Source organism: Eublepharis macularius, chromosome 5 (assembly GCF_028583425.1).
Source record: "Eublepharis macularius isolate TG4126 chromosome 5, MPM_Emac_v1.0, whole genome shotgun sequence".
NCBI lineage: Eukaryota > Metazoa > Chordata > Lepidosauria > Squamata > Eublepharidae > Eublepharis > Eublepharis macularius.
In genome coordinates, this window is record NC_072794.1 from 129,223,118 (window position 1) to 129,490,392 (window position 267,275).

The following is a 267,275-nucleotide window of genomic DNA, read 5'->3' on the forward strand; positions in this document are numbered from 1 at the left end:
AAATCAATACAACATCCTTCAAATAATGAAAACCAAGTTAAAACACACATACAACAAAATACGCATACATAACAACAAGAAAAACAGGGCAGGAAGAATGATAGATCTTTAGTCAGCCTTAAGTTTCAAGGAATGGTTCTGGCCAAGCATCCATCAGGGCTTGGAAAAGAAGACCTTCTTTCCTGGCTTAAGGGGTTAGCAGATGAGTGTCTATATGAAAAGAAAGCACAGTTTAGATGCTGGAAGAGACGGGGAAAGGAGAGAGCCGCTCCTGTGAATGGGCTGAAGCATCTTAAAGAATGCAGGCTCTCTGGGGATCTGACATGGGGTCACAGATCTGTTCCCATGTAGGAGTGCCTCTTTACTTCCACTTTGCTCTACCTGTATATTTAAAACTTATACACATGCAACAAAAACACCATGTTTCCAGTGCTCACTGCTCCACAGTGAACCACTCCAGGTAAACTGTGTGTGGGCCCATCACACACTATCTGTCTAACCTGCCTGACAGGTAGGAGGAGCAGAGAATGATGTAAGCTGCTTTGGGGGCCCTGTTTGGGAAGAGAAAAGAACGGTATAAATGAACTGCCCCCCTTCCTGTCTCGCCCTGGCCTGGCCACGGTAATCTATGCAACAGTCACCTCTAGATTGGATTACTGTCACTCACTCTATGAAGGCCTACCCTTGAAACTGATCCTGAAACTCTAACTGGTCCAGAATGCGGTGGCACAAGTCCTGACTGGAACATCATGGAAGCCCACGTTCAACCTGTGCTACGTCAGCTACACTGGTTTCTGGTGGAGTGCCAAGTCAGGTTCAAGGTTCTGGTATTGACCTCTAAGATCTTGAATGATCAGGGACCTGCATATCTTTGGGACCAGCTTCAACCTGCTGGAACTGTCTACTGAATAACATCCATGTCCTGTGAGATCTAATTCAGTTCCACAGGGCTTGCAAGACAGAGATGTTCTGCCAGGCTTTTGGTTGAGGACAGTGACAGATGTTTACATTTACAAGCAAAGGAATGTTTTGATTGCCTTCACACTAATTGCATTCTGTCTTCTTGTGATATATGTCCTGTTCTTTCCCCTCCCCTCCTCTTCTGTATTTGACCAGTTCGGATCAGGCATCTGATGAAGAGAACTTGATTCTCGAAAGCTTATGCTACAATAAAATAAAATTGGTTAGTCTTAAAGGTGCTACTGGACTCTTTTTGATTTTGCATCCTACTGGCACTCCCTCCTTCTCCCTCTGCCTCCTCTTCCTTCCTACCTCCTTTTGTTTGTGGTGGGGCAGTGATAAATTTTGGAATCTGAAGTACTATCGCTACTCTGAGAATGTTTTAACTATGGATCATTTAAATTGTTTATTATTTATGAATGTTTTTATCAGTTTGGATTATCAGTTTGAGAGCCAGTTTGGCATAGTGGTTAAGAGTGCAGGACTCTAATCTGGAGAGCAGGGTTTGATTCCCCACTCCTCCACTTGAAGTCAGCTGGGTGACCTTGGGCTAGTCACGGCTCTCTGGAGCTCTCTCAGCCCCACCCACCTCACAGGGTGTTTTGTTGTGGGGATAAGAATGACATACTTTGTAAACCGCTCTGAGTGGGCGTTAAGTTGTCCTGAAGGGTGGTATATAAATCGAATGCCGTTGTTGTTGTCATCATTGTCGTCGTTGTCATCGTCGTCGTCGTCATCATCATCATGTTGTTCAGCACCTTAAACAGTGTGCATTCAGGAGTAGGGCAATGTATAAATTGAAATTATAAACAAATAAACAAACAAATAAAGTGGTAATGCATCACTCAAGCTACGCCTGTCTATCTAAAGACATAGGGGGTCCCACCCCCAGGTGACAATAACCATTGGTAGAAAGAGCCTGCAGATACGATGGGCTGAACTAAACAGAAGTTATTGCCAAATTTTACAAGGCACGAAGGCAGGGCAGGCAGGGCAAGAGTGATGAGAAAGGGTTAAATTTCAACACAGTCCTCCCCTGTTTAAAGGGTCAAAATTTATCAGTGCAAGCACGAATTGCCAAAGCAATGCCAACACCTCAAAATCCCTCAAAAGAGTTTATGAAACTAAAAAAAAAATCTGTTCTTCCAAGGATCGCCAACTAGAGTTACCAACAGGATAGTTTTAGGTGGGTAGCCGTTTTAGTCTGCAATAGAACAGCAGGATTTGAGTCCAGTGGCACCTTAGAGACAAGTTACCAACAGACATGGAGAAAAAAAATATCCCATCCCTTTAACAGAGGGGATGTTATTTACCAAGCAATGCTATTTACCTCCATGCCATTGAAAAGTTTCAGCTGTCCATTTCCACATGTTACACCTCTGTCAAAGAAACAGAACATTTTTCTCTCTAGGCAATTGGCAATCATACCTAGTTTATATCCCACCACCCTAGGCACTGCCTTTCCCCTGTGCCACAGTGTTAATTTTTCTCGGTCTGGGAGCTGCCCTGAAGTAGCCATCTCACACAGTACGGCCACTCCTTCCCCTCTTAAATATGAAGGACAGTGATATAGTGATACTGGCACCAAATGGATAAGAATGAGTGCGATATTCATGGTTGCAAAAACAAGCACTTTTATGAGTAATTTGGCAAGGACCTTATAAAAAGAAATATGGCTATGAGGCCACACAATGTTTTGGACAAATTCTGTTAGGGTAAATGAGATCCAGATGTATTTAAAAATCTGATTACTGTCATTTATTTAACTAATTATGGTTTGAACAGATCTCTTTAGGCCAGATCCTCATGGATCATCTATCCTGATGACAGAATAGATCATTTTCAGCGCCTGGGCTGGTATAAACCAGGGCTCCAAGTGATCAGATCATTTGTAGAGCTTCGTTTGCTGCTTGGAGTGAGTCAGAGCAAGTAGAGCAGAGTTTCCAGTCCCAACCTGTATACACAGCAACCAGATACCCACTTGAGCTCACTGCTCTCACCCACCAGCACAGAGATAAGGATTGTAGACAAAACATTATTGTAGAGATTTTAGTGCCTCATATACAGGATGAGCTCTTGACATGAGAGACGCAACGCTGGAATAAGTTCATGTTTACATTGCTGAGCACTTTTAGCAGCCATTATTACTGTGATTGTACCTACCAACAATGGTAGGAAATAGTGCTATACAAAAAAACAGTAAATCATTCATTCCAACACTAAATAAATTTACTTAGATTAAATAAATCTAACTCAATGCAAGTTATTCCAAAGAGTCACAGAGGGTTGCGGACAATATACCCATAGCCAATATATCTGGTCCTGTTCACAACTTTGCAATGAACACATGTATATCTTGCACGTACAACCACATATCTGTTTATAATAAGCAGTCGACATAAATTCATATTACCAATCAAACCTGGCACCAGTACCTGGGGAAATGTGGGGTGTCAATCACACAGTCAGCTATATATGTGTTGAATGTAAAATGAGAATTACTCAATGCATAAATAAAGAAATATCAACTGTACATACATTGTACATGCATTCAGTATAACTTGTGAACAAGGCTTCTATGAACAGGTAATGGATACAGAAGGGGAAGCAGGAAGGTTGCATCTGCTAGGCCTCTCCCTGCCTAGGCACATGCAGCCATATATCGGCACAAAGGGTAATTTCTATCCATGCCTTTCCAGAATCTTGAAAAGCAGCATTTCTGATTGCATGGACAAAGTCTACACCCTCATAGTTTGTATGTGTGCAGGTTTTATAATGATATGAGGCTTTTTGCACCCAGGTAGGGGTGGGCCTGTAGGTGCAGTCCCACTCCCTCCCTCCACATGTTGCCTATATACAGATGTTTTACTATTCTACCATTGTTGGTTTTAGACATTTTTGAGGAGGAAGTATTTTGGTTATCATTTGTTACTATACTAGTGGCTAGTAAAATCCACTTGTGGGACATCAAGAATACTTCTATAACTCCTCTGTCTTTAATTCTTCAAAAGTGTACATGCAACCAGTGAAGGAGAAAATGTACCACAGGACCTATCCCATCAGCAGCAGCAGCGGCGTTTGGAAGAGGAGTTATTTGAGGGGATAAACATGCCATTTTCTTGGCGAAGCAAAACATGAAGAAACTGGAAGTGAGATTAGCACCCTGATTTCCATAGCCTATTGTCATGTATCTTTGAATGTGGAATATAAAGTATTTATAAAACATCTGGCTAAACAATGTCTCATGTGGAAGAACAACTAGCTGAGTAATGGCTGGTGGAGTCTGGGAAGGGGAGTTTGGTTCGGGGGATTATAGACTCAATGCACACTATAGATATAAAGTTTTGTTAATCCTGGAATTGTCGTTTGCTGAGGGGAGGATCTGTGGTTCAGTGGTAGAGTGGCAATTTCTGGATTCACCTGTTCAAAGGGATTAGGTAGTAGGTGGCATGAAAAAAAACTATCTGACACTCTGGAAAGCCACTACCAGTTTGAGGGGCCGGTGCTGACCTGGATGGTCTGACTTGGTATGCAGCATCTTCACATGTTCAGGGTGTTTAGAAACCAGCATCAGCCACTCCCTCATATTCCTTGGGAAGAGCTGGTCTGCCGTGCAGGTATAGTGCAGTTCTTCTGGGCCCGATTCAAGGTGCTGGTATTGACCTGTAAAGCCCTATATGGTTTGGGTGCAGCCTTCCGCAAGGACGGCCTTCTCCCATATAAAACTACCCATCCACTCCGGTCATCTTCAGAGGCTTTGTTTCCAATGTCCCCTACTATCTGAGGCTAGATGGAATTTTGTATGATGGTGCCGAAACTTTGGAACTCCCTCCCCTGGGAGATTCACCTGTCTCCCTCTGTCATTATCTTCCTTCAGCAGGAGAGGACATTTTTGTTTCCTTTGGCATCACCCCAGTAAGCTCTTATGGACCTCTTCCCTGGTTTGTGTGTGTGTTTATATGTATGTTTTTTTTATTGTATTTATATATACATTTGAAATAATATTTTAATGTTTCAAATGTTTTGAGATTTGTTGTTCACTACCTTGGGGACCCTATTTTGAGTGGAAAGGTGGCTTGTGTTTTAAATAAAATAAATAATAAATATACCCTATGAGAGCAATGGCCATGGCCTACTAACACCAGTAGGAATTAGCCACTGGTCATCTACCTAGGCAATTTCTTGTGTGACTGACTTGAAATGGATCTTTATGGGCAACTGTGTGGGCTGTCCGTTTCACAATTTCATGTTAATTGACAGCAATGGAGCTTGTTGCAACAGCTTCCTATTTTCCACTTGCCTCAGAGCCAAGCTAGAAGTGACGATTTACACTTGAACAGCAAGTGAACAGACTCACATGTATTCCTCCCTGTCCACTTGCACTCCACTCCATGTAGTGATTGAGTGGAGTGCAAGTGAACAGGGAGGAATACATGTGAGGGCCAAGCTACACATGACGAATGACACTTGAACGGCAAGTGTATTTCTCCCTGTTCACTTGCCCTCCACTCAATCCACTTGCCGTTCAAGTGTCATTCGTCATGTGTAGCTTGGCCCTGAGTCTCTTCACTTGCCGTTCTAGTGTAATTCATCACTTCTAGCTTGGCCCTCAGACAACTAAAATTACCACTGTAAGAGCTGTTCTCTTCCTTCCTCCTTTTTGAGTCACTGCTATGCTGGAACATGGAAAGAAGGTCATCCCCTGGATTTGACAACGTCTGCCCTGTCACATGAGTCTTCACCCTTGGGGAAAGATACAGGGTGCTATGTCTGAGTTCTGATATCACTGAGGCATGATTTCTTTTTCCTAAACAGTTTGTAGACATAAAGCAAGGCGCCCACCACTTACTGCTGGCAGGAGCGGCATAAGAGTTTCTGGGGCCCGCGTGCGCGCCCCCCGGACTGCATAATGATGTCACTGTGTGTGACATCATCATGCAGCAAGCTGGCCCCATTGGCCGGCAGGCGGCTGGGACAGCGCACAGAGGCTGCTCGCGCTGGGGAGGTTCTGCACGTTACCCCAGACGCCTGCTGTGCCTGGCCCGCGGCTGCTGCACCTGGCTGGGGGTGCAGCGGCAGTGACACGGGATGTGAGGGCTGGCAGGCTGCAGCAGCTGTGGGTGCAGCCTGCCAGCTCACAGAGTGCACCCCTGCCCCCGGCCCTCCCACCAGCGCCTCCTCCAGCGCCTCAGCGCTCGAGGTAGTGGCTGGATCTGCCTCAATGGGCGCACTGGCCCTGACTGCTGGATGCAATCAATTCAGGACCTGCAACTACTATTCTCAGCTAGTTTATTAAGTTATTATTAGCTCTGGGCATTCTGCATGCACCTCCAGAGCATCTTCAGAGTCCTTGCTCTACCTGGCTGTAGGTAGACTGAATGCCGTTTCTCCCTGCATGATGTCTTCAGTTCCCACTTTCTTCTTTGGGCACTTGTTGTGAATGCAGTTGCTCACATTCTTGTGGCTTGGCTAGAAGCTCTGCATTTTCTATGTTCCAAGTGCACAAGGCAGAAGCTCTGGCGTCTGCCTTCAGGTTCTTCAGAAAGCAGAGCAAAGCTTGTTGATAAGCAACGTGGGTGGAGATGAAGGGAAGCCAGATGCCTGGGGCTTTGTGGATTGCTTGCGTTCTGTGTGGCTTTGAGAATGACACAGGGGAGCCATTTGCTGTACCAAAAAGAGATGGAAAGAGTCCCTGAGTCACTGCTCCCAGCAGGGCCATCCAGGGTTTAAATGCCACAGGCAGGCCTGCCAGCAACTCCTGGGGCCATTGAAAGATGTAAACACAAGCCAAAAGCAGTGCAAACACACAACTGGCCCTTACAGGGCTCAGAAGGTCATTGGGCCAGTGGCCTAAACCACACACATTCCAGGTTCCGTTTTTTAAAGAGTACCAAGTTGCAACAGCAGCATCCTTCTTTGAGTCCAAACTAACAGCTAATATTAAGTAGGATAAGTTCTTTTCCTTATCTCTTAGGATGACCAGATTAGATGACCATCTTGCCTTAGTGTCAATATTTTGCAGGGGAATTGGCAGTGGGTGAGGTGGGGGGCTGGATGATAATACAGTCACTTGGCAGGTGCAGTTATTAAAAAAAAAATTAAAAAGCACAAGAAATGCTGTCCCTCACTGGGCCTCCAGCAGTAGGCAGCTATACTAATTATGTTTGCAGGGTCATTCTAAGCCATCATTTGCAAACCAGGATCAAACTGTGATTGGGACAGGAAGCGCAAACCAGAGTTTGCAATTTGGATTTAATGACAAACTATGGTTTGCTTTGATGAGGAAGTCATTAACTGAGTGAGATGAAGGAAGCTTATATCCTGGAAATCTTGTTGATCTTTAAGATTCTACTTGACTTGAATCTTGCTCCTTTAATTGAGTCTGTACATGGGGAGAGGGGAAGATGAAATACATCAATGAGCATAAGGTTTATTTACATGGTGCTGTTTGGTGTTATGTGTGAACCATATCTCTGACCCTTTCCCTGGACTAGGAATGCCTAACTAAACTTTGTGTTGGTCCAAAGGACTTTCCCAAAACAAAAGCCATGTGATATGCTTTATCAAGACCAACCAAAATGACACAAAACAATGTGCAAGCTTTCAGGTTCTCCAGAATTCCTCATATGACAATGTTTTAAAAGGGGGAGAGAGAGCTATTTTAGCTGTTTCAGGCCATGATCTTGAGGCCATTAGTCTGCTCCCATTGGTCAGTTGTGCAGACTTAGGAAGTACTAGAGTGGAGTTGGAATCAGACGTCCTTGGCTTGTGGGAAGAAACTGTGAGATCAATGACAGTCTCCAGTGTGAATTTTAAAAAGTGTTTTTTATATTCAGGCTGTGATGTATTTGAAGGATCAAAATAAAACTATATACTTTCACAGAGAACAACCAAAAACCTTGTGGCATCCACAGATATATGGAATATCCAACTGTAGATCAGAGGCCACTTTGTTAGAAGCATACAGTGTTTTTCTCGTTTGGCAGATATATAATATCCCCACACTAAACACACATACACACATAACATGGATATAGCACAAAAAATGTACAAAGTGGCATCTAAAGGCTAATGAATGGGATAGTAAAGTGGATCTGTGAGTCTTCCAAGTTTTTCCCTGAAACGTCCTCCATTCCTCTTTTCTTGTGCCAGTATCTTTTTTTTAAAAAAAATGTTCCTAAGCTATTAACAGGTCTTTTATTTTTTTCTCTCTCTCTCCTTTTGAATGAAATTCCTGCCAGCTCTGAAGGAGGGAGAGGGAGTGAGAAGAAAGTTTCTTCTAACTCCTCCCATATGAATCTCTCTCTGCCCTGCCCAGCCCAGCCTGTGTGAAACCCAATAACCAAGAGCATTCAACAATGCCTTCCCTTCACTGGCTGCATCCCTTCTGCACCAAGGAAGAACACCGGAGAGTGAGGGAGAGCTGTCTTTAAGGAGCCGGCTCACTTCCCCCCAAAGGCCAGAGGGAGACAGAGTTGGGGAAGAAGAGGACTCTCCAACACGGCATGCTTGCTGCTGCAGCTGGACCGAGGATGGCTAAGCCGTCCCCCTGGTGGCTTTTCCTGTCTTTTTCTGCCACTCTCAAGATTGTGTCTATGGAGCAAGGTGCCGTGCCCACCTGCCCACCCCAGTGCCACTGCGAGGAAGATGGCATCATGCTGTCAGTAGACTGCTCAGAGCTGGCTCTCACTTCTGTCCCAGATAGCCTGAGCTCCTTCACAGCCTATCTGTAAGTATCCTTTGCTTCGCTTTCCATAGAGAGGCAGAGTGAGAGGGAAGCGCTGATTTGCCTGGCAGTCTGGCATTTTGGTGCCACTTTTTGCTTTAAAAAAAAGTTTTCCACTTGCACATTAGTACCAAGAATAACTTTTAAGAGGAGCCCGCTATTATGACAGGACCTAGGGAGCCAACTCGTTTTTTCTTTCCCACCCTCCCACCCCCACGCACTCCCCTTGTGGTCCTCTGGAAAGCCTGTTTATATTGTGATGTTCTGCATGCTTTAGTTCTTGATTGCTATGGATCAGAGGAGACAGAGCTTGTTTGCTGGACTGATTCTGATTGTTTGGGAGCATAATGGAGTATTTATACTGAGTAATTACTGCAAACTGCTATGGGATCCCCTCTTTCAAACATTTCAAGAGGCAGCGATAACTTAGGGCTTTGCAGGCTCCGGGAATGTCAGGATCCAGCTTGTTCCCAGTGACTTGGAAAGTTAAGTGATCTTTGGGAAACATTTTCCAGCTCTGCCAGCTACAACCTAAAACATTAAAGGGAAAGAAGGTTTGACGTACGGCTTTCAAGTTGCACCAAGACATTGTGTTGGTCTCAGTGAGGCTCTCTCTAGGAGCTTATCTATCTGGGATTAGGGGACAACTCAAAAAGCCTGGGGAGCCTGTCAGGAGTGGTGCTTTTTGTTTGAATGAGAGATAAGTCACTCGATATATTTGTTCACTAAAGATTTAGAAAACACAGAACTTTACTGGACCGATTTTGATGCATGAAGATAACGCTGAAAGTCTTGGGAGGAGGGCTGCCCACGAGGCTCTGATTATTAAAAGCTTGCTTATTCCCAGAACAGCACTATAACAGGCAGTATTTCCTAGTGCTTACAGCAGATAACTTGGTGAAAGAGCTGGCTTTGAGTCTTGACTCTTCAGGAGAAGGTTGCTCACCAATGAAAGCGGGATGCATACGTGAGAAGAGGGTACTCATATCCTTAGAGGGAGGATTCATTTTTTTCTCCACAGCCTGCTCACCCCAGAGGTTGTACCAGTTTCTTCTCCCCTGTCTCAATGCCTTTACCCTCCTCAGTGCTGTCTGTCTGAGTAGTAATGCCATGTTGACCCCCCCTGGAAAGAGTCAGGGAGGAAAGATACAATTTCAGAAGGATGCTTTCATAGCTGATGGGGAAGCATGACACACAAGGATTCTGCTAGAATAAGCCATACACACCCATGGTACCCTGAGGATATTGGCCCCACAGAGCGCGTCTTAGAAGTAGGAACATTACATCCAAAGACGTGCCACAAACTCGTTTGACTGAATCATAACTCAGGCTCAGGAATATGCGAAGCTTTCCAAGGCAGGCCACTCCGAGTTGCGTGCCATCAGCTATAGAGAGAGGCTGCTGCTGATTAAAAAGTACTGTCAAGGGCCCCCGGCTCCCTCACCACCTCTCCTTTCCATGCAGCCTTTTCCTTAGTCATGACCAAGCACATCGCAAGACACAGAAGTCCTCTGTTAAAAGTCCAGATTGCACCACTCACCTTTCCATCCTCTTATTTCTCAGCTGAGAAAACTGTTGTAGCATAGCGGTTAAGTGGTCGGACTACAAATCAGCACTGCTAGTTTGACTCCTGTTACTGCCATGAGCTCAACAGGTGGCCACTCACCTCAGCCCCAGCTGTATTGTGGGGATAATAACAACACTGACTTTCTTTGAGCGGGGCATAAATCTGTCCAGAAGGGTGGTATGTTGTTGTTGTTGTTGTTGTTGTTGTTGTTGTTGTTGTTGATGATGATGATGATGATGATGATGATGATGATGATGATGATGATGATGATGTTACTCATTTCATAGCTTCTTTGGATTGCTTCATGTCTAGCCTTGATGGCAGCAAGATGCTTGGCAGACAGCTAAGAACCATTGTCCTATTTGTCCAGCGCTTGAGCTGGGGCTGCTGGGTTTAGGACATGGAACCATAGGGCTGAAAGTGACCAGAAGGTCACCAAAGCCAACCCCCTCAGGGAATATCTAAATGAGTGGTCCCCACAGGTGAACCCACAAAGACCAGACCACAGAGAACAGGAATGTAGAAGGTGCACCAAGTAAGTATCTGGGCACAGTTGGCCTGCTAGTGTGCATGATCTCAGAGTTAAGTATGTTGCACCATGCAGAAAGAAAAGCACAAACATGGATTCCTGTGGGTCAAGATCTTCTTGGGGTGATTTAGAGTGGGGGAAACAGCAGGAGAGAAATGGTTAAGTATCACTTTTGTCCACTCTTACTCTTCTCCCCCTGAAGCAGCTTTGTATTTTTAAAAAATGCTGTTAGGGCACTCTTATGTATAGCATGTAAGGTGTAGCTTACCTTTAAGGAACCACAAGTTTTTGTAACAGTTCTACCAGACTACCAAATACCACACACTATATTCCTGACTGCATGAGCCAAAGAAGAAGAGAGTTTGATTTGTTTTTCTATTTGTTGGAGAATGCAACAGAAATCCCTGTGTCTCACTTTGACAGTCAGATACACTGGAGGACAGGCAGGACTTTTAAGTAGAAGATACAATGCAACAGAAAAGATTTCTCTAGCTGACCAGACAGTGGCTCACAAATCATTATGATGGTTACAATATGGGGGATACTTGTAAAATACAATTTGGGCTTCATGTTCCTTTTCAACCCAATTTTTCTCTGACCTGGACTGATCAAAATTGCTTTGTACCCTTCTCTCATTCTGAACAAATCCATTCCAAGGAGTCAGAGGATGGTTTGGGCAAAGTAAGTTTAGTTTTGTTTTTCTAGGAAGCTTCCCTCCTGCAAAAAGTAACCTGGTTTGGACATGTGGTGGCGCCATTGCCAGATGTTTGTGGAAGCCATTCCTGTGCTGCAAATATTTTGTAAGGAAGGCATCCTAGTCCACTCAGGCGCAAATCTGACAAGTGGTTCATGTTCCTATGTGATGCTGGTCCCTGGTTATTTCTGGGGTACTGGACTACCATTTTGGAGCCAGTATTTGCAAATGCTCTGCTTCCCAAATGCAATGAATGTGTTGAAATGGGGCTGAAAGTTTGATCTACATTTATAGCAAGACTCCATATGGCTTACAAAATGAGAAGGTAGATTCTTGGGGCTAAGTGGAACACAATGCAACTGCACAATATAACGGCTTGGATCCATTGGAAGATTTCTGCAGGTGCTAGGATCCTCGCGGAAGCTGAGCAAAGTCAAATTTAGTATAACCCAAACTAGTTCCCCATTTGCTCAAGATGCTGTACAAGCAATTTATGAATGTTATAAAATATAGGGAGGAAAGTGCTCTATTTGTTGGAGAATGCAACAGTGTCTCACTTTGTCAGTGTCTCACTTTGACAGTCAGATACACTGGAGGACAGGCAGGACTTTTAAGGGCTATGTCCATTCACATTTCTGTTCATACATTGCTGAATCCAAGCCAGAAGTATGAAGGGTGGCCAGCTATGTACTCCGTACCCTGGTGACAGGAAGGGACATGAAGACCTGCAAATGCTCATCCACACCTTATGTTTAGGTCTGAAAACAGGAGTTCAAACTCCTGTTGGACGAAGGTCTCTGTGGCCCAACTCTGTGATTCTGAAACTCAACTGATCTGAAACTGCACCCAATGCTGTTTTCTTGGCAGGGGCGGGGGGGGGGGGGAAACGGGGGGGGGGAACCCCACACATATGGGATGGGTTTTTCCACTCATGTGCAACTGCAAAAGGAATTCAGTTCAGCAGTAGCTCTTAAATAATTTTGCAAATGGCTTCAAGATTCTGCACAGGTTTCTGGAATTTCACAGCCTGGCTGCAGATCTAAAACCCATGTGCCACTATTGGTTGCAGTCATGCTTCTTCTGTCCTGTCTTTCTGGCCTGTCTGAGGAGGTCAGGAGAGCCCCCACTCTCCAGGCTTTCCGCAAATGATGCAAAACTGAATTATTGAAAAAAGCTTTTTACTCAGATAGGAGGAAAGTATTGTAGAGAGGGGGTCTCAAATGCTTCACTAATGAGTTAAGGATGCTAAAGATGCTATTTAACATCTATATGTGCCCCCTCGCCCAGTTAGCCCACAGCTTTGGGCTGGGCTGTCACCAGTATGCGGATGACACTCAGCTCTATCTGCTGATGGACGGCCAGTCTGATCTCACTCTGGATTCCTTGGCCAAGGGTCTTGAGGCTGTGACGGTATGGTTACATCAGAGTTGCCTGAAATTGAATCCCCTGAAGACGGAGGTTCTATGTCTGGGTTGTGGGGCAATTGAGCTGGGGACCTGGCTCCCAGCCCTCAACGGGGTACAATTGAAACCTTCACCAATGGTGAGGAGCCTGGGTGTGACCTTGGATGCCACACTTTCAAGGGAGGCCCAGGTCACGACCGTTGCCAGTAGAGCTGCCAGACCCCCGGTGGGGGCGGGGGATCCCCCGCCCCCACCCTGCCACCCCCACCCCTCCCTACCTGGCCAGTGGGAGGGGCGCACCTTCCATGCGCGCCCCATGTGGTGCTGCGCGCCCCCACGCACAGCAACCGCCAGGATCAGGCCTGTTTTGGCCTGGATCAGGGCCCCTGTGGAGCGCGGGAGCATTCCTGCGCTCTGCAGGGGCCCACAACGGGCCCAATCCATGCCAAAATGGGCCCGATCCGTGCCAAAATGGGCACGGATTGGGCCCGTTTTGGTGCGGATTGGGCCCGTTGTGGGCCCCTGCGGAGCGCAGGAACGCTCTCGCGGTCCACAGGGGCCTAAAACAGGCCCAATCCATGCCGAAACAGATCCTATCCGTGCCAAAATGGGCACGGATCAGGTCCGTTGGGGTGCGGATCGGGCCCGTTGTGGGCCCCTGCGGAGTGCAGGAACGCTCCTGTGCTCCACAGGGGCCCACAATGGGCCCAATCCACGCCCCAACAGACTGCGTGGTGACGTCACTTCCCAGCAGCGTGCGCCCCTCCCCCCCCAGGTAAGAGCCAGGTCTCAATCTCCCGCTGGGAGATCGAGGGGGCCTGGCAACCCTAGTTTCCAGGTCTGCCTTTTTTCATCTTCGACAGGCCAGGCAACTGGCACCCTTTCACCCCAGGACCTGGCCACAGTAATTCATGCAACAGTCACCTCCAGGCTAGACTACTGCAACTCACTCTACACTGGGCAGCCCTTGGGCCTGACCTGGAAGTTACAGCTGGTCCAGAATGCAGCGGCAAACGTCCTTACTGGAACGCCAATTCGAGCGCACATTCATCCTGTGCTGTGCCAGCTGCACTGGCTCCCAGTAGAGTTCTGGATCCGGTTCAAGGTGTTAATCTTGGTGTTTAAAGCCCTTCACAGACTGGGATCTGCATACCTGTGGGACTGCCTCTTCCATTACGTCCCCTGCAGGGTGTTGCGCTCTGCAGACAAGCAACTCCTGGTGGTCCCTGGCCTGAAGGACATCTGTCTGGCCTCAACCAGGGCCTGGGCTTTTTCTGCCCTGGCCCCAGCCTGGTTGAACGCTCTCCCGCTGGAGATCCGGGCCCTGCGGGGCCTGTTACAGTTCCGCAGGGCCTGTAAAACGGAGATGTTCCACGAGGCCTTTGGCTGAGTGCCAGCAGGTGTCCTCCTTCTTCCATCTAAGACCACCACTTCTTCTGGGGCTGCCCTTGGCCATCTGCTATGCCCAGATACGGACTCCCAATATTTGTTTAAATAGCCTGCTCCTGGACTATTTTAATGATTTTTAAAAATATTATTGATTTTATGTTTTTTTGATTATAATGTATTTTTTAATGTTGTTAGCCGCCCTGAGCCCATCTGTGGGGAGGGCGGGGTATAAATAAAATAAAATAATAATAAATAATAAATAAAATAAAGGACCATATAGTTCACCACTGTGTTGCCTTGCATATTATCTGTTGCTCGAATATATACTCCTTCACCAGTGTTGCCTTGCATATTATCTATTGCTCGAATATGTGCTTCATGTTATCTAATGTCAGTCCTAGAATTGATTATGTTATGTTTCAGCAATTCTTCAACTCTGTATCGGATCCTTGCTAATGCTGCGTCTTTGTAAAATCCTATGACATAGTTGTGGAAATGTCCTTGATACTCTATGGAAATGTTCTCGATACTGATTGTACTAATCTCATGCTATGTAATCCCCCTTGAGTCTCAGTGAGAAAGGCAGACTACAAACAAACAAACAAACAAACAAACAAACAAACAAACAAACAAACAAACAAACAAACAAACAAACAAACAAACAAACAAACAAACAGGGACCAAGATTTTAGCAAAATGTATGCTTTCAGTTTTTGCATGAAGGCTGCAATTCTGTGCATGTTTACTAATGAATTCCATGAGTGGGACATGTTCATGTAAACATGTATATAGAATTATGCTGTTTATACACAGACCTAAGTACATTTAAAGGAACTCAGTTCCATTCAACTCTGTCCAACTTATATCTGAGTAAACATGGATAGGTTTTTAGATTTCATTCAAATGACAGCATCACCAATGACAGATTTTTAACACTGTAGTACTAAACCCAAAGATGAGATGGTCATGGAGCTCTGGAATATGTTGTAACTCTACCTCCTTCCTCCCCCTCCCCCCGCCCCAAATCTCATATTTTCCAGCCCACTGTTTCTCTTGGAGAAGTCCTATCTGCTTTCGTTTGAGTTAGAGAGAGAAAATAAATGAAATGCTACTGAACCAGCTTATGTAGATACAGCAATGTGTAGACATTTGAGTTTCATAGGATTCTTTATCAGGCAGAAATGAAATATAGTGCAATAAAGCCTCAGATGCACAAAGAGCAAATTAAGACGTGAAGGAATAAATGCTTATGTTATGATCTTCACTTTCTTTGGGGTAGATTTTTCTTTTAATCTTCCCCTTACACCCTCTGGGTAGTTTGCTGCCACCAGAAATGTATTATTCCAAAATATTTTATTCAAATTTCCCCTTTGGTAACGTGTTTAAGCATCAGGCTCCTTCTCAGTTCTATGTGGCCCTGAGGATATGAATGGGATATAGCAATGACAGCTACACTGGGATATAATAAAACAAAATAAATGTTTATTTTTCAAGAAGCGTATTGGTTTCATAAAAGTAGTTCTTAGTTCTTAAAGTTACTTCATTTACTCTCATTCACACAGCTGGCCTCTCTTTCCCTGACTGAGTGTCCTTTCACAAACATGCTCAGTTCAGGTTCCACACAGGTTATATTTCTCTCATAAACACTCCAACATATTCAGGCAGCACACAGCTAGCCTGCTTTCTTCTGACTCCTCCTTTCTCCCTGCACTCTCAGTCTAAACTGCATTCACTCCGCCCACAATCTCAGTCAACCAATCATATAGCTCACTCATTCCTCTCACCCCCACTCTTCACCTAGCTCAAACCAAGCATTTAAAGACACATGCACACATTTACTTGGAATCATTACAGCTTATATCATGGATCTTGAGATATTTCCAAAACTGAAACCCCTTCCCTCCAAGACTGTTGCTCAGTTCATGTTATAAAACAATAGAGGAAGAGGGTTTAAAAAGTGTCTGACGTGACAACATTGAAGCTCCTGTTTTGCAGGAAGACTGTCAAAAACATACTTAGTCATAGACTGCATCAAATGTACCCAACTATAAGTTATTGTTGAGAATAAGAAACTAAGCAGGGAAAATGGATTATCCCTTTGAGCAGATGTAAACTATCAGCAGAGCCTTGCAAATCAATTACTGATAATGTACTGTTTCAGGGCATTTTGTGCTTTCACATCATCATGATTATATGGGACGTGACCTTTGTAATGCTCTAAGAGGTCAGTGAATTCACCTCCTTCAGGGCTTTTTTTAGACAGCTCATACACAACTATTTCCTTGATCAAAGGGGTACACAGTAGTGGTGGGGGGGAAATGTTGGAAGAGTCTGGACATGTTTGCCATGAAGCCATGCTCTCTACTTACTGGGTTGCCCAAATTTCAGCAAGATTGAGAAACCATCCCTTGTATAAAAGGTCATCACTTCATTTCTATGAAAGTGGCATTGGAACAGTGTGACATCACCCTTTCTTTATAGTATGCACATTCCTATGTGCTTTGTTATGAGAGCTCCCAACCAAAGTGTTGTGAAATTCCCTTCAACAACCATGCCCTGCAGGATGAAGTTCTAGTAGAGCCATTCCATTGCTAAAGTTAATGTGTAGTATTTGTATAGGCAATTTTATGTGAATGAATTCACCAGGCTTTGCAATTAGCAGTTAGAAAGATCCAGGGCTGTTACAGCCATACAAGCCATCATGTGCAGAAACAAAAATCACATGTTACATTAGAATTGGCCTAATTATGCTAAAGCTTGCAGTGAGATTTCTTTCTGAACAGCTGGTGGAATGGGATACAATGTTGGTGACACCATCCCAGATGTGTCACCTTGCATTTTGTCACAGGGCAGCTGTGTTTGTTTACAGCATGTGAATGTATTTATTTATCTATTTATCTAGCATCATCTTTGGGCATTGCATTTTACATAGAACAAGAAGACAAGTCCCTGACCGGAGGAGTTTGCAGTCTAAAATTCCTGTCAAGGGAGACAGCAAATGAAAGAGAGGGAGGCCAGAATAAACTGAAGAAGCATATTAATTAAGGCTTAGCTCCAGTAGAGTACTGGGACAAGGGCTTTTGCCAAAAGCTTTATAGGAAAGGTGGGTTTTGAGGAGGGAACTGAAGTAGGAGATTGGCATCACACAGGTGGCCTTGGAGGCAGTTCAGACACAAGAGGGAAAGGGTGAGGCTATTTGAGGGAGCTGTTGAGATCACTGAAGGCAATGTAGCGGGAGAAGCAAAGGTTAAGAGTTCTTAAAGCAGACGACATTAAAACACTGCTATGACGCAAGCTTCTCTTAGTCCAGCTGCAAATGGAGCAAACCTCCCCCAAGTGCCATTAAGGGCTTCTCTGGACAGTCAATCAAATCATTCCCACACTGCATTTTTATTTTTGCCCTGTGCAATACTCCCTCAAGCCCTTTCTCACAGACAAGAGTGCAATATTGGGTTCTGCTCTGCCATTAAACCCCTTAAAAATATGCGGTCACATGAGTACAAGAGCATGAGACAAGATGAGCATGCCTTCTCCAAATATTCGTTTTAAATTGGCCAAAGGGTCTCCAAGCCTTTGCTGAGATGCAGAGGTACTGCTTTTTCTTCCCTCTTGCCACTGCCGTAGCCTTTTAAGCAACAGATGTTCAACTTGGCTCTATACGTTTTTCTACTCGGAAATAAGCCCCACAGACTTCAGTGAATTTACACATAAGTAAGTGTGCATAGATTGCAGTCTTCATGAGCTCAGGTGCATGCCCTTAAATTTGTCCAGGCTTGTAGCCAGAAATTTTATGGCAAGATACACTGAGGGGGTATCGTAAGTCAGCTCAAAACAGTAAAAACAAAATGTGTCCAATATGCTTAAACATTCTTACTTACAACACAGTTTTAAACAGAAGGACACCCTTCAAAGCCAATGGATTTGACTTCAACGGATTTAGAAGGGTATAACTCTGCTTAGGATAGCATTGTTAATTGAAATGGAATTGGGTTTTAAGTGCCAAGTGCCCAACCAAATTTTAGGATACCTCTAAGGATGGTCTGATACAGCCATGTTAGTTTCTTTTTTATTTTGTATGTTGCCCTTATCATTGGTTTTGGTTTGCCTCATGTATATGGCTGTTAATAATTTTTAATACACAAAAATATACAATTGACACAAAGATAATGTTGAAAAATGTGTTAAATTTACCCATACAAGTTTGCTGTAAGGAAAGAGAAACTGGTGTGATAACAAAGACTTAGGGTCATTTCCTTTAAGGGATAAAGAAAATTCAATAGGAAGTATTTAAATCCAATTATTAGAAATTTGATCTTATTCTTATCACTAACTGTTATTCCATCCGAAACTGAAAGACTGTATCATCTAATGTTGCATTATCTGAATGAATAATTTCTAAATTCACAAATATAAAGTCACAAAATCATAAGCGGTAATAATATTTCATCAAGTGATGTAGTAGATAAAAGGGAGGCCTAAAGAGCTGCAGGAGTGACAATAACGTAAGAGTGGAAAATGTGGTTCTGAATTCCCTAATTAATGGAGTGTCTAAGAAAAATTCAGGTTTTCATTTAATCAGGAGGAAAGGGGCAGGACCAGAGATTAACCTGGTACTGGCTCATATCATTCAGTCTGTACAATGCTGTTCCCTGGGAACTTATCTCATATTTTTCTAGTGATTTTTTTCTTAATTGTTTAAAAGGTTAGCTTTTGTACAGGAGTGAAGTGCTATGAAGCCACAAAGTTTACAAATGTATAACACCAAATATATAAAAATATGTTTTTGTGAAGTTAACAGACTTTTTAAAAAAAATTGTAACATGGTAACTATCCTTGAAAAAGTTGTATCCTTATTGTACTGAGTCCTTTTTTGATATAACTGGTATACCTATATTCTTCCCTCAAGAAATGCTGAAGGGCATAAAAGCCTGAAGGGCTGTGTGGATTAAGGTTCAAAACTGTGTTGAGAATGGTGGGATGAAGCAGATAGCTATTAATTGTGGAACCCACTGCCAGTGTAGGTAGTAATGGTCACTAGGACAGAGGGCTTAGCAAGGGCATGAAATAGCCTCATGAAGAAGTCCATCCATGGTTACTAGCCTTTATAACTAAAGAGAACTTGCACGTCCAGAAGCAATAAACCTGAGAATATCAGTGCTGAGATGAAAAATCAGAGGGAGGCCTTGCTCTCTATGCCCTGCTTGTTGGCCGCTCAGGGCCGTTGGTTGACCACTGTGTGAGACAGGATGCTGGACTTGGTGGACCTCTGATCCAGTACAGTACTTTTTATTTTTCTTACATAATCACTGTCACAAGTACAAAAACAATTAAGGTTCCAGAGTTTCACCAGCTTGTTAAGTCACTCCCTCCAACCTAAAACTCATTCCATAATGCCAGGTATATGAGTTCAGCAAGAGAAAAATATTCTGCTCATAAGAAGAGCCCTGACTATGCCAGTAGTCCATTTGGTCAAGCATCCCATCTTACACAGAGTACTCATTTCACCTGTTTGTAGTCTTGGCACTGAGCTAAGGGATTATTCTTGCCTCGAATTTATTTTAGTTCTTTTTTGAGTAGTGGGAAGTGATGTGGTTTAAGACAGCAGGAATATTATGTCCTCTCAGCCCTTTGGCTCTTTACAAAGTAGTCATTTTTCAGTAAAGAGAAATTCAGAGATATCAGTATGATATCCTTTTATCCCTTTGGCCTAATTCCAGGTTTGGAGGGAGAGGAATGCAGGAGTTTGACACAGGCTATTCCCGGGGTTGTCTACCCCAAACAGCAGCACACCAGATCATCTGCTCCGTCCACAAGGCTGGTTTTGTTGCCAAGCAACTGAGGCAAACTGTCCAGAGGCATGGGAGAAAGAAATGGATATAACTTGTGCCTATCAGCAGGTCCCAGAGTTCTGCATAAGGTTGCCAACTGCCAGGTGAGACCTGGAGACCTCCCAGAATTACTACAGATCTCCAGACTACAGAGATCAGTTCCCCTAGAGCAAGTGGGTGCTTTGGGGGAGGTGTGTGGTCTCTATGGCATTATACCATCCCCAAACTCCACCCTGCCACCAACAATTTCCCAACCTAGAGGTGGCAGCCTAACTAAAGGAATGACTGGGTCTCAGTTCTCTCCCAGTGTGAGTGGTCAAGCCAGTCACCGCCCTCCAAGTCATCCCCCTTTCACTTGCCAGCACATCAGCATCTTCACAGGTAGACACTGTATTACTTTTAGCACTTGGGCCCAAAACTTTGCTTGCCTCTGGGCTATTTGTTGGTAAGGACAAGGCATTCTGCATAAACTCAGAGGCACACATTCAATCACACAGGTAAGTTGCAGTGAAGTGGTCTGCAATGAATGATCAAAAATAGGTATCAGGCTGAGTCAAATTGGGTGCTTGTTTCTGTCTTCCTGACCCCCTTCCAAGGTCCAACCTCATATAGGTAAATTGTATTTATTACATATGTATATGTATATGTGTATGTGTATGTGTATGTGTATGTGTATATATATGTATGTATATATATGTATATGTATATATGTGTATGTGTGTGTGTGTGTATATGTATATGTATGTGTGTGTGTGTATGTGTGTGTATATATATATATGTATATATATGTATAAACACACATATATAATACTTATTAATCATATTAAGTGGTTATTGTTAAAATATCATATAACTAACTATACAACTAACTATACTAGCCTCACAGGGTTGTTGTAAAAATTACAATAATTATATGGAGTGATGTATTGTCGAAGGCTTTCACGGCCGGAGAACGATGGTTGTTGTGGGTTTTCCGGGCTGTATTGCCGTGGTCTTGGCATTGTAGTTCCTGATGTTTCGCCAGCAGCTGTGGCTGGCATCTTCAGAGGTGTAGCACCAAAAGACAGAGATCTCTCAGTGTCACAGTGTGGAAAAGATGTAGGTCATTTGTATCTACTCAGGAGGGGTGGAGTTGAGCTGAGTCATCCTGTAAGAGTTTCCCAGGGTGTGGAATGCTAATGGCGGGAGGCTTCACTGTATCCTGAGGAGGTTCTTTTGCATATGGATTGGTACTTGATGTGCTAATCTTCTCTGCAGGGCTATTGTCGGGGATAGAATGTTTGGTTAGCCTGGTGTTTTTCAGAACTGGAAACCATGCTCTGTTCATTCTTAAGGTTTCTTCTTTCCTGTTGAAGTTTTGCTTATGCTTGTGAATTTCAATGGCTTCCCTGTGCAGTCTGACAAAGTAGTTGGAAGTGTTGTCCAGTATTTTGGTGTCCTGGAATAAGATACTGTGCCCTGTTTGCGTTAGGGCTGTATTGTTCAGCCACTGCTGATTTTTCAGGTTGTCCAAGTCTGCAGTGTCTTTCATGTTCTTTTATTCTTGTCTGGATGCTACGCTTTGTGGTCCCGATGTAAACTTGTCCACAGCTGCAGGGTATACGGTATACTCCTGCAGAGGTGAGGGGGTCTCTACTGTCTTTTGCTGATCGTAGCATCTGTTGTATTTTTCGGGTGGGTCTGAATACTGCTTGAAGGTTATGCTTTTTCATAAGCTTTCCCATCTGATCAGTAATTCCTTTGATATATGGCAAAAACACTTTTCCTGTAGGAAACTTTTTCCTTGGTTGTTTGATTCATCCTGGGTTTGATTGCTCTTCGGATTTCATTTCTGGAGTAGCCATTTGCCTGAAGTGCGTGGTTTAGATGATTAATTTCCTCATTGAGAAAGTGCGGCTCACATATCCGTCTTGCACGATCCACTAATGTTTTCATTATGCCTCTTTTCTGTCGGGGGTGGTGATTGGAGTTTTTGTGTAAGTACCGATCAGTGTGAGTTGGTTTCCTGTAGACCTTGTGACCTAACTGAAAGTTTGCTTTGCGGATGACCAAGGTATCCAGGAATGGGAGTTTTCCCTCGATTTCTTTCTCCATTGTGAATTGTATGTTCAGGTGGATGTTGTTGAGATGATTCAAAAACCCCATCAATTCTTCCTCCCCATGGCTCCAAATGATAAATGTATCATCCACAAACCGGAACCATACACTAGGTTTGTGGGGTGCTGATTCTAGAGCTGTTTTTTCAAAATGTTCCATGTAGAAGTTTGCTATAACTGGGCTGAGTGGGCTCCCCATGGCCACCCCATCCATCTGTTCATAGAATTCGTTGTCCCATTGGAAGTAACTGGTTGTCAGACAATGGTGGAATAAGGCTGTTACATCCTCTGGGAAAATCTGATTAATAAGTGCAATAGTGTCTTTTACTGGAACCTTGGTAAACAGGGATACAACATCAAAACTGACAAGTATGTCTTGTGGATTGAGTTTCAGAGAACTGATTTTGTTAATGAAATCTGCTGAATCTTTGATGTAAGACGAGGTTTTCCCGATGTGGTCCTGCAGGAGATCTGCCAGATGTCTAGCTAATTCATATGTCAGTGAACCAATGGCACTCACAATGGGTCGGATTGGGACTGAATCCTTATGTATTTTGGGGAGTCCATATAGTCTAGGTGGCTGTGCTTCAGTCTTGCATAGTTTTCTGTGCATGTCAGGATGTAGTGAGGAATTCTTGATCAGCGCATTTGTTAGCCTGGTGATTTTGCAAGTGGGATCTCGTTTTAGTTTTTTGTAGGTGGAGGGGTCCAGGAGTTCCTTAATCTTCTTTTTGTATTCCTCTGTTTTCATGATCACTGTAGCATTGCCTTTATCAGCTGGTAGAATGATGATGTCTGGATCTGCATTGAGGGTCTTGAAGGCATTTCTCTCCTTGCGTGTTATATTGCTGGTGGGAAGCTTTGCCTTTCATAGAATCCTGGCTGTCTCTCCTCTTATTTCCTCAGCTTCCTCTTCAGGTAGATGACGAATGGCAGCTTCTACATTTGCAATAATGTCTTCCACAGGAATTCTGGTGGGGGTGACTGCAAAGTTTCCTCCCTTTGCCAAGATGGAGGTTTCTTCTGGTGAGAGTTGACGGTCTGTCAGATTGATGACAATGCGTGCATTGTCGAGCATTGGGCTTGTCTGTCTTTTTTCCTGTAGTTTGTTAAACTTCTGCTTCTGTCTGGATGTGTGGTTGGTAAAAACTTGTTCCATCTTCCTGTAGGTGAGATTATCGACCTTGTCCCAATCCTGACTTCTCATTTTATGGCTGGCGTTGATATGCAAGCAAAATAGCTCCTTGTCTGTGGCAGCAAGTTCTCTGCGGGTAGTGGAGTGCTTTTTCTGCGGGTATATGGAGTGCTTTCAATAATAAAGGGGAAAAAACAGCTAAAACCATAGTAGGTAAAAGTTTCCCCCAAGGAATTTCTTATCCATCCATGATGTCACCAACATGGGGTCATCATTTAAAATTCTTGCTCAGTAGGGAAAAAAATCTAGTCTCTTGGAAAGAAACACTGAATTAGTATATGTACACAAATGCCAAGTCTTGACAGAAGCAGCAAAAGTAATGAAGAGTCTCTGCTGCAGCTTGGCACCCAAACAGGAGCAGGTTTTTGTTGAAGCAGCTACAAGATGTCATCCCCTAATCATCCACTATCCAGCTTTCCCCCTGCTTTGCTTCAGGTTTTCTCCTGATGTGCAGACAAAGTGCATTGGCATGGCATGTGGACAAGTATAACATACTATAGTGACACAGCAATTACCTATTTTTTGAAAGGCCCACAGGAGCCCTCTGATGGCCTGGGGTGGGGGGCAGCCATGGTGGGGTCGGGGTGGGCAAAGCCAAGGAAATTGTGTGGAAGACCACCATGGGATAGTCTGTTGCTGTTGCAAATGCCTCTTCATTTGCAGCGGCGACAACAGCTGCCAGGAGGATCAGTGCCATGTGGAAGCAACCTGGGAAGACCAGGGAGGCCAGTGCCTATCCTACAACTGGGAACATCTTTCTGACACATTCTTTGTTCAGCTCATGCAGAAACCATGTCTGGCGGCTCCCCAGTCCCTTTCCCTTTCAGAAAGCAAACGTATACATACGTCCAGGGCACTGCAAGGACTGAGCTCATGCCCTTAGATCTGCCTGGGAGGAGCTCTAACTAGCGATTAGTGGAATTTAAGACTTGCTTTGCAATGTTCTTTATTCTGGCAGATCTCAGGATGCTGAAGGGTGAACGGGGAAAGGCATAAAGCAGCTTATAAGGCCCTATCATGCACTTAGCTCTCCCTGATGCACCTGCTGAGGTTCAGGGAGCAGCTAAAAAAAAAGAGCGTCATGTTTCCAAACTGGTTTCAGTTTGGGAAATTAAGTCTTTCCTGTCCCTTCTGTCCACCAGATCCTATTTCAAATGACTGAGGTTAAGCAAGCAATTAGCTTCCTCGGCCAAACATGAATATCAGTTTAAGAGTGGGTTGGAGACAGTATGAAACTCATGGCAGTTTCTAAGCTTGTTGCTTTTGGCTGACCTGGAAACAACCTTTGAGAGATGCTCCAGAAGGAAACAGTGGTATGGCTCTTAAGTGGGTCTCTAGCACGTTTATTCCCAAGCCTCATTCCCAAGATAACACAGTTTCAGGGTCAGCCTCTCTGGTCTGATGGCAGCGTGATCTGTGCGTTAGAATGCAGGTTCTGCCAAAGAGACATCAAGTGTGTGTGTTGGTGGGGTGGGTGGGGGGAATGGAAGTTGAGAAGCAATAAGAGACAGACTGCCCAATCTTTCCCCGCCCCCATCATTCAGCAGGAACTGCATCCCCAGCTACTTTTCTTCCAAAGGGATTTCCTTCCAATCTTGATGTTTTGCCTGGAGAAAATCATCTGGATGGGAAGAGGGGGTTCAGATGGAAAAAACATAGGCGGGTTCAGCATTCCACTCCCACTACATCAGGATATTCAGAAATTTTGCATTTTTTTTAAAGTATAGAGCAGTTTCTGAGGTTCCGGATAGGGGCCACAGGGCTTAACTCCTTCCCTATTTTCCTGACCTCAGCCAGCACCCCAGAATTATTAGATGCCTGACAGGGGAAAATACATAGGCCTTGTTCACAGATCTCCTCCTGACATGATATCTGGTACAACCCTATTTAGATCATTTAACTGATATTCACAGGGATTGAACCCAGAACATTTCACAGGGTGAAGTGATCTATCTACCTACCTATTTAATGTTGATAATGATCTCCTTAATGCCAGACACTAAACGTGCTTATTTAATAACACAAAGTCTCATACAGGCAACTTCAGATCAGACTGGTTGAATTGGGGGACAGGATTTTTCTCACATTACAGATGCTAGTTTTCGACACTTTGCACCCCTACTAGCAAGCTGATTACAACATGTATTATAGCTAGCTTCCTGACATTCTAATTTAAATACCCCTCCCCCTCCACCTGGATTATAAAGACTCCTGCCTTTTTCCACTTCTATCTGATGAAGGGAGCTTTGACTCTCAAAAGCTCATACCTTGGAAATTTAGTTGGTCCTTAAGGTTCTATTGAACCTAGATCTCTTTTACCTAGATTGCTAATCTTATGGACTTCCAATAAATCCATAAGATTCCAACTTCTCCTCCTCCCTACCCAGTCTGTAGTCTAATGTACTCTTTGTTCTGTCTCAACTTTCTTATCACACTATGGGGTTTTTTAACATAAATAATAGCCTTTCCTTTCTTAAAGTAACAATCCTTATGTGCAATTTATTTTAAGGCAGCCTCCACTAAGCACGTACATAGCCAACTTTTATTTAGAGTTTTAGAGGAGGTAATTGTCAATAAACATACAGCTCTAAAGAACAACCACAGGCTCTGAACTACAGTGGCGCGGATAATATATATATATATATTAGCAGGGGTCATTTCGTAGAAAAAGAGCTGGAGGAATTCATTAGCATAACTCATTAGCATATGCCATGCCTCTTGCCATCACTGGAAGTGTGTCATTAGTATAGCTGATTTGCATATGCCACCCACCCCCCACATCACCTATTCTGGTTGTTTTGGACCCAATCCTGGCCATTCAGGGCCAAAATTGGGCCCAAAATGGCAAAAAGGGGCTAATGGCTGAAAAGTGGCTCAAAATGGTCAGGATCGGGCCGCTGATGAGCAGGAGAGTGATCCATCACCCATCAAGGGCCCGATCCGGGCCACTTCGGCCCCAATCCAGGCCAAAATGGGCCCAAAATGGCCAAGAGTCAGGTGGGCGGGGCCACCTGACATGTGACCTCTTTGGGGAACAGCCGGAACTGCGTTCCTGTGCATTCCCCCTTGAAATGAGCCCTGTATATTAGACACACACACACACACACACTTCCAACCGTCCTTCCAAGAAGCTCAGGATACACAGTCTCCTCCCCTTAGATTTTTTCCTCACAATCCCATGAGGTAAGTGAAGTAGAGGGATTGTGAAAATCACAAAGATCAAACCCTGATCAACCTATGCAAGAGAACTAGTAGGGAATGAGGTGATAGAATGAGCTGCACCACTTCAGACTCTATGTAAGAAATGAAATGAAATAGAGAAAGAGTTGAATGGAATGGAGATACACATCTATTATGAATTGCACTATTCATCTTGACATGAAGTCCCATTGTTTGCTTTTACGTGCCATTTGGGTTGGTTAGTGTAAGTAGGGCCTCTGAGGGAATCTTTGTTCAGAGGTCCCTGCTGACACAGGCAAGGTATGAATGTGATGGTCATCCTTTCTTGTTTATCCTGAGTATCTTCTATACTGCCAGCCCCTCTCAGAGGTCCAGAGAGGGCTAGACCAGTTGAAGCTTTTGAGGCACCGAAAAAGAAAGAGAAGTTGCAAAAATTTATCAAAAAGGGAGACTAAAATTGAGGCCACCTTTGAGCTTGAGGTAAAGGCCAAACTGCTGCCCTGTTTTTCCCACTGGCCCTGTGTAAAGGGCTGCCAACCTCCAAGTGAGGCCTGAAGATTTCTCAGAATTACAACTGATCCCCAGACTAGAGAGATTTGTTCCCGTTGGGAAAATGGCTGCTTTGGAGGGGGACTGTATGGCATTATACCCAGTTTTACCAAGCCCCTGCTAGGGGCAGAGGATCCCCCACCATCGGGGATGCTTCCTGTTGCTGATCAGCTGGCCAGCAAGGGGGGAAATGGCAGGAAGCTTGGGGGACACTGGCAGCATCCTGACACACTGCCATCACTCCTTGTGTGCCTGGAAGTGACATCAGTGTGTTGCAGGGCAATGCCACTACATCACCTGTGAAGCTCCCCCTAGCACAGTAAGTCTCCCACCAGTTGCCAGGGGGACTTGGCAACCCTAATTATACACAACAGCGGTCCTTCCTTTCCTCAAACCCCACCCTCCCCAGGCTCCGCCTCCAAAATTTCCAAGAATTTCCCAGCCTGGAGTTGGTAACCATACCTGTATACTGCCTCCATACATGGAAATTCCAGTTAGCTATCATAGTAAGTGTCCTCTCAGGGCCAAGCTACAAGTGACGAATGACAGCAAGTGTATTTCTCCCTGTTCACTTGCGCTCCACTCAATCCACTTGCCCTTCAAGTGTCATTTGTCACTTGTAGCTTGGCCCTCAGTAAATGTGCCAAATCTTTTTCAACAGCCAGCTTTGAATGGGAACCACATCTTGAGAGAGTGAATTCCATTATGTATTTTTGAAGAGGCATTTTTGTTGGTTCGTCTTGAATTTGCTGCCAATCATTTTCATTGGATATTATGACAAAGGAAAGTCCCCTCACACACACACACACACACACACACACACACACACACACACACACACACACACACACACACACACACGCTGTTCATTACTTTACAAGCCACTACCTTATCACACACACACCCTTCTTTTTTTTTTAGAAAAATGGAAAATGCTCCAAATGCTTTAGCTTTTCTTTGTAGGGAAACTGATAATTTTGGTCACTCTTTTGAGTTCTATATAACAAAACTACACACAGTATTCTAACAGTGCAATCCCCAAAATCCTTTCCTGAGAGTAAGTCCTATTAAATAATAGTAGAATTCTGAGCAGACAGATGGAAGATCACACTTTCTCTCATGAGTTAGAATAACTTGCTATCTATGGACAACTAGAAGATGAAGCAAAAAGAGGTAGAACCCATCTCCCTGTTGTGCTAGTTTTCTATTTGCAGGAAGACTTTTTTTTAATATAAAGGACCATTCTATGGTTGCCATCCTCCAGGTGGGACTTGTAGATCTCCCAGAATTACAACTGATCTCCAGATAACACAGATCAGTTCTCCTGGAGAAAATAGCTGTGTTGGAAGGTGGACTGTACAGCATTATACAATGCTGAGGTCTGTCCCCTCCCTAAATCCTGCCATCTCCAAGCTTCACCTCCAAATCTCCACAAATTTCCCCACCTGGACCTGGCAAAACTAGAGCATTCATAGCTGGAATTCACCATGTGCAGTCAGAAGTGATGCAGTCCACTAAATCTGCCTTTAAAAACCCGACTATACTACTTTGGAACAGGGGTCAAAGTGACCCCATATTACTGCAAAAATAATGAAAACCTAATAGCTCTCTCAATCATGGCATTAGCTACTAAGAAAAAAATCAGACTTCAAGGATAACTTTCTTCAGCCATGCAGGACAAAGAAAAGTAAAATTCAAAATACCCCTCATTGAAAGCATCAAAACTCCACAGAAAATGTAAAGAGGTTCAGAGGATACCTGAAAACATGACCAGGCTTATCTTGCAGGGGGATAGAATAACCCCATTTTCCAAAATTGCATTACAGTTCAATTTGTGCTTTTCCATATGGCTATGGGACGTAAGGGAAGCTTTAATAGAGCACCTGCTCCTGCAATATACACAACAATTCATGTTACAAACACTAGTTTTCACTGGGATAATTTCAACCCCCAATTCCAAAAGTGGTAGAAAGTCCATCTGAAAGTGTGATATTTTTGCACAACAACCTATAGATATAAATTATGGAGAGAAATTTTAGTTTTCACTATTTGCCCCACCTTCCTATAAAATGGAAATAATATTTATACATGGAAACAGTGCTAAATTCATTTTTCAGCATTTGTTGGGATCTCTGGAAACCCCGAATATGATTGTGCATAGTATTTTCAGTTTCAAGCCAAGTCTATTGGGGGTCAGAATGACTCCCTTTACTAGGGATGCCAGGCCCTCCTACTCTCCCAGTGGCAGGGTAGGGGGACCCGGCGCTTACCTTTTTGGCATTCCCATGTGCTTCTTGCATGTGTGCACTCCCGCATCGACACAATGATGCCACTTCTGGGAAGTGATGTTATTGTGCAAATGGAGGTGAGCACATGCGTGCTTCTCAGTAGGCTGATTTGGCCTGTTTGGAACCAAATTCAGCCCATTGAGAAGCCCAGAAGCACTCTCAGGGAAGGTATCATGACGTCACTCCCAGAGGTGACATTGTCATGCTGTCCCAGGGGTCATTCTGACCCCCACCTTTCCTCCCCCGCTGGTCAGGTGCATAGATGCGGGAGGTAGCGAGTGAGAGTGGGGATCCCCTGCCCCCAGTGGGGGACTGGCATCCCTACCCTTTACCATTTTGATGAAACTCAAACTTTTTTAAAAAGGCAGTGAGGAGGGAAGAGAGGGACTTCAGGGCACTGCAGTTCATTGGAGAGAAAGCATAACGGGAGTTTGGTGTCTGTAGAATGTTTTAAATGGGTAAACCATTTCCTCCTCATGACTTCCATGGTCAAAACAGACCTAAATTAGTTGGGGGGAGTGAAGTCTCAGTGAGAAAGGTGGGCTATATGTGAATGTGAAGTTAAAAAATCAACATCCTATCACCTCATTCTCTGCATGTGACAACCAGGCATGATATGCCACATATTGTAACAACCAGATTGTATGAGAGACAGCAGTAGGTGGTGGTGAAAGTTTGAGTGTGGGAAGGGTTCAAATCTTCTGGTGTGAAGCCTTGGCCAAGACACTCTTTCTCAGGCTAATTTACCTCACTGGGCTGCTTTGAGGACATGACACCTCTTCAAAAGGTGGCTGAAACATGACAGAAAGGTGAGGTACAAATATAGAATCAGAGAGCCCAGATTTTTTCTCTTCGTTGTAATAGCGCAGAGGGGCCTTAAACAGAGCATTACACAGTAAAGCCTTGTCTTCTGAGGAAATTATACCACCCCCTTCTCCCACCTTCCTCCCAGATCCTTTCTGTAGCTGCCTAAACTCTGCTTGAAGGGAGAGCATTTTTCAAATGAAAGGAGCCCCTGTGGGGGGAGTGAGTCAGACACACCTGTATGTGTGGGAGCCGTTCCTGGAACCTCCTGGCTCCCGGCAGGAGGAGCCGCAGGTCCCACTACAAAGGGACCCCAGGGAGACGGAATAGTTTCCAGCCGAGAACATCCCCTCAGGGCAGGCAATTAATAACATTCCCCCATGTTCAAAGGAAAGGTGAGGCCCAGGCATGGCAGCATCTTGTCAGGGCCCAGCCTGCTGCAAAAGAGAACTGCATGGGAGGGAAACCAGAAAAGAAATACCTCCTGTTGACTAAGATAGGTGTGTGTTCGAGGAGAGAGAAAGTGAAAAGCAGAGAGAGAGGAATGGGAGGAGGTGGATGAAGTCTGGTTCAGGGCAGGTTCTGCCACACAGCTCTAGCATGCTGGTAGGATTGTCATAGCTCAATAGTATCTGTGGATTGTTCCTAATTTGGTAGCTTTGCTCATAACTAGCAAAGTTTATTATGCAGGAATGTTCTCCATTTTTTCTAAATTCAACAAAAAGTATTACGCTGGTCCACAATTAGTAATTCTGCGTAGAGATAGTAAAACAATACTTTGGTTAGGTGTATTCAAAAATAACAAAGGGTAAGCTGTTTTGAGAGTTTGCCAGCGCTTTTATTCAGGCAGACTGAGTATTAAACCAGAGAGAGAGAAAGATGTGACTGGCCATGAGCTCCAGTGAGCAGTTTGTAGCAGTGTTTAGATGTAATGAAGAAGGCATTTTGCAGGGTTTTCCATAAAATGTACACTAATGACCACCAAACTGAATAGAATATTATTTATAAGGTGATGTTATTTTCCTGCTTGTCTTGAAAAGTCCCATTTCCACGCTTAAGCTTTAAGCAAATGTTAAAAGGGCAGGAAATTTTTCTACAGACCAGTTTTAAGCCCTACCAGTTAAAATGATCAGGTGGTAGATACATTGTGTGAAAAACTACTACCTAACATCCAGGACAGCCATAGCCATCCAGAGCAGATAATACTGACTGTGAAGTCTGTGACAGACCCAGGATTTTGACCCAGTATAAGGCAGCTTCATGTGTTCATGTGTGTATCCCGGATATTTTTCTTCTCTGCTAACCTGTTTCTATCATTACTCAGATTTAGTAGCTCCCTCAATGCAAAATTACATCGGCTTTCTTTCTTTCTTTCTTTCTTTCTTTCTTTCTTTCTTTCTTTCTTTCTTTCTTTCTTTCTTTCTTTCTTTCTTTCTTTCTTTCATATCCTATGGCAGATATTCCCAAAAAATCGTTGTCCATTTTGTATTAATGAATGAAACAGGCTGCTAGACTCACTTTTCAAACCACAGCATTTTTAAAAAATGCCTGTGTTGTATGAGACATTTGGCACTTCAGTTTTGATACCAGAGAGCAAAATACAGTATAAATTGGCTAATCCTAAGAAAATTTATCTTAGTGAAAAAGGAGATCTCAGTAATTTGTGCCTTTTGGTATCTCTTTTTCTTCTTATGCTGGGTATGGCCAGCAATGGCGAGATCCAGGTAATTGGCTAACATCTAGAGATAACAACAAGTAATATGAAGGATGGTGGGAGGACCTTGGTATGTTTAACTTAGACAAAAGAAAGACTGGGGGGGGGGGGGTTGGGTATCTTATCGGTATGCTAATACTCAAATGTTGTCAAAAAGAAGAATTGTCTACTGCCTCTACTGGGGACAGGGCAAGAAGCCATAGCTTTAAATTAAAGGAGAAGCTATTTGGGTTCATGTATTAGGGTGCTTTTTTCTATCACCAAAATAGTTCAGGTCTGAAATTAAGCCTGAAGAGCCAAAAACTAATGCAACTCTTGCTTTTTAAAAATAGTAACTGAATGTGCAAAAAGAAAGATAATATATGGCTAATAAAAAACAAACAAACAAGGCCCTAGCAGACCACCCACCCAGCCATAATAGCTTGATATGAGAAATCATAGACCAAAATGCACAGGTTATATGCAAAGGATGGTTGAATGATGGATAGGAAAAAAGGCTAAAGGTTTGGCCAGAGAGTCAACGGTTTTATTATCCCTCAGTGGCACCTTGCAAGACTGCTTTAGGACTCAAGGATGATGAGAGTCCCCAGAATTTTATACCCATAATCCTCTCCTTTCTCAGCAAGCCTGCCTTTCTTTAGGTGATTAAGCTCAATTTATTTTAAAAAATTGGCATATTAGGGACTAGTAATGATAAAGGATGTCATAGATCAGGTGCAATATAGAAGTCTGCTTTTGCTTTGGTCTTGAAGGAAATGTAGTCAACGAATCTCTAGCAGAGTTGGCTGTAGTCTCCCAGTTCCTATTTGCCAGTTCTCATTTTCCAACTTTGGATGGATCCAGGATATTGCAGCTGACACCTCAATTTGTGTCACTGATCATATCCTTCTCTCAGTCCAGAAGCCAGGCATCCTTAGAACTAAGAAGATGGTAATTAACTTTGGCTTTCTCTCCTGATAATCAATGGGGCATGTGGCACTACAAAGACTTTGCCACTCGATCTAAATGCATTTCCCTTCATCGTGTTCATCATTCAGAACCTATTAGTTCTGGAAAACTTAAGTTAAAACAGGCACTGGGCATGGCTCTGACCCAGTTATGACAGCATCAGTGTTGATTGAGTCAGACTCCACAGTCATTGCAAAGCCTTGGAGGGACCAAGCTCAGGTTTCACCCCAGCACCCAGATTGGACTGCCCTTCCCAGAATGGCTTGGATTTCGTCTTTGCTTTGATTTTCTTTAGCATGGTGTGTGAAACTTTGATGGCATTTAGGACGTATGTTTATAACCAGCCCTGGGAACAAGGCAAAATCAACATGAGTCTCCATAGGACTTCCTTGGGTTTTGAGTTAGGTTGCAGTGCTTGCCGACTGGGAGCACTGCATAGATGCTTTGGCAAATTTGTTCACCTTAGCCAATAGGACTTAAAGCTTTGCCCCTTTAACTCTTAAGTAATGTTGCTATGCATTGTTGGAGGCTGCTACACCTCCTCACAGATGGGGCAATCTTTCAGCATTAAACAAACAAATGTATCATATAATCTAGAATCTTTTATGAAGGATGGACCTGTGAAAAAAGCAAAGCTGAATAGCATGAAAAAAAAATATGTTCCTCTCCACTTTTTACTGTCCCTACATGGCTCTTGGGATTGGGTTTAGGTCTGAGAATCCAGAGGCAGACTTAAATCCTAGCAGTCTTGACTCAAGATGGGTTCCAAAAGGATTTGAAGGATTCCATACCAAAGTTTGTAAGTGAGAAATCTTCTCAACATTGCATTGAAAGGAATCTGCATTGAAAGGATGTGAGAGACTCAAGAAAGCAATATTTCTTTTTGTGAATCTATTAAAATATCTTGGAATGGACCACACCACAAATGCTAATAGGCAACGGGACTACTGTTTTTTGTGCTTCTCAGTAGACTGACACAAGAAAAGGGAGACACGGACAAGGAAAGGAACCTTAACAAAGAAAACATAGCTCTGTGATCGAAGTGGGGTATGGACAATCTCCATGCCCACTTTGTCATTGTGCTATTGATAAGATACATAATTGGTCTACTAGGGGTGTGTATGTTAAAATGGTGACAAATCACCATGACTGTAGACTTCCAATGCAAGTCTATAGCTGCATAGGAGCTCTTAGGAGCACCTTTTAGGAGCAATCTCTGTGTTGCATGCAACAGAGATCTGATTTGTTTTTTTTTTAAAATCAGGGCAGACTTGGGAGAATGAGATAGTGAGCAGAATGACAGATGGATGGGCTTTTAACCCTTTCTTCTTCAACCATTTTTTGTTCCACTTTCTGTAGTTCCAGGGGCAACTCTCTCCTGAGGCCAGTTATTTGTGTGGATATGTAGTTTGGACCCTTTGGTTGGATTAATATGTATATTTGCTGTGTCTAAGTAGGGTTGTTAGGTCCCTATACCCTCCAGGTGGGAAGAGGGGACCTGGCACTTGCCTTGTTATGGAAGCGTAGTTTGTCCTTGTGCTCACACAAAGAGCACACATGGTTCATCATTCCCAGAAGTGATGTTGTTGCGCCAGCCATGGGAGCGCTCCGCTGTTCCATGTGAGGCTGATTCAGATGGTTGGGAACTAAAATCAGCCCCAAACAAAGCTCAGGAGCACTCCTGCAGCCAGCACGACAACGTCACTTCCAGGAGTGACGTTGTTGTGCCTCCTGGGAATATGCAGCCTGTGCATGTTTCTGGAGTGCCAGTTGGTGGTGGACAATCTCTGGGGGGGCTTGTCACCTCCCACCAATCACTGGCTGATTGGCAGGCAAGGGTGCAAATCCCCGGGAATTTGCCCACCACCAGCAGGCACCTGGGAACCCTATGTCTAAGCCAAATTTATATTTGTTAACTATACACAGGAGGGCAATTTTCATTTGTAATACACATCGATGTGTATTTCAATATGTTTCAATGTGGTCTTAGTGCCAGGTTAATAAGCACCCAACAGCACATATTGGACATTCACATTTGTGTAAAGTGACAGTTACCATCTTTCTGTTCATGCCAAAAACACAATTCAGTGGACATAAATGCATGCAGAAATCTACCTCTGAGTAAAGACTGTGGTATACATATATTCGCAGAATCAATTTGCAGATTTGTCTGCGTGTTTCAAGTCCTTTTGTTTCCAGGCCAAGAGTCACTTCAGACATTGTTCTCCCTAACTTTCAAGATAGTTTGCTGCAAATGTTTAACAAACACATTCAAGCTTCCTGGTTTTGTGATTCTATGTAACGTTGTAATGGAGAGAGGTGTGTAAGCTGCAGACACTGTGTATGATATTGATCCACTTTGGATATTACACAGTAATTCATACTCACTTGTTCTTCTTGTTTCCCTCACTTGGTAAGCATGCTTGGCTACTGTAATGTTTTGCATTTAAATAGTTTGGATTTTATTTCTGCTTTGTTAATGTGGGTTTTTAAAATATTTTATTACTATGGGTTTAAATGCAGGCTTCTGAGGAAAGAAGGAGAGGGGCTGGATGGGTGAATCGAGTCTGTCCTGACTGGCCAATAGCTGTACCCTAAGGGGCAGAGTAAACAGCAGTTTCTAGTCAGAGATCTAAGGGAAGAGGTTTTCAGTCACTCTTTGAGTGTCTCTGAGAAAGGATTCTGGCTAAATTAAGCAAACTATGTGGAAGCCTGAAAGTCTAATTCTGTCTAAATCAGGCAAACTGTATTTGTGCCTGAGTCAGCCTTTGTATGCCTGGATAGCCCAAGTGAGCCTGATCTCATCAGATCTCAGTTGCTAAGCAGGGTCAGCCTTGGTTAGTAATTGGGAGACCTCCAACAAAAACCAAAGTTGCAAAGGCAGGCAATGGAGAACCACCTTTATTAGTCTCTTGCCGTGAAAACCCCTGCAGGCATCACTGTAAGTCAGTTATGCCTTGAGGGTGCTGTCCACCACCACCAGCCTTTGTATATCTCAGAGAGAGAGATTATTCTGGCTAATTCAGGCAAACTGTGTGTGCCCCTGAGTCAGTCTATGTAAATCTGAGAGATTCTATCTACATTAGGCAAGCTGTACAGAAAGGCCTGAGTAAATCTATTTCTGTGTGGATGAGATGCAAGTTTATTCTGTTAGCGAAGATCTGTGTGGAAACAGTCTATGTGGCTGACGGCCAGGCTACAAATGACGAATGACACAGGTTGGACACTTGTCAGCTTCCCTCAAGTTTTGATGGGAAATGTAGGCAGCTTGGTGGAATGTTGGACAAGTGACAGTTGAAAAGTTCATTGGACAGCAGTCAGAGAGCCAAGCTGTAAAACCAGGACACCTACATTTCCCATCAAAACTTGAGGGAAGCTGACAAGTGTCCAACCTGTGTCATTTGTCACTTGTAGCCTGGCCCTGAGTCCATGAATATACCTTTAAGAAGATATCATTCTTTTTAAAACAAACAAATTTAACAACTGTTCTGAAACCAATACACTTAAATAAACTCTACTTTTGCTTAAGGAAAAAAGATCTCCTTTTTACCTCACAACTGCTGACCATTCTGTCAAACTACCATCTATAACAAGCCTTCCTATATTACCAGTTAAATTGGGGAGTTCTAAGGTGAAAGCCATTGGTGGCAGTGAAAACCTTTTGAGGGAGTCTGGGAGGCAGCAATATAATGGTTACAAAAACACAAAAGGGAAGGTGTTCTTGAGGTAAAAGCCCAGGTAAAGTAGAGGAAAACTGAACCTCTGTGTGAATATAAATAAAAAGAGTGTTGACTGTGACTGGAGCCCTCCTGAGGTATATGTTTAAGGTAACATAAGGAGGAGCTGAACTGAACATCCAAAGGCAAAGGTTATTTCTTTATAAAAGCAAATCATTACAGTTAATCTCAGTATATTCAGATACAGGAAAGTGTGTGCCCATGTTGCAGAATGGCACATGACTGTCGGCTTCTTGTACTATGCTCATATTTCACTTCCAGATCTCAACAGGACAATAACAAGAAAATAAGTAAATAAGTATAATTGGGGTGGCTACCTGGGTGTAACTTGTATAAAGGTGAAAGCATTATATGAGAAATGGCCCAATTGGTTAGGATACATTCCTGTCTGCCAAATTTTAATCTGGATGTTCTGTACTGCTATGACACATTGCCTTGGTCCTTTTCTTATTGTTGACTAGCATATGAAAACAAATATTCAAATTGGTCTCATAAAAGTAAAGTTACAAATGAATCCCCTTGCAAATATTTGCCTATCAACTACACATTCCTTTGATGCTTCTCCCCCTGCCGCTACAACTGCCAAACGTTCATGCAAATAGACCTTCTGGGTATTTTCTTGTTCTTATTCCCTTTGGGTGGGTGGGGGACATTATATGATGTATGTGAAGGGTTTAAAGTTGAGCAAATACACTTGCTTAACCTTCCTGAAACTCAGAGAATCTATAGGGTTGCCAAATATGATCTCCACAAAAATAAGACTGCTCAGAGTACTCAGGGTACTCAGAGTGCAAAAGATCGAAAATGCAAAAGTGCAAAAGATATGAAAATGAGGACTTGTTTGTCATATTTTACAAAAATAAGTTGTGCCCTGAGATTCACTAAACAAAATAAGACCTCAGATAGTAGACAGATTGATATGTTTATTAAACATATTTTAGCAAGGCCAGGGCACAAGGTCCTTCTTGGTCTTGAGCAGAGTTTATGAGATCTTGCTGAAATGCTTGTTTTTATTAAAGAAAAGAATAACGTCTGCCACCCTTGCGGGTCTATGCCACATAGTTTCTTGATACAGCAGGACAACAGATGAAAACGTGTGCTATGGTTTCCCTACCAGCTCATTTGCTGGACAGAAAAAAGGATATGTAGCTATACAATGACATCCTCTTGTCTGCTAGAGTTAACTGAACTTGACTATGACTTTTAGCAAATGGGACTATGGTCAGTGCAGTAGCATGCAAACAAACTCTTTCGTATCTCTTAGCTGCAACTTAAATTGATTTTATTCTGTGAGCATATCAATCTCTATATTTATTATTATTATTATATATACAATTTATATAAATATAAATCGAATGTTATTATATTTATTATGCCATTCTGGGAAACAGATGTACAATGTTCCTTCACGTATCCTATAGGGATCCAACAGACTGTGGCAAGCTCCACCCTTTGTGACCCAGCTCATTTTTATCCTTCCTTTCCCCCCACCACCTTAGACAAACGTAACCACAAGGCAACTCTTATATCTTGCTGTAATAGATATATATGCAAGAAGAAGACAGGACTTCATGTCTGCTTTTAATCTATAGCCACTTGAAGTGCTATGCCCCTCCTTTTATGAGGGCAAAAAGCAAAGGAATCAGGCCTTTTTAAGCAACCCTAAACAGAGTTAACAGCCTTCTAAATCCACTGAAATGGATTGAGCTGTATATGGTCCCTATCTGTGTATCTTCCCTTCATCTATAGACATTGGAAGGGAACTCTTTACAGCACAGGGTGAAAAAGTTGATACAGAGGCATGGATCCTACCATTCTACCAAAATTTTAAGCCTAAGGAGTCTTCCACCAATGAAAGGGCCCCTTCAGTTGGAGGAAGCTTCCTTAGTATAGAGGAACTTCCTTCAGCATGAGGTTGAGTCCATGCCAGTAAGATTGCTTTTTATTTATCACAATTGTATCCTTCCCTCCCTCTCAGAGCAGAACCACAAGTGACAAAAGGCACAGATTGGACACTTGTCAGCTTCCCTCAAGTTTTGATGGGAAATGTAGGCAGCTTGGCGGAATGTTGGACAAATGACAGTTGAAAAGTCCACTGGACAGCAGTCAGAGAGCTAAGCTGCGAGACCAGGATGCCTACATTTCCCATCAAAACTTGAGGGAAGCAGACAAGTGTCCAATCTGTGCCTTTTGTCACTTGTGGTTCTGCTCTCAGAATCTTAGCATAACTTCCACAGGAGTTATCCCATTGGGTCCTCACAGCAACTCTATAAGGCATTCTAGGCTGAGAGTCTGAAAGATGAAGTGATTGGCCAAGGTTACTCATTAGATTCATGGCTGAACAGGTATTTGAATCCTAGTGTCTCCAGTTTATGTCAGGCATTCTGTCCATCTTGGCACATTAGCTCTCTTATCATTGGCTAGATCTCTAATCTTTAGCTAGAGGAAAGTAGAATGGGTAAGGATCTTCAGCATGAACAATTTGAGCTTCTGACCCTTGACGGATATCACCTTGCCCCAAATAATAATTTCAGCAAGGGCCGATATTTGTAACTTGAGAAGAAAATGTCAAATTAAACTGAGCAGAAGGATTGTATATACCAACTTTTGCATCTGCATAGGAAATGAGATTCATAGCGAACACCAAATACTGTACAACAGAGGTGGTAAACAGCCTGGTAAAAAAATGTTGCCTTTGCCCAGAGATTTAGTCACATCCTGCCCACTGTGATGAATTTGCCACCTACTTTGTAGATGGGAACCTCATATATTTGGCTCACTTTAGGAACTACCAATTTGATAACAATTTGGATCGTTTCCATTGACATTGGCTGGAGATGTTGAGGGAGTTCTTGGAAGGATGCAAGCTACCATTTGCGAATTAGACTCATGTACATTTTGGTTTGAATAAGTCAGTTAGGAAAAGCTGAGCTCTTTGAAAGCTATCAGACTTTTCCTTCGAAACAAAAGGATATGAGACGTTTTCCAATCTGATTTTGTTCAATGCACATGAAACATTCACTATCAGTGTGGCCATTTCCATCTCCAATCCCCCTTTCTTTTAAGGACATTAATGGCTATGAAATTACTCTTTGGCTTTCAGAGCCAAAGAGATGTTATTGGGGTTTTAGATCATTTCCAGGTCAGTATTTAACCTGATACAGTACTGATGCTGCCCTTGTTCCCTTGGTCATTATCTGGATACTTAGATAATCATACTCAGAGAGATTATCGCAATCAGTGGCCTTTGATATTTTTAGGTCCTGAGATGCCTAGGAGAAAGGTGGTATATAAATATTTTAAATAAATATTTTTAATAAACTCTTGACAATAAAGTAGTAGTGGCAGAAACACATGAACAGGTGGGTATTTGTGAAACTAGAATAACTGTACTTGTCCTTGCCAGAAGGTACCAAAGACTGAAGATGGGCGATGTTTTGTTATTGTCCCATAACCACAGACTACAGTACAGTACACAACAAAGTGTTACTGGCTCATTGGCAACCCTGTATTTTGTACCTTGTTTAATCTGTTCACAGCAATGTTCTTGGCAACCATATGGTCAGCAGTTATAAGAGAGAAGCAGAGTGAGATGTGCACTTCCTGGTTTGGATAAACTAGATGGGTATTTTTCGTTCTCCTGAGATCAACATCTACTAGAGGGCTGGAGATGACACTGAAAAGCTGGCAGATTGGGCCTATCTTTGCAAAGGATGTTAGAACCAGGCAATAAATGACTCACCCCAAGAGAGGTAGCAAGCTTGGCTATAGTTCCACATTCTAGAGATAGGGAAGATGCTCAGAATGTAGGCTGCATACACAAGGAATGAAGGCAAACAAGGCATCTGCCGAACCTCAGCAGATAAACTGCACTGCAGCAGTGCAGGGCCAAGCCAATCCATGCTCTTCTTGGACTTAATGCTGACTTTCCAACCAGGCAGGAAAGCCTTTGACAGATGAGGTAGCTCTTGGCAAGCTTACCTGAAGTGTGAGAAATTAGAGTTCTTACACAGGCAAAAGAAACAGCACAGAATAATTCTTGTTCAACTGAAGAAGTCAGGTTGGGTAAGCCATGAAACTTCATACTGAAAGCAGTTTTGAATTCAGCATTTTATCAGGACTCTCCTATGAGAGGCATAACTATAAGAACAAGTGCCAAATGACTCTTGAGTGAAGCATTTTGGACTTGGCCCAATACACTGTAATTAGAGATAGGATATTTGGCTGGGTGGCCCAATGGTGTGACCCAGTAAGGATTTTGTTGTGTTCTGATAATTAGGGACAGAACAGGCTGAAGGGATTTATATAAACTCTTCCTGCATCTTCCCAATTTGGAAGGCCTTTCTGGAGCCTCAAAAAAAAATCACATAATCAGATTTGCACATGGCCAAAATAAACCCCCCATCTTAAATGTAATTAACACAACTTTCCCATTAACAGTAACAATGGAACAATTCATTATTACTGATACTTGCATGCCCAGCATTATATGATTTTTCTGACAACTGAAACAGGAATGCTGAATCCTTGTATTTAGGGAAAACTTGCCCTCCATTTTGCTAATTTTCAAACTATCTGCAAGATAGCATGTCTCTTCTGCTTGTTTTAGAAAACTGCAACAAAATGATCAAGAAGTTGGAGTAGCTTATTTAGGAACAACACCAAAGCATGGGGTGGGGGAGATGGATTTAGTTTAGAAAAAACTAAAAGAGTGACACAATAGAGGTTCATAAAATTATATATGATATTGAAAGAATGGCTAGATATTTTCTCCCTCTAATAGTAATAGCCCTTTTCAGAAGGCTATGCATGGAATGTGAATGTACCGTGTAGGGGGATCAGGACTGTGATGGCAAACTGCCACCCTATGTGGATTCTCTACAGTAATGTGTATGCATAGCTCCTGCATGCATACAATTTGTACATGCATGGAATCTGTACACACAACAAGGAAGACTATAAAAACAGAGAGCTAAACTACAAGAAACGAATTACATGAGGGTGCTCATGTGAAGGGAGGCGCAATGTTAGCCGGGAAGCTGAGTTCTAAAAGATAGCTCGGAAGGCTCCCCTCTCTACAGAGCTGCAAAGATACCTTCTCAGAGGTTTGTTTATTTCCTCTTCACCTCCTAGAAGGGCTGGGTGGGGGTGGGGGTGAAATTGACAGAGCCTTCTAGAGGCAAAAAGGAAATTAACAAGCCTCTGAGGAGTGATCTTTGCTGGCTCTGTAGAGAGGTAAAACTGACCGTCTCGATCTGTCTTTTAAAATTTGATTTCCCAGCTAACATTGTGACTCCCTTCATGTGAGCATTCTTGTGTAATTTGTCTCTTGTAGTTTAGCTCAGAGTTACCAGTTATAAGCTTGTGTGTATGGTTTGTACGTAGTGTCAGCTATGCACCAGTGAAAGAGAAAGGTTGCTTTTAGAGCAAAATCCACGAGAACTGTTGCTTTAAGAGATAAATGGATGTTCTTTATTGTTACAGAAATCCATATTGTGTTAGAAAGGCATTATAGGCATTCTAGCTAGCTATCTTACTATAGGGTGGAGAGAGAATCTGAGATCAGATTCTGAGATCAGATTCTGAGATTCTGAGATCATGTGGTTCAGCCGCATAGGGGAAAGAGACGGTTTCACAAATTAAAAATGACCTGTTCTGATGCTGCTATATCTCCTACCCATCCTGAAGGGAGAAAGGGAGCTAATAACAGTATGAGAGGCAGTTTTGATTAGTGTATCTGTGCACTGTGAAAGGGATCCCTTCTACCCCATCACCGCGTGGCCCTGGTTTGAATCGAGGCCCCCATGCAGTGGTAAAGGCCCATCTCTCCCCATTTGGCTCATGCACCAGCTTGCTGCCTAACTGAAGGTGGCCCACCTACTTTTGCAGTGGTTGCTCTCACATTGCGGAATGGGTTCCCCAAGAAGGTGAGGGGGACAACATCCTTGTAGACCTTTAGAAGGCACTGTAAGGCAGGAACGACTTCTACCACAGTGTTTAACAGATTTTTGCACAACATTCATGGTAGTGCTGTGTAGTGGCTGGCTATAGTACTGTACATAGCTTGAGGAGACCCAGCGTCAAATCCCCCTTCACCATGAAATATATTGGGCAATATTTTTGAAGTGTTTTCCAAAACTTTCAGTTTTTGGATTCAATAAATTTATACATTTTTGTCATGCAACATAAGAACCTACTGCTTAATGCAGTATAGCCTTTCATTCTCAGCAGAAACTAGGTGTGGTCCTCTTACGTTTGTTCACTTGGAGTCACTTTTATATTTTATTTGTAAATAACTTTAAACACTGTTTAATGTCACTCCCATATATAAAAAAGTGACATGGGAAGTTGTTATGCAGAAATAGACAGTAGTAAACAATCCCCAGAAAGGTACAAATGTTGCTGAGCTCCTCCAGGGTTCCCAGAACATATCTGCAGTGCACCACAAACTTGTGTGTGTGTGTGTGTGTGTGTGTGTGTGTGTGTGTGTGTGTGTGTGTGGTGTGTGTGTGTGTGTGTGAAGTACCAAAATAGAAACAAAAAAGAAGAAGAAGACAATACATAAATATACAATAATCCCAAAACTAGCCAAATAGAATGGGCTGGTAGACAAAACAATAGTAACAAATCATATAAACAGAACAGAAAATATACATATAAAGAAGGGGAAAATAAGAAACCATGTAAACTAAAAGGCTTCCAATTTTCCCTGTGACAATTAGTATTTTCAAATTTCCTCTTACTCTGTGTTAAAGATAAAAGCCTTCTTTTTTCTCATGTCCAAATTCCTTAGTCTTCATGGTGCTTTCAAGGCAAGGGGCAAACAGAGGTGGTTTACAATTCCCTGCCTCTATGTAGCACCCCTGGACTTCCTTGGTGGACTCCCATCCAAGTACTAACCAGGGCAGGCTACCAAGATTGGGCTAACCTGGGCCATCCCGGTCAGAGCACCGCAAACTTAAACTGGTATAATGATTGTTGGTTGTTGTGGGTTTTTCGGGCTGTATTGCCGTGGTCTTGGCATTGTAGTTCCTGACGTTTCGCCAGCAGCTGTGGCTGGCATCTTCAGAGGTGTAGCACCAAAAGACAGAGATCTCTCAGTGTCACACTGAGAGAAAGCGTTTGGCAGGCCCAGAGGGTATAGAGTCATTGTGGCTTAGTCTTTTAACATTTCCCTGCCAAGGTACATCTCAGATCTGTTGCTTCAGGATAAAAGCCCATTTCAGTCAAAACCTTTGCATTCATTAGCCTGGACCAGAGCCAGAAACCCACTGTCCAGAGATCCCCAACATAGAAGACGCACTGCACAGAGACATGGAAAGTTTGAGTTGGACTTTCAGGTCCATGTGCACCATCATGCCCGTTTGCAGGTGTTGAAGCACAAGACAAAAAGAGGATCATTAACCCCACTTTGTCGAATAGGAAGGACCTAAGAGAGCATGGAGGCAAGTGCAAACACACAGCTCTGTCTTATATATTGCCAGTAAAGCTAGTATGTTTTCACTCAGTTAGCATGTTGGGTACTCCTTGGGTGATAACCTCTTCTTGAAATACTGGTGTGGATCCATCCCTCCTGTCTAAGGAACCTTCCTCCAACTTCCTTTTCCTTCCGTAGGAGGAAGAGCCATCTAAGTTGGAAGAAGGCTCCTTAGGTTAGGCTTCAGACTTTGCTCAGTGGAGTGGTAGGATAGGAGTAACATCCCCCCCCCCACACACACACACTTATTTTGAGCCTTGACCACATCAGAATTTATCACTTGGCTATTATGCACACCAACACACTGTGCTTCTTCTTTTCCATTATTATTCTATGGTTTGTGAGATGCCATTTTTTTATGATGGGGGGAGATGAAAAGAAGAGTGGAAAGGTTTATATTGCAGGGATCCCTTGGGTTGTACAGAGTCTCTGAATGTTCTGTACAGAAAGACCAGTGGATACCTTCTCTGTGAGATCTTGGCCGTCGTCACACAGCCATAAATTTAGCGCCAAACTAGCGCCATCTCCCACTGAATTCTCACCTTATTCCAGCTCTCTTGCAATTTCGCCATTCTGCCCAATTCACGCTTTATGACTCTTTATGTCATCTTCATCCACTTCCATGTGAATGCCCTGGATCGACTATGAACACTTTGCAACACCAAAACGCTCACTCTCCCTGATCATCTGTCTCACCTAACACTGATTCTCCTGCCCTACACTCCCACAAGCCCCAGTGCGACCCGCAATTAAGCCTCAAAGTAATTTTTTTTAAAAAATGTCAGCCTTATAGCGCTATATAGCGCTATAGCGCTATTCTGCCATGGGTGGGAAACCTCTGCTACCTATTACGGTTGGCACAACATTATAATAGAAGAGTGATATAACGCAAATATGCGGAAATTGTTTTTTTTTTAAAGGTTGCGGGATTTTTAGGGCCCCGTTTCCGGAGGCACTTTGACTGACCGTTGAATTGCGCTTTTCCCTTTTAATGTGACTGACTGGAAGCGCAAGCAGTCGTCAAAAGATGGGAGAATCCGTTTTAATAACGATAACAGAAGAAACGATTTCTAGTGCAAAAGTGACGAAATAAGGGCCCGTATGACGATGGCCCTTGACACTGGAGGCTGAGAGCTTGGTGTCAGGAGCGGAATGGGGTCAGGTAGGCTGCAGAGGGCATAATGGTGTCTCCAAGAGCAGGGCTGAATCCACATTACCTCCGCGCGTCCCGGTATTGCACTAGATGTTCGCTAAACACCCGGAAGTATAGCGTCTTTCTAGCGCGATTCAGAAATGGCACTCGAAAGACACTATACTTTTGGGTGTTTAGCGAACATTTAGTGCAACACTAGGACGCGCGGAGGTAATGTGGATTCAGCCCAGGAATAAATCATGGCTGCCATTGAGTCATGTGGGATGGCAAAGGGAGATGCAAAAGGAGGGGGACCATTCAAACTATCTGGGGATAAAGTGATGAGGCAAGAAGCATGTATGCCTCCCTGATCCCCTTTGAGGAAGGGTGAGATAAAAATGTAATTGACAGAATATATACTTTTTTGACTTGTATTGTTTCTACAAGTTAGGATAATCAGAGCCCCTTTTGAATACTACTGCTGGCATAATTTTTAGCCAATGTGTCCATTGGTTCATTGATGAAGGATGAATTGCCTATCACCCACCCCACTATATTATCATAGAATCATAGGGTTGGAAGGGTCATCTAGTTCAACCCTCTGCACAATGCAGGACATTCATAACTCCCCCCCCACCCCGACTGCCCCAGTGACTCCTCTGCTCCATGCCCAGAAGATGACCACCTCCCTAGGAAGCCTGTTTCAATGAGGGACTGCTCTGTCAGGAAATTCTTCCTAATATTTAGCCGAAAACTCTTGATTTAATTTCAAACTGTTGGTTCTGGTCCGACCTTCTGGGGCTGTGGAAAACAACTCTGCACCATCCTCTATATGACAGCCCTTCAAGTACGTGAAGATGGTTATCATATCACCTCTCAGTCATCTCTTCTCCAGGCTAAACATTCTGAGCTCCTTCAACCTTTCTCCATAGAACTTGGTCTCCAGACCCCTCACCGTCTTTGTTGCCCTCCTCTGGACATATTCCAGCTTGTCTATATCATTCTTAAATTGTGGTGCCCAAAACTGAACACAATGCTCTAGGTGAGGTCTAACCAGAGCAGAGTAGAGCAATACCATCTCTTCTCGTGATCTGGACACTATGCTTCTGTTGATACAGCCCTAAACCACATTTGCCTTTTTACCTGCCATATCACACTGCTGATTTATGTTCAGTGTATGGTCTACTAAGATCCCTAGATCCTTTTCGCACATACTACTGCCAAGACAAGTCTCCCCCATCCTATAATTATGCATTTGATTTTTCCTTCCTTTGCATTTATCTCTGTTGAAATTCATTTTATTTGTTTCCTTCCTTTGCATTTATCTCTGTTGAAATTCATTTTATTTGTTTTAGCCCAGTTTTCCAGCCTGCCATGACCATCCTGTATCCTTACTCTGTCTTTGACTGTATTTGCTACCCCTCCCAATTTAATATCATCTGCAAATTTAATAAGCCTACATAATATTATACCATAAGTTTTCAGGAACCACAAGTTGTGCAGAGGCTAGTGTGTGAAATGGTTTGGCATCTCAGTGTTTTCTGCTTCTGAATATAGATATAGACAAACAATGCCCAGTTACTGTTGCTCAAAGAATGTAATCACTGAAGTGGGTAGGAGTATTCCAATAGGAATTTCTGGTTTAACCACAGAATGGAAGCTGTGGCATCTCAGCAGCATGGTGAGGCTTTTAACAGTAAGGGGAGTTGTTCTTCTCTTGTGCTCTGCCAAAATAGGCAGGTCTGCACAAGGGGAGTCTGACAGTGTATGCTCCCAACCATCATGCCTGTTACAAGTCTGTATACACAATGGCACTCAAGCAGCACAAGATTACAGCTGCATTTCCAGTGCAGCCCTTCTGCAGCATATCCAGTACACTTAGCTCTCTTGATACTGTCCATGTGAAGCATGAGGACTTATCTGTGTGTCAGTCTTCCTTCTGCACAGGATGCAACTTTTCCTGTATTTCTAATTTGGTCACCATTTCCCTCATACTGCCATGGAACTAACACCACAGTTGTTAAGTCGGTCATCCAGGACACCGACTTTGTAATGAGTTGACAGTGAAACAGGTCAAAGTATCTAACAGGAAATCATTCCAAGTATCTTGAAAAAACAAAATGTGAGAGGTCCCAGGCCTCAGTTTGAACCAGAGCTGTATAAGTAGGAGAGAGGATTAATCTGCATGGTGTTACTTTTTAAAACTGTCCCCTACTTAGGTTCTATTAGGCTTGGGCAGGGAGAGGCATTCATCCATCCTCTTGCTTTCCAAGGTTTATAACAGTTCATGGTGGTATGCAAAATTGGTGGTCTTTCTTCCAGTAGAATGTGACTTGTTATCGAAACTTACTGATCAAATCTATTCCCTGATCCAGATTTTATCTTTTAATTAGTCCCCTTGTACCACATGTTATACAGTATTCACAGCTGTCTGTGTGGCAACCCATCTACAACCCTCCTCTATCATGGTCCAGCACTTGAGAAATGCTACCATACAACATTATTGTACCATCACTTATTGGTGGAGAGTGCCTTCAAGTCAGAGTTGATTTATGGCAATCCCTGGTGGGGTTTTCATGGCAAGAGACTAACGGAGGTGGTTTGCCATTGCCTGCCTCTTCAACCCTTGTCTTCCTTGGAGGTCTCCCATCCAATTACTAATCAAGGCAGACCCTGCTTAGCTTCAGAGATCTGACAAGATTGGGCTTGCCTGGGCCAAGTCAGGGCACCATCATTTATTACTCACTATATAAGCAACTTTGGGAGTGTACAGGGGAACATAATTCAAGTCCATTATGGAAGTCTGTTAGACATACAATCCTTCTCTTTTGTCTCAAGTGAAACCAATTGTGTGTGTGTGTGTGTGTGTGTGTGTGTGTAGCAGAAGCAACTGTGCATAGCACTGATTGGCATAGCACTGAGAAAATGGTACCATCACTAACTCATTTCCCTCTCTGTCTCCCAGCAAGTTCTCACTGTGCTTGTGTACCCCACCCCCACCCCTTACAGGACCAATGCACATTTAACATGGTACACTTTAAAAATAAGCAGTGGTGGGGTGTAATATGTTACTGAATCAGCATACTTTTAGCTGCCAGTAGCCGGTATTCTGTCCAATACTTTGCAAAAGTGGGGAAAGAAAGCTCAGATTTTCATGAGTGTTTGGGCACACACTTTTACAGAGAGAGAGAGAGAGAGAGAGAGAGAGAGAGAAGGGGATGGGCAGACACAAACAGGACCCAGCTAACCTGTCTGCTACCTGTGCTGAGTAAACAAGGATTGAATGAGGGCGGATGTTGAAGCAATGCCACAAAGGAACTGATTCTCTTGGCCCTCCTCCCCACCCTCTTTGATTCTCTCTGTTTTTCAGTCCATCAGATGCCACCCAAAACCAGTGTTTGTTTTCCCATTTGTGCTGGGGCAGGAAGCTGCGCTGCCAGACAATGGGCAGACTCACTGATGACTGGAGAAGAAAGGGGAAAGATTTACTGCTGTGGGTGGGTTGGCCAAGGGGCATGCATTCAGTGCTTTAGAAGACGCCGTTATTGTCCCGACTTTTCAACAGTCCTGGAAACAAGTACAGGCAAAGAAAAAAGTCCCAGTTTATTATGGATGGGAAATGGGGGGGGGGGGTATTGAACACAGAAAAAAACCCCAAAGGGGTCAGACCCTCTGTCTGTGTAATTAAACATTTTCTCTTGTCATGCATCTAAAATTTCCTTAGATCTTAGGCTGATAGATATGATATTCTAACCTTGGCAAAAAGGGTATCTCATTGGGTGCTGCTGAAACCCCATAATTGTTTTGACATAATGGATATATCTTTGGGAGGTACTGAGGGCTTTTCCTGCATGATCAAAGAGAGCAAGTCTGAACTGCATTTTAGGCTTAAAGCAATATTCCTGCACGTCTCTTTAAAGAGATGGTTGCACTGTATGTAGTCCCTCACTTAATGGAAGTGGACTGCACAGCTGGAATATATACAAGCTTTTCAGAGGAAATGTTAATCACTTGTCACAGGAGGATGGTGTGTAGCCTGTTTGTCCATATGTATGGTCACAGGATCAGGAATGTAATGTCTGAAAAGGCCTCCTGTGTACAAGTGATGCTGCAGAGCAGCAGCGGTCAGCCTTAGACATTTTTTGGTTGGGAAAGATGCAGGCATGGGGTATGCAGTGGGTAGAACATGTTATTAAGCACAGATTTCATCACGGGTACTATCTAGGAGTTGTCCATGATATCAGGACATGCACATTCTACAAAATGGAGGTACAGTTTTGTTTCTATCTGAGGAAAATACTGCATTTCCCCCAAGTACAAAATATTCTGCAGTGAATGCTGGGAACATGTGGTGGTATTCCTATCTAAAAAAAGTTTGAAATGGTGAATAGATTCCCTGCAACAAACAAAGTAACCACTTAAAGTTTATTTTGCAAAAAATGAAATGATGTTTGGAATGGTTCTTTGACAGTTCACTCTTGAAATGGATTATTAGAATGCAATGCTGTTGTTTCTTGGGAGCCATTTCAGCTAATAATTGGCAGTCCATACAACAGTCCACACTCTCAGTGGGTGCATATTTACATGGACACACATGACAAGTTAACTGGACGGACCTTCAGATGCCCAGCAGAAATTTTCATGCACGCAAAGTCTGCATTCTGGCATAGCATTTTCTTCTAGTTGTCACTTAGTCCCACTAGATTGTAAATTATAGAGAATCCACCCCATCACTCTATTCCAGCTCTTCATACAACCCCACTTCATAATGTGAACCTTATTTCCAACTGGATTTTGTCCAATTCACTGCCTTCTATTGTGAGGATAAAGAGTCCTTCAGTCCTCTATGTGTTCTTCCTGAGAAAGCAGTTGGGGATTATTTTATTCCTTTGAAGCAAGAGCGTTTTAAAACTACTTTGGGATATGCTAAATATGCTTTATAAAGCAGAAACACAAATCCCACTTCATGTTGTGCAGAGATACCTGCCAAGCTTTTTTCTCAATATAAATCATTCTGGAGTGTTAAGATCCATGCAAACTAGTTCACACCTCTGAGTGAATTATTGCTTTCTATTTCTACTTAAATACAGTGTGTATGTTTTCAGTACTGGAGCTAGGAGAGTGCTCCTTCTCTTACTTATTTTGGCAGACGGTGCAGTGTCTGGAAGAAGAGTGATTTTAAAAGCCAGACTCAGGCACCGTCTCACTTTTTAAGCAGGTGTCAGATTATGACATGGTTTTCCCTTCTCAGGGCAACTGTTCTGCAGATGTCTCATTATTCCTAAAGAGACTGAATGGATTGGAAAGCACTTGCCCAGGTGCATTTGATTGCCTTGTTCTTTAGAGTAAGTGCGTCTCCTCTGCTCCTGGTTTCTTGTAGAGTTAGCAGCACTTCTGGATATCATATATAGTGATAACCAAGTGACCCTGATCTGTGGATACGTAAATCCAGAGACTGAATCTATGAGCAGATAAGATAGATCTTCATACACGCATGAAAATGCTCCAGGTTGAAGAAAAACCAAAAACCTAAAAAACAAAATACATTGGGGGTTTTAAAAACTCCAAAAGGATAAAAGGGGTGCCTGTAGCTGTAGCCAGATGCACTCAGTGGCTGTTGCCAGGTGATCATAATAGCTTAGCTAGTATTCCAGGTTTGGTTTCTGTAAGGAAAAGGCAGGGGAAGGGAGCAGGGCTCTTTCCAAGCCTGTTTTTGCCAAGCCCAGAAGCAACTACCAGGCGACTTGACAGCACAAGACTGTTCAACAGCTCATCCCCCCGCCCCCCAAAAGCCAGTGTAGTATAATGGTTAGAATTTCAGAATAGGCTTGAACCCCCACTCCATTGGGTGACTTTGATCCAGTCACACGCTCTCAGCCTAACATACCTCCCAGGGTTGTTGTGAGGATAATATGGAGGCAGGGAGAATGATGTAAGCCGCTTTGGGTCCCCATTGAGGAGAAAGGCAGTATATAAATGAAATAAATTAAGAAATATAGGTGAAGATGGGGAAACAGATAAAAGGCAAGTTGTTTACTGGGTTTGAAGGAGAGAAGGACTTGGGAAAAGATGAATATATGGAGGCTGCCAGGAGTAGGGAAAAGGAAATAGGGTGGGAAAGGGGATATAAGCAGGGGCGGCGCAAGGTTTTTTGGCGCTCGCAGCTGGCTGGCTGGGTGCTCCCCCTGCACGCGCAAGTGCGCACGCTCCGCCCTGCGTGATGACATCACACGTGATGTCATCACGGGAGCGCGCACCACCGCCAGCCCGATCGCTGCGGTGGGCAGCTCTGACGGCCCGCGGGTAGCACAGCCGGTGCAGCCTGTCTAACTCCTCCTGCGGGCGAAGCAAAGGGCAAGGGCAGCCGACGGCCTCCCAGCCCCCCCAACACACACACATCCCCCCTTTACCTGCCCCACGGTGTCGCAGAGCTGCAGCCTCAGCGGGGCTCCGTCTACCTCCACCACGGCTGGAAAAAAGAGAGACGGAGTTGGAAGGGGATGGCGCAGGGCGGGAAGGATAGGAGAGCTCTGTGGCGCGCGCTCCCACCCCCCCCCCCCACACCTCCTCCGGCGCTCCCTCCGGCACCCCGCGCCTGAGGCCACCACCTACCTGGCAACAATGGGCGCGCCGGCCCTGGATATAAGGGAAGTGAACTACCACCTGCAAACTCTTGCAGGTCCCCTGCTAGCTTAGCAAGCACCACACTAGGGTTGCCAGACGGCCTTCCCCCACAAAACAGATGGGGGGCCCGACGCTCACTGATTTGTTTTTCTTGGCATGTGTGCAAAGCGCACATGTGCTCCTGACTCCAGAGTAATGATGTCACTTCCACAAAGTGATGTCATCACTTACCGGGAGCCAAGCATGTCTGCCGGTTGCTTCCCTGTCACAGAGGAGGAGGCTGAGCCAGCTGGGTGCGCCTCGGGTGCTTGGGCGGGCAAGCAGACTGAGCATAGTGGCAGGAGCAGTGGTTTCTGAAGAGGACCTGCAGTGGGCAGAGGGTTGGACTAGAAGGTCTGTATGGCCCCTACCAACTCAGTGAAAAAGGACTTTCACCAACATTCCTTAATCTATATCAGTATTTTGATATGAATATATACTCAATATTTTATATTTTCATAATTGATAAATGTATTAATGTAAATTTCATTGCTGTGTACATGCTCCACTGCTCAATATTTGGATTGCAATTCTCTTTTGAATACATACCTGAATATATATGAATGTGTGTGTGTGTGTGAATATATATACACATCTTTTTAATATGTTATATTTTTTCATTTTCTGTTTAAGAACGCCCCCCCCCCCCCGGCATTCAGAATAGAATGTGACAAACTGATGGAACAGGAGCTGGTTTTTATTTGTATGGGTCATACATTTAGACTTCCAGTCTGCCTCATGCTTAATACTCAGGAGGGTTACAAATGCACATATAAAATTCAATACAGTCAGACAAAATATAGCATACGTAAAACCTAGCCTCCCATTAAAAGCTTAATAGTAACTTTAATTTTAGAAGTTGTGTAGATGAGTATAAAGTTTCCGTGTTTGTTTTTCCCACCATTGTGCTGAAATGTTAAGAAAAACCACTTCTGGTGAAATTTTCCCACGTTACTAAAAGAACAGTTGTTCCCCATGTTGGAGATGCTATTGGAGTGACTTTGGCCTGGATCAAACAGAACAGGTTGTGTCTCTTTATTCTTATTACTACCTGTTTCCTTAAAAACAGAGGGCAGCATTGTGAAGTGAAAGAAATGGAAATAAATGAAGTCAAGAACTGGGCAGAGAAACCCAGCTTCTAAACTGATTGGTCTCTTGGCTATATAGGGCAGGCCACCAAGGAGTCTAGACAAAGTATACAGAGAGGTAAGCCTTCATTCCAGATGTGGAGAAATGGAATGGCTTTTCAAGGCTTTGTCAGGCAAAAGGTTGTTCCTCCTTGTTTAAGCAACATGCCCTAGATTCACACCTTTCAGATGCATACTTTAGCCCATGTTAAATTTGGAAGGGACCTTGGTAATATACATTGAAAAAAGTCTGATTAAAGAGCATATTTTAAAACAATGAATCAAAACAGTGTAATCTTATCTAATACATTTTTTCTCTTTTCCCGACTATCAATTCATCTCTCCTGAAAACACCCAGAATGCTGTTATATTTAAAAAATTAGAAGCTGATTGATTGGAGTTTGTCTAGATGAACCTAAGATCCTCATCGTGTGCAGAGCAAAATGTAGTTTTATCAGACATGGTATTGTTGCCTTTTTATGGTCTCTGCTTTTGTACAGCAGCCTGAAACAAAGAAATTCAGCAAGTGACATTTTCCTGACACGGAGATGTGATGGGAAAAGTTTCATCTGTTGAATTTCTATGTGCCAGCCCTGTAGTTCCTCTTAAAAGCAGAGGAGCTCTACTCATTAAAAGGCGGCAATCCTAAACCATTGTGGAACTGCAATATGAACTGCAGGGCTGTTTGTTTTGCTGATATAAATTTGAAGGATTAAGAAAGCAATGTAACACATGCACACAAGACAACAGGAAAATCCTACAGTAGGTCCTGCAGATGTCGAAAAGATGTATTCTATATGTTTACTCATACTGGTGTACAGATTTTTATAAAAAATATCCTATGAAATTAAACAGAACAATTTATCCAGGAGGAGCTTTGACATTGTTCTGGATACCTAGTGGTAGCATTTAGTTCCAGTAAGTAGTCCTTCCCTTGGTGCAACTGTGATTGAAATGTTTGGAAGGAGGTTAATTGGGGAATAGGCAGAAACATTCTGGGGCTGTTTTCATCAGTTTAAGTCTGGTTAATGAACTATTTTGACTGTGATGCTTGGCTTCATCTCGGCATTTTGATCAACCAGGATAAATTGGAATCAAACTAAGGCTGATCCTGTATAAAGGACGTTGAGAGCAATCATAGAGAAATTTTGCCCAGGATGAGAGGGAAGGAAGTAGAAATAAATGCAACTACATGATGATTTTTGTTGAATTTTTTAAAACAGAGATCCATGCTCTTGCTGGAAGCTGGAGCAGAAGGGGAATATGTCTAGGGCATGCCTTTCAGCAGTGGGTTTCAGATGTTATACCTTCAGACAACCTGTTCCACGTCAACTTAATTGCTGTAGAACTACTGCACATTTTCTGCACAGTACCCCAGCACCTTGCAGAAAATCTTGGGGACATATTTTAGGAAGTTCTTTGGCTCACAGAGATCATCAGTGAGGTCTGTTGAACCTCATCATAACATGACATTTTAAAGCACAGCCATGCAGCCACATCACTCCCTTCCCCTCCATACTTTATATTATACTAAAGATCTTGCATAGAGATGGCAGTGAAATTCAAGAGAAATAGCAGCTGTTTGTGTAATATTCAGTGTATGTTGTGACTATTGCTGTTCACATCAGACCACTCCTTGCCAATCTACCTGGAAGCAGTTGGCAAGAGAACAGAGGTAAAGCCCTGTCAGAGCTTTGTGGAATGCGCAATTTGCTTTTTGTGCACTTACATATGTGGTAACACTTCAGCAAGGCATGTGGGGGTGGGGAACGTATTCTTGCTAGCTTCTAGAAATAGAAAACATTGAGAAAAGTTGCTTGGTTTTCTGCCCCCATCATGATTAAAAAACAACAACAACTACCATTGCCTTCCTCTCTCTTGCGTTGAGGACTCTTGGAGAGAAGTAATTGGCATTCAAAGTGTGGAAACACACTCAGGGCCTCTTCGTGACTGTGGTTTTCATTCAGCCATGATGATTATAGGTTATGCCTTCTGTGTGCACACTGATGGCACATGCCATAATCATCCTAGAGTGGTTTTTAGCATGCCATTATGAGCACTCAAGGCTTCTTTACAGTGGCTTGCTGAAAGTCTGCTGCAAGTGCTTTCTGCCATATATGAGTAGTGTTGCCAGTCTGTTGTGTGACAAGAAGAAATTCAACAGTCACAGCTTTGTCCTTATTGCATTTCCATGCTTAAAAGAAAATCTGCAGTAATTGAGTTTCTGCCTGGTATGTACCATCAGCTCTACAGCGGTTCTAGCATACAGCTAGCTCAGTTGGAATGAACAAAACTGGGCCAGAAGTGATTGCTAGCACAGGTGCATGAATATCATGGTTGTACACCTAAGTAATCACTCCCAGAGAGGTAAGGAGGTAACTAAAAAATGCAGGGTCGATGGATTGCCGGTATTTCAACCCCTACTGAGGAGCTGTGGACTGTTGATCCACTCAAAGGGACTGGGGGTGTGGTGGGGAACACCAGATGACCCCAGCAAGGGACTGTAGTGTAGGCAAAACTCTCCCAAAAGACACTCGTGTGCAAACATGGATTCCTTGATAGGCCACACTACTCAAAAGGACTGACTACAGAGCAGAGCAGAAGGGGAACTAATGTACCAAAGGTGATGTCAGTTCCCTTCTCTACCAGCTAGAGGCATGGTGAGGTCCAAGTGTCTAATGACTACAGTTAGAGTGGCTCTGCCCTCAGACTCAGAGCCAAGCTACGAGTGACGCCTGACACAGGTTGGACACTTGTCAGCTTCCCTCAAGTTTTGATGAGAAATGTAGGCGTCTTGGTCTTGCAGCTTGGGTCTCCATTTAATTGAAGTTTACAAAGTGGCAGTCTATGGGAGGGAGAACATGCAGTCAGGAGGGGAGTGCAGGCGTCATGCTCTCGCCAGGCGCCCCCCTTCCCCTCTGCTGGGTGTATGTGTGTGTGGTGGGGGAGAGCCAAGCTGTAAGACCAGGATGCCTACATTTCCCTTCAAAACTTGAGGGAAGCTGACAAGTGTCCAACCTGTGTCAGGCGTCACTTGTAGCTTGGCTCTCAGGCAGCCCTTGGTCAGCCTTCACAACAACAGTTAGACGTAGGACTAGCCCTGACCAGGGGCAAAAGGAAGTAGCAATCCTGTATATGCATGACTACATGGTACAATTTTGCAAGGTAGCCTAAATCATTCCTGAGGTGGGGTTCAAAATTATGACTAGCCTATCATATAACTGATTTTCCAGAAGCACATTTTGAACCCAGACTGGAAACAACAGAGATCGAAGTGGGTTATTTACAAACAAAGGGCTATATGATTGGCTCTGGATGTCTTTGAAAGGAGCAGGGGGGAAACATTGAATTCCAGACATGACATGCCTGCAGCTGCTAGAGATGCCTTTTGATATCACTGTGCTGATACAGCTTTAAAAGGCTTCAGAGAGACATAATTTTGACACATTTGCTTGGTATTTAGTAGGGAACTGAGAGTTATGTAAAGGGATGGGAGGAAGCCAATAAAAGTGAACAGGACTGGTTACATGTTACTCTTATCTCTCTTCGTTTTTATGTTATCTTCCTGGATCTTCCTGCAATGGGCATCGTTTATTACTAAACACATGATGCAAAAGTGGGGAGCTACAAAATGAAGAGCTGAATAAAAAGAAACATTGAGCATTTTTGATTATCTAAATGGATAAAAATACTCCCCAATGCAGCTGAACTCTGTAAGAAATATGAGCAAACCATCAGCTCTACATGTTGTCCAGTGTAATTACAGAGCAAGAAGATCCACAGATGATAGTGAGATTACACAGGAATTTGTGACTGGTCTCAGATTGTAGAGTCAACCTTACAACTATGGAAAGCTGATAAAGTCTGTGATAACAAGAATATCAGAGACACCTTGCTCAACAATATATTTGTGAAAGGTCTGAGCACACTTCTGAAAAAGCTCTCTTAGATTCTGCCAAGATTGAAACTTGAACTACTTCATCACAGACTGCAAAACTAGAGGAAACTAGTGGGACCCAGTAGAAGTGGACAGGACTACAATATTAACAGGAAATAAAGTGATGCAGATCACAGAAGACAGTATAAGAAACTGGAGTGAAGGAGACCATAAACCTATGCAGTGTCCAGCACCACAATAACTGTAAAAGATAACCATTTTGTAAGAGCTTGATTGCTGAAATGTAGCAAGTGCAACATAATAAAATGACAATGCATGATTTATACAAAGATTAAGAGGGCTACAGCAGTGAGAAACAGGAAGAATTCTTCCTTGAAATGATGGAAGGATGAAAACCACTATTTCTATGGACTATTTCTCTAGGAGTCAGAGTTATACTTTGATTAAAAAAAAATCTAAGGAGATATCATGTCCAACTACTGTATCTGAAATGGAATTTCAGTAATACAGTAATAGTTTGATTAATAATTCAGTTTAATTCAGAGTGTGGATCCTGTTGAACAGTTAAGTCAGCAGCACAGAGAAATAGCATCCTGATGTATTTTCAAAGCACAGAGAAGTTTATCAACTGAATATAATAAGAATGACTGAACCTTAACACTCCCACCATTAATGGTTGCACTTTCAACTGCCTGGGTAAATTGATTAGTCATTCACGGAGGGGAGAAAAAAAAAAGATGGGTCCATAAAAGCTGTGTCTAGAACCTAAGCAGTTTTATAAGTATACTAAAAGGAAACAATTCCCTGTTAAGATTAGAAATCTTTGGAGATACTTGTTTAAAATAGTTCTGCCCTGCCATTTCACACTGCAGTCTTCAAGGCAGCTAACAAAAAAACAACTCCACAATAAAATCTAAAAAAAAATAAAATCATAGATAAACTAACGCACACAAACAGAGACAAAATAGTACCAAATCCTAATAGAAAGTTCAGCAAACAGGAAAAGAATCCCCAAAAACCTCCAACCAAAAAGCTTGCATAAATAAAAGTGTGTCATAATGCTTTTTAATTAGCCAATAGATGACATTGGTCTTCAGACATCTCTCCCTTTCTCTCGCACATGAGTACATCTAGAAATAGCAAATATTCTTCTGCATTTCTGGGAAATGTTTGAATCACATCGTTTACTATATATAATCCTACCATTGGACAGGAAGAACTTGTTAGCTGCTATAGCTTAGTTTTATTTCAAATCATACTGAGATGAAGCTCTAAAAATATAGAGAAACTCAAAATAAAATATGATGGGAAAAACCTGTGGCATTTAAACTTTGCTTCAGAGACTGCTCAGTCCTGAACCCCAGATACTAGCGCATTGTTGGCACTGGATAAGCATATGTAGCTAGTATCCTTTTGTGTCTCAGCAAAGAAAAGAAGCGGCAAACAAGATCCCATTCCAAGCAGCTAAGAACATAGCAACTGTGCTAGAGTTCCTAGCAATACTGTCCACAACAAACAATCACAAAGTAGTGTATTGCTGACATCCCTGTGCCAATTGTATATGGGGCTTGCCATCCAAGGCACAGCAATGCCAGTACACCTCCCTGACATCACTCTTTCCTTACCCAACCCCAAAACACAACTAGCAAAGGAACAGACAAAATGCAGCTGCCTTGCTGTAAGGAGAACTGCAGTGTGTGTAGCAGGGATCAAATCCTCACATGAAAACACAGCCCCTTATGACAGGCAGACAAAAAGAGAAGGAAATATGGCCCCTCCAACCATATCACCCAGATACTACTTCAGCTGTCTTGGGAGAGAAAATCCCCATGGAAAGGCCACAGAATCTCTCAGGCAATGATTCAGATCCATGGCAAAGGGAAGAACATCACAAGGAGCAGCATTTTGTAAGGCAACGGGGACTAAGACAGTAATGACTGAGAACACAAAACAGAACATTCACAAAAGATATTCCTATCATTCTCTCCCCACAATAATTTACTGAGGAAATGCACCCAGGGAGCAAAACAGGGAGCAAATCCCACCATGGGGGAAGTTACAAACAAGGTAAAGCTTACCTTTTGGCCAGAAACAAGTAGCAAAATAGAGGGAGGAGAGAGGACCATAACCCTCCCTTTGCACACAGTAGACTGCGCAGATTCTTATCTACCAAACATCATTAAAATAGAGATTAAAATACGGGATGTGTGAAACAACCCACACATTTATTGAACAGTATCAGGATGGAATGGCATTCTGAAAGAAGGTCAGATGATTGGAGTTGTCAGCTCTCATGTTCTAGGAAGAGCTCTGTGCCTTTGAAAGCTGCATTATATGATAAACCACAGAATCTCAGGTAAAGTATATATGCATGCCTATGATAGGTTGGCCAAACAGCTGTCTGTTATACATCTGGCAATAGTCCAGGAGCAGACTAAAATGAGAGAGCTGGCAACTCTTTAGCAGAGCAGCTATATGCACACCAGTCACTGCAGTTGTTGGTCATGCTGTTGGCACATCAGATAGTTGGCACTGCACTGTGAATGGGAGCCCATCCTAGCCTGTACCCCTGCTGGAAGGTGTTACAGGCTCCCATAAATCAACTTAGGAGATCTACACAGCCGCTTAAGATTTGGGGGGATCAAGCTCTTTTAAAACAAAACTTTCCCCTCAGTTATAAGGTATAGGGTAGTGGAGATAAAGGTAGTAGAGTTATAGGGTAGTGGAGATAAAGCTTTGCTTTTGCTGCCATGAGGTAAGTTTTGTGGTGAGCAGGAAGAACACAGAGATCACTGAGGCAATAGCAAAGATATATTTATTTATAGGTTAATTTTAAAGAACAGTTCACCAGAACAGGTCTTCAGACAGTCACGGGAAAAGGCAAGCGGTGGCACTAAAAATAGTTATAGCCTCACGTTGTGATTTAAATTACCTTTAATGCTTGCAGTTACAAAAAGTATCCAAAACAATATATATCAGAATATAACTGTTTTTTCTATTGTGCCTATTAGGCTATACATACAAGTGAATAAAGTGCAAAATGCTTAAAGCCAGTATGAATATTTGGATACTTTTCTTCAGCCAGCAGTTACCAGCACCCCCGTTTACATCAAAGATACAGGTTAGTTTATTAAAATTGTAGAAGATGTGCCATTAGATCCCGATCATGTTTTCATAACACTGGATGTTACATTCTTATATACCTCCTGTAAGGATGGTAATTGAGAGGGTACTGTGGGATCAAGAGAGTGAGACACCCCCGACCCCTTTTTTGCTCCAGTTACTAGATTTAATATTGGGAAAGAATTGTTTTAGGTTTAGACACCAATTTTACTATCAAACCAAAGGTGTTGCCATGGGCTGCTCCACAACTCCAAGTGTTGCAAACCTGTACATGGCGCAGTTAGAGGATTCAGACATTCTGAACAGGGATAAAAATCCTTTTTAAATAAGATTTACTTATACCGGAGATTCATTGATGATTTATTTGTAATTTACAAGGGTCAAGATTCCTTCCAGAGCTTCTGTGAATGGATGAATGCTGTTGATTCTAACATTCGTTACACCTGGCAAGTTGACAGTCAGCAGATCAGTTTCCTTGACATTATGATGTATTGGAATACTCATAGTAAGATCAGTGTAAGACCATATCAGAAAACAACAGACAGGAACTCCTACCTAGGATATAGCTCCTATCATCCCAGGCACTCCCACAATAATATACCATACGGCCAGTTTCTTAGAATTAAGAGAAACTCTTCAGCCAGAGAGGATTTTATACGGGAGAGCAGGGCCATGTATAGGGCATTCAGAGAAAGAGGGTACTCAGAATTCTTTTGTCAGCACAGGAAAGGGTGGACGCTACAGCAAAGAGTGAACTATTTGACATCAAAGGAAAAACATGGGAGACTAGAATTAGCTGGGCAATAGAACATATTCCCCTTGCATAGCAAATTAGAAATATTAACAAACACTGGCATTTGGTGAAAGGTATACAGGGTTGTGAGATTCTACTTGTCATTGGCTTTAAACACACCCAGAGTAGACATGGGCAAGAACCAAAAAAAATTAATGAATCCGCGGTTCGTGGTTCGGTGCTGCCACCGATCCCGAGGTTGTGAACCACAACTAACATTTTCTGTTGCCGAACCAGTTTGCGGTTCGCGGTTCATGGTGCTCAGAACGGCCCCCGTTGCACTTAGAGTGCCCATATTCCCGGGAAGTGTTTTGCAGGCTCTCCTACAGCCATCACCCAAGTTTGGACGAGATTGCAAAAGGGATCTTGGAGTTATACCCTCTCCAATCCAAGGCCCCCAGGAAACTCCCACTCGATACAATTAGAGCCACTGGTTGACGTTGGTCCAGTGTACAGAAGGTGGGCGCTGACAGCGGCCGCTGGGCCTGGTGGGCACGGGGAGGCGGCGATGAGCCACCTCCACTTTAGGGGACTGGGGGTCTGGCCGCTCACCGGCGGAACCCCCCATGTGCCTGCCCGCCAGGCCAAAGAGGAGCACACTGGTATTCCCAGCGCAGGCTGGAAGGTGGGTACTGCTGGCAGCTGCTGGGCCTGGCGGGCATGGAGAGGTGGCGATGAGCCACCTCCCCTTTAGGGGGTGGGGGGTCTGGCTGCTCGCCGGCAGCACCCCCATGTGCCCGCTCACCAGGCCAAAGAGGAGCACGCAGGTATTCCTGGCGCAGGCCAGAAGGTGGGTTTTGATGGCGGCTACCAGGCCTGGCAGGCACGGGGAGGCGGCAATGAGCCACCTCCCCTTTAGGGAGCGGGGGGTCTGGCCACTCACCGGCGGCTCCCGCCATGTGCCCGCCTACCAGGCCAAAGAGGAGTTCACTGGTATTCCCTGCGTGGGAGGGAGAGGACATGTCATTTGGACAGGGGCCTGATCCCCAGCAACCGCGAGTCTTCACCCGAGGGTCCCACTGAGGAACAGTGTGGCAGGAGCCGACAGTACCCACCTTCCTGCCTTGCCGAAAAGGATGGGAGGGAGAGGACCTGTCATCATGAGGAGGGGGAGGGGGAAGATCCCCCAGCAACCACGGGTCCTCACCTGAGGGTCCCACTGAGGAACAGTGTGGCAGCAGCCAACAGCACCCACCGTCCTGCCTTGCCGGAAAGGATGGGAGTGAGAGAACATGTCATGTGGGGGGTAAGTGGGAAGATCCCCCTGCAACCGCCTGGCATCACAGGAGTGTGCGTTTATTCCCGGTGAGGGCCGGAGGGCGGGTGATGTCCCCTCTCTTTCTATTTCTCTCTCTATCATTTTCTACATACAATTCTCCCAATATATACCATTCTCTCACTGTTAACAGACATTCTCTAAGGTGTGTACATACATTCGAGGGTATTCTTCATTCTACTTATACATTCTGTAATGTTTGTATGTTTCTCTGTTTTTGATTTTCAGTCCCTTTATCCATGGATGGGTCATGTTCGCATGTCATTTGGAGGGGAAGTGGCAAGATCTCCCAGAAACCGCAGGGCCTCACCCGAGGGTCCCCCTGAGGATTTCTCTGGCAGCAGCCAGCACCACCCACCTTCCTGCCTTGATGGAAAGGATGGGAGTTGCGGGACACATTCCCACCCAGCTGAAAGGGGTCCCGCCAGTCCCGTTGACAGGGGAGCTGCCACGCTGTGCAACCAACTGTATCTGTATATGATACAATCGGCTGCGTGATCACAGCTGCACTGTGCCTCGTGACCAAGAAGGGAGCAGCAGCAGGATAGTCCCTCATGAAGCGGGGACTGACATGATCCGCCGTCCTGCCTTTGAGGAAAGTAGGGGATGGGCAGGAGACATTGCTTGGATGGGTCAGAGTTGTTCCTGAGAGGGGGAGACAGAAACGGGACAGCAGCAGCAGCTGACATCGGCCACCTTCCTGCCTTTGTGGGAAGGACAGAAGTCAAGGGATCCTTTCCCCCCCTGTTCAGAGGGCTCAGCGTTTGCGATGGATAGGGGCACAGTGCAGCTCAATTATATGTGCAACAGCTCCTGAGCTGTTGCACAAGTGCCCAAAGGAGGCTGCCTCCTTCGCAGAAAGGAGGTGTCATGATCTGGCTGTGCCAGGAAGGCCTATCAAGGTCTCAGAAGCCTGTTAGCAGTGGGACTGGACCTGGCTAAACCTGATCCAAATGTGCCAGGCCTCATTCAAGATACCCACAGGACTCGACGGGCAAGGGTGCGTGGCAATGGCACGGAGAACCAAGGGGCGAAATGTTTTAGTAGCCTGCAGAAGCCCATGCACTCCACGCTGGATAGGGGCAAGTCATGTAGGGCAATCGTCTCTGCCAAGACGCGAAGGCCCGCCTCCTGAGCCATCAGCCTTGAGGTTCTAAGCGGCGCTGTCCCAGACCCCGAGGGGACAACCTCCACGGGTGCGGCCTGCCGGAGCACTCTGCTCCCACCATTGTCACCCTCAGGACAAAGTGACCTTCCCACTGACCCCCGCTCAGAAGAGCTGTTTGCCCCCTTTCTCCCCTCAACGGATGTTTCACTGGGTGAGGAGGGAGACAGGCTCGGGTGGTGCTTCTTCAGGTGCCGAGTCAGGGCTGTTGAAGGCAGGTGCTTTGGGTTTTTGCCCGTGCGCACCAGGACATCACAGGCACAGCACTGCACCACACGGGGGTCATTAGGAGGGGCCCGAAAGTGCCTCCATACGGAGGTGTTGAAATGTGGACCGCTAACTGTCCCAGGGGAAGGAGGACGAACGGTTACAGTCTGCGCTGCGGAGCTGGCCACGGATGACGGGGTGAGGGGTGGACTGCAGGCGGGGACACCACCAAGAATTTGGGATGGGGGTGGGAGGGATATTTCATAACACACAAACCATTCCTCCAGGGATCCATCGCCCACCCCCTCCTCAAAATGTTGAGATTCTCTCCCCCCTGCGGAAAGACCTCTTTGGCCTCCTCCACAGCCCCCACAGATGAATTGGGGGGAGCGGTAGGACTCTCAGCTGCCCCCGAGCCACACCCAATACTGCTTTCCACAAGTAAACCAGGAGGACTGCCATCACACTTCACCCCACAACCACCCTTGGTGGCCAACACAACAGGAAGACTCATTGTGCCACCAAACTAGAATTGAGGACAGGAAAGGAGATGACTCTGTGTGCCCTCTGCCATGGTGCCCACTGAGCTTGTCCCCAGGGCCTGGCAGCAGCCCTGGAACCAGAAGCTGAGGCTAGAGCCCTAGTCCAGCACACCAAGATGCCTGACCACCAGATCAGGCACTGGTAATAATACTGTGAGCCCTCAGCTGAGGTGCCCACTGAACTTGGCCCCAGAGCCAGGCAGCAGCCCTGGCACCAGAGGGAGGGACTAGAACCCTAGCCCACCACTCCCACAGACCTGACCAGATCAGGCACTAATAATACTGTGTGAGCCCTCAGCTGAGGTGCCCACTGAGCTTGGCCCCAGGGCCTGGCAGCAGCACTGGAACCAGAGGCTGGGGCTACAGCCATAGCCCAGCACACCAAGATGTCTGGACAGAACAGGCACAGAGACTAAGAATAATAATAGTAAGAATAAGAATTAAAATGATAATGATTGTGATAATAAGAATCATTTGTTGAGCCCTCAGCCCAGGTGCCCACTGAGCTTGGCCCTAGGGCCTAGCAGCAGCCCTGGCACCAGAGGGAGGGAGAGACTAGAGCCGTAGCCCACCACTCCCAGAGGCCTGACCAGATCAGGCACTAGTAATAATACTGTGAGCCCTCAGCCAAGGTGCCCACTGAGCTTGGCCCCAGGGCCTGGCAGCAGCCCTGGCACCAGAGGGAGGGACTAGGGCCCTAGCCCACCACTCCCAGAGGCCTGACCAGATCAGGCACCAGTACTACTGTGAGCCCTCAGCCGAGGTGCCTACTGAGCTTGGCCCCAGAGCCAGGCAGCAGCCCTGGAACCAGAGGAGATAGATGCCTATCCCAAAAATCTCAGCTCAATTATACTCTCAGGCATTCCCCTGGTTCCGTTTTCAGGGGAATTGATTGATGGTGCCTGACTGTCTGGCTTCCCGAACCACGGCCAAACGCACCGAACCAGGCTTCTTCCGAATGCTGGTTCATTGGCCGTGGACAATCACAAACTGCCGGATCGCGATCACGCGATCGCCAATTTCGTCGGTTTTTGAAGTTCGTAATGCAGTTCGTGCCCATGTCTAACCCAGAGTCACAGGGATCTCATCATACATTCTGACTTCAAAGAAAGGGATGAGAGATCCGCTTTACCAACTGGATATTTTCTCTGTGGGCATTGTTGGGTTTGTCCACTTTCAGTGTTAGGAAACATTGTTGCAAGCAGTTACACACAGCCACCAATTCGTTTATGCCATTTCTCTACATGCCAGACATCAGGCGTAGTGTATTTCATAGTATGTGGATGCAATAAGTTCTATGTTGGCAATAGCACCTGCCTTATTAGAGTGCATATTCTGGAGCATCAGTCCCATACTAGGAACAGGGTGACGGATTTTACAGAGCACCAACATAGAGAGTGAGTTCAAGTTTACAGTTTTACACCTAGCTATAGGGGATTCAAAATGGGGTCATCAGAGGGAACTATTGCGTAAAGAAGCATACTGGATACACACTCTTGATAGTCTTATACCAAACAGGTTAAATGGTGATTTGAATCTGCCCTGTTTTTTGTAAACAAGTATTTGTAAATAAGTATTGTATATAAGCAAATAAGTTTGTATATAAGTATTCACTGTTCTTCATGTTAGTATGTACTGTACCTTTAATCGTGTGCTGTCAGTGAGAAATTTGGTTTATATACTGATCAATTAGGTGGGGTGGAACATTTGACCATTTGAATGTGTGAGTTAACTTGACAAGCTGGATAGAGCTGAAGTCTACAATTTGGTAAACTAAGCTAATTGTGATATTCATATCAATAATGCAAGACTAGAGCATGAAGGTTTATTTTATTCTTTATTATTTCAGAGATAAGAAAAAGATTGGACCATAATACTGAAGCCCTTGAAAAAAATTTTTTATGAAAAGTGTGGGTTAAATAATCGGTCCCCCATTGGGCAGGGGGGTACACAGACAGTGTCTGTGCCCTCCATAGTTGGGGTCCTACCTGCAAAGAGAAGAGAAACAGCAGTTAATATAGATTTACTTGTTGGAACTAAGTTTTTACTCACTTGGACTTGCAGGATGGATACCTTCGGGGTCCTCCATGACACATTGAAAGGACAAGAGAAAAAGGAAGAGAACTCTTAGTGGTTGGATGAACTTTGGTCGTTTCCAGACGGCTTACCTGCCTCCGGAACGTTGCGCCATCTTGCGGGGAAAACGCAAAATATCGCGTTTTCTCACGCGAGTTTTGCGCGACGTCGCGCAAAACTCGCGTGAGAAAACGCTATATTTCACGTTTTCCCCGCAAGATGGCGCAACGTTCCGGAGGCAGGTAAGCCGTCTGGAAACGGCCTTTCTTCTATTTATGGATGGCCAAGACTTTTGAAATAGACTTTTTGATATTGATTATCTGATGAGTTGGAGTAGTATTTATGGAATGAACTAACTTTTGAATCTACTGTATATGTGTGAGATATTTATACTAGCTTTAAGCACTTTGCACTTTATCCACTTGTATTTATAGCATAATATGTACAATAGAAAAACAGTTATATTCTGATATATATATATTGTTTTGGATATTTTTTCTTCTGAGTCTCCGGTATGACTTTTCCACTCTTTGGTTTGTATTAAATCAACCATGACATCTCTTCATACACCCCGCCCCCCAAAACCTGTGTTTCATACTGTTTGGCCTCCCAACATTTTTATTTACTTAAAACATTTATTTTATTTAAAGCATTTTGATGCTGCCTTTCCACCCAAATAGGCTCCCCAAGGTGGCATTGTGGGTGTTAAAAATGTAGAAATACATTGGTACACACACAGGCAAACCTGGAGGCATATTTCTGAAATGTCTGGTTAATGAATCCTATTACATTGTTTAGTTTTAAGGACAGATACCCTTATTGTATATTTGGGTGGTTTCTTTAGAGTGACTTTTGCATGTCAAAATGTACACAAATTGTTTAAATAACTGAGTTCCAGCCTATGCTTAGGCAGCCATTGAGCATGGGCCACTGTAATTCCATTGCCATGACAGTGGAAGCGCTGGCATACAGAGAGAGGAGAGGAGAGTAAAGTATGAATATTGTGTAGGAGAAAGAGGAAGGAAGCACTATAGATTCATCCAGGGAGGACTGTGCCTGTGATCTCTGGCTGTTCCTAACAAATCATGGGGCAGGCTCATAGGATTAAAGGATTAGCAAACATGAAGCAAACTGTTGTATAATCCACACCTGCTCAGGTACATCCTTTCCTTTCCCATTCTAAGAACTCCCCTCCTTTATTTACAAAGTTAGACAGCATCCCTTTTCCTTTTCCCCCATGACTTCTTAAAAATTCTACTCAAATCTGTTTAGACCTGAGTGTTTGTCTAAAGTCAGCCTGAGTGAATTAGACATCTTTTACCTTTACCTCTGGAGGACAATGGAGTTGGACAGAGACCACTGAAGTCAAGGAAGCAACAGTTGGACTGAGGCTGCTGTGTAATGGGCTTATGAAGAAAGGATACACGTTCTATAATGAATGGATGTCATCTTGCAAGCAACTTAACTAGATGGGAGTTTGTAAAAGTTGGTTGTAGGGGATACATTTAAAGATGAAATTTGGCAGCCCCTTTTGCTGATTTACATCTGTCAGACATTGGTTCTTAATAACTGCTGTCTCTGTGGAAATGTATTTACACCAGCCCACTGATGACTTAGGGTTGCCAGTCCCCCACTGGGGGTATGGGATCCCCTCCTACCACCCTTCACCCCTTGAGCCCACTTATCTGGCTGGGGGGGGGAAGGCGGGGGAACGCGCCTCCTGGGTGCACTCCTGGGCGCGGCAGCCGGCTCCTGCGCACCACAGCTACCTGGATCAGGCCCAAATCGGGCTGTTGCAGAGCTCAGCAGCGCTCCCATGCTCTACAGCAGCCCAAATTGGCCCAAGATCATGCCCAAATTGGGCCTGAATCAGTCCCCTATGGAGTGTGGGAGTGTTCCCGGGGCGGCATGTGGCCTGAGCGATGATGTCACTTCTTGGAAGTGATGTTATTGCGCAGTAGGGCTGCCAGCCTCCAGAATTACAACTGATCTCCAGGCCACAGAGATCAGTTTACCTGGAGAATATGGCTGCTTTCAGGGGGTGGACTCTATGGAATTATACCATGCTGAGGTCCTTTCCCTCCCCAAACCCTGCTTTCTGAAGGCTTCACCCCCAAGATTGCCAGGGAGTTGGCAACCCTATCGCGCAGGCTGGGAATGCATGCATGTAGCATGCGCACACAAAGAATAAAAGACAAGGTAGGTGCCAGGCATCAAGTCTCCTGTCCAGGGCGGGGGGTGGGGGAGGCTGGCAACACTATAATGACTGAAATTATAAGGAAGCCCGAGTAAATAGTGCTCCCAAAACTGCTTTCTATCACAGGTGGAGCAAACAAGTACTAAATGAGTACATATATATTTACCTTGTTTGGGAGCTATCATCTCTGAATCTGAAGAGGCAATCTACATCAAGGAAGTGGTGCAGGATAGGAAGAGTAAACCCTTTCTCATTCACACCTGACCCCAATCCAAATCCCCCCCTCCCCAGCAGCACTTAACACTTAAAAATCCATGGAATATTTGACCATGAATCATGCAGTTATATCAGTTTTACCCCACACATTGCACAAGTGAGGTTCAAAGGTGCTTTTAAAATGTCACTTGTCAAAACGGTCTCATGTTGCTAGAATTAATCAGAAAAAATGGCAGGAAGCACCCAGAGATGCAGCCGCTGATGCGGCAAGCATACATTAGAAGTTACCTTGAGGCTCTTGGTATCCTAATACTGAATAAATATACAGTTGAGGCAGAAAACTCTCAGAGGTATTTGTATAGAAATGAGGAATATCATAACATAGCATCATTTTGCCTTTTAGGCAAAAATATAATTTAACTAAAAAGCAAATGTAAAAAGAACCTATTTATGAGAGGTGAAGGACATCAAAGCACTTGAATTAAGGAACCCCTTGAGGGACAGGTGAGTTATGAAGCCTGAATCATAAGTTTCCAGGAATGTTGTCTTCGTTTTTCCAGTGTATACAGGTTTGGAATTCTTATGGCATACAGAAATACCATAAGGCCTAATGGCTCTGGGGAAGCCTGCACGAAAGTGACTGCAGGGCCTACATTTCCCAGGTTCCCTTTGGACCTTGTGGTGGGGTAAGAGGGGATTTGAAGGGGAAAACTGCACCAATAGAAAAGTAGGGGGGGATGGTACCTGAGAGAAGGAATAAAAGGCTTCACCACAGAGGGAGAGTGTTTACCACAGGGGGCGGGGGAGAGGGTCACACCTAGGAAGCAGAGCGGAGGAAAGGCTGCAGCAGATGGAGGGATCCCTTATCCAGAAGTGGTGAGACAGTTTGAAGCCAGTCACCAGGAGACAGTTAAGAACAATCTAGTTAAGACACATAAGGGTGTTTTACTATCCCTGTAGTTTACAAATCTTTGAACACCTTTTAAAATAAAGTTCTTTATTATTCTGCCTGAGTCCTCATGCCTCATTTGGTCACATAATAAATAAAACCTACTGGGAAGGAGTAAACTAAAGGGGTTGGTTGGATGCTCTGGGTCCTTCTCAGGAAACTTGTACCAGAGTGGTGGCAGCCTACAGAGAGCTTGCCTGGGCCCCAGCCTGCTGTGACAGGAAGGGATACAATTGGCTGCAGAGTTTATGGGCATCCTAAGCTGGGCCAGTGCTTAGGGGTGGGGAGGACTTCCTGTATTTTTTTAAAATCATTTTTGAAGGCCAGACTCAAACTACTGGTTGAAATCCACGGATCTGTTACAATAATGGTAGTGCTTTCCTCCAGTTCAAGGAACCATCAGCATTGGGACTAACCTGTTAAACTGTAATCTAATATGGTTCATCCTCTTTACACAATCTAGATATTTCATTAGAGTAGGACCCACATCGCAAGTGATACAGTTTCTGTTCTCTTTGTCTCTTAGGGATTTGAGCATGAATAACATCAGCGAGCTGATTCCTGGTGATTTCCATCACTTGCGCTTTCTAGAAGAATTGTAAGTATAACTGAGTATGTAGTGTCTTTTGGGTTCAATTACGCCCCCTAAATTCTGGGACAAGATGTGTGCAGAGTTAGACAAATTTAAGCATTCTTCTTAAACTGCTTCCAAATGTTTAGAGTTTTTCCTTTAGCCACTGTGTGTTAGCTGATAAAAAACTGTAGGGCTACATTCCATCAAAGAGACTCCGCTGGCACTAGAGGCAGGAGAGAAAATTTCTCTTGCTTTCTCCTTTCCTCCCCACTGCAACTGCACATCTTTTTGTCCACTCATTTTGGAGCAGCTGCCTCCATGAGAGGAAGATACTTGGCTTGGAACCTTGGACTGAGCCCCCACAACAGCCAAATTGTTGTGGTGCCCTCAGGTTTGGCAAGGTTGGGAACATCTGATGCTAATGGTGTAAGGCCTTGGGCAGAGAGTGAAGTTTTCCCCAGCCCTCAAATCTTTTTATGAGAAAATACTAGGAACTGAATCCAAGGTCTATCACTGTGTTACACCCCCCTCCCATAATACTTCTTTGGAAGAAAAGAAGGAGGTTCTGTGATTTGTAACTATGTTGGACTCATAAGATGGAGGATCAGATAGCTGACCAATATTAGATGATGTCAAATGACTTTATTGCACCAAATTCTCAGTTTTAAAGTTGCATAATTTTGATTGTGTATGCTTCTATAGGTGAACATGATCAAACAAAAAATTAAATGGAACTTGTTAAGTCCAGGCTTACAGTTACCTGAATGACCCCTTTGGCCTTCAAAAAAAAAGTTCACATACAATTATGTTAAAATAGACTTGCAAGAGAAATGCCTAGCTCCTAGTTCCTTAAACACTTTGCTGTTTAGGAAAGCATGTGATATTTTAAAACCATTTGGTCCAAGAAAGAATCCTTTCACCTACCTACTTTGTGAACCTTTATGTTTTTGGCATAGAGACTAATATTAGCACCAGTGCCTATTAGAAGTGTTTGCCAGGCCCTGTCATACATATCTTCTCAATCTATGATGGCACAGTCAAAATAAGATGCTAAAGTTTTCAGACAGAAGCATTCCTCTTTGTTTCACCAAAAGGGCTATTTTATGTTCATGCATGATCCTTGCTTGGTTTCTCATCACTTGATGACTGATAGATGAAAGCAGAACTGATTCCATTGAAACTTACTGTTTGTGAGGAAGCTATTCCATTGATATGGATACTCTGTCAGATTCTGTGATGTTTGTTCTGTTATGGATGTTTCATACCTGCCAGCCATCAACTTGGTGCTGCATGTGTAAGCTGACTGTGCCTTTCGAAAGAGTCCAAGGAAATCCTAAGGTTCTGCTTGGTTAAATATATTGTGAAATCAACCTTGATCAGATTTCTGGCAGGAGGATTAATTGGAGTTGGAGGAAAAGTGCTTCCTTTCCTTGTATGCTTCCATCCCCCCTTCAGGCTTTCCTTCTTCCCAGGAAGTGAGAGGAAGGAGGTATTATGTTTGGCTCCACCTCTTGCAGCGGCCGTTTTCAGGGGGCACTCACCACCCTCTATCAAAATTCCAAAGGTGCCCACAGGCTCAAAAAGTTTGGGAACTGCTGCTTTTATATTATAATGCTATAGTGATATAACAGTTACTTTTTTTTAGCAGAATGTAGCAAGAAAAGGACAGGAAAAACAACTCCATTTTGCAGGGCCAGCGGAACTGTAATAAGTCCCATAGGGCCTGGACCTCAGTGGGGAGAGCATTCCATTAGGCTGGAGCCAGAGCTAAGAAGGCTCTGACCCTGGTTGAGGCCAAGTGAACATCCTTGGGGCCAGGGACTACCAGCAAATGTTGGTCTGCAGAACATAATGCCCTCCGGGGAACATACAAGGAGAGATGGTCCCATAGATAGGCAGGTCCCAATCCACTAAGGGCCTTGAAGGTTAACACCAGCACCTTGAACTTGGCATGGGCTGGAAAGAGGAGGGTGCCAAATTTACGTCACTAATCGTGCTACCTTAAGTTATCTTCCCCCAACCCATCAATGCAATTTCCTCTTTTTGCCATCCTCTGGCTGTAAGGACCAGGTTACCTCTATCATGACAAGGTATAAACATGTTTACATGAAATATTTTACTCTGCCCCCTTCAGAATTTACATTTACGAGATAGCTTACGTTTGAAACTTTGTTTACAACTCTGAAAGGTGCTTCCCAAGCCACTTCCAGCTTGTACTTTCTCCAAGACTTCAACATAAGGACTTGGTCTCCTGGTTTGAAGACTCTGGCATAGGCGTCATATGAGGTTTTCTCTTTTTGATGGGTTCTTTGCACGTTGTCACTGCAGCTGCTATCAGTTCTTTTAGGTTCTCATGTAGTTCCTTATGATAGGTGACTACATCTCTGCTTTCAATGTTCTCTCATCCCGTCCATGCTTGTTTAAGGATGTCCATAGGCCCTCTTGCCTGACGTCTGAACAGCAATTCAAAGGGACTAAAGCTAGAACTTTGTTGTTGCACTTCATGATAGCCAAACAACAGATGTTGAAGTCATTGATCCCAGTCATTTGGATGCTAGGTGGCTACAACTGGTGTCCATAGCAACCATCTGAATCTCAGGCCTAGTTTGCTACACTGAAGGGCCTACTCCTGGTCACTACTTTTACCATCTTAGCTTGTGAGGCCAGTTCATTCCCTATCACAATGGAAACGTTCAGTTCTCTCCACATTCCCATGATCCATTTTCCTTGGAATCCTTTATATCTAATAGGGAGTTCTACCAAGTTCACCTCAAATTCTGGGCCACTGATTCTCTTAATCCTGTATGTTTTTCCTGGTAAATATTGTTCTTTACTAAATTAGGCTTTATTAAGATGACTTCTGCCCCTGTATCTCCTCCAGCCTATTACTTCTCCATTATTTATGTCTACAAACTCCAAGTATTCCCTGTTTAAATCCTCCTGCACTTTTCAGACTTGTAAGTCTCTAGCTGGTTGCTCAGTTTGGACTTTTGGAACAGAGTCTGGGGAAGGGATCCCATTCCCTTGGGGGAAAGCAGGGGTAACCCCGCTTTCACCATCTGTCCCCTGTCTCCACTCACCTGGCCAGTGGAGGAGGAAGGCACAGGAATGGGCTTCCCAGGTGTGTTCCCGGGGCGGCATGACGATGTCTCTGATGTCTTCACACTGCAGCAGGAGCATTCCCATGCTTCGCTGCTGGCTGATTTAGGCCCCAAACTGGCTGGATTGAGCCTGTTGGAGGCCCAAAGCAGCCTGCTGTGAAGCGGATGTGCCCCCTGCACCTGTGCGGTGATGTCACTGCGCACCTGCACACCTGCGGGACCACATGCGCACAACGCACACAAGTAAATGATACTAAAGGGAAGGAAGTAAAAGCCAGGAAGGTAAGAGGACCTGGCAACTGTAGTCTGGGAGGAGTTCTGTGACTGTTTCTGTCTTTTTAACTAGTTTGACAATCTTGGCTGAGGTCTGCAGTTTTTCTTTGTCTAACTTTGAACAACCTTTTATGTGTCCCTCTTCCTGGCAGTTAAAGCACATTAACCCTCCCTTCCTATTTGACTCAGGAGTGTTCGGCCTCGCAGAGTTGGTTTTAAATGGCTCAGTTCTCTCTGAGGTGCCCCAAACTTTATTTTTCTTGGTGGGGGGTGGGGGGTGGGGAAAGAGATCCTCCCAAATCCCCTTCTATCTCATCTAGTAAAGTGGTGGCCTCATCAGCTGTCTTTAACCATTTAAGTTGTGTGGGAACTTGTCAGTAAAACTGTTCTAGGCCTGTTAATTGCTTCAGATATCTGTACTTTACTTCCCTCAACCCATCTGTTTAAGGCTTTGTTCAAATGACTTAGCTGAGCCTACATTTTGCCCTGCTTTCTTTTAATTTCCTTGAAAGCTTTCCTACTTTGCTCAGTGGACAGCCCAAATCTAAGTCTGACCCTCTCCTTAAAAAGCGAATAATTTGAGATTTCGTCATCCCTCATCTCTAAATAAACTTCACCCAGTCTTCCACAAATCTGTGGGCGCAAATAGATCATTCTGTTCTCTGGGACCCCAAAATCTTGACAAGTTCATTCAAAACTGAAGAGAAATGTCTCCACATCATCCCCTTTTTGATAATACAGAAATTTCTTTTGTTCTACTGAGGTACTTTCTCCACCTCTCAGTGGAGAGGTGCCATTTTTGCTAATTCTTTATCCCTCTCTGCCAGAATTTTCGTTAACTGTATTTGTTTTTGTTTTTTTCAGTTTTGTTTTCTGCTTCAATTCTGGCTTTTTTGCTTCAATTCTGGCTTTTGCTTTATTTCTATCTGCCTCTGTTTTTGCCAGTTCAATTTTAATTCTCATATTTTTTTTATCTCCTGATTCTCTTCAGTGGTTGTTTCCTTTCCCTCATCTCCATGTGCCTCTCTGGGTCTACATGGTGGTACAATTTCTGACAGGAATTCTGTGGTAATTTCTCCCAAATTTATAAAATATTTCTTATTTTAGATTGTATCTGTGGTGGGACAAACTAGTTGTGGGTTTTATTTTCATATCATGGTGCTGCCACGAATTATGACATTCTCTCCTCCTCTTTCCCTCTTCTTTGTCCTTAAACAGCAGAAATCGCACCAGCAGTGTTTTTAAAATTCAAAAATAACTATTTTGTTTATTTTAGAGAGAAAAGGTCCGGTGAAATTAGGGGTTGGAAATTTCTAAAGTAATTCAACGTAGATATCTCTGAGGTCCAATCAGTACATTACACCTCCACCGACTTTAGTTCTTAGGCTCTTCACAGATACTTACATTCTTACCTTTAGTAGCTTTTGTTCCCATTTTTTCCTCAAACACTCTAGTACACTTTCTTTTAGTTTTCTTGTTCTCTTTTGGATTTAAGAGTGCTGGGACCCAATTTCTAGTACCCCAAACCCCTTCTCTTGAAACACCAGTATGCATTTTCAGTTTTTGACTGAATCTTAAGTAGACATGGGCACAAACAGGAAAAAAAACGAACATGGTGTTTGTTGTTCGTTGCCATCCACAAACAATGAACATTGACGAACATGATCCTGTTCACAAACATGTTCTTTGTTTGTTGTTTGTGGGGGCCAGCAGGCTCTCCTCCAGCCATCAAGATCCCTACTGCACCACTCCCAGAAACCCTACCTGAGCAGGCAGCAGGAAAGGTACCAATAACAAATAATAGCTTGGCCCCAGAGCCTGGCAGCAGTCCTGGAACCTGAAGGGGTAGATCCCTATCCCACCACACACAAAGAAAATTCAAGCTCCAATGCACTCACCCTGTCTCTCTAATAGCAGCTGGCTCTCCCTGAAAGCCAGACCTGGGAGCCCCGCTCCCCCCTGGTCATTTGTAACAAATTTGGAGCTCCAGTCCACACTTGGAAGGAAGATCTGCCTATCAAGCTAAATTGGGCTTAGATTGGGGTTTCCAGGGCAACAGCAGGAGTTCAGGCAGAGTTCAGACAATCCCTGCCTAAGTTGCCAAGGGAATTGATTGCAGGTGCCAGACTGTCTGGCTTGATGAACAGCAATGAACAGCAATGAACAAGGCTTGCAACGACCACCTGTTTGTTTAGAATGGGGCCTTATGAACAGCTTGTTCATGAACAGCAGATTGGGCTGTTTGTGGGGTTTTTTAGTTCGTATTGCTGTCTGTGCCCATCTCTAATCTTAAGGTCTCCAAAAGGCAGTTTCCAACCACACTGACCAGGGATCTCTTCACTCTTCAGAGCTACCTCCCTGTTTAACTGGGCAGGGAAAGTCTCCTCTCCTTAGAAGATCTATCCCCTTTCTTTGGCCCAAATGGCACCTCCCTCTCAAATTTCCTTGTCACCTTTTCCCCAGTTCTCCTGTCAGTGTTAAACTGTTTTTAGTTAGGACTCTGTCTCCCAATCCTTCACACTGGATTCCTCTCAGCTAGGGCTGAAAAAAGACCCTCCTCTTTCCAGCTCATGCTACCCAATCAGATTCCTTGGAGTAGCCTGTCACCCAAAGCTCTCTGTGTCTGCGAGGGATTAATCATTAACAGTCCTTCTGCTGTTTGTACAGCACTTCCAGGATTTAAAAAAGTGCAGTCTATCACAACAGCCTTCAATGTGGCCAGTATGAATAGGGAAGAAAAGTATAGACAGATTCATGATGACTCTAACAGACCAATCCTCTAAGCCCATGGAAATCAATGCACTTAGACTGGAGTAATTGCATAGGATTGCATTGCATTTATACCCCACTTTTCTTCCGTGCTTAGAAATCTTAACAGCTTACATACAAAAACACAATATAAACAGAATCAAAAAGAGTCCAGTAGCACCTTTAAGACTAACCAATTTTATTATAGCATAAGCTTTCGAGAATCAAGTTCTCTTCATCAGATGCCTTCATCAGATGCCTGATCAAAACAGATGCCTGTTTTGATCAGGCATCTGATGAAGAGAACTTGATTCTCGAAAGCTTATGCTATAATAAAATTGGTTAGTCTTAAAGGTGCTACTGGACTCTTTTTGATTTTGCTACTACAGACTAACATGGCTAACTCCTCTGGAATATAAACAGAGATATACATGTCTTTACTCCTGAGCTGATCCCTCCTTCTCCTCCCAAAGCTATGTCTGGGCCAAGATGCTTCACTTCAGGTCATCATTATATTTCTTTAGAGATTTTCATGTATAACATATTTTTTAAAATGTAGTGGAATATATCACATCTTTTACCTCTTCTGTTTATAACAGGCGCCTGTCTGGAAATCAGCTGTCTAAAATCCCAGGAGAAGTATTTTCTGGCCTCTACAATTTAAAGATTCTGTAAGTCACAATTTCTTCAGCATGCTGGCATTATGCTGTTACTACTGCTGCTGCTACTACTACTACACTGGTTTTGACCACCTGCAATTATTTTCATAGCAAGTGCATTGCCAAATGGTTTATTTTAAAAACTTATTTTTGTTTATGTTTTTGCACCAGATGCCCCACAGGAACTTCAGCAAACTGGTTCTGGCAGGCATTCTGGTCCAGCATGGCATCTATTTAGGTGCTCACTTCTTCATCATCTCTCTTTCTAAGGAGATACTTTACAACCCCTTTTCTCCTGCAATAAACATTTCAGTCCCGAGGGCATGTTTGGAACCAACCACAATGTGAAATTGCCATAGCCGGCAAAGTTTATATGAAGCAAACAGGTAGTAACCTGCTCCTGGGATTAGAGAGTGCAGCACTGTTTACTAGGCCTTCTAAAGAATCCTGCCCTAAATCCCTGGGTTTAGAGATGAGTCGCTGCTTTATCTATAGTCTGCATTAGGCACTAAATCAAAGAAACCAAGAAAACCACAGCAAACCCACCCTATTTCAACAAGGGCAACTCTATGCTTTGGGAACTCACGGTCTTTGAAAACCTCTTTTTATCGGTTTACATTGGAGCATTTCCCAATGAAAGAACTAAAAATGTGGGAAGTATACAAACTTTCACACAGAAACAAACAGTACCTCCTGCAGGTAATGACATTAGTAGCAAAAAGATTACGGGCACTCACGTGAATGCTCACAGTCTTCTCTTGATGCTAAAATCCTATAGCACAAGTGATCTGTGATGACTGCAGGGAGATTTATACAGGACCACATTCAGTGCATCTTACCTTCAGATGTAAAGAGAAGAAAGAGGAGGGATCATATCTCTACGAATAAAACAGTAAACAATTAACTGCAAAGCGAGCCACAAGATGTCAAACTGTTCCTATAGTTCCTTGCCAGATTTGCACATACTAGGACCTTTAGACAGTTTTGCATGTGAAGAAAAAAAAATTCCTCATTCTGGATTTCAACAGGAACATGTTCTCAAAAAGAGATAGGGGATGGAAAATAGCACCCTCGTTTGAATTTGCTGCCTGAAGCAAACTGCGTCACATTGCTTCATGGTAATGCTGATCCTATTTGCAGGGGTGTGTTAGGCTTGCAATTACACTTAAAAACTTCTTTTAGCATCTCCTGCTAAAAATCAGGTGAAAAGCTTTTCTGAAATGATCCAGTGGGTGCTCCGTGAGTCAGCTTATTGAAAGGTAGGTAGGTACAGCTGCAATTCTCCTGGAGTCTTACATTTTACTTTGTTTCTGTGGGAACACTTGCTACCACCTTTCGCTTGTTTCACCATTCATTGGAACTGCAGCAGTGAGGTGGGGTGGAGGAGGGAAGGCTCATGCTGAGGAGGCCATAGGGCTCTGAGGCTAATCTTTCTGGGGACTTGTTGGAACGTGGCTTGAAAAAGCACCAAACAGGGGCTGCAGGGAGACTCCTGCTTTTATCAAACCCAAGATGCTCCAGGCAAGGAATGCAAATTAAACATCAGTCTCAGATGCAGAGAAGGAGAAAACAGTCTTCCCAAACTGTGTCTCCTGATCTATTCCAGCTCCAACAGGTGGCAACTTCTAACTCAGCTCTCCTTAGGTTATCTTGAGCTTTGGAATGCTGTTCTCCCACCTGTTGCTCTAGCATTAAGCTATGTAGGGCTTCATTTGAGCCAGGAGAGATCATAAGGCACAGACATAGAACCTGTTTTGAATACCAGAGTTCAGTCTTGAAATATGTGCTTTCTTTTAGCAGAGAGATGCCAGGGCTTCAACCTACTTAGAATCCATGGCAGCTATAGGTAATGAAATAGACTCTCACCCATTACATCTTCTGCTTCAATAAATCTGCTAGTCTTTAAATTGCTACAGCAGGTTCATACTACTACCCCACTGGAATCTAAAGCCATCTTCTCAAAATGTACAGCTTCTTAATCTTGCTCCAGAACAAACTTCAGTTAGTTGGTGCCTAGGCAAAGGCACTCTTATGTATTTAGATGCACTTTTCTATATTATTTCTTCAAATTATTCCAATACGAATTCCAAAACAGATTAAAAGGCTGCATCTTAATACAAATTAAACTCTGTAAGTAATAGCTAGGGTTGCCAACTTCTGAATGTAAAATTCCTGGAGATTTGGGGGTGAGGCTTGGGGAGGGCAGATTTTGGGAAAGAGAAGGAGCTCAGCAGAGATGTGATGTCATAGAGTCCACCTTCCAAAGCAGTCATTTTCTCTAGGGGAACTGATCTCTGTTGTCTGGAGATTAGTTGGAATTCTGGATGATTTCCAGGCCCCTGCTGGAGGTTGGCAATCCTAATAATAGCAATAAAAGCATAATAATAGCAATATTTAAGCATATGCAGAATATATTTTCTTGACATTTAGAAACCACAGCCCATTGCTACCACACGATCTTCAGGGACTGGCCTTTTGTGTCATAGAAATTGACATCTGGATAAGGTTTGTGGATTCTAAGCAACTGGAAACCCAGCATTTTTTTAAAAAAATATTTTTACTTCATTTACACCCTTACTTTCCAGTGAAGACCCAAAGTGGCTTACATCGTTAGGCTAAAGCAGCATGATTGGCTGAAAGCCAGTGAATTTCACAACAGAGTGGGGATCTGAATGTGGATCTCCTAGATCCTCATCTAATACTCTAACTACTACATAATACTGTCTCTCTATAGTTTTCAAAAGTATCAGAACTGATTTTCATTAGGGAGACTATTAACAATATAATACAGTTGTTTATTGATAATGGTAGCTAAGTAGCATTGATTATGGTTGTGAAATTTGATAAGTCTGTAACCAGTAGATAGTATAAGTTAAGTTAAATTTACCTCTTTTTGTACAAACCTAGTTATTTCAGAAATGCACTGAGCCAGAGCGCAAGGGGATCTTTCTATTCCAGGACAAGGTAGTTGCCCGGAATGTTGGCTGGCCCATGTAGCAATCATGAAGTCACTTAACTCTTGCTCAAAGCAATATTTCAGATTTTTAAAAAAACAGAGTGGCTTTTAAAAGGGTATAAAATGTTTAAATAAATGAACATGCCAAGCACCTCAGGAAAAAAGTGAACAGCAAAAAGGCTTTCTGAAAAATGAGAAACTGGTGAAAATCAGTGCTGGACTACAGAACTAGATATATGTGTCAACAGAGAAGACGGGCAGCAAGTGTCAGAGCTCCTCGCTCCCCCCGCCTCCCTGCACAAGCAGTATGTCAGTTCTCGCCTTATGTTCTATAACCCTCCAGAAGGTTAATTAGAAATTGGTCACTGTCTGTGAAATTTTGAAATATTCTATAACAATTGCCATGTTTTGTGAAATCAGAGAATTTCCGGGATCTAAATCTTTTTTTTTTTTATAAATTTTTTTATTTTTCATAACTACAAAACACTACACCAGACTATCACAAGGAAAGGGGAGAGGGAAAGGACAAAGGGGGGTGGAAAAAGAAAAAGGGGGGGAATGAACTACAAACACTAAACACTACACTTCAATGTTTCCCTTCATACTGTCATAATACAAAAATAGCTCCATAGAATAATGATGGAGTGGTTAATCATACAGAAAATAAACATTTCAAATTCTGATTAAACTTTCCTCCCCCTTCTAGGTCCCAGACGCAATTCTCTCTGTGCAACTGCTGTTGCGATGCTCTCCTCCTCCCCCCCCCCTCCGGCTCCTCCTTTTCTTCGTTCTTGGTGCAGCAGAGTTCTGGGTTTTTATTCTCAAAATCCTTTAGTTGATCTTCTGATAATATCTTATAGGCCTGATCTTTATATCTGAACCATATTCCTTCCGGGAATAACCATTTGTACTTTATTCCATGGTCCCTCAGAAGAGCTGCAAACTTTTTATATTTAAAACGCCGTTTCCGGACTAGAAATGGAACGTCCTTCAAAATCTTGACTTTCAAACCCATAAAGTCCAAATCCGCATTGTATGAGTTATATAGGATGGTGTCCCGAATCTTTTTAGTTGAAAAGTCAATAATGATCTCACGAGGCAACTGTCGCTTTGTTGCATATTTTGAAGAAGCCCGACGGACCTCCAAAATGGCGCTTTTAACCTCTTCTTTAGTCGTCCTCGCGGGTATCGCCAGTAGTTCCGAGACCAAATCCCACAGATCCTCATTTTCCTCCTCTTTCACGTTTTGGAGACGCAAAATTGTCTGCGTTCGTTCCACCTGTAGCCCGATCAGTTGGTTCTCCACCAACTTCAGCTCCTTTTTTGTAGCCTTCACAAGTGACGCACTTTCCAGAGCAGACTTTTCTGCCCCCCCCGCTGCTGCCTTAATGGTTTTCACCTCGCTTTCAATTAAGCCCACCCTTTGATCAGTTTCGTTCAGCTTGTCAACAAAGGGTTTTATGGCTTCCACCACCGCCCTGCGCACCAACTCTTCGAGCGACTCCCCTTTCTGCAAGGTGGCCGAAATTGACTTACCGAGAGCGGGACTTTGCTTCTTTGCTGCCATTTGGGGGGGGGGGCGCCAACAAAATTCTGGAACTCCACGAAGGGGAAGAGCGAGTCTTCTTCAGATCAACCTCTCCTTCTCAAACGCTTGTAGAACAGAAGGGATTCGCTTGTTTACAGGCTTCCGCCTGATTCTTTTACTTGCCGTTTCTCGTTGCCCGGCGGCACTCGAGGCGCCGCGCACATCTGCCGGCCTCCATAGGGACAAACGGGCAATTCCCCCCCCGCATTGATTTCGGGGAGTTCTTCCCGCCACGTCCCGGACCCTGGCTCCCTCCCTGGGAGTCCTGGGGGCTAATCCTTACGGATCAGCCGCCCGGTCAGGGTGCCCGGTCGTTTCCTCCCGGACCAGCCGAGAGGAGCGTCCGGCATGGCTGAGAAAACGAAACCGAATCTCCCGGGATCTAAATCTTGAGTGTCCTAATGACTTGGATATGATTTCTTCATACCCCGCTGTCTCTTTTCATTAGTGCACATGCCCAGCCAAACTGATATAAGAGTATTGAGGTGACTGTATACAGTGCTTTAAGTGGTTGACTTGTCACATTCTCATAATTCATTCACAATCCCTGCAATCCTATGCAGATTACACTCTCCTAAAACAATGGCCTTAAATAGATTTAGAAGGGTATATCTCTCTTTAGGATTTCACTCATAGCAGATCTATTTATCCACACATTTTCAACATGCCAGTTTGATCATGTGAAGAAGCCTATGTCCCCTGTGCAACCGTTTCTGTATTCATTTAAGTTTTCCTATGAAACCATCCCAAACTGAAGTGTGGAAGTGGAAATAAGCATTTAAAAATTAGCACATCAAGAGCCCACTAGCTGATCATTCTTTAAATGCAAATAGCTTTACAAAAAATAGAATTCCAGAGGCATTTGTGACTGTCACCAAGAAAGAGCAGAGGACCTAGTTCAGGCTCTGGGCATAGGATGAGAATGTTTTTATTAGACTGAGCATGCAAGGAGTCATGGAGGTAGGATTCATGGAGTGTCAGTCAATTAGGTGGGAGAGGCTGCTTAGATGTGGAGGCTGTGTGGGAAAGCATTCCTCTGATTAAATGAATAGCTTTCCCCAGAAGGCACAGGAAGGCATTTGAACTGATGCTGTCTCTTTAAATCCCTCCCTGGAGTGGCGGGCAAGCAGCCCTTGATCTATATACTTTGCTCCCTTTCATCTTGTTCAGTCATTAAAACCAAAGCAAGTGAATGAATACACTGAAGCATTCTCAGGGCAAAGCAGATCAGCTACAGAGTCTTGCCCCACCTCTGTTACACACAGACGAGAATACATGCTATAAAGTATAGCTCAGGAGAATATCTCCTACTAGATGCTGTACTTGTTAGGACAGACATTAAGGACAATATGAAGAGGTGAACTCAGTGTCTGGTAAGGGGGAAGAGATACTCTGTGACAGTGTTTCCCAACCTTTTTTCCCATGGAAGACCCAAATTAATTTTTCAGATCCTGAGGAACTCCTACTTATGAAAATGTTTACAGATCAGAAAAAGTTTTTGACAATAATTTAATGTTAAATTACTAGCTACAATATTTCGAGGGAATTTTTCATGGAATTTTCATCGACTTTTTCACGGTATTTCAAAATTTTTATTTATTTATTCCATGATTTCTTGTGGAACCCTTGATGATGTCCTGAGGAACCCCAGGGTTCCACGGAACCTTTGTTGGGAAACGCTGCTCTGTGGATAGCCAGAGGAGAAAGAAGTGGAGCTCCGGGATTTGAAATGCCAGATATTTAAAAATGCTGAGCTCTTCATGTAATCACAAGAATGCTTTCCCACGCAGCCTCCAAATCTGAAGTAGCCTTTTCTGTCTAATTAACTCCTGCCCCTTACCCGGGGACCTGCCAGACTGGGAAGTAGAGCTGTTTCAAAAAACTGTCCAAAGAACGAGAAGCTGTTTTCCTCTCTAGCAAAAGGATACCTTTGAAGAAACTTTGGAGGAAAAGTTCATAGCTGTCTGCATTTTCCTCCTTTATGGAAACCTTCATGTTGCAGCAATGCTGACATTTATGGGGTGCAGCCAAGAACCTACAGGGCTTTGCTTTCATTCTTGATTATAGCAGACTCTCCAAGCTGGGTACCTTGCCATGGAAAAAGTTCTATGGGGGAACTCCTAATGTAGCCAGTGTCAACAGGTAGACATAGATTTTGTTTCAGTTTGAGCCTCAATGAGAGCGCTCCTTGGCTTACATCTCTGCCTGCAGCAGGATGGCTGAGAGTCAAAGGAAAGAGGTGTTTAAAACCTCATCAAAACAAAATATAGTGTCTAATAATAGCCCTGCTGGTCTGGTGAGAGAAGGGAAAATGCCTGTTCATCGTTGTTCTTCTGTGCAGTCCCACACGGGACTGTGCATGTGTGCATGCCAGCTACTTGGAAGAATCTTTATAGCTTCTAAAAAGCTCCTTTAGGGGCCGCTTCTCCCAACTCACATAAAAACCCATTTTCCCACCAAAATGGGCACATGATAAAGGAGGAGCGACCCCTCTCCCCTCCAATTCTCTCTGAGCCGCCACGAGGACTCTCTTCATAAATGTGTCAAATGTGGCACCAAGATGACACGTTCTGATCTTCACAACCTCTGCCTTCTCTGCTTCGGTGAAGGACATAATGTTGGAGCATGCTCCATTTGCCGCCAATTTACACCGAAAGCATGCAATGAACGATTGGTTCATCTCAAGGCTGCATTATGGCAGAAAGTTTTTGCTGCTAAAAGACCGCTCCTGTCTGAGCAGCCATCTGAAACTCTGGGTCAGAGTGATGGACCATCCTCAACCCCTGATCATCATTCAAGGGCAGGGTCTATCATCTCCGTTGCTTCTGTGGCAAGATCGGAGCTGGCGATAGCAAAACCCGCAGAGAGGTCCATGACGGAAGAGCTGAGCAGACCACTGGATCCGCCTGTGAAAAAGCCGAGAAAGACTAAGCACGTTTCCAGATTGGATCTGAAGTCAAGGTCAAAGGATCGTTCTCGATCAGAATCGAAGTCTCACTCAGAGTCGAGCAAGTTGAGGTCGAAGGAATGGTCCAAGTCTGGCAAAGCTGTGACACTGTTGGAACCAAGACTGACCTTGGAGTCAAGAGGACCTCAGCTCTCTGGCGATCTGAAGGAGGTTATCCTCATACATCTGAAGAAGCCCTCTCCACACCTCCAGTCTCCAGAGAGATCACTGTTGGAGGGTGAATGCCAGGAACCACAGCCCATGACTACCCTTTGTTAGGAATCAAACAGGGAACCGACGCCCCGGCCCGGGTTCAGACATTCTGGTTCTGAGTCACCAATTCCATCTGGTTGGAGTCGACATGGTTCACCTGGCCGGAGTCGACATGGTTCCAACAATAGACACCCTGTGGAATCAAGTATGTCAACGGCTGAAAGACACCGACCTGCCTGCTGCATCCCTCGCCCCTAAAGGAGCATTTAGAAGCTATATTCTTCTGAGTGGCTGGCCTGCATGCATGCACAGTCCCATGTGTGCCTGCACAGAAGAACTTGATGATCAGGTAGTACAACCCTGTTTTCTTCCAGATTGCCTATACTGGAATAAACAGTGGAAAGGCTTCCCCCTCCTCCCACTTTTTCAACGTCATCACATACCCATCAGAAACAGCATCTTTAGCCACCTGTTTTTTTATCAATCGGCTCCAAAAACAGTCTGTAATACTTGTCTACCAGGTGTCATTTGAAAATCTATGGTGATTTGGGAATATTTAATTAGTTTAATATAGCAAAAGTTCTTCAAGGACTTCAGAATTCAATGTTAAGTTCTCCAAAGACTCAGTAAGCTGTCTGATCTAACATCATGCTGTGAGCTTTAGCACTGTCAGTAAGATTTGTTTGATTTGGTTTTCCCTTTCATTTTGCTTTATATTGGATATTTTATTTCATTTCTCATTATTTATTTGTAAAATTTATACCCTACTTTTCTGCCCTCATCAGAACCACCAAGGCAGCTAACACATTAAAAACATATATAATAAAACACAACTTAATGTGGTCAATAGTTATTGAAATCTCCTGGATGCAGGGTAGACTTCTTTAGTAGTGAATGCACCACACCTTGTTTAAGGTCTGGGCAACCAACGCCTCTCTCAAGCCTCTTAGACCCCTTAAGTAGCCAGGAAGGCAAGGGTCATATAAACAGATAAGTAGGCCTCAAACCTCCAAGGATCCAGATTTTAATGTTGATTGTTCTTGTTAGTTATATAGCTGATGTTTTAAAGTTTCTTGAATCTTTTTCTGCAGTTTATATAATAGTTGGTATTTTATTGTCATACTTTTAACTTTTTCTAATATGCTATATATTATATAGCTACCCCAGGAACCAGTTGGGATATAATACTTAAACAAATATTCTGCATCGAGTTGCCAAGTTCCCTTAGTCTCCTGGCAGGAAGGGTAACCAGGTACTTAGCTTCTCCTTTTCTCCTTGTTCCTTATGTGTGTGTGCTCCCCCACACCTTCTGGGAAGTGATGTCATTGTGCAAGGCACGGGAGCACATGTGCACTTTGCAATGAGCCAATTTGGGCCCCAAACGGGCCCAATTCAGCCCATTTGGGGCCCAAATTGGCCTGCAGCGAAGTGCATGTGTGCTCTTGGGGTGGCATGATGACATCACCCCCAAGAGTGACATAGTTGTGCTGCCCCCAGGAGCACACCTTAGGAGGCTTATTATCCACCTTTCCCAATCACCGTCTGGGTAAGTGGGGGTGGGGGTGGCGAAAAGTGGGAGTGGCTGCCCCTGTTGTAGGAATGGGATCCCTAATTCTGCATTATCCTATAATATATTACACATTTTTTTGGACTTAATAGATCAATTATGCTAATTATTTCCATCAGAGCGGTTTCGGAATTACTATTCTTACTACTATTTTTAAAGGGAGTTATCTTTTAGCCATCTATTGTTTTTGTGCTAAAGAAAACCACAGAAAAAAACTAGGGACTAGGTCTGTCCACGTTGTCCTTTTAGTGTTTACTTGGGTAAATGGAAATGACTGTCATTTGCCGAAAATGTTTACTGAAAGCAATGGGGCTGGCAGACTACACCCAGTGTAAACAGCACCATGTCCACTAAACCCTGTGATTAGAGCCATTGTTCCATAGAGAGCAATGAACTGCTTGGCCCCACACAGGATAGCTTATTTCTTCTTTTCCCTTTGCCTGTGATGTACTGAATTCACCCTGACTGCTCATACAATGCCCAGCCAGTGTGCGCTCAGACTGTGTAGTAAAAAAAGAAGTATTATCTTTGCTATTCAGGTGTCTGTGTGTGTGTGTGATTGAGAGAGAGAGAGAGAGAGAGAGAGAGAGAGAATGTCATTCAAGTTCTGTGAGCTTGCAAAAAGACTTTACTTCAGTGATATCAGGTCCTTTTATTGTATTCAAGGCTTCTGCCCTTTATAGAATCTCCCACTTCTTTGTCTCATACTCTCACATGCCCCACCTGTCAAGGGGATTGAGATAGATAATCCTATGTTGCTGCGCATCATACTAGAGAGATTCCAAGCAATAAAAATATTATTGATAACTTTTCAAGTGAGCAATGTTTTTGCTTGAGGTAAGCAATGTTTTCCCCCCACTGTGAACGAGCTACATATAATTCCAAATATAAAGCTGTTTTTTATAACTCTATTATGAATTTATCCCTGTGTTGCTGTGCTGAGAATTTATGAGCTAGTTGCATATAAGTAACAGGAACTAAATGAATAGCTGTAGTGCAGAGCCTTGATTTTACTATCAGGAAGATAAATGTGAAAACTTCTGTGTGAAAGTCTCCATGAAACCTGTTTCTTCTTATAAAAACCTATTCAAGTAAAAGTGGAATTATTTTATTTTGTCCTAAATCTATAAAAATTGGGTTTGATCATAAATCCAGAATACATTACAACAGTCTGTAAAAAGCAAACACGTAAAGATGAATAAATCACACTAATATACTCAGGCCTTCTCTGTCCTGCTCTAGGAAGGTTCTACTCATATTATCATATGTCAGAATGTCCCTGTCTCCAGATTATGTTCAAGTTAGGATGTGATAAAAGTTAGGATGTGATAACATCTTTTCTTTTAGCAGCAAATTCCAGAAAAATAGCTACTAGCCTGATGCATGAAAATCGACAGAGTATCTAAAGATTAACTTATTTATAGTAAGAAACTAAGGCCCTTTCTGTGTTAAAGCAGATTCTTATGCCTTCATCTACCTGCACATTCTAAAGGAAAATATTCCATCAACAAGACAGAATAAACAGAATAGTTCCTGCAAACTAGGAACATTATAAAGATAATATATTACATATATGATAGCCTGTGAAGCTATAGGATTTCTGGGCAACTACAGTGTATAGATTCTTGGGCAATCCCAGTCTTTTTTTTTTTTTGAAAAATTTTTATTGGGTTAGAATCCATTATTTCCACATTTACATTCAATTTTCCCCAATTTTTTCATCTCTAACCCCCTCCCTTTCCCCCCCCTTTTTGTTGACTTCCAACAGCTTTCCAACCCTTTGTCCCCTTTCCCTTACTTTTATTAGCTTCCTCTATCTAAAACAAATATATATTCTCCATTATTCTAAGCAGTACATCCTTAACTATTTTTAACATTATATGCCCAAACTGTAAGCCTTTGTTTCCATCTTAGATAAACAATTTATCCCAATTTTTCAATTTCAGGTATTTCTATATATCATAAACCATATAGATCATACATTCGTTTATATCAAACAATTTGACTTATTCTCTATATATATTACTCATTCTATCTTTTTATAATAGTTCTATATATCTCTCCTCACGTAGTCAATCAATTTGACCCATCTATATCTTCAGACATTCAGTTTGGTACAAAACTTGTCAGAAAAAAAAAAGAAAATATTGTTAGTTAATCGCTCCTTATATTTAGTCCTTATAATTAATTATTTTCTCTATGTTCTGTTTGTTAACCTATATATATCTATATATATGTCAATCTATTAATCTGACTGCTTATTAATTCACATTTATCTCTTCTCCCCCCGGTAAAGTCTCCCCCCTCTACTTCAATACTTCAGTAGTTCTCAAACTGCCACAGTTTTCCTCCCACCTCCCATTTCTTCTCCAGGTATTGTTTCAGCTTCTCCCAGTCTGTGTTGAACTGCCCTGAGTCCAGATCTCTCAATTTTCTTGTCATCTTGTCCATTTCAGCCATATACAGCAATTTATAAGTCCAATCTTCAATAGTTGGCACTTCTTGTACTTTCCATTTTTGCGCATACAAAAGTCTAGCTGCTGCTGTCATATAAAATATCAACGTCCTGTGTTGGGCTGGAATTCCCTCCATTCCCAAGTTCAGTAGCAGGAGTTCTGGGTTCTTATTAATTTGAAATTGTAAAATTTCACTCATTTCTCTTATTATTTCCCCCCAGTACTGCCTGGCTACCTCACACGACCACCACATATGATAGAGGGAGCCCTCATGCTTCTTACATTTCCAGCATTTATTAGAAGTATTCGAATTCCCTAGCGCAATCTTCTTTGGTGTCATGTACCAACGATAGATCATTTTATAAATGTTCTCTTTGATATTAATACATGTCGTTGTCTTCATTGTAGTTTTCCACAAGTATTCCCATGCCTCCATTGTTATTTCTTTATTAAAGTTTATAGCCCATTTCACCATTTGTGTTTTAACTATCTCATCCTCGGTATACCACTTCAACAGTACTTGGTATACCTTGGATATTCTTTTCTTATCTTCTTTAAGAAGGGTCTGCTCTATTTCCGAATTCTCTATTCGTATACCTCCCTTTACAGAGTCCGAATTATATAAGTCTCTGATCTGTCTATACTGGAACCAATCGTAGTTAGGTGATAGTTCCTCTTGTGTCTTTATTCTAAGTTTGGATGCTTCAGTTTTAGTTATTTCTTTATACGTTAAACATTGTTGTTCATTATCAACAGCTCTCGGGTCTATCACCTCATATGGAACCACCCACAAAGGGGTTCCTTCTTGTAGATAAATTCTGTACTTCTTCCAGATTATGTATAGACTTCTCCGAACAAAGTGATGCAGGAACATCGAGTTGACCTTTACTTTGTCATGCCATAAATATGCGTGCCATCCAAATATTTTTTTATATCCCTCTAGGGCTAATAGTTTCTTGTTCTTTAATGTCATCCATTCTTTCAACCAAACTAGGCAGATTGCATCATGATAAAGTCTCAGATTGGGCAGTTGCATTCCGCCTCTTTCCTTTGCATCTTGTAAAACTTTCACTTTCACTCGAGGCTTCTTGCCTGCCCAAACAAAATCTGATATTTTCCTCTGCCATTTTTCAAATTGTTTGGAGTCTCTGATGATTGGTATTGTCTGTAGCAAAAACATTACTCTTGGTAACACATTCATCTTAACTGCTGCAATCCGGCCCAACCATGACAAATTCAATCTATTCCATTTAATCAAGTCTCTCTCTATCTGAGTCCATAGTTTTTCATAATTGTTTTTGAATAGATCTATGTTCTTTGCAGTTAATTCGACTCCCAAATATTTCACTTTACTTGTTACTTCACAATCCGTTGTTTCCATTAACAATTGTTGTTTCTGCTTAGTCATATTTTTGCATAATATCTTTGACTTCTTTTTGTTAATGAAGAAACCTGCCAAGTCTCCAAACTCCTTGATCTTATCTATCACTCTTGGCATGTTCTCCAATGGGTCCTCTACAATTAACATTATGTCATCCGCAAATGCTCTGACCTTGTATGAATAGTCCTTTATTTTTATTCCACGAATTTCATCATCTTGACGTATTTGTATCATCAGAATCTCCAATACTAAAATGAACAACAATGGAGATAACGGGCAACCTTGTCTTGTTCCTTTACTTATCGTCAATTTCTTGGTCAATTCATCATTCACCACAATTGCTGCAGTCTGGTCTCTATAAATTTCCTTAATTGCTCTGATGAATCTTTCTCCCAATTGTAGCTTTTCCATAGTGGCAAACATAAAGTCCCAGTTTAAATTGTCAAACGCTTTTTCAGCGTCAACAAAGAAGAAACCAACCTCTTTGTCACAACGCTTGTCATAATATTCAATAGCATTGATCACTGTCCTTAAGTTGTCTCTTATTTGTCTGTCTGGCAAAAAGCCTGCTTGTTCCTCCTCTATGACTTCCGAGAGCCACCCCTTCAATCTCTCCGCCAATATCTTCGCAAAAATTTTGTAGTCATTGTTGAGTAGCGATATAGGTCTATAATTTTTCACATTAGTCAGGTCTTGGCCCTCTTTTGGGATCAATGATATATTCGCTTCACTCCAAGTTTCTGGAATCCTTTGATCCCTTAAAACCCCATTCATCACCTCTTTTAGGAATGGTGCCAGTTCATTAGCCATTGTCTTATAGAATTTAGCCGTAAGTCCATCTGGCCCTGGCGCCTTTCCTAGATTTGCAGATTGTATTGCCTTACTTATTTCCTCGTCAGTTACTTCACTATTCAACTTATTTCTCCAAGCTTCCGAGATTTCTGGAAGTTTGGTTTTCTCCAAATATGACGCTATTGATTCTTTGTTTACTTCTTTTTTATTATACAGCTTAGCGTAAAATTTATAAAAGGCTCTACTAATGGTAGCCTGCTCCAAATACGTTTTGTTATCTTCGCAAATTTTATTTATTATCTTCTTTTCCCTTTTCTTCTTCAATTGCCATGCCAGGTACTTCCCAGGTTTATTAGCACCCTCAAACGCTTTTTGATTCAGTCTTTTGAGATTCCACTCCAATTCTTTATTGCTCATTGCTGTTAGCTGTTCTTGAAGTATTTTAATTTCCTGGTATACCTTCTTTTTCCCTGGTCTCTTTTTTAGCTGTATTTCTTTGGCTTTTATTTTCTCCTCAATCTCTTGTCTTTTCTCCTCTTTCTTCTTTCTTGCTCTACCATTTAAGTCCATTAGTATGCCCCTTACAACCGCCTTGTAAGCATCCCAAACTTTATTGGTTGGTACTTCTTTATTCACGTTGTATTGTATAAAAAACTTTGTCTCTCTTCTCAGTATTTCCATATTCTCTCTTTCCTGTAACAAGTCCTCATTTATTCTCCATGCTTTCCTTTTTCTCTTTTTTCCAAATTTCCACATAATTGGGTTGTGATCTGAGCCTACCATAGGCATTATTTCTACCTCCTTAGTCCATAATGCTAAGTCTTTTGAGGCCCAGATCATATCAATTCTTGATAATGTAGAATGCCTTGCAGAATAAAAGGTAAACTGTCTGCTTTTAGGATATTCTCTCCTCCATACATCTTCAAGAGTCTCTTGTTGAATCAACTCAAAAAAAAGCTTTGGTAATAGTCCTCTTTTCTTTTGTGCCGTTGTAGTCTTTTTGTCTAGTTCCAAGTCTGTCACTCCATTGAAGTCTCCAGCAAGAATTATCTGGTCGTATGCAAGATCGTCTAAATGCTTCCTTAAATCCTCAAAGAAGCTTTCTTTTGCACCGTTAGGTGCATAAAGTCCGACTACCAACACTCTCTTTAAATTCCAAATACATTCCACTGCTACAAATCTAGCTTCCACATCTCTCATAACAAATTTTGGCTGTAGCTCCTCTTTTATGTACAACACCACTCCTCTTTTTTTCTTGTTGGAGGCCGCTACATATTCTTTGCCCAATTTTCCAGATTTTAAATATTTTACATCCTGCTTTCTGATATGGGTCTCTTGCAAACAAACAATGTCACATTTTTGTTTTAGTAGCCAGTGAAAAGTATTTTTCCTCTTATTCGGTGAGTTTAGTCCATTTACATTCCAAGATAATACTTTACACTCCATACTCATGATCTTGTTGGTAAGTCTTTTTCATTGTCCTTAATAAATCGCTCCATCTCTCGCTCAGATCTGATGCGTTTTTTGGCCCCTCCAAACTCAAAGGACACTCCTTCCGGTAACTCCCATCTGTACCTGATTTTCATGTCCTTCAAAATCTGAATTAGCACTTTATATTTTTTCCGGTCCAGTAACACTGATCTGGGCAGTTCCTTCATTATAATAATCGTCTTGCCATCAATCTCCAATGGATCTTGAAACTGTTTTGTCACAATCCTCTCTTTCATATTTCGTGTTGTAAACTGCACAATCACATCTCTTGGTAGTTTCCTCTGGGTTGCTATTCTCGAATTCACACGGTATGCCACATCTAGGATAGCCACAACTTCCTCCTCCTCCTTCCCCAGGTACTCAGCCAACACCTCAGTCATCTGTTCTTGCGCTGACTTTCCTTCCACTTCTGGCAAGCCACGAAAACGTAGCTGCTTCTCCATATGTTTAGTTTCTGCAACTGACATTCTCCCCTTCACCAATCTCATCTCTGTTTGTTGCGTGTCTGCTAAATTCTCCATCGCGTCTTCTACTGTTTTAACTCTCTGCTGCGTTCCTTGTAATTCATTTCGTATTGTTTCCATACCTTTTTTCACTTCTGACAGCTCCGATTTTACTGTCTGTGTAACCTCTTTAACCTCTTTTATCAGCTCCAATTTCGTGTCCTTAAGTTCTTTAATCATATCTAAAAGTTTTTTGTCCAGGTTTTTATCCAGGTTTTCTATTGCCGATTGCCACTCTTTTTTTGACATCGTGGGGCTTGCTTTAGCTCGCTCCCACGAATCCGCTCTCTTCCTTAACTCCGTGGCGTAAAATTTAACGTTTTTCTATTTTAAATGTCCCGGTCTTCTTATAGAAATTAAGTTTTAAAGAGTCCAAAATGTCGGGCGTCTTTTCTCTATGGTTTCTCTATGATTTTGTAATCCAAGATGGCCTACTTCCTCTTCCGCTGAAGCCGCGACCCTTCCCCTTTCAAAAATGGCGATTCCCTACTTCCTGCCCTCCAGCAAGGGCCGCTTCTCTCCAGCCACTCTATTGTTATTACGCACTTCCTGTCTCCCGTCTTCCCACAGCAGATCTCGCGATGGTGTCTTTTTCTCACAGCTCCAAAGCCACAGGTATTCAAAACAATAGTCCCATTTCTTTAATAACTTCTTTAAACTTAGTCTCTTTTTAAATTCGATTCCTGCCGAGTCTTCCCCTCCTTTTCACTAGTCTGTTGCAGTTTAAAAATCTACTTTTTTTCCTCTCTGTTTTTATCAATCTGTCCCGTCTCAGAAGATAATGATCTTTACCTTCTCTTCACTTTTCTCGGGTTGTAATCGCTGTTTCGATTTTAAGTTCTCCTCTCAGCTTCTTCCCCCAATCGATGCTTGGGTATGTAGGTCTTATGCCAGCCGAATTGGCCCCAAAACTGCCGCAGAGATTATAGCCGACCCGTCGCAAGGTGGGACCTCAAGGATCGGGGGGAGACTCGTTATGTAAAGCCCCCCCTCGTCCGAGATCTAGCTCACCCTAGGGTCTTGAGCGTTCTTTGCCTGCTCCCCGCCTGAGAGCAGTCGGCCGCGGGCTATTTTCACCCCGCCGGCCGGTTAAAACGGCAGTCCGGTCAGCTCCGCAAGTGGAGCTGCGTTAGACCTCCATGGATCCCAAACAGGAAGTCAATCCCAGTCTGAATGCTTTCCAAATTAACAAAAAAAGCATTCAGCATGTAGAAAACTTGCATACTGGGACCATTGTTAGCCTGAACCTTTTCTCCCTGATGTGCTAGCTTTCTGGATTTGAAGTATGTTCTTAATGTGAAGGAGCATTCAAAAATGTGTTTCCTGCTTGAAGGAACTCAAATAGACTCTACTGTTTAATTCTGTATATTGTTTAGATTACTCTTAAGGTATCTGAAGGATAATTTTCATGACAGCAGGCAAGTGCTCTGAAAGCACACATGACATGCATGATGATAATTGTTTTGAAGTTGGGTGCCCTTTGGTTTTATTGCAGGTAGCATGCAGGCACAATAATTTGAGATTGTCATCGGTATTTTGCTCTGTCCTGAGTGTGACAGCCTTGCTTTTTGATGTCTCTAGCTTATTCATATCAAGAGACCTATGCTTTCAACATGAAAGCAGAGCATCATTGTTAGCAGTCAGACCCCTCCTCTCACTGAAGGGGAAAAAAATAAAATCATAAACACTCTTCCTCATATAGCATAAGTGCAAGGCATGGCCAGGCCTCAAATAAAACAAAATGAATGCTAGCAGGGCAAGATCCTGGAAAAATATTTTAAAAGGAGTGTCAGAGCAGCTGGCTGACTAAACACTCTCTCCTTGCCCTGGAGAAATGCATGATTTAGGACAATGAGGCTCCCAGGAAGCTCATCTCATCAACGTCTGACCTTGCTTCTCAACCATTTACGCTTATCAAGCAACACCCAAGCTATTCAGCAAATCTGGTAGCTTTTCTCATCCTGTACTCAAAGGGTCATCAAGCACCACCTATAGTCCACCTCAGGGAGACTCAGTTAAGCCTCTCCCAACTCCATTGTCCACTTCCAGAGACAGCCATCAAGTCATTGTTTCTGGGACGAAGAGATCAGTTTTCCCCATTTTGCCCTGTAACTGGACTCCCTAGCCACTAGTGAGTGTGTTTGTGTTCTGGATCCATTCACACACCCTCAAATCCATTTGGGCCTTTTCTTCTCATGAAATGCTTGTCATTTTGCTGCTACTTTTGTGGATCCCTATAGAATCATAGGGTTGGAAGGGACCTCCAGGATCATCTAGTTCAACATCCTATCTATGAGACTGGTAACTATCACCTTCCCTGAAACTGCTTTCTCCTCTTTTCCTCCCTGATTATCTCTTAGTTAGCCTTGTATGTGTGTGGTGTGTGATTTCTCTATGTTTGCCCTTTTATTTCTCTTCAATAATAATAAAAAAATTTCCAGTTGAACTTCGCTCATCTAAACAGGGTCTTCTGCAGGTACCAGGCTGCACACAGGTGAAGTCAGCAGCAGCCCATACACGGGCTTTCTCTGTGGTGGCCCCTATCCTGTGGAATGACCTACCTGAGGAAGTCAGAAGAGCCCCCACTCTCCTGGCTTTCTGTAAACAATGCAAAACCAAATTATTCAAAAAGGCTTTTTACTCAAATGGGAGGGCTGCATTGTAGGAATACGGTCTCAGGTGCTTTACTAACAAGTTGGGGATCATAGACTTCATCACCATTTTTGCCTCATATATTATCTGCTGCTTTAAATATGTACTCCTATGTACAACCATCGCTCCATGCTGTCCAATGTTAGTCCTAGAATTGATTATGTTTTGCTTCAGTATCTCTATTATGTCTTGGATCCTTGCTAATGCTATGTCTTTAAACTTGTATATGTTTACCTTATAGTATTGTATTGAAATGTACTTACTTGATACTGATTGCATTAACCTCATACTGAGTAATCCGCCTTGAGTCTCAGTGAGAAAGGTGGACTATAAATGACGTAAATAGATAAATTATTTGAGAGTTCTCTAAGGGAACAATCCTCATAACCATAGGTGGAGAATCCCAGTTACCGCCTCTTGCTTGTCTCCTTCAAGCTAATTCCCCCAATGAGTTAGGAGACTGCCTGTTTAGGTAACATCATTACATTTCATATATACATTTTAAAATTTATTTACATTATTTATAGTCTGTCTTTGTCATTGCAGATTACCCAGTGTAAGTTTATGCAATCAAATAGCTGGGATATCAATAGGGTTTGGATTGCAGAAATCCGATACAGAGCTTGAAATAACACATAAGCAATTAAACATGACATGTTAAATGATATGGATATTTCCTAATATGAGCATACTTACATAAACAAACAGCATATAGTAGTATAGTCTATAGTCCTTACCCCTTTACTAAAGCATCTTTTTGAACTATTTCCTTTCAGTACAGCTCTCCTACCTTTGTAAAAAAAGCCCTCCTGAATAATTCAGTTTTGCATAGTGAAATGCCAGGGGAGTGGGAGCCATCCTAACCTCATTCAGCAGGTCATTCCATAAGGAGGGGGCAACAATAGAGAATGCACATGTAGCAGCAGTTGTTGATTTTATCCATTAGTAGGGTGGCTCTTGCAGATGTCTCTGTTGTTCTGATGAGCAAAGTTGCCAAAGTAGAGCATAGAATCAATATTCTCCACAATTAAGTAAGACAGTTAAGTAAGTAAGACATATTCTCTTTCCTCTTCTCTATTGCAGTCCTGCAGCCATCTCAGTCATCAACAGATATATGCATAAAATATAAACATCCATAGTAGCTGTAACCTCTAAATTCTAATACTTTGTATTCCTGCTCCAGTCTCCCATTATGCACATGCCAGCCCAGAAGCATGTGATCTCGGGACAGAAAGGTTGTTTCTACTCCTACATTATTTAGTAGCGCTGTGTTTTTTTAATGGAGGGGTTTTGTATCTCAAACAGTACCTACTCCGAAATCTTGGTGGGGGGGGGGATATGTACATTTCATTGTTTCTAAGGTTTGTTTTTGAAAGGCTTTTCTCCCCTGATTATAGGATGCTACAGAACAATCAGCTTAGTCGGATCCCAGCGGAGGCTCTGTGTGATCTTCCAAACCTGCAGTCGCTGTAAGTCCTGATGGATTGATACTGTGCAGTCTTTTAAGCAAGAGCTTTTCAAAAGCAAGGTAGAATCTCAGAGCTGAGTTTTCCAGACAGCCAGGAAGCTGAGGGAGCAATATAGTACAATGCATCAGAAATTTTAGATCTGAAAGCTGATTTTCATACAAAAACATATTTCTGCAATCAATTAGTAAAAGATTTTTGAAGACTGCCTTTATGTTGTAGATTTCGCAACATTTTAATCCTGATTGCTCATCTCTATCATAAACTATCTACATGAGCAAGATTCTGGTCCAGTAGCATCTTAAAGACCAATTAGATTTCCAGGGTATCTTGTTCTTCTACTACAGACAAACATGGCTATCCACCTGAAACTATCTCTACATGGTTTCTTTTCCTTTCTTGAAAACAACAACAAAGACAATAGTGTTATATTCAGTAAATATGGGGGAAATGGTGGGGTATGGTTGCCTGTCACTGTAGCCTGAGTTAGTCCTGCCTGAATAAAAGGATTAGAGGTTGGCCAGGGATCTTGTTGTGACAAGCTTTGGTACGCTAGAGCTTATATTATCATACGTATTAAATGGTATCCTTTTTGGTAGGTGTGGGTATATATATTATGCCCCTCCTTTGCCGTGTCTCTAGTCACCTTGCACCGGTCTGCAAAATCTCAGAACAAAAAGGGGAGGGGTATCAGCCACCATTTTCCTCCTCTATCTTGGCTGTCTCTGGCACAGACAGCACAGATAAGCTGACGGCATCCTCCACAGCTTGCTTCCCAGCCCTTTTAAGGCAACTTAGCAAGTCATGTATGCCCCCCTAGTCATGACCCATCTCTTGTGAATGCCTGCCTTTCAGAGGTCAGAAGCAGCTTCAGCCAGCTCTGTGGTGGAGTCTTGGCCTTCCACCCCTTTGTGCCATTCTGGGACACTACTGATCAGCTGTTGTAGCAGTGGGGTCTCTTAAGAGGAAGTGGCTCTTCAATGACTTCTTCCTGGTCCCTGATGATCTTTAGGTAAATTTCAGGATTCCCGTGGACCAGTATGGAAAGAAAAGGTTTGTAAATGGGGGTCCAAATGGCCAAAGGTAGCAGTAATTTTGCCACCTGGTTATCATATGCATTATCATATGCATAGACAAATGTATACAACAGACTCACTCACTCAGTCAATGATTAAGTCTTCCTTGCTGTTACAATTCAGCACCCACAGCAGATTTATTACTTTCTGTTGTTGGAAAGATGCCTCTCATTTCAAATGAGCCCTCCTCTGTTTTATATAGAGAGTGCAAAAAGTTTTTCTCCTGGTAAATGAGGCTCAAAACTTACATCAAATTCAAAAACAAATACAAACTCACATTAGCATAAATACAAATAAGAGAAAGTCAACCACAGCCTCCACTTATGGGCTACCAAAAGCTTATTGGGAAAGCTCTGCTTGGCAGAGTCTCTGAAACCTGTGCAGGGTTCCACAAATTCCCAGGAAGCCCATTCCACAGCCCAGGTGCAGTCACCAAGAAGACAGGAGCCCAGTTGACATTTTTTACTGACATGAATGGAGGTACTCCTAGTAATCCCTGATCCGTTGACTGAAGCTGCTAAATTTACGTGTATCGGTGTATAGGCTCTTTTCACATAGAATTCATTGTTTGTTTTCATTCAGTAAAGACTAGTATAAAAAACATCCATGTTCTTTGAAAAGAAATAGAATCAATGCAATCTGTCCCATCATGTATAACATAGTTCTCATAATCTAGAATAAGCATAATATGTGTCTTCTAAAAATCTAAGTCTCTTTTCAAAGGACTATGACAGTGACATACCAACAGAAGCGAGTCCTCATTTAGAGGAATTACATACCTGCTGTTAACTTCCTCTCTTGTCCAGCAGAGAGCAGTGTTTTGCAGCCAGCTCAATAATACCAACCTGCATTAGCTCACCAATACTTGTTCCCAATGGTGCAATTAAAAGGGGAATATTTGAGTGGCCCTATGGCTCCTAAGCAAGGATAGTGAAACTTTGGATTTTTTACTCTGTCCCATAATTAGCACAGCTCTTTTAAGCATTCCTTCATCAGCATGAATGTGGCTGTGCCATAAACTTTTTTGAAGTGTAAAAGACTGTTTATGGAAGGGCATATGCCATTGTGCAATTCCCTCTGTGGTTCTTGTTTCAAAAAGGCTCTCCTAATAATTAGAGTTCCCAGGTGCCCACCAGTAGCAGGCAAAATCCCGGAGGTTTTCCTTGTTGCCCGCCAATCCACCAGTATTCACTGAGAGGCCCTGGAGGTCGCCTGCCACTGGCAGGCACCCCCGGGAACATGCACAGTACACATGCTCCCACGTGGCACAATGACAGTCACTTCCAGAAGTGATGTTGTCGTGCCAGCCACGGGGGTGCTCCCACACTTCATTTGGGGTCGATTTTGGCTCCAAACAGGCCAAATTGGCCCCACCAGAGTGCAGGGATGCTCCCGTGTCTAACATGATGACATCACTTCAGGAAGTGATGTCATCACACAAGTGCCAGAGTGTGCACTGCACATGGACACGGATATGCAGTGGACACAAAGTAGGTTCCCCCCTCCTGCCAGAAGGGTATGTGGACCACCTGGCAACCCTAATTTTCATTGTGATATACACCTGTGCTATTCAAATAATCCAACCTAGTGGAGACTCTACAACTTAGCAATGAGATATATGAGCCTTTTGCTGGGGCCTGAGGAGAACTGGGTCATGAGGAAACTCTGTTGCACTTTGATCTCTGGAACTGCCTCCTCAAAGAAAACAGTGGCATGTGTTTACAGATGAATTTCCTATTCAGATTCCTGGAGATCTGGGGGGTGGGGCCTGGTGAGGGCGGAGTTTGGGGAAGGAAGGGACCTCAGTGGTATATAATACCATAGAGACCACCTTCTAAAACATCAGTTTTCTCCAGGATAACTTTTTTTGTCATGAGGAGACCAGTTGCAATTCTGGGAGATTTCCAGGCCCTACGTGGAGGCTGGCAACCTTAGAACTGTATGTCTTGTACTTGCAGAGGAGAAACAATGTTCCATAAACCATTTCAGCCTGCGTTCAGGAAGCGATAGTACAATGCACCAACAAGCACACTTGGATGGGTCAACCCAAATGGTGTGGAAATATGGCATCTACCTCTTGGAGCCCCACCTTCATATCACAATGCAACCCATTATCAACCTTTTTGTGGAAAAGTGTCCATATGGAAAAGGCTTACTTTTGGGAAAGCAAGGCCTGATAGTACTAAGAGACACAACATATATGAGAGAAGGGAGAAATGTTTTCTTACTAAGTATTGGATCTTCAGTATTTGGTGCTTTATTAAACTATGGCCTTTTGTGCACGGGCAATTTTTGCCGCTTTTGGCCCCATACTTCTTTGGGTTTTCTTCTGAATTCTGGACCCTTAACTCCTCCTTCAGATTTCCGTGTGACGTTTCAAGAGTTCTCTTCTGAATTTTCTGCCTATAACTGGAAGTGATGTCATTGTGTGGGAGCGTGTGCAAGGATGTTTGCTCTGGCTGCCTGCCGGTGGCGGGCAATCATCCGGTGGCCTGCCTCCTCTCGCCAATCACCAGCAATCAGTGAGCGGAGGAGCAAACTGCAAGCAGTTTTTCTGCCACTGGCGGGCACTTGACAAGCCTGTTGATGGCACATAACTCATACACCTTCAGAAGGCTTTGCTCAGATGGTTTGAAATGGTTGTACCCTGCAGCATAAAAGAGAAACCACAGTGTTCTTGTGCTTTCCTCCAGAATGATAATTTTCTTCAGTCCTAAATTCAGATTTAATAAGGAGAAAAAACTTTTTTGAGTACTCACTGCCCTCATTAAGTCCCACGTGACTAGTGGCTATTAGGTTAACACAGGCCTGATTTAATGTGCTTATACCATGCTTCTAGGCAGATTAGTGCCCCACTAAGAACAGTGAACAAAGTCAGTGTTGTTATTATCACCACAATACAACTGGGGAGCTGGGGCTGAGACTAGGGGTTGACAGATCCCTATATTCTCCTGCAGGGGGAGGGGGGAACCTGGCCCTTACCTTTTCCTTCCTGGGGGTTTTCATTTTGTGTGCACACAAAGTGTGCATGCACTCCTGGGCTTCGTGATGATGTCACTTCTGGGAAGTGGCATCCTCATGCTGGCTATGGGCATGCTCCTGTACTTTACATGGGGCAAATTCAGCCAATTTGAAGCCAAAATTGGCCCCGGTGAAGCGTGGGAGCATGCCCGCAGCCGGCACTACAATGTCACTTCAGGAAGCGACGTCACTCTCTGCTGGGAGTGCACCTGGTCTGCTTTCCTGGGTTGCCTGCCGGTGGTGGGTGATTGCCGGGTTTTTTGCCACCTCCCACTAATTGCCAGTGATTGGCGGGCAACGGGACAAACCTCTGGGATATTGCTCACCACCGGCAGGCAACTGGAAAGCCTAGCTGAGACGAGTGGCTTACCCAAGACCACCACCTGCTTAGCTCATAGCAGTAGTTTTGAACTAGCAGTATGCTGATTTACAGCCCAACCACTTAATCACTATGCTAGATGAAAAGTTGTTGACTAAACCATGTTTTCCCCTTAGTAGGCTGGTTGTGAGTCATACATCATTGGGAATGCCATTACTTATTTATTCAAATTGGTTCTGTGCCAAATGTCCCTCTGTTCTTCCCTTATCTTCACAAGGATGGTCATTTCATATTAAGAACGATCAGGTCTGTATTCAGATTTTCCCCCTGTTTGACTATGAGCAATTTTCCATAAGTCTTTATATTTATTGCCAACATGGAACATCCATATATCACCATGGAGTGGCTTCCAAACATCACAGTCTGAGTGGGGGAATCTGAGGCCTATTTACATTGCTCAAATTGATGTTTTTTCCATTTTCCTTGAGTTATAGGGCTTGCTTGTCTTTCATAGAATACTAAGTTACTGTATGAAAATCAGGCAGCGTTTGATACAGTATTCCACACTGGTGTGAGAATTAGTTTTGCAGGATGAAAGCAAGCACAGATACACAATACAACGAGGAATTGTAGAGTGTTGCCATGTTGTTCTTGCTCATCTTTATATCTTTAAAATGGTAAAAATACCATAATCTGTGTTAAAGACAGATGTTTGTAGGTAAGTAGGTAGGTAGGAATTTATTGTATATAGCCAAAGTCCATTACAATGTAACAAATACAGCTGCCCAAACAGTTATAAATAAAAGAACAATAAAAGCACAGTAAAACTGAAAGCAATGTTAAGATTTCCAGAACATAACATGAAATGCAACAAAATTAAATATTGACTGGGCAGGTTTGTATATTCAAGTCTGCTGTGATAGTGAAGACAAATTCATGTATACAGGAATCCCAAAGCACAAAATTTTGGTACTAATTCATGTGTTGTTCAACTTTGATAAAGATGACCCCAGTTGTTTACAGGGAAATACTGTGATTTTTGCTTGATGTTCTATTTACTTCTATGCAATAACTGTTCTGAAGTACATTATTACCAAATTTCTGATTCTGGGCAGAATGGGTAGGAAAGTAGTGTTCAGGTCGTCTTTCTAGTCTTAGAGAAGGAGCTTGGAACATTTTCACACCAATTTTTTCTAAAGAATAAGATCACAATTTACAAACTGTACTTACCATTAAATGTATGACCTAAATAAATTGCAATTGTCATCGTAAAGCTAGTTATAGGTATGTGAATTTTAGGATGTAGGTATATGATTGGCTATCTCTAAGAACCTGCAAGTAGAGTAAAATAATATTTAAAATATTGTGGTGGATTATGTGGATCCGTTCTGTTAGTAGAGGTGTTTTATTCTGGCGGAAGGAGTTTTCCCATGATGCAAGAGCTGCAGATCCAGCCCCTTATGGTGAAATGAACTGGGCCAAGTCAACTGCAGTTAGCACTAGACAGATTCATAGATGTACTAAAAATCTCTGGTGTTTATTTTTCTATATGCATGAGTATAAGTAATCTTTTGCCTAGGGAGGTTAGTACCAACCACTGAAAAATGAAAAATACCAGTCCAATGGAAAATGAAAGGATTGTGCTGTTTTAGAAAAATACAATTGAAAGCATGGTTACCTGCTTTGATGTAGTGCAGGAGTTTATTTCTTTGGATTTTCAGTGAAGTGGCATCTGGCAAGGAACTTTTTAGCACTTGACATCAGCCTCCTGAACAATCTTAACACAAAATCATCCTTGAAAACAATGCCAATAAGTCTGGCAGCTTAACATATTTCTAGTTGTGTAATAAAAACCTCTATTGTTAACAGGGAACCTTTTGTGCTAGAGATTATGATGCTTCTGGCATTCGGTTAATGTTGGCAGCAGTATCTCTATGGGCGTATCACTTTGCCTGATCTCTGAACATTTTAACAGAAACGCTCGGCAGCTCTGAGGTGTTTACAGTGCAATCCTATGCCGAATTACTTCAGTCCAAACAAATTGATTTCAATGGATTTAGACTGAGCGATTGCACAGGCATGGAATGTTAGTGGAGTCAGAGCAGTGGGTTTCTGATTGTGTTTCTGGGAAACCTAGGGTTCCCTGGACACTTAATTAAGGATTCTCAGTGCAAAGATAAATAATAGCACATAAGGTTCACCGAAAGATAGAATGCTCTGCACTGCAGATCATCTCCTGCTCTGTACAACAACGTATATTCTGGATTCTTTATCATGAAGTTCTTATTTATAACTTGTTTTACTCATCTTTTATAAAGAGGGCCCCAAACTCTTACAAGTTTAATGCATGCAAGCAATTTTGTCCAACATCCGCCGTCACAATGCAGCTTTTGACTTGGACAAATGTGTTCTTATGCTGTGCTCAGGATGGCCTGGAAGAAAGTGCAGTCTGACTGGCAAAGTGCAGCATGGAAGTTGAAGAGATGTCTATATTTTGAGGCATTCTCCAGGGGCACAACCCAAATCGTACTTAATGTTCAGAAAGTGGCAGAGGTGAGAAATGGTTATATGACAGATGAGACAAAGCTATAGTGGATAAGGAAATCCTGATTGTATTCCCCACCCCACCCCAAGACTAGGGAATTTAAATGGGGAAAAACTGTACAGAGGGAAAGGTTAAACAACCCTTCCTGAGAACTACTCTTGTGATCAAATTCAGAGTTTCCTGCATTTGTATTAAGGTAAAGACAAAAACACTGGGAGATCCAATCAAGTATCTCCAGAAATATGAAACTTTATGTACTTCATGGATCAAACTCTGTTCCTCATACTATTCAATCTGAAATCAATGTCTTCTGGAAGGAAGGACACATTAGGATTTCTTGAAAATGTACATGGCTTTTGAACAGTCTCCATGCCGTGAGATGAATCACCAGCAAGAGAAAAGAAATCGTCTTCTGATAAAAAAGACAAACTCTAAATGAAGTAAGTAAAAGCACCTAAAATATTTGGATGCTACAAAGTGCTGCTCGGTTGCTGCCTACCACATCAGGCTCCCTTGTTCTGAAATACTTGTTAACACCTCTGGCAATCAGTAGCATGAATTAGCAGCATTTGTTATTTCAGCTTCTTCTGTTAAAAGGCACAAAAAGCCTGAGGGAGGCCCAACAAAAAAGTAATTAAGTTGGGGCGGGGGGGGGGATGGAGAACTGCAGAGAGATACAGAGCCTTGTGCAATCCTCATATTTACCACTAAAGAGGAGCAGTTCTTCTACATTTATCTCATCTTCATCTGTGGTCTGCACAAATAGGATTTGAAGAAGCACATCTACACCTGATGGCAAAGTTTCTAAACTGCAAGCTGGATTCCAGTCCTTATGTAATACAGTGAACCAGTTGGGATGCCCTGGCAGAGTGTCTGGCTACCAGCACTTTTATAGGTGTGGTAACAACTCACCATGAGTACTCTGGAAGAGTCGTGTGTCAGGCTAATTAACAGCTTTGCGGTTACATGCTCTTACCTAAAGCAGGTGGGCACACTGTCTGTTCCTCTGCCAGCCAAGAGCCAGCCAAAGACTTTCAAAGCAAACAGGTGCTATAAGTTATAATTACTGCATTTTCAGTAAGAATGAGAAAGAGAAGAGCGCATGATTGGATTAAAAGATCAGAACAAACCCTTGAGACTTATCTTTCAAATGAAAATCAAAGGCAATGGAAACAACTTGAATTACACATGCCAGAGCAGTGATTAAAATATGGTTTCTTAGAATCATAAGAGTTGGAAGGCACCCCAAGGGTCATCTAGTCCAACTCTTTGTACAATGCAGGAAGGATACCCTCCACTCATCCCTCCAGTGACCCTTGCTCAAGGCCTAGAGGAAGGCAAAAACCTCTCTAGGATCCCTGGCCAATCTGGCCCGGAGGAAAATTCCTTCCTGACCCCAAAGTGGTGATCAGTATTATCCTGGACACATAAGAAAGGGCCACGAGAGCCAAGCACTGGTTCATCCCTTCCTGCTTTCTCTCTCAAAATCTGCCTAACTTCATACTTAGTCATGGAATCAACGTTGCTGACAGGTGGCCAAAGTATACAGATTGATTTATGTATATTATTCAACAGGTAATATAATTTGTTCCTTCAACAGTTAGATATGGGCCTATATTCTACCACTCCAATCATTACAGTTCTTGCAGCGTAAGGAACAGCCACTTAGGCAGCAGTCAATCCTAAGCAGATCTATTTGCATCTAAGTCCAACTTTATTAAATAGAGCTTGCTATGAGGAAAGTGTTCTTAGGATTGCAGCCTTTTGTTGGAGTAAGACGTCTTAGGCTGAAGGAAGGCTTCAAACTTTGCTGACCAGAATGGTAGGATAGAGAGCCTTGGGCATGGAACATGTTCCAGCAGTCATTTATAAACAACAGTTTTGAATATGCTAGCATGTTTGTATGCTGATCAAATAGCCAAACCTTCTCTTCTTCATGAGATAAATATCTCTGAATAGCCTCTTGGTTTGTCATTATGTCTGAAAGAAAAAAAATCCCAATTTGTTCACTAGGATCACTCCTCTCAGCCTTCTGCCTTCAGCATGGGAAGCACAGAGCAATAGAAAATCTTGCTGCTCCAGCTGTATTCAGCTATTGATTTTTTTTCCAGAACACACTCTCCTTTCTTTCATTCTCCTTGCTTTCTCTCCACACACACATCCTCCCTGCTAGTGATGATGATTCACCAAGCAGGACTGAATTTGTTGAAAGTCCAATTTTTTTGTCCCCTTGGAGCATGTTATAGAGTCACGATATGTACAATGCATTATTTGAATTAAGTATATTATGCAAATGTACCATTCTCTGGCTGTAGAAGTTGCCTGACCTTGTAGAATGAGGACAGGTATCGTGATGAGCAGCATGGAGTAAAGTCTGGAACAAAGAAGTGTTAAGGGGCCCATAGTGGAGAAAAATCTCCACTTGCAGGAGGTCTCTGTATCAATCCCCAGCATCTTATTTTTATTTATTTTTTATTTTTTATGTCATTTATAGTCCGTCTTTCTCACTGAGACTCAAGGTGGATTACACAGTATGAGATTGGTATAATCAGTATCAAGTACATTTCAATACAGTATCAAGGACATTTCCATAAACAATGCCATAAGGTGAATAGATACAAGTTTAAAAGACATAGTATTAGCAAGAATCCAATACAGAGTAGAAAAAAATACTGAAGCAGAAAAATCAGTTTTAGGACTAACATTAGACAACATGGAACACTGGTGGAACATAAGAGTACATATTTAAAGCAACAGATAATATGTAAGGCAATATAGTGATGAAGTCTATGGTCTGGAACTCATTAGCGAAGCATCTGAGACCCCATCCCTACAATACAGCCCTCCCATTTGAGTAAAAAAGCCTTTTTGAATAGTTCAGTTTTGCATCATTTATGAAAAGCCAGGAGAGTGGGGGCTTCTTCTGACTTCCTCGGGTAGGTAATTCCATAGGATAGGGGCCACCACAAAGAAAGCCCATGTATGGGCTGTTGCTGACTTCACCTGTGTGCAGCCTGGCACCTGCAGGAGACCCTGTTCAGATGAGCGAAACTGCTATGGAGGAACATAGGGAGGGAGGTGGTCCTGTAGGTATGCCAGACCAAAGCCATGAAGAACTTTGTATGTAATAACTAATAACTTAAAACTGAGTACGGTAACATGGGTAGCCAATGGAGCGACTGTAGGATGGGAGTGATGTTCATGCTCCTGCTCACTCCTGATAACAGTCGAGCTGCAGCAATTTGCACCAATTGAACTCAAGGCAGCTAAGAAAACAGCAAGAACCGCAAGTACAGGAAAACATAAGCAAATGCCAACAAGATAAAAACAATGCACAGTTAAAAATGCAGCCAAAACCATTCATTCTCCACCAAATGCCCTATGGAACAAAACTACTTACATCTGTTCTTGAATACATCAAGAGAAAGCACCCTGCACATCCAATCTGGTAGGCCATTCCAGAGGAATGACCTCCCATAGCAAAAGCCCATGACACAGACAATCCTAGGAGAGCGTCCACTGCCTGAAGAGCGTAACTGGCACTTGGCAATAAAAGAAGTGGTTCAGTAATTGTGAATGGCCCCAGGCCTTGAAGGTGATAACCAGTACTTCAAATTGGGCCCAGAATGATGTTGGTAACCAGAGCAGTTGACAAAGTACTGGAGTTGTATCTTCTGAGCAGCTTACCCCAGATAGTTTCATTCTCACACTTTGTACCCATTGAAGCTTCTGAGATGTATTCAAAGGCAACTCCACATGGAACATATTGCTTTAGTCCAAACTGCAAGTTATGGTAGAGTGGATCAGTATGGCTATGTTGGCAGAGTCTATCAGAGGTCCACAAAAGGAATCAACAGCCAGCTTTCTTGGGGAAGGGCTCAGACCAAGAATCTGAGGGTGACACACTTGGATCCAAATGACTGTGCAGATCCAGATGAGACTTCAGTTGAAAGGACCAGGGAGTAGGTGATAAGAAGGACCTCTACCTGATACTCTGGAGAGCCACTGCCAATCGGAGTAGACAATACCAATGCCAATGATGCAGTATAAGGCAGCTTCATGTGTTCAATGACTGGGAGGAGGTGTTGAAGCATTAGAGGCTATTGGATTATAGTATTTGAAATTGCCTTGCTTAAGGATGAGTAATATACATATTACTTGCTGGGTGACCTTGGGCCTATCACACTCTTGCCTAAGCTACCTCATGGGATTGTTGTGAAGATAAAATGGAGGAGAGGTAAGCCACTTTGGGGAAGAAGACAGGGTATAAATAAATATTTGACTCCATATCTGGAAGCCAACTGTTGGCTAAATTGAAACAAACCACAATAGACAAGAGATTGCTGTGGTTCATTATAAGTTTCAATACTTATTCTACTGCCCAAGTGTGGTAAAATAGTGAGAATCACTTTATCAGAGCCTGTTTAACCTAAGTAACGCCATGTTTAACCTTGTAGTGTTTAGTCTTCTTTCCCTTTAGGTCCCAGCACCTGCAAGGAGTCGAGTCCATGGGAAAGGAAATTCTCTTATCTGTCTGCTCGACCTTGGCCAGCTCTACATTCCTCTGAGAAGCTTAGCTATGCGAACTCAGGGGGGAGGCTGGGCTTGGGAGTGTGAAATATAACCACTTTCTTTTCATGAGTCATTCTTGACAATACTTTGGTTGGCCAGGATCTCTATCCTGGAATATGTACGTCTGGAAATGAATGCTGTTTCTTCACAATAAACTTTTTTGAAATCAAAGGGCCTTCTTGCAGAAAGGGAGTGAAGCAGACTATCAATTCTGGAATGACATAGTCTGACATTTTGTCAAGAATCTCCTTTGAAGTCTACAAACCCGTCACCCAGGGCAGATGGATACCAAGGATTCCTTGATTGATCTACTGGTCCCTGGCCAGGAGGAGGATGACTCAATACCACTGGTACCAGCGAGTGGGTCGGGGGAGACCCCAGGTCCTACTGAAGTACCTATCGAGGCGCCCTGCGAAGTCCCCGGAGAAGGAGTTCCTGAGGAAGGAGCGGGGACGGTGCCTGTCGCAGGAGCGGAGCAACCTGATCCGAATGTAGCCGGCACCCGGCTGAAGGTGCGAGAGGCTAACGGACAGAGTCAGCTAATTTCACTGCCGACACCGAGGCAGTGGGGCTCCCGACCTAGAGAAGCGAGGGAGAGGAGAGCGGGGACCATGTTTTCCCGTTCAATGATTGACATTCGGCGCACCGTCGGGTCGACGGAGCAGGAAGGCCCTAGCATCGTATGGGATCTAAGGAGGGCTACCCGCACGCCGGAAGAAACGCGGGCCAACAACCAGCCCTGGTATAAGTGGAATATAGCGGCGGGCCGCCTGGAAGAGTGGGATCCCCGAGGCTCAGATAGCCTCCAGGATTGGGAAACCACCAGAAATGAACTTATGAGCTGGGATTACTCGGATGTGAACTCAGCTAGAGCATGGGAGTGTCGTCGCACTCAACGGAATATCGGACCCAATCAGTGGATACTGGGATTTCAGCAATTACCGGACTAGCGAAGGGAATCTTAGCCGATATGACTGAAGAAGAGGAGCTACAAATGCAAAGCGGCGCTACAACAAGCCCGATACTGCCTAGTGATGCTAGAAGAATGACCCAAGAAGGAGGGGAAGCCGGAGGGGCGGAAGGGCCAAGACAGCTGTGGCCTTCGGACTATATTCCACCTCGATTGAGAAGACCATCCAAACCCTCAGAGATCGGTGACCAAGGAGAGGACATAGCAGTGCAAGAAACCGCTGAATATTACCAACGGATGGAAATTCGGATGGAGGCGATGGAGGATGAATTAGCCCAGGCTGTTTTCCTCATTGGTGAGTTGGTGAGAGGTCAGAGGGAAGAGCGATCGGCAGCCGATCAAGTTTGACAAGCGTCAGCAAGGGCGCAGGGACAGGTGGCCACGCAGTCCACTCCGGGATCCAGCGTAGGTCCGTCACCGATACCGCAGCCGCTATCGTCTCATCAAGCGACGAGAACGACGTCCGCCCCGCAGCAACAGACACAGGTTGCAGTGCAAGTGTTACAAACACCTTCGCCGACGCTACCGGCCCCAACTCAACCAGTAACTCTCCAACCACCGCTTTCGGATCAAAACGTCCCTCCACATCGGTAGCTTCCTCCCCCTCCGAGACAAGTGCCGCCACCGTCGCCTAGACAGGGGACACCTCAGCAGCCGCCCCCCAATACAAGTCCCTCCAAGAACCACGGGGACACTTCCGAGAGCTCCACTGCCTGGAAAGCCACCCAGAACTCAACCGATAGGAGTTCTGTGGGGCCAACCCAGAGGATTGCCACAAGGTCCAATGCTTCCACCTCCTCCGACGCAAGATAGAAGGAGGGAGCCGGAGTTGCCTTGGGGTTGGATTAAATTGGAAGCCACCTTTGATGGAGATACACAAAAGTTGGGATTTTTTGTAGATCAAGCACTTCAGTTCTTCAGTCGATGGGGGCATCTGTTTCCAGATGAGGAGAGCCAAATTGATCATCTGGCATCGAGACTGGAAGGCAAAGTAGCCGAATGGTATGTAACTCTATATGACTCTGGCGCCCCAGAGCTGGACACTTTACAAAGTTTTATGGCTGTGTTGCGCGCACAGTATGAAGATCCTCTGGAAGAGGATTGGTCCCACACGGAATTGCAAGTTTTACGTCAGGACACTCAACCAGTTAGAGACTATGCTGCGAAATTCAGACAATTGGCAGCCAAGTGCCCTCACTGTGAAGAAGGGACAAAAATAGTAATGTTTAAAGGCGGTATGAATCCCCAATTGCTGGACCGGGCTCTGATGCAGGATGACCCGCCAACCCTCCTCGGCTGGATCCAGTTAGCTTGCGAGGTCGAAAACCGTATACAACAAGTGCGGCTAGTGGAACAACAGCAGGCTATTGGGACAAGGAGAACGCCGATAATACAAAAAGGAGGAAGGGGGGACCCCCAAGCCGCAGGACCGGGGATACACGTTGGAGGCAGGGATTATGCCTCCAATGCGGCTGAAGTGGACACTTTGCAGCGCAGTGTACAGCCCGTCTACCAGCGCAACCAGCCCCCACTCCAGCGTGACCCATCCCAGCCCCAAGAACAAGCCGGGGAAGAGGAATACCGAAGCGCAACCAGCCCGAGAAAGGCTTAGAAGCGGAGGAAGTGCTGATGGAGCTTGACGTGCAACCCACCGAAGAGGAAGAAGATGTACCCAGCCCCCAGTCGGGAAACGAGATGGATCTGTCATAAGGAGACCCGACCAACAGATCAAAAAAGAAATCTCCCCACGTGAGGTGAGAGAAAAAGGGTCTATTTTATTCACACCAGTTGTTTTAATGAACCCCATAATGAACATATATGTGTGAAGGCATTGATTCTGGATGCTCCAGAGACATTATATCCCCAGCCTTAGTGAATGGACTGGGTCTAAGAGCTAAAGAATTGGAAAATCCTATTATTTTTGAACAAATGGATGGATCCAACATGTCCCCAGTAACTTTAGAAACTGAACCAATACCCACGGGTATTAAAAACCACTGGGAAAAAAGATGCTTCGTGATAAGCCAAGCGGCCAAATACCCATTAATCCTTGGCAGTCGATGGTTATGGGATCATAACCCTGATATAGACTGGACCAAAGGAACAATAGATTTCAATCATGAAAATTGCAAACTTCATAACTGGCAAGCAGAATGGGGAAGAGCAAAACCCCCTCTATTAGATGTTGCACTACTAACTAAAGAGGAGTTGAATCGCATCCCCAAGGAATATAGAAGCCTGAAACAAGCGTTCAGCGAGGAGGAAGCTGACAGCCTTCCCCCTCATCGCACCACCGACTGCACCATCGAGATCCTGCCAGGGGAAGAGCTACCCAAAGGCAAACTATATTTTATGAGTCCACTGGAAAGAGAAGAACTAAGAAAGTTCATCGACAAGAATTTAGAGAGAGGATTTATACTCCCGGCTAGCAGTCCACATGCAGCTCCGGTACTGATTGTTAAGAAAAAGGATGGAGGCTTAAGGCTCTGCACAGACTTCAGAGGAATCAATGCAGTATCGGCAACCAATGCCTATCCCATCCCTCTCATCAGAGACCTACTCAACGTCGTGGCGCAAGGTAAGATATTCTCCAAATTAGACTTGTAAGATGCCTACTTCCATGTAAGAATTAAAGAAGGAGATGAGTGGAAAACCGTGTTCAATACGCCCTTAGGCCAATATGAATACTTAGTCATGCCTTTCGGCTTATCTGGCGCCCCTTCAGTATACATCGCCATGATCAATGAAGTACTACATAAATATTTATATAAGGGAGTGGTCGTTTACCTAGATGACGTTTTAATTTATTCAAAAACAAAAGAAGAGCATGTAAAATTAGTACGGGAAATACTGACTACATTGATGTGCCACAAACTCCCTATCAAGCTTTCTAAATGTGAGTTCCATAAAACAGAACTGGACTATTTGGGCTACTGCATTTCGAGGGAAGGACTGAAAATGGATCCTGCCAAAATTAAAGCCGTACAAGAATGGCAGACACCCCGTACTCGTAAACAATTACAATCCTTCTTGGGGGTTGCCAACTTTTACAGAGACTTTATAGAAGGATTTGCCAGGATAACCTTACCTTTAACCGAGCTTCTAAAAACGAAAGGGAAGGGGGATCAAGCAAAGAAACCCACTTCTAAATTAATCTGGGACCAAAATTGCCAGACAGCCTTTGATGAACTCAAACTCAAGTTTACTTCAGAGCCCATCCTTCAACATCCAGACGAAAATCGACCCTTCATAGTGCAGGTCGATGCCAGCGATGCAGCCATTGGAGGCATGCTTCTACAGAAGGGGGAGGATGGGAAAGCCAAACCACGTGCATATCTGTCTAGAAAATTTTCAGAAGCTGAACGGCACTGGAATGTATGGGAAAAGGAAGCCTTTGCCGTGAAAGTAGCTCTCACAGTATGGTGCCACTGGCTTGAAGGGGCTCGACACCCATTCGAGGTTCGGACGGATCACAAAAACTTAGAAGCTCTAAAAATCCCTAGACGTCTTAATGCTAAACAACTCAGATGGGCAGAATTCTTTTCTAAGTTCGATTTCACCCTAAACTTCTTACCGGGCAAAACTAATTTCCTAGCGGATGCTCTCTCGCGCATGCCCCAACACCAAAGTAAACAAGAGGAAACCATTGATACTGTATTCACCCCCCACCAACTAGGGGGAGTGGTTACCACTTGCAGCCAAACTGTGCAGACTCAAGCAGCAGACAAGGGGTGGAGAGCAAAAGTGAAAAGTGAGGTGGAAAAAGAAGGGGAGGGAGCGCCCAAGGCAAAAATGTCCCAAACAGCGGAGGGAGATTGGGTGAAAGAGGATCGATTATACATAGCAGCTAGCCTCCGAAAAGAAGTTCTACAACGTTGTCACGATGCCCGCACCGCGGGGCATTTCGGCTACTTAAAAACTCTCCATTTAGTACAAAGACAATTTTGGTGGCCAGGTATTCGGAAAGATGTTTCCCAATATGTTTCCTCATGCCCAACATGCATAAGCGCCAAAACCAGGAAAGGGAAACCACCGGGACTTTTACAGCCGCTAGAAACCCCAGGTAGACTTTGGGAAGTAATTTCTAAGGACTTTATTACAGATCTTCCTACTTCCAAGGGTTGCTCATGTATCTTAGTGGTTGTGGATCTGTTCTCTAAATGAGCACATTTTATACCTTGCACAACCATACCCACCGCCAAGAAACTAGCGGAAATCTTTATGAAACACATTGTTAAGCTGCATTCTTTTCCTTCTAAGGTGATATCCGACTGCGGCAGACAGTTTATTGTCAATTTTTGGAAAGAATTACTACAACTAACAGGAATGGAGCAAGGAATCAGTTCAGCTTTCCACCCACAAAGTGATGGACAGTCGGAAAAAACTAATCAGATATTAGAACAATTTCTTCGATGTTATATTAATTTCCAACAAGACAACTGGGTGGATCTTCTTCATTTTGCTGAATATTCTTATGACAACGCAGTCCACAGTTCAACAGGTGAAACTCCCTTTAAAATTGTGCACGGCTACGATGGAAAAGCTTTCCCCTTTGAACTGCCGCAGGGAAAACAACCAGCAGGAGACCTACATCAGTGGTGGACTGCCCTTAGCCAACAATGGACCGCTATACAAACCGCCTTAACTAAGGCAAAAGCAGATTATAAAAAATATGCAGACCGCCACCGTGCGAAAGAATGGGAATTACACCCAGGGGACAAAGTATACATCTCCACAAAAAACCTTCGAATAGACCAAGCCAGCAAAAAACTTGCTTTGAAATATTTGGGACCTTTTCCTATTAAGAGAGTAATCAACCAAGTGACCGTAGAACTTATTCTACCAAAGAATTTGCGCCACGTGCACCCAACATTCCATGTGAGTCTCCTAAAAAAGGCCCCTGCACCAGACCAATGGCATCCCTCACCAACCACCCCCATCCCAACCATGATCAATGATCAAGTTCACTATGAAGTGGAGGAAATATTGGACTCTAAGATCAGATATAACAAGCTATTTTATCTCATCCATTGGAAGGACTTTGAGGAAGGATTTTGGGAGTGGGTGGAGTCTATTCATGTGAAAGCCCCTCGTCTACTTAAGCAGTTCCATCAAGCATATCCTGACAAACGGGGGAGAGAGATCTTAAGGGTGGCAGAATGTCAGAGCCTGTTTAACCTAAGTAACGCCATGTTTAACCTTGTAGTGTTTAATCTTCTTTCCCTTTAGGTCCCAGCACCTGCAAGGAGTCAAGTCCATGGGAAAGGAAATTCTCTTATCTGTCTGCTCGACCTTGGCCAGCTCTACGTTCGTCTGAGAAGCTTAGCTATGCGAACTCAGGGGGGGAGGCTGGGCTTGGGAGTGTGAAATGTAACCACTTTCTTTTCATGAGTCATTCTTGACAATACTTTGGTTGGCCAGGATCTCTATCCTGGAATATGTACGTCTGGAAATGAATGCTGTTTCTTCACAATAAACTTTTTTGAAATCAAAGGACCTTGTCTTCTTGCAGAAAGGGAGTGAAGCAGACTATCAATTCTGGAATGACATAGTCTGACACACTTTACTGCTCCCACCCCCATCATCCAGGGTGTTCAACAGGGGTTCCTCTTAGAGGCTTCTGACTCCAAATGCACTTATTTTGTTGCTCAACTTCTAGAAGCTGCAAAGAAGTGTCGAAGAGAGATGTTTTTATACATGAATTCTGTGTAAATTTTCTTTTAGCCATTGTTCAAGAGCTAGTCCAAGAATAGGGCAATAATAATAATAAATTAAATTCACATGTTGACCTTTACTATTCCAATGTACATGAATAATTAGGTCCTAATTAATTCTTGGAGACCTCCCTGAGTCTAAAGTTGCCAACCTCCAGGTACAGCCTGTAGATATCCTAGAATTACAGATGACAGGGATAAATTCTCCTGGAGAAAATGACTGCATTGGCGACTGGACTCTGAGGCATTATACCTGACTGAGGTCCTTCTCCTCCACAAATCCCACCCTCCCCAGACTCCACACCCAAATCTCCAGGAATTTCACAATCTGCAGTTGGCAACCCTACTTGAGGTATTGAGAATTCTGTGCTGGGACCATACTGCATAGAAAAAGGAGGATTCCGTCTTCCTCCCATGCCATTTTTCCCAACCTGAAATGCCCCTGGAGTACAGTTTGCTCTTTTGAGAGTTCCATGATGAGTATAGACGGGGTACACCTAGATTTCCCTAATGCAGTAAATAGTACCTTTGTGCCTTTTTAAGGTCAGGGAAGCACCATGGTTGCAATCCAAATTGGGCTGGCATGTATCTAGGACAAAGTCCCATGAAGCAATTCATGGTTTGTGTTTGATTATGAAGATCTGGGGACAATGTAATATGTCATTGGGCACTCAGTGTCACATCCTAATCTTTATAACAAACACCATTGGCCCTCCCTCTTTATGTCTTTGGGAACAGATGGAAATAGAGTAAAAGAGCTCCTAATTTTAAATTAATGAAAAGAATAATAATTACCATTATTGCTGAAGATTAAAATGTAAGGAGTGACTTCTTGAAAGTTACAGAGGTGAGTGCTTTGATGTTTGCAAAGAAGAAGCCCTCCCTACTTGATGAGGCTGTTGTAAGCATATATTTTCTGATGACAGATGAAGGAAGGAAATAAATCACTTGGGAATTAGCATAGCCTGAGAGTATGTTACAACTTTCATAGACCACCTTTGATCTGAAATGTGACAGCTCATTGTAAAGGTAATATTGTTCCATATAAATCATATTTGATACAATATACTTTGGGTTTGGGGGCAGGGAGAAAGAAATAACTTCCACTCAACATTTAAAGAATAAAAAACTACAGAAATAAAATCGAGAGAATTTAACATCAATTTTCATTTTATTGGCATGGACCTGTGTGAAAGCAAGCTTAAATGAAGCTTAAATAAAGCCATGGATATAGTGACCAAATGCTAGAGATGGGAATCAAACCTGTCTAGAAGACCTCCCCACAACAAAAAATTAAGTTACAATAACATATCATGGTGTGAAAAGAGCCAATTGGAGCAAAATCACTGTGTATGAGCTAATGTAAAGTTCACCAAGTTTCTTAAAGGATATTTTTGGTTGCTGTACTAAATCTCCACTGTGTAATGTCTGTTACTGTGTATGACTATTACAGTGAAGTGTATCAATAGCAATGTTTCATTTATATACATCACTGTAATACACACAGTAGCAGACATTTCACAGTGGAGATTTAGTACAGTCACCAAAAATATCCCTTGAGAAACTCAGCTTTACATTAGCTTATACACGGTGATTTTGATTCAATTGGAAGATCTCCTCACGTACATCTGGCACCATAGACTCTCATCCTTGCAGTTTCCACTTGCCCCTATTTGGTCTTTTGCCTTTTAAAAAAATCTATACATGTCGTGCTGTAGCAGCATAACACTATATCAATATATATGCTACATTTTTTTTAAAACCAGCAAAAAGCACTTAGGTGGCAAGGGGAGCGGGATGATGGGCACAAAGGGAAATGGAAGTACAGGGGCTCTGTTGCTGCTCTGAATGCCAAATGCAGAATGCCTCTCCATTTGCAGCAGCAATTAAATCACAGAAGGGAATCATAGCCTTAGCTAGCTATCAGTGACAGTATTTTAATGCTATGGGATGCACATATTTTCATTATATTCATTGCCCAGTTAATGACTGTCAGGAATGACTGATTGTAAAGAGTAAAGTACGAACAAACCTAGCAGCCCTACTGATAGTGGACCATTTTTCTTAGCTGAGACAGTGTTTTCAAAGCTGCATGACAGGCAGCAGCAAACCAGGTGCAGAATTTCCATCACTACATCTCGAGGCCAGGAAGAGGTGCACTTGTTAAATAAACATCTGCCTATCACGCAAGTTTTCAAAGCCACAGTAAGATAAAAGAATGACAATCATAGCTACCATATATACAGAGCAACATAGATGGACTATCTAGGTCGGATTCCTTCCTGTAACATTGGCCAGCCTCATGAAATTAAATAGTGATTCATCCCCTGCTTTCATTCTTATGAAATACAGGGATTTCCTATTTTTTGACATGTATTATTTACAGATATTGGTATTCTGATTTCTCCATCAATCATGCTAATCCCTTTTTTTTTTTGGCTTCACTTACGTAGTTGGCTTTCAAAGTCTTCCCTGCCACAACTTCCAAACTCTACTGATTAATCTGTTAAAAGCCTTGGGTTGCTTCTTACCATTCCTCTTAGGATAACATGTTCTGTCAGTGCAAGGCACATTCCACCAGCACAAGGCTCATTCTGCTACCAGCCTTGAATACACTGCCCTTCACCGAACAGAACGGTAGGATAGAATCCACTGCCTTCAATTGCATTAAATTAATTGCATGTTGCAGTCCACTCTCAGTGTGTGTTTTCTTGGAAGAAAGCCCTGCAGTTTTAATAAAGCTCATACCCAGTGCAAAGTGCATATGATTGTGGCTACAATGTCCCTGTATTTCTGCTAATCACTTTTTCTTTATGGGAAAAAATAATAATACTGCCCAATTCCTTTTTCACACATTTTTACCACCTTGTTGCTTTTTTTCACGCTGACCTCCTCTGTTTTAATTTTATGCTGAATGGATACAGGTCGCAGAGTCAAGTAGTAACACTTTCCCCAAGTTGTATTGCAGCATTGCTCCAGCACAACTGCTACCCCACATGCAGAAAACTGGCATGCCAGGGAGAAAGTTTTGGCTAGGCTTCTCCCTGGCGTGCTGTTTTCTTCTACATGCATGGAGGCTTTTAAAGGGGGGGAGGGGGGATGCATGGGACATTCTCACAGCTAGAAATGCAACAACTCAGGAGAAGCTGTACCATTCAGTATTTTTGAATGTAAACTGATTCAGGGTAATCAGATACAAAGACAAATAGGTAGTTAGAGAGACAGAATTGTATACTTGTCTTTTCACCTTTTACTAGGACTCCTTACTGTTGTCTATTCTAAGACTTTCCTACTGTAATCAGCATATGGGAACCTCTGTCAGTCTCCCTGCTGCTTTGATAGATCTACTGTATTTAACATCTGGGACCTATCAGCTCAGCTGCACAGACATATCTACTGTATGGAGCATCTGGGACCAATCACCCTTCTCCCTGTTCTTTGGCTTGTCATTAAGGGAAATGTAACAAGTCATATGCTTAAGTTAAGAGGGTTCAGGGTCATGAATCTCCCTAATCAAGGTTAATAGAAAGCACATTGAGATTTTATCATATTACTAATATCCTTTAGCGTGTATACATGAGATCTGTTGTTATTGTTACTCAAAGGCCTGTAACAGACAGAAGTTGGTAGAAAGGAATAGGCCTGATCTGGTCTGTGTTTGAAGGTGTACACATGGCAATGCAGTGGTTGCGTTATCTTGGATGTCTGCTGTCTAAGCACAAGGCAGATGGAAAGTATGAAAGCTTTTTCTTGAATGGAAGCATAGTGAGGGAGAAAGAGAGATGCACAGTGAAAGCCTGTAACAACAAGCATGGATGTTCAGAGCAAAACGGAAATAATACAAAACAAACTTTCATGTCCAAGTTATAGTATTTGTCACCTGAGTTCTCTAGGGTATTTATATGGCTGATTTAATTAAAAACTGATTTCATTTCATTTTTATTTTTATTTAGAACTTTAAATAGAAAAGCTTCTTGGGTTTAAACAATAATTTCCTTAATAAAAGATGTAATTTCTTCTATTCTCATTAGTCAAACACACACACACAAACCCCACGTTATACTTACAACGTAAATCAACTCTAGCCATATAGTAAGTTATGTCACACACTGCACAGGAAATAAATTTAAGCCTAAAATGAAATCAAAACAGGGTTCAAACAGTTATTTGTTTTTATATACTGGAACAACACTTGAACTGTTATTTTGCTGACTTGGACCTGTTATTACAGTACAAGCTGTATTGTACATGGTACTGGACAGCACATAGGAGATTAATCCTTACTATGATGGTGATATGTACGGGGCTATGAATGCAGGGATTTTTGGTGAAGTGAGGATACTCAGAAATTAGCGTAGCAGGATGGTCAGTGAGCATATTATAGTGAACAACCTAGTGATATCATACTTTCAAGAAATCTTACTTAGGATTGTCACCAGGGCAAGCATTAATATGAAGAAAGATGAAGCTGTAGCTTTAGACAGCAGATTCTGTTTTCAGCCCTTATAATGCTTGTGGATCACAGCATAAGCATCATGATTTTTCACTTCAGTCATGAAAACATCTAAAGATGACACTGATTGAGACTAACAGTGCAATCCTCTGGTGAGTTATTCCAGTCTAAGCTCATTGACTTTTCATGGGCTGAGACTGGAGTACCTTGCCATAGGATTGCACTGTTAAAAACACCGACGCTCTATTTCAGTCTCTTTTATCATCCAAACTAAGAAGCAAGATAGTTGAAAAAAATCCTAAGGAATACCAACCCAACTTCAACCCTTGAATGGAGCATCCCAAATCTGGCAGTTTGTTACAAATTGGAAATCTGTTGTTCATGCACAAAGGGCGTGTGTTCAAATTTAAATGTAGAATAGTTTCCCACAGAACAGAGGGGACTGTAGCACTGGGGACTGTGAGATTTTTAATCTCTTTATGTAGCTACAGTTCCCAAAATTCCTTGGTAAGGACTTTCAGGAGTTCTACTGGATTGAAACCGCTGTAATTTGTGTCGTAGATATGCCCATAAAATATGAGGAAATTTCGAACTCTGAAACAAAACACCAAATCCAAACATGTATACCTCTGTTAGGGCTGCAACAGATGGATTAAGTAACAGACTTGAACTGAAACTATTGCAGAGCGATAGAATATTAGCACCATCTCCCCATAAGCCTTTTTCACAGGATTTTACCCTCTTTCTGTCATAGGTGACAGCATAGGAGAGCAAATGTTCCCTAGCACCTTCTCATATACCTTGCTGAGCACCGTTTACAGCTGATTTTCTAGAGGGAGTGGAATTTGGATTCACTTGTCCTGGACAGGGTAGAACTGGCTTTTGCAGAGCAGGTTAAGAGCTTGGGGGTGCTCATGGACCCCGCCAGCTGTTGGTTGGTGCAGTGGCTATGAATGCCTTCTGTCAGCTGCATCTGGTTCATAACTTTCAAATTGCTTAGACTCAGCCGATCTGTCCATGCTGATCCATGCTTTTGTGACCTCATGGTTCAGTTACTGAAATGCACTGTTCACTGGGCTGCCCTTGAAGACAATCTAGAAACTGCAGCTAGTCCAGAATATGGTAACTTGATTATTGTTAGGGCTAGTTTACTTGAACATATGTTGCCCATTTTGAAACAGCTACATTGGCTGCCAGTTTGTTTCCAAATTCAATTTAAGGTGCTGGTTATGACCTTTAAAGCCTTTCATGAGCCGTCTAGGGTTGCCGGGTCTCCTTACCCTCCCAGCAGGGGAGGGGGGGAGCCTGACACTTACCTTGAGATTTTCATGTGCGCTCCTGGGCAGGCACAGTGATGTAACTTCAGATGCTCTGCATGACACTGCGTGCTGGCCCAAGAGGTTTTTTGCCTCCTGGGCATGTTCCCCTGGCCTTTCCCCACTGCCGGCCAAGTGAGTGGCAGAGGGGGGCAGAGACTGGGAGCTGGGGATCCCCTACCCCCCAACAGGGGACCTGGTGGCCCTAGATGGAGCCCAGGCTGTTTCGATTGTGGTTCCCACTCTGTGAAATGGACTGGTTGAAGAGGTGAGGGGAGACCATGGAGATCTTCAGGAGGTATTGCAAAGCTTGTTTGTCAGGGTATTTGATGTGGTATGAACAGCAAGCATCTTTCAGTGTATAATGAGGTGTTTGAGGGTTTTATTTGTTTTTTATTTGTAGCTAGTAACAAAGCCCATTGTGGGGAAAAAATACAAGGTCTAGAAAGGGCAGAGCAGGTGGGCAAGGCATTGCCCCCTCCCCAGCACTGCGATGGGGGAGGTAGGCAGTATGGTGTGTGCCTACGACCGGCAGCAGCCCGTTCCAGCCCCGTTGGGGATGAATCAGACTGCCACAGGGAGGGAGTGCTGCCGGGGAGGTGGAACCAGGAGCCCTGGCAGGCTCCTGCGCCCAGCAGCAAGCTGTTCTGGCTCCATTGGTGCTGGATCGGGCCACTGCAGGTGGGGAGTGCCACCGGGGGGGGGGGGCTTCAGGCACCTGGCGGGCTCCTGCTTCCAGCAGCAGCCCATTCCAGCCTCGTTTGGGTTGGAATGGGCTGCTGCTCGAGCTGCTGCAGGTGAGGAATGCCGCTGGGAGGGGGGTGGCGCCAGGCACCCTGGCAGGCTCCTGCACCCAGCAGTGGCCCATTCCAGCCATTGAGGTAACATAGGCCAGGTCTCTACTGGCCCTGTAAAGGAATGGGAGGTAGACGTGGTGTCCAGGAGTATGGAAGCAGGTCTACCTGCCTGGCAAGGCTGTAAGCAGTAATGCTGGCCTCCATGGGTCCAGAAGCCAGGTCTACTGGATCAACTAACTACAATACAGGGCACACCGGTAACAAGACTGTAGAAACAACCAAAAACGCCAGTGTATAGGAACTACACTGTCACAATTTTCAATAAATGATTTTGAATAATTTTTTGGGTATTTATATTAATTCAAGGTGCAACAGTGCTCAGTGCTATACAAATAATTCCTATAACATTTAATGAACAATTGTAGCCCAGTCCTCAAGCACAAAGATAGATGAGTCCATGAGAATTAATATTCAGGTATATTGCACAATGGCCCAAAGGTGGCCTCCAAATCCAGAAGACAATGTGTGTGCTGGAGCCCAATAAATTCTGCAGCCTTCAGCTACAGGTTTTAGCCAGCAATTTTCAGTACCCGTTTTGTAAGGTATTACTTCATCAGGCAATAATGTCTATCCGGATGGTCACCATAATTCATTTAAACACTCATGACTCCATCAAGCTATTCACATTGTTCTGTGAATACATCGGCGTTTTTGGTTGTTTCTAAGGTCTACTGAATCAGGCAAGGAAGGGACCTGGATCAGGCAAGGAAGAGGAAGTAGACCTCGTCTCTGAGGGAATGGAGGCTAGGTCTACTGCCCTGACAAAAGGATTGGAGATAAACCTGGCCTCCGTTCGCTGAGGAGGGCTGAATCTGGCCAGCTGAGCAGTGGGGAGCAATGTGTGTGTGTGGGGGAAAGCAGCCTGGCGTGCTCATGTGCCTGCCAGCCACCCGATTTGGCCGCATTGGGGCCAAAGCGGGCCGGCTGAGCGGCAGGGAGCATTGCAGATGGAGGGAGGCAGCCTGTCATGCTTGTGCACCTGCCAGCCACCTGATTTGGAGCAATTGGGGGAGGGAGGTGGCTTGGCGAGCTCCTGTGCTGGCCTCATTGGCAACCTGTTCCCGAGGTCTGACCTCATATCCCCACTAGGGGTGCACTCATGCGCCTGTGCTCTGGGATTGAGGTGAGTCATCAGAAACATGGTTTCCCTTATAGGTACAGATGTTTTAATTATTACTTCTAAGTCTTTATGAACCAAGAGAAATGGCATGGTATAAATATTTTTAAAATAACAATTTTCTTAACGTTGTTGCATATCTTAATGTCATTCATGTAGAAAAAATATCCTCAACTGTAATTTTTTTCCTGTTATAATTCTGCTATGTTGGGCACAGTTGTTACAGTCACAAACTTTCCCATAACATTGTTTTTGGTTTTCTTTTTAATTGGACTGACATGGAAATGCTCTCTGGCTATCCCATTGAAATTCAGGGATATCTATATCTTTGTGAATTTTTGCTTCAAGCATCTAGCAATCTTTGGAGAGTCATCTCTTTGGTGCCAGGCAGATCATTCAGAACAAGAAAGATGCCAAAAGATCACCAGAAAAATGAATGTATTATAAACTTCTGCCCATAGACAAGTAAAGCTCATTAGCACATTTGGTATGCCAGCAATCTCCAACTTACACAGTGGTCATTATTGATCTTGATTGTGTCCCTTCACTGGGGTTTGAGAGGTGGCTGTGGTTGGCTTTGGTGGGACCAGTCAGAATGCAGAGATTTCCACTTCAGAATTCAAATAGTCAATGACTTGGTATCTCACTTCAGCATAGATGTGTTGGTAATACACTCTAAAATGCAAATCAGATTTAGCATATTGTTGCACTGAAACTTGTGATATCGACCGTACAGTTAATAGAGAATATAACTTGATTCTGATTTTATTGTAGTTCAGTGAAAATATGAATTTTATATCAATATTTTTAGATTTAATAACTCTATTAGAGTTGGGAGGGGGGCTTTCTTTGAGCACAAAGCAAACCATGTTTTCATCTTCCTCCTCCCTCCCCTCTACATTTTATAGTCTCTCTGGGTCAATGCTGGGGCAAGGTATAGTTTTTGTCATATCAGAACCATATTTTCTTACCTTTTCATTAGAATGTACAACAGGTTCAAACTAGTTGATGATCTTTCAAGGCCACTTCCAGTCAATGAAAAAGTGGGAGGGGATGTTTCTTCAATGCTATATACATGCTTGTTTTAATTTAGTTTCCATGGTACTACACATCATTTTCACATAATTAAAGTGGGCGAGAGTAATCTTGGTGTATAAGGTTGGTGGTTAGACTAGTCTTGTTTGTTGCTTTTGAAAAAGGCGTGGGAGGAATGTGCAGTGTAATGATATGGTATAGAATTCACAGTTTCTAGTGGGCTGTGATAATCACAGTTGGAAATTTTTTAACAGGATAGAATAAAACAAAGAATTAATTCATTTGGCAGGAGGCCTACAATGCGACAGAATGATACGGTTGCCTCAAATGGCAGTTTTGGGACACCGTTCAAGAGCTATAGGCTTTCAAGTTATTAGATTTTTAATCACTAAGAGGGGACTCTCCTCACTAGGAGGGGACAATTGAAATTGTTCAAGATTTCCTATTCCTTGGCTCAATCATCAACCAAAAGGGAGACTGCAGTGAAGAAATCAGAAGAAGATTGAGAAGATCAGCTGTGAGGAAGCTAGAAAAGATGCTTAAAAATAAAGATGTCTCCCTGGGAACTAAGATCAAGATAATCCAAAGTATTCCCCATTCTCCATTTGAAATGTGATGCTAGAGTCTTGCGGATACCATGGAGGCCAAAAAGACAAATAAGTGGGTACTAGATGAAATTAAGCCTGAATTCTCTCTAGAAGCTAAAATAACAAAACTGAAGCTATCATATTTTAGTCACATTATAAGAAGACAAGATTCTCTGGAAAAGTCAATAATGCTTGGAAAAGAGGAAGACCTAAAATGAGATGGCTTGACTCAATAAAGGAAGCCACATTCTCCAGTTTGGGAGATCTGAGCAAGTCTTATAATGATAGGACATTTTGGAGATCTTTCATTCATAGGCTCACCAGAGATCGAAGGTGACTAGATGGCACATAACACTCTCAGGAGGGAACTGTGCCACAGTCAAAACAAGGTTCTGGGTTAAACCTCTAAAGTTATAAAAGCAGGGGGAAATGAGGTGAGGCTGATGGTAGCTCAAAAGAAGTCATTTGCATCTGTTGTTAGATAAAAGATTAGTGAGGTTGCCTTCTGCTGTTTTTAGAGTATGGGGGCGCTGGTCTGTGGCACAGGTATCAAGAAAAGGAACATGCATAGATAGCCTGTTAAAATGAGAAAAGCATTGGATATCAGCTTAAGATGGCGCTGAGAAGTACTGGCTCACGCAATAAGAATTTGATAGCTTTCTTCCACGTGCAGATTGTGTTTTGCCTCAGTCTCCACAGTGTGATCTTCACATACTCCCTCAGAATGTTTGTGATGGAAACCCAAAGGCTGTAGCATAAGCTGAGAAGCACACTAGAGACCAAAATTTAAACATCTCTGTGAAAATGGAACAAGCTGGCACTGGCCTGCACTGTTTCTTAATCTTCCCAATTATCCTAGGTATAAACCATAATAGAAAGTGCTTAAGAACTCATAATCACACAGTGCAGAAAGAGGAGAACTATGTGGTTAGTTTTTTTGTTTTGCTTAATTGATATAATTAGCAGCTTCTTGGTGCCAAGGGAGTAGAGTTTTATATATTCTCCCCATCCCTTTCTTCAAGAAAAGAGTTGTATTTTGGAGTCATGGCAATTAGGGATCCTCCTGAACTCTCCTGCATGTTTTTGAAACAATACAACTTGACTTCAGCAAGACAAGTAGCTGTAACCAGGCTACAGTTTGTTTAAGGCTGTTGGAGCTTTTGTTTTCACTCAGTGCCACCCTTTCCCCTTGTGGAAAGAAATTCCAGTACAGTTTTACTAGATAATTTTCCTTTTGAATAAGAAGTGCATTGGAGAATTCTGATGCCTTTTATAAGAAAATGTTTATTACAAATATACAGATTGGACAGGTGGTAAGGCACACAGAAACAGTGTGCATTTCAAAATGGTGTTAATCCCAAAGCAACTGCAGCACTGCTAAACCCCAAGGCTGCTTCTTCAACCAACCCAAACAAAATGAGAACTTATTTTTCCTTCTCTGGCCAAGTTCAAAGTGCTTTCAACAGTGCAATCCTAAACCCTTCTAAGCTCATTTCTTTTGCACTACAAAAGAGTTGCATTTCAAGTCTTTTTCCCAGTGGCCACTGTGTGTGTGTGTGTGATGTGCCATCAAATTGATTCTGACTTATTGTGACCCTGTAAGCAAATGACCTCCAAAAGGTCCTATTATTTTTTTGCTGAGATCTTGCGAACTGGAGGCCATGGTTTCCTTTATTGAGTCAATTTATCTAATTTGGGGGTTCTCTTTTCCTACTGCCTTCAGTTTTTCCTAGCATTATTGTCTTTTCTAGTGAGTCTTGTATTATCTTGATGTGACTAAAGTACAATAGCCTTGGTTTCATCATTTTAACTTCTAGGGAGAATTCAGGCCTGATTTGATCTAGAACCTACTTATTAGTCTTTTTGGAGGTTCATGTTATCTGTAAAACTTCCAACACCACGTCCCAAATGAATCAGTTTTCTTTCTGTCAACTTTCTTCACATCTATAACAGGGAACACCATAGGGTGAATTATCTTGAGCTTGATCCCCAGTGATAATCCTTATCCTTAAAGATCTTTTCTAGTTTTTCATGGCTGCCGTTCCAAATCTCAGTCTCCTTCTGATTTCTTGGTTGCAGTTTCCCTTTTGGCCGATGAATCATTGGCCCCTACTGATTGAGAAAACCAGTTTCACAGCTTCTTTACAAGTGATGTGAGTTGACCATTCAGATGTATATGAGGTAACCTGCTGCCTTGATTGTCCATTAGTTAGCATTCATTGTTAATAGTCAAGCCAGGCCAAAACTAAGAAGAATTTTTGAAGAATAAAAAGGGAATTTAGCATGTAGTATTATTGGCTCCTGGGGACCTCATCTAGATCCTGCTCATGAATTGCCTTATATAACCCTATATATTTATTTCATACTGTTTACATACGTACATGCTTTCAAGTCAATACCGACTTCTGGCAACCCCAGCAAGGACTTTCAAACAGAGTGAGAAGCAGAGGTGTTTTGACCTTGCCTTCCTCTGCAGTCTTCGTTGGTGGGCTTCCATCCAAGTACTGACCCTGCTTAGCTTCTGAGATCTGATGATACTGATATACCATGCTGCCTTCCCTCCTGCATGCCTTTTAGTAGCCACTTTTCACCTTTAGAAAAACTTCCAAAGCAATGGACGAACTAGAAGGATGTATTAGCATTAACTCCTATGGCTGCTGTAGTCAGCCGTTACACAGTCAAGGAGGCTTTGCCTTCCTGGCTTCTCTAGGAGATAGTGAGACCCCCGTGGAGGCATCTATAGTCATCTCAACAGCCTGCAGTGGAAAGATTGCTGAAAGGCTGCACTGTCCTGGATCCTCTGGGTGAAACCCAAATGAGATGGTGGAATGTAAAGGAGGTACCTGCAATTTCTCCTGTATATTATGTAATAGTTGGGTTATATTATTTATTTAGATTTATTTGCAGACTTCTTTATGTTTGATGTAGCTTTCTCTGAAACTGTAAGGCAGATCTTGGGTGACTCACTAAGGTTGTTTTTAAAAGGATATGATAGTCGCGTCATTCACTGGATCTTGGAAATTGCATGTCTCTTTGGATACATAACATCTTCTCTAAATGATTCTCTCATACCTGAGGATCTTACATGTATGCACCCCCCCCCAAATTATGCAGTGATGTGTGGCAAGGAAATTGCTGTGTTCACACTCTGTTAAACCAGGGTATTTTCATAAATGGGATACTGGCAGTGTTGTCCTAAGGATTCTGTATAGCAAGCTTTTACCCACATAGAAATTTCACAAATGAAATGCAAATGGGGCAAGTAGTGTTAACAAACACTGATATGCTCAGGAGCTAGTATTTCCTGTTGACATCTTGTAAAGTTACCTTAGTGGAGTCTTCCTTGATTCTCTTTGTGCTGGAGGTATTAGTCCCATTACAAGTCATTACTAATCAGCTATCTGCATGGATCAGTTTTCCAAAGCAACTTGTTCTACCTTGTCTTTAGGTGAGTAGCCATTTTTGGCTGCAGTAGAACAATAGGATATGAGTCCAGTGGCACCTTAAAGACCAACAAGAATTTCAGGGTATAAGCCATCAAGAGTCAAAGCTCCCTTTTATTCAAATACTAGTATCTGAATACAGGAGCTGTGACTAGAGGTGGGCACGAACAGCAATACGAATGAAAAAAACCCCAAATAGCCCGACTGGCTGTTCATGAACAACTCGTTCGTGAGGCGCCATTGTAAACTAACAAGGAGTCATCACAAGCCTCATTTGTTGTGTTCGAGGGGCAGGCGGCGGAGAAGGAGGAGGGGGAGGAGGTGGGAAGAGAGCCACGGCAGGACAGACCCACCCAAACGGGCCCACTCGATCTCTGGGCCTCGTCAATGGGCTGTGTGGTTGGCCCCAGCACAGAGGGTGCATCTCTCACAGTGGAGGACTCAGCGGGGGCCATGGTGTGAGAGTACCTTGTGGAGCCCACTGAGCCCCCCCATTCCAACCCCTTGGAGTATTGGGCGAGTAAATCTGCCGTATGGCCGGACCTGTCCATCATGGCAACCAACATCCTGTCCTGCCCTCCCACCAGTGTGCAGAGCGAGCGGGTGTTCTCCGTTTGCCGTGCTCATTTGCACCCGGACCTGGTGGACATGTTGACCTTTCTTAAGGTCAACCTCAACCTGCTGGGATATCCCTCAGTGGACCTTGACTTAGCTGGGCTCTGAGCCACCCCGGTCTACTGTGGTTCTAGGCCAAGCTCCTCTGCAACGTGCTCAAAATCACTGGCCTGCTGCCTGGCTCCAGGGCCAAAGCAACTTACTGATATCACCTGTCCTGCGGCAGCTCAGGTCAGGTTTTTTTGAGTGGTGTTCTAGCCCCCCTCAGTTCTTGGGGCCGCTTCCAAGGTCTGGTGCCAAACTCTATGGGTTCATCTACGGTCTTCCTGTGCAGGCACACATGGGAACTGCGCATGCGCAGGCCTGCCGATACCAGAAATTTCCAAAGCTGAATAACACTAGGGGGCGCTCTTGCTTCTCTACGCGCATGCGCGGCCGTTTTCCCACCGAAACGGCTCTCAAGAGGCAGAGCGTCCCCCACATACCCTCAGTCTCTTTTTCGCCGCCGATCGAAGTAGGTTTCCTAGCTCGTTCGCCAGAATGTCCGAGACTGCGCTTTTCAAGAAATGTGAGTCGTGTGGAGGGAAGATGACTAGGTCGGACGGCCATTCCAGCTGTCTCTATTGTTTGGGAGAGACGCATAATACGCAGGCTTGTAAACACTGCAGGGCGTTTACTCCGAAGGCGAGAGCAGAGCAGGCCGACCGTTTACATGCGTCCCTTTGGAAGCGGGCTATGGCTGTCCATGACCCTTCTACCGAGTCGGCTAAGGCACCGGAGAAATCCTCCGCTCGACCCGGCCCTGGATCTTCCAGCTCTCGAGTCTCCCATTCCCGCCCTTCCCCATCCCAATCGGAACCGAGACCTTCGGACTCCCGACCTACCCCAGCGCAGAGTGCGTCAGAACCGACCATTGTCGGCTCGGACCCATCAGTTCCGAGAGTTCATCGGAACCGCCTTCGAGAGTTCATCGGAACCGTCTTCGAAGACAGCATCAAGATCCTCGCAAGAACCTCCGGAACCACAGTCTTCCTGGAGCGGGACCCCTTTGGCTCCGAAGGCATCTTCAGATCTGGAGCCGTCGGAACCTTCTTTGGCTCCGAGCAGACGGGATGCTATGGTAGAGAAGAAGAAGAAAAAGCGCAAGCACTCATCCAAGAGTGACACTGCTGTTCTGGAGAGCATCATCGCCACTCCTCCGGCCACTGAGTCTCGCCCGAGTGAACCGCATTGAGGATCAGGAGATCATTGTTCTCCCCGCAGCCCTCAGAACCAGGCGAGTCCTATAGATGATGTTATAGTATTGGACAATCCACCCACGCCTTCGGGACGACCACGTTCAACATCGCGTGATCCTCGGTCCCCGAGGTCTTCGGAGGGGAGCAGGGGTCACTCTCGACACCGATGTAGCCCTCTCTCTTACCGGAGTCGCTCCCGGGAGGACCGTTTCAGCGAGGGACCGGCTTCCTCTCTCTTTCGAGATCAGTCGTCCCCTGGTTCCGACCATCTGTACCAGCGGGACTCTCAGTCCCCATCGCTTCGGGTCTATTCCTACGAGGATCCTTGGGAGACACCCCGCTACACCGAAGGAGACCACCCTCGGAGCCGAGCGCGTTATAGTGTCTCCCCGTTGTCGGACTCACCTGCCCGAGACATTGGTCCAGCGGAAGACGCATCACCAACAGGCGATTTCAGGGCGTACAACAACCTCCTTCAGAGGATGGCTAAAGCCCTTGATATTGAGGTGTCGTCCACGGAGTCTAGATTTACCGATAAGATCCTGCAACATATCTATTCAGGATCGACACCGACGGTAGCCTTTACCCTCATAGACGGGTTTGCTGACCTGTGGAAGGGCTTGTACCAGAAACCGGCTTCCACCCCAGCGACTAACCGTAAGGTGGAGAACTTATACCGCTTAAAGGACGATGTCCACCCTTTTTTGTCTATTCATCCTCCCCCTTCCTCATTGGTCACCGAGGAGATGCAGACCAGGCCTAAGCAGGGCTCGATGTCCGTTCCCACCGACAAGGATAGTAGGCGGATAGATGCCATGGGGCGGAAAGTATATACATCTGCTGCGTTCAGGGTCAGAGTGGCCAACTATGTGGCCATGATGGCAGCCTACCAATTGCTGCTATGGAAGAAGGTGGCAGCTTTCATCCCCAAGCTCCCAGAGGATCAGAGGGTCTTCCTTCGTGTACTCCAGGAAGAGGTGGCACGGCTATCCCGGCACCAAATCAATGCAAGCCGAAGTGCTGCTGATACGTCTGCAAGGACTCTTCTTTCAGCTGTAGTCCTAAGGCGCTATGCCTGGTTGCGCACCACGGCGCTGCCCACAGACACCAGGAAAAAGGTTGAAGATTTCCCTTTTGAAGGGAACTTGCTTTTCTCTGAAAAGAATGACGAATACCTCTCTAAGAAGAGAACGGATAGGTTGACAGCGAAGTCCTATGGGGTGCTCCACCAGACTCCCTACCAGTCCTCAAGGCCGTATCATAGGTCATTCCAGAGGAATCGTCAGCAACGCTACCAGCCCTATCAAGGGTACAGCTATCAATCTAGGAGGTCATACCAAAGTCCTCAAACGTCCTACAGTCGACGTTGGCAGACTCAGAGGGGTCGGGCCGGGTCACACCAGCAACTACAACCCAAGGACCAGTCTCAGTTGCAAAAGAATTTCTGACAATTACAGGGATCTGATCCTTTTTTTGGAGTCAGATTAAATACCTATTTGCCCGAATGGCGTTCTGTTACTACTGACGTTTGGGTGTTGTCTATTGTTGATGTTGGTTATAAAGTTGAATTTGTTGAATTACCTTACGTCTTCCTGTGTTTACTACTGATCCACCCAAACAGGAGGTGTTGTCTGAGCTCACCGCATTATTACAAAAAGGGGCGATTGAGGAGGTACCTCACACAGAATCTTGGTTGGGGTTTTACTCGAACCTTTTTATGGTTGAGAAGGATGGTGGCTTGAGGCCTATCTTGGATCTTCGGGCCCTGAATAAGCTGGTTCGGGTCCGAAAATTTAAAATAGTCACGCTTCAGATGGTCTTGACATTGTTACCCCCTGACTCCTGGTTTGCCGTCCTAGACCTTAAGGACGCTTATTTTCATATTTCCATTTTCCCAGAGCACAAGAGGTTTCCTCGCTTCACTTATGGTGACCATATCTTTCAATATAGGGTGTTGCCCTTCGGGTTGGCATCTGCCCTGAGGGTGTTCACAAAATGCATAGCAGCAGTAGAAGCCCATTTAAGGCTCCAAGGATGCTGCATTTTTCCATACCTAGACGATTGGCTGATTGTGGGGGATTCTCCTGATCAGGTTGCCAATCAAGTTGCTCTAACCCTGGACCTGTGTCTCAGATTGGGTCTCTCTGTGAACCATAAGAAATCACAACTGAACCCTGTTAGGGTAATCCAATTTATTGGGATTGTACTGGATGGCTCTAGGAATGTGGGATTTTTACCCAGAGAAAGGGCACTTAAGATTAAGGCTCTCATTGGCCGGTTGAAGAGCTGTCATCTTCAGCCAGTTAAATTCCTGCAGTGTCTTCTGGGGTGTATGGCCTCTACTACTGCAGTGATACCCTTAGCCAGACTGCACATAAGACCACTCCAAATGTGGTTCAACTCTGTTTTTTCCCCTGAATGGGATTCACAGGCCAGAAAATTGTCCGTACCAAGGAGGGTAGTGAATTCCCTGGACTGGTGGCTTGACGACTCGCACCTCCTTGAGGGTGTGGAATTTGGTTACAGGCAACCGCAGATTACGGTTACCTCGGATGCCTCCCTTCTGGGTTGGGGAGCCCATTGCGAGGGCTCTTATGCCCATGGTGTCTGGTCTGCTGATGAGGGTAAGGAACACATTAATTTGTTGGAATTGAGGGCAATTTTTTATGCTCTGGTTTCTTTTGCAGATGCCGTCCAGAACAAGTCCGTTCTGATCTTGATGGACAATACGACGGCAATGTGCTATGTCAACAAGCAGGGTGGAATGGCGTCGGTGTCCCTTTGCACTGAAGCAATGAAGTTGTGGCAGTGGGCCCAAGAACGCTCGATGTGGCTGCAGGCTGTGCACATACCAGGGGTGTCGAACTCATTGGCAGACCGTTTGAGCAGGCTGCAAGGGGATCAACACGAGTGGTCTCTCCAGGAAGAGTACCTTCTACCTGTGTTTGCAATGTGGGGGTCCCCAGATATAGATCTTTTCGCGACGGAGGAGAACTTCAAAGCTCGAGACTATTGCTCCAGGGGAGGAGTAGGACTAAGATCTCTTGGGGACGTGTTTCAACTTGGGTGGTGGGGTCACCTATTTTACGCGTTCCCCCCGTTCCCGTTATTGGCCAGGACCATCAGCAAAATCAGACGGGACAGGACGTCGGTCATTCTGATAGCCCCGTTCTGGCCTCGCCAGCCGTGGTTCCACTCTCTGCTCCAACTTCAGGTTCTATCTTACGAGTTCCCGGTAGCCCCAGATCTCTTGTATTGGAGAGGGACCTTCCACCACAATGTGGGGAACCTGAGACTGACAGCTTGGCTTATCAAGCAGGACCCATGTTCTCTGCGGCTGTAACACATGTGCTGGAGAATGCTAGGAGGCTGTCGACTAGGCAGTCTTATACTCTGAAATGGAATAAGTTCACAGAGTGGTGTCAGCGGAAGGGAACTGACCCTTCCCAGACTTCCCTTCCGGAAATCCTGGAGTATTTGTGGGAAATTAAGCAATTGGGGCTGGCTAACAGTTCCATAAAGGTGTACTTGGCGGCCATTTCCGCCTTCCGTCCCCCTATTGACAGGAAGTCTGTGTTCGCACATTACACATCTAGGTTGTTTTTGAAGGGTTTGAATAATTTGTTTCCTCCGGTGAGAACTATTGTCCCTCAGTGGTCACTGCCCTTGGTTCTATCATGTTTAATGTCTATTCCCTTCGAACCCTTGGCATCGTGTCCCTTGCGTTTTTTGACACTGAAGGTGACCTTCTTGGTGGCAATTACTTCAGCCAGAAGGGTGGGAGAACTGGCAGCATTATCTTGCGAGCCGCCATATTTGAAGGTTCATAATGAGAAGGTTGTCCTTAGGACCAAGATAGTTATTACCCAAGGTAGTGTCCACCTTTCACCTGTCTCAGGATATTGTTCTTCCAGTATTCTTTCCTTCGCCTTTCTCTAAGGCGGAGAGAGCTTTGCATTCCCTAGATGTTCGGAGAGCTATTCTCTATTATTTAGATAGAATAAAACCCTTTCGTGTGACGTCTAATTTATTTGTATTTTTTGTGGGACGTAATAAAGGGAAGAAGGCTTCCTCCCAGTCTATTTCTCGCTGGGTTGTACAGGCCATTTTGACATGTTACAAAACAGCCAAGTTGCCTTGTCCCTTAGAGGTACATGCTCACTCGACCAGGGCCCAGGCATCATCTGCAGCCCTGTTGAGGGGTGTTCCCCTCCATGACATCTGTAGGGTGGCAACGTGGGCCTCTGCAGATACCTTTGTACAGCATTATGCCCTGGATATTTTGGACAGGAGAGAAACGGCAGTGGGGACTGCAGTCCTCCAATCTATGTTTCTGTAAAAAAAAAAGAAAAAAGAAAAGAAAAGACTATGGTCTTCAGGTGGTTGTACTGATGCCTGTATGTAGTTACATACTTTTTAGTGTGTATGGTTGCTTCTCTTGTGGGGGGTTGTGTTTTTGTCTATTAATAAATGAATTTTTCTTTACCTCCTCCCATGTTTTAAGCTTTGTAATCTTCCCATGTGGGACTGCACAGGAAGACCGTAGATGAAAATCAGGTTTTACTTACCATAACTGTTGTTCATCTAGGTCTTCCGTGCAGGCACACATGCCCTCCCTCCTTCCCCGCTGTTGCTATTGGGTTTTTACTTGTAGTACGGCGACGAAAGAAGGACTGAGGGTATGTGGGGGACGCTCTGCCTCTTGAGAGCCGTTTCAGCGGGGAAAACGGCTACGCATGCGCGTAGAGAGGCGAGAGCGCCCCCTAGTGTTATTGAGCTTTGAAAATTTCCGGTATCGGCAGGCCTGCGCGTGCGCAGTTCCCATGTGTGCACGGAAGACCTAGATGAACAACAGTTATGGTAAGTAAAACCTGTTTTTTCTCAGCTCATGGCTCACAAATGAAGGGGTCTTCCCAGCCCTGCTCCTCAATGCGTCCAGAAACCCTTTGTCCTCCTCTCTCTGATAAGTTCCTGGTCCCTCTTTCAACCTCTCCCTCTCCGGAACTGCTCAGATGCCTCCCAACCTCTCCTGTCCTGCCCATCTTGTCCTTTCTGCGGAGGCAGGAAGGTGGGTCATGTCAGCTGCTGCCACTGTCCCACGACTCAGTGGGTTTCTCGGCTCATGGCTTGCAAATGAAGGGGTCTTCCCGGTCCTGCTCTGCAATGCAGCTGGTAACCCTTTGTCTTCATCTCCCTGACAAGTTCCCGGTCCCTCTTTCAACCTCTCCCTCTCTGGATGGTGCCAAAATGACCCTTCCCCACAACTTGTCCTGCCCATTGCATCCTCGCCCTTTCCATGAAGGCAGAAGGGTGGGTCATGTCTGCAGCCACTGCTTTTTGGACCGAGGGGCAGCTCAAAAGCTGTTGCAGATAAAGTTGTACCGCACAGTGCCCCCTACCCTTCCAACTTTCTAATGACAGGATAACCCAGATATTTATGCAATCCACCTGTCTCCCCAGTATCCCTGTACATGGCATCTGTCTCTCCTGTCAGTCCAATACAGGTATTCAATGTATCCATGCATCCCTCTATCCTATACACCTATCCCATACAACTATGCACCTGTCTATCGAGAAACCTATCTATCCCATGTACCTAACCGTCCAATGCTCCGTATCCAACTGGTGTGTTTGGGCGGCAACAGCCTCTGCACCACGCGAGGTGTGGACAACAGCATTGGCCACAATGCCATGATGTCCTCATCTGATGGACGTATGTTGATGTCTCTGACCCACCAGGGTGTGTGTACGCCATCATGTCTTGCTGGAGGGTTTTCTTTGCAGAATGTTGCTGGGTCATTTGGTTATGTGGCAGCCGCCAACATGACCCACCTTCTGGCCGTGAAAAAAGTAGCCTCTAGGAGGCCTGGTGAGCGGGCATGTGGGGGGTGCCACTGGTGAGCGGCCAAACCCCCCACCCCCTAGAGGGGAGGCGGCATGCCACCACTTCCCCGAGCCTGCCAGGCCGCTGACATCACCTATCTCCCTGGTGTCCGGAAAGTAGCCTCTCTGAGGCCTGGTGGATGGGCACATGGGAGGTGCTGCCGGCAAGCGGCCAACCCCCCCCACCCCCTAGAGGTGAGGCGGCTCGCTACCACCTCTTCGGGCCCTCCAGGCCTGGCGGCTGCTGACATAACCCACCTTAATGCCTTGGTGGAAAGTAGCCTCTGGGAGGCCTGGTGGGCAGGCACATGGAGGGTGCCACTGGTGAACAGCCAAACCCTCCACCCCCTAGAGGGGAAGTGGCCCTCCACCGCCTCACTGAGCCCGCCAGGCCTGGCAGCCATTGAAATAACCCACATTAATGCCTTGGCGGAAAGTAGGCTCTGGCAGGCCTGGTGGGTGGGCACATAGGGGGTGCTGCCCGCAAGTGGCCCCTAGAGGGGAGGCAGCCTGCCACCACCTCCCTGAGCCCGCCAGGCCTGGCGGCTGCCGACATTACCCACCTTAATACCTTGGTGGAAAGTAGCCTCTGGGAGGCCTGGTGGGCGGGCACATGGGGGGTGCTGCCGGTGAGCGGCCAACTCCCCCGCACCCTAAAGGGGAGATGACCCGCCACCACCTCCCCGAGCCCACCAGGCCTGGTGGCCGCCGACATTACCCACATTAATGCCTTGGCGGAAAGTAGCCTCTGGAGTCAACTGGTGGCTCCAATTGTATCGAATGGGAGTTTCCTGGGGCATTGGATTTGGGAATGTATAACTCCAACATCCGTATTGCAATCTTGACCAAAGTTGGTTGATGGCTGGAGGAGAGCCTGCTGAACACTCCCTGTGAAAATGGGCTCTCTAAGTCTGAAGGGGGCCGTTCTGGCCCCCACAAACAATGAACAAGGAACATGTTCATTAATGGGACATGTTCGTTACTGTACATCTGTTTGTGTTTGTCCATGGCAACGAACAACGAACATCGTGTTTGTTTGTTTTTCCCGTTCGTGCCCATGTCTAGCTGTGACTCTCGAAAGCTTATACCCAGAAAATCTTGTTGATCTCTAAGGTGCCACTGGACTCAAATCATGGTCCCAGTGCAATTATTCCCTGTTAACTGAGCTTTGACTCAAAAACTGAGAATCCTAGAGGGATAGCTGTGGCCAAAAGACATTATATTAGAACACTACAGTACCATTACCACCACCCCAAACTAGTAGAAGTTTTGTAATCACTTATGCCTATGTATCTTTTGTATATTATTCAAGGAGTTGTAACATTCACCTTAGAAAAAAATAGTCTCTACCCATAAGAATTTTCAGTGTAGGTAAAGAATTCAAAACATTTCATTATGCAGTACTAGCTAAATAGCACCTCCTCCCAAGCTTGCAGTGCAGTCCTTAGCAGAGTTAAAACCTTCTAAGTTCATTGAAGTCAGTAGGTGTTACTCTGCTTAGGATGGCACTGTTAGGCAATCTGAAGCAGATATGGAAATCAAACATTGTTTTCTCACAAGTCCATCTTTCTCTTTGGGCTCTTCTGTGCTTAAGGAACTAAACACTTCCAATGAACAGTCCTTACTTTTATTATAATATTTTATAAATTTTCTGCAAAATGTACCCCAATGACATTTTTCTACCATGCTAAAAAATGAACCACTTAGTTTGGAGAGGGGGCTGGGAAGACAACATGGCTGGGCAAATTTTTGATTCCCTTCGTTCTTGTGCATCCAGCCCAGTGTATCTTTGTTCTGTAGAAGCTGAAGGTTGAGTGCTGAATGATTTGTATACAAAGCAATGCTGAGCTTGGGTCTGATGGGCTCTCTCTTTCTCTCCTGCAGACGCCTGGATGCCAACTTGATTTCCGTGGTCCCAGAGAAAAGCTTTGAGGGGATGCCCTCCCTACGTCACCTTTGGTTGGATGATAATGCCCTGACAGAGATCCCTGTCAAAGCACTCAACAATCTACCAGCACTACAGGCCATGACTTTGGCTCTCAACCAAATCTGGCACATTCCTGACTATGCCTTCCAGAATCTTACCAGCCTTGTAGTGCTGTAAGTTCTTTCCTTTATATTTAAACTGAAGCTTTCTTTTTTAAAAAAAACAATTAAAACGAGGAAGTCTTTTCTTGTAACACAATGTACTAACTAGAGAATTAAGGGGTCAATGCTTCTCTCTGGGCAGTGTCTCATAAAATCTCTGTCCAAATAGTAGCCAGTTACACTCACAAAGAGGTGTGGTTTTAAGAATATGGTGTATTGTCTGAAAATCCAAAAACCTTTGTGATATTCCTCTCCCCCAATACTTGTAGCCCTTCTAGTGTCTTTTAAAATTGGGCAGTGTAAACATAAACACTATTCTACATTATGTTGAATGAATTAAGTACACTGTATTGCTTCCAGTAACCATCCAGATGGGACACATTTATTTCACAGGCAAGTAAGAAAGAATAAACATTCTCTAGTTGGCAATTATATGGCTAACTGGTACCTTTGTAATGGCCTAGTTTGTAAATGTCATCTGTTGCATGAGCCAGTGGTTTGTTGTGTTATTCATCTTCTAAAATAGAATCGTATGTCTGTACATTAGTTAGCAGTTTATTGTTTGGTGTTGAACGGTAAGTTTCCATGTAATTACTAAGTTCTCTTACTGGCCTAGAACTACTGCCATAGTTAAAAAGCTTCATTATGAGAAAAAATTGAAGCAGCGTCTTCCAGCCTGCAAATATACATGCTTTGGGGCCAGGCTATTAAAATCATCAGAAGTAAACTAAAGTTAAGCAAAAGGTTAGCACATGTGTGGTGCTAATAATACTACACTTTAAAAGAATTGAATGGGGAAAGGAGCATTTCCTAAAAAAATTCTACATTAATTGACAAGTAGAGGTTTGTGTTGATATAATGGGAAACATACAATGGAATGTTTTGAGAGTAATGCTTAGTACTAAATTCCACAAATACGGGGATGAAAGCATGTCCAAGGACCTTTATAAATGCTAAAATAGCATCCTACTACATAAAAGGCAAGCCATAATGGCAACAACTCACTTTTTATCTGCACGCAGGTGCATTGCCAATGACTCTGGCCACAAGGCCACCCACTATATAAAAGTGGGTGAAGCACCCACTTGCTACTGGGAGGGAGCCTGCTGAATCGATGGCCTAAGCACTCCTCTCCACACCTCCCCTCAGTGCCCTCCTGCTCTGGCCTCCAGGTCGCTGTGAAGCCTGTTTGCCACCAGGAGGGGGGGCACTGAATCAGTTTCTAAAGCCTGTTGTATTTTTTCACACAACGGGCATTGCTGCTAGTCATTCCATGAGAGACCACTGAAAGCTCATTGGTTAGAGAATAGAACAAGTGGGGGATCTGCAAGGACTTGTGGGGTCATCTCATTTTCTCCTACTCGACCGTGTCCTCTTCTCTCCCCTGCCCCCCATAGCCTCTCCCCTTTTTTCCTTCCTTCCCACCCACCTCTGTCTGCCCCCTATTTTCACCCCCCTGGCAGACCCCAGTTGTGTGGTGGCCCAGTTGTGTGGTGTTGGCTGAGCCAGACCACTTGTGTGATGGGGAAACTTGCAAGGAATTGTGGAGTGTACTTCACTTTTCCAGGTATCTCCTTCCTGATACTATTTCCCCTTTCCCTCTTCTCGGCAGCCTCTATACGCTCACCTTTCCCTACGTCCTTCTGTCCTCCAAACCCACTTAAAATTTTCCTTTTATCTGCCCTCCATCTTCATCTATATTTATTATTTATTTACTTCCTTTATATGCTGCCTTTCTACACAATGGAGTCCCAAAGCAGCCTATAGAGCAGCTGTGACTGTGGCTGGTTTAAAGCCATCCAGTGAGCTTTCATGGCAGAGTAGTGTTATGAACTCTAGCACTTCTCTAACCAGTACGCTACACACTGGCTTTTGTCAGGAGGAGCTGCTGTTGAACAGTAGCAAAACAACACAGCAACAGTAGCAAGCAGTCAACCTTGGGGAGTCAATCAAGTCACATGGTATGAAGTCACCCAGTTGTTGCTTCTGGGCCTGGCCTGAGTTAGTTCTCACTGGAAAGGCTATACTCGGCACCCGCCTTTTATTGACAGAAATCAAGTGTGGAGAAATACTGGCTGAACTGTTAATGGTTGCCTAGCAACAGCTACTGAGGATATCTGGTTAAAGTTACAGGTGGTCCTTTTATTTTGAGGGTTTTTTTTAAACTCCTCCCATGTAATTTTTTAAGATTTCAGATTTTTCTGCAAACCTGGGGCATTTTTCAGGTGTGTAAGATCTTTCATGTCTATTCATGGCTCCAGTCTCTGAATGTATGTATCCTCTGATTTTTGCCACTTGGTATAAGATGAAACAGGAAGTGCCTTAATCACCCTAATGGACAACCTTTGTTGGAAGAGGAACCGGAGGAATGAACTCCTGCTGATTCTCCCAGACCTTTCAGAAGCACTGATCATGGTACATTATGGAGAGGCTGGCAGAAATGGGTATCAATGTACTTCACTGGTTCTGTTCTGTCCTGCGGGATATCACTAGAGGACAGAGCTGAGGGCAATTACTTAGGAGACACTTATGCTTTGGGGCTCCCCAGGGCTTTTTTCTGACCTGCATACTATTCAACATTTACATTAAGTTGCTGTGAGAAGTTATCTGGCAATTTAGAGAAGTGTCATCAGTACAGTATGTGGTTGACACACAACTATATTTCTCCTTTTCAGCATCATCAGGGGAGACAGTGGATGTTCTAAACAGGTGCCTAGAAGCAGTAATGGGCTGGATGAGAGCCAATAAAGGAAGCTCAGTCAAGACAAGACAGAGTTGCTATTGGTCTGTTCTATATCAAATCAGAGATTGAGCAGCCAGCCTGTTTGAAATAACAGGTTTTGTTTTGGGATGCTGTTTGTTCTGTGTTTACATCTAGAAGCTACAATCTCCTCTGTGCCATGGTTCTTAGACCAAATTTGGTTGATTCACTAGCTATTCCTTGAGGAAGGGGATTTACAGTGAAATTCTAGATGACACACTCCAGATGACTTTTAAGACAATTCAGAAGCTTCAGCAAGTTCAAAATGGAGCAGCAAGATTTCTGTGTAATAAGTTACCCAGCACATATTTTATTTGTACTAAAGAGTTAAAACTGGCTACCAATTCACTTCTAGGTTCAATTGAAAATGCTGTATGTGACTGTGCAGAGTTGGAGGCCAGCATAAGTCCTGGATGAATATGGTTTGCAGAAATTGTGTGCGTTTGTGCACACTCATGTGTGTGAACATGCATACATAGTCCCCACAAAAATTTGTGTGTACTTACATTCCTTTTCCAAGGAAATTTCTCTAGGGTCATTGCCAGTACTTTTTCACAAATGAAAAAAATATTTGATAACTTCTTAGGTTCAGCCTGTGACCTGTGAACTAGGCTAAGGATAAGTTTGTCAACCTCTAGATGGAGCCTAGAGATCTCTTGGAATTTTAACTGATCTCCACATTACAGAGGTCACTTCTCCTGGAGAAAATAGCTTCTTTGGATGGTGGACTCTATATCCTACTGAGGTCCCTCCCCTCTTCCAACTTCACACTCCCCAGGCTCCATTCCCAAATCTTCAGGAATTTCCTAACCCAGAGATGGCAGCCCTAAGGATTGCTGTAGTAGTTATGCACACCATAGGGAGGGTATCCTACTATATAAAAGGCTTAGACTCATTTCCTTCCCTGGTGACCACCAGGGGGTGCTGCCTTGGAGGGAAGACCAGGTGAGGCAGCCCATCCCCCTAGACAGCATACTGTGGTGGGAAGCCCAGGCTGGGATCAGGCGTGGAGCAGGTAGCAATGCCTGCCCCCTGCCTTCACGCAGCTTGACTCAGGAGCAGAGCAGGTGGCAATGTCCACCCCATTCTTTCACCCAGCTGGGATCAGGAGTGGAGCAGGTGGCAATGCCCACCCCCCTTCAACCTGCCAGAAGCAGGCGTGGAGCAGGCAGCAATGCCCACTCCCCTCTTCACCCAACAGGCTTTAGGAGCAGGACAAGTGGCAATTCCTGCCCCCGCTTCAACTTGCTGAAATCAGGTGCGGAGCAGGTGGAAATACTCCCCCCCTTCACTGAGTCAGGATCAGGTATGGAGCAGGTGGCAATGCCTGCCCCTCTTTACCTGCAATGCTGCCCCCCCCCCCCCCGTTTTCACCCAGCTGGGATCAGGCGCAGAGCAGGTGGTGATGCCTTGCCCTCCTTTACCCAGCCAGGATCAGGCGTGGAACAGGAGGCGATGCCCGCCCACCACCTTCACACAGCTATGATCAGGAGCGGAACAAGTGGCAATGCCCACCCCAGACTTCACCCAGCTGGGATCAGGCACAGAGCAGGTGGTGATGCCCACCCCCCTTCACCCAGCCAGGATCAGGCATGGAACAGGCAGCAATGCCCACCCCCAGACTTCACCCAGCCAGAATCAGGTGCGGAGAAGGAGGCAATGACTGCTCACTGCTTTTACCCAGCTATGATCAGGAGTGGAGCGGGTGGCAATGCCCACTCCCAGACTTCACCTAGCTGGGATCAGAAGTGGAGCAGGTGGCAATGCCCACCCGCCACCTTCACCCAGCTGGGATCAGGAGCAGAGCAAGTGGCAATTCCCCTCTCCCCCTTCAACCTTCTGGAATCAGGCACAGAGCAGGCAGCAATGCCCACCCCCACTTCACCCAACCAGAATTAGACACAGAGCAGGCAGCAGTGCCCACCCTCCTTCACCCAGATGGACTGAGGCGCAGAGCAGGAGGCAATCCCCACCCCCCATTCACCCAGCTGGGATCAGGTGCGGAGCAGGTGACAATGCCCGTGCCCCTTCACCTGGCCAGGATCAGGTGTGGAGCAGGTGGCAATTCCTGCTCCCTGCCTTCACCCAGCCAGGATCAGGAGCAGAGAAGGTGGCAATGCCTGTCCTCTGCCTTCACCTGGTTGGGATCAGGCATGGAGCAGGATGCAATGTCCAACCCCTCTTTTCCCACAACAGGCTTTGTTACTAGTTGGAAATAACCTCTGTCTGGCTTCTAATTTACTTAGTCTGTAACATCTAGATCTATTTATCACATACCTTTATTGTCTTTGGGAGGGAGTGGGTAGCATTTTTTAGAAAGACAGTATGTCAAAGACATATGGTTAAGGTAATTAGAATTTTTTTTAGTTTAGTTTAATTTAGTTTATTTGATATTTAACCCACCCTCCCCACAAGCGGGCTCAGGGCAGGGTACAACAATCATAAAATACATCAAAAAATACAATTTCAGAATCAATCATTTGCAGAATCAATCAAGATGGTTGCTTACACATTTCTGCCCCCCAGCGTATCAAGAGGGAGGAAAATGGACAGATGAGATGCTACCAGATACATACATGGGGCAATTCACTACAACTAAACAGCCCCACGCTTTATATTAGACTGGTGGGAGGCTCAATGATGTACCAGTGCTGGCCTCAGCCATATGCCTGGTGGAACATCTCGGTCTTGCAGGCCCGCCGAAATGATGCAAGATCTTGGCGGGCCTGGGTGTCTTCAGACAGAGTTGGGGCCAGGACTGAAAAGGCCCTAGCCCTGATCAAGGCCAAGCGAGCCTCCCTGGGGCTAGGGATCACCAATAACTGCTTGCCCGCTGAACGAAGCACTCTCCGGGGCACATATGGGGAGACGTTCCCTCTAGTATGCTGGTCCCAGTCAGTTTAGGGCTTTCAAGGTCAAAACCAACACCTTGGATCCGGAATTCCACAAGGAGCCAGTGAAGCTGCTGTAAAATTGGTGTAATATGTGTCCTACATGGAACACCCATCAGGACACGTGCAGCAGCATTCTGGACCAGCTGTAATCTGCAGATCAGACCCAAGGGAAACTCTGAGTAGAGCAAGTTATAGTAGTCCAGCCTGGAGGTGACTGTTGCATGGATCACTGTTGTTAGGTCCCGGGTTGAAAAGTAGGGGGCAAGTTGCCTGGCTTGCCGAAGATGGAAAAAGGCAGTCCGGGCAAAAGCCGTTACCTAGGCCTCCATAGATAGGGAGGAATCCAAGATCACGCCAAGACTCCTGACTGATGGAATGGGCACCAATGGAGCCCCCCCCACCCAAGGCCGGGAGATGAATCCCTGCATCCGACAGCCAACGGCCCAAATACAGGACCTCCGTCTTTGCAGGGTTCAACTTCATTCTGCTCTGCATCACCCAACCAGACACAGAGGATATGCTTTTCTGCCCAGATCACAATGAGAGTTGTGCTAGGCATAGCTCCAAAGTATCTGCAGTATTACAGTTGAAACTCAACATGCAGTTCAAGCAAACCACATCATAATCTTCCATCCCTGCAGTGGTTGTTTTAAGGCAGTTTCCAGCGTCTTCATGACAAGGATATGAACTGACCTTCACAGGGAAAATATTATTTCTGGAAATTTCTCCACAGATTCTCCTGAGAGGAGCCATTCTAATCTGTAGAATGCATTCTCTGAAAAATATGTGGACAACAAGTATGGGCATCAGAACCATGTACATAATGAATGAGTTAAAATGCAAGCAGAAGGAGCTCTTGTCAGTGTTATAAACTTAAGTACTGTACTAATATGGGAGTTACTGAAACAGCCACTTTGGGGAGGTGGGGCAAGGAACAGCTGTGGAGGAGGACTAGGGGAAGATGTCATTTAGAGCCTGATTAATACTTCTGGATACCTCTGATCAGCAGTTTCATGGCTGAGGACATGACCTTCCCAGGTGCAGCAATATGCTTTCCTGCTGCACACACCTTGGACCTCAGGGAACTACATGGCTGATCACCCACTGATGGCGGAAAGAGCCAACATCAAAATATACAAGCTCCAATCTGGAACAAGTTAGAGGCATCAGTCTCTGCTAATAAATTATGCCCCCACTAAGGAATTCTGTGCACCAGTTTCCATCCATTTCTCATGTAGGTTAGTAACAAGGGTCATGGAATACTTTCTAAACAAGAGTCTTGAAAGGCCTACATTTGGTTAACGGGAATCGTAGAAAGCAACCTTTCGTCATCTGTTCTGTCTGGCAGTTGTGACTTGATGCATAGCAAGATTTTATTCATCTCTTGTTGAAGGGAGAAAACTTGTTTATCCTCATTGTTTGGTCATTTAAATAGCTAGAGTCTACCCTCCCCCCGCCCCCAAAGCAAGCAACAGAAAAATCACTAAATGTTTACAAAGATTCCTGGACTTCTGACTTTTTGGAAAAATTTATTTATACAATCTGGAGAAAGGCTTTTTAAAATTTTCCTGCCAATTCCTTATTCTGCATCTTCCTGCAATGATTTTCTTTTTTTCTTTCTTTTTTTTCTAGCCTATGTTAAACACTGCTTTTAAAAGGGAAAAGAAAGCAGTAACTGAGACAAAGAGTTGGAAAGGGAATTCTGAACTTCTTAGTCACCAAAAGAGTAATTTCTTATCCCGGACATTTTGGCCTCAAAATTTTGAATTTTTATTTTGCTACTCGCTTGTATAAAGTGAATCTGTAATTCTGTATTTTCATGCCATGTTCTGTTCCTGCCAATAAAATATACACATTTTCCAATGATTTATGTACCAGTAAAACAGCATCACCCGGCTATTTCACATCTAAATGATTGCTGTTGTATAGAAACATTGTATAAATTATGTATCAGGCATTGGCTCCTGAAGGACAGCAGCCTGGGACTGCTGAGCCCTCCAGTACCCTTCAGAGGCATGTCACAGACAAAGCCTCAGTCATCAGGGGAGGAGGGGGGTTCTGTCTCATCCTAGCCCCTGTCTCCCTTGCTCCATTCTTCTCCTCTGATTGTGAAGTAGAGGTCCAGTCCATTTCTGCTGGCTACCCTGTTTCCTGCCTTATAAGGGATTTCCAGTGGATGGGGTGGCCCTGGCCTCATTTAAAGCCTCATGAAAGGGGGCATGGTTCTGCTGAGTATGAGTAATAGAGGTGGTTGGATTTCTGGCCCAGGACTTATCTTCCTGCATTTCTCCCTCCTCTGTTACATTAAAAGGACTCTCATTTGGCCTGTGCTTGCCTGAGAGGGGTGGGGATGCTTTTGGCCTAATCCAGGGGGCCACCTGTGGGTATGGCTCAGCGGCAGAGCACTGCCTCCTCTTTGTGCTGCACCCACCCCACTCTTCCCCATTTGTTCTTAGGTGGGGCTTTCCCCAGGGGCTCACTGTAGCTGCTCCAGCTCTTGCAAGGCTGGTGCTGCCTTCCCTCTGCCAGGCAAGGTAAGTCCAACTCTGGTCACTATGTGTAAAACTATACATGTGTATACAATACAAATTAAGCTACAAAACTGAAAGCAAAAAAAGAACAGAGCAACCATTTACAAAAAATAAGTATGAATTGCAATTGCTCATCCTTATTCACAACTGACTTTTTAGTATCCTATTTATAGGTCAAGCGCAGGACAACTCCCCCCCAAGACTTTCTTTTGTTTTCTAAGGTGAAACGTTCAGAGATCTCAACAAAAAAATTGTGTTCTCTGTGTCCATGTTAGTTAAATACCTTGACAGAAATTCTCTGTGGATATAGAACTTTATCTAAGCAGAGAAATATGTAAGGGGATAAGAACTGAGGGGAGAGGGTGCGGGGGTGGGGGGGCTTTCACTCATTTCCGTCTTCGAGTGGGATAAGCATGATTCTAGAAGGAAAAGACCTGGATTCTCCATCAGACACGGGAGTGTGCAGCAGTTAATGTCACAACCTACCCTAGGTCCAAGCCCTTCACTTGTTTTTTTTTTGCTTGTTTGTTTTTAAATTTTCTACCAAGCACCTCAGTCTCAACCAGGGTGTCCCACTTCACCAACCACACCCTCCCTTTATAATTTCCAGGACATTCAGATGTGTGGTGAAGATATTCTATGGACTAGCTGATCCTCACAAGGACAGAACTTATGTTCACCAGGGAAGTTTACCCTCTGCTTATGTTACCTGGCTCATTTGGAGGGTGAACACGTTCCTGTAGATCTGAAAAGAGGTCACGTGGGTTTTGCCCCCCTCCCATGTGATTCCTTTTCTTCCCCACTGCCTCCCCTCCAAAGGAGGGTAAGCTGCTGCTTTAAATTCATTCTGCTGCTTTATTTTCACTTGTGACGAGTGAGTGAGTGAGTGCAAGCCGGGCTACTGGGCCTGGATCTCCAAAGGAGGGTAAGCTGCTTTAATTCATTCTGCTGCTAAATTTTCATTCGTGACTCGTGAGTGAGAGAGAGAGTGAGTGAGTGAGTGAGTGAGTGAGTGAGTGAGTGAGTGAGTTAGGGTTGCCAGCTCCAAGTTGGGAAATTCCTGGGGATCTGGGAGATGAAACCTGGAGAAATCTGGAGGAAGTGGGGTTTGGGAAGGTAAAAGACCTTGGCATGGCATAATTCCATAGAGTCTACCCCTCAAAATAGCCATTTCCTTCAGGTGAACTGATCTCTGTGGCCTGGAGACCAGTTGTAATTCCAGAAGATCTCGAGCCACTACCTGGAGGCTGGCAACCCTAGAGTGAGTGCAAGCCGGGCTACTGGGCCTGGGTCTCCAAAGGAGGGTAAGCTGCTTTAAATTCATTCTGCTGCTTTATTTTCATTCATGACTAGTGAGTGCGTGCGTGTAAGCAGGGCTGCTGGGGCTGGCTCTCCAAAGGAGGGTAAGCTGCTTTGAGTTCATTCTGCTTTATTTTCAGGAAATACCTGGAGATTTTGGGGAAAGGGGCCTGAGGGGTGGGTGTTGCCTTCTAACACACTTCCGGTGATGTCAGGCGGTGTGGTATATGCTAATGAGTTATGCTAATGAGTTCCTGCAGTTCTTTTTCTACAAAATGACCCCTGCCTGGGACAGATTAAATTACTAAATGTAACACTCACTGGAGTTAGGAAAAAGCACAAAGTAACACATTTATTTAGCTGATAAAAGTGACTTACTCTTCTCCAGCTCTTTTCAGAGCTTAATGTCACAGAGTGTACACATTTACAGGTCAATATCTTTGAGTGGTTCAGGCTTGTAAACATAGACTAGAGGAGGAAATATGATTATTAATTTCTGCAGAACTTGGATGAGGCGAAGGGTTTTCATGGAATAGTGTCTTCATTTTGAGTGTCTTCATAATTTCTGCTATTGCCATTTACAGGCACAGGTACTGTCAAACCATTTGTACCTTACCAGGAGTAATGATTCTGTGTGCGCAGAGCTTAGTTTGGCAGGGACTGGGGGAGTAACTGTAATTCTACTTGTTAAAGTAATTTGTTTAATATGGATGAGAGGCTGGAAGAAGGGAAGAGGAGTTTCTGTCCTCAAATATTTACCATTCCAACTTGTACTGTGACTCAAATTCCCTTTGTTTATGCTTTTATGAAGCTGGTGGCAAAGACTGGGTTCCCTTCTTCATGAGCGTTTCACCGTTTCAGATGCTTGTAGGATTATAAATGTTTTTTGGGGACTGGAATGTTCATGGCTTGCTCTGCTTCACAACAGAAGAAAACAACATTCCAAGTGTAAGCCAGAAACACTGCAACCATTACATCTTTCTGCCATGACATAAGCCATGATTAAATTTGTGTGGGGAGGCACAGCTCTGACATTTCCCATCTAAATGTTTTCCAGTTTTCAAACATAGCTGTAAACCCTGGTTATACTACTTCAATCATCCCTTCACAATTTCCTTCATTTACCTAAAATTTAGTATGATGTCATTTGTCCACATGAGTAACATTAAAAACACCCAATCAGAATTTTAGGTGATTGTGTTACATTTACTTAATTTTCACTGACACAAACAGTATAAAGTAAATTTTGGTACTTTTTCTATGTGTGAATTTAGTAAGAATGTATTTAGTGCTTGCAATACTGCAGAATACTTAACATGCATAATGTCCCTTTCAGTGTTAAACTTGGTGTTTGAGATTCTGCTATTCTACAGTATATAGCAAGGGGTCCTCATCCTTTTTAAGTCTGTAGGGGCCTTTGGAATTCTGACATAGGGTGGTGGGCGCAACCCCAAAATGGCTGCCTCAGGAAGCAGAGTCAACCAAAATAGATGCCACAGGAGGCGGAGCCAACCACAGAATGTCAAGGAGTAATGTTATGCATAACTCTTCAACATAATGCATAATTCTTCAACATTTCAGGCAGAAGCTCTGTTTAACAGGTTGAGTTTTAAAATGAACATACTAATTTTATTGTATACATACTGCTTACCTTCAGTCACTCAATGAAAGCTTTGTGCTGTGTTGGCAGCTTCTCCAAAACCAACATTTTAAAAAAGTCTGCTCAGCCAATCAGAAGCCCTACTGGGCACCACATTGGGGACTCCTGGTCTACAGCCACAGAAGAATGGCTGATCCTAGAACAAACTTTCATTTCAAAGAAATAAAGATCTCATTTGGAAGGGTGAATGTTCTGAGCCATAAGGCATGTCCAGATGTCAATTTTAAAAACCAAAAGTTCAGAACTGCGAGCACTGCACCCTAACAAAATGGATCTTAAATTGTAGTTTATTACGTTAATGGATAACATTTCAATGATGGAACAAGATTATCCTTAAGAGACACAAACTACTTAAGAAGTCTTGGTCTGTGTTGAATTTTGGAATATGAATTTTTCATTGGAATCTGTGAGGAAAGAAGTGTTGCATGGATATAAGAAGTAGATATGAATATTATGCACATAGTTTGGATTTGTTTTGTATTTTTGTATGTTGTATTTGTTTAGATACATGTTTGACGTTCTGATTTTAAAAAATGTCAGAGATTCACCAAGATATGGGCCATGTTACCAGAGGCGGCTATTTCACTTTGCTTTTCTAAATTCAAAATTTCTGTATGGAAATCCCTTGGAAAAGGGATACCCATTTATCAAGGAAGGCTTTATGTATATATTGTGAAGTGATAAAGCATCAAACTTCAGGGAGCTGTCATGCAAGCATGCCTATTATGGCTGTTGATATACGGGTTTGTTTACGTGTATTCCTTATGGATTTGAAGCTATGAACACAAATTTACAAGAGACAGGGCTTATTTGGTGATGGTATTCCCTCCTTTGGCACCTATTTTATGTTCCTTTAGGTGCCAGGCCCAAACATTTCTTTTTACCAGGATTTTAACTAAGGAGTTCCATTGTTTTTAGCTGTTTCATAGTCTGCTGCTAGCCCGAGCACAATGTTATCAATATCGTTTTAGACTGCTGAATGTTGTTCTTCTTTGCCCTTATCTGTTTTTATTAGTTTGACTTGATTGTATTCACTTGCTTTTAATTACGTGATTTATTTTTGTTGACTTGTTTTTATCGTCTTGGTTTTGTTTTGTGAGCCAAAGTAAGCAAGTCTGGAGAGGTAGCATACAAATTTTCTTAATTAATAAAGTAATTGAAGGGCATTCCACAGTGATCCATGATGACCAACGAACATTTGTCCCACATTTCTCAAGCCTTAGGACAAAATAAAGCTTGAATGATATGAGAAGTCTCTTCTGCAATGACCTACAGATCAGTACTTGGGAACTGAGACATGACTAAAGAATGGATGCGTTCCACAGATGGAATTCTGTAGCATCCAGTGTTATGTCTGCTATATGCATTGTTCCTGTACTTCTGACCCATCCTAGTTGCTAATGGATCAAAGCTTGAAAAGGTGAATCAAAGCTAATTCAGTTGCTTGTGTTACTGCCTTTACATTTCTCTCATATGACAAAATACCAAGTGATATTAGTTGTAATATATTCGAATTCTGTATTGCCAAGTCTTGTATCCAACATTCAGAGGAGCTCTGCAGGTGTTATCTTTATGTAAAGGTCCAAGGTGATGTCAGGGTAGTCTGATCTGGAAATGCCCTATAAAATTTGATAGAGGAAACCATCTGGATTTCTAATGTATTGCTTCCCTACAGGGTGGAACAACTTTTCATGCTCCAGTCTCCCAGTTTAGATCTTGAATGAAATTAATCTTCTCCTCCTTTGAATGGATCCAACTTTTCTCTCAAGCAGCTGTTTCTTTCTGTTCCCCAATTACCTTAGAGGGGCAGGCAGTATTTTTTTTTCCTGCAAAAAAAGCAAAATCTTTTAAGTGCTCATCAGAAACTTTCAGGAATGTCACAGGCTTTAACTACCACATAGAGCCTGTTTGCTCTCTTCCTCATAAATCCAAGCAGCCTTTACCATGGAACATTTGGCATTTGAAGCTGTGTACTCTTTGCCAAACTTCCAGTATTTGAGACCAGGTGGATTTTTTTTTTAAACTTGACATTTGTTCAGACCAAAAATAAATAATAGAAATGCCACTGATGTTGGCTGGATTCTCTCTGGAGTTGCATTTGGGCAGTATGACTGCCAGATAATTTTTTAGAGAACGGCAGGATTTTTATTTACATTTATAGTTTGCCTTCCTCATTGAGACTAGAGGCGGATTACAGAGTGTAAGTCAATGCAATCAGGATGGGACATCCAATAAACAATGTAGTGGCACATGTCCTGTAGCATGAGGAGAGAAGAAATTCCCATGCTTCTTCTCTATGGGTATTCTGATATTCTCTCTAGATATTCTGGAGAATATCTAAAACAGCCATGTTGAGGTTCTGAAATGCATGCGACTCTTCACAAATGTATAAACTGGGTCTTGAAGTTTTTTATAAGGTATGACATGATTAGCACTGGTTCCATTAAAATCTAGAGTAACCTCAATAATATAGTTCTGTCCTGCACTGCTGTCATAAAGTGGAACTAGCCATTACAAAGGAAACTCAGATTTTCTATGAATTTCTCACCATTTTCTTCCTGATGATGACTGCTGTAACAACAATGCATGATCTGACATCATTATGTTGTGTGTTTCCCTGCCTCTCCAGGTAAAAACTAATGATGTCAGATGGGGGCTTGGAAGCCAACAGGGTATATTGTTTTACTTGATTTCACTAAGGGGGCAGAAAGAAATAATTGAGTTGCATTCAACCAGGCTTTTGTTTGGTGAAAAAAGGAGTGGGTCCTCTTTGATCCTCAAAAGGCTGTGCTGGGGATTATGGGACTTACATAAGAAAACCCATGTGGGGTGTAGTAAGGAGGGGGATTAAGTGAGATTGTGCAGAAAAACAGGCTGGATCCAACCCATGGAGCAGGTACAGCTTTGCTTCTTTTGTAACATGTAGTGCATTTTATTTACTTCATTTATATTCAGCCTTTCTCCCCACTGAAGACCCAAAGCAGCTTACGTAATGTTCATAATGCAGTACATAAAGCACATTGTCCCGTAGTGGACACTAGTGCAGTGCTTCCCTAGGAACAAAGCAAAAAAAACAGAAATTCAGAATTTAATAATTGCTTTTTTTCCTCTGCAGGCACCTGCATAATAACCAGATCCAGAGTTTGGGAATACAGGGTTTTGAAGGACTCCATAGCTTGGAAACTCTGTGAGTGATTTCCTTTTTCTTTATACCTGTTCTAAATCATCCCCCTTGAAAGACTGGGGTTGTTGTGCAATACCCTGTATATTTCTCCCACCTTTCTACAACTTGGTCTGAAAAGAGAAGACTTTTAGGGACTGATCACAGAAAGCTGAACTAGGAAATTGCTGTGCTAACCCATTCTCAAAGCAAATGTTCTTTTTGGATATTATTTAACAGTATTATTTAACTCCAGAAGTATCAGGAAAACCTCGTTGTGAAACTTCTCCAGAAAAAAATGCACATAGACTGCATCTTACATCCAGGTTGTCAGTTTGCTTTAGAGACTTGGGGAAACAAATATATGGATGAGCCTGAGGGAATTTGAGCAGAAGCCATGGAAGATTCCAGGAAGAACAATGGATTTTGTACAGAGCTGTAGAGCTGTGATTACTCATTCACATCAAACTATATGCAACGGAAAATAAGCGCAAGTAATGGGAATAGACATAAAAGCTTTGAATGCTGAGATGCCAGAAGTACGCTGGAGTCTTGGCACAAAGTGAATCATGGCAGTCCTAGCAGAAATGTCTGTCCTTTTCTCATAAGCCAGCACTTTTGCCTACTGTAAAAGCATTATTTTTATTTCATTTTTGTCAAGCATGGAATACAAAAAATTATATTACCAGAGATACAGCAGTGCTTTCATATGCTTTTCTGGAAGCATCTAGCTGGACAAACCACAGGTGCAGATAAAATTATGTGGTCCTTTCCTGTCTAAACATTACATGACCCCATGAAGATTAGCACCGCCATGAGAAGTGACTATATTATTTGTCCTGTCCATGTAGTTTTCCTCTATCCAGATGTTCTATTGTAGTATGGGCGTGCAGTGTGGGAAAGTGTCTTTCATATCAATGAAACTGGAGACTTTCTAGAAAGGAAGTCTCAGCATCTCCAAGAGTTAAATGCCACTTCTCCATGCTCAGAAAAAATAAATCTGCCTGGCTATGATGGAAATTGCCTGCTTTGTATATGATGGTCTATAAAACACAAACAAACAATGAGATAAATCAGCATTCCAGAATGTCAGACCAAAAGATTTTTGCCTTCTGTTGTCCAGAGACCTTTTCCTCCACTCCAATAAAATGGCTATGGTTTTAATTATAGAATCACATTGTCAAAAGAATAAGTGGGACACAAGAGAGAAGGGGACAGGACGAAAGAGACTATCCCAGCATAAAAGTGTCACTCAAGGAGATAAAGCTGCCACCCAGATGTGAAATTTTGCCAAGAACACAATGTATCGTCTTGTCTCTAGAGAATCTGAGCCAAGGATTAGGAAGAGGACAACATCAAGGAATAAGGTTTCCAGACAATACACATAGCATTTTCTCAGGCTATTCCTGGGGGTTTCTTTTAGGGAGAGGAGTCAGCGAAGGATTTGTGAGGTACCTCATAGATGATTGCTACTATTGTCCTTCCAGGGAGGTTTTCAGAGACTGCAGTCTCAGACTTGTATGGCAGGAAAAATAGTAGCGAGTATGCACATGGTCCAGGATGTACTAGCACGGTCTATGACTGCAAGAGATACAGGTGTGAACACCTTGAATCCCACAGTATAGTTCCTTTGGGTGCACAATCTCTTGGACCAACCTTGTAATGTCCAGATGCAAAAAAATTAAATAAAAAATCCACCATTGTCCTTAAGTGCATCTCAGGACCACAGCAATGTTTCACAACTTAACTTGAAAGCAATATTCTTGGCATACTGTGACTTGCAGCACAAAGATGATCAGATTAACAGTCCAGAAGATATTGGTATCTGTATTTCATTTCCAATTCAGTTTCATGAAATCAAAGTAAGGGCAAGCAAAGAATGTTATTTACATTGTAGCAGGCTAGTGCACAACCAGAAATCTGTATGTTTAGCCACAAATACACTAGTGTTTCATAAATGTTTTCTTTGCTGCAGAGCCAAAGGCAAAGATTACTCTGTGAGTAATCTGTCTAAAGACAAAGAGACAATAGTATTCTAGGAGACAAAATTATTTGTTGAATGAAATGCCAGTATTTCATTGCTATCAGTTGCCCTTATAATACTGTTAGGAATGTTGTTTTTAAAATCCAGTAGAAACTCAACACACATGAAGCTGCCTTATACTGAATCAGACCCTTGGTCCATCACAGTCAGTATTGTCTACTCAGACCAGCAGTGGCACTCCATGGTATCAGGCAGAGTCTTTCACATCACCTACTGCCAGATCCTTTTTAACTGGAGGTGCCAGGGATTGAACCTGGAACCTTCTACATGCCAAACAGATGCTCTACCACTGAGCCACACACCCTTTTCATATCCAGGGATTATTAGCAACAAGGGCGGGACAATGTTGGCCAGACTAGGAATTTATAGGCACATAGCTGCAGTTCCATCTAATACCCACACTGACGCCACAGCAGACTAACCCAGTTTATACATGAAGAGAGCCACATGGATGGCCACAGAATAACATGCCATTGTCAAGATATCTCTGTGTGAAATGGCTCCTCAAATAGTTCTGGTAATTTCCCTGAGCAAGCACAGATCTTCTGTTTTGTTTTTTCAAGCACTGTGTGAGCTGGTCACACAGCTTACCAACAGAACAGCACCATGTGGCTGTGTTTCAAGTAACCACTTCCACCTTTGAACTACTCTGACCGTGAAACAGTTTTTCCTAATATCCAGCCGGTACCTTTCTGCATGTAATTTAAGCCCATTGCTTCGAGTCCTATCCTCTGCTGCCAACTGGAACAGCTCCTTGCCTTCCTCCAAATAACAGCCTTTCAAATATTTAAAGAGAGCAATCATGTCCCCCCTCAATCTCCTCTTCTCCAAACTAAACATTCCCAAGGCCCTCAGCCTTTCCTCATAGGGCTCAGTCTCCAGACCCCTGATCATTCTCGTTGCTCTCTTCTGCACCCTCTCGATTTTGTCCACATCCTTTTTGTAGCGAGGCCTCCAGAACTGCACACAGTACTCCAGGTGCGGTCTGACCAAGGCAGTATAGAGAGGGACTATGACCTCCTATGATTTCGATGCAATGGCCCTTTTGATACAACCCAAGACTGAGTTTGCCTTTTTTGCCACCGCATCACACTGACTGCTCATATTTAGTTTACAATCCACTCTTACTCCAAGATCTCTTTCACATACACTACTACCCAGAAGTGTATCCCCCATCCTGTATTTGTGTGTCACGTTTTTGTGGCCCAGATGTAATACTGTGCACTTACCTATGTTGACTTGCATCCTGTTCACAACCGCCCACTTCTCCAGAGTATTCAGGTCTTGTTGAATTTTAACTCTGTCTTCTTGGGTGTTTGCCACTCCTCCCAATTTGGTATCATCAGCAAATTTAATGAGTAGCCCGTTTACCCCTTCATCTAGATCATTGATAAAAATATTGAAAGTACCGGGCCCAAAACCTCCCCACAACATAGTACAGTAATTTTGCACCACTGGTCATGGTTTACTAAGCTGTCCCCACACAGGGGGTTAGCCTTGTTGTAACTGATATTTTCTTAAGCAGGGGAAATGAGCAATGGAGCACTAACAAGCATGCAACATATACAAAGTAATTTTTTAAAAAAGAAGCATAATTAGGAAGAAAGGTAGCACTGGTGATATTTGTCACTTAAAGAATTTTATTTCTTAATAAACTAGATATGAGTTTCCCAAAACCGAAGGGCCATTGTAAGGAAAGATTGTGGCAAACTGCTGTTTTCTGCAGCCTTTAAGATACTAATGGGAGACATCAAGGTCTCCTAATATGGCATGAACTCCTGCTTTGAATCACACATGTTGCCTGTGCATCAAAAGATGGTAGATTAACATGGTTACCTCGGGGAGAGATGCTTTGCACATTTTATTAAAACTTGTATCCCAGGAGGAAAAGGAGAAGCAACACACGTATGTGACAGGAGCAAGAATTTGAAATATATTTCATATATTTGACTTACAGCTGAGCTGAAATGAGGTCCCCCGCCCTGCCTGCCCTGCCTGCCCGCCATCATTGCTCTTGTGCAATTAATTGGCAAAATATCTGCCCCTCCAGCAATTGCTGATCTTGCCACCAAGACATCTCCTCTCATTTGAGATCACAGGAAGAAAGGGGAACCTCCAAGTTCTTTCTCTTTTGTGCGGCTTGGCACAAAAAGACTTCCTTTGGAAGTCATTGTCAAGGAATGCAGCCAGTTCACCTAGGGATAGAAGACAATATATTCAAAGAAGAAACAGCACCACCCTAAGGGCACAGTGGTCACAGAGCCAAGCTTTATTCTAGCAAGTTGATTGATAGTAGTTGGTTTTTGAAACTGCTAGCCAAGACTTCTACCAAAACTAACATTAAATCATAGAGTTCAAACTATCATGTGAAACAGTGCAGAAACAACAAAAGAATAGTCACAGGAATGAACCAAAAGGAGATTACAAATTTTTATCAGCAGATCTAAAGACAGTGTGGTGTAGACAGGAGGGTGGGAACATGGTGTTCTAGAATGAATCTCCTAGCAAAAGCAGCAGGAGGCTTGTTTAAAAAATGTCATAGAGGAGAAAAACAGTACAAAAGAAAATAACATCGTCTATAAGAAGATAAGAAAAATAGATATAGAAATCAAGGGTGACATATAACATTGTCCTTTGCAACATGGAAATCAAAAAAGATAGAATTACACAGGTTGGACATTTTGTGTTCTTTAGTGGTTGCTGCCTTCATTTGTCATCTGTATTAAATCAAATCCATTATTTTAAATTGCATATCTGATAGACAGCTATCTTATATGATATGCTTTGTGCTGTAACTTGATTGTATATTAGTGTGAAATTGACACTGCACATAGATGTTATCACAGTGTTGAGATCTCTAGTGCTAGAATCAGTGTCAAGTATAGTTTGTCCATAGTATTTCTCTTTAAACAGGTATATTCTGACAGGATAAGTTTTATCTCATGACAGCCTCAACGTAGTGAAAGAAACAGGCAGAGCCTAAAGATGCTGTGCTGGTTCTAACATATAAAGACAAGCAAAAAACAGAGATCCAGTGATTTTCACAAGGATCACGGATTTTCCCAATTTTCTTCTCCCCCAACCATGTAGTCTAACTGTCCCAAAGTTAATTCCCAGGGTCATACAACATGGAGGGAGTAATAGTCATGGATGGAAGAGGCAGGAAGTGCAATTTCATCCCCTTTGCTCTCACTGCAGTCCACCAACTTGCATAGCTATACTCCCCATGGGTTCCACAACCTTTGGAATCAATTTTCCTGGGACCAGAAGGGACTTTGGGGAGGGGGGGGGATGGAAAAAAGGTACAACCATTAGTGCTGTCTCCTGATGGATTGCTGTATCCAATCGAATATATTAAATAATTATTTATTTTTTCAAGGACACAATATATATATTACATATTCTGAAAATTAAAATTGTAGTTATGGGTCAGGCCCTATGAAATGAATGAATTCATATATAAATCTGAGCTTGCTTGTGCGTGTGTTCATTGATTTTTCTCTGCTGCTTCACTGCAACTATCCTGTCATCTTCCCATTACATTCCTGGTGGCTGTTCTTGGTGAACAACTACAGACAGCCATGAAGTAGTGTCGCAGACTCTTCAGTCCTCAAGGGGACTGGGAGTGGGTGTCAATAGCAAGACGCACTTCTGGGGGGTGGGGCAACAGCTTCATCTCCTAGGATAACAAGACACCACCAGACCCTCTTAACTAACCCTAAGCTTGGAGACCAAGGAACTAAGCCTTCAGCCCTTCCAGGTGTTACTCAAGAAGTCAGCCCTGCAAGGTAGGATGCCTGTAGTCTGAGTTCCTCAAAAACAATTATTTGGCAGCACAAACCAAATAGGCCAAAGTAGTGGATTCAGGTTCAAGCCCCAAAACCCAAATAACACCACAAAAATATAATTAATAATGCTTAATAAATAATTGTACAGGAAAGAACATAATAAAAGCTAAATATCTACTCTGAAATACTGTACAGGATTTGGATACCTAATTCAGATGTTACTTCTCAGGTCAAACCACAAAAGTCAAACAGTACTCCAAAGTCCAGGAACAAAAGGCTTAAAGCTGACACCTAAACCAGTTGTCAGGTCCAGAGTTCAAGATGGTTTGTAAGTGGGAAGTGAGCCATAAACAGCACAGAACAGCATGGCCTGATCCTACTTGACCAATCAATGGTGTTACTAAGACATGTGACCACATTTCTATGCAGCTGAAACATGTTCACAATCACAGCAATTTGCCCCTACCAGAGTTCCTTGCGCTAATGAGAAGTAGAGAGCATCCCTCCTGGTCTTTGGCACTAAGACCCTCTCATCCCCATGATCTCATCCACACCCATGTGCCTTAATTTCCTCTTGGGGAAAGTGCTAACTTAAAGCTTCAGTAAGTGTTCAGAGGTTTCTCTTTTGTGGCCTGCTTGATCCCAAAAGCCTGGACCAGTTTTTAAAAGGCAAGAAATGGACTAGCAAGCACCAGTTTCTTGACAAGTAGTTGTCTACGGCAGTGTGTGTGTGACATTTGATACACTGGTCATCATCATTCCCTAAAGCAAAGAGAAAAGGGAGGGTGCTTTCAAGCCTCCCCAAACAAAGGTGGAACAAAAGTTGAGAAGGAGCTCGAATAGATTATAAGCGATCAACTGAGAATATTAAATTATATATTTAGGCTATTTCTATGCTGTTTCTTCAGAGGCCTGCTCAAGGTGGCTCAGAATCACAATATTAAAAAAAACCCAAGCCATTAAGAAAAGAAGTGGTTGCAGTCAGTTTCTTATATTCAGTTGATTGTATATAATCTATTTATGCTCTTTCTTTGCTTTTGGTTCTTCATGATTGACCTACCAAGTGGTGAAAAGAGTCTTAATATACTTGTGCATCTGATCCAGTGAAGCAGAAGACTAACAGTGAAATCCTAAGCAGAGTTACTCCAGTCTAAGCCCACTGAAATTAATGGGCTTAGACCAGAGTAACTCTACTTAGGATTTCACTGTATGTCCTCTTCACATGCACCCATAGTAGCATAGGAGCTGCTTCTCCTGGCTAAGTGCAGTCCCCCACAGCTGCAATATGGATATAAATATTGGAAGCACACAGGCATGGCCAGCCACCTGCAGCTGAATTGGGTTGCGCCACTGGAAAAGGGGCTGCCATGCTTCTGCGGCTTTTCGGTATTTGGTGAGAAACAAACAAATTGATGGCTCATTTACCAAGTGTTGCATGTAAATTGTGGTAAGTTTCCACTCAGTAAATTCACTTTCTATGTCCAGCTATCAGGCAAAAAGGACCTCGCCTTCCTCCAGCAAATAACATCTTAATACTAGAACTGCAGTAATCTATCCTACTTGTGTGGGCTCCAGAGCTTTATAGGTTATTTCTTGAACACTTCAAAAGACAGCCGAAAGCCTTAGGGTTTCTTTTTTAGACTCTTGAGTAGACTTTGAGCTCTCTGTTCTTACAGCCTAACAGATTCTAATTAAAGGGAATCTTCTCCCTGAGATAGTGGAGACAGGAGCTGTGATGGACTACTGGTTTTTAAGGAGACAGCACCCTCTTAAGGAACATCTGATAACTGAGGTAGATAAAATAAGGGGTGTCATAACAAATGATCACTCTCCATTAGAAAACAACATGCAAGTTTCCCTCTCTCTAGGTTAAAGGAATACATTCAAGAAGAACAGAACAAAGTAAAAGCTATGTTGCAACCTAATTAAGCCTAATACAGATTGTTCCATTGTAATACATACAAAAACAAACAAACACTACATTGGCCAAATCCCATGCCATTCCAAGGGCTCCTAACCCTCAGAAACAGCTTTTTGGGAGACTCCCCTGCAATTGCAGCAAAAATCCCTTCTGTGAGTTCCGTGGAATTAATAATTTCTTAGGATCTATGCCCACGTTCTTGTGGTCCCAAGCCTGTAGCAAAACCAGGTTCTTTTAGCTCCTTGGTGAGTGACAGGTTGATGGGTCAACAAGGCACTTTGGGTGAAACAGCTTTCAGTTATATTTAATCTCTTGTCCAGAGCTAGTAGGCAAGATACAAAACACAGGTATAAATATTATCAGTACCATAAATCTTCCATCCCAGTGACCTTATTTTCTATAATCAGAAGATCCTAAATCAAAAATTTTGAGTTTATAGATGACCTGAAAGTCACCAAGACCAAAATTCACCGACTAGACCCAAGCCAGAACAGTCCACTTTAGCAGACCCTAATCCTAGAGTTTGTTACAAAAACATCCTGCTCATGCACAAAATAATGTTCCTAATAATACGTTAGAAAAGAGGTTTTGATTTTCTCTCTCTCCTGCCTTCTCCCAGTTCTCCCCTCTCCCTTTTGTTCTGTCTGGGTGGATAGTTTGTTAATACTTTTGATGCATGGAATCACTTGCGTGTCCTAATTCCCCTACCTTGGAGGTCTGTGTGATTTCCCTTTAATCTGCTTGTTTCCTATGTTTATTCTATTCAGGCTCTCTGAATATTTCTTTACACCTTCTAAACTTGTGGTAGCACTTCAGCACTGAGTCAAAAGATCCCTATTGCGGGCACATGGGGTAACTGCTTTACGTGTTGGTTTAAGGTTACTTGGTTTGGAGGAGCATGTAGCAATACTCCCTTGGACAGTTTGCTTCAGTATATAAATATGAGCCAGCTCCTTCTCCACACACACCATGGTCCCAATTAGGGAACTGAGGAAAACCCACAACTAACTCCTGACTGTTGTATACTCCATAATGAGTAAACTGGCCTTAAGAGTGATGCTGTGGAGGAAAGGTAGTTTCTCCACATCAGGCTTCTGAGATCAGGTTGTGAATGGGCTCATGTTCAAGAAGTAGAACCACCTTCCTGTGAATATGTCTAGAATACATGTGTGCCTAACCACATTGTAGTATGGGACATTAGCACTGCTTTATCTACAAGAACTAATTGCAGACATTAACAGGGATGGTTAAGACAAATTGATAGGAATCTTGGAATATACAAGCATCATTTTAATATCAGAAACGGATCATAAGTTAAAATCCTCTGATTCTCCCATCTTACTATGCCCACTCTTCTTTTGAGCACTGTTGACTGAAGAGGATCAGTTCATTCACTGAAGCTGCAGTTCATTAGGCCTTCCCTTTGGCCATGTCCTAAAGCAGAGAATGCCAGCCATTGTATATGCCCAGTTTCATAGTTTATAGGTACTTGAGTGTTATGTGCAGTTGAGTTGCTTTGACTTATGGTAACCCTATGAATGAATGACCACCAAAACGTCCTGTCATTGACAGCCTTGCTAAGGTCTTACAAATGAGCTGCAAAACAATGCTGTGTTGTTTGGTGATAAAATTTGGAAGATCCTCATGAAATATAATAGTTTTGATTATGATTCAAAGTCTAAAAAGAATTAACTGCTGTTTGAATTTCGTACATGGATAATATCCATGTTTCAGTTTCAGAAGCAAGCAGCCTGTTCAGTTTTAAAGCCCACATTGGAAATCACTGTCGAGTTGGAAATATATTATATATGACCATAAACTAAGAGACTTATAAATTGGTTTAAACCACCCAAATCTGTCTTACTTCTATAAGAAGGCAGAATGAACTGACAAATGTAATATTATTTCCAAAGAACCAACCAGATGTCCTAGAATAAAATGAACATAAGAAAAATGTAGCTGAATGAGGGCCTCTCTCAGCAAGTGAATGAAGAGCTATGGTTAGCTAAAAATGTTCTCAAGACCCCTGGAAATATCTTCATTTCAGAGGGAGGGTAGAGAAGTGAGAAGACGCAGCTGTCACTGCTGATCTTGACTACCGGCTGCCACTTGCCCAGGAGGCTGAGCTAGCTTCCAACAGCAGCCAAGAGACACTCACTACAGGCAGGGAGGAGAGCTGTAAGGGAGCAGCTAACCAGTAAGTGAGCCTATGGACAACTAGCAGCAATGAGCACCAACCCATGGCAATACACGGACGGGGAAGAGTAGGAGGCTGTCCAAGAAAGGGAATGGGCAGGCGGCAGGCCGTGTGATGGGAAGCAGCAGCCAATGTCAGTAGTCAGCAAACACATGAATGGGCAGCCAGGGAGTAAGCAGGTGTCTGATCAGGCAGCAGTGGAGGCAGTAGCCAATGCCAGCCCTCTCTCCTTCAGAGACAAATAAGGGTGAGTAGAAGCTGCATGAATGGGGTGGGGGGCAGGGCCTCCATCTTTGCTTCTGCCCAGAGAGAGACAGACAGAGCAAGTGCCTCTCTTTGGGCTGTGTAGATAAAAGCAGCTTGTTGGGGATCAACACTAGGAGTTTGGAGTCCCAGCAGCTGCCCAGGGATGTCAGTGTCTAATGCTAGACCTGCCTCACGTGCTTAAAGGTGCTGCATAACCACAGCTTTAATAAGCAGGTTGTGGCTAGATCACTGTACTGGAACTTCAGTACTTAATGGTATATAGTAAATTTGCCTACTTTAATCTGAAGAGATTTATGCTTCAGCACTGAGAGAAAAAAATGCCCTCCTGAATAATTCAGTTGTGCATAGTTTGTGAAATGCCAAGGGAGTGGGAGCCTTCCTGACCTCCTCAGGCAAGCCATTCCATAAAGTAGGGGCCACAACACAGAATGCACGTGTATAGGTGTTTGTTGATTTTGCCCATTTATTTGCAGGGTGGCCCTGCAGAAGGCCCTGCTCGGGTGAGCGAAGCTGTCATGGTGGAACACAGGGGGAGAGGCAGTCCTGCAGATATGAGAGCCCAAGGCCAGAAAAGGCTTCATGAATACCTTGAATTCAGCCAACCCCAAAACTACAAATTATTTATCCTAGGGGCCTTACATAGAGATTGAATAAAATGGGGGACAAGATTGTGCCCTGTGGAATCCCACAGGATAGGTACCACATTGATGACAACAGGTCTCCAGTGACAACCTTTGAGTCTGGTCTGCGAGAAATATCTGAACCAGTCCAGAGCCTCAACAAGATGGCATGGTACATTGTATCAAAGGCTTCAGTAAATCCAGTAAGAGCAATAAAGAAGCATGCCCTTTGTCTGGAGTTGCATGAAATATCATTTGGAATAAGATCTCTTCTGTTCCACATTTTGAGGCATCTGTAGAAGCAGGCATCTGTTCTCCTGCTCTGGTATGAAAGTGAATTTCATGCTTTTGAGAAGGAGTGTCGTGGGCTGGGTCAGCCCAAGCAGAACAGTCAAAAGTCCAGTCCAAAGTCAAAGTACCAGTCCAAAGCCAGGAGACAGTCAAAAATCCAAAAGCCAAATCCAGAGGTCTGTAGGTCAATTACTGGTAAGTTTGGGGGCTATCCAAAAGCAAAGTCAAGGTCCAGTCCGAAAGTCACAGAGCAAGGCAAGGTTCAGTGGAGTGGTCACAGTAGTAGCAGGAACTGATATGTTGCTTCCATGCCTCCTGGTCTTCTGAGGCTGGGTTTTATAGAGATGCTGGCTTGGAGCCAGCTGCTGTGGGAGTTATCCTGTGGTTACTCCTCATCGCTTTCAGCCAGCAACTGGCATCTGGCCAGGAGGCATGCGTTTTGCCATCTCTCCTGTAGCTCTACACGTTGCCTCTGTCTGCGGTGCTCTTTGGGTGAAGCTGGAGGTTTGGATGTCCTGGGCTGAGCGTCACCGGTGGTGTAGGAGCAGGAGGGTGTCGGTGCCTCTGGCTCAGCTGCTGACTGTGGAATCTGATCCTCCAGCAGCTGTTCCTCCTGACCACTGGCTTCTGCTGAGTCAGGGCTGGCTAGGCTGGTTACATGAGGCTCCTCTCTTCCAGAGGAGTCCTCACTATCACTGAGCCCCACAACGAGGAACATACAGTGCAAGCTAGAGAAATATCTAGAGCTCTCTGGATATCTCAATACATCACTTTAAGTCTTTCAGATAATTTCAGTTTTGGCACAAGGCGTGCCTCTTAAGCTGTGTTCTCCTTGCTGTCCCAATGCTATAGTCTAAGGCTGGTTGAAAGGATAGCTCTTTGCAGATTGTATTGATACAGATTTCCACCAGACTCATCTATTCTTTCTGTACTGCTGTCATGTCTGTGTCCCACACACCCATGCCATTGTTTCATTCTGTATGTTGCTGTAAGGAAATGCTGTATCTTAATGTCATTTTGCAAATGCCATACCCATCGCTTTCATTTCACAGGCATCCTGAGAACGCAGCTGGCTTCTTCCTCCTGCCTTCCCCTTTGAAGTTCCCAGGAGCGACCTTGCACTGTCTGAAATGTTGCAGTTTAATCTTATGCCTTTTGTCCTGTCTAGGCTGATGTATAAACTCCGAAAAAAGTTCCCAGAATGTTTGCCACGTAAACCTGTGGTTTTGTTGGGAGGGAGGAGTGATTGGGTATTTAGAGATGTACATTCCTCAAGTTCCTATTCCTGTCAAGGAACGTGTACTGCTTAGATACTTTCTTGCTTCTGAGTAATCCTACGGACATATTTATGGATCCTATATATAGGGCCTACCTGTAACAACCCAAGGAACAATGGAAGGTCAGCTGGGGGACCCACCGCTTGTAAATGTTTCGCTTGCTGCAACAAGTGCAAGAACACCGGTGGCTGGCGCTGGAAGATGAGTACCCTAAGGCAAGCAACAGCCAGCTATTGCGTTGAATGTCGTAGTGGGGACGGGAGTACAGATGGGCAATCCAATGCTTGGGGTACCACAGTATACCCCTCTCAGAGAGTGTCCAAGGTTCAAGTATGACCCATTTACCAACCACAAAGGACCCCTATCGTCGTCCCAATAGGGACAGGAGTACAAATGGACCATCCGCAAATGGGGGGTCCTCCAATATACCCCCTGCAGGGAGCCCCAAGGGTTCGAGCACAAGACTTTTGGCCACAGTACGAAGGGATACCACAGACCACTCCATTGGGATATAGAGCAAATGGAGCCCATCAAATACCCTTCGTGGCACAGGGACACATTCAACCCCCCCCCCTTTGGAGGAGCCCCGATCCACCAGCCGGTGGGGTGCCAAGGAGCAGGAGCTCCCGCAGCAGGATTGCCACAAGGATGGTTCAAATTGGAAGCCACATTTGATGGGAACCCCAAGAACTTGGGATTTTTTATAGTACAAGCCATGGAGTTTTCCCAAAACTGGGGACATTTGTTTCCTTCGGAACACATTCGGGTGAGTCACTTAGGATCCTGCATGGAAGGGGCGGCAGCCAAGTGGTATGTAACTTTGCATAATATGGGAGCGTGTATGACTTAAATGCTTTTGTGTATGCGCTAAGAGCCCAATTTGAAGACCTGCTAGAAGGGGAAAGGGCTCAAACAAAACTCTGAACCTTAAGACAAGGGTCCAGATCCGTAAGAGAATATGCTGCCAAATTCAGGCAATTAGCCACCAAAGCTCAGGGCTATCATGAAGGAGTTAAAATTGAACTTTTCCAAAATGGACTGAATGCTGACCTGCTAGATAGAGCTTTAATGCAGGACGACCCACAGACTCTGTTAGGTTGGATCCAATTAGCCTGCGAGGTTGAAAACAGAACCCAAGTGGTGAGACTCGTAAGAATGCAGCAACATGTAGGGCCGAGGAGGCCAACCATCGCAGATGGGGGATGTACCCCACAAGGGCTGAGACCCCCCCCTCCTAGGAACTGATCGAGATTTACGATGGAAACAAGGACTTTGCCTACAATGTGGAGGAGGAGGACATTTTGCAGCCCAGTGCCCAGCACAGCCAGTGCCAGGAGGAAGGGGTTGAACCATGCCACAGGCCGTGCCCCCCCTTAACCCGCCCAGCCGAAGAGCGCCTCCCAAGCATGGGAGGCCAGAAACTGGCTTGGATGCCAATGAGGGTCCTGGAGACGGCAGGGAGCCTACAGAGCAAGGAGCAGAGGAGAACCTCACCCAGCCATCAGGAAACGAGACAGACCTGCCGTAAAAAGGGCCCGGCGGCAGGTCCCAAAGGAGTTGAAACCCCCAGGGGTGAGAGAAAGAGAGGCCCTATTGTTTATGCCCGTGATGTTACTAAATCCAAAAAAGGGAACTCATGTGTGGGTGCAAGCATTAATAGATTCTGGATGTTCCTGGGACTTAATATTGCCAGCCCTAGTCACAGGACTCGGACTGGAACGAACTAAACTCAAAGACTCTATAGTGTTTGAACAAAGGGATGGGTCTAGTATGAATCATCCACCCTATAAAATTGAGCCTACCCCGATGGGTATGGGAAATCATTGAGAAAATCGAACATATATAGTCAGTGATGTGACCAAATATCCCTTGGTACTGGGAAGTTGTTGGCTATGGGACCATAACCTGTACATCAAATGGTCTACCGGGATGGTGGTCTTTAAAGGAGATCGTTGTGCAAAACATGCATAGACTAAAGTAACGGCACCCTCCCCGTTAGAGACTGTGTTATTGACCGCCGAGGAGGAGAAAGCCATTCCCCCCAAATACCAAGATTTAAAACAAGTGTTTGATGAAAAAGAAGCTGACGAGCTACCCCCTCATAGAGGCACGGACTATGCTATTGAACTCATTTCAGGGGAAAAGTTGCCTAAAGGAAAATTGTACTCCATGAGCCCAGCCGAAAGAAAAGAGCTGAGAGTGTTCATTGACAAAAACTTAGAGCGAGGATTCATCTGCCCTGCCAGTTCCCCCCATGCTGTCACTGTATTGTTCCGCAAAAAGAAAGATGGGGGGCTGAGATTGTGTACTGACAATCGTGGAATAAATGCTGTGTCCATGTCAAATGCATACCCCCTCCTGTTTAATTAGATACTTGCTCAGTGTGGTGGCCCAAGGTAAAATCTTTTCAAAACAGGACTTAAAAGATGCTTATTTCCGAGTGAGGATAAGGGAGGGGGACGAATGGAAAACCGCATGCAACACCCCCTTGGGGCAATTCGAATACCTCATAATGCCTTTCGGCCTCCAGGAGGCACCAGGAATTTTTATGAATTTGATTAATGAAGTTTTGCATGAATACCTGTATAAAGGAGTTGTTGTTTATCTAGATGACGTGTTGATTTATTCTCCTGATAAAGAATCTCGTGGAATTGGTCAGGAAGGTACTGACTGCTTTAAAGAAACACAAACTGCCAGTAAAACTGTCTAAATGTGAGTTTCATAAGGAGGAACCGGGTCTCACATCAAGGACTGAAAATGGACCTGGCCAAAATTCAAGCTGTAATAGGGTGGGAATCATCCAAAATGAGGAGGCAGTTACAATCATTTTGTGGATTTGCGAATTTCTACCAACCCTTTATAAAGAGATTTGCTCAAATTGCCCTTCCCTTAACAGACTTACTGAAAACAAAGGGAAGGGGCGCACAAGGGAAAAAGCCAAGTGCTAAATTAAACTGGACTGCAGAATGCCAAGAGGCTTTTGAGAAACTGAAAATGATGTTTGTATCAGAACCTGTGCTCCAGCACCCAGATGAGAATCGGAAATTCGTGGTCCAGGTTGATGCCAGTGATACAGCAGTGGGGGCCGTTTTGTTGCAGTTAAATGATGAGGGATAGTTGTATCCATGTTCCTACATTTCTAAAAAGTTTTCTGACGCTGAGCGCAATTGGAGCAGATGGGAGAATGAACCTTTTGCGGTTAAATTTGCGCTCACTACCTGGTGCCATTGGTTAGAGGGGGCAAACGTTCCATTTGAAGAATGGACTGATCATAAAAATTTAGAAGCATTGTGCACCCCCCGTAAATTGAGTGTCAAGCAGTTAAGGTGAGCGGAGTTCTTTTCCAGATTTTATTTTACGTTGAAATATTTCCCTGGCTGATCAAATTTCCTAGTTGATGCACTCTCGCGCATGCCTCAACATAACAGTCAAAAGGAAGTAGTTATTGATACTGTATTTTCACCCGCTCAATTAGGAGGAGTGGTGATGACTCGCAGACAAGCTGCACAGCAAAGAAATAGTGTGAAATCTGATCTCTCAGAGTGGGAAGAGAGACTGAAAGCAGAAACCGAAAAGGAGGGGGGAGCATTGCCCAAAGCAGAACTAAAGCAGGGACAAAATGGGCTTTGGTACAGAAGGGACAAATTATACATTCCAGTCAGTTTAAGAAAAGAAATTCTGCAACGTCATGATGCAAAAATCGCTGGACATTTTGGGTACCTAAAAACCCTGCATTTAGTACAAAGACAATTCTGGTGGCCTAGTATGAGAAAAAATGTGTCACAGTATGTAGCTTCATGTCAAGGGGGAAGAATGGGAAAAGCTAGGAGGGGAAAAACCCCTGGACTGTTACAACTAGACATGGGCATGAACAGGAAAAAAAAACCCCAAACATGGTGTTTGTTGTTCATGGGGGCCAGCAGGCTCTCCTCCAGCCATCAAGATCCCTACTGCACCACTCCCAGAAACTCTACCTGAGCAGGCAGCAGGAAATGTACCAATAATAAATAATAGCTTGGTCCCAGAGCCTGGCAGCAGCCCTGGAACCTGAAGGTTCCACCACTCCCAGAAACCTTACCTGAGCAGGCAGTAGGAAATGTACCAGTAATAAATAATAGCTTGGCCCAGAGCCTGGCAGCAGCCCTGGAACTTGAAGAGGTAGATCCCTATCCCACCACAGATCCCTATCCCACCACACACAAAGAAAATTCAAGCTCCAATGCACTCTCCCTGTCTCTCTCTCAAAATGCCAACAGCAACTGTCTCTCCCTCTCCCCTCCCCCCTGCTCTTTGCTTCCTTGTAACAGATTTGGAGCTCCACACTTGAAAGGAAGACCTGCCTATCAAGTTAAATTGGGCTTAGATTGGGGTTTCCAGGGCAACAGCAGGAGTTCAGAGTTTAGGCAGTCCCTGCCTCCGGTTGACAAGGGAATTGATTGCAGGTGCCAGATTGTCTGGCTTGATGAACAGCAAGGAACGAGTCTTGCAACGACCACCTGTTTGGTTAGAATGGGTCCTCATAAACAGCTTGTTCACGAACAGCTGATTGGGCTGTTCGTGGCTTTTTTTAGTTTGTATTGCTGGTCATGCCCATCTCTAGTTACAACCCTTGGAAACCCCTCCTAGACCCTGGGCTGTGATTTCAATGGACTTTATCACAGATCTCCCCCCGCCCCCTCAAAGGGATATACAGTGATTTTAGTGGTGGTGGATTTATTTTCCAAGCAAGCACACTTTATTCCATTCACCACCATACCGACAGCCAGGAAACTAGCCAGTTTTTTTATGAAACATGTAGTTAGACTGCATTCATTTCCGTCCAAAGTGATATCTGATAGGGGCGTACAGTTTGTTGCCAACTTTTGGCGGGAGCTTCTTAAAGTCACTGGAATTGAACAAAGTATTAGCTCCGCCTATCATCCTGAGACAGACGGACAAACCGAACAAACGAATCAAGTATTAGAGCAATTTCTGAGATGTTACATTAATTATCAACAGGATAATTGGATTGATTTTCTTCATTTTGCCAAATATACATACAATAATTCTATACATTCATCTACAGGGGCCTCTCCCTTCAAAATAGTGGAGGGACATGAATGAAACGCTGTACCTTTTGTTACAACCTCTGAATCTTAAAAACCAGGAGACCTGGGAGAATAGTGGACTGACTTAACTTCCCAGTGGAATTTAATGCAAAAGACTCTAGACCAAGCAAAAGAGGACTACAAAAAGTTTGCTGACAGAAAGCGTTCTGAACAATGGAAACAACAACCAAATGACCTTGTGTACATTTCTACAAAGAACCTCGGAGGAGAGGAACCTAGTAAAAAACTTGGGTGGAAATATATCGGGCCTTTTCACATGAAAAAGATAATAAATGATGTAACTGTAGAAGTAGAACTTCCAAAGAACTTAAAGCAATCCCACCCAGTATTTCACTTCAGTCTTCTGAAAAAAGCTCCCCCGCCAGATGAATGGCATATAGGACAAGGAGCCCCCATCCAATACTAGTGGATGGTAATATCCTCTTTAAAGTTGCAGAAATTCTGAACTCTAAAGTAAAACATAACAAACTTTTCTATTTGTTCAGATGGAAGGACTTCGATGTGTCTTCTCAGGAATGGGTAGAACAATCCCATGTTAATGCTCCCAGACTCGTATCCAGCTTCCATAAGCATTATCCTGACAAGCCTGGCCCTTGAGAGGGAGAGGCAATTTGGAGGGGAGGCAGAAATGTCATGTCTGTGTCCCACACACCCATGCCATTGTTTCATTCTGTATGTTACTGTAAGGAAATGCTGCATCTTAATGTCATTTTGCAAATGCCATACCCATCGCTTTCGTTTCACAGGCATCCTGAGAACGCAGCTGGCTTATCTCCTTCCTCCCACCTTCCCCTTTGAAGTTCCCAGGAGCGACCTTGTACTGTCTGAAATGTTGCAGTTTAATCTTATACCTTTTGTCCAGTCTAGGCTGATGTATAAACCCTGGAAAAAGTTCCCAGAACGTTTGCCAAGTAAACCTGTGGTTTTGTTGGGAGGGAGGAGTGATTGGGTATTTAGAGATGTACTTTCCTCAAGTTCCTATTCCTGTCAAGGAACGTGTACTGCTTAGATGCTTTCTTGCTTCTGAGTAATCCTATGGTAAAATATATATGGAAATGATTTGATTTCTGAATAAAACCATTTAACCAAGAGCTTGGACTTCTTGTTGCAATGGTACAGGTATCTGTCTACCATATCCTGTCACCCATAGCCTGACCACTGCTCTCACCAGTAATAAATCAAGGTGGAGTCTCCTTTATCACTTAAGTCTGTAGCATTTTGTATGTTCAATACATACAAAGGGTGTTTATATTAAACCATCACAGTTATTATATCATGGGGTACAGTATCAGTAGGCATTTTACCAACAGTGACCCTTTCAAACATGCACATACACATAATGAAGCGCACCATGCATACAAGAACAATCATGCATAGTAAAGATGGAGCAAATCTGGCATTGGTAATTCTGAGCATCATTCAGTTCTGAGTAATCAGTCCCACACTTCTCTATAACTGGAGTGACTGCAGCTCTAATTATTCTTTCTCCTACTTATACTCCCTTCTTTTTTTTCTCTTGCATCTGTATGGTGAAGGACCCCCCAGGAGACTCCAACTCCCTAAGGCTTACTTTCAACTTGTTAAATAAATTCAGCTCAGATTGAAACCATATGGAATTCAGAAGCTTCCTATGCTATAGAGGAGGCTGCTGAGAAGAGGTGCTTTCTGCAAATGGTAGAGAAAGGAGCCTTAATGGAAGGGGATAGCCTGGGGACAAAATGAGACAGCTGAGTTTTGATCCTCTGTATACTAACACCCTCTCTGGAATAGCATGGGGGCTCATTCCAAGATTGTTTCAAGCATATCCTTAAACAATCTGGAATGCAATGGTTGTCATGTATGACAAAACACTCCATTCTTGCTAACCCTGCCTTCTACTAGCTCCCCCAAAGCCAAATATTTGGCACTGTCTCTGTCGGTAGCATGTTGCATGTTGTTCCTCAGACAAAGGGAACGCTGGTCACACAGAAAGCTCTTATCTTTATTTTGGATGTTGCATCAGATGGTTGTTATATTTCTCATGCCAACCTGGACAATTCACCTTTTTTTCTACATACCAGGGAGCTTTCTATAAATGTGGCATCTACTTCTGAAGTACATCTTGCCAGGTCTGCATAGTCTTGCATAACCAGTGGAAATGGAAATGCTGAACAATCCATTTTACACCTTACACTTCTAAGGTGGCAAGATGGGTATGGAGAACAGGCATGGACATCCTAGTCCAACACTCTACTATGCTATGTTGGCATAACCCAAATTGTTGTACTTCTTGCATGTTGCACCCCTGCCCCCATAATGTTTGCACTGCTGAACTATTGACAAGTATTTATCCCCAATCAAATGTTTGCCAAAAAAAAAGTTCTGCCTGGCTTCTGGTAGCATGAAAACGATTTACAGCTTGGAAAAATATTAGCTTCCAATACAAAAAAAATTACCTGTTGAAAAGTTTGGAAGGCCTGAGCACTCTTTTTCTGTTGGTTGGACAGTACTGTTGCAGAGCTGCAGTGACTGCCTGAATTACTGGAAGGTGCTTGGAACAGGATGAAAATACTCAGAAAAGTTCTAGCTCCATTTTCTGATCTTACTGCATTTCAAGGTTTATTAGCTGCAAATTTGTGGCATTTTGTAGAGGAATTTATAGTTACATATAATTTTTTCTTGGCTTCCTAGGCAAAACCACTAATAGCCCTTAAGAGGTAGTAAATTGAGCAGAGGCTATCTGTTGCTCCCCCACCTCCAGCCCTTTAAGAGTTATTAATAGTTCTAGCCTGTGTGTCATTGGTTCAAATCACCCTGGCAGCCCATTCTGGCAATCATGGGTTTGCTGTTGTCAATGTACTTTTACTCCTAAATAAACATTGATTGAGGTGTTCTAAATATGGAGACACAGAAACTAACCAGCACAATAACAAGTTTAGTTGGCTTGTTCCATCTCCGGAAGAGGAGGATTTTAAAGAGATTCCTATTTTAAAGTGGGACTGGCAGCAGAACCTGAGCTGGCAATTATGAATGTGGTTAAGTAGCTGTTTTATGGTCATGCCTCATTCCCCACTACCCTGACAGGACAACTGGGCCACAAAAAGCTCTTTAACATTAAAAGCTCTTTTCACATTAAAGTGCCCCTGAGGGTCTTCTACACCATGATGATTCTGTGAGGTTTTCTCATTGCTAATGCAGCTGCGAATTAAGCAGCAATGAGGCTTCCACAAGGCAGTTTCCCCCTCACTCTCCCTGCCCCAGTCCACTATGGCCACCATTCCCCTGCCTTGGTGAAATAAATCGGTAAATGACATTGCTATAGCATTATAACAGTGATATGTCAGTTACTGATTTCAAAGAATCTGTACACTTTCTAGTGGCATGCAGAGTGTTGGAACTGCTGCAACAGACTGACATGGGGAAATGGCACTGATGTGGATGGGAAAGAGCCATACTTTCCCATCCACATGGCATCCCTTGTGACTTTGCTGTTATCTGTCTAAAAACGTTATGGTAAAACAAGTTCAAAAAGCTGCAGAAAAGCTGGAAGGTTACTGAATGTACCACAGTGCTCTGTGGAATCAGGAAAAACTGCTTCACAGTAGCACCAGAGACAGGCGTATAGAGATCCATTCACTCCTCTCCCTGCACTGCCTTCCCTGTTCACTTGTGCCTAGAATCTTCCTTGTCATTTTATAAACCAAACTGTATTTAGTGCAATGATATTCCTCATCTATTAGAAGCATTCTTTCTCCTTCCTTCCTTCCCTCCCTCTCAGGTATCATTATGATTTTCCCAAAGACTCACACTTCAGAGGTATCACAAGAGGTTGTTTCATTTTTGCATTGCCTAACACTGATGTTTCTAACAGCAGGCGCTAAGAAAGATCTTTTGTGTAGCTGAGCCTGTTTGCATCTGATTCAGTTTTTGCCCCTCCAGCAACTGCATTCCCAGATCAAGTTTAGGGATTGCTGTCCTACCAGAAGCTGTAGCTCAAAAATACAGTGCATTCTCTCTCTGCCAAGCAATGATTAGGGCTTTCTCCAGATAGGCTTCCAACACTGTGAAGAATACCACCATTCATTCAGAAAGAACTATTCCTGTATGTACTTGCATACTCCTCGATATCCAAAAAGTTGCAACTGTCAGTTGAAGAAAGCCTTTGAAATGGAGTTCCTGGAAGAACAACTGAAAAAGAAAACGCGTTTACATGATGTTTTTACTTTCATTTCTATTATAGATCCTATCAAGAATGGCCAATTAATAAAGAAGCTGTTTGGTGTACTTCATGATGAATATCCTATGTTTCAAAGCTCCCCACATCTATAGGAACTCTGTTAGGTCTAGATATATTGATTTTGATCTAGCAATCTCCATAACACAGGCTTCCAACCTTTCCTAATCCAGGAGCCACTTAAACTGCACGCATGTGACATCAGAGGCACGTAAAAGGAAAAGGTGAATGATCCCACCTTGCTGCTGCTGCTCAGAAAGTGTGCAAAGGAATGCCCGCAGGGACCCTTGCTCCCTACGTATCTGCACTGGCAGCATGTCCTTCCAAAAGACAGCAAAAAAATTACTGATGACTCCAGAGGGGCTCACAGCCCACACGAAGGCCCCAAATTCCTGACCCATTGGTTGAAAACTGCTGCTGTATATCAACAGTTACAGCTAAATGCAGCCGTTCCTTTCAGCCTCCTCCTCATGAGTTTTTTTCTTTTACCTTCTTTGCTGTGGCCACTGTTGTTTACTGTTTATTTCCTAAAGCCAATGTTCTTTTTGCTACCCTCAGAATGTTTTCTTTGGACTTCTTTTTTTTGTAGACAAATGTTTTTTTCTACTCAGGGGCCTTATCAAATACCATTTTCTAGTATTTCTACTGTAGCATAGTGGTTAAGTGGTTGGCTTGTGAGCCAGCACTCTGCTAGTTCGGCTCCCACTACTGCCATGAACTCTGCAGGTGGCCTTGGATAAGTCACTTCTCTCAGCCTCAGCTCCCCAGCTGTACTGTGGGGGTAATAACACTGACTGTTCACTGCTCTGAGTGTGGCACTAATCTGTCCAGAAGGGTGTTAGATAAGCGCAGGAGCAGCAGCAGCCCCTCACCCATTGTCTCCACACTCATTCTTCATTCCCAACTTTTCTTCAGGCATGTTGCTCTTCACCAGTTCTCTTCTTGACCACTGCAAACAGTCACTGCAAGTGGATTCCCTTCTCCATGAAATCAAAGAGAGCAGCAGTCTTCAGTCCATTCAGAACTGAAACTCTTTTTTACCATACATAGTCTAAACAAATTAATATTTAATTTTTTTTACTGTGTATATCCATCTTTATGCTCCCTCTCTTCCCATTACTTCTGAAATATTTTACATAAGCTATTTTAGGCCGGGCTGTGCCCCATTTGTGGATCTCAATCCACCAACTGAAAACCAATGCCCTAAAGAAATATATTAACAAATTTGTTTGTTGTATCAGCCATGTGCTGTTTTCTTAAAAATGTTTAAATTTGGTTTTGCATTTCCCACATCTGTAATCTGATTGTACAGCTATAAGAATATACATTCAATTATCCATCTCCTGTTAAAAGTATTTTCAGGATATACATTCATATTTAAAAGATGTTCCTAGTATCACTTGTGAAAATCTTAGAATAGTGATATTTGAATACAGAACAATGCATCACAGAAGACTGATGCATTTAAAAATCTAGAAAACTGTTTCTGACTACAATCTGATACAGGCTCATACAGCTCATTTCTTTTGAAATTAGTCATCTTATATACCTCTTTTCTTTTTATTTACTATATTTTTATCTTGGCTTTCCTCCAAGAGTTTAGTGTGCCTTGTTCTCCCCCTTCTCCATTTATCCTCACAACAACCTTGTGAGGTAGGTCAGGCTGCGAGAGAGTGACTGGCATAACACCATCCAGTAAAATTCATGAGGATTTCAGCCTGGTTCTCCCAGATCCTATTTTAATCTAACCCCTACCTTTGAGTTCAAGTGACTATTTCCTTGCTATATTTTTATGATATTTGATATAATTGTGTGGACTTGGATAGCGCATACTAGTCCAATTTCATTAGATCTCGGAAGCTAAGCAGGGTCAGACCTAGTTAGTACTTGTGGGGAAACCACCAAGGAAGTCTAGTGTTGCTAGGCAGAGGCAAGCAATGGCAAATCACCTCATGCCTTGAAAACCCTATGGGGTTGCCATACATTGGCTGCGACTTGACAGCAAGCAAGCAAGCAAGAACCCTTTTTACACCAGTTTGTGTTACATGATCCTTCTTTCAATTGCTAAAGCCAAGCATATCTAGCTCTGCTTACTATGGGTAAGGGCGCAGCAGAGTTACTGAGGAATCGCCATAAAATTGGGGGGGGAGGGAGGAAAAGAACATAGCAGGTACCACTAAGCAATTGGAATCCAAATCCCACTTAATTGCAAAGTAAATTCATGGTTATTTCTGCCATTTAACCATAATCTCATTCATGTGGTAATTACTTGGAGGTCCGTTAAGTGTAATTATAAAGTAATCCACATAAGCCAGTAATTATTCTAATGTTCCAAGATATTTGCCAATTATGACCCACTGAACTACCTTGTCACTAGAAAGAGTCACATGGAATTTGTACCTCAAGTTAGTTCCCTGTAAACACATTTCCCTAAATATTCCATTGTGCTGGTCTCTTCTAAATAAATAATACAATAATGTTTTTATAATCGTAGCACTTAAGCTACAGTGTGGCTTTTCCTGAGAGTTTCAGTCTCTGGACCCCAAGAAACTTCACTGTGGAGCAACATTCAATACTCTTCTTATACATATCGGATGCTTTTTCAACATGTCTCAGGCATGCTTGTTCTACAGTGATGAAACCATTTCGCACACCTTGATCACTTGTAAACCGGTCCGCAAATCATCTGAGATACTTACTAACCTGGTGGTTTTAAATGTCTTCTAACTTTATCCAAAAAACAAGGCAGTCTGATATTTTATATTACATACATGTAAACTTTTGATCCAGCAAAAAAAAAAATGACAGGAAGAAGGACCCTAGTATAGTTTATCAATGCAATGGGAACATAAGAGCAATGGGAACATAAGAGTCCTGTTTCACAGTAATAACAACAACATTCGATTTATATACCACCCTTCAGGATTACTTAATACCCACTCAGAGCGGTTTACAAAGTATGCTACTATTATCTGCACAACAAAACACCCTGTGAGGTGGGTGGGGCTGAGAGAGCTCCAGAGAACTGTGACTAGCCCAAGGTCACCCAGCTGGCTTCAAGTGGAGGAGTGGGGAATCAAACCCGGTTCTCCAGATTAGAGTCCTGCACTCTTCACCACTACACCAAACTGGCTCTCAACTGGCTCTCAAGTAGCCAAGTAAATGAAAGCTTACTGCCTCTGAACATGGAGGTTCCATTTCATAGGTATAAATTTCAGGGTGTAAACTTCCATTCATAGGTGTAAATTTCCATACGTAGTGTACACTACAGGGGGGCTGAGGGGCTCAGCCCGCCCCTCCCAGATTTGGCCGGGGTGGCAGAGTCTCCTCTCGGGCAACCAAGGATAAACTCACATGAGGGACTCAATTACAATGGCAGCTGAAGCACAGGATTGCCCACTCTTCCTGTTTTATCATACAACAATTTCCATGATTTTGGGGGCTTTGTTCCTGTTTACTAGTATGTATTTGTGTGTTTATTAAGAATTTATAATAAAAAAGGACTCACAGTTTATATGAATAATTTACAAATAAACATCACAGAAGAATTAAGAGACTTTGAAGGAAGATATATGACTTTGAAAATCAGGCTCCTGGAAGGCAAGATTTATGTACTAGCAACGCTATATGCCCGAAACAATGCAAGAGAAAATTTTATGAAAATGTTTTCCAATCCATTTTACATTTTCAAGGAGAGACATGAATGGGGCAATGGATCAAAAAAAAAAAAAAGACAGGTGAAAGAAGGCAGACTTCCCAAAAATACATTTAATTATATGGAAATGTTACAATTGGAAGATGCTTGGAGGATCAAAAATCTGAATACTAAAGACTATGGCCGAATCCACACTTACCGGCACAGCGCTAAGCAGGCAGAGTGAGAGTGTCTTTCTGGCACAATTTATGACATCATCACACCATGATGCCGCTCTCGTGGCGTGATGACGTCATAAAATGCACCAGAAAGACGCTCTCTGCCTGCTTAGCGCTGTGCCGGGTAAGTGTGGATTCGGCGTATACTTTTCTGACAGACACCAAACGTATTCAAGGATTTATATATGCTGGATATCAAAAACCTTAGTTATTAATCTGGAGAGTGCAAAGATACAACCAAAAACCTTTGCAGATCACAATCTGTGAACAAAACAGGCAGGAGGGGAAGCTGTAGATGAAATGATAATCTTTTATTACAAGAAGACAGTAAAAAAATGGTTGCTATTATCATATAATTTCTACTGTTTACAATTTCATTGTGATATCGTTTTTATTTTATTTTTTCTGTTCTGTTTCTGTTTATATTTATAAAAAAAAACTTTTATACACTGCTTTAAGAGACCTCAGGCTATGGCCCATAGGCTATGGCTTAGTCCTTAACCCTGACTAGCTCCACTCACTTTCAGTGTAGCGACTGCTAGGTGTCCGTTGGGCCCAACATACTTGCTTGGCTCCAATTTACATTTGGGGAATGTTAGATGAGGAGGACTTGATGCTGTCCCTTTCCTAAGGTTTCAGAGGGGGACAAACCAGAGAGAAAGATAGAAAGTTTAGGGCATCTGTTTACTGTTTACTACTTTACTGCCCTGAACTATCCTTTGATGTATAGATTGCTAATCTCAGGACTTCCTCTTCATGACATCCTTCTCTTCCTCCCTTGGTCACACTCATACCTTTTATCTCCATCTTACAACCATGGATGCAGGACTTGTCCTGCCATCTATGTCCATCTTTAGACTAGACAGGTAGATAGGAATTTCTCTCTCCACTTTCCTATCAAAGTATGGAGATCCTATAATAAAATATTCTTACTTCTTTTCTAAACCTAAGGCAAGTGTAAGTTTGTTACTTTCTTTCTGACATTCACACCAGCCACCATGCTCCAACTGCTCATCACATTTTCTCTGCAATCTGTGCTGCTCTGTTAAGTGCCAGTTTCTGTCCCTTTTAATAAGGAAAAAGTGAGTCTCTATTTTATATTACTTTTCGGTTATGTTATTATTACATTTTATTTTGGAAATGGAACAATGGGGAAGAGTAGGTCCTATGTTTCCTTGTTAAAATAGTTTGTTTGCTTGCTTGCTGCTGCTATGGTTTTTGCTGAGTGTGGGATGGGTCTATATATCCTTGATTGAGAACAGTTAGTTTTTTCATAGTAGTGGGGGGGGGGGGAGGTTAGGGACCTGCTTCATTTCTATTCCACTTTTAAATAGTGAGGTGGTATCTGTTGAAGAAAGGGACAATATTTAAAATGGCAGCCTGGGTGCTGTCTCTCTCAAGCAGTGAGAAAGCCCATCTGCATGAACAAAACTGGAGGGAGGGATGCAGATCAGAGGCCTTTTAAAAATTTCCTTTTGTCCTGTGTGCAGCCCAGAGAGAACGTTGGCAAGGAATGTTCATGCTCTTCATTTTGCTGTTCCCTAAAACGGTGTGGTACAGTTTCAAAGGGGCAACCAACGAGCTAATGCTAAGAGAAGAAATTGGGGGGGGGGAGTTGAATAGCACTTTCAAAACTACAGCAAATGTATTGCTGTAGGATTTGGGGATTCTTTTGGTTGATAGATATTTTGTGTCTTCAAGCCTGTGTTTTTTATATTTGCTGAAGTGGATGCTGAACCAGTTCCTTTTTTAAGTTAATTAATGGCACAAGCAAGCCTATTGAGCATTCTTTTAAAAATATCTATACTCTAAAGAGTTGGTCAAGTAGGTGTGTATTTACAATTGTTCACCACCTAGGCAGCCACAACTAACATAAACTGGTTTCAAGCATATAATAGTATTATTGCACTGTGGCTTACTTTTTCTGGTGATTGTTTGGATTAAAAGCTATAAAACACTTTGGCAAATTTGAAATGCTATTACAAAAAGTTAAGACGCTCCAGGGATGACACCCTGCCTGCACAACCCAGGCAAGCCTGTCCCAGTAGACATCCGCATATATTTGCCAAGGGCGATCTAATATGTACAGGCCAGAATATTCAGTCAAGGAAAATGTCTGCATCAGCTACTACCAGAATTAGCTAAACTTATCTGAATAGGCCTTCCCATATACCTGTTTCCTCCTGCACCTCAGAAAGTTCATTTGTATACCTTCATAGAATGAAGACCTTTCTACGGTCTAGCATGAGACAGACAAGGCTCAAACACATGACTGTTCTTCATGGACATAAACAGATCTCACAGGAAATCGATATTAATGGTATAGCTAATGAGTTCATTCAAAGAACATCACATTCAGTGTAACTTAAAATCCTAGGTGGCATAACTGTGAGTCTACTTTGGGGTCTTGGCTATCAGCACTGTTCTGAATTGCCTCAAAATGTGCTTCTACTCACTTATAGGATATGAGTTTGAAGTGAGAATGCTACTATTTTGAACTCTGTACATTGCTCAAAAATTGAGTGCATAGCAACTGTTTTGTATTCCGCCTGGGTTTAGACTTCAACCATGCATTTACCAAATGTAGGCATCTGTGATGCCATAATTTAGTAAACTTCAGTACTAAGTCACTCTTATGAATAAGGCACAAACAAGCCTCCTGCAAATGAACATCCAGAAAAACTTTCCCTACAGGCTTTTTTGTGACCATTAGTTTGTCCTATGCACAAGGTGTGTCTACTTGTAGATCTTAAAGTGACTATCCTAAAAGTGAATTTCAAAAATAGGACACAGCAGGAGATCGCTGAAATACCAATATAACCACTGGCCAACTCTCACCTTTTCCTAGGTTTGGCTTAGCCCAGGGGCATTGTTAGGGGGGTGTCCAGGAGTGCCTGCCCCCCTAAATTTGTAGTGAGCCCCTCCCTAAATATCCCATGGCTCCACCTCCATAGATAGTAGAGGCCACTCCCTATGATGTCACCGGGCCCCAGTTCTTTTAAGAACCTAGCATAGCAATACCTCTGGCCCAGCCCCAGCCCCCGTCACCGGGAAATTGGAAAGTCTACGCTCTGTTCCATTTAGTTATTGTGGTTACTAGTCATTGAAGGACCTATACTGCAATTTGTCCAGACCCCTTCAAAACTAACTAAACTAATGCCCGTGACTATATCCTGTGGCAATGAATTCCACAGAACTAGTCTTTGAGTTATGAACTACTGCCTTTTATCTGCCTGGAATCCATTACTCAGTAACTTCACAGGGGTCTACAAGTTCGAGTATTTTGGAAGAGAGAGGAAAAAGTGCTATCTATCTCCCTTCACCACCCCATTCATAATTTTATTAACCTCCGCATTGCTCATCCTTAGTTCTTTTTTCATTGAACTAAAATGTCCCCAACTCCTGGGCCTGTCCTTCTAGGGAAGGTACTCCAACCCATTGATCGTCATGACCACCTGTTTATGCACCTTCTTGAATGCTACAAGAGCAGGACACTGTGGATTCTGGAAAGCAGTATCATTGAGAGGCTGAAGGATGCCATGGCTCAAGCTTCATGAAATCTGCTAATAGGAAATATTCAGCTTCTCTTTGAATTTGTTTTTCCAGTCATAGGGGTGATTTGGGGGTGGGCTGGATACATGAATTTGGAAAGCTCATCTCCAGTGTTAGTAACCATTTTTCTAGCCCTTTGGAATGCGACACACTCAGCTGAGCTTCCCCAACTTTCTTAATGATGCCTTTGCTTTCTTCTCTCCCAGGGACCTAAACTATAATGAGTTGGTGGAATTTCCAGTGGCCATTAGGACACTCAGCCAACTGCAAGAGCTGTAAGGCATTTCTTTTACTTTCTGTGGGAAGAGTTCTCAAATAGATAATCTGGACCTAATTCTGATGTGGACAGAATTGCCACCCCAAACCCTAAGATGCATTCCACTTTCACCTTTTCTCTCATAAAGTCAGCATGGTCCACTCTAGTATGGCAATAAATGTCCAAATAGCATTTCTGTCTTTATGATAGCACTGGACAATTGCTATCAGCTTTACAAACAAGCTTTACAAACAATAAGACATACATACAGCTCCCCTCCCAAACCTCCCTAATTCATTCAAAGGTACACAAAAGGGAGAAGACATATTTTCTGCTGGGTCCATTTCCCCAGCTCCCACCGCCTCCTAACTCTATGGCTGTGTTCCTTTAGAATGTTAGGGTTTCTAATTTAGTGAAGCTCAGTCATTTTCTGTCTCACTAATGTCCAGGGCTTTTTTTCAGCAGGAATGCAGTGGAATGGAGTTCCGGAACGTCTTGAAAATGGTCACATGGTTGGTGGCCCCTCCCCCTGATCTCCAGACAGAGGGGAGTTTAGATTGCCCTTCGCGCCGCTCAGCAGTGCGGAAGGCAATCTAAACTCCCCTCTGTCTGGAGATCAGGGGGAGGGGCCACCAGCCATGTGGCCATTTTCTCTGAGGGCAACCCACTGAGTTCCACCACCTCTTTTCCCAGAAAAAAGCCCTGCTGATGTCCATTCATTTTTCCAAGATATGGGCAGTTTGTGGCTTCCCAAGAGGCAGTCATGCATTCTAGTTTATAGTTTTTCCAGCCTTTAGAGTATATTCCAGATGGTCTTAATTTGGAGAAATGGAATGCCTTTCAGTTCCTACTGTCCAGACATTTGATGTGTTTCAGCTCTGGTCCCCACCAAATAACAGTTACAAGGTACTAGTGTGAGCTATGACTGTTGGCTTCCCAGGATGAAGACATGGGATGTTCCTTATACTCAACTGCATATATTCCCTATATAACTCCTGTTTGCAATGTGATGCTGGTCTGATTGTCAAATGATCATTGTTAAATGATCTTTGCATCTCAAAGGACAACATCTCTGTCTCTCTCTCTCTCTTTCTGTCACACCCACACACCATACAAAGCAGTTGTGAGGCTAAAACACACCCTTGGCTCCATGGTGGATGGGTGAAGCACAACTGTTAACAAATAGATTTTCCTAATTCATTATGTTTACATGATGGACATGTCTATTTTGCAGCACATCAACACAGCAGGGAAGCACTATCAGTGGCAGTTTCCCAGTCTGGCCACAGTGCCATGCATCAAAACAGAAGCCTGTGCATTTGTCATGTTACTGACGAAAACAGGAGCCACACATAAGCCATGCAGGAAATTTCATCTTGTGTGAAGCTGTCCACAGACTTTTCATATGAAAACAATATCCTTTCTATCCTTTAACCCTTAACCACCTTGGTGTCTTCTTCTTTGGCAGGGGCTTCCATAACAACAACGTCAAGGCTATTCCAGAGAAAGCATTTGCTGGGAATCCATTACTCCAAATTATGTAAGAAATGATACTACCAGGGCTACAATGGGATCTGCTCCCCAGCCCTACATCACACTAGTTATAAGGGATATTGTTCCTAATCCCCAGGATTATACTCTGTTTGTTTGTTGGAAAGAAACACTAAGACAAGAACACCTGGATGCGTTGAAAATTTATACATTGAGTTCCTTTCACCTGTTTATTAACCCAAGTCTATTGGGGAAATGAAGAAAAGGGTATTACTTAGATCATTGTATTGCCCTTATCCAAACCAACTCAGGATAATGGTTTTCTTTAGCCTCAGGAAGATATTACGGTTTGTATGTGGTATAAAGGGAACTGCTAAAGGAGCTGTCCAAATCTGCTACTCAGGCAGTTTTCATTTTCCTTCTTCATGATATTTTTAGGAGGAATGCTATAGCAGTCAAAGTTATAATTATCTGGTTCTGACAGCATTTGAGAGCCAGGCAACAGAACATATCAGACATTCAGCTAATCATTTCTACAGTCACCATGTCCCTCTCAGTACAGTTAATAAGGCAGGGGAGGGGACAGATGGTAGTCTGTAAAGGACTGCAGTTTGGCTCAGCAGCTGCATTTTTATCACAGAAACTCTTTCTAATTCTCCAAACTCTTACACGACAGTAACAAAACTACTTGTGTTTTCCCCTCTCCTATCACCCCATTCTCCCATGAGTAATGGTTATATCACATGGTAGATCCCTTTTGATTCCACTCCAATAATCTCCATGAAGGGGGGGGGCTGCTCAGTGGTAGAGCATCTGCTTGGCATGCAGAAGATTCCAGGTTCAGTCCTCAGTATATTGTCGAAGGCTTTCACGGCCGGAGAACGATGGTTGTTGTGGGTTTTCCAGGCTGTATTGCCGTGGTCTTGGCATTGTAGTTCCAGTGTCACTGTGACACTGAGAGATCTCTGTCTTTTGGTGCTACACCTCTGAAGATGCCAGCCACAGCTGCTGGCGAAATGTCAGGAACTACAATGCCAAGACCATGGCTATACAGCCCGGAAAATCCACAACAACCATAATCCTCAGTATCTTCGATTAAAAGGATTGGGGAGTAGGTGATGTGAAAGACCTCCACTGAGACCTTGGAGAGCCACTGCCAGTCTGAGTAGACAATATTGACCTTCATAGACTAATGTTCTGATTCAGTTTAAGGTGTATATTCCTTTAGCAATGTTTCCACTGTCAGAAGATCAGGAATGGCTGACATATTTAAACCTCCTGTATGATGTCTTCTTCTCTACTGCAGGACCTTGACCCGGGCTGGGATCCATTTGCTTCCTGGAGAAATGTGCCAGCAGTTGCCCAGTCTGCGAGTTCTGTGAGTTGTATACATTTCCCCTTCATTAGGGGTAACTTGGGAAACGCATTTACCACCAACACACTGAACATGGTTCCTGTTGCCAGCCAGACTCGAGCATACTGTGCAGCTATGGCACATTTTCTACCTTACTGATTTTTCCAGCCCAGGGAAGTTTCAGTGAAGGAATTCCTGTGATCACGTTTGCATCACTTAGATTGATTCTGTGATCATACATTATAATTCTGTTCTTTACAGCCACTGGGTTGAGAATTTACCATGTCTGTGGGTGCAAAAAAAATGGGGGGGAATTGAATTATGGTGCAAGTTCATGGAGGCCCTGGTTGAAAAATCACAGACTCCAGAATGGCATCTGCAACTTGTGCATGGCCCTCAGCTCACATAAATAATACTTTAAATTGATGTAAAATACATTATCATTACTGAAGATGCAGAAATATATTGTATGCCTGTCCTTGCGTGGTGGCGATGACTGTGCATGCCATTTTAGATCAACACCACTTTGCAAGACAGTTATAGCATTGCCTTTGTTGGCCAAGTGAGTGCAATGGAAAGATACAGAAAGAAGCTGAACAAACATAGGGAAGGATTGAGTAATCTTGGAGTAATAAGATCGGAATATTGGGCACAGAAATGAATGAAAAACTGGTGCCAAGCATCAAGTGGGTGCCGAGCGGATATTACCTGTCTCTGGGGTTTCTTGCTTCCCCAGCTGCATAGCCTGAGGTTACCCACTCCCTCCCTCAGCATCAGATACATTCCAACAAGGCCTTTTAGAAGGCTGGCTTTGTTCTACCCATGCAATGTTTCGATGTTATTTTCATTTCAGTGAGCTCTCGCACAATCAAATCGAGGAGCTGCCCAGTTTTCACCGCTGCCAGAAGTTGGAGGAAATGTAAGCAATGGTTGTTTTTTGCTGGGGGAGGGGGGGAGCAGGCTGAGGTGGAATCCCAAGTCTGAGCAGCCTGAGGAACATACCTGGGGAATCAACGAACCTCTGAGAAGTGGATATTGGAGCACAAGCCTGTTTCTCTTGGATTAATAATGTTCCAGTTTTTGGCTTTGTTGAGTGTCTGGTGTGGCAGCATGAAATGACGAGCCATCATGGCATTGGAAGTTTTGGGAACATAAATATTTCTTGAGGGGTTTCAGATTAAGAAGACTTGCGTGAAAGAGCCACAGAAGTATAAAGGCACTGAGTTCCCTCAACTCCCCTTTCATACATGTTATTTGGGGACTTGATACCCGGGGTGAGATTGCCAGCTGGTGACCTTGAGCCCTCCAGGATCCACAGCAGTAGCAGATGTATAAGAGGCCTGGGAACTGTTAGTATAATGAAGTCTTGGCTCCTTTAAAACTCCCAACAAAAGCGCTTTTGATGTGAATGGGGGGGGGGCTGTCCCAGGCCCAAGGCTATACTCAGGGTGGGTGGGATTTGATGGTTTTGTTTCTTGACCCACTCCCTCCTTGATATTTGAACCTGCTCCACAAACTTTGATGGAAGTAACCTTCGTGGCAGCCTTGCTTTCTTCTGCTGCCAGGGAGGCTACAGAACCCTATAAGGCAAGTTCCTCTCGCTCACAGGAGCCTTTCTGTCTTCGCAGTAGCCTCCAGCACAACAGGATCCATGAAATCAGAGCAGACACCTTCAGGCAGCTCACAGCCTTGCGCTCCATGTAAGTACAATTTGCTAGGACTACCAGAAGCATTTAAAATTATTTATAGTGAAAACGAGTCAGGATATGTTGAACAGCATGAACAGTGTCGTGCAGGATGTTCTGGGCATGATTTCCAATCCATCCAAGGCACTCCTTCAAAATACGTATACTGCACTATCCTACAGATGTAACTGACCGTTCTTACGATGGTATTCATTTTGCCTCCAAATGAGCAGCACCGAGTGGAGTATGTTAACTGTAGTGAGCACAGAACCAGACTTGCAAAAGTACCAGATACAGAGATGAACTTAAAATGTGAACACACCCTATACATGTATCATAATCTAACACACAGAAGTTCTATAATGTACTGATTCTCTTACAGTTACAGACAGATGAGGAAAATAAATGGAGCTAAACTCCATAATGTTTCCGACTGAAGGTTTTCTATTTTTTTCTTGTCTAATAGTGCTTACTTAAACCCCCTATGGTATGAAGCCATACCAGACTGTCCAAGAATTATCACAGCTATTATATGGGGTATCTGAGGGGAATATAAAATACTTTTTGTGAAACTGAACTCACCCATAAATTCGATGGAGATGCACTCAGGGATGCTAAGAAAGTCAGTCTTTTTTACAAGGTGACCACCCCCCACAACCAGATGGAAACTTTGGGAGCTTTCACTGTTGGGTGGATGAAATTAGTGTCTAAAAACAGATTTACAGGACAATTGTGCTCGATATACAGGCAATAGTGGATTCTATACTTTTACTACTTGCAGAGCCCCCAGCCTACTTCCTTTCTCATTATATATACTTTTGCTTTGTAGAGACCTGAGTTGGAATTTCATTCAGACCATCCACCCAGAGGCCTTTGTAACCCTCCACTCTCTCATTAAGCTGTAAGTTACATTGGTGACTCAGAAAATATTTACATGCCATGTGCAAAGCTAGCACAACTACTTCAATCTGGGCTACCCAACGAGATGGTGAAGGGGTGATGGGGAGACTGTAAAAACAACTGCGCTTATATACTGCTCTTCTAGACAGATTAGTGCCCCACTCAGAGCGATGAACAAAGTCAGTGTTATTATTATCCCCACGATACAGCTGGGGAGCTGGGGCTGAGAAGAGTGGCTTACCCAAGGCTACCTATTGAGCTCATGGCAGCAGTGGGAGCTGAACCAGCAGAGTGCTGATTTGCAACCCAACCACTTAACCCCTATGCTACAGCAGCTTTGTGAGCTAAGACATTCCTATGGGACCAGGGCCAAACCAAAAATGATGGCCTCCTCATGTCCACCACAGGGAAGCCATTGTCATTTTAAAGTGATTTTAAAATATCACGAAGGCCTAATCCTGATCCTCACAGTATTTTAACCCCCCCCCCTAAAAATAGCAGCGGTGAACACAAGGATGCCATCATGACTTGTTTGGCCCTTAGGCAAGCTGCTGTCACTTGTGTGTGGAAGTAATACTGACAAACTTTACAGTCATTGATCTAATTAATACTGTTGTAATATACATGAAGTAATCTGAATGCTCCACAGCACAATCCAAAACAGACTTACGTCCTTGACTTCAATGGACTGATCTTGCTTAGGGTCTCACTTTTCCTCTGTTCCTAATTAATCTCACCAGCACTGCCAGCAGTCATTTAGATTCAAAGTGGTCAGAGTCCCTAAACGTTTATGGCATCTTGTACTGGCACAGAGTATAAAAGTCCTAATCTGTGCTCCAGGATACTATAAATTGTTAGAGGCTCAGGCAGTCCCATTTTCCACAAACACCTTATTGATTGATTTCCCTCAACATTCCATGACACTTTTGGGCAATGAACATGCTCAGTACTTACCAGGCTATACTAGGGAGTACCCTGGATATGTAGAAAACCCTACACCTATTGGTAGCACTATTTCATTGCCCTGTTGATAGACACCAGACCATCAAGGTCACTGTAAAAAAGAGTTGCAAAAAAATAAATATCAGAATAAAACCCAATTAAAACCTTTTGAGCAGCCCACCTCCTTGGCCCAGAGCACCTCTCACCAGTCTATTCCTCTGCCTTTCACTCCAATAGAGATTTGACCGACAATCAGCTAGTGACACTGCCATTGTCTGGCTTGAGTGCACTGACTCACCTGAAACTGAAAGGCAACCCTGCACTGTCTGAGTCCTTCCCTAAAGAAAACTTTCCCAAGATGAGGTGAGCTTTGTTTCTTCCTATCTTCAATGACTAGTTTCTGGCTTCACAAAGCACGCATGCTCCCCCTCTCTTTCTGACTAGACTTTATTTATTTGCTTTCATCCACCTTCCGCTCTCCATGTTTACCAGACATTTCCATGTAATTTTGTTAGTCCAGAGGTTTGAGCAAGCGTGACTTCCTGCTAACACTCTGAATCCATCACTGAGATTCTGCTTTGAGAAATCGATGAGCCACTGAATGTCTCATTGCTGGCATCATCCAAACTCACACACAGGCAGGGGCCTTGGAAGCAGGGGGCTCACGCCTGAGGCTCAACAGAGCGGAAAACCTTTGCAAAAGCCAACCTCAGCTAATGACATCCAGCCTTCCTACAGTAAATGCTATTTGTGTGGCCATGTCTTGTCTGCTATGGATTAATGAGCAGCCTGAAGGGGTTAGAGTAAGCAGCTAAGACAATGCGCCGTGAGGCTCCAAACACAATGGCAGAAATACCAGCAATATGTTTGTTGGAGAGTCCTTAACACTGCCACCTATGCAATATACTGATCATACCACGTGTAGCATTTAGATCTGATTGTCATCAGCAGTGCTGATGCTGGATTCTAGATGATCAGGTACTGAGTATTCATCATAAGCAGCTAACACATGTGAGCAGTTGCAGCCCAATTGATCAGTGTATTCACAACAAGATAAAAGGAACAGAAAGTAGAATACAGGAAATATCATGCAGGGAATTCAGAAATATTGGGATTAGAGGTGGGCACAAACTGGGGAAAAAACGAACTTCTGGTATGTGGTTTGTTCCGTTTCACGAACCATGAACCACAAACTTTCACAAACTTGCCCCAGTTCGCGAACCAGTTCGTGGGGTTTAAATATCCCTTTCCATCCTGCTGCGAAGCAGCATGGAAAGGGGCATTTCACCCTCACCGGCTTGGATCAGTTGCTTGGTGGGGAGATCCCTGACAAGCAGCTGATGGGGGTTTAAATGCCCCTTTTTGTGCTGCTTTGCAGCAGCAGGGAAAGGGGCATTCATCCCACCGGCTTGGATCAGCTGCTTGTCCAGGAGATTCCCGACAAGCAGCTGATCTGGGGGTTTAAATGCCCCTTTCTGTGCTGCTTTGCAGCGGCACAGAAAGGGGCATTTCACCCCCACAGGCTTGGATCAGCTGCTTGTCAGGGATTTCCCCAACAAGCAGCTGATAGGGGGTTTAAATGCCCCCTTCCTTGCCGCTGCAAAGTAGCACAGAAAGGAGTATTGGGCTTTTACACGAACCACACAAACTGGCAGCCCAGTTCTTGGAAATTTGTGGAAAATGGGCTTCCACAAACAGCTGGTTCGCGAAGCATGAACCAGCCCAGTTCATGACGAACTTTAGTTCATCTTGCAGTTTGTGCCCATCTCTAATTGGGACAGATTCCACACTCCATCATAAGAAGGTACTGATGGTCACTGAATTTCCAGCTCTCTCCTAGCAGTCCTTTCCCATACTGGAAAAGTTATTCCCAGGGTTGCAGAAGTCAGATGGAGTAGCCATGCAGCTTTGGAGGGGGCAACAAAGAGGGGACAAAATAACTACCTCCTGTTTCTCTTGTGAATGGAGCTTCACTGACAAAAGCAGAAGGGAGTGATTTCACCCTCCCCAGCTGTTACTCCAAGAGGGAACTAGAACCAATGCACAGGAGGATGGCTTCCTGTTCCTACATTAGCTGTGTAAAAGAAGGGATGTTGCTGTTGTAGTTTCTCCCATCTCTGCATGGCAAGCTGCATTTAACAGAATAGCTTCTTCTGTCCAGCTATGAAAAGTATTGCAGCTCTGTCCTCCACTGCACCACATCAATATTATATTTTAGTCCTTCCTACACATAGGATACCTTTGTGGCAAAATGAGTTTCTACACCCATGTATCACAGGTCCAAGTGCAGCAGGTCACCGCTAGCCTTGTTTTCTCCTCTTCAGGGTCTTAGAGGTACCCTATGCTTACCAGTGTTGTGCCTATGGAGCATGTGGCAACTTCTTCAAAGTTTCCAACCAGTGGGACTCTGAAGATATGAGTCCTGAGGATGAGGATGCGCACAAGAGGAGCTCGGGACTGTTTCCAAGCCATCCTGATAATCACTGTGAGTAGGACTAATTTATAAGTTAGACCACCCTCTGCCTTGTCATTCTAACTTGATTTGTCCTTCTGGCGATAAGGAGGAAGTCAAAGCAGTTTTTTAAAAAAAATAATGGAGAAAGGACACCATAAGAAGTGAAGCAGACTCTGCCCCCTGCCCCCATGCTTGGTGTGTATGTGTGTGTGTGTGTGGGGGGGGGGAATATGATCGCCCCTAGTATGCACTTCCATAGTATTTCTGACCCATCAGCACTCAACAGTGATTGGCCCATGCAAAGACACAGAAGGGAAGGCTGAGAGGGACAGCAGCAATTGAAGTGGGCCAGCTTAAGGGTCATATGGCTGTTGCATTGAGGGTTCTGCTGTTTACTTGGCCAAATCATTCTGTGGCATTGGGATTTCTGTGCAACAGCAAGTCACATGCAAAAAGCATTGGCGGGCGGGCGGGGGGGGGGGACTATGTGGATTTCCAAACCACAGCTTGGATTGTTTGTTTGCTGCATGACATGACTGTATAAACACATGGCCCACACACGCTGACAAGACTGAGAAACTAGCTGAAATGAGAAATACATTTGACACAGCCTGTCAAGAGGGGGAGCAGATTTTACTGTCTTTTGATGCTGTTGGGACAGCTTCCTGTCCTAAGTTATACAGTCTTTGTATTGTATGTGAAGCAGTTGCAACAGCTCTGGGGGAAAGAAGTCAAGGATACTCTTCTCACATCTTGTGATGCAGGACTCTAGGTTACGGGGAGACAGACTACCACTCCAATCTGGAATTACTGTCTTGGTTGACTCTAGTTTGTAGGGTGTGTGTGTGTGTGTGTGAGAGAGAGAGAGAGAGACTCGATTCATTGAGGGAATTCCTATTTTTTTTTCTCCATCAGAAAACCTTGGGAAATGTTTTACCGTGCACAGAGATACGCTGCTCCAGTGGTTGATCCCCATGTCCTGTCATCTTTTGTCTTTCTAGTAAAAAGATCAGGGATACTTGTAAAAAGCATCCTTAAAATTCATCAACAATTTTCTACATCTTGGCATAGGTGCTATTTTTCCTTGCTTCTAGCAGATATGTGGAACCCTGAACTGTGGGATACTATAATGCCGGTAGTGAAACATAAGAAGGAGCAGTTTTCTCTATAGCACAGCTGCATCAATGCACACAGTGAGCAGATTGGTTAGTTGCCGACACACTGACTCCTATGGGCAGGCATGCTCTTGCCAGAGAATAAGACCACTGGTTTACTCTCTGCCCTTCCTGGAAAAGTTTTGCTCCAGTAACAGTCACAGGTAGAGAACAGAGGGGATTGGCAGGAAGTGTGTGTTGCATACATTCTAGGTTTCCATCTTCTTGGACTTCACACTTCGCACATCCAGCAGTGCAAAGTAGCTTTTTGCTTAAAAGTTTCAATGGAAGCTTTGTGTGGCTCCCTTTGTGTAACCCAGATGTTTTGATGGTAGAATATTTGTGAGGAAAAGAAAATGCACCTCTTCTGAGACTGCACAAGTCGTGTTCTTGACACCACCAGTAAAACAAACAGCAGAAACTCAGCTGTCTAGACTTCTGGGCTAGACTTCTAGCACACTTCTAGCCTAACTGGATGGGGCTAGGTTCCATGCAGTGAAAAAGCATCAGTGATACAGTACAGCTTGTGGCATTCACCCTTTTTATGCCAATCTCTCCCCCAGCATAGGAAATATTAATAATAAACTATGTGTTCTGAGACTCTGAGCTATTGGTTAAAAATGTGGGTAGAAATTTTAGTTTGGGGTATTGTGGTTATTTTGGGACTTATTCAAAAGACAACAATAATATAACAGATTAATAAAACAAATGTACATTTTGCAATAGAGGTTTTTCTAATCACATGGTATTTTTCCCCGACAAAGGATCTATACTTTTAACAGTTGCATGACAGGCATAAAACCAACTAGTGAGACTTTTATCCATTACTGCATCTCCAGGATAGGAAAAGCTATGCCTACTGAATGTCTGGATTTGTTTAAAGGCACAGCATTTCTATCGCTAAAAAAAGCATACTATCTTAACAGGAAGTATACATTGATTTGGCTTCTTTTGCTGCAAGTTGACGGTTCAGTGACATCTATTAAAATTCCTTGTAAACTTTCTAACGCATGCTCCCCAGCAATAGTGTATTAATAATATAGATCTACTCAGCGCCCATACCCAGTGACCTAGAGGAAAAACCTGAGCTACACAGTAGCCAAAAAGAGCATGACTCTTAAAACCAACAGAGCACGCTCAGTATATTTACCAAGGGACAAATGAGCGCTCCCAATATAAGCCTATGTTTGACTAGAGGAGTAATTAAGCCAGGCCATTTGTAGGGAGCCTGAAAGTACTTTCCATTCTCCCTGTAGCAAAACACACAGTTTCCATTCAGCTTGCTGCAATGTCATTCTCAGGGGTAAGTCATTAGTTTATTTATGCCATAAGTGACTGGAAGAAAGAAACAGACTTGGGGCAAGAAGATTCTAGTTTGTCTCCTTTGATTCTTCAGACTCACAAATCTAGATTATGGCCAACACTTGAATGTACAGTGATTAATGGAGTGCAACTACTTCTTCAGATTCTGAAGTCATGAGACTCCCTCAGAATTGTAATATTGGCTTTTAGGGACTTTTGAAAACATACATTTGCAATATCTCTTATTTCTTAGCAAGCAGGTCAGGCCAATCATATTTCAAGATTTGCTGCTTCAGTCACAATGAAACAAACCTATGAACAAACCAATGAAACAAACCTATGGACTCTCCGCTTCAGTGAGAAACATCTGCTAAAGATCCCTGACCCCGGGGAGGCCCGCCTGGCATCGACCAGGGCCAGGACCTTCTTGGTCCTGGCCCCAGCTGGGTGGAACGCTCTGTCCAATGAGACCAAGGCCCGGCAAGATTTATCTTTTTGCTGGGCCTGCAAGACGGAGCTGTTCCGCCAGGCATATGAACGGTGCTAGGCGGAGCCCCCCGGCCGGTTGATGGGTGGATTAGGCCCTCCCCACCACCAATACCCCCGCTTAAAAATCTTTTACTGCAAAGATGCTCTGGAGACTATTTAGGTTTGGTCAGTTGGATTTTGTGCTGCTATGTTGATGTTTATATGTATTTTAAATTGTGTAAATCTGGATGTATTTATGGTTGCTAATTTATAATAATTGTTTTATATATTTTAACCTCTATGTATCTGTAATCCACCCTGAGCCTGCTGGAAATGTGGGGAGGGCGGAATATAAATAGAAAATAAATAAATAAACTTAAAATACCATGGTATGCTTGCCAGCATAGTATAGTGATTAAAATGTTGGACTAGGATCTAGGAATCCTGGGTTCAAATCCCTACTCTTCCATGCAAAGTTGCTGGCTGTCCTCGAGCAAGTCACACACTATCTCACAGGTTGTTGCTAGGATAAACTGGAGAAAAGGAAAATGTTGTGTAAGCCACTTTGGGTCCTCATTGACAAGTAGGGTATAAATGGAGTAAATAAAATAAATGTCAGTAGTCATGGCTTTATTACAACAAGCTAGATGTCTGATTCACAGTACAGAAGATGAGTATTGACAAGCCCGTGGTTTTGCTTTCTTCCTTAACTGTCAGATGACATGGACATGGAGGATTTCCAGTTGGAAATGGAAGATACAAAGCTACATCCAAACATCCAGTGCACGCCCAGCCCTGGTAAGAAGCTTCCTCAAAACACATAAATTCACTGTACAAGCACAGAATTGAGAACAGGTGATGAATCGTTTTTTTAAAAGCAAGTTTACATCCCTTATTGCTGTGTGTGTGTGCTATGTACCCCCCTACTTCTGGCCATTTAAACCAATGTACCTTTACCTTTGTTTTCTTACCTAATTGTCGTTCACTTTTCAATCAGATGTTTGCCAATATATCGTTAGTTGCTTTGCTACACTACCTGTTCCAGTCATGCTTTAATCTGACCCCTTCCTTCCTGCCTTCCAGGCCCCTTCAAGCCATGTGACCACCTGTTTGAGAGCTGGGTAATCCGCCTTGGTGTCTGGCTGATCATGCTGGTCTCCGTACTGTGCAATGGGCTAGTCACGGTTGTTGTCTTTGCCTCACCTGGCTATCTGTCTCCCATCAAATTTGTCATTGGCAGCATTGCCGGAACCAACATGCTGACGGGCATGTACTGTGCCATCCTGGCCTTTGTGGATGCCATCACCTTTGGCCATTTTGCCAAATATGGAGCCAGGTGGGAGACGGGCGCAGGGTGCCAAGTGACTGGATTCCTGTCAGTATTTGCTTCAGAGGCTTCCATCCTGCTCCTAACACTGGCTGCTATTCAATGCAGTCTGTCAGTGTCGTGCATGAAGACATATGGGAAAGTGCCTTCCTTCGGCACCGTGAAGGCTGGTGCCATGTGTTGCCTGGCATTCTCCTCTGTAGCTGCTGCTCTCCCTCTCTTTTCTGTAGGAGAGTATGGGGCGTCCCCTCTTTGCCTGCCATACCCCCTCCCTGATGGAAAGCCTTCCGTTCTGGGCTTCATGGTGGCCCTGGTGCTGGTCAACACCCTCTGTTTCCTCATAATCACTGGCACATACATCCGTCTCTACTGCAACCTGTTGAAAGGTGAATTTGACTCAGTATGGGACTGTGCCATGATTAAGCACGTAGCCTGGCTCATCTTTACCAATTGCCTTCTTTATTGTCCTGTGGCCTTCCTCACCTTCTCTTCCATGCTCAGCCTCTTCCTCATCACCCCTGAAGTCATCAAGTCTGTCCTGTTGGTGGTCCTGCCTCTCCCAGCCTGCTTGAATCCCCTGCTCTATCTGCTCTTTAATCCTCACTTCAGAGATGACCTGAGGCTACTAAAGCAGAAGAGCCAGGCCCAGGAGAGCTGCACCCAGTCCTATGTGTCTGAGGACACAGAGAAGAGCTCATACGACTCTACCCAGGCCCTCGTTCCTTTCTCTGACATGGATCATATATTTGAGGCACCAGACATCTTCGGAGTACCCCCTAGTTGCTCACCAGTCCTGGATGCCTACAGCTTCCCCTCGGTGACTCTCATCCCATGCCAACAAAAGGCAGGTACCAAAAGGCACGACAAGGGCTTCTCCACTCACCTCTCTTGCCTGGCTGACAATGAGCTACTAATTGCATCAGAAAGCAGAGACCGAGCAAGGAACAGCCTTCAGATCACCTTGTTCCCCACATCACCAGCACCAGCCTTTACCTCTCACTTATAAAAGCGGTGCTTCATTCCCCTCAGAGGAACAGCAGCTATTTGGGGAAAAACATGGTCCAGTATATCACTTCTTCTGGAAAAAGGCAAGGTGCTCTCAACTCCATGTAATCTAGCTTGCTGGAGCATTATTTTTCACACTACTAGAACTACTTGATGTGTGCAGAAGAACCTCTTGTCCTACCAAAAGCAGTATTCCCTCATGCAAAGAAAAACTAGAGAAGACTAAGTTCAAGTCCTCTGATCTAGGATCTATTACAGTGCAGCATTTCTGAAGGGAAAAGTCAGAAGCTGCCACCTAATCAATCAACACTTAACCTCCTAGGACATGTTTTCCTTGCTCCTACCATTGTGTGGAACAGACAGCAAACAACATTCCCAAGGAGTAGTATTCTCAAAGAATCTTACCTTAAAATAATGAGACACATAAGTAATTCAGGATGATGCCACAGCAGATTAGAGGGCTGCTGGAGTGCTACATAGTTACCTGTGTATTTCCAAGGCTTTGGGTCAGCGGTTGCTCTTGTGTGTTTGGCTGTAATTTCTTTGTCCAGGAGAAAGCATGGGATTCCCCACTCCGCCCCACCCCAAGCATACAGTAGAGAATTGCTGGATGGGGGCGGGGGGGAGCATTGTTCAGGGGCTTGACCCAATCTTCTTGAAACCTAGGGGAGTTTCAGAGGACAGCTAGCCCTCTACCCCCCCATACAAAAATTTCCCCATAAAGAATAATTGACCCCATTAACTCCAAATGTTTCCAGAATTACCCAAGAAGCCAATACTGGTCTATACAAGAATCCTAGGTTTGATTAGGATTTTTGAATATACAGGGGGAAATATCAATAAGGTATTTTTCAGGTACATTTTACAGACTGGGTATACCAAATTGCATACCTCTAGATGTACCTACTCAGGCAGTAGATAATTAAAGCTGAGCTCCAAAAAATTAAGGCACCAAAATGAAAGTCCACTATTAATTATGGCTATGTTTAAATACAAACTTAGTGACAAATCCAAAATTAGGACTCACAAGGTTCCACTAAACCATGAGTAGCACATCACACAGCAGTGAGTAGCACATCACACAGCATAAACTTACATCTTCTTGTCCCTGGGTGCCACCAGAGCTTACAGATATTTGGGCTCATGGTCTAAAAGCAATGCAAAAGATAGTACCTCTGATCTCATATCTCTTACCTAAACCTCTGAAGGGCAACTAACATGCAGATATTTTTCTGCTCTGTAGTATTATCAATTTTTAGCATTCGACATTCGATTTATATACCACCCTTCAGGACAACTTAATATGCACTCAGAGCAGTTTACAAAATATGTCGTTATTATCCCCACAACAAAACACCCTGTGAGGTGGGTGGGGCTGAAAGAGCTAGAAGCCGTGACTGACCCAAGGTCACTCAGCTGGCTTCAAGTGGAGGAATGGGGAATCAAACCCAGTTCTCCAGATTAGAGTCCCGCGCTCTTAACCACTACACCAATCTGGCTCTTTTAAAACTGCTGTTGTAGCAGAAAACAAGAAGAGTATTAAGCCCAGCAAATTATTGTAGATATGCAAGACACAGACACACCCACCCACAAGCCAGAGATTCACAATATGAAATATTCTTCTGTATGGATACAAGGTCAACAGAAGGCAACTGCAGCTAAATCCAGCCATTATTCAAACAGACTTGCGGTAATTTTAAAACTAGTGTTATTGGATCATAAAATTCAACTGGTCAAGTCTAAAACAAGCAAATGTTTTGACTTATTCTGGGTTTTGCATTTTGAAATTAAGGCTTGAACAATCAACTTTCCAACTTTGTTTGCAGCAAGGCTCTGCCTTCCCTCTGAAACTGGTGTTCTCAATAAAAGACCATTGTCTGGCAAATGGGAACTGTTGCAAAAAGGGTCAATTGTACAGAGGGCATCAAGAGCTAATCCTTTAACTAAACCCATTTGGGGTAGGGGGGACTATTTCTTATCTGTACCCCAAGATTTGTTTTCTTACAAAATGTTGCCTATAGCCTGCAAATTGAAGGGGATGGAGCTTTTTAACTTTCATGTCATTTTCCTGCTGAAAATCTCCACTTCCAAGCTGTTTTATCCCCATTGGAGAAAACAACTTACGTACTTCCAAGAACCTTCAAGATGATTTTGCCAAAGTAATACTTGTCAGTGCAAGAACAAGAAGGAACTTCAGAACCATCCTCAGTAACTATATAGGCTTATTCAGGCACATGTATGAAAGGAAGCTGACATACAAGTTTTAGTAAAGGCTCTTTATGCTCTCCCCCCCCCCGCCCCCCGAGAACAACTAGCCCAATGGTATAGTCTTGAATTTTGAAAGGTCCCATTTCCAGTTATAAACTAGCAAATGAAGGAGTTCATGACATAACCCAGAACTCTATACAGTTCTCAGCCAGGTTTCCAGTTAGTAATTGGCCTCATGGAAAACTTTCTTCCTTCAGTAATGAAGTTAATAAAGAAGAGCTTGTGCACCAGACTGCTCATTCAGAGTCATATTTAGCAGATTCTATATGCAGAGAAATCCTTATACAGCATATTTAATGGCCAAGAAATTCAGGTAAAAGAGAATTTGGCGCTTCAGTTGCTGAGCATATTGTATCACACAAAGCAGGCAACAGTTATTAGAGCAGGTAGATTTCTTATTATACCCTTTCCAAATGTTCCTAACATACACATGTTCTCCTTGAAAACCTGTAGTGTAGCTTGATCAGTTGTTAACTGTGTGTTGTGGCACTTACTCACGGAGTTAATGGTACTTTCAGTACTCTTAAATTCGATAGGAGGTAGATGACACGTCAAGTGATTTCTTGTGGGATATGAGCTTTAATGAGAAACAGCCTTCTTCATTAGATGCGGATAAAGTCTGTAGGAACCTTGATAGCATTCTACATTTTAAGCATTTTGGAAACCTGTTTCAAAATACTAGATTTTAGGGTAATTGGGAATACTATATTTAAACCTCCATATTACCAAATGCATATATAATTCAATTGTACAAGAATGTCTGAAGAAAACTACTTATACCTTTTGCATAAAAATAACATGTGACCTGCCTATATTGAACAATCCATATGGACTATAAAATACAGATCCTAGGATCCAAAAGCTCTGGAAAAGCAAAACATTCCTTAGCTACCATGTAACATTTAGTCTCTAAATATTCTTTTAAAGCAAAAAAAAGGAGCTGTTTTTAACTCCTCCTGGATTCCCAAAGGACTGAATCTTCAAAAGTAGTAAACCAAGGTAATTTACAGAATTATTGCTTCTATATATCCATTGTCTAAGATACATTGGAATATACATTCCAATTAACCATGGTGCTTTTCTGCATTCAGTACAGTACCAGAAAGTCCATAAGTCACACACTGTAGACTAAAAGGTATTCTAGTGTCTTTTGAGAATGTGCTCACATCTGAGCTGGTTCCAGAAATTTGAGGTTTTGTGATGATCACCACTAACAAAAAACAGAGGGCAGCTAGTTAGTGAGTACTGTCTGCTGAAGGACACACTGCATGGACCCAGATTTTTTCTTTCCCTCTGACCTTTATGTAGCTTGATTCATGACTGCTAAAGGAAAAGCTTTTACCAGGTACATTTCAGGTCTTCGAACACATTGGTGACTCTTGCTAACAAAGCCAAAGCCTAATCCAGAGCTTTTTGGTTTTTGCAAGAACTTTTGGGCTATTTAGACTCTCCTGCTGCTCTCAGTTCTACATATATCACGGGAAACGTGTTATTGATTCTTGTACCCTCTGAAACTAGAATTAGTGTTTGCCATCCATAGTCTGAAAGGACCGTCATCCTGCTAGCCCCATTCCAGCTCGTTTTAAAATTCAAAATTCATGTAACTCTATCAGTACTATCATATCCAAAATAATGACCAGGCTCCCGTTCCACATCAAGGCAAAGAAAACTATCTTACCAAGTGCCTTTCCTCAACCTGTATATGTTATCTGTATATACACAATGCTATATATGCAATATCCAGCATGTGTGTTTTTGTATATTGTGTATATTTATATAGAGAGAGATATAGCGACTTTTCCTCTTATTGATCCTGTTAAAATCCTGCTCACCTTTTTGTATATTGATTTGTAAAGCATTTACAATAGAAAACCATGTAGAAGATTAAAAATTATAATTTTTAAGTCAGTTTTCAAGCTGTTCTGTGGATTTATTTGGAAAACTGTGGGCTGAGTCTCAAATACAGTATTTGATGATGTATGTATGAATGGACCATAGCGAGAAACTTGGATTCACTGTTTTGGTTTCTTGAGTCACAGGCAATTGATAATGTTTGAAGGCCTGCCTTAAAGTAGTCTGAAAATTAAGTGAATTTATTCATTCATCTTTGAGTGCCTCAGTATAAAGGCCTGACCTGTAAGACTTTTGAGATAAGAATTTTCTTTTTACATTTCCCAGGACTGGTGTAATACCTCAACAGCTACTTTGTCTCTAGTGCTGTCAATACAGACTCCTTTCTTATTAAAATACAGCCTTGCAGTGTTTCTAAGGTAGTGTCTGTCTGTCTCTTCTGTGTTCTCCTTACATGTTGAGAAGCTAGCTATACTGGGTCTTCTAGTACATTTGCAGAGCTAATTTGCACATGTATGTGTATCCTTCAACTGTTTACATGATGACTTCTAAATGTGCAAAGTGACTGTGACAGATGGTATGGAATTTTTTAAAAATAGACTAATACAGACAACTAACTCACAAGGTTTCTAATGTGTATTAAAGCCCATCAGGCATCCTTCAGGTTTTGCAAGTCTTATTAGTGACAGAGGCACAGAAAAGCTACATGTGCATGCAGTCAGACACACCCCTATGTATTTCATGCTGAGCCTCTAATTCTACATTTATTCAAGCCAACAGCTATACCTGGAAAATTCAGTCAGCATTTGGAAAAAATGATGAAACTATAAATGTATGCAATTTAATCTGCATGTTTGCAAAATGTTGATTTTGTCAGATTTTAAGCATCCTCTAACCACAGAACCACTATTTTCCTTTTAAAACGACCAGGAAGATCTGTTCACAAATTTCCAAGACTTTTCATCGATATCGTTAGTGTCAGACTACGAAGGAGCTATAAAGTGTCCCAAAACAAAAGTTTTCCTCCCCAGAGCACCTGCTACCTACAAATTCTAAGTCAACAACTGTGAATGGAACATAATTGCATTCCCAGCATGCCAAAATGAAGAATAGCATATGATAGTGTCCTCACTGTGATACAATCCCATACCACTGGAGATCATGTATGAATATTACAGCCACATGGGCAGGATTAACTACATGAATCTGCTGGGAAGAATGCCAATTGAATGGGGAAAATCTACATTAATATCTTTGTTCAGTTTCCCACAGTGCTGGGCACATGACTGAAAAGTAGCAGCCAAAGGAGGGGTTATTACCCACTTACAACTATTGCTTTACTTTGGAACAGTGGGCCAATGGAGCAGAGAAGTGGTGGTTAGCATTCCCAGTTCCCCATTTGCTACCAGCTGTGTATGTGTGTTATGTGGCATCAAGTTGCTTCCAACTTAAGAATTGACAACCTCCAAAATGTCCTATCATTGATGACCTTTCTCAAATCTTGCAAACTTGAGGCTGTGGCTTCCTTTATTGAATCAATCTGTCTTATGTTGGGACTTCCTCTTTTCCTACTGCCTTCTTCCACCTTTCCTAGTATGGTCTTTCCCAGCAAGTCTTCCGTCTACTTGTGATGTGAGTTTTGTTATTTTAGCTTCTAGGAGAATTCAGGCTTGATTTGATCTAAAATCCACTTATTTGTCCTTTTGGCCATCCGTGGTATCTGCAAAAACTCTCCTTCAGCACCACATTTCAAATGAATCCTTTTTCTTCTCGTCAGTTCTCCAACTATCACATCCATACACAGAAATGGGGAATGCCATAGTATGAATTATCTTGGTCCCCAACAACACATCCTTATCCTTACAGATCTTTTCTAGTTCTTTCATAACTATCTGTCCAAGTCTCAGTCTCCTGATTTCAACCATGTACCTCCATCATAATTTGCTGTAACTTTCCAATATCTCACACTATCCATGTTACCTGTGACTTTATTCATGCAAAATACACCGTGTCCTTCAGACTCACAATCAGTTTGCAAGAAAGGGAAAGCTTGTACATAAAATATTATTTATCCCAATCATTAGCTCAGTAATGAGATTGAAACAACACATGCACACTTTATCAAAAGCAACTGGTCCTGTACTATCAATGACAGTTATAGCAAGATTAAATAGTTGTTTATTCTCATGTGTTTTCATTTAAGGCAAGCACAAAACTCAAGAAGAGACAAAGGAACATTTAGGAATTCTGCAAGTAAAACAGCAAAATGTTTTTAAAAACACAGGCATAAGCCATATTGACTATTATAATGAGATCACTGAAGCCAATGGAGAAGCATTGCATAATGTGTAAACAGTACATTAAGCATGTCAAGCCTATTTAAGAGATGGAAAGTAAAACTAAAAACAAACATTGACAGAGACTGGGATACTGCACAGCAGCAAAGCCTCTATGTTTCTGAGCAAAGTTTTTTGGAGAATCTACTAATATTACTTCCTTTCCTTTTCTGGGAAATGTTAGAATCTCTGAGTGGATTGGCCTCAGTTTGGTGCTTCTCTTCATCTGGGGTTTTTGAAGTCTGGAACTGTATCAGAAAAAAGCAAGTGAGAAAAAAACAAATCTTGGTTTCTGTTTTCACACAACTCAAAGAACAAATGTTTTCATTCATATCAAGAGATAGTACTCTGGTTCTCCAGTCCAGAACTTCAGGAGGAGCCCTGTGACACACAGCCTTAGGAACTGAGGAGAGTCAACCCACCTTGTAGCCTGTTCTTGCCACTCATTCAAGATTTCTGTCCTGCCAGCTGCTTTACATTACTGTGACAGCACCCCATCTCCAGACCTAGAATCTAGGGACTTAAATTTCACATCCTACAAACTTGTTTGGATTCCCCCTGCCCATACTTTTATTTTTATAATTGAGGCTTTGGGGTCCGCAATGAGGGCAGTGCTTGGATTCAGGGTGTCATCTGGCATTTACTTAAGCCTATTATGGGACAGTTATAGGCTTGAAGGAACCACACATTAAGCTTGATGAAAACAGCTAAGAAACAGGATTATTTCAGTGTATGCACAGCCTGATTATTTCTTTGTTTTCCTTTTCTCCAGCCCTTTCAGTATTACAGTTAAAAAGTTATTCAAGACTGGGGCCTGCCAAAATGCAGCTGTTACAAAGCAGGTTTCTTATTTCTTTCATTTATTAAAACATTTGTATGCCGCTTCTCTACACAAAATAGGGTTCCCAAGGCGGTGAACATTAAAACACTAAAACAATTTAAATTTAAAAGAATGTTTAAAATAATATAAAAACAATTCTATAAACACACATACAAACAGCAATGAAAAAAAAAGGGAGGAGGGTCAATAAGTTATTGGGGGTATGTCATTCACACAAGTGAATGACAACAATAGAGCAGGACAGACAAATTTCCCTGGGGAGAGAGTTCCAGAGTTTTGGTGCCACGACTGAAAAGGCCCCTTCTCAGGTTGCCCCCTGTTTAGCCTCAGATAGTGGAGACACCCAAAGCAGTGCCTCCAAAGATGACTGAAGTGAATGGCCAGGTTCATATGGGAGAAGGCGCTTAAGATATGCTGGTCCCAAGCCATATGGGGCTATGAAGGCCAATTCAAGCACCTTTGCCCAAAAGCAAATTGGGAGCCAGTGCAAATGACACATGACCAGAATGATTTGGTCCCTACGACTACACCCCCCCCCCGGGGTTAGTATTTTAGCCGCAGCATTCTGTACTAACTGAAGCTTCTAGGCAGTCTTCAAGGAAGCCCCAAGTACAATGCATTGCAGTAGTCCAATCTACATGTTACCAGATGTTTGATTCAGATTTACAACATGGGCAGAAAGGCTTTTAACTATTATTGATAGGAACACTACCCAAATCCTACCTATCTTCAAAATATCTGAAGTATATAATGGATTACCTGTCTAACCCACAGATGTCCTAACCCCTTTCCCATCCAAACCCAACAATCCTCAATTCTGTTTGTTTGGCCAGATTTAAAGTCTCTCTCACACACACCCCTTTCAACATTCCAGTCCGCCCTTTGAAAGTGCTTGGCTGAGGCTCCTGGAAGGTAGAACTTGAAACCATCCGTCACAGCTACCATTTACCGCATTCAGTGGTCTAACAGCTAAGTGTGTGGTGCTCAAGAAGTGTTAAACTTCCTTTTCTTCCATCATTATTTCTTGTATTGGGTTACTTTTGATTGTTCTGTAACTAGGCTGCCTATTTTGGAAACTCCTGCAGTACTTTCTTTAAAGTATTGCAATTCTAACAAAGTTCTCCAGACAGTATATAAAATATTACAATACAATAAAACAATAAATGCATAACTCTTAAGAATAAACATTGGAACACCAACCACAACATAAAGCAATAAATCAATCTTCAACAAGAGCCTGGGAAAACAAGTATTATCCTCACCTGACTCCTGAAACTTACTAGGCGAAGAATTCAGTGTAGAAATTCTGACTAAATCATCAACATGAACAAAGACACAGGGACCTGTGTCTAGTGACCATGCACTTCAGTTCCAAAGAATATCAAAGAACTTAACCATTGGGCATGTTCTTATAGGAGAAGATGGTTCTTTCGACACTATTAAAGTTCTTCAGTGACTTGGGACCAGGATAAAAAGGAGCACTTTGTATTGCGCCTAGAAACAAGTTGGCAGCAAACGAAATTCTTTCAAAACTGGCAATATCATTCCCAGTAGTTCTTGACAGCTACCAGCCTTCTAGTTGCATCATGAATCAACCAAAATTTCCAGAGTTTTCAGAGATAGCTCCACAAATCATTTGAGTTACAGTTATCTAACTTGGATGTCAGAGACGGGTAAATACGCTAGACCTTGTTTCTCCAGGAAGGGACATAAACTGGTGTTCTAGCTGGAATAGGTTAAAGGTGCTACTGTGTCCATCATGTTTTGCAGACTATCTGTGCAAAGGCTGGGCACAGATCACCTTACCTTATGTACACCAATTATTTTACTCCATACTAAACAAGAGGAAGCAGGCTCCAGAAGGTATGAAGATGCCATTGCAATATGGAAAGGAAGAACTCTTATGGCAGACACACTGAATTTACCTCAGTTCAGCTGCCTTTTAATTTTATGCCCACATATTCCTTCAAACACAACTTCTTGAAGGAATTATTCAAGATCCAGATGCCCCCTTGTGTTTTAACTGAGTAATCACATATTTTCATCCCAAATTGATTAACGTTTATTTAATTACAAGAGGGCACAATTGTCTGATTAATTTTTTATTGGAACATACCAAACTGATCTTTAAGCAGCCATAGAAAAAACTGTTGTCTGCTGTGGCCCTAATTGTCACGTCCACATTAGCAGAGGTAAGGCAACGGACACATAGTTCACAGCTTTCTTGGCCCTAGCATCCAGGGGCTCCTTTGCCTGATTTTCCAAGTTGATGGCTAAAGGCCAGGGCCTCCAAAGTAGCTTTTTTAGAATTTCTACCTGTTCTACACACAGGGCCAGCTAGACAGGCACAGATTAGGTGTCTCAAGATGTGAATGAGAAAGTGTACCAGAAGGAAGGATTTAGATTTGTTAGGCACTGGTGAACTTTCTGGGACAAGTCAAGCCTGCGAAAAAGAGACCAGCTTCGCTTGAACCAAAAGGTTACCACACTGCTGGTACTTAACATCAAAAAGGTGGCCGCTGGAGTGCTTGTTGCTAGATGACAATGTAGATATTGTGAGCATTTCAGAAACCTGGTGGAATGGGGGAAATCAATGGGATGCTATTATCCCAGGACCTAAACTCTATAGACAGGTCAGGGGGATGTATTGAGTGTGGTGTTGTTCTATATATCAAAAACAGCTTAGAATTGAATAAACTGGAAAACATTAAGTGAAAAAACTCCTCCATGGAATTGCTGTGGGTAGAGATACCAGGCCCTAAGGTTTACTTAAAAGCAGGGGTGTATTACTGTCCCCCTAATAAAAACTAAGATACTGATCTAAAAATGGAGAGCGAAAGAAAGGATGGGATCAAAGGGAAGAATGTTGTAATACTGAATTACTTCAACTACTCTCACACTGATTGGGTAAAATATGTGCTCAAGTCATGCCATAGAAATCAGATTTATAAACACCATAAATGACTGTACATTGGAGCAGTTGATCACAGAGCCAACTAGATGTGCAGCAACTCTGAACTTGGTTATGAGCACAGATTGAGAACTGGTGTAAAATGTAAAAGTCTTGCCTCTCCAACCTCTTGGAGGTCTTTAAGCAGGTTTTCAAGCATGTAGATAAGGCTGATCCAGTAGACATCATATACTTGGACTTCCAAAAGGCTTTTGAAAACTTACCTCACCAAAGACTCCTGAGTAAGGGTCCTCTTATAGATTAAATGCAGATTAAATGAAAGGAAGTGGAGATCAGAAATGAAAGGACAGTTCCTGTAACGAAGGGAAGTAAACAGTGGAGTCCCACAAGGATCAATATGGAGACCGGTGCTATTTCATTGTTCATAAATGATTCATAACGGGGGGCGAGCAGTATAGTGATAAATTATTCAGAATGATGGAAAACCAAGGCAGATTTGTGAAAAGCTATTGGAGGATCTATTTACATTGGATCAGTGGCAAATGAGGTTCAAAGTGGTTATGTGTAAGGTGATGAATATTGGAACAAAAATATCCTAATTTTAAATATATGCTGATGGGGTCTGAACAAGCTGAGACCAAGAAAGAGATCTTGGGTTTGTAGAGGAAAGCTGTTAACCAAGTGTGTGGCAACTAGGAATTATTAGGAAAAGGACTGAAAATAAAACAGCCAGTATTATAATGCCCTGGTATAAAGCTATGATGTTATTACAGCTGCTGAGAGGGGGCTGTCGAGCGCCCCTGGCTAGACTGCCAGCACCAAACTTAGAGGCTTAACCCTTCAACAGCCGTTTGGGAACTTCTTCCCTCACAGAAGAGCCACACACACAAAAGGCTGCAGCTCAAAAAAGATATTGCAGAGCTAGAGAAAATACACAGGAGGGCAACCAAGATGATTGGGGGATTGAAGCACCTTTCTTATGAGGAAAAACAGGAGAGTATGTATGAGCTTTTTCGGTATGGAAAAAAGATGGCTAAGGAAAGTCATGATAGAGATTTATAAAATTATGCATGAGGAAGAAAAGTGGATAGGGGGAGCTTTTCCCCCCTCGTACACAATACTAGAATTTAGAAGCATCCAATGATATTGCTGGGAAATACGTTCAGGATAGTAAAAAGGAAATATTTCTTTACTCAATGAGTAATTAAACGGTGGGATTCACTACCAGTGGAGATAGCAATGGCCATGAGTATAGACAATTTAAAAAGAGGTTGGACAGACTCATGGAGGAGAGGTCCATCAATGGCTACCAGCCATGGTGACTGAAGAGTCAGCAAACCTCTTAATAACAACATTGGGAGGCAGCAGCAGGAAAGGGTTTCAGCCCTCTAGGGCAGCCGGTTAGCCACTGTTGGAAACAGTATACTTGCAGGGGCGGATCGAGGGGGGGCAGGGGGGTAGCCTGCCCCTGGCTCCACCAAAGAGGGGGCGCCGGGCACGGCTGCCAGCTGCCCGGGAGGCTGAGCGCAGGGTTGGGAGACCCTCGCCAGCCCCGCCGATGGGGCAGCTGGCTGGCTTGCCGCGCACGCAGGACCTCCCAGCCCTGTGCTCAGCCACCAGCGCGGCAAGCCAGCTGCCCCAGCACACGCCCTCGCCGCCGCCAGCTCCATGGCTCACTGTGCGCTGGGGCGGCCAGCTTGCCGCGCGGGCAGCACAGGGCAGTGGGGCATGCTAACTGCGTGGACGGCCTCCTAGCCCTGCGCTCAGCTGGCCACGCGGCAAACCGGCCACCCCAGCACCTGGTGAGCCGCGGAGCTGTTGGCAGTGAGAGCGTGCGCTGGGGTAGCTGGCTTGCCGTGCGGGGTGGCTGAGCGCAGGGCTGGGAGGTCCTGCACGCGCGGCAAGCCAGCCAGCCACCCCAGCGCACGCCCGCACCACCGCCAGTTCCATGGCTCACTGGGCGCTGGAGCGGCCGGCTTGCTGCGCATGGCTCCCGCCCTGCGTGATGACGTCACAGAAGTGACATCATCACGCAGGGCCGGGAGCGCGTGCACGCTGCACGCGCGTGAAGCACCCAAGCAAGGTTTGCCCCGGGCGTCCGCGCGCCTGGATCCGGCACTGTATACTGGACTAGATTGACCACTGGTCTGATCCAGCAGGCTTTTCTTACATTCTTCTTAAAACAATTTCATAAGTGTTAATACTAGTAGCTTAATAATTTTAATACTATGTGCTGATATTGCTTTGTGCCTGTTTTTACATACTTTCTTTACCACCTTATCTGCTTCTATAGAATGGTGAAATGAAAATTTTATAACAAATGGCCACAGCTAATCTCAAACCAGTCAAAGAAGCTAGTTTTTTCCAAGTGTTTAAAAGAACCAACTCAGCCTTCCTTTTCTGCCAGGCACAGATATCGCTTAATACCCCTTTCCTCACTAGTATTTTTTCTGGGTATAGCAAAACAATAGATGTTTCAGACCTCCCTGGAATCAGCAACCTCCCCTGTATCTTTCCAATGTGGTTTTGAAGGATAAGAAACCTTTTCAGTTCTACAAAAACCCTTTCATCTCCACCGATCAAGTTCCCCCTCCATATCAACACTAAGCATATGCATTTTGTCACAGATGTAAGGTGGAAAGCTGCAAGGCCAAACAGAATTCCAAATATTATTGCAATAAGGAGATGTCCCAAAACTCTTACTCATGGCATGTTTTATGAGATCAGGCAGACAAACTACAATAAGCCCTCACCTGAAAAAGTCCTGCATTTTTCTGGGATGTTTTGAGCTATAGTAACATGGCCAAGAAACCAAGCAAAACTTATCCAGCCAGAAATAAGGTACCCTGGAAGGAAGAAATTAAATCCAGACACTTGTGTACCACGGTACATTCATAGTACTTCCAGCCCACAAACTCAATTACAGGAAGACAATTAAGTGACGCAGATGTGAAGTACTTCAATGGGCACAACAAGACTGCACATGTGAAGAAGATTAACCTTCTGCACACACGCGTGAACATACACACACCCTTTATAACCAGTGATGTATATTCTTACCATTGTTGTCTGGCATGCATATTTCTCAGTCCACTGTCTGGCATTTCTCAGGAATGCTTGCTTGTTGTATTTATACTCAGAGGACTAGACATAATTAAAAAACCCAAGAGACAAAGAGTAATTATGGCCTCGCAAGCATAATACCATAGTTAAGTTTGATGGCAGATTTACTAGACAGCACAGACAATTGCTTAACCTTAGTTAAGTACAGAAGACTAATCTTTCAGAAAAGCCCTAAAGTTTTATATAAAACAGGCAAATATCAAGCAGTTTCAAAATTCTAGGCTGGACCCAGTGAACCTCAGTGGAAGGTACTAGTGGATACAGATCTTTGCTTCATTCTTTGTCCCTCACTAGTCCTTTTCCACCATCTGGAAAACTGATTCCCAGAGCTGCAGTACCCACATGGTACTTTATGGAGGAGGAGGATGGGAGAATGATGTAAGCCACTTTGGGTTCCCATTGGAGAGAAAGGCAGGGTATAAATGAAGTACAATAAAATAAATATTACACTAGAAATAAAAGTTTACAAAAAAAGAAAATTGTAAGGCTGTATAACTCTGCTTGCAGAAACCAGGAAGGGACCAACTTCCCCCCCCGTTACCCTGCCTGACTGCAGCTTCCCAACTCATGCAGAAGAGTTCGCAAGAGTCCCGCAAGCCTGCAAAGCAACTTCCTGGGGCCAGAAGGGACTGCTGGGGAACAGGGCAGCACAGCAAGCCGCCAAATTCTTTCCACCAACAACTCTGCTGAATCCCACCTTCTATTAGCACATTGTTCAGTACTTCAGAATTAACATGACTTTTCCTTAGATACATTGCTAGAAATAATATTTATTAATTTTGTACCTAGAAGATAAAGTACTGCAAAAAGCAGGTAAGAAGCCAGAGTTCCCAATGAATTTATTTCTCATGCTACCCTTTTTCCTGTTTTTGTCCTACCCCCCCCAAACTCCCAAATGCGGACTTTTCAAACTTGAATGTCAGATGGGCTCCTACAAACCTTCACGACTCTTTGCACAGTAAACAAAGATACAATGGTTTGTTGGTTGTTGGGGGTTTTCCGGGCTGTATTGCCGTGGTCTTGGCATTGTAGTTCCTGACGTTTTGCCAGCAGCTGTGGCTGGCATCTTCAGAGGTGTAGCACCAAAAGACAGAGATCTCTCAGTGTCACAGTGTGGAAAAGATGTAGGTCATTTGTATCTACTCAGGAGGGGTGGGGTTGAGCTGAGTCATCCTGTAAGAGTTTCCCAGGGTGTGGAATGCTAATGGCGGGAGGCTTCACTGTATCCTGAGGAGGTTCTTTTGCATATGGATTGGTGCTTGATGTGCTAATCTTCTCTGCAGGGCTATTGTCTGGTGTGGAGTGTTTTGTTGGCCTGGTGTTTTTCAGAACTGGAGCCCATGCTCTGTTCATTCTTAAGGTTTCTTCTTTCCTGTTGAAGTTTTGCTTATGCTTGTGAATTTCAATGGCTTCCCTGTGCAGTCTGACAAAGTAGTTGGAAGTGTTGTCCAGTATTTTGGTGTCCTGGAATAAGATACTGTGCCCTGTTTGAGTTAGGCTATGTTCAGCCACTGCTGATTTTTCAGGCTGTCCAAGTCTGCAGTGTCTTTCATGTTCTTTTATTCTTGTCTGGATGCTACGCTTTGTGGTCCCGATGTAAACTTGTCCACAGCTGCAGGGTATACGGTATACTCCTGCAGAGGTGAGGGGGTCTCTGCTGTCTTTTGCTGATCGTAGCATCTGTTGTATTTTTCGGGTGGGTCTGAATACTGCTTGAAGGTTATGCTTTTTCATAAGCTTTCCCATCTGATCAGTAATTCCTTTGATATATGGCAAAAACACTTTTCCTGTAGGTGACTGTTTTTCCTTGGTTGTTTGATTCATCCTGGGTTTGATTGCTCTTCGGATTTCATTTCTGGAGTAGCCATTTGCCTGAAGTGCGTGGTTTAGATGATTAATTTCCTCATTGAGAAAGCGCGGCTCACATATCCGTCTTGCACGATCCACTAATGTTTTCATTATGCCTCTTTTCTGTCGGGGGTGGTGATTGGAGTTTTTGTGTAAGTACCGATCAGTGTGAGTTGGTTTCCTGTAGACCTTGTGACCTAACTGTCAGACTGCACAGGGAAGCCATTGAAATTCACAAGCATAAGCAAAACTTCAACAGGAAAGAAGAAACCTTAAGAATGAACAGAGCATGGGCTCCAGTTCTGAAAAACACCAGGCCAACAAAACACTCCACACCAGACAATAGCCCTGCAGAGAAGATTAGCACATCAAGCACCAATCCATATGCAAAAGAACCTCCTCAGGATACAGTGAAGCCTCCCGCCATTAGCATTCCACACCCTGGGAAACTCTTACAGAATGACTCAGCTCAACCCCACCCCTCCTGAGTAGATACAAATGACCTACATCTTTTCCACACTGTGACACTGAGAGATCTCTGTCTTTTGGTGCTACACCTCTGAAGATGCCAGCCACAGCTGCTGGCGAAACGTCAGGAACTACAATGCCAAGACCACGGCAATACAGCCCGGAAAACCCCCAACAACCATCGTTCTCCGGCCGTGAAAGCCTTTGACAATACATACAATGGTTTAATACTCAAAATCCAACACCTACTTCAACAAATGAGGAAACTTACTATGTCAGCCATGAGTGGGTCATCAGGATTGGGCTCATTCATAAGCAGTTGTATGGAAGTCAGCAAAGTTGCAATATTCAGTGATGGCCTCCATGCGCCCTTCGTAGAAACAAAGGCAACAAAAAGAAATACGGTTTATAATGCAGACCAAAACTATATTCCCCCCTCGCCAATCAGGTTTTCTAGGCATCAATGCAGTAGATAAGGCAGCAGCAATAAAAATATCAAGCCATGGCTGCAACCACCGAGACATACTGTAGAATCTGACAACATAAAACAATGTGGCCTCATAAAGAAGCCCAACAAGTCAGTCTAGCAACTCCTATCGAAGTCAGTAGAGTAACACCAGTAAGTACAGCAAAGGGTGTCTGCACAATACACATGCCAGAATTTGCATTAATGTGCAAATTAACACTTGGGATTGCCGACTATTGTTGCTGTCAAAGATCTCCATTAAAGCAGCATTTCCTTACTTTGGGTGGCAGTCTGAGAACATCTAGGCAAATTCTTCCAGAAGAGTCAATGTTGGGATGATAGATGGGAGTCAGAAAGCGCATCTTTGGGGGTTCAAATGGATACCTATTTAATAAATATTTGTAAAGATAAGATATTCTGTTTTTTTTAAATAACCAAACATAGTGTTTCATAACTTATTATCTATTGGTTCCACCTCCCCATCCATTTTTAAACCAGTTTAAAGTCTAGTTTCTAAAAGAAATTTCAAGCTTTAGTCAGATTTCAGATTCTCCACATCATACAAACACATTAGTCCTTTTCAGTTGTTACATTTTAGCACACTTATGGGAAGAATGTGCTCCAGGTGATCCCTTAATATACACGACCACTATTTTGTCTGAAAGGGGCAACACACCTGTTTTCAGCTTCAATATACACAAGGCATAATTGGTACCCCTTGTCAGTTGTTGCGTTATGGGGAGAACACACTATATATGATCCTGCCCCTCTCAATACATGCAATCATTTTGTCTCAAAGGGGCAACATGTGTATCTTGAACCTCAGTACACACGATAAAGAACCACATGCATAATAAAACATAATGACCAAAAAGGGATATGACAGCTCTCAGTTTATGATCCCATAGAGTTCAGCAGTCTAATGCATTATCAATATCAACAAGTTCTTTTGTTCCAAGGTCATCTTCGTTCAGTATATCTCATTAATAATAAAAGTTTTCTGCTCACCTTAAAGGTACAAGTACTTCCAAGTCAAAAACACCTTTTTCATATGGTGTATCTGCAGAACCCAAGATTTCTGAAAAAGACAGGTATTAAAAATAGTTAACACTGCCCCCTTTTGGTGCTTGCTGAATTAAAGTTCTGAAGTCCCAGCAATGACTGCTTAATTATTAAGCCTTCTATTGCACTAGAGTCAAAATGTGTCAGTCCAAGAAACTATGCAGAAAAAAAAGTTTCAAAAGGTCTGACTGTTATTACTCAGAGATAATATTTAGCTTTGGAGTTCATAAGAATTGGAGACTTTGGATCAGGATATAGACATTGCCCTTGTAAAGGTCAAGGCCTGGAAGCAAAGGTAAAATGATTTTCTGACTGAACGAAAAATTATAAAGTGATGACGATCTATTGAGATGTTTGGCAAATATTTGGATAAGAGACCGCTTCCTGTTATGCAGATTTAGCACCTTTTTAAATAACTCGATAGACTGTTCCCTTGCATTAATAATAATTAATCCTGTCTTCTTAAGAAGAATTTTTACAGATCCAGATTTAGGCATAACGCAAATTGTATAATACATTATTAACTAACAGGTGACAGAAATAGTTTAATTGGTTCCATCTAGAGCTAGTAGACTAAGATGGCATCTCATCCTAAAGCACAAAAGCATACAAGGTGCTGCACTATATACATAACTTTTTGTATTTATTATTTTGGATTTTACAGGGCTAGCAAATCATCACAGAAATTAGAATCCAGGGGATGGCAAACTTTATCTCACTTAGTATCCTTTTATCCTGCTCTTCCTTTTCAAGGAGCTTAGGGTGGCTGACATATTTCTGCCTTCCACATTATAGCCTCACAACAATCCTGTAAAATAAATCAGGCTATGAGGGGTGACTGGCCCAAGGTCACCCAGTCAGTTTCATGGATGAGAGCAGATTTGAACCCAAGTCCCTAATCTGACATGCTAGCCATTACATTTCAGTGGATGTTAAAGAACCAATAAGCCTCTATTTATTTCTTAATTGATTTGTTTTGGTTAGAATCTCCAAAGCAGAACACCATCATTTGTAAAATGGAAAAAATTCTGCAAAAATAAATAAACATCCTTTAGTTTAAAGATCAAAACCCTAAAAATAACAGGACTGGGAAAAGAAACATGTATAGGGAAAGAGTTGACTAAAAAACAGAATTTCATAACACTGAACTCAAAAAAGAAAAACACAAAATCTAAACAAAAAATTTCCCAAACATAAGAAACATTAAGTGTCGCTGAACATGAGAAAGTGGGAAATAGAAGGGGAAGAAGAAGAGATGTGTGATCACCTCCAGACTCTCCCACCACAGTGCGTTTTTTGTAGGGGCTTGTAGTTGTTTTATGCCCTCAATTTGTAGCTGTAGTTGTTTTAGGCCCTCTAATTACTTGAACTCTTCAGTGTTTCAGATTATGAATACTTATGATTATACTGAACAGAACAGTCATTTATTTCCCTTTTCATAAGGTTACACTTTTTCACACAGTAACTATCGGCCCTTGCTTTTGAAAAGTTCTGGATACCTAATGACAGTTTCTATGCATGTTATTCTGAGTTGATCCCACTGATTCATGGGACTTATTTCCAAATAAGTGTGCACAGGACTTCTGCACTCAGTCTTTTGAGTAAGTGATCTTTCTTTTAATCTCTGTATATATACAAAGAGAGCCAAGAAACAGCGTTGTGAACACAGACACTCTCCTTTAAGGGACATAATTCTGCACTGGAAAGGACATGAGGGCTGCATAACCGAAGATTCTGAATTATGCTCAATTATATAAAGGTTCCACTAAATTGCTGGCCAGTATGTTTTAACTTCTGGCAACAGGTTAGAATGGATGCTTGTTCAGGAGATAAATCAAGTTTCTCATTTTGAAATTAATCCTTTATCAGGACTGTTTTGTTTAGAGAGCCAGTATGTACGGTAGTTAGAATATTAGACTAGGGTCTTGGAGACACAAGTCTGAATCCCCACTCTGCCATAGAAGCTCACTGGGTGACCTTGGGCCAATAACAGACTCTCAGCCTAACCTACTTCACAGAGTTGTTGTGAGGATAAAAAGAAGAAGGGGAGAACATTGTAAGCTACCATGAGTCCCCACTGGGAATAAAGGAGGGGTATAAATGAAGTTAATAAACATCTTTAATTTAAGTCAACCACCCTTGTTTGGAAGAACAAAGTAGAATAGAAAAGTAAGTCAATATAAATAAGTTATTGTCTCCATTGAAATATCAGGCCATTTAAAGCATAGTTAATACACTTCCCTACATATCTATACCTATAAAAGTCAAACCGTGTTTTAGATAACTCACCTCTTTCCCCAGAGCGCAGGTGCGGTAGCACGCCCCAGCAGAAAGAGGTGAGACCTTGACGACAGGGCTTGCTGAGGAGGTTGCTGTGCCTCCCCCCTATGCTTACTTGGCTGCGCTCCTGTGCACTGCCGCCCAATTTGGCCCCAATGGCCAAATTGTTCGGCTGCCCAGCACAGGAATGCACCAAGGCACTTGCCGCTCCCCACCCACAACAGTGCTCCCTTGCAGGGTTCCCAGGTCCCCCTAGCCACCCAGTGGGAGGTGAGGGACCTGGAGCTCACCTTCCTGTGCCCCCTTCCGCGCGCTACCACCCTGCGTGATGACATCACTTCCAGGAAATGACATCATCACGTAGGGTGGGAGATGCCCCTGGGCGCATTCCTGCACTCCACATAGGGCTGAATCAGGCTTGATTCGGCCCAATCAAGCAGCTGCCCAGCACAGGAGTGTATCAGGGTGCTTGTCCCACCCCCGGCAGCGCTCCCTGCCTCTGCAGCCGCCCAATTTGGCCCCAATGTGGCCCAATCAGGTGGCTGCCGGGCACAGGAGTACACCAGGGTGTTTGCACACACACTCCCTCACAGCACTCCCAACCTCCACAGCTGCCCAATTTGGGCTGAACTGGGCGGCTGCTAGGCGTTGGAGCACTCCAGTGCCCTTGCCACCCCTGGCACTGCTCCCAGTCTCCAAAGCCACCCAATGTGGGCCATGGAGATGGCAGAGAGGCCTGTCCTGTCACTGCCACTCTCCCAAGGCCCTGCAGCAGGGGCCTGCCATATCAGTTTTCTAGAGTCTGTTGTATTTTTTCCCACAACGAGCTTTGTTGCTGGTTTAAAATAAATGCAACTGCAACGTAAAGGGAGGGGGGAGTCAAATCAAGACAGACACATACGAGCTCGAAGATGATCTAAACCGCTTTCATTCTGCCAGCATGTGATGCCTGGTGGTGGCTCTGTAGTCAGCAGATGCAGCTCCCGCCTCAGTCGTGATGCCCTTTGCATTGTACTACAACAACATAAAGAAAACATTGCATCATTGAGTTTATCAGTTCAGCTGCAATAAATTCATCTTTAACCACTAATCACACACAGATAGTGCCATAAAAACAGATTTTTTGAAATCTCCACCTGCTGCGTTTACTTTGAATTAAATAGCACTTAAAATTTTTGAGCAAAAGCTAACTCTGTGAACACTACCATCTGTACATGACATGTTTGTGCAACCAAAGTTAGAAAGAGAGAGTTCGGTGGCTAAAACATACTTTGTTTGCAACTTATATAAGCCACGTGAAAACCCCTGAAGTTGACAGGTCTGTTAAGAAAAAAGCTTGTGCTCTATATATGCACTAACCTGAAGGTACTTGAATGCTAGGGTGGAGTTTACAACCACATGATGTAATGCAGCATTTTCAGAGCACAGCCCTGAGACAGATAGCCCAGGCAAGCCTCATCTCATCAGATCTCAGAAGCTAAACAGGGTCAGCCTTGGTTAGTAATTGCATAGGAGACACTCCCTCCGCCCCGGAAGACCAGAGTTGCTACATAAAGGTAGGCAATAGCAAACCACGTGTTAGTCTCTTGCCTTGAAAATCCCAGCAAAGACTGTCATAAAGCTATGACTTGACGGCAATTCTCACAACCAGCTTGGATTGTACACAGCTGACAGGATGAGGTGAGGGTTATGGGGTTTTGAAGACTCTGTGGAAGATTCGGGTAGCCTTTTGAAGAGTTCAGTCCTTAGCCAGGCCATCAACTAATCTTAGGGGAGAGCACTATTATTTCTTTTACATCCTGCTTGCTTCGCTTCTTAGAGCAGGCAAGGGACAGGATTTGACCTTCATTGTGTACACATGTATGTGCTGGGGAGAGAAATACCAGCTCCCATCCTAGGATTAGCAACCTCCAGGTGGTGGCTGGAAATCTCCCGGAATTTCAACTGACCTCCAGGTCACAGAGATCAGTTTCCCTGGAGAAAACGGCTGCTTGGAGGATGGACTGTAAGGCATTATACCTGGCTGCGGTCCCTCTCCAAACCGCACCTTCTCCAGCCTTTACCCCGCCCCCCTCTCCAGGTATTTCCCAACCTCGATCTGGCAACCCAGCCTAAGAAAGGGAAATGGCGAGAATGGGACTGTGAGGGCGGGGACCCCTGGTTCACGGCGCTTTGTGGGATCAGAGGCACCAGTACAGCTGGAGCCGCCTCGGCTCCGTTTCTTCCCTCCCATCCAGCAAATGAGCCGCCCGCGAACCCCAAGAGGCAGAGTTGTTGTTAGGTACCCTCCTGGCCACCCAAACGACTCACGTGGAAATGAAGCCCTCTCGCGAACGGAAGTGGCTCTCTCCACCTCACAAGAAGGGAAGCTGTCCTCCCGCTCTCTCGATGGAGCCGCGGCCGCTCGCCGAGAAAACGCGTAAGCCTCGAGAAGCTTCAAAAAACGCGCCACAGAGTAAAACTGGTAGGTTCCTCGACATGCCCAGCCATTTCACGCTGAATGGTCGAGTGAAGTGTTCGTTAAGATGATACACAACGCTGATTGGTCATCAAGATCCTCTAGCTCAGCCCTAGGAACTCTAATTGGCTAGGCGCCAGCAAGGAAGTGTCAGCCCTGATACATTAGTTCCGGTTTAAAAATTACAGTCTTCCGTCTCCGTTTTCCAATGTGGAGGTTTTGTTTTGCATCAGAACGAATGGCGCTTGTGTAGTGGATCCTTGTGTGATATTTTTCTGCTCTTGCTCATGAGTGCGCTATCGCATGACCCTATGATTTTCAGAACTCGATTCTGAAATTGAGCCTCTTTTTGAGAGGCTCAATTTTAATCACATAAGGATAGCAAGAACTGATCCACCAAGTTGCAAGCCATTTACAGACAAACCTTTTACTTAAGCTTTTAAAGTGTAGCTATTGTTATTAGCAGCAGCAGCAGCAGCAGCTCTGGAGTCGGTGCCATCAATATGATAACAACAAAGCTCTACCTTCCTTTGTTTATACCGCCTCATGCTACTGTAGCTCATCTAAGCCAGTACCTGGCTGCTGTAGTTAATCGTCTTAAGGTGAACAAGCTGAAACAGGACCCTGACAAAATGGCAGTGATGCTGGTGAGGAAGGCTGAGGTCTTGGAGGGAATTGTCTCCCCTACAATTGAGGGGGTTCAGCGACCTTGGTTAAGAGTCTGGTGATTCAGCAGGACCCAGCATAATTGCTGGAGTATCAAGTTAGTTATAAAAAAATGTGTTTATCATCTCCATGCTGATTATCATTATTATTGGCTGTTGTGGGTTTTCCGGGCTGTATTGCCGTGGTCTTGGCATTGTAGTTCCTGACGTTTCGCCAGCAGCTGTGGCTGGCATCTTCAGAGGTGTAGCACCAAAAGACAGAGATCTCTCAGTGTCACAGTGTGGAAAAGATGTAGGTCATTTGTATCTACTCAGGAGGGGTGGGGTTGAGCTGAGTCATCCTGTAAGTCATCCTGTAAGTCATCCTGTCTTTTGCTGATCGTAGCATCTGTTGTATTTTTCGGGTGGGTCTGAATACTGCTTGAATACTGCAAAAGACAGTAGAGACCCCCTCACGTCTGCAGGAGTATACCGTATACCCTGCAGCTGTGGACAAGTTTACATCGGGACCACAAAGCATAGCATCCAGACAAGAATAAAAGAACATGAAAGACACTGCAGACTTGGACAACCTGAAAAATCAGCAGTGGCTGAACATAGCCTAACTCAAACAGGGCACAGTATCTTATTCCAGGACACCAAAATACTGGACAACACTTCCAACTACTTTGTCAGACTGCACAGGGAAGCCATTGAAATTCACAAGCATAAGCAAAACTTCAACAGGAAAGAAGAAACCTTAAGAATGAACAGAGCATGGTTTCCAGTTCTGAAAAACACCAGGCTAACAAAACATTCTATCCCCGACAATAGCCCTGCAGAGAAGATTAGCACATCAAGTACCAATCCATATGCAAAAAGAACCTCCTCAGGATACAGTGAAGCCTCCCTCCATTAGCATTCCACACCCTGGGAAACTCTTACAGGATGACTCGGCTCAACCCCACCCCTCCTGAGTAGATACAAATGACCTACATCTTTTCCACACTGTGACACTGAGAGATCTCTGTCTTTTGGTGCTACACCTCTGAAGATGCCAGCCACAGCTGCTGGCGAAACGTCAGGAACTACAATGCCAAGACCACGGCAATACAGCCCGGAAAACCCACAACAGCCATCGTTCTCCAGCCGTGAAAGCCTTCGACAATATATCATTATTATTTAGTCTGCCTTTCTCACTGAGAGATCCAAGATGAATTATACATTGCATGCATGTGTTTTTCAATGAATTGTTTTAAGGAGGTACATGGGTTTCCCCTCCTAAATTGGGAAAATCTTAGGGTTTTTTTTTTACTGTGAATGGCATTAAATTTAAAAACAACATTTATAACCCATCTTTCTTTGCAATGGGGATCCAAAGCAGCTTATATAATTCTCCTCCGTTTTATTCTCACAGAATCCTGTGTGGTATGTTCTACTGAGAGTGTGACTGGCCCAAGGTCCTAGTGAGCATCCATGGCAGATTACTGATGTGTTGTTTTTTTAAATCTCCCCCAAAGCAGCTGGTAAAATGGCAATCTTTGTCAAAAACATACACCGTCTCCTGGATCATTCTTAGCCATATACTAGTTAAGACTCTTGAATGACTCTTAAACATTGGTGAGGTAGAAGTAAATGCACTCTGTTTTTAGCAAGTAGGTAAAGCGGCAGTAATGAACATACAATAAATTTATCACAACTAAGGCCTAAAGGAGGAGGCCCAACAGTTAGGACTAAGGGCACTTGGATCAACTTGTGTATGTTGAAAGTTTTCTTTCCACCCAGTGGAAAGATGCTCAATCTGAGCATATTCTCTGACAGAAGAAATAATAAGGCTCGGGCTGTGTGTAGCTTAAATGCTGCTGTAAAAATGTCCGCCTTCTCATAATTTGGGCTCATCTGGAAAATGGCTTCTTGCCTTGACACAGCTGATCTAGCCACCTGGATTCATGGCACAGTAGCATCAAGACTGGACTACCACTCCTATTCTGCAGTTACTCCCCATTAGTTACTAGGCTCAATTCAAGGTTATGATTATAACATTCAAAGCGATTTGGCCTTAGCCCCTCATGTCTGTGTGATTGCCTCTCTCCTTATGTTCTCTCATGGCAGCTTCACTCATCTGGATAGGATCTTCTGAAGATACCACCCTGCAATTGGACAAAATCAACAGCTGCCAGTACATGTGCTTTCTCTGTGGTAGCCTGACCGAGGAGGTCAGGAAAGCTCCCACTCTCCTGGCTTTCCACTAACTATGCAAAACTTAATTATTCATGATGGCTTTCTACCCAGACTATAAGGCTGTGTTTTAAGAAGTAGCTCAAATAGATGCCTTGGAAGGGACGGGCTGTACGCTGCTCTGTTGGGTACTGTCTGTTGATGTAGATAAGCGCCTTCTAGGGAGTTTCCACACAGCTAAACATGCCGTGTAAATTAGTTATGCTTCGCTTAGAAAGATTTCATCTCTGAGCTTTGGCTTTATGCTTGTTTTCCAAATTTTTGGTTATACCCTACTACATCTCTTTCACTGAATGTCCTGTCGTTCATTATTGTACTTGCTCAGTTAATGCCCTAGCTGGTGATTATATTGTATTTTCAGTTGCACTGTCTAATCTGCCCTGAGTCTCAGTGAGAAAGGTGGACAATAAATAAATAAATTTAGTCATTAAATGTAGCAGAGAAAGGGGTTTACAGGCATAACTTGGGGATGGGAAAAGCAAGTGTTCATTTCAGTCTTTGGGTTTCCCTTTTTGTAGGGATAAAGGTAAAACTTTCCATAACACAGCAACATTATTTTGGCTTAGATTGCTCCAGTCAGAGATGCAGTTCCTAGTAGGAGAGCAGACATTCTGGGCAGACATCCAGACTTTGACTTGCACACATATATCCTATCTCTACTAAAAAGATTTTGCTGAATGCTGATATTCTGTGAGTCACAAAGCAGAGAAAATCTATCAAGGTTCACAAAACCTCTGCAACAGCACATGAAACCGACCAAGCAGAGTAGTCCCATGCTGGTTTCCACTAACCCTGGACAAATAGGAGGGGTGGGGATGGCAAGCATAGCCTAAAGCCATTCTTTCAGCACAATCCTGAGGGCTACTGAGGAGGATGCGGGAAGCAACAGTAGTCTAGTCCCTACAGGGGATTGGTAGTCCAGTCCCTACAGGGAAACTGCACAGGCCAGGGACCAGGCAAACTCCCCTGCAGCAGGACTGCACAAGCTAAACCACGTTGCCATCCCTTACAACTACACTGTCACACCCAGAAGATGTCACAGGGGCACAATGGTGCAGCAGGGACAGACAAGAGAAACCAACAAAATACCAGGGCAGTAATGGGGACCCAGCCCAAGGGATGCAGGAACAGAGGGTTTGGGGACATGCTTCATCCATGATACATGCCTTGTCTCCTTAAAGGCACAGTCTACCACCAAAAAGAATAGGGGCAGCATCACATCGTTCAGGGCCCCCTCTCTGTATTCCCCCCGTACCTTCTTAAGTCAGAGGACACTGAAGGTCTTCGTCTCTTGCTAGAATCTTACTTACAGCAATGTATTCTTAAATGGTTCACTTCCCCAGCCAACAGTCTGATTCTCCCAGTTAAAAAAACCTGGCAAGGTCACCTCTGATGGAAAGCCTGTTTATCACTGTCCAGCAACTGCGAGCCATTAATGTCTATATTATTCCAGTCCTATCATTCCAAATCCAGCCACTATAGTGACTTTGATTCCTGCAAATGCTTGTCAGTTTACTGTCATTAATTTGTGTTCAGCCTTTTTCTCCATTCCTGTGGCTGAAGAATTTCAGTGGCTTTTTGCTTTCACCTGGCCTGTTATCAGTTATGTCCAATTGACTTGAGCCCTAAGGCTACACTGAGAGCCCTTCTTTTTTTAATCTATTTTTTATTTTTAAAACAGGAAAAGGGGTACAGAAAAGAAAAGGGGAAAGGAAGTAAAGATTTAAAAGGAAAAGATTACAAAACTCCACGTTACACGGGCTATCAAAGTACAAAGATCATATAATATTCAAAAGATTTTTTTTTCAAATAAACAGCACAAACAAAGCTCAAACATAATTCCTTTCCTCATCCTAGAAAACCTCACTATTAACAGTGCTAACCCCCCAGGCAGCGCCGTTGCTCGTGCGCCGGTGTAAATGGGGCGGCGCTGGATGGCACCCTATTGACTTTTGCAGGATAGTCCCGCTGGCGCCCGAGCATGGCAAGGCGAAATGCAGCAGCCCCTGGGAGGTCCTGCCCACCGGTCCCCTGACAACCCCGCTCACACCAGCCAATGGCCACATCCCTCCCCTCACATTCAGGCGAGGGAAAAGCAGTGGTGCAGCCAATGGGGAGGCCACGATCCCCGCCACCGCCAATAGGCCCCCGTCAGAGGGCAGGCATCCCTGCCAGAGAGGGGGGCAGAGGTGACAGTGAAGGTCCAGATCGAACACACACACCCTCACCTGTCCAGCCCCCATTTCCAATGAGGGCCAGGCCAGTGACTGCAGCTTGGTGTACCTGCACATACCCGCTGCCACTGCCACCACCAAAAGAAAAAGGTTTCCCCCCCCCCTGAAAAGTAGGGCCAGACAGTAGGGAGCTGATCTTTGTTGCCTGGAGAGCAGTTGTAATTTTGGGAGATCTCCAGCTACCATCTGGAGACTGGCAACCCTAATTAGTCCCTAGTTATGGAGAAGCAGGTGAGGGGGGAGGGGGGGCTGGCAATGAGTGACAGGAACGCCCATTGAGAATCATGTGGGAGGCCGGGAGGCCATTTGGAAACGAGGGGAATGAAAAGCACACTCAGACTTGCTGCCGCGCAATGTGAACACATCACTGCATCTCTACAAAGCGAGAGCGGGGGCCGGACCTTGCTAGCCATTTCCCAGTACTGGGGAGATGCCCCCCCCCGAGTGAACTGACAGACCCTCCACTTTTCTCGCAAAGTCCCCAAAGTGCACTCAGTGCCTGCTACCATGGGCACCCTCTCTCCTGCCTCGTGTTCAAAGTGCCCATGGCACATGGCAAACGGGCAGAGTTTTCAGCCATGTGCCCACTTACCTGAGGGCGTGGGCAGCGCTGGCCAGATGTTTTGTAGGGTGCATCTGCAGGTGATTGGGTGCAAAGAGGAGGACTCATCCACGTCAGGAGCGCACACAGATTGGCCCCCATGATAGTTCCCATCCTATGCTCCTTCACGCCGTGGGGGCAGGGCTGGGTGCTCAGAGAGGGGGCTGTGTTTTTGCTGTTCAATGGGCGCCTATGGGCTACGCCTTGTTTTTTCATGGCGTAGCTCTTTTGCGCTGCTGTGGGCATTCCCACTTCTGGAAGGGCTTAGGGAGCCAACTAACTCCAGCCCTGCCCTCTTCCCCACCCCCTCCTCCACCAACGCGGGGCCCTACATCGCTTCTCTGCCTCCACCCGGCCACATCTAGCTTGCGGTGGTGGCCCGGCAGCAGTGGTACACCTCATGCCGACGCAGACGGAAGGGCATTTACGCCCACGTAGGAGCCAGTTCTGCCGTTGCAAGCCTTAGTTCGGTTCCTATTTACTTTCCCTGCCCCCCCTTAGGATTGCACTGCCCATCAACCTATGATTTATATATATATTTTACCAGTGTTAATTCTTACACCTCTTGTATCTCTATCTTTATGTTTATATATTTAAGATATATATTCTAACTGGCTATAGCAAATTGTATTCTACTAGTTATATTAATCAAATTGAAAAACATATCTATATATACACATTATATATCTATTACATTATATAACATATTTATCTGTCCTTCATCTTGTAAATTTAAAGCTAAAAGCAAACATCTCTAAAGCCTCTAATAATCAAAACTCATAATCATAATCTGAATTATAATGTTAATTTATCTTATTTATTTCCAGTTTTTCTCTCTTATAGGCAGAATAAGTTTCCTATTTCTCTTCAAATTCTTTAATCGGTCTTCTATTTATATAATTTGTCGATTTTGCCATTACTGTATAGTCTGACAATTTGTCATTCCAGTTTTCTCTAGTTGGGCATTCTTCTTCTTTCCATTTGCTTGCCATTACTAATCTAGCTGCTATCAGCAATATATGACTAGTTTGTGTAGTATTTGCTCAACATTGTCTGGTACTATTTCCAGCAACATGATCTCAGATTTCAAAGCAAAATCAATTTTTAAAATCTTCTGAATCTCAGCATGTATTTTTTTTTGCATGTCTACTACACATGGTAAAATGTGCCTTCTGCTTTCTTACATTTCCAGCATGTCCCTATGTACTTCTTGTCCATTTTTTCAATATCTTTTGGGGTGATATACCATCAAAAAAACATACCAATTTTCTCTCAGTGTTTGACTTGATGTGAATTTTATACCCTTTATCCATAAATTTTCCCAATGCTGAAATGTTATTTCTACTCCAAAATTTTGCATCCATTTCAGCATACAGAATGATAGAAAGCAAGATTTTATGGGGAAAAATCGAACATACTTTGATTGTGCAGTCACAGACTAATACAACTCAAATCAAAGATTTGTTAAGGAAGTCAGAGTAATGAACCCAAAACAGCATCAAACAAGAAGGAGAAAATATATATAACTAAATAAAGAAAGCCATCTCAGCCCTAAAGCAAGAATTTATAAGAGAATTGGCTGAAGTTCAGAAGACAACACAAAAGAACACATAGGAAATCAAGGAAGTTAAAGAACAACACAAAGATTTTGAATTGTACAAGAAGCCCTGTCCCAACAATTGGAGTTAGTAAATCAAAAGATTGAAACCTTGGAAGCTCAAAACAGAAACTCCAATTTATGATTTAGGTTTATTTTAGAAGATTTCAGGGGGAAAGGATTTAGAAGAGGAATTCTGGGTGCTATTCAGTGTTCCCGCTAATGTGAGCACGTGAGCAATCGCTCACAGATTCTGACTCCTCCGCTCACAGCTTCTCAGATGTAGCTCGCAGATACTAACCCTCAGGCGGCCCCGCCCTCCCAGTCAGCCAGCATCTGCAGGTGGGCCCTATAGGGATGGAGCCTCATCCCACTTCTCTCCTCCCTTCCTGGCTGTGGCTGGTTTGGCCCCCAGGGTGGTGCCAGAGAGCGCCTCCAGCCACTGCTGGCTCTCTAGCTGGGGAACAGAGCAGAGTGATTGGGTCTGGCCTGACCCATGCAGCCTGAAATCGCTAGGATCCCCTCAGCCCCAGAGAGCTGTGGAGAGGAGGTAGCGCCTCAGTGGCCACCATGGTGAAGGCATCATTTAACTTGGCCTTGGCACAGAAGGAGGCTGAAGAAGTAAGCACTGACTCACAAAAGCTCATCTTGAAATAAATGTGCTGGTGTTTAAGGTGCCATTGCATGTCTTCTTTATTTTGTAGCAACAGACTAATACAACTACCCCTTTGTAATCAGCATGGACATATCCATTTTTATACAGAAGTATACTCTGATTTTTGTGGCCCTTTCACCTAATGGCTTTTATTGTTAAATTGATTTGATTGTAATCAAAACAATTTGATTGTAATTTTTTTTTTTTAAAGGAGGTGCACTCAAAACTTTAATGAAAGTTGTTGTTTCGGCTCACAGAGTAGATTTTTAGCTCACAACATTGCAAAGCTTAGAGGGAACATTGCAAGTTACTTTTAAAATTAAAAGAGACTTCCAAGATATCCGCCCTGAGCCTGCTTGCGGGGAGGGCAGAATATAAATATGATAAAATAATTTTTAAAAAATAGATCAAATATACAGGATCAACTCAAGATTTGCAAGCAGGAACAAGAAACCTCATGGCATACTAGAACTTTTAGATTGAAGAAACAGAATTGCCACTTAAAGTCTTGGGGACAGAAGTACAGATCTTTCAAGATCTCCCACCAAGCTTGCTTAAAAAGAGAAAAGATTTTGATTTTCTAAGACAAATCTTACACAAGAAAGAAATAAGATATCAATGGGGAATCCCATTTGCTCTTGAAGTGCTGTTACCAAAGGGGAAAAGACTGATATCAACAATCGAAGAAGCTAAACAACTTTTCCAAAATTGTTAACAGAAAACATCCCAGAAGATCAACAAGAACAAGTATGCAAAAAAAGTAAAAAAAAATGAAGTAGGGAAAGTAGACCAAGCAGCGGCATGTAATAATAATTATTTTATTTATTATATTTCTAATCTTCTCACAAACGGGCTTAGAGCAGAATACATCATATATAAAATACATAAACATATTACTTTAAAACCAGATAATAACATGAATAAATATTAGCAAATGGGGAGTGTCAGTGTTTTATCAATAAATATCAACGTCTTAAACTCCCCAGTGAAAGGTTCCAAAACATTTAATCTGCTAAGGAAACAAAAAATATGTCAGGGCTTCTGGCAGCTGCCACTGGGTGGGGCACCGGTATGCCTGGCCCTGACGTCAAAGCAGTGTCAGGGATGCTGCAGGACCCTGCTCTGTGGAAGGAGGGGCGGTATACCTCACCCAGACTGCCTCGCAGTCCACTCGCCGGCCCACTCAACCTGCTCCCACTCATTCCCTTTGATCTCCGCCATCTCCTCCTCCATCAACTTACCGCCTCTCATGCTCTCGCTCTGCTCCACTCCTACTCAACCCACCACAAATGCTCTCCTGAGCCAGCCTTTATAGGGCTTCCTCCCCCTGCCTCCGCCCTTCCTTCCAGGCTCCTTTCCTCTCCTGATGGGGCCCAGCTGTGCCTTCCCTCAGGTGTTCCTCTCCTTTCACTAATCCCTCCTGGACTTCCCTACCTCTCCAGCAGGGTGGGGTCAAATGCAAACGATCCCCAGCTGAGGCTTCCCCCAGGTGTGTCCCCTTTCCCTTTCCTTCCCTCCTCCTTTGGTCTTTCTTGCACGGTGGGGCTGGTAGGGCCTTTCCAAGTGATGCACCTTGGCCGTCTCTGCCTCTGTTCGCGAGTTGCCGCCCCAGCTGGCGTCGGAGATGTCTGTCCCTTGGAGCTGGGCGTGGCTGCGCTTCCCTGGCCTGGTTTGCGAGGTGCCGCCCTGGTCAGCATCAGAACTGCCTGCCCATTGGGGCTGGATGCGGCAGTGCTTCCCTGGCCTGGCTCGCGAGGCGCTGCCCTTGCTGGTGTCTGAGCTGTCTGCCCATTGGGATGGGGGGGTGGCTGCCCTTCCCCAGCTGGCTTCCCCCCCTGGCCCCCCTCCTTCTGCACTTCTGGCTGGCTTTGCTTCCCTTTCAGGAGCCTCTGGGTGCCCTGGACCTCTGGCTGCGGTCCCGTGACTGCTCCACCCCATACAACTGCCTGTTGCTGCTGCAGGGCGGCCTCCTCCTGGGGGTCTCCCATCCTCTTCTCCAGGTAAGTCTGGGGGCTGGACTGCGGACCCCAGACAAAATACATAAACATATTACTTTAAAACCAGATTAAAACATCCATAAATATTAGCGAATGGGGAGTGTCCATGTTTTATCAATAAATATCAACGGCTTACTCCCCAATGAAATAATCCAAAACATTTCATCTGCTAAGGAAACAAAAAGCGGACATTATATGTATACAAGAAACTCACATAGAAAGAGTACATTAATATATCTTTAAAAATAAAAAATTGGGCAAAATATATCTATCAGCAGCAGAAGAGAAGAAAAATGGAGTTGTCGTTTATGTAAGGAACCAACAAATAAGTGTCACTGAAGAAATGAAAGATCCTGAAGGGAGATATATCGTGCTGAAAATTAGATTCCCACCTCTTAACAGTTATGGTTCCTCATGTGGTTGAAGCTCTTTTTCTTCAGTACAACACTCAGCATTTTTCTTCTCACCATCTCAATTGTTATGAAGTTTTGCTCCTGACAGCTGAAAATTTGACTGTTCAGTGTTGTGCCAGACTCAACCCAGCCACTTTGCTACCCCTCCCAGATAGGGTTGCCAAGCCCCCTCAACCTCCTGGAGGGGGATTGGGGCCTGGCACTTGCCTGCAGAGGGGGGGTGCATGCAACTCCCACAAGTGCAATGACATTACTTCTGGGAAGTGATGTCATCACACGGCCCCTGGGAATGCTCGCACGCTCTGCAGGGGCTTGGATTGGGGCTGCTACGCACTGGGAAAGCGCTCCTGCCCTCCACAGCAGCCCAAAATTTGCCTATTTCAGCCCAGGTTGGGCTCGTTTTTGGCCCGTTTCTGTAGTGGCTCAAAACGGGCCCAATCCAGGCAAAAACGGGCCCAAAATGAGCCCGATATGGGCTAAAATGGGGGCATTTTGGAACACTGTGGAGGGCAGGAACGCTCCTGCGCTCCACAGCGGCCCCAATCTGGGCCTGATCTGGGCCAAAATGGGCCCAATCCAGGTGGCTGCAGTGCACCGGAGCGTGCAGTGCTGCAGGGGAGTGCTCAGAAAAGGTGCACTTCCCCCACTGGCCAGGTATGTGGGGGTGGGGGGTGGAGGCAGGGGATCCGCTGCCCCTGGCAGGGGTCTGGCATCCCTACTCCCATACAATGGCATCACCCCCACCCCACACGCCATGACTGTTGCTAGGTAAACCCACTTGTGGAAAAGCCTTGCCTAGACCTCTGTAACATCCCTCTACACAATCCTGACCTTTTGCTTTTAGCTGATAGATCTTCCTAGATGTCTGAAGGTAGGCAACGCTCTGATTATGCTGTGTGCTCTGATTCTTGAGGCGTCTACCCTTCCTTTCTCATACAGTGCCCAGGCAACTGAACTGGATGCCTCTGACCATTCTGTCACTATTTATATTAACTTTCGATATGCCTTTGGTATTTGCCAAGCCACTGGTGCTCTTCCGAAGCAAAGGGGAAAAGGGGTTTGAAAAATCAACCCAAAATGGAGAATAAACTAGGAGGATCAAACTAACATATGGAAGTGTTAAAACATTTTTAATAATTTACTATAAGTTGTGCACACAAACATGATTAAAAATCTAAAGGGACAAAAGTTTAAATATCAGAACTCCTAATAAATATACACGTTAAAAATTCCATACAAATTGATGGAGAATCCAATGCCGATATACATAGATCAAAATAAAGACTATATCATGAATACTATAGTATCTAAAAATAAACTGACCAGACACATTTCAGCCCGTACCGGCCTTCCTCAGTGGTCATTAAAATCCTATGTAAAACCACATACATCCAGGAATTAATAATTCCAATAGTAAGTAAAATTGAATTAGAAATGAATTTAAAACCAGGTGTTGGTGTTAAAATGGCTTGTATAATGTGTAGTTGTGAGGATTTACACATAATACCATGGATAAACTCTCCATGGATTGGAGCAAGGAACAAACTCAGCGTTGTGGGCGGGGTGGAGGTGCGGGCACTGCCGGCCGCAGCCAAACAGCAAACCACTGGGATAGGGGCCAGGAAAGGCACAGCCAGTGGGCAGCTTGTGATCTGGGGCAACCTCCAGAGCGACAGGCAGAGGATTAGGCAGAGCCAGCCACCAACATGCCGACACAGCGGCCCTGGCCCCGCCTCCACCCCCAGGCAATAAACACAGACACTCGTTGCACAGAAACCGGCCTTTATTATATTGTCACACCAATTAGGGAAAGTTCGGATGGGGAGGTGTATACAGGGGGTAGGGCGGTGTGGGGTAATGGGGAGGCATGGTAGGAGGCCAGTCCTGAAGGACAGGCGGCCAGGGCTCTGTTGACGGCCCGGCCTCCATTTCACCTGCCTCCTTGCTTGCCAGCAGGGTGCTGGGTGTGGAGATGACCACTGGGGCAGCCCCAGGCAGCTGGGGTTGGGCCCACCATGAGGGGCGACTGATTCATGGGGCTGTATCACTTCAGCTTCAGCTGCAAGTAGAGCGCCCCTCCCCGAGGTAGCAGGACCTCCCACCCGGCACGTGACAACCGCCTACCATCCTGCTCATATTTTTACTAATGGGGCCAGGGTTCATGACAGCAAACCCCATTCCCACTTATCTCCCACCCCCTGGCCCCGGCCACCCACCCCCTCCACTGGCCCTCAGCAAATGGGATGGAATGAGGCCACGAGGCAACTTAACAATAACAGACAGACGGAAACAGCTTGTGGCTCAACCATTTTTGCACAGCACATATTCCCAGCAGCATGCAGCCTCGTGCCAGACTTGCACCTCTGGAGGGGGCCATGTTAGACATGCGAGTATCCCCTCCCTGCTCAGGTGGCTCAGCGCCATGCCCTCTCAGGGGCTGGGCAGCAGGGTGCTCTGCTATCTGGACTAGCTCTGCAGGGAACGCCAACCGGAGACGTTGTCTCAGCTGAGCTGCCACAGCCAGAGCCTTGCCCCTCACTTTTCCTGACAGATGGCGACATGCCTACAATGGATAATGTTAGACATGCCTGCAATGCCCCTCGCTTTTCCTGACAGATGGCGACATGCCTGCAATGGACACAAACACACGCATATCCAACTGATAAGGCTCTTGCCATGCCAGTTGCAGCTGAGTAGGGCTCCAGAATGGACTCCATGCGTGGCACCAGCAGTAGTGCCTTCGATGAGGAACCCACCGGTGCAGCGCATGATCAGTTGTCAGGTGACCCTCCTCAGTAACGGTGCTGTGTCTTGGCAGGGGCAACCTGACAGGGAGTAAAGCCAGGGTGACGAAGCCGTCCTGTGCGGAGTCGCTGGGGTCGTAGCCTGCTGAGATCAACTGATTCAAACCACGGCTACTCTGCATAAGATTGCACAGACAGAGATATGTCGGGACTCAGGGGGCGTGTCCATCTGGTTGGCCCCTTCTCCAGGCCAGCCACCTGCCTGACTCAGACACGCCCTACCACCTGGGATCCATCCCACCACCCAGACGGGGTTGGGGGACGGAACCCCGAATAACCCATCAGCCACTGTCAACCCCAGCACCACCAACGTAGACTGTTGCCGCCCCTGCTGAGCCCCGCACCATCAAGCCCTGCCAGTGAGGGGACGGTGGAGCTTTGGTAGGCTCTGAGGTGGCAGCCAGGTGGAGGGGATCCCCAGGCCGCCCCTGCCTTCGCCCCGACTCATCTGGATATACTTTCTTGATTGGTCCCGTGCTCGGACTCAACGCTTAGGTGGCCTAGGGAAGAAGTGGTTGTGGGATGGGGTGTTCCACCCGATATTACTGACAGATTATCCCTGTGTGACTGCACCACTCAGCCGAAATCCCACAAAGTTCTCCCCCGTGAAGACCCCCACCATCATCGCTGGCTCTCCTGCCTTGAGAACAAAGTGCTCACACCCAGGGGTGAACCGGCAGAGCCTCCGGCCTCTTCCCCACTTACCTGGCCCTGTCACCCACCCCCATAAAAAGAAAGCAAAATGAACTCAAAGCAGCACACACACACAGCTCCCACCCCACATGAAAAGAAAACAGAATGAACTCAAAGCAGCACAAACACACACACAGCACCAAATGAAAATAAAACAATGAATTCAAAGCAGCACACACATACACAGAAACCCCTGAATGAAATGAAAGCAGAATGAACTCAACACACACACACAGTCCCACCCCGAAAAGAAAGCAGAATGAACTCAAAGCAGCACACATACAAACAAAGCCCCAACCACCCACTCCCCCAATGAAAATAAAATGGAATGAACTCAAAACAGCACACACATACACAGAAACCCCTGAATGAAATGAAAGCAGAATGAACTCAAAACAGCTTAACCTCCTCTGGAGACCTGGCCCCAGCAGCTCTGCTTGCACTCTCTCTCTTTCTCTCTCTCACGAATTAAAAAAAGCAGAATTAACTCAAAGCAGCTAAACCTACTCTGCAGAGCCCATGCTGGGCCCCAGCTCTCTCTCACTCTCTCACTCACAGAGGAATGGGGGGAAAGCAGAATGAACTCAAAGCAGCTAAACCTCTGCAGAGCCTGTGCTGGGCCCCAGCTCTTTCTCTCCCTCCCTCCCTCCCTCCCTCACTCACAGAGGAATGGAAAAAAGCAGAATGAACTCAAAGCAGCTAAACCTCCTCTGGAGATCCCATGCCAGGCCAGGCCCAAGCAACATCTGCGCTCTCTCTCTCTCTCTCTCTCACTCAAGAAAGCAGAATGAATTCAAAGCAGCTAAACCTCCTCTGCAGAGCCCTCTCCAGGCCCAAGCAGTGTCTGCTCTCTCTCTCTCTCTCTCTCTCTCTCTCTCTCTCTCCCCCTCTCACTCACTCAAGAAAGCAGAATGAACTCAAAGCAGCTTAGCCTCCTGTGCAGAGCCCATAGGGCCAAAGGAGGAAGGAATCACATGGGCAGATTCTAGAGCTTCCGGAACGGTGTTCCGGAGCGTTCTCCCTCAAAAAAAGCCCTGGCTACAGCTTCATTCTCCGTGCTAAAGAACTCTACAAGACTCGGCCATGGTCCTACAAAATCATATGAGGCACATGTGTGTTGATAGAAACTCAGTGTTGTATATATATCCCTGATAATTCTGATGCCATTGAATCTCATACTAATCACATTACCCAAGTTGCCTCCCTCCGTCATGATACTTCAGTGGGTGGGTGGGATTCCCTCTGGTCCTGGCTCACTTCTGCTACCTGGCTGAAAAATTTCCTGATGCGTATAATTATAATTGTCTGTTTGATTGCTCTTTGCTCTTGCCTGCAGTGTGGTGTTTCCTTATTGTCTTTGTGTTGTGTACCTCCCAAACCTGTCCAACAAATGTCTCTACAACCTTGCCGAGATGTCATCTTCTTGAGGCAAAAACATATTTGCTCCAACAGTATTCCAGTCTTGCAAAGACAGTCCCTTAAGGTGTTGCAATGAGGCGAAGGCTTCATTGTAACAAAAGCAGGAATTGTCCTGAGAAATTTAACTAAGGCCCTGATATAAGTCAAGTGAGAGCCAGTTTGGTGTAGTGGTTAAGAGCACGGGACTCTAATCTGGAGAGCCAGGTTTGATTCCCCGCTCCTCCACTTGAAGCCAGCTGGGTGACCTTGGGCTAGTCACGGCTCTCTGGAGCTCTCTCAGCCCCACCCACCTCACAGGGCGTTTTGTTGTGGGGATAATAATGACATACTTTGTAAACTGCTATGAGTGGGCATTAAGTTATCCTGAATATAACTGAATATAAATCGAATGTTATTATTATTATATTATAAATGTGAAGCCAAATATAAGTCAAATGAGCAGGGTAAATTAGCAACATTAAGGTAGCTGTCAATCTTCCCATACACTAGGGTTCCTGGGACTCCTTACCCTTCAGGTCGGAGGGGGGAACCTGCGTGCATGTATGCTCCTGGGCTTGCGTCCAGAAATGATGTCATTGCACAGGCCCGGGAGCACACACATCCTTCTCACTGGGCCGTTCTGGTAGCAGTATTGATAGCTTCTCCCCAATACTTTTCAGGTAGTTCTGCCTCACAGAGCATACATCTGCACATTTCAATGAGAAAGTGATACCTCCTTTCTGCTACTACTTTGTTTTCTGGGGTGTATGAGATTTTGAGATGGTGCTCTATTCCTTCTTCTGCTAGGTAGCTTGTCATCTCCTTTCCCATGTATTCACTTCCATTATCCATCTGGATTGCTAGCAGCTTTCTTTGGAATCTATTGCTCACCATTGCCAAATAAGGCTTGAATTCTTCCAGTACTTGGCTTTTCTCTCTGATCAGGTAAACCACAGTGTATCTTGAATAATCATCAATACATTTTTATTTATTTATTTATTTACCTTCAATTTCTATTCCGCCCTCCCCAAACTGGCAGGCTCAGGTCAGATTACATTCTATAAAACAGCACATTAATAACAATGATTTAAAATTTTAAACAAATATTTATTTCCACTAGTTATTAGTGTTTTCATAGATACACAGATATCATTATGAATCACCTCTAGAGAGCGCTTGATTTGGCTTGTGCGGTGCTTGTTAAAACTTGGTCTAGTCTCCTTTGCCTTTATGTAGCGCACACACATCTCTGCATCAGGACACTTGGTCCTTTTGTTAGGTTCTGTTTTTCAAGTTGGTTTATTGCCTCATTATCCCTGTGTGCAAATCTTCTATGCCAAAGCTTGGTGCAGCCCTTGTGATTACATTGCTTAGCAAGATTCACTTTCTTCTTGTGACACTCAAGTCTGTACAAGTCCTCACTTAAGTTGCTTGAGCAATCAAATCAGTGTCATCTCTGAGAAAACATTTCTTTCCATCAAACTCTGTTTTCACTCCTTTTCTCCCCATGGCTCTTACAGAGAGTAAGTTATTTTCCAGCTTCAGAACATACAAGCAGTTTGTTATAAGTACATCTCTGATTGTGCCGTTCAGTTTACAATGAAGCATTCCATTCCCGACTCCCTCAGCAGGGATCACGACTCCATTTGTTAAATACAAAGTCTCTCTTTTGTTCTCATTCAACACTTCAAATAAATCTCTATCCTTACTCATGTGAATCGTACAGCCGGAATCTACAACCAAGTCTGAGCTGTTTGCAGGCCCGTGGGCTACGAGTAGGTTTTTCTTTGCTGGCCTCTTATTAGTGTTCTTTCAGTAGAATGGAGGTCCTGTGTTTCTCTCCGGCTTAAAGCCTTTCCTTTGTGATTCACTCACGGGACAATTTTGCTTACTATGTCCTTGTTCCCCATGCGAATGACAGAAAATTATTTTTAAGGCTGATTCATTTTGTTCAATTTTCTGATGCTCTCTATGTGATTTTTCCTTTTCCAGCATTCCTATAACTTCTTTTAGGGACAGGTCATCTTTAGATTCTATTGCATGGATCACAGTTTCATAGCTCTCTGGCAAACTGATCAAAATTAAGACCATTAAATCTTGGTCAAGAAATTCCTTGCCTCCTGTTCTTATCTGATGAGCTAAATTCAGCATTTCATTCAGATGAAACCTTACATCATCTGTTTCATCCTTAAACTGAACAAGCATTTTTGAAGATACATTTAGTATTTTAAAGAAGATTTTACATGCAGCCTCTGCAGTTCCCTTGACATTTCCTTAGCTATTTGCATACCTGTGACTCTTAAGAGGTGACGATCAGTCAGACCTGAGACAGTAGTAGTGTGTGCCTTATGGTTTGAAGAATTCCAAGCTGCTTACTCCTTTTCTTTGTTTGCAAGTCTGCCAGTTTGGATGACATCCCACAGATCATGTTTGATTAAATGAGTTTTCATTCTTTACTCCAAATCTGATCATTACTTTTGGGAGTGATGTCACACTGCCAGCACAAGGTAGGTGCTAGGTCCTTCCCCCCCCCCACTAGGAGGATATAGGGACCTGGCAGTCCTAGTGACAATGTCACTTCAGGAAGTGACTTCATCTCACCCCACCATGCCCGGTGTGTGCTTTCTCAGGCTGCCTGCCGGTGGTGGGCAATCTCCAGGGGGCTTGCCACCTCCTGCAAATTGCCAGTGATTGGCGGACAATGGAGCAAACCCCCAGGAGATTGCCCATCACCAGAGGGCAACTGGGAAGTCTAAGTGTGAGTCACTTCAGGGGAAAACCTGAAAGTGATGTCTGTCCACTCTAGGAATCACCAAAATATTATTTTACCATAGAGTTTCCAGTGATTCCTAGAGAGCTGTGACATTACTTTCAGGTTTTCCCAAGAAGTGACATCACACCATCATCTAAGAGCATTCCTCTGGACTCCTCCCATTTGTCAGCCACACACACACACACACACACACACACCAAAGTCGAAAAATTTCTCAAACTGGAGTTGGAAACCCTAGATAATAAACCCCACAAGAAAGCTAAAAATGTTTCAAAGAGTTTACTATCTTACCGTAAATTACTCTCTCTCTCTTGCTGGATATAGAAAAAGAAAACCTTGGGGAAGAATCTCTTGAGAAACTGGTCTGGGATGCATCTTTCCCACTTAGCAAGTCGCTAGGGAAAGTACATTCCACAGGCAAGTTGCTACCATTGGAAAAGCCCTGTCTTTGGTTACCACCTGCCTCACCTTTGAGGTAGGGGCACAGAAAGCAGGGCACATGAGGAGGATCTTAACTGATAGGTGGACAGTACAGGAGGGCGTGATTCTTTAAGTACCCTATCCCCAAGCTGTTTGCAGCCTTATAAAGAGACAAGGTAGTTGCTGTGCAATCCTATGCAGATTTACTCCAGTCTAAGCCCACTGACTAAGCTGATTGTTTGCCAGTATCTCCCTTTAGTAGCCATTCTACCTTTAGATCCAAATCTCAAAGGATTGGGATATAGCCGTGGTCTTGGCATTGTAGTTCCTGACGTTTCGCCAGCAGCTGTGACTGGCATCTTCAGAAATGTAGCACCGAAAGACAGAGATCTCTCAGTGTCAAACTCACTGTCTTTCGGTGCTACACCTCTGAAGATGCCAGCCACAGCTGCTGGCGAAACGTCAGGAACTACAATGCCAAGACCACGGCGATACAGCCCGGAAAATCCACAACAACCATCGTTCTCCGGCCATGAAAGCCTTCGACAATATATCGATTGGGATATACACTGAACTAACAGATTTTGTGTGATTTTTGTTTACCTGTAATAAACTGCTTCTCAAAGGAGAATTGTCTTTCAAACTGTAGGGGAAACATTTCCTGCTACTATTATCTCCAAAATTACAATTTTTCTTTTATTTTTCTATTAGCTAATATGGTATTTTCACTGAAAGAGTGGTCACATATACAAGATCCTAGGAACAAGACATTAAGCAACAGTTGAGCAGAGACTTGTGAAAACAAACTGGGGCTCACCTCTTTTATCTAGATGCTTCACTGTAAAAGAAAGTTTCAAAATACTATGCGGATAACATTTCTCAAGCTTAACTGGCCTTTGCTGGAGAGGACTTGATCAAGACAGCATATTTTACTATATTCTTTCATGGATTTGCCCCAGGGCACAGAGATACTGGATCAAGGTTCTCTATTAAATTGAAAAAAATCACTGAATGTTCTATGAATGGATCTAAAATTGGTTCTCTTGAACTGTATAGATTTGTAATCAGATCCCTTCAGTCAGGATCAAGCTGATGTCTATCTAGTCAGCTACCAAGTTACAGAGGGTAGCACAGTGAAAAAGGAAGACACATCCATTAATTCAACAGTGGCTTAAATAGATCCCAGGCAATCTAATTATAGAAAAGTTTAAAAACTGACATTAAAAATATCGCCCAAAATACATTTTAGAAAAACTGCTTCAATTTTTGTGTTTATTGAACACAAAGAAAGCTTAGAATCCAACAAAAACTACTAGGATTTTAATTTACCTTCATTCATAGACAGCAAGTGTGGTGTCGTGGCTAGCGTGTTGGACTAGGATCTGGGAGAACTAGATTCAAATCCTCAATCTGCCATGGAAGCTGGCTTGCTGACCTTGGACCAGTCACATACTCTCAGCCTAATCTAACTCATAGGGTTGGAGGAAAATTATGTAAGCCAACATGGGTGACCACTGGGGAGAAAGGTTGGGTATAAATGAAGTAAATAAAAATAATTTATGTCTACCCCTGACTGAAACTTGAGTCATCTCTATCATATAACTAATAGTAATGGTTGTCCTCTTTTGCTACAATGAGGATGAACAAAATCCAAACAGGGCTATACAACAGAGTATAGGATTCTGCATTTACAGAAAAACACAAAACATTTATCAAATAAATGGTGGGGGGGGGGGGAGGCAAACAATGACAGGGTCATCCACACATGCACAAACATTGCATAATTTCACAACTGTGGACCTACAGTTCTATCAGCATGGGAAGCTGACGAGTTGTGCCATATAGTTTCAGCATGCATTAAATACCTTTACAGACAAAACCCCCTCATCTCTGATGCAAGATCAGTAAAAAATCAGTTTTTTTCTCGAGCTCGGATCAGAACTGCAAGTTCACAGTTCCTGGTTTTATATAACCACACTATCAGTTTTGAATTATCTTGTGCCTAGAACCTGTGTGTCCTGATTTTTCTAAGACCCCTTGCCAGACAGAACATGAAATTTAGTGTCATATGTGACATAATATTTTACAGAACAACAAAGAAATGTTACAAAGAAAGAGAACTGCATTATAATAAATTGGCTAGCTACTTCAGTGGGGAGAGCTAAAGGAAGCCAGCAAGGGTGGGGAACAATTAAGAGATGAAAAAGATGGTGAGGAAAATTGGGAGTTAGAGACAGCAGGTATGAGGCACATGTGTGAAAGAGCAGGCAGGAGAATGAGGTGAGTGAGAGTGAAGGAAAACATAGCTAGAATGGAGGGAGGGAAAGCTGAAACTGCAAGAAGAGGGGACAGTGGGAAGGCTGAAATGGAGGAGACAGGGGACAGAAGAAGAGGGGACGGGGGGGGGGGGGGAGGAGGCTGAAATAGAGGAAGGAAATTCCACTCCCTACTTGTATATTATTGACCAGATGGCTCACTCCCACCCATCAGCTTAAATGCATGTTATCTTTGTACTTTATTGCCGATATCTCTAGTGCTGCTGTTGAAGGTTTACTTTCCCAGTGTCATGTCTTTTCTCATATCTTTCCCTATGATTTACACATGTACTAGTCTACCAAAAATAATAACTTTCGATTTATATACCGCCCTTCAGTACAACTTAATGCCCACTCAGAGCGGTTTACAAAGTATGTTATTATTATCCCCCTGTGAGGTGGGTGGGGCTGAGAGAGCTCCTAGAAGCTGTGACTGACCCAAGGTCACCCAGCTGGCTTCAATCAGAGGAGTGGGGAATCAAACCCGTTCTCCGGATTAGAGTCCCATGCTCTTAACCACTATGTTCTAATAAACAGATTTACACTCCAGGCCACCTAAGGAAGTGAGCTTTCACTATGCAAGTTTGTGCTGGAATACTTTTTAGTCTTTAATGTGCCACTGGGCTCCTGTTTCAGTTAACTAAAGAAGTTATTCATCAACTGTGATTGGACAAAGTATTTTTGTTAAAAAACATTTATGGAGACTAAAGCAATTGCAATAATTTTGACACATAATTAAGATGAATTTTAAAATTCTGTGACAGCCAGCTATTCTGAACTGAAACCTTAAGTGGCTAAAACAATTGTCCTTCACTGTCATCTGCTTTCCAACTCTTTCTATATACAGGGCATCGGAACTTTTTGACCTATACATTTATGTCCAATTCTACTTTGGATAACTGAAATGAAATCCAGAAAAAAATTGATTACTTTGAAGATATCTGGATCTTCATGATTCTCTAGGTGCATGATGCTGAAATATAGCATGAAATATTTACACTTTTTTTTAAAAAAAAGTATTACAAATCTTCTTTCATTAACTCAACATTTAAAATATTCCCCATTAGAAAAACGTCTAAATTTCTGTGCAACGACTCCCAAGTCTTCCAGCCTATAATTGGGCTACTACCTGGAAACAAAGATCCAAAGAGCATGCATCTTGGTTTGTTTTTATTGACCACAAAGAGACAATACTGCTAATTTTCACGCGATTTTAAATCATTTATTCTCAGACAGGAAGTGCTAGTAACAGCCCGGAAGTTCCTCTTGCGTGATCTCGGAAGTTGTAATTCAAGCGCAGGGGCAGAGAGACAGTACAGAGCCCTTGTAGTTAAAGCGAAAATCGCTAACCCTATTTGCCTCGCCGGAAGTAGAGAGACAGGAAGGCGCTAGAGTATCCGGTCGCCTTGAAAGAAGCTTCTAGAGGCCGGAAGTACGTTGTAATGCTTTGCTTGAGCCGTCTTCGAGGAAGAAGGAGGTGGTCGACTCGACTGAGGCACTTGGGGTTTGGTATCGGAGTCGGCTCCTAGTTGTGATGCTTGGAAGCACGCTAAAAGGAGCTCAGAGAGCGGAAGGGACGGGGGGGCCTGGGATTGCCGCCGTCCCGCCCCCGTAAGTAGCGGGGTTCAATTTTTCATATTCGAGCCTGGGGGGCGGCCTCCGGCGCTTGGCCGAATCGGGTTCGAGGCGTTTCACAAAGCTCAGTGGTTTCCGCCGGGCTCTGGCGGCGGATCTTCCACAGCGCCTCCTTGTGGCGGCTACTCGCTTGTCGGCAGCGCAGGCAGGTCGTTCTCGGTCCCCCTCTAGCGGCTCCTTTTCGCAGCCGCATTGGCTTTTTTTGCCCAGCGAGAGGGAAGTTCGTGGCTCTTCTCAGCCTGGCGATGAGGGTTCTTCTCGGGGAGGAAGTGGACCGCGACGCGGCTCCTGCTCGGCGTTGAGCGCGTGACGGCTAGGCGAGAAGAGACGTTTCAGAGGCAGCCCAAAGGATTTTGATATCTCCTGAAATCTATAGGATGGCTGAGACCCGCGCATTTAGAAACATTCAGGGTTTGCTTTCCTTTAATGGCATCCCAGGATCTGTTGCTTGAGACAGGCCACCTCGTTCAGTTTATAATAGGGATGGCCTTGGATTATTTTCTTGCTTTGATACCTTGGAGGTTTTATTTATTTATTTTGTTACTTCATTTATACCTTGCCTTTCTCCCCAGTAGGGATCCAAAATGGTTTATACGGTTTTCTTCTCAATTTTATCTTCACAAGACCCCTGGAAGGAAGGTTAGGTTCACAGTGTTTAATTGGCCCAATTTCTTCCCACAAGGTTCCATGGCAGAATGGAGATTCAAACCTAGGCCTCCTAGCCTGCCTCTCTTGCTGAGACTCAAGGAGGGTTGCAAAATTTAAAATCTGTGCAATAAGAACAGTAAAGACACCTAGTGGACAATGCAAAAAATTACAAAATTAGAAAACAATGCAAAAATGTACAGACATGAAATATACATAATGCAGAAAATGGAGTACAAAAGTTGAAGACAATGTAGTAGGAGCAAGATAATAAGTACAATAAAAATATAGTAGACTAAAATGTTCCTTTTATAAAAGCACCTTCCTGAACCAATCCTCTGCATAAAAATGCCCTTCCAACAGTTTTGTTTTACGTAATCTGCAGAGTGATTGAAATGTGGGTACATTCCTGACCACCTCAGATAGGCCATTCCACAAGGTGGGGGACCTACAACAGGAAATGCTCAGTATGTGTAATTGCTGATGTGGGTCCTAAGTCATGAAGGGCTTTGTAGGTCAATGTCTTGAACTATTCCCAGAAACTATTTGGTAAACAATGGAGTGACTGATGAACAGGTGTAATATGCAGACTCTGCCTAGTTCTGAATGGTAATAGAGCTGTGGTGTTGTGCACCAGGAGGATTTTCTGAGTTGACCTCAAAGAGTGCCCTTTTCAATGTAGGATGCATTACAGGAGACTAACCTTGAGGTTACTGTAGTATGGATCCATAAAAACAAGCCAAGGCATAAAAACAGCATAAGACAATGTTCAGCAGTCTCATCATCAGGTTAAATGCATACTATAAAAACTGCTGGGGAAAAAAGCCTCAGTTTTAAAAAAGTGGTATGATGCCTAAAGTTGATACCAGCCAAACCTCAAGGGGAGGGAAGGTGTGTTGTAAAGGGGACATGAAGCTGACAGAGCCTTTGGGGAGGCGAAGATGAAAACAACAAAGCCTCTGAGGAACGATCTCTGCCATCTCTATCTTTTTAAATTATGTTTTCTGGCTAACATTGCTTCTCCCTACACTTGAGCATCCCAGTGTAAGATGTCTTGTCTAGAGAGACTCAGAGAGAGTAGGATTTGGAACGAGAACTGGTGGGTTGTACAGTACAGGAGGGGGTCTTACCATGACTAGAAATGCATGTGGTTCTGAGCATCATTTTTTTGTAGGAAAAGGATATCTGCTTTATTTCTGTTTCAATCGGCAAAGATGTTGTTGTTTTTAAAATCCTGACTGGCTCTTCGCGGAAGATAGCAATTTAACTGGTGCTACCTTTCCCTTAATTTCATCTTCATGATAGAAAAAAGAGCACCTTTTAATCTGCATGCAGTGGAGCTGTTTAACCTTCCATTTGGCCAATGGAAAAAAGTAGTCTTGATATATTATACTGTAAATGAAGCAGTGTGCCATATTAGTATGACATTGTGGATGTGATTTGAATTGCAAGTTCATTTAGTGTTCTTTCATTTACAGTTTATGTACCGCTGGGGGACATTCTTTAGTTTGTTACATTGCTTTATAAATAGGTAATATTTAGTACCATCTTTGGTTTGTTTACTCAGAACAAACCCCACTGTTTTCAGTGGTGCTTACTCCCAAACAAATTTCTATAGGATTGAAGCCTTAAAAACAGTTACAGCTTTGTTGGTTGACTGGCTGCATGCTGTTTTCTCCACATATATATAAAAGACAGATATATTTCTGTCTTCTATTTAAAGGTGCAAATCAGGGTTTTCAATATTTTTTTTAATTCCTTCTATAGGTGACTGATTAGTGGTAACTGTCCTGGAGAATAATACTCCTGGGATTTTTACACAATCAGGAGTTATGAAGAGAGTAGAATATCAGTGGCAAAACACAGCCTTTTAGAAATGTTGATGTTTTCCCCCACAGACTGTAAGATTGAGTTGCTGTGGAAAAGCAAATAGTTGTGCTTAAAGATGTGGACTAAAAATAGTTGGAGAAAAGAACCCATACTACCCGCCCTCCAGGACAACAAAAAATTCTGCTGGAAAAATTAGGACATTTTGGGGAGCCCTGGAAAACTCTTACACTGTAGATGTAGACAGTATTTTTGAGATTTTTTTTGTTTAGTTGTGGACAGTTATTTACATTTAATGTGGCATAATGTGTTAAATATTACATTTTAAAGAGTTCAGTGTTTATATTAATATCCAAACAAATTGATAGTCCTGCCTGTTGTGACTCTATGAGAGTGTTTCTGTCGTAATAATAAATATACTTTCTTTTGTTTACTACCGAATTTTATTTCTACCTTCAACTTCCCCCTAAAGCACAGTGTTCAACAGTTTGCAACATTCTCTTTTTAAAAAAGATTTTTTAAATAATAAGAGGATACAAAAAAGAAAAAGAAAAGTTTAGGTTTACAAGAAAATTAAAGATACACATTACAAGTATTATTAATATACTGCAACTATGGTACATTTTTCAGTTATTGAAAAACAAATTCAGAAATATTTCCTTTCTCCTAATCATCTCATTCTTAAATCAGCCAATTTTATTGACTTATATAATCCGGTTAGATTAAAATTAAAAAAATATTTATCATCAACTACTACAAATTACAAAACATTTAACATTATATAAAATATTACTACAACAATGATATTACTATACTTTATTATTACTGGTTAAACCTCCCCCCCCCCAACATTTAAAATGTTTCCAGACGGTGTAATAGTGTTGTTTTACATCTATAACAGATTAAATATAAATAATATCATATTTAGTTTATTAATATTATGCTAAATTGATCAATTAAATGACATGTATACCTATTTAATTAACTCTATATCATGAATTTAAGGCAATTTCTATTTCCATAATTTCCATAACTCCAGCAATTTGCAACTCTTTCTCAAGTATTATATGTATTTGCAATTTTCCTTGTACAAACAAAGACCATTCTACATATAAATTTCATAAATATGCCAAATATCCCAGTTGTATATGCTGAGTTAGGAAAAAAAAACATTTTATGTTGTTTATCAATAAAAGATGTTTAGGTTTGATAGGACAGTATTGCATAAATTTCAATTTCCCCCAAATTTCCATTTTTTTCCACGCACACCCCCACTTGAACAAAACAATTACCCCATTCGAACAAAACAATTTCCCCCCTCTGGCTTCCAAATTTCTAGAAATGTTACATCTTTAGTTGTGCTGTACATTGAGAGTGTACATATTTGTATATTAGACTTCCTATCAAAGCAGTAAAATTGGAAAGCATGTATTCTGCGACTGAACTTTTTGACAGATGGAATCTTGGAAAATAACCAAGGAGGTTGGTGTACAAGTAAGCGAGTTTGGTGTTGTGATTAGAGTGTCTGACTAGGATCTGGGGTAGCCCAATCTTCCATGGAAACTCTAGGGAATCTTGGCCAGGTACTCTTTTTCAGCATAGCCTACCTAACACTGATGTTGTGAGGATAAAATGGAGGCGAGAAGAATGATGCTTTGGATTCCCACTGAGGAGAAAAGTGGGGTATAAATATCTAAATAAGTAAACATGAGACAACTTTATTACTTCAATAGAGGGGATACATTACTTGCATGCTTCAGAGCATCCATAGATCAGGTATGCTTAATGTCATTTTAAGAGGAAGAAAGCCCTGTTGTCCTACTTTCTTCCCAGGAGGTTAGATATATGATTCATCCCCTCCCCAAGTTGAATGCAGACCATTTGTTTATTTTTCATTACAACATATATATCGTGCCTTTCTGCCCAATCAGGGCCATGAAGGGCAGCTGTCAATTAAAACAGTATAATAAAAATACATCATAAAACCATTTAAAAACTAGAGCTAAAATTACATATATAAAACATAAGGTAGGAATGGAGGGATCATTTATGGGATGCCAAATGAAACAAAAATTCTTCACCCGCTGGTGGAAGATTGTTTGATTGTTTATGTCATTTATAGTACACGTTTCTCACTAAGACTTAAGGCGGATTACACAGTGTGAGATTAGTACAGTCAATATCGGGAACATTTCCATAAACCATGCCATAGGGTAAAAAGATACAAGTTCACAAAGACATAGCATTAGTAGGAATCCAATACAACATAGTGGTGAGGTCTCAGGTTCCTAACTCATTAGTGGATTATCTGAGATCCTCTCTCTACAATAGACCCCTCCTATCTGAGTTAAAAAGCCTTTGTGAATAAATTGGGTTTGCATTGTTTGCCGTAAAGCCAGGAGAGTGAGGGCTCTCCTGACCTCCTCAGGCAGGTCTTTCCACAGGGTGGCAGCCACCAAAGAGAAAGCCTGTGTATGGGCTGCTGTTGATTTTGCCGATGTGCAGCGTGGCACCTGCAGGAGACCCTGTTCAGAAGTGCGAAGCTGCCATGGAGGATCATAGGGAGGGAGGCGGTCCCGTAGGTATGCCGGACCAAGGCTGTGAAGAGCTTTGTGATAACCAGTACTTTGAAATGAGCATGATAACTAATGGGTAGCTAATGGAATGACTGCAGGATGGGAGTGATGTTCATGCTCTTGCTTGCTCCTGATAACAGAAGGGGACAGACAAGTCTCCCTGGGAAGAGAGTGCCATAATTTTGGTACTATAACTGAGAAGGTTGTTGTTTGGGTTTCCACCTTTCTGGCCTCAGAAAGCGGAGGCAGCACCTGAAGCAGACCCTTAGAGAATGACTGTAGTGGTCAGGTAGGTTTGTACAGGAGTGGGTGGCCTTTAAGGCATGCTGGCCTGAAATATAGGACTTTGAAGATCAAACCAGCATCGTGAATTTGGCTTGGAAACAAACTGGGAGCCAGTGTAGATAGGCCAAGACTGTAGTGTTATCGTCCCTATGATCCACCCCTGTCAACACCATGGCTAAAGCATTCTGTACTAATTGAAGCTTCTGAGTTCTGGAAGTTTCACTTCAAGGTCCATTCTTATGCGGTATTGGTGATGTGACTGTTGCAGAGCACTTGGTCCACTGCAGAAATAGTTTGTGTGAACCAGCTCCTCTTATGGGCCCATGCATTGTTATTCATATTAGCAAAATTTCCTGTACCGGTGTGCCAATTGCATGAAGTACATGGAGAGAATTTTTCATATGGTTTACTGTCTCCGCTTCAACATGAAAGTCTAGACTAAGCTGTTCTGCAGCAGCTATTCACACCCCCACAAACTAGGTCAACGTTATTTTTCCCCGTTTGTTAGCCTCACTCTGAGCAGTTCAGTGTGTCTGAAACACACTCCACAGCTGTTCATTCAAAATAAATGACAGTATATTTGTGCCTGTTTCTTATGTGACCCTTTCCCCTCTTTAAGTGTTGCAGGTTACATATACCGAATAGTTCAGACGACTGAGATGGATGGAAAAAAACTTCTGAAGCTACTTCCAGTCTCAAAAACTTTGGGAAATGCTGGGCCCTCAATTCATTCTCCGGTTGTGTCTGATAATACAAAAGTAAATGCCTCAATTCCTGGTCATATTCCTTTGAAGACTGTGTTCTCAAATAGTACATCTTCACTTGTTAAGATCCCTTCACTTCTGACAGCCGCACCTGGAACATTAATTCTCCAAAAACAGTTGGATAAAATGGAACTTGTGAAAGTAACCTCTGTTGTAAATGAGAATCCACCTGCAACAAGAGCTTCTGCCATTCAAAATAATTATCTGTCAGCTGATAAATTATCCTTGCAAAAGGATGCTGCTTCAGTTTCATCAGTCAAGAGCAATATTTTAATGAATACAAACAATCTTCCAGTAACTGTTGACTCTTCAGTACTGCCTTCTGGGCATCATCTCCAAATACCAGCTAATGCAGAAGTGAAGTCTGTTCCAGCATCTTGTTTGCCTCCATCTATCCAACAGAAAATACTGGCAGTTGCAGCTGCAAATGCCTCTGTAACATCTGAAGCTGCAAAAACACCGAATGTTATTTATGTATCACCCGTGAAAACAGTGAAAACACCTATTTCCAAATGCTTGCAAAATATAAATCCAACATCTGCTGCAGAAATTTCAAAACCTTTAGCACTGACAACTGCACAGATAGCAGTCAATAATTCCAGTTCAGATGCAGTAACATGTAATAGCCAGAATCTCCAGGAAGCGCCTATGAAATGGGTTGTCCAAGAAAACCCACAGTCATTAAAATCCTGCCTTGTTCCTGTAAAGTCATCAAATGATATGGCATCAAGGATTTTAAAAACTTTCGTTGATATGAAACATTTAAAAAGCAACCCTGCTAGCGTCCTGCCTGCCTGTTCCGATAGCTTGAGTGAAAGCCAAGTCAAGTTAACTTCTGTTGAAGATAATGCCCTGGTGATGTACAATGGGAAAATCTATCTGCTGACAAGAAAAAGATCCAGTTCTGGGTCAGCCCAGGATGACAAACAAACATCAGCTGCTGCTGATACACCCTTCAGAAAACATACATCACATGTAACTAATTCAACTGCAGATAGCATAATAAGCAATCAAGTTGTCGATCTAGTGTTGTCAAAAAATAAAGGGGTTGCAATTAATGTGAAGGATTCAATGTTACGTGAGAATATAAAACCTCCTGATCTGAACAAGAACTTAAATGTTACACCTGCTTTTTCAACATCACCACATGGGCATCTGGAAAGAAGCTGCACCAGCCAACAGGGGGCCATGTCAGCATCAGAAAATATTCCAGTTGGAATAGATATTGATAATAAAACAGTGACAGAAGAAAATTTGAACAGCAACAACTCACAGAAAATTCTTTCTCCTAAGACTTTTGCTTTACAATCATCTACAAATCATGGTGTTTCCAAAAAGGAAGAACAGAAGGTAATTTTATCTTGCTAGAGGAAATTGTACCTTTGGTTGGATCAAAAAAAAACCACAGGCAGAGTTTCACTTGAAGACCAGATCTCTCTACTTTTCCCTTCATACTGCAACCCACTGTGCTCTCAAAGCTACTGCAGAAGATCAGGAGACCCATAGAAACAGCATGGAATGTGGTACAGGGGCTGCAGGAGAAAAGGAAATGGGCAGAAATAGCCCCTGCTCTTTCTTGCATGAATAGAAATGTCCTCCTCTTTGCTCAATGCAGGTTTGGTTCCAGTCCAGTGTGTCAGACTCAAGACTTCAAGTATGTTGTCAGTATTCTGCCAATATGATGATCGCTAGAGTAAAAAATCACTAATAATTTTGGTTACTAGCTGGCTACCAAAGAGTATTTTATTAAGCCAACAACAGAACAAGAGAGTCACAAGAGAGCTAGTGAAAATAGCTTAAATAAGGCTGCACAATAGCTTTATACAAGAACATGATAATATTGGCTGTTTTATTTGCAGTCCCTTTCCTAATCATCCCTGGCATGGAGTTTATCTCTTTCATCATTGCTGCCCACTGGGTCTGCATTTTCATCGAGCTTTCCACTACAACCCCAAGATCTCTTTCAGTCTCAGTCTCAGGCAGTTCAGACCCCATCAGCATATAACCAAAATAAGTGGCTTTTGATTGCAAGATTGCAGCTCTTCTGACCCGGTCTTGCTGAATACTGTCAGCTTCTTAACCCTTCCCCCACCAAAATGTAGAGAGAAGTAGAAGAAAAACAGGGAAGATCCATTTCAGCCATGTACAGTAAACCCTGAGGGAGATGAGGACTGAGTATCCTCTACATCAATCCGACTTTCTTAAAGGTTTTCCTTACTGTCCCTTTATCTCAGTCTTAACTAGAAGTCTGAAACATCCACACATTATAATGTGGCCTTCCCCCCCCCCCCCTTTCTAAACACTGTCAAGAGTGGGTAGACGTTTCCTTGGGAGAGGGAAGGAAGTGTTGGTTGCTTCCCTCAGGCTGTCTGCCCTGCCAGTGTTTACCACTATAGGGATGCAAGTTGGTGTGGGAATGCAAATTTCTTCTCTCCTCCCAGCTTGGCCAGGACTTTGTTAATGCAGTTGGTTGTATTTTGTAGTGTCCCCTACACTGTTATTGTGTAATAAGCTCAACTCAAAAATGATCTGTGGACTGGGCAGTCACAGAATATTGGGAGCATTCTTACCAGTTTAAAAGGAATGGAAACCAGGGGTGGGGTAAGATGAGAATTGCCTCTGTCATCCTCAAAGCGTGAGGTACACATCTCTACTTCCATTCAATGTAGAGGGGTAAAAAATACCCTCTTCTCCATGCTAGACAAGGCTTCATTTCTTGTTCACCTAACCCCAAATGTCAGTACTCCAGGGCAGTTGAAGTACAGTGCTAGACTGTTGATTTAGGATGTCAGGATTATATTGGATAGCTTGATGAAGATGTTGACTCAGTGTGTGGCAATGGTAAAAAAGGCCAACTTCAAGCTGGGGATTATTAGCAAAGGAATTGAAAGTAAGAGGGCTAATGATGTAGCCCCCCTGTATAGTTCTATAGTGCACTTATTTGTGGACCCGGTTGCCATATTTCCAAATGATATAGCAGAGCTGGGAAAAGTGTAAAAGAGAGCAATCAACATGATTAAGTGGTTGGAGCACTTTTCCTATGAAGAAAGGTTAAAGATCCTGGGACTTTGCCATTTAGAAAGAAGGTGTGGAAAAAGTGGGCATTTTTTCTACCTCTCCCATAGTACTTACACTCCAGGGACACCCAGTGAAGTTGATAGGCAGTAGAATCAGGATGGACTTCTTTACTCAAGTAATTAAATTATGGAACTTGTCACCAGTGGATGTAATGCTGGCCACAAGCATAGATAGCTTTGAGACAGAGTTAGACAGATTCATGGAGAATAGGTCAGTCTATTAGCCAAGGAGACTAAAAGAAACCTCCATATTTGGTAGCAGCAAACCTTTGAATATTGGTGCTAAGAGGCAACATCAAGGGAAGAAGGCCTCGGCCTCTATGTGGAACAGGGTGCTGGACAATGTGGATCACTGGTCTGATGTAGTGAGGTTATGACTAGGAAAGCAAAAAGAAATCCATCTAATCCCAGAGCTCAGCTTATGTTATTGGTGTGTGTGTAGGTTGTGTCTAACCCCACAGTTTAGCTTATGTTACTAGTGTGTGCGTTCGTGTGTGTGTGTGCAGGGTCATAGTTTCTTATTAATCCCATGATTCCTTGTGGGATCCCAAATTAAATACTTTTATTAGGAAACTGCAGTATATCCGAATATTGTTCTGCTTCCAGTAAGGGAGGGGGAACCAGAAACTTACTTAGGTAATAGTTTAAACTTTATGATATCCTGGCAAATGGTTGATAATACATTGAATGCTTATTATTTCAGATTGAAAAAATAAACTTCTCAGGAATGGCTGTCCAGATCAAAGACAGGAAAGTGCAACACAGAAAACAGTACACTGAGATCAGAAAGAAATTTGGTCTGTTCAAAGAGGAGAGAGTATACCTTAGCAGAATACCTTTACTAAATTCTGCTATAAAAACAGAAGAGACTGAGTGTTCCAGTAATGTACATATGGATGACTCTTGCAAATTTCTCCAGGAAGTAACTGTGAAAACTGATCCTGAAGAAGAGGAAATGGTATATAAAATATTTGCATATATCAGATTTATACTGTATTGGTAGCTTTCATCTATATTGTAATGCATAAAGGGCTGTAAAGCCTCAGGCAGTGGATTGGCTGAACCATTATGATGTCATGAAAAGTTCATAATAATTCTGATTATTGAGCAACTAAACCAGATTGTCTGAGGATAGCAAGAGAACACTTTGACTTTTGAAAGCTTCCAATAAGGCTTGAGTGCTGGGGGAACTGTGGGCAGATAGGGCAGCTGAGGACTAGAAAACCAAGCAGAAGAGGTCACTGAAAGTGAATTGAGGAGGAAAGAGGTCATGTTCAAGGTCACTGGAGGAAGGAAATGCAGGGTAAATAGTGGACTAAGAAGCAGGAACCTGATAGAGGAATGGGTGGAGTAATTAGGAGGCTGATAAAGAAATACAGGGGGAAGGAAGAGCTAACCAAATGGATTTGTAGGAGAAGGTTATAAAGCGTGTGAACACTGAGACTTTGCCAGACTAACAGGGAACATACCATTTTTGGAAATAGTTTGACTTTAAACTTGGAAGTGAAGGATAGAAGATGTGAAAGTTTAATGCATTTTGGAAGTGCATGGATGTTCATGATAAATTATAAATATACACTTTGGTAGGGCATGTTCTTTGAAGTTATACATAATTTTTCAACCTGAATTCCAGGCCTGTCTTTTCCAGTGGCTGTTGACAGAGGTTATAAAAGTCTATATGATCCAAAGGCAAAGAACACACTGATGGCAAGTGAATTAATTAAGAGTAGCTACAGTCCTAAACATAATGATTGATTAACTTTCTATAAATCAGTGTTTCTAAACAAAGGGTTGGATTCAACCAGGTTTTTTGCTCATTCTTGCTCAATTTCCTTCCTTACTGTAGCCCTCATGCTAAATGGCCTTTTTGGTGATCAGAAGGGACTCCTCCTCCCAAATTCACTGGCAGAAAACTTGGTTGGATCCAAGCCAATGACGTATCAGTTCAGCAAATGGATGGGTGTATGTGTGTTAAATGCCAACTAATTCTTTCTCTTCTTGACACACAGATAGTTGGGAAACAGGAATCAAACATAAAGAGAAACCCAAAACTACCAGAACCAATGATAGAAAATGCAAAGAGGAGGAAAATCTTGGGCCCAAGTTTAGCTCGTGATGATTTTTCTTCAGTAATGGATAACCGAAGTAGCCCTTGGAGACAAGTTATATCACAGCAAGAAAACCCTACAAGCTCACTGCAGTTTTCTTCGATTGGGGGTTCTGACCCAAATCCTTGTGTTCAAAGTAGTGAAAAGAGTGAAGCTTTGTGTCCTGCTTTATGTAACATTAACAACGAACCCTCTTTTAGTTCAGGTTCTCTTGGAGAAGACAGTTTTCTGCTCAGTCCTCCAGACTTGGAAGAAATGATAAAAGATGAAAAAATAGAAAGACTTAAACTCCTCCTGAGGCAACAGGAGGAAGCTCTGGAGGAGATGCGCAAAAAGATGCAGATTTGAGAAAACTAGCACATAGTATAGACATTTTACTATTATGTGAACAGAGTAATTGTTTCAGAAATGGAAAGAATTGTTCAAATGGGGTGACTGTAATTCCCGTTAAATTCAGTTGATGACAAACTGATAAACTATTCCATAATGTAAAAGCTATTTTTTAAATAAGTCAGATTGTAAATTTAATTTTTTCTAAGTTAGAATTGTTTTTCTACTTTCTATTAGAACAATATAATCAACCAATTAATATCACTGTCTCTTTTCCTTAAATCCACCTTCCTCCTTTAAAGGGTATATTTGATCCTGTTCATCTAGGTATATTTTTATTATCTTGTTGGAATATATTTGATGAAAATAAATTCAAAGATGTGTCTTGTATTAGTGAAATGGATCTGTGGGATCTAATTCTGTTTCTTTCTTTATATATGAAGCTGTTTTTAACTGTTCAATGTAGCATTCCTTCCCAATATTTCTTAAAACAGTAGCGTGGTCACCATGATCTGATCAGATCTCAGAAGCTAAGCAGGGTCAGCCTTGGTTAGTAATTGGATGGGAGACCTCTGCGGAGACCAGGGTCGCACAGGCAGGCAATGGCAAACCACCTCTGTTAGTCTCTTGCCATGAAAACCCCACCAGGGATTGCCATAAGTCAACTCTGACTTGAGGGCTCTCTCCACCACCAGTAATTTGTTCATCCAATATAATCTTTTTTTAGTCAGGTTAATATTCAGTATCTCAAAACAATCTGAAACGGATATTTTATGCATATCTTTACTATTTAGTATTCATCTGTGTCCTGAACTCTATTTTTTCAGCAGAATTTGGTAATTCCAGAGAGGTAATCCTAGAATAACGTTAAGGGAGACTACTCTGATAGAAGGTAAAAATAAAGGTAGAGGAGACTGGGAGAGAGGCTCATTTGGTGGAAACCCTGATGGCCTCAACCATACGCCTGGCGGAACATCTCCGTTTTACAGGCCCGCCTGAAGGAGACAAGATCTTGGCGGGCCTGGGTGTCCCTCAGACAGAGAGTTCCACCAGGTCGGAGCCAGGACCGAAAAGGCCCTGGCCCTGGTTGAGGCCAATCGAGCCTCCCTGGGGCCAGGGACCACCAGTAGGTGCTTACCGGCTGATCTCAACACCTTCCGGGAAGTATATGGAAAGAGATGGTCCCTCAGGTATGCTGGTCCCAGTCCGTTTAGGGCTTTATAGGTTAATACCAAAACCTTGAACCTGATCCGGAACTCCACGAGGAGCCAGTGTAGCTGCTGCAGAACTGGAGTTACATGTGTCCTGAAAGGCACACCCATCAAGAATGAGCAGCAGGGTTCTGGACCCATTGTAATTTCCAGGTCAGACTCGAGGGAAGCCCTGCATAGAGCGAGTTAAAGTAATCCAATCTGGAGATGACCATTGCATGGATCACTGTTTCCAGGTCACGGGTCGAGAGATAGGGAGCAAGCTGCCTGGCCCGCCAAAGATGGAAAAAAGGAGACCGGGCAACTGCCACGACCTGGTCCTCCATGCCAAGCCATGGGGCTCTTAGCTTCAGGATAGAGATGTTAAAAACTAGTAGGTGCTACATATGCAATGGAAATGAAAACAGGTCATTTGTTATTCCAGAAAAGGAAAAGTTCTTTTCTTAGATTTCCTATCCTTAGCTGCTAGAATGTGCAACCTGTCAGTCTTTGTGTGGAATCTGGAAGCGAGTTATTGTCTTCAAATTCAAGGAAGATCCTGGCTAAAACATCCAATTAAAAAATTAGAACATATACACAGAAGTTCTTCTGTGGTAAGGCTGAATTGCACCTGAATTTTGTCCATGCCTGTAGAGATGAAGTAATGAAATTGGCATGAGGGGGGAAAAAATCAGCATTTTGAGGAAGAGGGCAAATGTTCAGCAAGATGACCCAAAGTGAAGATTCCTGTTTGTTTCAGAAAGATGAGCAAGAGTTAGTGAATCTGAGAAGCTTTCAAGGAAAAGTAAATTCTTACCCTCTGAAGATCAGTAAAAGAAAATAATATACTGAGAAATTAGCCCTGGAATGAAACTACATCGATGAATTGAATGCGAGAAGAGTTTCAAGTAGAGTTTAGAAATTATACTATTTCTGAAAAGCCATGTAATACAACAGTCCTCGCCCATTATTTTTAATGAATGGATGTTGTTCAGATACTAGAATGATACAAGTTTATTTTCTGTAACAGGTAATCAGATTCCAGCTGCATTACAGGAGATGCATATGTGATGCATGATCTGGGAAAACCCGGGTCAGGGACAGTAAAGCATCCATTTACTGATGGTTGTGGATTTTCTGGGCTGTATAGCCGTGGTCTTGGACCACGGCTATACAGCCCAGAAAATCTACAACAACCATCGTTCTCCGGCCATGAAAGCCTTCGACAATATACCATCCATTTACTGTCACTTCTTCACTGGTTGGAGATTCTGTTTGGGGCTAAGGCCCCAAGAGCCAAATTGCCCAAACCCAAAGTGAAGGGTGTAGCCAGCAAGCCTCTGATCTACAATTGGGAATATTATTGGTGAATTGGGTTGTGGTGGGAACTGAAGATTAAGCCAGTTGTCATTGGTTCATACATGCGCTAACTCCCAGGTAGACATGGGGACGAACAGCATTATGAACAGAAAAAACCCACGAACAGCCCAATCTGCTGTTCGGGAGCAAGCTGTTCGGGAGGCCCCATCCTATACGAACAGGTGGTCGTTAAAAGCCTTGTTCATTGCCTTCGGCAGCCCTTCAACAAGCCAGACAGACTGAAGCTTTCAAGAAGAGGCTGGATGAATATTTGTCAGAGATGCTTTAGGCTGATCCTGCACTGGGTAGGGGGTTGGACTAGATGGTCTGTATGGCCCCTTCCAACTATGATTCTATGATTCTAAGCCTGCTGCAATCAATCCCCTTGGCAACCGGAGAGGGAGGGACTGAACTCTGTCTGAATTCCTCCTGGCTTTCCTTCTGGCTTTAACCCTTCAGAGTACTTCCAGCAGAGAGTCCCGTTTTAGCCACTGTGAAGAGAAAATGACAACAAGGGGGGGGACCCATGCACCATGACTTTCTCGGGGTGCAATCTCTACGAAACTTGGAGGGTCTTCAGAGGACAGTGAGGACTATGTCCCCTGCAAATTTGGTGGGTATTGGACATTGGGGAGGGCAGTTTGTAACCCCTCAAAGTAGCTTCCACCGGAGAGTTTTGTTTTTTCCACTGTGAACAGAAAATGACAAGGCACATGGAACATGCCTTTCCTGGGGTGCAATCTCTGTGAAACTTGGGGGGGGGGGAATCTTCAGAGGACAGTGAGGACTATGTCCCCTGCAAATTTGGTGGGTATTGGACATTGGGAAGGTCAGTTTGTAGCTGCCTTTGAACAGGCAGTTCTCTTTTTTCCACTGTGAAGAGAAAATGACAGAAAAGGAGGGGAGACGCATAGATCATGCCTTTCCCGGGGTGCAATCTCTCTGAAACGGGGGGGGGGGGTGTCTTCAGAGGACAGTGGGGACTAAAGGGGGAGAGCCATGGATCATGTCTTTCCTAGGGTGCAATCTCTCTGAAACTGGGGGGGGGATCTTCAGAGGACAGTGACGACTATATCCCCTGCAAATTTGGTGGGTATTGGACATTGGGAAGATTCTCCCGGGTGAGAGGGGGACGGGGAGAATCTCCCCACCTCTCGCACTGGGCAGGCAGCCTGGCTGTGCAACTGCTCACCTAGCCCTTTAAACTATCAGCTGCCAGTCGGCAGGGGGAATTCCCCCCCTGGCGCTTGCCAGCGGATAGTTTAAAGGGATCTTTAAAGGGTCAGGTAAGTGGGTTTGAGGGGAGGGGGAGCTAAATGGGGGGGTTGGGGGGGGTTCTGGCCCCCACGAACAACGAACATGCCCGGGAACAGTTCATGTTCGTCCATGTTCATTGTTCGTTGTTCGTGGATGGCACCGAACGTTGAACAGGGTGTTCAGGGTTTTTTTTCCCATTCGTGCCCATGTCTACTCCCAGGCCACACTCCAAGTTATATGGGCATGCAACTGTATATGCCCTTTGTCCAGTCTTCATCTAGCTCAGCCTGCTCTGGTCTCTGGCAGCGTAGTCAAGTCCTGGAAGCTCAGGGGAATGAGCTCCAGAGATACTCTGAAACACAAACTATGTTCTGGGTGATGTTCTGCAATAGAGAAGCATGGTTTTATGTTTATCTTCTTTAGCCAATCCTACTATATTTCCTTTTTCTGTAAATTGCTTCCTAGCTATCTGTGTGTCCTGCTTAATTGGATGTTTAGTGGAATAAAGCTGTTTTAGAAACCAAAGCACCTGATCCTTGGGGGAGGGATCCATTTAGAATAAACAATCCCACTTATACCCCAGTGATAGCTTGGGGTAGGGAGAGAGCTTGGGCCAAGAAAGGTGAACTTGACATCCTTTCTCATGTGCACACACTCAGCCAAAGTGGACCAAAGACTATAGTTTGGGTCCAGTGATGCACAAATGGACTTAATACAGTTCTGCTTGCACAAGATCTTGTGCAACACTTGGAGATTTCCTCCGTAGATGTAGTGCCTGGAAATCAGGTGCAGAAGATCTTATATAAGTAAAGCTCAAGTGGAGATGCAATATGCTTAACTTGGTGCAAATGGCTACTGCAGTCTTTTTCTTGGGTTTCTGCTTGTGAAAGAGTTTTGGCACAATTGGAAATTTTGCACTGCATCCAGCCCTATCCCTTTTAGTATTGTACTGTGAAAATAGCTGGAACTTCTCTAGTAGCAGCCTCTGCCTGGGTCTGATTAGATTCAGATCGAAGGCAACTGAACTGGATAAAGTTTTCCCCATGAATCTCAACTCCTTGGCGTATTATTGCAGGTGCCAAGCCTGGCACTGGCAGGCAAAAAGGAGGGAGGTGGTGATTGTGACAAGGACTATTTTTCTGTTGGGAATTTGTACACCACCTTTCTGCTTTAGAAAAACAGCCACAGTGGTGTATGTTCATTAAGAATCAGTAAAGCATCAATGATAAAAAGTCTCAAGTAAGCAATTATAAACATACCAGCACAAGATTAAAAATTGGCCCCCATCAAAGTCCCCTTAAAATACCTCTATGACCAGTTTTTCTAGCACTAAATCCAGAAGTAGTCTTGAACTGCTGTCTCTTAGGAAGACTGCAACCATGTCCAAGACAAGTTGTAAAAATGTTTCCGGCTTTGTTTCTGATTCGTAATACTACTGTCTGGTTTGGTTTAAGTTTTTATTTTCTAGACCTCCCTTTTTAGTTCCACTTTCAGGGGTCAAACCTGAGATGATGGGAGAGCAGTGAATGGATCTTCCCAAACATTGAAAGAGAAATTGCTTTTTAAGAAGCCTGATTTCGGGGGTGTGGCATCGCTGCCTGCGGGATGGATGCATGCTGAGAGATCTCCGATCCTCCCATCCCCTGAATCCCCATTAAAAGCAACACAACGGATCTTTTAAACAATAGAGTATGAGAAATTCAAGTGCTAAAAAGAAGAAAAACGATTCTAGAGCAGTGAAAAACTTACAATCATTCTTTTCGGCATCAAAAGAGACACTACTAAGCGAAGAAGGAAAAACGGAGCAGGCCAAAATGGCCGACGGAAGCTTTACAAATGGGACTGAAAAGGTAAATAATTCTGAAATTATACTGGTTCCACAGCTTGCAAAACTGAAAACTGACATTCTAGACCAAATGTCTAAATTAATTGCCCCATTAACTTCACAACTTGCTGAAATAAAATTCGATCTGCAGTCAGCAAATCAGAAAGCAGACAGAGCCTTGGATATGAGCTCTGCTGCACAAAGTGAAATAAAAACGCTGCAAGAAACCATCGAGACCCAACAAGAGAGACTAATTAATCTTGAAATCAATGTCAGACAAAATCACCTTAAACTAAGAGGAATTGATGAGCTTTTTACACAAAAGGAGGACTTAACATCTGTGATTACAAGCTGGCTTGTAAAGCAAATTGAATTAGAGGAGGGTATAGCCCCCCTAATCACCAAAGCATATCGAGTTGGAACAATCAAGCAATATAGAAATAAATCAGTACCAAGGGACATAATTATAGAAATTCCTGACCAAAGAATAAGGATGAAGATAATCAAAAAGGTTAAAATAACTGGATCATTTTTATTTAATGGATCCCCTGTGCAAATATTCAATGACTTGCCAAGAGAAGCCTTACTGATACGAAAAGAACTAAAGCCTATCACAGAGACACTGAGGAAAGCCAACGTTAGATATAAATGGCTAAACTACGTGAAAATATTAGTAATACAGAATGGGAAGCATCATATTGCTACTAACTTGGAAAATGGAACAGAACTTCTCAACAACATCGGGGTGGAGATCCCTATGGAGACAAGCAAACAGAACCAGAAGAGGAAATCAACGGACTTACTTTCTCCGCAGAAGGGAAGTAAAATTCCCATAAGACATGCTTAAGGTGCCTTGGAAGACAGGATTGATATCTCAGTAACAAGTAGTTTTCGTTGTGTACTAAATATCTTTAATAAATGCCAAATGGGGATTTGGGGGGTGGGAGAAGGGTGACCTCGGCATAGCTCCTTATTTGTAGAACTTTTCATTTGGAAGCTGGGCTGTCCAAGACTAGAGTGGGTATTGATCGCTCTAGTCTGAAAGTTCTATATTGAGCTGGAATTGTTGATATCAGGTGATAACTAGTTAGAATATACTTATATATAAGAATATTTACAGAGTTATTAGACAAATTGGGAGGTTGGGGGGGATAGAGAGTGTTTATAGGGCTGTTAGATAGTTTGGGAAGAGGGGGAGGGGGTGTTGGTTTATAGGGGGGGAATTCATTGTTGGAACAAGGTTCAAAGTGTTTGGAGAAGAAAGGGAAGAGGTGCAGAATTTTGCATGTTTAAAGAAAAGTTAAACTAATAAGAAGTCATTTGTTATTTACAAGTTATAGAAAATTAAGCTTGTTTGAAACAATTTTGAGGAAAATATATATTAGTTTAAAAAGTGGTTAAAAGTGTTAAAGTTGATTGGGAAAGTCATAAAGTTACTTGATATTCTAGGGGTAAGGGAGTGGGGACGGGAGGGGGGACGTTTGAGGCTTGTATTCATTCTTATTGGAAGTTTTATACTAAGGGAAAGAGGGGGGGAGTGTTGTACAGGATAGTTTAGTGCAGGAGGTAGTAAAATCCCAAAGGAACGTAAAACACAAGCAAGGATAACATCGTTTTTGAAACTGTGGGAAATAAAAAAGAAGGAAAAAATACAGAAGCAAGCAAGGTTGATCAATAAGGTATTTATCTAGGGACAAGATTCAAGGTTTGGCTGCACGTATATTGATAGTATGTAAACTTGTAAAATTATATAAAGTAATATATTGTAAGCTCATCGCTGCTGATAATATTACAGGAATTCTGAAACGATATTTTAGTGCAACAGTAGAAATTTAATTAGTATAATATGGCTTCCAAATTTAAAGCAACTACTCTGAATGTAAGAGGTTTGGGAAACCCTATTAAAAGACGAAGAGTGATATCAATGTTAGCTAAGACTAACTCTCAAATAATCTTTCTACAAGAAACTCATGCTAGAAACGATGTTCCATGCTTACTAAAAGCAAGCTGGATTCAATCCCAATATTGTGCAGCAGGTAACTCTAAGTCAAGGGGGGTGGCAATAATACTGGCCAAAGGTCTTCCTTTCCAACACAAAAAAACTCTTAAAGACCCTAAAGGAAGATACATTTTTGTGAAAGGTTTACTGGGGAATCAACCTTATACCTTGGCATCTATATATGCCCCCAATAGTCAACAACTGAACTTCATAGAAGAAACTTTAGATAAATTGGGAAAATTTCAGGAAGGTCATCTCATACTGGGGGGGGACCTAAACCACATAATGGATTATAAGTGGGACAAATCAAATTTTGGGAAAAGTTCCACTCAGAAACATAGTAAAACCAAACTGTTTCCCATAATAATGAAGCATAAAATTACTGATATATGGAGACAACTACACGAAGGGGAAAGAGATTATACGTACTATTCCCAAAGACACAACACATACACTAAAATTGATTTCATATTGATCTCTAATTCAGTGATTGATCAAGTGACTGATTCAGATATTGGTTCAAGCACATGCTCTGATCATTCTTGGGTCAATGTGTTAATAACAACAGAACCACATATTCAAGGCTCTAAACAATGGTGTCTGCCTAAGCATTTGATTTATAACCAACAGTCAGCTGAAGAAATAGGTAAAATTTTAAAAAGAACCGTAGATGAGAATATGTCAGAAGAAATAGGGGCTAGCACTCTTTGGGACACGATCAAGACTGTGGCTAGAGGTCATATTATAGCTTTGTCATCAAAAATAAATAAAGAAAACATGAGGAAAAGGAAGGAATTAGAAGAGTCCATTAAAATATTGGAGGAGAAACATAAACTAACAGGAAATAAAAAGACATACATGGCTCTAACGGCTCAACGTAAAATCTTGGAGACGCTAGAAACAAATAAAGTACATAGAAGTTTAATTAAGACCAAGCAAAGATACTGGTTTAATACTCCAAAAGCTTTAAGGACCCTATCGAAAAGAATAAAGCAGAGGAACACTCAGAATGATATCCATCTTCTTCAAGATGTAAACAAGGTTAAATTTCACGATTCCAAATCAATTCTAAAAATTTTTAGGGAATTTTACACGAACTTGTACTCATCAACGAACCCTAATCAATCTAAAATCATGGAGTTCTTACAATCCCTCAAAAATGTCAAAAAAATAGAAAGTTGCCATAGGACTCTCTTAGACAAACCTGTCTCTTTGCAGGAAACATTAGAAGCAATCAACTTGGCAAAAAATAACAAAGCTACGGGACCGGATGGTTATCCATCAGAGTTCTATAAAAAATATGCGGTTCTTTTAGCTCAACACTTAACCAATGCATGCAATGTAGTTTTGAATGAATGTAAAATGCCCCCTACTTGGAACATGGCTGACATTATCGTAATACATAAACAAGGGAAAGACCCATTAAATGCAGAATCATATAGACCGATATCACTGCTCAACCATGATTATAAAGTATTCACATCCATTCTAGTCCGGCGTCTAAACTCATTCATAAGCAATTATATCCACCCCAACCAGACAGGTTTTATCCCAAAAAGAGAAATCACAGATAATATCTACAAAACTCTCGTTGATAGAACATTGCAAAAACAACAAAATTGAAGCCTTATTTTTGTCTTTAGACATTCAAAAAGCTTTTGACTCTGTGGAGAAAAATTACTTGAGTAGTACCCTCCAATTTTTTGGATTTGGGGAAAAAATTTTGAATGCTGTAGGGGCTATATACTCACACACCTCGGCCAACATCAAAATTAATGGGTTACGATCAGAGAAAATTGTAATAAATAGAGGTACCAGACAGGGTTGCCCACTATCGCCCATACTTTTTGCAATTGCCTTAGAACCACTTGCAATAGCATTAAGGGAAAACATGGACATTCATGGTATTCCCATTAAAAATGACTCCCTTAAATTATCCCTCTTTGCGGATGACATGCTTATTTATCTATCACATCCAGTAAATTCTTTGAAACATCTCCATCCCTTATTATCGGAATTTGGTAATATCTCTGGCCTGAGGGTTAATCAATCAAAATCTCAAATTCTCCCCATAAATATAGCTAAAAATTTAGAAGATCAAATTGGCACACAGTACAAATTCCAATGGGCATCAAAATATCTAACATATCTTGGCATTAATATTCCCTCCAATTTAAATGACCTTATTAAATTAAACCACCAAAGGATAGAAAAACAGATCAAGATTGAGATCTCTAATTGGAACAAATTACAACTTAGCTGGTTTGACAGATACCAACTAATAAAAGCATTCATTTTACCCAAATTTCTCTTCATTTTTAGGGCAATCCCAGTGGTAATTCCCATAACTCTAATCACTCAATGGCAGACATTAATTAATAACTTTCTATGGCAAAATAAACACCCCAGGATCCCATTCTCCACACTACGTCGGAAATCCAGAGATGGTGGTTTTAATTTCCCAGACCTCAACCTATACCAAACAGCAATCAGGCTTCTCAATTTACTTCAACTTATCTCCGAAAATAATACAACAGGCTGGGTCACTCTCTTCAAGACGCTTATAGACACATACACTATCAACGATCTAATGTGGAATAAGCAAACAAACAGGCCCAATAGCATTCATAAAAATAGGTTTTTATTTGCAATACTGAACTCATGGGATAAACATAAAAATAAACTGGTTCCAGACATATCCAGATTCTCTTCCTTCATAAATCAAACCTGGTTTTCTCCAGGTAAAGATCCAGTTTTCCAAAACATTTTTCGACAAGCCAACTTGACAAGATTAATTGACTTAGCGTCACCCGCGGGTCTGCTGGGAAGATTAGAACTAGAACGTAAACTGAAACAAAAACTGTTATGGTTCAGATATCTACAGGTTAAAAGCATGTCAGAACAAATAGGTCTGAAGTCAATTATGAAAGAACCACTGACAGAATTTGAAATGGTGCTACGCTCCTATACAACGCAAAAAAAGGGTATGATATCGATACTTTATTCTATCCTTCTAAACACGGTGAATAAAAAACAGATTTCATGTCAATCCAGCTGGACCAAAGACAGTAAGGTAGACCAATCCTTGGAAACCTGGAAAAAAATTTGGACATCAGACATTTTCAAATCAAATGTTATTTCAACTAAGTTACAATCTTTCAAGATTGTGCACAGGTGGTATCTTACCCCTAAGAGAATATCACATATATACCCATTGGCCTCCCCACAGTGCTGGAAGAAATGTGGAGAGGTAGGAACGTTCGCCCACTGTTGGTGGGAATGTGCACTTATTAAAAATTATTGGGGTAAAGTGCTTGAAGAAATCAGAGTAATAACAGAGTATATAATCCCGTTAGACCCCAAGATTATCTTCTTGAATCAGTGGGGTGATTTACCTATACCTAAAATTAGAAGAGATCTGATTGCAACTTTTCTTGTAGTAGCAAAGAATGAGATAGCTTTGGTTTGGAAGAAAAACTCAGCTCCCTTAATTGAAGCATGGTTGGAAAAAGTGTGGAATTATTTCATTGTGGAAAAAACACACAACGATCTCTATGTAGCAGAGAAGTTTCCGGTGAGCTCTAATTTTGTGGAGAAATGGTTCCCGTTTTTTGAATATGTTGAAAAACATAACATTCAGCCGAAATCAAAAATCCTTCAAACAATAACTATGTCAAAGGGTTTTACACTATAAAGTTCCACAATGTATATAACTTTGTTGACATGTGCTGACTCTCCTTCTGTAACAAAATTCCATGCATTGAATTGATTGTTTGTTTGTTGTACATGTTCAAGTTTGTATGTTGTAATTGTTTTCGTTTAATAAAAAGTTTATAAACAAAAAAAAAAAAAAGAAGCCTGATTTCGATCAGAAGTAGGTTTCGCCCTTCCCCGTTGTGGTCCTTGCCAATCCAAACTGAACACAAACAAGGTATACTGCAGTAAGTCCTGGAAGGAAAGAAAAGTAGTCTCTATCAGTGTGAGCCTAAGCAGGTCTACTCGGAATCCTACTGATGTCTGTACAGTGGGCTTACTCAGATTGTATTGCCTGTCTTTTTCTCCCAGGGCTAATAACAACAAGCGTGGCAGTAGTGATTTTAATGGGACGTATGTATGTGGGAAATACAAAGGTTTAAACCCCTTCCCTTCACCCAACCTGAATCAGAGTCTGGAGGTATTACTATTTCTCATTAAAAATGCTAAGAAGCCCTATTGATATCTCCTGTTTGTTGATATCTCTAGTTTGCCCCTCAAGGAATATTCAAGCAGCACAATCTTATTAAGGATGCCCCTTGTCATGTCATTTGTTGGCCCAGTCTCTTTTATACACAAAGATACAAAACTGGACATAGTATAGCAATGCCCTCAGTTTTGTATGTTTGTCTATAAAAGACTGGAGGCACTGCTATTGTATGTCCAGTTTTGTCTTGAAGTAGCATTTAAAATTATTTGTTTTTATATTTAAATTCGCTTGTGATAAATTGAAATGTGCAATATAATTTTGAGGTTGTTTTTTTTTTTACAAGAATGTCAAGCAATACATCAAAAGATCTGATTTTTTTTTACTCCAGCAACAAGCACTCCTGGAAAAGGAAAACAAAATAATTTCAGTAACACCTTAAAGACTAACACCATTTATTTCATACTTATACATCCTTGGATACAATTGAAAGAAAATTGTTTGCCTCATTTTAAGAATGTTGTAAAAGGGGAGGGAAAATGAGGGTGGAGTTGAGCAGAGAGGCTGCGTTTAAATCAGGTGTGATTAGTTATACATAATGGATAATAAAAGAGGTCAGAGGTTTTTGCCCACCTGATGTGGTGAAAATAAAAGTATAATAAAGTAGGGTAAATTAAGGAAGAAGTGCTTTGAAGCATGAATTAACTGACATCAGTAAAGGGATATGAAATAATACAACATATTAAGAAGAGTCTATGAAAGTTTTTAAAATGTGGATCCTGTTAAAATCAGCATTTCCATGTTGCATATGCCTTTTGTTGTTTTTAGTAGAACAACGACTTTCAAATATACAACCCTGTGTCCAGGAAGACTAGTTTTTGAGTATTGCAATTTCTATGTCAGAATGGTGTTCTTTGATTCTTTCACATAGGAATTGACACATTTTCCCAATGTAAATAGTAGAAGGGTACTGTTGACACATGATGGTATAAATTAAATTGGGGTGATATACTAGTGGACGAGTCCAAGGTGGTGTAGCTGATGTGATTAGGTCCTGAGTGTACATGGGGACAAAGTTGCCATCTGTTGCAGGGTTTGGGTCTCTGTTGGGTGCTCCATTATTGTTTTAAATTGGGAAGCTGGCTGTAAGCAAGGAAAGCCCTTCTGCCCAAAGCCTGTAAAAGAGAAATATCTTTATCCAGGAGAGGCTGCCTGTAAGCCATAAATAAATAATGTGTTGGGGTGGTTTTAGTTGTAAGCTGTAGGTGACAACCAATGGGTTTCTGTTGTTACCTTCCTTAAGTCTGGGTTGTAGGCTAGGTCCCTTAAAATGAGGCAAATGATTTTATTTCATTGCTGCTGAGGAAGTGAGCTCTGACTCATGAAACCTCATACTGGAATAAATGTTAGTCTTTAAAGTGCCAGTGGGCTTCCATCTCCCTTGACCTGCTAAATTGCCTTAAAGGAGTCAGAAGTGACACATTAATAACTGAAGAATTTATTTTGTTGTTTGCTTCTGTTATTTGAACTTCAAATATTAAAAGTGCATAAAGTTGTAATGGATAGTCTGTTTTTCAGAACTAGTTTTTCTAAATTAGGTTTCCAAGTCAAGTGACTTTCTGTGAACAATGTATATGTGTTTCCAAATTCAGTTGCTAAGACTGAAAGCATATGACACACTAACATGGACCCTTGCCTAGCAATTGAATCTGTGGAATAGAAGTCAGCCTTGTCACTTTGTGGTGAGTGTAAAATTGTGCAGATATTTCTATAGTAGCCTCCATAATGCTTGGGAAAATCAAGCTTTGTTGAAGTCCAGAATGCCCAACACAGGGTCCAAATCCTGGGGAGATTGGTGTGAGAATTGCAAGCCTAGAAGAGTGGCCATATGACCTGTTTCCCGTAAAGATGATCCTCTGATGGACATGGAATCTTGGGTAACAAATAAGAAATTGGAGTCAAGGACAAATAATCAGATGCCTTAGTCAGACATCTCAGAATCAGAGGATGACGAGTGCTGGCTCTGCCCTGAGGGAGTAGAATCTAGCAAGTCTATCCAGGAGTGCAGAAAAGGCTGCTACACTTCAGTCTGAATAGAATGTTGTAAAGTGAGTACTGACAGGTCACAAAACAGAGTGAAGGATGTATCAGTATTAAGGATTGAGTTGAGGCTTGCACCAATAGACCAGTTGATGCCTGCACTGCTGGTAACATCCAGATGTGTGGCAATGGGAAGACTGAAACCAGTGCATGTATATCTATTGGGCATCATGGTGGCAGAAGGGTTTCAGAGGCAAAGGAAGCACTTGCAAAATGCCTTAATACTGTGGCTACAGATGCAACAGCCCTAAATGGTATACTTTGATATCTTAGTAAGATATTGGGGCACTGTGATGGGATGAGTCACGTCTTAAAGGGGTGGTATATTGAGTAGGATAATACAGGTACCAGTCCCAAGAGAAAAGGCAGCTTGATCTGATTTCCAATAGTACCCTGGGTGCTCAGTAGAAATTGGGTAAAAATGCTGGTGATAGTTGGGAAGGTTTCTTCTCTGAGGACTAATAAGAGTCTCTTCCCTAAAATCAGAATCAAAGTCCATTGAAACCGTGATTGATGAAAGTTCAACCAGGAATCAACCCTGAAAATTTTTCAGAACTGAGATGATGATGGTGATTGGTACTTGAAGGAGTGAGGGACAGGAGTCAGTAACCAAACAGGTTGACCAGGAATCTTCAATCTGGCCTTCTGGTGCTAGAGGTATTGGAGAGGTATCTTTAGGAGAAGCCAGAGTTGGCAATATCCTTGACAGAAGAACATCTAAAACTGAGTCCAGCATCTCCAGGATGGGTTCTGAGGGTGGTACCAAAGGTGTATTCAGCAACAGAGCCAGTTGAGTGCAGAGTAACAGTAATTTCTTCTGTTTTGGTGGAGAGGAGGAGTGATCCTTCCTCTTGGAAGTGTTTCAGGCTACATGGACAAGAGTCTTTGCAAGATAGTCTCATCGTACCAGAATCTCAAGCAGCCTGTCTACTCTCAGGCCTATGCAATGTGCTGTAAAAATGCTGAGTTAGGGTTGATGGAGCACCACAGTATGTCATATTGTCTGATATCAACAAGGATTTCCCTCTCAACAGAGCTCAAAAGCAAGCTGGCGTATTTATTTAAGCTTGACAACGGAGAACAGAAAATGCATGGCTCCTCCCCTCTGTGCACAAGAGCCCACCAGTGTGAGGCAGAAATCACAAAGAAGTAACAATATTTAAAGTCTGTTGAACTTAAAGGAAGAGTCTTTAGTATATCAACACATGAGCAGCAGTTGAGTGTAACATGTCCAAAATAAAAATAAAAGCAGTAGGTGCCAAAGTGATACTCGTGAGCAAGAGGCTGCTACAAAAGCCTCTTTACTCAGTTTATCGTGCTGTGCAACATATACACAAATGGTTCTGGGTAACAGCTTAGAGATTAGTTGTCTTAATTTCCATATTGTATTCTCCTGCAGTGAATCATAAGCACCAAGAACACAATGTTCCAAGAGCCTTGCTCCATATTTTGAACGAAAGCAGTGGTGCTCTTACATCTGGGCTTCATGTGCACTCAGTCTAGTAAGATTCGTGCATGGTTATTTCAGTGCTTCAACCCAGAATTTTTTCTAACTGACTGTGGCTTGTGGACAATAACCTGCTTAAGGTTCTGCATGTTCTTTGGTTTGAGAAGAGAGAACATACCAGAATACTTTCTCTACAGGCCTGGACATTTTGAATAGCTTCACAGGTGAAAAGAATATCCCCAACCGTGTATCCAGCACAAGTCTGTTTATAAATACCCAAGGCAGAAATTAGTGGTTGCCTCCAAACCCATGTGATTAAAAGGGAGGGAATGCATACATAAAAAGACACAGCAATCTGTGCAAATCCAAGGTCTGTGGAAATGCCATAAAAGACTCACATCCACATATATTACACCGGACAGTTCCCTGAAATGGCTCTTGTCAATATTACTGGAAAAAGAAGAAAAATTGTTGTGAATGGATTTCCTATTACTGCAGTAGAGAAATTGTGGAGTTTC

General features: G+C 43.3%; 3 protein-coding genes and 1 non-coding gene across 4 annotated transcripts; 2 read left to right on the forward strand and 2 right to left on the reverse strand.

The window, feature by feature from the left end:
- Positions 1 to 8,454: 8,454 nt before the first annotated feature.
- LGR6 (leucine rich repeat containing G protein-coupled receptor 6) lies at positions 8,455 to 195,873 on the forward strand. Its single transcript, XM_054981772.1, has 16 exons — positions 8,455 to 8,689; positions 69,975 to 70,046; positions 76,744 to 76,815; positions 96,747 to 96,818; positions 137,461 to 137,676; positions 151,925 to 151,996; positions 181,327 to 181,395; positions 182,845 to 182,916; positions 184,174 to 184,245; positions 185,075 to 185,140; positions 185,850 to 185,921; positions 186,736 to 186,807; positions 187,986 to 188,111; positions 190,073 to 190,233; positions 193,845 to 193,925; positions 194,211 to 195,873. Exons 1-16 carry the CDS (start codon positions 8,466 to 8,468, stop codon positions 195,458 to 195,460), a joined length of 2,769 nt encoding a protein of 922 aa, XP_054837747.1. The 5' UTR covers positions 8,455 to 8,465; the 3' UTR covers positions 195,461 to 195,873.
- On the reverse strand, positions 154,246 to 154,317 carry TRNAA-GGC (transfer RNA alanine (anticodon GGC)). Its single transcript has one exon. It is a non-coding gene; the product is annotated as a tRNA-Ala (tRNA).
- A 5,856-nt stretch (positions 195,874 to 201,729) lies between the features above and the next one.
- UBE2T (ubiquitin conjugating enzyme E2 T) lies at positions 201,730 to 217,383 on the reverse strand. Its single transcript, XM_054981774.1, has 7 exons — positions 217,224 to 217,383; positions 215,815 to 215,927; positions 212,580 to 212,649; positions 211,850 to 211,955; positions 211,377 to 211,475; positions 208,727 to 208,810; positions 201,730 to 202,162 (listed from the first exon to the last, which is right to left on the reverse strand). Exons 2-7 carry the CDS (start codon positions 215,921 to 215,923, stop codon positions 202,028 to 202,030), a joined length of 603 nt encoding a protein of 200 aa, XP_054837749.1. The 5' UTR covers positions 215,924 to 215,927; positions 217,224 to 217,383; the 3' UTR covers positions 201,730 to 202,027.
- A 22,081-nt stretch (positions 217,384 to 239,464) lies between these two features.
- Positions 239,465 to 251,803, forward strand: LRIF1 (ligand dependent nuclear receptor interacting factor 1). The gene is made up of 4 exons (XM_054981948.1): positions 239,465 to 239,764; positions 245,741 to 247,235; positions 249,666 to 249,920; positions 250,972 to 251,803. The coding sequence occupies exons 1-4, from the start codon at positions 239,688 to 239,690 to the stop codon at positions 251,416 to 251,418; spliced, it is 2,274 nt and encodes a 757-aa protein (XP_054837923.1). The 5' UTR covers positions 239,465 to 239,687; the 3' UTR covers positions 251,419 to 251,803.
- Positions 251,804 to 267,275: the final 15,472 nt, after the last annotated feature.

Excerpts from the sequence above, each read along its gene's own strand:
- LGR6 (XM_054981772.1), top strand. The coding sequence starts at position 8,466 with ATGCTTGCTGCTGCAGCTGGACCGAGGATGGCTAAGCCGTCCCCCTGG. Across the intron at positions 96,819-137,460 it reads CTTCCAAACCTGCAGTCGCT|ACGCCTGGATGCCAACTTGA; the intron begins GTAAGTCCTGAT and ends TCTCTCCTGCAG. Across the intron at positions 185,141-185,849 it reads TGCCAGAAGTTGGAGGAAAT|TAGCCTCCAGCACAACAGGA; the intron begins GTAAGCAATGGT and ends CTGTCTTCGCAG.
- UBE2T (XM_054981774.1), bottom strand. The coding sequence starts at position 215,923 with ATGCAAAGGGCATCACGACTGAGGCGGGAGCTGCATCTGCTGACTACA. Across the intron at positions 212,650-215,814 it reads TTTAGATCATCTTCGAGCTC|AAATCTTGGGTTCTGCAGAT; the intron begins GTATGTGTCTGT and ends TGTCTTTTTCAG. Across the intron at positions 208,811-211,376 it reads ACCCACTCATGGCTGACATA|TCCTCTGAGTATAAATACAA; the intron begins GTAAGTTTCCTC and ends AATTATGTCTAG.
- LRIF1 (XM_054981948.1), top strand. The coding sequence starts at position 239,688 with ATGCTTGGAAGCACGCTAAAAGGAGCTCAGAGAGCGGAAGGGACGGGG. Across the intron at positions 239,765-245,740 it reads ATTGCCGCCGTCCCGCCCCC|TGTTGCAGGTTACATATACC; the intron begins GTAAGTAGCGGG and ends CCCCTCTTTAAG. Across the intron at positions 247,236-249,665 it reads CCAAAAAGGAAGAACAGAAG|ATTGAAAAAATAAACTTCTC; the intron begins GTAATTTTATCT and ends TTATTATTTCAG.